Source organism: Aedes aegypti, chromosome 3 (genome assembly GCF_002204515.2).
Source record: "Aedes aegypti strain LVP_AGWG chromosome 3, AaegL5.0 Primary Assembly, whole genome shotgun sequence".
NCBI lineage: Eukaryota > Metazoa > Arthropoda > Insecta > Diptera > Culicidae > Aedes > Aedes aegypti.
The window spans coordinates 26,695,850-26,984,207 of record NC_035109.1 but is presented as its reverse complement, the minus strand read 5'-3'; the positions used below and the strand labels follow the sequence as shown (position 1 = coordinate 26,984,207).

The 288,358-nt window shown below is 37.3% G+C and overlaps 3 protein-coding genes and 3 long non-coding RNA genes across 19 annotated transcripts; 1 reads left to right on the top strand and 5 right to left on the bottom strand.

The window, feature by feature from the left end:
• Window positions 1-93,910: 93,910 nt before the first annotated feature.
• Window positions 93,911-157,540, bottom strand: LOC5578562 (phosphorylase b kinase gamma catalytic chain, skeletal muscle/heart isoform). Of its 11 annotated transcripts, none has more exons than XM_021852997.1 (13): window positions 156,689-157,540; window positions 156,360-156,618; window positions 133,590-133,759; window positions 133,351-133,483; window positions 132,405-132,556; window positions 132,239-132,329; window positions 131,782-131,918; window positions 125,779-125,876; window positions 116,714-116,797; window positions 115,539-115,553; window positions 106,665-106,817; window positions 106,302-106,460; window positions 93,911-95,014 (listed from the first exon to the last, which is right to left on the bottom strand). In XM_021852997.1, exons 2-13 carry the CDS (start codon window positions 156,449-156,451, stop codon window positions 94,880-94,882), a joined length of 1,419 nt encoding a protein of 472 aa, XP_021708689.1. In that variant the 5' UTR covers window positions 156,452-156,618; window positions 156,689-157,540; the 3' UTR covers window positions 93,911-94,879. The 11 variants fall into 11 exon arrangements, with proteins under 11 accessions (XP_021708689.1, XP_021708690.1, XP_021708691.1 ...); XM_021852998.1 differs by having other exon boundaries at window positions 156,360-156,605; XM_021852999.1 differs by having other exon boundaries at window positions 157,264-157,540.
• A 1,351-nt stretch (window positions 157,541-158,891) lies between these two features.
• Window positions 158,892-173,870, bottom strand: LOC5578564 (presenilins-associated rhomboid-like protein, mitochondrial). The gene is made up of 4 exons (XM_001663903.2): window positions 173,647-173,870; window positions 173,059-173,582; window positions 159,366-159,688; window positions 158,892-159,301 (listed from the first exon to the last, which is right to left on the bottom strand). Exons 1-4 carry the CDS (start codon window positions 173,694-173,696, stop codon window positions 159,110-159,112), a joined length of 1,089 nt encoding a protein of 362 aa, XP_001663953.1. The 5' UTR covers window positions 173,697-173,870; the 3' UTR covers window positions 158,892-159,109.
• A 9,014-nt stretch (window positions 173,871-182,884) lies between these two features.
• On the bottom strand, window positions 182,885-192,474 carry LOC5578563. The gene is made up of 3 exons (XR_002502013.1): window positions 192,101-192,474; window positions 191,194-192,044; window positions 182,885-183,076 (listed from the first exon to the last, which is right to left on the bottom strand). It is a non-coding gene; the product is annotated as an uncharacterized LOC5578563 (long non-coding RNA).
• A 584-nt stretch (window positions 192,475-193,058) lies between these two features.
• LOC110678985 lies at window positions 193,059-193,400 on the bottom strand. Its single transcript, XR_002502109.1, has 2 exons — window positions 193,349-193,400; window positions 193,059-193,288 (listed from the first exon to the last, which is right to left on the bottom strand). It is a non-coding gene; the product is annotated as an uncharacterized LOC110678985 (long non-coding RNA).
• Window positions 193,401-195,589: 2,189 nt separating this feature from the next.
• LOC110677882 lies at window positions 195,590-205,892 on the bottom strand. 2 transcript variants are annotated; one of them, XR_002501254.1, is made up of 3 exons: window positions 205,853-205,892; window positions 195,878-196,137; window positions 195,590-195,818 (listed from the first exon to the last, which is right to left on the bottom strand). It is a non-coding gene; the product is annotated as an uncharacterized LOC110677882 (long non-coding RNA). The 2 variants fall into 2 exon arrangements; XR_002501253.1 differs by lacking the exon at window positions 205,853-205,892 and adding an exon at window positions 196,282-196,326.
• LOC5578565 lies at window positions 200,789-256,053 on the top strand. 3 transcript variants are annotated; one of them, XM_001663905.2, is made up of 7 exons: window positions 200,789-200,985; window positions 201,413-202,165; window positions 232,324-232,433; window positions 232,531-232,663; window positions 232,764-232,986; window positions 233,367-233,588; window positions 253,155-256,053. In XM_001663905.2, exons 2-7 carry the CDS (start codon window positions 201,624-201,626, stop codon window positions 255,597-255,599), a joined length of 3,675 nt encoding a protein of 1,224 aa, XP_001663955.2. In that variant the 5' UTR covers window positions 200,789-200,985; window positions 201,413-201,623; the 3' UTR covers window positions 255,600-256,053. The 3 variants fall into 3 exon arrangements, with proteins under 3 accessions (XP_001663955.2, XP_021705348.1, XP_021705347.1); XM_021849656.1 differs by having other exon boundaries at window positions 200,789-202,165; window positions 253,155-254,273; window positions 255,293-255,408; XM_021849655.1 differs by having other exon boundaries at window positions 200,789-202,165; window positions 233,370-233,588.
• Window positions 256,054-288,358: the final 32,305 nt, after the last annotated feature.

Genomic DNA, 288,358 nt, shown 5'->3' with positions numbered 1-288,358 from the left:
TATCAATACAGCCAAGTACAATGGATAAGGCATATGTATTTGATTCAGTTGAGATTATTCATAAGGGGATTTTTTTTATTTCCGTACAAAGTGGGCCGAAGAGTCTCAGATTTTCATGAAACTTTTTCCACAGGCAGGGCTCATCAATATATGAATAAAAAAATTGAGAAAAATTCAGGGTCGCCTATTTTTCCGGAACACTCAGTTGGAAATTTTGTGTTTTCCCCTGACACTACTTACTTTGAAAAATCATAACTCAAGAACGAAGCATCATAGAAACAAAGTTTTTTTTATGAAAATGAAAGCAAATTTTCTCAGAAATAAACAAAAATATTAACTGGAAAAAGTTTTCCACAAAATTTTCCACCGTTGAAAAAATTCGTAAAGAAAAGCCGGAAAAACTATGCTCCAACTCATAGAAAATTTTCAAAAAAATATTTTTGAGAAAATAATTTCATAAGCTTTAATCGCTGAAATTTTTGAAATGTACTTTTTTTCGTTTTTGAGTTATGGCCAATTTTGTAAAAAATGTGCAAATGTGACATTTTGAGCCTTTTCTTTGAAAAATCATAACTCAAGAAAGAAGCATCGTAGAAACAAAGTATTTTTATGAAAATGAAAGCAATTTTTTTCAGAATTAAACAAAAATATTAAAAAGTTTTCCACAAAAATTTCCACCGTTGAGAAAATTCGTAAAGAAAAGCCGGAAAAAACTATGTTCCAACTCGTGGAAAACTTTCAAAAATATATTTTTGAGAATTACAATTGAAATTGTACTTTTTTTTTCGTTGTTGAGTTATGGCCAATTTTGTGGAAAATGACCATATAAGCCGTTTCTTTGAAAACCCATATTTCAATCGAAGCATCGGAAAAACAAAAATTTTTTATCAAAGCAATTGCAAATTTTCTAAAACATCTGAAAAAAGATATGGGATTGGTTTTAATGAAGTATAAGTCGGAATGGATGAAACTTTTCATGAAAAATTACACCGCTAAGAAAAACTGAAAAAAAACTGTTTGCGCCTCAATTTTTCATTACACTGAAAAGGGATTCTTTCTTTTCAATGGAACAAATAAGATTATTTTTTTTTATTTATTCATTTATTCAGTATATAACTTACATCTTCATCTTAATACTATCTATTTTTTCAACCGGGAAGATTGTCTTTGGTTGCTAACACCAGAAGATTTTCGTTTCTTTGTATTATTAAGAACAAAGCATGCTGTATTTTCTTGGTTTTCATGTGCATCTAAGAATTCACTAGCAAAAATGCTTCGTTCGTCTTTTGGTATAAATGAATGATATTTTTTTGTTCCAGGAATTGGAACAAGGTTAGAAAATCTTTCCTGAAGAAATTTTCTTTTTTTTTTCTATATTTATTAACGAGATTTTTAGCCTTGTGCTAGTTCATCTCGGGACCAACGGCTTTACGTCCCTTCCGAAGGAAGTCGTCACTGAAAAATTTTTAATGACTATCTCGGGGATGGGATTCGATCCCAGGTCCTCGGCGTGAGAGGCGTGTGTTCTGACCACTACACCAGGTCCGTCCCCTCCTGAAGAAATGTTTCAGCCTCTAAATAGTTTTTTTTTTTAGTTTTTCTTAGCGGTGTAATTTTTTATGAAAAATATCATCCATTCCGACTTATACTTCATTAAAACCAATCCCATATCTTTTTTCAGATGTTTAAGAAAATTTTCAATTGCTTTGATAAATTTTTTTTTTTATTTCCGATGCTTCGATTGAAATATGGGTTTTCAAAGAAAAGGCTTATATGGTCATTTTCCATAAAATTGGCCATAACTCAAAAACGAAAAAAAAAAAGTATATTTCAAAAATTTCAGCGATTAAAGCTTATGAAATTATTTTCTCAAAAATATTGTTTTGAAAATTTTCCACGAGTTGGAGCATAGTTTTTCCGGCTTTTCTTTACGAATTTTCTCAACGGTGTAAATTTTTGTGGAATGTGAGTTATGATTTTTCAAAGTAAGTAGTGTCAGGGGAAAACAAAAAATTTCCAACTGAGTTTTCCGGGAAAATAGGCGACCCTGAATTTTTCTCATTTTTTTTTATTCATATATTGATGAGCCCTGCCTGTGGAAAAAGTTTCATGAAAATCTGAGACCCTTAGGCCCAAACCCGTACGGAAATAAAAAAAAATCCCCATAACAGTCATACAGCCAACTCCTTTCGACATCACTGTACAACGATCATCGTCATCATTACTATCATCATCACCATTACCATCATTGCAAGCTCCCCATTGCAGCTGGTGCAGGAACAAAACAAAAGAAAAACAATCGCAAACCAACGAAGACCCAGAGAGGGAGGAGTTCGAATTTCTGACTCTTATGCTTCTTCCACCTATGCTCGTGTGGTTGGTTCGTGACTTGAGCGCAGCGGCGCGTAATATTTGAGTTCTCATCACGGATCATGATGACGACCGACGGACCATCATGACGACAAGTGTCCGGGGCCGGTCGATGTCGAATGCTATCCGGTCAACCCTGATAAAAAATATTATTACAATACATTACGTTCTATGGTAACAATAACATATTTTCCAATAGGTTTATCATATCTTCTTCTTCTTTCTGGCATTACGTCCCCACTGGGACAGAGCCTGCTTCTCAGCTTAGTGTTCTTATGAGCACTTCCACAGTTATTAACTGAGAGCTTACTATGCCAATGGCCATTTTTGCATGTGTATATTGTGTGGCAGGTACGAAGAGGTTTATTTATCTGTGGGTTTATCATATAACGATATATTTTTGACCTATTTACTTAATATGGTACAATATGATACTGTTTTGTAGCATTAAATCTATTATAAATGACATTTTTCAATATAATCGAGGTGGGGACGGTCCTGGCGTAGTGGTTAGAACACACGCCTTTCACGCCGAGGACCTGGGATCAAATCCTATCCCCGAGATAGTCACTTATGACCTAAAAAGTTATAGTGACGACTTCCTTCGAAAGAGAAGCAAAACCGTTGGTCTTGAGATGAACTAGCCCAGGGCTAAAAATCTTGTTAATAAAGATAGAAAAAAATATAATCGGGGATCGTTCAGTTCTTAGTCTTCTTTCTGGCGTTACGTGCTAACCGGGCCATAGCCAACTTGCATAGTTATTCATTGAGAAATGTCTTTGCCAATTTGACCTTTTTTTCATGTCAAAGAAGTCAAAAAAATATCTGTAATATAAAAATCTTTGACCGATGGGATTTGAACTCAATACAATCAATATATTATACATTATATTGTTCACCATAGGTTACACCAATGAGTGAGTTTGACTATCAAATTGATTGTAAATTTTTAATCGGGTATCGATGTTCGAGCCCAACATTGTTTCATCGTTTTCGGTGTTAATTTGTTTTTGTGCCGCCCGCCCGTGTGCTCCGATTCCCGCTTGGCTTTGACAGTTTAAGAACGGATAAGCTCTATAGCTGGAAATGGACAACGGTGGCGGTGCACAATTTCGGTGCACTGTGTGGTATCAAAAATTGGATCTTTAGGTACATCGAAACGAGGTTTGTCTGCCCGGGTCCAGCGCGGTTCCGTCAGGGGGGAGGAACACGATCGAGGGGCGGGCTAATGATTATGGCGGGAAGCAATTTAAGGGGTTTTCTGTGCTTCATTTCTGGGAAAGGGAAGTCCAAATGGGTTTTAAAAAGGGAAATGCATCGGAGCAAGGTGCAAACGAAACAATTACTAGCTTTCCGAGAGGGACGATGATTGAAGTTTTCACACAATGGCCGGTGGTGGGAGCCATTTTTTTGTCTTCTTGGAGTGGGATGTAATCAAAATGGTAATTTTGAAATTATACAGGGTTAATGAGTGGATATTTTTAATCGCGTGTTAACAGATGCAGGTGTGTTTGTTTAGCTTAAGACTTCCGCTATTCCACAACTATTTCTTCAACACTAGGCTATAGTTAATCAATTACGTGATCATGACAAATATGAATATTTGTGAAACATTTATTTTTATATCCAACCTCAAGTTAAAACAAAGGATGGCTAGCACTCACGAGGCAATATAAGCTTTCTTGACTCTGGATTCAATATGAGGTGTCCAAGAAGGTTTGGATTCCGACTCATTTTAATCGTATACAGTCAACTCTCCACATCTCGATATCGAAAGACCACCGTTGCTTTCCTCTCTCAGTAAACATTTTGAAAAGATAAATATTTAAATAGACTGATGGTCCACATCAACGCTAATTCAATTTTTGCCAGTGAATAGTTCGGATTCCGCCATGGACATTCGACCACTCATCAACTTTTACGTTCAACAAATTTGATCCGTTCCAACGAATCTAAAAACTATTCTACTGGTCTTGCTCTTCTAGACATATTATCTAGGGTAGGTGTACCAGTAATGGACATAGTGGTTCCCTATTTCGCCATACGGGATTACTTGAATGTTTTCACATTTTGAAAGATTTTTTTGTGTTGTAGTAGTAAGATTTAAGATATATCTGGATGTTTAAACATTCAAAAAGATTTAAAATGTGAAAGTTCTCGAAATTTTCCGTATGGCCAAATAGGGAACCACTATGGCCATAACTGGTACACTTTCCCTATATTGCAGCTTTGAGAACATATATCTATATTGCAGCTTTGAAGGCAAACACGATGGGCTCATCGGATGCAAAACAGCGGCTGTATCACTGGAGAGTTGGTGTGCCGGGCGAGGAAACAAATCGGTGCACTATTTTCTTAAGTAGCTAATATTTCTGTAGCAGATCACAAGTAAAGATCAATTTTAACGAGGATTCTGTTGTAGAGGGAAGTAAGGCCGAATCAAGTTCAATATAAGCAATCATAAACAATAAAAAAAAGAATCGTTGGCGAGGGACACTTTTATCACTTACACAGCGGAACACGTTTTTGTCTCAAGCACCAAAATACCGCTATATACTTGATTAAGGGTTGCTGAAAACATTGCCGTTTTCAGAAATATCATAGCACGTCTAGATTTTGAGATATTGGTTGTTGAAAATACTAAATTTGACTATTTCAGCCAACTTGCATGCAAGTTTGCCAGCTTGTAAGGTAATTTATTTGCTTAGTTTGCCTCAGAACTCATACTTCATGTGTATAACAATACTTATCAACAAAGTTCATAATATTTTTAAATCTCAAAAGTCATTTTTTGATGATTTATAAAAGTATTGTATTTTGTCACATAAAAGAAACGAAGAGTTTTGTATGGAGACCGTTTGTATGTTGAAAAAATCGATTTTATCGAAATTTAACCGTGCGATTTCAATCAAATTATATCTTAAATGAAAGTTAAAGGCCTTTTTTGCATGCTTGATGGATTAGATCACGAAAAATTTGGATAAATCATACTTTAAATTTCATGAAAACATCAATAAAACCAGTGTTTTAAACAACTTTGGCGACCTGTAGCTAAAAATCCTGACGTGCTGGAACATTTCTGAGAACGGCATTAGATTCAGCAACCCCAAATCTACTAGAGACACATAATTTGATCCTTGAGACACGCAAATATATCATTTTTGTTGCGCTGTGTTATTGATTAGTTCTGTTCTTTGTTATGTTTAACTATTATAAATATAAAATACGAAACTTGATTCAAACATTTTTCACGGTGCTCCCCAGACCGTTATTATCAGAAAAAAAAACTCCATCAAATATGTGCTCATTAGTCGATTTCTATATCTAAGCTGCATGTATGGACAAAATTTAAAAAAAAATCGTAGGGCCCGTTTTGGAGTTACGTCCCTTAGCTTATAGAAGACCACGAATTCAAAGGAAATTGGAGATATTTAAATTTTCATTAGCCGTGATTATTCGAAAAAATGTACCATCCAAATTTGAATCAAAGTTGGTTTATATAGTTATTTGTAACTTCTGGGCAGAGTTTTGTATGAATAGATCAACAAACTTTAAAGTTACGCCTTTTTGAAGGTGTAACCATTAAAACACTTATTTTTAGTGAACTAATTAGGTATTCTAGTACCGGTAAGCATGTTCAAATATTTTCAATAACACATTGCACTTACATTCTTTCTCAGTTAACAAATTTTTCATGAGCTCATGCGCTATAAGGCATTACGGAGCCAGTTTCATCATGAAAACAAATTAGTTTTTGTAGCACAATATTCTAGATAGTTTGGTGAACCCATGTACGATTCAGATTATGTTAAGTGCAACTATTGTTGTATATCGAAGCGAAAATTATGACGTATAGTATGAATACTTTCGGACTTAAGTTTTCGGTTATAAGTAGCAGTGTACGGAAAAAAGTGGAAATAACGACATAGAAAGCAGTGGGAGAAAATAATGCAAAATGAAGAACATGTTTTAATGCAACTAAAAATCATAATATTTGCAAAGCTTTGTTTTAAATGTTTGTCTTCATCAGCTTGGCAAAGTTTGTGTAGCTCCCAAATCATGATTGGTTGTCTTCACTGGTTATAGCAGCTGATGAGTCTTAACTTCACAGGCACAGTTTGCGATCGAAAAAATGAAAGATTCATAGAAATCTTCAGTTTGTGTAGCATTCAGATCATGTTATCGTAGGTAGATCAGCTGTTAACCAACAGGGCCACATAGAAATTTATGATTTTTTGATAATCAAAATTGGAAGTTACGCAGAGTCCATAAACAACTCTGTTTTACCATATTTCATACATATTTTTTTAAATTTAACTCCGAATTCCATTTCCCAGAATACCATAAACCTGAAGACCGTCATCTCGAGCTCCAGTTCCTAGAATGGAATTATTTCGGATTCCATTATCACGGGGTAACGTCATTAAAGGTAATTATATATTCGGGACAATAGCATTCATGGTAATGGTACGTCAGGGCAATGAAATTCGGTGTTATAGATTAGAACCTTCTCAAGAGAGTTTTTATTTGAGTTTTGATGTTTAAATAAGAAATGTAAAATTAAGCTCCGTAAGGGTAATGATTTTAAATTAAATTAAACCAAATAATAACAAATATTACTTTTCTTAAGCGCATTTAAGTATTGAGGTTTCCTCGTAAAGCTAACTCGTGACTCTGAGCCAAATAGTGGAGGCTTAAGAATGGGTTGATTGATTTATACTATTATGGATTGGTCTGAAACAATATTTTATGAATAATAATCTAACACAAAATTGGCTCCGTAATGCCTTAAAGCGCTTGAGCCTTAGAAAAATCAGTTAATTGCAAAAGACTTTGGCGGCATGTAAGTACAATGTGTCGCTGAAAATATTTGAACATACTAACGTTATTATCATGCCTAATTAATCTATAGGGGGAGATCCCCCAGTACCGGACACTTAAGCCACTAAATTCATAATTCGAAAAATATTGGTTACATGTGCTCGTGTTACCCATTTATGATCAATATTATCATTTTTATAGTGTACAAAAATAAATTTGATAATATAAATATGAATTTTGACATTGCATTTTGATGATGTATTTTAGAACCAAATTGATCGATCTTGAAAGGTGGCACCCAATACCGGACACGATCCGGAAATGCCTCGAATTATGTGAATTTGAATATCATTGAATGTGTTTACTATAGGAATAGTACATAATTGCCAATTCAATGCATTTGCAACATTTACAAGAACAATTTGAGTTTTTCTTAGTTTGCAAGATGTCCATCATATACCTCTTTCATATATGATCAAAAATAGCACATTTTACGATGTTGCTCTGAATGTTCATTCTTCTTAATTTTATTACATGTTCGATACCAGGATCGACGAAATCCATGAAAAATGAATGTATTTTGAGACACTGGTGCAATAATTACAAAGATATCATGTAACAAATCAAGCTGTCCGAAACTGGGGGACAGGAAGCGTTCAACCAAAATTGTAATTTGTCCATATTTAGTTCAATTTTGGTACAAAATACATTCATAATATCAAATAAGGATTAGATTCGAACATGCTTGCGTGATTCAAATTATTTTTTCATATCTTAAATAATTACTAAAAAGGCTCAAAATTAAGGCAAAACGTCAAATTTTTTAAAATTTTCAAACATTTTAACTTTTTTAAAAAGGCATGCATATTTCAAGGATGTGTTATTCTACGCAAACATTAGTCTCCATAATAGCTTCCTTTTCTACTAATACACCATCTTAATTGTATCATGATTTCTCAATTTTTCGACTTTGTCCGGTATTGGGTGCTGTCCGGCACTGGGGGACCTCCCCCTACAAAATTAGTGCTTTTAATGGTTACACCTAAAATAAGGCGTAACTTCAAATTTTGCCTACTTTCTCATTCAAAACTCAGCCCGAAGGTTACAAATAACTAAACGAACCAGCTTTAAATCGAATTTTTATATAATACATCTTTTTATAATCATGGCCAATGAAAACCCGTTTAAATATCTTAGATTTCCTTTGAATTTGTGGACTAATATAATCAAAAGAGCGTAACTCAAAAACGGGCCCTTCGATTTTTTTAAAATTTTGCCCAGACATGCAGCTTAGCTATAGAAAACGGCTGGTGAGCACAGATTTGATGGAGATTTTTTTCGATAATAACGGTCAGGAGAACACTGTGTTTTTTTTACATGAAAGGCGTATGACGACCATGAGTTTTCGAATAACAAAAGTATCGTTAGAATAACGCCGTCTCGAATAAAATTTACATATACTACGGAGAAACGATCCTCAGAATGAGACAGGACAGACAGGAATCTTGACTGGTATCTGCCGTGTAAATAGCTTCTGGTTAAGCAGAACCCAAGCCATATGTAAGCTGATAGAATTTGGATGCATTTAATTATTCAAAGATCTAGGCAAAATTAGGACCCTCATGCATACAGCAACTTTATTGATAAGCTATTATTCATTTCTTTTTTTTTCTCTATGAATTTATTTAGAATTGTGTATCAAACATGTATAGAGAAATTTTGAGAAAAAAAAGTCACTACCCGGATCAAAAACATTCAGGATTCACATGCCTCAAAATGCTGCGTTGAAGCAGATATGCCTCTTCAATGCAAGGAATAATGAGTAGGTTAAATAACGTTAATAATTATCATTAGTTGATCGATTATTAGTTTTAGCTGACCAACATTTCAAACCACGAAAAATTGAAATTTTCAAATTTTTCACAACAGACAATGTCGTGTTGCTATGAATGAAGGAATGAAGGAAAAATGCATTTGATGCAAATTAATGCACATAGCCTGAAACTTGAAAAGAAGCTTTCGAGCTTATGAAGAAAAGCTTCAAAGCTTGTAGAGGTAGTCTCTTTTGCTTCAGGAGAAAAGTTTACAAGTTTGCAAGAAGAGAAGGATAGAAGCTTCAGATGAGAAGCTATTTAGGCTCAGGATAGAAGCTTCCCAGCTCTTGAAAGGAAGTTTCCAAGCTCCTGGAAAATGTAACTCATTTTGAATCAAATCAATGAAAAATACAACTAATTTTGTTACATTCTATTTAAAAAAAGAGATAAATTTAAACAAAGGAAGTTTGTAAACTTTGACCATTAGCTAATTAAAGCTACCTTGAGCAATTTTTTGTACTTAAATAAATACCTTACTTTTTGAACTCGTGTGTGGGCTACTGGAACATGAGCGGCTGGTGCTTTGACGGTATAACAAAAATTGTTAATTTCATTACATTAATAAAACCGCACATGTATAAGCCATTGCTCTCGGATTGTTTATAACAAAATATCGTCATTATTTTGTATGGCCAGATACAATACTTCATTAAATTATCAAAAGGTTCCTTTCAGGTAACGAAAACATAACAAACATCGTTGATTCGTATTCTTTGACAAATAAAAACGGGCTTCTGCTGTAAATTAAGCACATACATTAGCATACAAACTTGTAAACTTACATGCTATTTGACAGAGATCGACAAATAATGCATTTTACAGTTATCTCAAAACACCAGATTTTGGCACTAGTGACAAAATTTCGTTCCACAGTGTTATACACGAAAACGCGGGGCAGCAGCTTCAACCAACGATCACGATGACGACGACGACGACGGTGACTAAGATTGACCGAAAGACAGTGGTAGGTATGCCGTGTCTACCGGACCAAAAACTTTTGGGTCTCTAAATTATAGGTTTGCGCCCAGCAGCGGGGTCCGGGAAAGCGAGTGGAGAGCGGAATCCTTTTCTCTCCACCAGGGAACTACTTTTTGCATCCCTCTGTCCGGTCGCGATATGACCCAAAATTACCGGGTTCTGGTTCCATGATGATGTGTCCGGGTGTCCGTCCGTTCCACAGCATACAGAGTAACAAGTTCTAACAGTTGACATCCTGTTTGGGTTCGGTGGGAATTTTGACGAGAATCCATTTGTCACCACCGATTGAGAACACGCCAACAACGGACGGAAGCGACGCGTCTGGGAATGGACTGCACATCAGGCCCGGAATCGAGGGGGAAATTGCTTCGGCATGGATCGAAAATTTTAATAAGAAAAAAGATTGAAATATTTTTTTAAGAAATACTTTTAAAAAAAAAATTTGCTATATAAGTCAATATTTTATAAAAGTGATAATAAGTCTTTGAGATGTTCCATGGAATACCTATAAATGAATGAAAGCCGAATTCAGTACTATATCATTTATTTCCACTTGAGTTCATTGATCCATTGACAGATACGCGTATTTCGTCCTCAACTGTAAGGCCTTTTTTCAGTGTCGCGTACTAGGCTCTACTAGGGCCCATCAGATCTGACCCAGAGCCCCCTGAATCCCAAATCCGGCACTGTCCACCAACCTGGGCGCTGATTGGCAGCTGCGTGGACCTCCCACCGAACGAAGTGGATGTCACATTATTGGTGGACCCCGCATTATGACACATAAAATGCGGAGCGCAAAAATCACAACATCATTAGTTAACTGTAAAACAAAAAAAATGGCTCACTGACTGTCGTCGACCACCACCACCGCGGTCCCGGTCCACCACCGATCGTTGATCGATCGCGGTTGGAATTTGACGATATTTTAAGCGTTTGGAGAATTTATGTGTGCGCTATTCCGTTTCGTTTCCTGCTTCGAATCGGTATATTACCAATCAATGTAGGCAATTCCACGGTCGTCAAAAGCCGTGTGGTGTCATTCATCTTTATATTTTATTGGCTGCGAGTGTTTGGGGGAAGCTAGAGAGGTTTGACGTAAGGGACGATAGTTCATAGCAGGTGCATTGGGCCAGAAGTGTTTCCGCTTTTGGATTATTTGAATCGATGTTTCAACGATACATAATATTAAACCCATTGTAGAATATTCACTCAATGAGGCTTAGCAGGTGTGCATCTCGAAAGAAACATGCCCTGCATACAATAGAAAATAGAAACAACCTAATAGGGTCGACACATAAATCACAAATAATATACTCAATCCTATCAGCTGCACTGTCAATTATTTTCGAACCGATTAGAATACGTATGAAACATGCATCGATAGTAATCTTTATGATCACATTTTTTTTGCAAACAGACCTTGATTTTGACTCTCGAAACTTTATAAAATTCCATTGTTGACAAGGGGCATTACAATACCAAAATGTGAAATAAAATTCGAATCCGTGATTATAGGCGATGATTTTGAACTCTTGATCGTGAAGAGAAGGCAATTTCAACGCATTCGCGATCCTGCTATAAAAATTAAATGGCAGGATCTGAAAAAGGAATTAAAAACGTTTTACTCAATTAGGACACAAAAATTTTGAAAATAAAATTTCTCATTTGGACTTGTCTGAAATTTTGAAGAAAACCTCAGAAGCCAATTCCGGCAATGGAAGAGCGCTGGTTTTAATTTAAAACTTACTAGTCCAATTCAAAATCAAGTTACTCAGGATTCCGAAAACATTCTTAATCATGAGAATGTTTTCGAAAATTCTTGGGATTGATTTGAAAGAAGTGAGAACTATCATTGAACAAAATTGAAAATTTGAAAGTCCCTGGCAACTTTGGAATTTTTAACATCCTCATCAAGAAATTTCTAGAGAGTAGCTTATCATTCTTGGTTGATATATTTAACAAATGTTTTCAGTTGGCATATTTTCCTGACAAATGGTAAAATGCCAAGGTTGTGCCATTTTTAAAACCAGACAAAAATCCTGCAGAAGTTTCTAGTTATCGTCAAATCAGTTTGCTTTTCTCCATCAGTAAGCTTTTTGAAAAGGTCGTTTTGAACAGAATGATGGTCCACATCAACGAAAATTCTGCCAATGAACAGTTCGGATTCCGCCATGAACATTCGACCACTCATCAACATTTACGTGTAACAAATTTGATCCGTCCCAACAAATCTGAAGGCTATTCTACTGGTCTCTAGACATAGAAAAAGCATTCGACAGTGTTTGGCATGAAGGGTTGATCGTAAAATTAAAAAACTTTTATTTCCCAACATACATTGTTAGAATAATTCAAAGTTATCTGTCAAATCGTACACTTCAGGTTAATTATCAGAACTCCAGATCCGAAAGACTTCCTGTAAGAGCTGGTGTTCCCAAAGGCAGCATTTTGGGACCAATATTATACAATATTTTCACATCTGACTTACCTGAGTTACCTCAGGGATGTCAAAAATCTTTGTTTGCGGATGACACAGGCCTCTCCGCCAAAGGACGAAGTCTGCGTGTCATCTGTAGTCGATTGCAAAAAAGGTTGGATATTTTTTCTTTATACTTGCAAAAATGGAAGATTTCTCCTAATGCTCCTAATACAACAAAACTTATAATACAGTAATGACCCGATTTAGTCTACCCCCGATTTTAGCATCCTTTTTGACCCGATTCTGTAAGTCTAAAATTTAAATTTATTTTATTCAGAGTAAACACGTCTATACTGGCAATATTAGGTGCATAAAGTCAATAATGACATCCATTTATAAACAGAAAATCCAAACTTCGTCTTAAAAACAAGCTTTTGATATTCAAACAAATTTTCAGGCCAGCCATGTTGTATGCTGTACAAATATGGACTAGCTGCTGTATTACCAGGAAGAAAGCTCTGCAGAGAATTCAAAATAAAATTTTGAAAATGATTCTGAAGCTTCCTCCCTGGTATAGTACCAATGCATTGAGTTACATATAATATCCAATGTTGAAACATTGGAACAAATGTCAAATAAAATTTTTAATAGTTTTGGACAAAAATCGTTGCAATCTTTTATTGCCACGATAATTGCGTTATATATCTACACATTCTTCTTCTTTCTGGCGCTACGTCCCCACTGGGACAGAGCCTGCTTCTCAGCTTAGTGTTCTTATGAGCACTTCCACAGTTATTAACTGAGAGCTTAGTATGCCAATGACCATTTTTGCATGCGTATATCGTGTGGCAGGTACGAAGATACTCTATGCCCTGGGAAGTCGAGAAAATTTCCAACCCGAAAAGATCCTCGACCGGTGGGATTCGAACCCACGACCCTCAGCTTGGTCTTACTGAATAGCTGCGCGTTTACCGCTACGGCTATCTGGGCCCCTATATCTACACATATAAAAATATTTAAATATCAATGTAGTGTAAACTGAAGAGTACTGTAAAAATAAACCGAATTTATATATTATCACAGTATCATGTAAATATACATTCAATTTTCAACCAAAAATGCTTGAATGTTACATGATCGTGTAAATTCAAGTTAATCCAATTGGATAATAATAGATAGGTCGTTGAAATTTACGTTTATTTTGATATTCCAAATATGTGTGCATGAAAACAAACTTAAATTTGCAACATATTTTTAACTGTGTATGTTAAGTTAGGTTAAGTTAATTGAAAGCGTTTTTCCCCTATAATCAGGAGAAATCAACACACCTGTAAAAAAAAACATGTTGTGTTAATAAAATGTGAAAAAAAAAGTTTAATTATTTTTTACCAAATTAGAATGATAGTGTTTTCTAACACAGAACACCTAGATATCTATCTTCTCTTCTATATAAATAAAAACGGTATGGTGTTTGTATGTCACGGAACAACTTAAGAACGAGTCAACGAATTTACCTGATTCTTTCACAATTAGTTTCTTGAAGTGTTCCGACGTGTTGATGTATAAAAAAAGTCGGAAAACTTCACGGGAAAATTAAAAAAGAAATTAATAGGAAGCTGACACCTTTCTGATAAAATTTAGTTTCACATTTTCAGACAGCCTACTACGGGACAAAACAAGGTTCCTCGGGTCAACTAGTTAGAAATAAATGCAATGTATGGAACGATACTAATAAAGGAATTTAAAAAATAATAACATTTTTTGATTTTACAGAGCAAAAATCTTAAGAACAAGAAAGCCTTTCAAGCTAAAAACTATTGACCTGGAATTTTAAGCGAAAACAACTGTCTGATTCTCGAACATTTAAGCTTAGGTTCGTTTCATTCACCACTTCACTCTAAATCGCATATTTTATATCTAACGCTGCCTGTAATTACTGCGATGTTGGTTATATGTTGAGATAACACCATGAGACTAGGAACAAAGGGAGAAAAGTTTAGGGACTATGAACAGAGGGATGAATGTTTAAGGTGAAGATGAATCAAAGCCAAACTTCAAATTTTCAAGAGCACAAATCTCGAAAACTCGTTTAAGCTGAAAACTTAATCGATTGGTCACCCCCAGCTAGTGACCAATCGATTAAGTTTTCAGCTTAAACAGATACTTGGTTCTTCAGATTTGTGCTCTTGAAAAATTGAGATTTGGCTTCGATTCATCTTCACCTTAAGACTACCCTCAGTGAAAAAGTAGATTTTTGTCGAGTTGAAAAATTATTGAAAAATCTAATCAATCCTAAAATAAATTAAAAAAGAAGCTCCCAATAGATCGTTCGCAAAAACTGGTCAAGAGATTTTTGAGAATCACTAGAATGAATATGTTCCAATATAAGAGAAAACGAGACAGAATCAACGTTTAGTAAATCAACTGAAAGCTTCCTTTAAACACATCTTGAGATTTAAAGGCAGTTTTGGCAAACTTCCAGTAAAAAATATAACCTCTTCGTAGAAGCTTCATTCGTTTTTTCTCTCTCTTTTTTTTTAATCCTGGACAAAATAGACCTGGACAAGAGCATATTCTTTCAGATTTCGCAAATTACTTTAAGAAAATTTGCGGAGCCAGGAATGTTTTCGGCAATTCTATCTGAACTTCCCATAAATCAATTTCCTCTAGAACTGTTACCAGAATCCAGGGTTACTCCATGAATTTCAAACGAAATTCTCGAAAGTTCCTTTGTCATTTCTTCTGGAGATTCCTCCAGGAATTTATTTAGGGATTCCTACAGGACTATTTTGAAAAATCGTTGAAAGATTTCCCCAGAGATTCTTTCATAAATTTTACAACAGGTTTAAGCAGGCGCTTAACCATGATGGCATGCCTAAATCCTTGAAAATATATTTTCATCAAGGTACGAATCATCTGAAAACCAGAATGTTTGTTCAAATGTGTTTTTTTTTTTATTTTAATTCCTAATTAATTGTTGTCTCTACTTTCAATCTAAAACTCCTAAAATATAAAGGCACACACTTGATTTTTTTACAGTATATTATATTTTTTACCGCATTTTCAACAGATGTAGTGTTTGGCAAAACTTTTAAGTCTAATTACAGTACAGTACCACGTAACTCGATTTTTATTTTCGTTACGTTATATCGAAGTTACGTTATTCCAAAAAAATATTATAATCGTTATTCAAGTCCGAACCAAAAATGTTTTTCTTAATTTTGATCAACAGGTACTTTTTTGATGAGAAATTGAATCTAAACTTCAGGCCATTCACCTAGCGGGCATTTCCAGTTTTTCTTACTTTTTTTAATATTTCCCTCTATTTAACAGAACCTATTTCACAGCGAGCCAGAGATTATTGGAGTAACCCCCAAATAAATGTATTGAAATACTTTGGAATAAAAATCTTGAAGTATTCCTTGAGAGCTTTCGAAAAATAAGCCGCACCCTAATGAACATTTCGAGTGCATTGTGGTCAATTTCGATCAAATGTATGAATGGGTTCTCTGGATGCATTGCTGTAGAAGTCCTGGAAATAATTATTAGGCAATTGTGGAAGTTCAAGAATTTTACTATGAGTAATTTATACAGGAATTCATAGTTGAAAATTGAAATCAGAAAATTGAAATCAAATCCTATGAATTTTCTTGGAAAAGTTTTTGAATAAATTTCAAAAGATTTATTAAAAAATCTATATGAAAATTCATGAAATTATCCATGCAAAAGAATCTAAACGAATTCCTGGTAGATTTTTTCTTTGCGGTTTTCTGAGAGATCTCTATGGAGGGGGTGCAGGTCGTTAGGCCGAATGCCATTAGGCCGAAAGGGTTGTTAGGCCGAAATAACACTTGATCAATAACTACTTTTACAAATGGCTAACACATTCATCAGTGTTTTTTCCTTCTTTTAATCAAAGGCTGTTCTTTCTAGTTATATATCACAGCAGATATTGTGGGCTTCTAAATATGCCAATTATCCTGATCAAACAACTAATGGATTCGACCTGAAAATAATTTCGGCGGCTTTCAGGTAATGCAAATTATCCTGAACTATCCCGGTAAGTTACCCATTCGTCCTTACGATTCATTTGCACTATCTTCCATTTTCGGCCTAATGACCCTTTCAGCCTAACGACTTATTCGGCCTAACGACATACGGCCTAATGGCCTTCGGCCTAACGGCATTTGGCCTAACGGGATAGAACCCTATGTAGGATGCGGGTAAATTCATCACTTTGGGAAGAAATACCTGAATAACTTTTTGAAATAGAAAAATTCGTGGAAACTCTCTAGATTGACCCCTCTACCGGCAGCTTCATTTTTTACTGCTGAAAAAATACTCAAATCACGGTAACTTTTTTGTTTTTTGCTATTTTTGCACCATTTTTTCATAAAGCCTCAATCATTGGTGATCTAATTTTGAAGATATTCTGATGATCCTTGGGAGACCGACATTTTCCATATAAAATGTATTTGGCGGCCATTTTGTTTTTGGTCAATTTATCAAAAATAAATAAAATGTGTACTATACAATGCCAGGTAATATGGAGCTACTCTGAAAAAATCACACAAATCACTTCAGTATTATTGGAGAAATCTGAAAATAACGATATGAGGTTTTTTAGAGTTTTCAAGATCTTTATTTGTCCAGTGTGGTATCAGAAACATAAATGCTCATTACTCAAAGACGACTGCACCAAATTGCTTCATTTTTTCACCACATACTCGCATTAATGTATCGTTCCGAGGAGTGAATACAATAAAAAATCCTGTAGCCTGAGATGTTCACGTGGGTAATGGCTACGCGTCGGTCCCCCAAGGAATTTTGGAATTTCTGCAGATTCAGATGACCAATGATCAATATCGACGCATATTCTAGAACTGGAAGAGTTTTTTGAGAACTTGTGAAAAAATGGTGCAAAAATATCAACAAACAAAACAGTTATCGCGATTTAAATATTTTTAGCGGTAAGAAATGAAGCTGCCGGTAAAGGGGTTAAGGATCTTTTTTTTATAATTTCTAGATAAATTATTGGATTTCTCTTAATAAGTGCCGCTGAGAAAATCATGAAAAATAGCTGGATTAATTCATGAAGAAATCACTAGACAAATTATTACAGAAACTCTGGAAATTTAAAAACATTTTCAGAGACGAAACAGCTCAGGGCTGAAAATCTCTAAAATAAAACAAAAAAAATGAAGATGCTCTAGGTAGAATACTTACATATATTTCCGAAACAATCCTTGGAATATCTCATGAATCTTTATGGATATTTTAAGAGACTCCATGAAGTTATTATCAGAAGAATCTCAAGAGGCGCCCTGCTTCAAGTTGATATCCGTAAAGGAATATCAGAAGAAACATTAAATTCAAGTCTCTCTAAACGGCAAGTCCAAGTCAATAATTATTATTATCTCCGACACGAGTGCCCAATATAGGTGTCGAAAGAAAGTCAATCAATTAATCAATAATTATTAAAGTTTTTATAGAAAATTGAAATAAGAAACAGGTTTAATTCTAGAGCATAAATGAAGCAAAGATCAAGAAGAATAATGTTTTTCATACAAATTCACATTAAAGAGAAAGTATTGGTTTTAACATTAAGCCTGTTGCGGCGTGCAACTGGGACTTTGGCTCGGGTGAGCGGGAACGGAAAGATCTGTTGATCTTCCGTCCACCTGTTGCCGGGAGCAACAGGGCACAGGACCGATAGCTCGACTGGAGGGGGATCTTGCAACTCTAGCCTTCAAAAAGGCTGATTGGCTTCCACTGGTGGAGGGAAAGGCGGTTTGGTAACTTTAACTTAAACTGTATTTCTTCTCTTCGATGTTAATAGTACAAAGGTTGAATGAAAACTGAATGAATATCTTGCGCATGCAAGCTCCTTTTATAATTGACAGGTAGCCAAAAGCGTTGCATGCGCAACGGTGTGGGGACGATGGTGGAAAATTCCACTGCCTGTTATTTACTGCATACTGGATGCTGCAATCAGTCCGCTCGATGGTGTTGGTTGTGGTGGTGGTAGTAGAAACTTGTTTGGGTGCTGCTTCACGCTTTACATAGCTGATCGACTGGATTGCGTACATGCTCGATCATGTCGCTCGGAAGGATGGGAAAGGGCGATGACATATTGCAGGAGTAGAGAAGGGATAAAAGGAGAGAAAAGAAAAGAGTCAAAGCTCTCTCAATGCAAACTATATGGAAAACGCGCTTACCTGGTATACTGAAGGCGAAGCGAAGAGGTTCAAAGAGTTCTGTGAAGATCATTTGCTGCTTCGACGCGCAAGAACGCTAGTGAACGCTAGTGGAATGTGATATGACTGCGCTCGTTTTGGGCGTGAATGGAGCACGGATCAGAACGTTTGGTAATGCATTAAATCCATAAATAGGAAAATTAATGGCTGATGTATTAACTTTTGTAACTTTTATTTTTGTAATTTAATTTTAATCCTTTTCCTTCAATCTAGCATGCTTTGATACCTCTGTAAGTCGATACCTCTCTAACTCGATATTTTCATGAAAAGTTCCAAATGTCCTCCAAACGTAAATAAATTTCATGAATTTGATTTTTATGATTAAATTGATAGTAAAAATAAAGTTTACTGCCAATTTGTGGGTGCTATTTTTTTTAGTTTTTGCTGAACGGTAAAAAGTGTCACATAGGTAAATGTGGTAAAATTGTATTATTTTTTACGTGAAAATAACTATTCTGAATGTATTTTGTCAAAATTATAAAAAGTTTAAAATTTTCAAAAATATGTGTTCTGTATCTCGATACCTCTTCAACTCGATGGTCCCTTCAATATCGAGTAAGGGAGAGTTAATTGTAATTACATCTGATTTATTAATACACTGTTAATCAGTATTTTTGTTTTTCAAATTATTTCATTGCTTTCTCCAGTTGATCACTACTTCAGAATATCCTTTTTCATTAAATGTGATGGAAGAATTCCTACTTGGTTTTGCTGGCGTAAATGAAAAACTGTTTTCGAACGTAAACAAGAATAGCAGTGAATAATATTGTGCTTGTTCAGCTCTAACCTCTGTTTTAAGTGTCTATGATACTGACATATTACATTCCTAACATTTTTCAACAATAAAATAATAATGACTAATTATGATTCGTCAATCGAATATTACTTATTGCTATTTGTTTTGTTTCCTGTATATATTTTCCTAATAATACGAGATAAAAAGATGTCGAAGAATATGAACAGTTGATCATGTGAGCCTGATGTTTGATTTGAACTATCAACAGTTTAAACATTAGCTCTTGTATAATTTTAGGAATTCTCTTGGCTTTATATGACTCCATTCAGGCGATTTGAAAAACAGATTGTTCACTGTCAGATGGTTTAGCAAGCAATAAACTAATACAAATATCTAAATTCGAAAATCAGATGGATTTTCATCGAAAATTCAACTTCCAAGAAAATGCAATATTATTCGTCCCATCCTCCTCACCTATCTAAAATAAATCAATCCAATCCTACGTAAAACAAAACCAAAACAACGCCATAATGGGTTCCAGCCAATTTGATCGGATAAACCTTGAGTATCTGATTTTGCAAAACGCCTCTAAAATAATGAATTCACATAAGAATTCTTGATTACGATGCAATCAAGTGACAATTAAATTTTGTGAAATTTTCAGAAATTCTGTGCAATTCTATGGCTTACATAAAACAAACTTGCTTCGTGTGGACTGCTTTGTCAATGCGGTATAGAAAAAAAACGATAAGACATGTTTGTTAAATTCTCAAACCGTATTACCTAGTACAAACAGAAGTCGAGGATGTAAAAGAGAAGCGTACGCGTTGAAGGTCTCTCCATGCATGTTGTATGAAAATCGCGCTTACATGGCATACTGAAGCGATGCGAAGTGGCATGGAAAGTGTGCCAAAGCGTGAAAGCAGTGCGTGTGGTGCTTCGACGCGTCAAAACGCTAGAAGACTATTTAAACTATTTTTTGCAGCACTCATATTGTGCGTGAATTTCGATCTGATGAAAACAGTTTTGAGAAAATTCAATTGACAAACACAAAAAGAGTTCTTATTTATATTTGAAAAATAAAATGTGCTTTGTACCACTGAACTGATTTTCAATATTATACAATAAAATTTCCTAACTCAAAATTATCATTTGGCCATTCCATAGAAAACAATAAAATCTCACAATGTTCCATCACTTATAAATACAAGAGTCGTTATATTTTCAATTATTATAGCCCCAGCTTTTACTATAATAAAGTGGTAAATTGTTCTCAAATTTTACCTAAAAACGAACTGCATTTGGAGCCATTCGTGATCTTGTTTATGACATCGAAAGGATACCCATTAAACGTTTACAGTGCTCGAAGGAAAGGTACACATTTAAAAGAATATTTCATTCCGTAGATACAAACATGATCTTATATCTATAACTAGTGTGTTGCTTTAGTAAATGTAAAGCAATTCTTCGTTCATAACAATAGAAGTTTAATCATTTAATTTTGTGTGAAAAAAGGCATTAAACTTCAAATTTCTCGAAAATTATACTTATTTTTTAATATTCGGTTCACACTTAAACGTTTCGCCGAGAACCCAACAGCTGAGAATTTGGTAATTTTTCAATCCACATTTTTTGCCGAGATCTCGGCAAACTTTACCAAGATTTGGTAAACATCCGAGATATCGGTAAAAGTTTTGCCGATTTTGTTCTCGGCTATTCTGTTTAAGTGTGTTGGCCTAATAGCCATCATTATGCACAACCAGTACACACTTAGAAAATATCACCGACTCCGGTAATTTTTTTAGCGAAATATAAACCGCTGAGCGCTCGGTAATGTTTTCGGTAAAGCTAAGGATTACCGAACAATAAAAAAGAATGATTAGAACAAAATAAATTGCATATTGATGTCAAAGTCCATCGATTTATTTCGCGTTTTCGTTTTTATACCGTTTGAAGATGAACTGCTCGTCTGTTTATGAAGATGGGAAACCAGTGGCATCACCAACAACTCAAACGCGCACTTCAAATCTTGAGCTACAATCCTAGCTCATATGCAACTGTTCACCTCTTTTGCAAAAAACCGCCACCGAATCCGTCATAGGTGTTTATGTTGGTTAATGTGATGATGCTATTCAGAAACGTAATTGGGCAGTTACAACAACGACAAGTACTACAACGAAAATATTTTATTCAACCTTAAACAATAGGTTTTTTAATAAAATCACTCAGGTCGTACCTACTTACGGAAAACAATCAGAGATTATTAAACGGATGCAATACTATCGCGTTGACTATCACACAGAAACAAATATGGCGGCCTCAAAAATATCAAATTACAATTTGATCGGTAACGAAGCCAACCTTCGAATTTTCAAGTGCACAAGACTGGAGAATCTTTCAACAGTCCACGATAAAAATCAATCTACAGTTAACTCTCCCTTACTCGATATTGAAGGGACCATCGAGTTACAGAACACAAAACCAGTGCAACTGCGATCCAAGAGACCATCGAGTTAGCCATGGAAACCAACTTTTACTATCAGGTATCAGGTATCAGAAGGCCGGCTCCAAAGGCACGTTCCCCACCAGTTGGGAGATTTGTGCCATCGCCATATTTGAGCCTATTTCATCATCTACCCGATGGGAGAGGAAAGGGAAGGGAAAGATGGGAGGAAATAGGAGTGGGTCCCTTGAAGAGGGAAGATCGCATAAGCGAAATGAGAGCATGTAGCTCCATACCACAATGGGTTCGAACAGCGCCCTAAAAAGGGCACTGCAAAACGCGTGAGCGTAAAGAGAGCCTATAGCTCATTACCACAGCGGGTTAAGAATAACAGGATGTCCTGAAGATTCAGGCTTCTGTATTCAGTTTCACTTAATAAGTGTTTACCAAGTAATTGGAATCGCATTTGCGCAAAAACTGGACAGTTACATATCAGGTGATACGAAGTTCCATAATCGGAGTCACAACTATCACACACAAATGAGTCAGCACGCTGAATATTTGCCATGTGATAGTTGAGTCGGCAGTGGCCTGTCAACGCTCTGACCAAGAGACTGCAATTCTGCTTTGACAGATTTGTTAAATACTTCGCCACCTTTGGAGATGGCTCAGTAATATACAATTTTGTTTGACGACACGACTCCAAACTATTCCAATATTGCTTGTGCTGAGTTGCCGCCCAAGAGTTTATCTGAAGCTTCACCCAGCACTTCGAAATTGGAATAGCCGGCTCAGGGCCAATGAAGTCATGCGATGCTCCATCGCGAGCTAGCTCATCAGCCAATTCATTTCCAGCGATGGAAGAATGGCCAGGTACCCATACAAGGTTTACAGAGTTGACTGAATTCAGTTCCTCAATTTGAGTTCGACATGCGATAACAAGCTTCGACCTTGAGTTGGCCGAAGCGAGAGCTTTTATAGCAGCCTGACTATCTGAACAGAAGTATATGACTTTACCCATTACGCGCTGTTGAAGTGCTGATTGCACTCCACACATAAGAGCAAATATTTCCGCCTGAAAAACGGTGCAGTTTCTACCAAGTGAGTAAAACTGATTCAGCCTTAGCTCACGAGAATATACTCCTGCACCAGCTCTACCTTCAAGAAGGGAGCCATCAGTGTAACATACTATATTGTTTGATATACTTGTTTCCAAATAGCCAGACGTCCACTCTTCCCGTGAAGGGAATTGTGTGGTAAATGTCCTGTAAGGAAAGTTACAAGCAATTGTGAGATCACTTGGAGCAAGGACAATTTTGTCCCAATTCACCAAAAGTGGAAACAACGAAGTGTGTGTAGATCTACGATTCACTGGATTTTTCTCCAGTAGATCCAGTACCCATAAACGGTAAGAGCAAGAAAGTGCTTCTTGTTTAAGATATATGTGTAGTGGCGCAACGTCGAAAAGGGCCTCGAGCGCTGCTGTGGGAGTTGTAGAGAACGCACCAGACATCGCCATCAAGCACATCCTTTGGAGATGGCCCAATTTTGATTGGATTGTTCTCACTTCGCCCTTTTGCCACCACACAAGACATCCATATGCCAATATTGGTCGAACAACTGTTGTGTAAATCCATTTGATATATTTGGGTTTGAGGCCCCAAGTTTTACCAAAGGTTCGCCGGCATTGACCGAAGGCCATGCAAGCTTTTTTGACTCTGAAATCAATGTGAGGTGTCCATGAAAGTTTGGAATCTAGAATGACTCCGACATACTTTACTTGATCAGTCACATTAATCTCAGTGCCAAAAAGACGTAAAGGTCGAATTCCATCGCGGTTTCGTCTTTCCGTAAAAAGAACAATAGATGTTTTATTCGGGTTAACCGAAAGGCCATATTGGCGACACCAACTCTCGACTACCTGAAGAGCACTTTGCATCAGGTCGAATAGGGTGCTTATGCACATACCAACTATCAGAGCTAGATAGTCGTCGGCAAATCCATAAGTTGGAAAACCGCAATTATTGAGTTGCCTCAATAGCGTATCTGCTACGAGATTCCACAAAAGTGGTGACAAGACTCCCCCTTGGGGGCATCCGCAAACACTCAATTTTCGAATCGCTGATTGACGCAATGTCGAGAAGAGATGTCGGTTTTTGAGCATTTGATGAATCCAATTGGTAATCATTGTAGGTAGCCCATGGTTTCGTGCGGCTTCCAATATGGCATCGAAAGACACGTTATCAAAGGCACCCTCAATATCCAAGAAAACACCCAAGCACGATTGCTTCTGAGCGAATGCTTTCTCGATATCGTATACAACTTTGTGTAAAAGAGTCACAGTGGACTTTCCAGATTGGTAAGCATGTTGATTCACATGAAGAGGCATGTTTGCCAAATAAACATCACGGATGTGATGATCGATAATCCGTTCCAGACATTTCAGAAGAAAAGAGGTCAGACTGATTGGTCTAAAACTCTTCGCTTCCTCATACGACGCACGTCCTCCTTTTGGGATAAACTTTACAGTAATATCACGCCAGGATTTGGGAATGTACCCGGTAGCAAAACTGCTTACAAGTAGCTTTTTCAAAACATGTTTGATAAACTCAAATCCCTTTTGGAGCAGAACAGGATAAATCTCATCCGCTCCTGGAGATTTGAAAGGAGCAAAACTATTAAGTGCCCATTGAATCGATTCAGTAGTTACGATACTGCGAGCCGAGGCCAGAGACTCGTAACTACATGAAAAGACATTTGATTCATCCGTAGATGCTATGTCCACACATCCGGGGAAGTGTGTATTGAATAAACATTCTAAAACTTCTTCATCGGAAGAAGTAAAGTCACCATTAGGTAAGCGAATTTCGTTCACTTGGAAATCCTTAGATTTTGCAAGAATTTTGTTCAACCGACTGACTTCACTCAAACTGGAAACATTTGTACAAAGGTTTTTCCAGCCGGATCGTTCAGCAGAACGAAGAGCCTTCTTGTAAGCCTTGCGAGCTGACTTGAACGACTCTGATCCAGCTGAACGGCGTCTGTTCCAACTCCTTCTACATTGTTTCCTAAGTCTAGTCAGATCGGAATTCCACCATGGGGTCCCTCTTGTAGTCTTTACAGACCGCAGAGGACATGCTTCTTCAAAAGCTTCCATAATGTAGGATGTTGTAGTATCAACGGCATCATCCAGATCACTTGGATTTTCAATGGACGGAGAATATCCATGAAATTTGGTCGCAACCAATTCAATGTAGAGTTCCCAGTTTGTTGACCGGGGATTCCTAAAACGCAAAGTCTGCGCAGTTACATTTGAATGTTCAAAGAAGATGTAGCGATGATCAGATAATGATTCCTCATCTGATACATGCCAATTCGTCAACTCGTGACTGATTCTATTCGAGCAGAGCGTTATGTCTAACACTTCTTCTCTATTAGAAACCATGAAGGTTGGGCGATTGCCTATGTTAAGTAATCCAAGGTCTGTACTACTTAAGTATTCCATCAGACTGGAGCCTCTCAAATTGATATCCGAGCTGCCCCAGATGATGTGATGAGCATTGGCATCACTGCCCACAATCAGCGGAAGGCCTTTTGTTACGCAGTGTACGACAACTCGTTTGAAGTCATCCGTTGGGGATGGTTCATCATGTGGTAAATATACCGAACAATAGACGTATTTCCTGTTGAGGTCACCAACAGAAACATCGATTGTGACAGCACATACATCTCTGGTCGTCAACTCAGAAATGAGTGTAGCAACGATTGCTTTATTTACGAGCACGCATGCGCGGGGCATGGAGCGCGAGTTTGCCATTTCAAGTTTGCTGAAAGTATCAAAAACTGGTTCCACAAGGTTACCTAGATAGAAGTTTCCTCTACGAAAGTAGGGTTCTTGAACTAGCGCCACTTGGGCTGCACCATTTTGCATGAGTCTGCAAAGATTGATCGTTGCTGTTCTTTTATGCTGAAGATTGATCTGAGCTAACCTAACCGTAGCCACTACCCAAACTAGGCAGGATTAAGCTTTTTGCAATCTCAGCACGAAAAAGACCAGCAACGAAAAAACCAGATCGGTATCTATTTAAAGTCGCCAAAGGCGAAAGAGCACAGAATACACTGTGTAAAACGCATAATGCGAATCCATATAGGTGATAATTTAAATTAAATGTCAACATATTCATAATCCCACCCTTATTAAGCCTCAAGATAGAGACTGAAGAAGGGCAGCCGATTATCTCGGAGAAACACAAGGTCACCTGCACCATTGCTCCGGGTAGCACAGGAAGGACTCAATACTGTGGAGGGCGCCCTGGTACCCCACAGGCTCCGTTTGCGGTTAGGTTTTATTTAGACCCCCCTAACCATTCATTCTTAGGCACGGTACGCATCACACCATAAATTAGGGGTCACCTGTGAGGTGGACTTTTACCACCGGAACAGGCAATCCGTAGTGTTAATTCTTAGCCAGTTGAAACAACCGCTACCGACACTACGCGGCTATCTAGGCTGCTCGGGAAAAGGAGGTTAATATTAAATTACAATTTGATCGGTAACGAAGCCAACCTTCGAATTTTCAAGTGCACAAGACTGGAGAATCTTTCAACAGTCCACGATAAAAATCAATCTACAGTTAACTCTCCCTTACTCGATATTGAAGGGACCATCGAGTTACAGAACACAAAACCAGTGCAACTGCGATCCAAGAGACCATCGAGTTAGCCATGGAAACCAACTTTTACTATGGTTCTCTAACTCGATATCGAGATACGGAATATCGAGTAAGGGAGAGTTAACTGTAATTACTTGCTTGTTGGTAGTGACCAATGGGATAAATTTTCAACTAGGAGCGCTGTTTGGTTCTCAAGTTTTATGCTCTTGAAAATTTGAGGTGTTGATTGGCTTCGTTTATAATCACCTTAAGCATTGTAGCACTACGAACTGAAGTACGGTGAAAAATTACAGTCTACGGCGAATCTAAACAATTTACAGTTTTTTCGGTAAATAAAACGGCGATTTCGGTACATTGTTTTGATTTTTTATATATAATATAGGAGGGTTCGGTAAATCTCGTTTGTAATACCGAAACTTCAGTTAAATATTTATTTACAGTACGTTGCCGGTAAAAAACATTACCGAACAACGAGAAAAAATCCAAGTGTGTACCAATTATGTTTTGATCTTGAATTAATCAATTTGTCTTTTTAATAGTTATTTTGGTAGTGATTCAAATTTAAGAACTGTGTCATGAAAATCTGGATTAACTATTCATTGGTTATTTCATTAACGTGCTCAATCGTGTGTTCGGTCATGTAAATTAACAACAACTACTCATTAATTCTGTTATAATTTTAATATTGTATATACTGTTAATCATATCCTGGGATTGCTATTTCTACTTGTTTTGTTTAGGTTTTATGGGTTAATTCACAAATTTCATACGCAAAAAATTGTCATTTTTCACACCCAACCACCCCCTTGTAACGCAATTTGTATGAATATTTTTCAAATTTTATAGGAGCTGTAACATCTTCAGTACACCCACCCAGCCCCTTTAGCGTTATGAAATTTGTCGGTCCTACATAGAAATTTTTAGTGGACTGGACTGCCGAATGATGACGAAAAACAACTTGCTTTGTGATTTGAACGGTTTTCTTGTACGTCATCACGAAGCAATGCTCCTGCTTGATGAAATGATTTTTACCCCCTTGCCTTAGGGCGATGACATATTGCAGGAGTAGAGAAGGGATAAAAGGAGAGAAGAGAAAAGAGTCAAAGCTCTCTCAATGCAAACTATATGGAAAACGCGCTTACCTGGTATACTGAAGGCGAAGCAAAGAGGTTCAAAGAGATCTGTGGAAATCATTTGCTGCTTCGACGCGCAAGAACGCTAGTGAACGCTAGAGAAATATGATATGACTGCGCTCGTTTTTGGCGTAAATGGAGCACGGATCAGAACGTTTGCTAGTAAATTAAATCCACAAATAGGGAATTTTATAATTAAATGATTTAAGTTTAGTAACTTATCATAATTACAACTGATTTATTGATAAACTGTTACCGTGATAAATCAAAATCCGGACAGGACCAATATCCGGACACTCTGGTGAAATTCAATCATTTCAATGTTAAATAGTGTGAGAATATTATTCCTACTATTAATGTTAAATATTGTTGACCATTGTAACATGAATTGACATCAAGTTAGCCTTGTAAAACATAATTAAAGACAAAAACAAAAGTCGGTTCCACTAGGACGCGTTTGCTTTCAAAATTAACGATAAGCAAAGAAATTCTACTCAATGCGCCATCGCGTTTCGGCGATTCATCACGCGTTTGTTACGTGCTAATCATATGTGGTTCATGTTCTGTAGTGATTTGTTTGTATTTTGTTCTCGGTAAAGTCAATAGTTTCGAAGAAATTTATGAAATGCATGTAATTCTTTGCCAGAAGAAGACTGTCCGGATACTTATATGTGTGGTTTCGAATCCTGACACAGTGTGTTAGCATACAATTTTTCAAAGTTCAAAAAGAAATACAACATCATAATTGTTCGAAAACCTGGAAAACTCGTTGAATGTTGAACCGTTGTGATTTTAAATAGTATTAACTGAAAATGTTTGTAAATTATGTGTAATTATTGGGGGAACGATGCACATATCACAAGTATTTTTTGCAGACTTCAAAACCTACGTTTTATGATGTTTCTGTATAATCCAGCAGAGGAACAACATTAATTTTACAAATCCATGAATCTTTGTATTGTGATATCAAGGTATGTTTAATGGTTTTTATTTTTTTTTAAAGAACTACTGCAATTTTTTGAATGTTCGGAATTGATGCACCGATGTCCGGTTTTGATTCATGTGTCCGGATTTATGGACACGATATGATGCAGAATTAACTCATTTTTCATTCAATTCATTGTAAATTTGGTGAAAATTATCAAGTTCTAACCTAAAAGCTATCATCTCAAAGTAATACATAATAAAATAACGATTAACCAATCGTATGCAAGCATTTGAATATGTGTATCATCTTAGGTGTCCGGGTTTTGATGCATCACAGTAATCAGTATTTTTGTTTTCTATATTATTTTATTGCTTTCTCCAGTTGATAACTACTTCAAAACATCTTTTATCATTAAATGTGGTGGAAGAATCCCTACTTGGTACTGTTGGCGAAAATGAAAAACTGTTTTCGATCGAAATGGCATTTGAATATAAACAAGAACAGGGGTGACTAATATTTTGCTTGTTCAGCACTAATCTCTCTTTTAAATATCTAGATTTTTCAACAATTTTATTATAATCATGAATAATTATAATTCGTCAATCATCTATTCCTTATTTCTATTTGTCTTGTTTCCTGTATACATTTTCCTCATAAATCGAGATAAAAAGATGTCGAAGAATATGATCAGTTGATCATGTAAGCTCAGGCTTTGATTTAAACTTTCATCAGTTTGAACATTCACTCTTGTGTAATTTTCAGAGTACTCTTGGCTTTATGTGACTCCATTTTGCTGATTTGAAGAGCAGATTGTTTGCTGTTAGATGATTTGACAGCAAATAAACAGAAATACAGAATAATAATACTGACATCTAAATTTGAAAAAAAAAAAATTTTTCAGATGGATTTTCCATCGAAAATTGAAATTCAAGGTAAAAGCAATATTCTCCGTCCCAACCTCACCTCCCAAATAATCTATCCAGCCCAATGTGAAACAAAACAACGCCATTATGGGTTCCGGGAAATTCGATCGGATAAGTAACTATTTGTAAAACGCCTCAGAAAACAGGAAATCTTCCTAGAGTTCTTGATTACGATTCAATATCAAGCACCAGTTCAATAAAATTTTGTGAAATATCTAGATATTTTGTGCAACACTATGGCTTACGTAAAACAAACTTGCTCCTTGTGGATCACTTGTCAATGCGGTATATAAAAAATCGACAAGGCATGTTTGATAAGATCTCAAACTATATTACTTAGTACAGATAGAAAGCGAGGATGTGAAAGAGGAGCGTACGCGTTGAAGGTCTCTCCATGCATGTTGTATGAAAATCGCGCTTACCTGGCATACTGAAGCGATGCGAAGAGGGATGGAAAGTGTGGTCAAGCGTGAAAGCAGTTCGTGTGGTGCTTCGACGCGCGAAAACGCTTGAAGATAATTTGAACTATTATTGGCAGCACTAATTTTGCGTGTAAATTTCGAACTGATGAAAACAGTTGGGAGTATACTAAATTAACAAACACAAAAAAAAGTTCTTTTTTATATTTGAAAAAAAAAATTTGTGCTTTGTACCACTGAACTGATCTTATACAATAAAATTCCCCAACTCAAAATTATCACTCGGCCATTCCGTAGAAAAAAAAAGAAAACCACAATGTTCCTTGACTTATAAATAAAAGAGTCGATTTGTTATCAATCATTAAAACCATAGCTTTTACTTTAATAAAGCGGGAAATTGCTCTCAAATTTGATCGATTATTACCCTTTCAGAAAATCAATATTTACTTAAAAATTAACTGCAATTGCAACCATTCGTGATCTTGTTTATAATATCGATGATTCAAGCTTAGAAAAAATTCCCATAAAACATTTACAGTACTCGTAGAAAAGGTATGCAATTAACATACTATTTCATTCCAAAGATACAAACATGATATTATATCTATAACTAGTGTATTGTTTAAACTTCCAGTCGTCGCGCGGTTCACCACCGTCAAAACCACCACACTGCTGTTGAGGACGAAAAGCGAGTTTTTTTTTTAAAAGTGTTGTACAAAATACAACATCGCAACGACTGAAGTGTTAAGTGAATTTAAAGAAATTATTCGTTCATAATAGCAGAAGTTTAATAATTTAATTTTGCGTGGAAAAAGGCATTCAATTTCATAATTCTCGAAAATTATAACCTTTTTTGAAAAAATATTCGGTAGGCTTGATAGATATCATTTTTTTAATTTCTTTATAAGTATCATTTCAAGCATTACATTCATTTCTTCTGTGTGTTCTGTGTTATTAGACAACATAATCATCCTTACTTGGTAAAACAAATTTAAGATTTAAATAACATTTTATTGACAACATATTACATTTCATTTGCCGTAGCAGTTCAGATTTTTACAGGTGAGTTGATTTCACCTGCTTATAGAAGAAAAAAAAAACGCGTTTTCAATTTACTTAACTTAACTTAACCTTAATATATAACGCATTAATCGTGGCAATAGAAGATTGTAACTTTTTTGCCTGAAATTATTAATTATTTTATTTGACATTTGTTCCAATATTTCAACACTGGATATTTTATGTAACTCATTAGTACTATATGTACAAGGGAGGAAGCTTCAGAATCATTTTAAAAATTTTATTTTGAATTCTCTGAAGAGCTTTTTTCCTGGTTACAATTACAACAGCTAGTCCATATTGGTACAGCATACAACATGGTTGGCCTGAAAATTTGTTTGCATATCAAAAGCTTGATCTTGAGACAAAGTTTTGATTTTCTATTAATAATGGGATAGAGACATTTTACATATTTGTTACATTTGACTTGAATGCCCTCAATGTGATTTTTGAAATTTAAATTGTTATCTAGCATGAGCCCTAGATACTTAACTTCATCTGACCAATTTATTGGAACCCCTCTCATCGTGACAACATGTCTACTTGAAGGTTTCAAATAAAGAGCTTTTGGTTTATGTGGGAATATTATTAGTTGAGTTTTGGAAGCATTAGGAGAAATTTTCCATTTTTGCAAGTATGAAGAAAAAATATCCAAACTTTTTTGCAATCGACTACAGATGACACGCAGGCTTCGTCTTTGGCGGAGAGGCCTGTGTCATCCGCAAACAAAGATTTTTGACATCCCTGAGTTAACTCAGGTAAGTCAGATGTGAAAATTTTGTATAATATTGGTCCCAAAATGTTGCCTTGGGGAACACCAGCTCTTACAGGAAGTCTTTCAGACCGGGAGTTCTGATAATTAACCTTAAGTGTACGGTTTGACAGATAACTTTGAATTATTCTAACAATGTAGGTATGTTGGAAATTTTTTTTTTTTATTTTACGATCAAGCCTTCAGTACCAAACACTGTCGAATGCTTTTTCTATATCTAGATAAGCAAGACCAGTAGAATAGCCTTCAGATTTGTTGGAATGAATCAAATTTGTTACACGTAAAAGTTGATGAGTGGTTGAATGTCCATGGCGGAACCTGAACTGTTCATTGGCAAAAAATGAATGTTCGTTGATGTGGGCCATCATTCTGTTCAAAATGACTTTTTCAAAATGTTTACTGATGGAGGAAAGCAAACTGATTGGACGATAGCTAGAAGCTTCTGCAGGTTTTGTGTCTTGTTTTTTAATTGGTACAACCCTAGCATTTTTTCATTTGTCAGGAAAATATGCTAATTGAAAACATTTGTTAAAAATATCAACTAAGAATGATAAGCTACTTTCGGGAATTTTCTTGATGAGGTTGTAAAAAATTCCATCATCGCCAGGAGCTTTCATATTTTTGAATTTTTAAATAATAGTACTCATTTCTTCCAAATCAGTATCCCAGGAATTTTCCAAAACGTTCACTTGATTGAGAATATTTTCGAAGTCTATTTTGAAGAACTTGATTTTCTATTGGACTAGTAAGTCCTTAATTTCAATTGTGCGCGCTTTCAAACTGCATAGCAAGTTTTTGAGCTTTTTCGCAATTAGTTAGTAGTAATTTGTTTTCTTCTTCCAATGCCGGTATTGGCTTCTGAGGTTTTTTTTTTTCAAAATTTTAGATAATTTCCAAAAGGGCTTAGAGCCAAGGTACAATTGAGAAATTTTATTTTCAAAAGTTTTTGTTTCTTAATTGAGAAAAACGTTTCTTGATTTCTTCCTGCAAATCCGGCCATATAATTTTCATAGCAGTATCGCGAGTGCGTTGAAATTGCCTTCTCCTCACGTTTTTTTAAGACGGTTTATCATCATAGTCTATAATCACGTATTCAAATTTTACTTCACATTTTGGAACTGCAATGCTCCTGGCTTCAACAATGGAATTCGTTAAAGTTTCAAGAGTATTGTTTATATCAAGTTTTGTTCGAATGAAATGTAAACAGATTAGAGTCAATTTATGTTCCATATATATACCAGTCGGCTTGATAGTTATCATCATTATACACAACCAGTATTATATATATTTTGATTTATTTTTGTTCTCTTGAATTAATTAATTTAACTTTATAGTAGTTGTTTTGATAATATGTGATAGTGATTCATATTTAAAAACTATGTCACGAAAATCTATTCATTGGTTATTTAATTAATGTAGTCAATCGTGTATTCAATCAGATTAACAACAACTTATTTATTCTGTTATATTTTTTCCAATTTTTATGTTGTACCATGCCCACACAGTTACGAATCACCCACAGTGACGGATCACTTTGGCGTTCAACATCAAATAACTTGCCTAAAACATAAACGTTGACGTAGAACATGTTTTTCCCATGCTATACTATTTGTCTCCTACCATTTTTAATGTTAAGCACAACATTCAACCGCTAAATAACGGTGTATTTGACAAATGTTTAGTTGGTACCACACAGCTATCATTATATGGTCGTTTTCTGTAAGAAGTGCCGTCAGCATTCATAAGCTCCCACAGGTGGTAAAATTCAAATGTTATAGCATAAAACATGCTTGTTCGCCTTGATTCAGTATGAATTCATCATTGGAAAACATTTTTCTTGATTGTTGATTCTAAATACCAAATATTAGCACTTCTAACTAGTGATCCATAATATGGACCAGGAAATGATTGTTTACCAGGGTTATGGATCACATCCAAAGAATGTAGATTTCTGCCATTTTAAGCATTGGATTCGACATTTTTAGACAAAAGCACTAAGGATATAACTAATAAAACATCAAGGTTTGTCAATTTCGTTTTTTAGCAGACAAAAATGGGTGGAAACTTGGTATGGAGCGAAAACAGTTCATGTCTCAGTTACTACAATGCAGTATCACAAAAAAGGGCATTTTACTCTTGTTTCCAGCACTAATACTGCTATTTTTTTGCAGTAATATGTGACACATTGTTAATTTTCGCCAAATCAAGCAAAACAGATGCATTGAGTTGAAAATCTCTTGATTTTGCGCACTGATCCGTAATATGTCACAATTTGATCCATAATATGAAAATTGATCCATAATATGGTTTTCAGAAACCGATACAATTATTAATTTTTATGCAATCCTATGTAAATATTACATTCAAAACAGTTTACTATATGAAGATCCAATTTGAAACGATTCAATTCGTGCTTTTAAATTACGTTTACCATGTAGTTTTATTGCATTTTATAGGTTGGACTCCACACTATTTGATCCATAACTGTGGGGTCATGGTATATACTCTGAATGATAGCCTATGATTGCTATTTCTGCTTGTTTCATCCAAGTTGTATCGGCCCTACATTGTAATTTCTAGCGGACTTGAGTGCGGATGATGACGAAAAATAAACATGCTTAGTGATTTAAATGGTTTTCTTCGCACGCCATCGAGAAGCAGTCTTCCTGCTTGATGAGAAATGATTTTAACAAACTTGCTACATTCTACAGAGTCGCCTTTACAGGCCTCTGTTGATGCGAATGGGACATGGGAAAGGAGAAGAAACCGAATAAAGCAGCCGTGCGCGCTCTCTCTCTGGTCGCAGGCAGCATGCTGCTGCCGAAGCACAAAATCAATGAAAACACGGAGCGCATTGAAACTCTTTCGAAACCTCTCGCAGTATGCCATACCATTTTTACCTCTTCTCTTCTCTTTTCGCCAACACTTCACTTCACTTCTCTTCTCTTTCAATATGTCATCGCCCAAAGGGAAACAAGCAAAACTAACGACTGTGGCATGTGTGTGTGGGTCAATTGGGATGTTTGTTAGTTGTCGGGATGAGAGGCCGAAATACTCGCGGCGGCTCGAGGTTATATGGAACAGGGATGGGAAGGACTCATAGACAAACTCATCATAAACTTCGCGTTGGCGCGAACATACTCCCCGGCCAAAAGAGGTAAAGGGATGGATTCAATGGAGGACTTGGTATGACGACAAAAATTCACGGTGATGGGAACTCAGGGACTCTACTCATAAGGACTGTCAGGGTGGAAACAATAGCTTTCTACGATTTAACATATAATCTCAAAGGGATGGAAGGAACTACGGACTTACATGCGGAAGGAACTGCTTGTTTCACAGGAGATCACAAAACGGAATCATCAACTGGCGACACACTTGAGGCAGAAGAAACTCTTTCCACACTTCTGGAATAGGTCAACTTTGGTGGCTGTATGTCACAAAGGGAAATAATCGAGATAAAAGGGAATTGTACTTAAGGCACTGCAAGGAACCTTTAATTACACAAAGGGCACAGGTGTTGAAGAAAACATTGTTGGGCAGTTTATGGTAGACTGCCATACTAACTCAAATGTTGGGATTTACACGGATGTATCAATACTTGTGGACTGTATTTGGATAACTGGATACTATTAGGCATTGTGGGTACATAAGCTTCAATACTACTAGTTGCAATATTAGGTACTCACATTAGGATAAGGAATCAACATAAGGGAAACAAACTCGGTAAGGCACAAAACTTGAAAGATCGTTTGATGGAATTATCATTTCTTGTAGGACTCGTCAAGTGGACTGTATTGTGGGTGGAAATCTTACATGGATACACATCTTACTCAATGGAACAAAACTTCAAGTTGGCAATGGAAACTCAACAACACTAATGTTTCTATGGGATTCTTCAAAGGTGGACTGGGGAAACCACTTTGAGCCAGGATATGGAATAGGCACACACCACAAATCGAAAGCTTGCTTACCACTTGATGAACATCTTTGGGTGGATGCGCTCGGGACACGCACTCCGGGATGGCTTCGCTGGCTCGACATCGCATGGGGGCTTCATCTGGTGGTTTCTCCGGCCTGGACTTGGTAAGGGGTTGCTTGGAATCACCAGTCGGGTTGACCGGCGGCATCATCTTCTTGGTCAATCTCTGGTTTCGGGCTTCGCTTAATACCGGACGTTTTCCGGTGGGCATCGGGGTTGACTCCTTTACCGGATGGATTCCGGCTGTTGTTAGGAATGGCATCGCTATCGGTGGAATCGTGGTTGAACACCGTAACCACTTGGATACCGCATGGCTTCCGGTTGACACTGGACACGGGTGCTTTGCTGGACATATCTCGCTCATCTTCAGGATTGGCTTGCTGATCGGAGGGATGCCGGCTGACATCCGAATCGGCTTGAATCTCGCAGGCATTTCTGTAGACGGCATGGCTAGCTTGGATACCGGAGGGATACCGGTCACACCTGGAGGCTTGGGAACCGGAGGAGAGATACCGGTCACATCTGGAGGCTTCTCTGGTGCCGGATGGGATCCGACACTAGGCGGGAATTGTTTCAGAACCGAACTAGGTCCGGTCGCACAAGATGGCTGCTCACGAATCAGATGGATGCTGGCCACACACTGGAACTTCTTGGGCACCAAATGGAACACGCTTGCAGCTGGAAATCTCGGGGACACCAGCTGGTATCCCATCACACTGGACGGCTGCTTCATTACCGGAGGGAATCCGGCCACATCCGAGAACACACGTTGGAAAGGCTTCTCTACCGAATTGGATTCGGTCAAGTTGGAGGAATGCTTCAATGCCGGAATGGTTCCGGCCACACATGGGAATCGCTGCGGCGTTGGATGGAATCCAGCCAAAAGGGATGACTGGCCAAACGGAATCGTCGCTGGACGGAATCTGGTTCTACATGGGAATCGTTTCGCGACCAGACACAATCCGATCGCACTCGGGAACTCGTTGGGATTTGAGTGGAATCCAGCCACACAAGGGAACCGCTGGAGCACCGGACGGGAACCGGTTGCGCACTGGAACGACTGGGAACTTGCTGCTGGATTCTGGAGTATCTTGGGCATTGGAATCACGTCAGTTGGCATCGATGCCAACCTGGGCGGTTGATGGAAACCGGGTGGCATAAGGAACGACTTCGGTAACGCTCCACATTCGGGAGCTCTCTGGAACGGCGTCGGTATCGGATGGGTTCCAACCAGGTTGATTGAAACTGGAATCGGGTTCGTCGCTTCCCAGGATGGAATGTTGTTCACGTTGTCGACAAATTGGGTTGACTTATTATCGACGTAACAATCCTCTGGGATCGTCTTTGCTGAATTAGCAGGGTGCTCTCTCTGCTTGCACGGAGGGTTCGACTCGTCTTCGTAGGCAACGGTTGTCACCTCTTCACACGTCGTTGGCATTTTTCCACGGTGGGTGGAATCTTCTTCACGTTGGCACTTCTGAGCTATTGGAGCAACAGAAGGCGGGACAATCGGCATTGGTGCCGACTGGCTCTTGATGACCTCGGCGAGATCACCTTCGGAACGGACCAGGGCTGCTCCACACACAGGAATTAACTTCATGGCTGAAGTTTCAGCGCTTGGTGGCTGCAAGGAGTGGATTGGGTTGAGGGCAAACTGGCTCACCTTCAACTCGTTCGCTTGGGCTGGGAACAGCTGCTCTGGGGACAACTCTTTCGGTGGCGACGTGTTTGGCTTCTCCATCACGTCTGGAATCGGAACGGGCTGTTCCGTCGGTGGATCCGGTGATCGGCTTCGTATGATCGGGGTGCGCCAGCGTGGCGCAGTGGTCGCATCGAAATAGTTGTATGATAACGCTCGACTGTGCTGGTACTTGTTACCGGTGGTCGGAAAGGATAGCAACAACGTTTCCACCAGTAAGCAGGCATCAAAATGGAGGTCCTCGAAGCGCTCATAATTCTCGTCAAGATCTGCATACCGCTCGGCTGGAAATGCAGACAGCAACTCGCCATACACTCTCTGGTATTCTCGATACAGGAACTGGAGCTCACTTCCATAAAGCTTCACTCGTGCAAAGCTTGGTCGGTTGGTACCATCCCTGTCAACCAACTGCTCCTGGAGTCGCTTCACTTTTGCCTCGACGAGGCTACGTTGGGCGAACAGCCTTTTCACTTCGGCCATTCTGGAACCACTTCACACGCGCGCGACTTACTTTCGGGGTGGAAATGATTCGGACTTCGGGACTTTTTCACTGTCTCTGTTCACTTCACTTGGGGAATTTCGTCTCCTCTCCGCCAATGGAAACCAGGAATATTCTTTTCGCTCTTGTGTCGAGCTACCGGGCAGGAACAACAGCAATCCTTTGGTAGGAAAGCTGATTGCTATCGGCGATAGCAATTGGAATGGATTTGTCTCAATCTGTTGATTGACGACTGACTCTGCTGCTGTTGCAGCCTTCAAGGAACTGGCTCCTCTATCCGGCTCGAAGGACCATATGTTGCGGCGTGCAACTGGGACTTTGGCTCGGGTGAGCGGGAACGGAAAGATCTGTTGATCTTCCGTCCACCTGTTGCCGGGAGCAACAGGGCACAGGACCGATAGCTCGACTGGAGGGGGATCTTGCAACTCTAGCCTTCAAAAAGGCTGATTGGCTTCCACTGGTGGAGGGAAAGGCGGTTTGGTAACTTTAACTTAAACTGTATTTCTTCTCTTCGATGTTAATAGTACAAAGGTTGAATGAAAACTGAATGAATATCTTGCGCATGCAAGCTCCTTTTATAATTGACAGGTAGCCAAAAGCGTTGCATGCGCAACGGTGTGGGGACGATGGTGGAAAATTCCACTGCCTGTTATTTACTGCATACTGGATGCTGCAATCAGTCCGCTCGATGGTGTTGGTTGTGGTGGTGGTAGTAGAAACTTGTTTGGGTGCTGCTTCACGCTTTACATAGCTGATCGACTGGATTGCGTACATGCTCGATCATGTCGCTCGGAAGGATGGGAAAGGGAAACAAGCAAAACTAACGACTGTGGCATGTGTGTGTGGGTCAATTGGGATGTTTGTTAGTTGTCGGGATGAGAGGCCGAAATACTCGCGGCGGCTCGAGGTTATATGGAACAGGGGTGGGAAGGACTCATAGACAAACTCATCATAAACTTCGCGTTGGCGCGAACAAAGCCTATAGCTGTATAGTATGCTTGCAGGATATCGATTTATGACTGTATTCAGTTATATTAGAGGGCTTGTATTGTTCCGACTTGGTTTTGGGTGATAATAGAATCTTTAAGAATGTTTTTTGTTTTATTTATGAATCACGTTTATAATAAAAACAGCAAAAATGAATAGGAGCCAATAAAAGATACGTTATATTGAGGTAAAAAATTCGTTATATCGAGATTAAAGGATATACATCAATGAATGTTTGCCCTTTACTGGCATAAACCAGATTTGCTGGTATGTCTGAAACATAGTTTTTTGGGAACTTGTAATCAGATGACACAGTGTGTTAGTTTGACAAATCGAGACATGAATTTGCGAAAAATACGCGTTCTAGTGAGACTCGAACTCACGGCTCCGTGTACGCTAGACCGGCGCTTTAACCAACTAAGCTACAGAACACCTTATGATTCTGCGGAATAGAAAGCCAAACTGAATCCGAGTACTAACTATAAACGCATCTCTTTTCGCAAATCCATGTCTCTTTCGGACTTAGATGCCAAACCCCCAACACAAGTTCCCAAAAAAACTAAAGTGTGTACGGAATCAAATTGCACCACTTTTAAATGACTCTAACTTTTTACCCGTTGAGTATTTTCTATTGAAATTTTGGGTGTAATTTGTTCAATGTGTATTTGTTTACGCTGTGCACTAGCAGATGCGACATTCTGGTGAAGATGAAGTAGGATTAATAGCAGCGGCTCAAAGAAATTTGGCGCACGTACTTCGAAAATCCGGATCTATCTCATCGTGCCATCAGCAAAAAGATGGGAAAGGTACATTCTACGGTGTCTCGTGTTTTAAATCGGTACCACGAGCGATCGGAAAGAAAAAAGTGGCAAAATGGATCTTTGCAAACTGGTAGTTCAAGCTTACAAGAGGAATCTTAAGAGTTCAGTTAGAGATGTGGCGAAGAAACTGAATCTATCCGAAACTTTCGTGCAAGATGCAAAAAGACAAACATAAAGGACTACATACGTACATAGTCCAGAAGGCGCCTAATCGCGATGAATGGCAGAATAAAGTAGAACACATTGACGAAGCCACATTGCCTAGTTATGGATGATGAAACATATGTAAAAGCAAACTTCCGGCAGCTACCGGGGCTCGAGTTTTTCATGGCTCATAGTAAATTCGATGTCCCTGAGGACGTTAGAAAGCGTCTACTTCCTCTGACGTCACACGATGGTCCTACGATGTTTTGGCGTCGTGCCATTACTCGAAAGAGGTTTTTGACTGGTACAAGGCTAAGGAGATTAATTTCTTGCCGAAACATCTCAACCCCCCGTACGCACCGGAACCGCGGCCAATTGAAAATTACTGAGCCATCATGAAGCAGATTCTTCAGAAGCATCCAAAGGAAGTGAAATCAGAGGAAGGTATGAAGAAAAAATGGACTGCCATGCAAAAAAAAAAAAGTTGGTCCAAGATGATTGGTTTTTTTTTTTTTCGTGGCCACTACTGTGCCGGAATCAGTTTTATCTGTATCTTCCTTACCGATACAGTTCTATTTTTAGCTAATCTATATTTACATCTGCATTCACTCTCTTCTGCTCTTTTGCTCTCACACCGAGCAGGTAGGAGAGTGCTCTGCTGTTGGTCCAATCGATTTCCATAAGCCATAATCCATTGCTCTTGCGGTGGTTCGTTTTGCCGTGTTCCTGAGTCGTTTGAGGCTAGCTGCCTGCGAAGTGGGTCAGTTTGTCTCAGTCACCATCTGATACTGACGGAGAATGGATGTGTTCCCCTAGACACGGTCCTCCGTGCGGTGTCTTCTGGTGGCTGGACGGGTTTTTTGGAGGGGCTGGGAATTGAATCCATGACCTTCCGCTTATGAAGCGAAAGCGTAACCTCAAGGCTACGGACCCCCCTAAGATGATTGGTTGAATTTTGCCAAATATTTGTGTGTGTCGCAATTTGATTCTGTACACCCTTTACGTTATATTGAGGTGTGACTGCATATCGTTATTTTGAAGAGAAATGTGTTGATATTTGCATGCAAGTCTTTTAAAGGCATTGCCTTTTGACTACTGCTATAAGTAAAATAGAGTGTTTAACATGAGTCAATCTCAAAATACACCGTTAAAAACAAAAAAAAAAACAAATTTGTCATACACAAGCATTTTTAAAACTTAGTTTCAGTTGTTGTTAGGTATGAAAAATCAAGCGCTTTCTGTTGAAATGTTTCATCATTGCAATAATTCAAGCCACCGAAAGAAACCGAAGGAAGATTTCCCGTCTCGAAAGTCAGCTGAGCATCTACGTCGTACATCAGTGTACAAACCCCGGCTAGCAGTTGCTTTTCTCCCGTTCTATTTCCATCGAAACACGTTGTCCAGTTCCCGAAGTATCTGGAGTGCAGCGAGCGAAATCCCACCTTAATCGATGAAAGATTCGACCAAAACCCATCATTAAATGGTGCCGTGACCAGGATCCCGTAAGACATTCCAATCCAACCTTGCTTCATCAGTAAACTGAATCTATCGGGTTGTCAATACCGACACTCGACTTCACCCCGTCCGACGATCACATCAACGTATCGCAATTCCTGCTTGTTTATAGTATACAAGGCCTCATGAGATTGGAGGTACCAGGTGAGTACCATTCCAATCAATCTATTCTCATTTTGCGGTGCTTCCGGATCTTCCGTCGACCGTTTCAAATTGGTGCAGAAATATAACCTCAACCAAGCTAGTGGCAGCAAAGGTTTGCGCTCTGACATCATTCAAGCATTCTCGTTGTGGATCTTTGTTTTCCCTTGATTAATACAAGGCCTCCTGAGATTGGAGGTACCAGCGTATCATATTTGCTCGTGCTGCACTATTCGTCCATAATGCCCGATAAGAAGTTAAAAGCCAAGGAGTTGAAGCGAAAAAACGTCATAGAAGGACTGAAGCGCATCGAAGGTTTTTTGGAGAAGTATGATCCGGTACAGCATGCCTCTGAAGTTCGTCTGAGGTTGGAAAGACTAGATAAGCTGATGGAAACATTCGAAGAAGTACAGTGTGAATACGAAGAACTTGCACAGAGTGATTATGAAGTTACTGAGGAGTTTGCACAGGCAAATCTGGACTGTCGTGCGAAAATTGAGGAGCAATATTTCCGGGTGAAGGCCGGTTTGCTATCGAAAATACCAGAAACTGCCCCACCATCATCGTCCGTTGCGTCCACCAGCTTCGCTCATTCACCCGCACCATCCCCGCTGGCCAATGTAAAGCTGCCGACAATTACGTTGCCTGAATTTGATGGCGACTTCAACGGTTGGCTAACCTTCCACGACACTTTTGTCTCCATGATTCACACGTCGTCCGAGATATCATGCGTACAGAAGTTCCATTACCTCCGAGCTGCCATGAAGGGAGAGGCAGCGAATTTGATCCAGTCCATAACCATTACTGCCGGCAATTATGCTGTTGCTTGGGAAACTCTAGTAAAGCGCTATTCCAACAAGGTTTTGTTGCGAAAGAAGCATATTCGAGCACTTTTAAAGTATCCCAAAATCGCCAATCATTCCGTGGACTCGTTGCATAGGATCGTGGATGAATTCCAAAGACACACGAAGGTTTTGGAACAGCTAGGAGAACCTGTAGCGCAGTTTAGTTCCATTCTGATGGAGATTCTTGAAGACAAGCTAGATGAAGCTTCGTTGGAGGCATGGGAGCAATCAATTTCTTCGGACCCGCAACCAACCTACGAAAAAATGATTGAATATTTACAAAAGAGAGCTCGTGTATTAGAAACAATTCTCATCAACCGACCCAACTGTTCGTCATCAAAACCAGGAAGTGCAAACTCAGGAATTAAGAAGCACAGCCATCCTCGTATGAACATCAATGCAGCAGTCACTGACGGATTCTCCAGCAAGACTTTTCCCGTGTGTCCGGCTTGTGAGAAGCAGAAGCATTCGCTTATGGATTTCCATGTTTTCAATGGGATGAATGTCGCAGCTCGACTAAAGGTAATCAACGACAAAAGGTTATGCAGCAACTGTTTTCGGAGTGATCATTTCGCTCGAGCGTGTCGATCCAAATTCTCCTGCAAGCATTGTTCCAAGTGACATCATTCAATGATTCACCCAGGACCGAGCGACAATCGCCAAGCTGATGCCGACGTGCGCAGCCGAGTTGCAATACCTGCCGGGAGAACTCGCCATCAATTCCAAATCCTTTGGTGTCTGCTGCTGCTGCAACTGCATCCCCTATTGAGTCATCCGCCGGTTCTCTGATAGCCAATCCAGCGGTGAAGACAACCCATGCAAATGTCATATTATCCACGGTTGTTCTGATAGTCGTCGATGCGTATGGCCAAGAACACATGGCACGAGCATTGTTGGACTCTGGCTCGCAACCGAATGCAGTTAGCGAGCGCTTATGCCAATTGCTCCATCTTCCCCGTAAAGCGATGAATGTTTCAATATCTGGCGTTGATGGTACCATTACCAATGCCAAATATCAAATACGAGCGGAAATCCGCTCTAGGATCATTCAATTCAAACAAACGATGGATTTTCTTGTTCTGCGCAAAGTAACCAGCGACGCCCCTCCAGCTTCCTTCGATACTACAAATTGGAACATTCCCGACACCTTACCACTGGCGGATCCCGAATTCAGTATTACCCGACGAATCGACATGATTTTTTTTTTCCCTCATCTGTAGAGCCTTTTAACCACTGCTTCCATTATTTAGGAATATTGTGGTATGACCCATATTTTATTTGGTGCTCATCAAATATCCTTTCACAATTGAGATGTGATAGACATTGGTTGATGTGTCACACTGTCCCAACTGGGCACAACTCGTTTTATAAAGTCTATTACCCTATTAGGACTACCTTGCCAAATTTCCAAGGGCTCTAATAACCCTTTTCCAAATGTTAACGTTCTTTGATTAAGCAATGCTCCGCAGTTGCAGAGTAAATGCTCAGCAGTTTCGTCTTCAGCTTGACAAAAACGACACTCAGAGGATTGTATTTTTCCTATATTTTTAAGATGATACCTACTTGGGCAGTGACCGGTCATCAGGCCAGTTATTACCCTAAGATTTCCTTTATTAAGATTCAGTATAGCCCGGGCTTTAGCTAGACTAGGTTTTATGAATCTTTTCGCTTGCTTGGATGTATCCGTGGTGTTCCAATTGGATTCTACCATGGACATTTCCCAATTTTTCAGTTTCATCCTGAGAGTGCACTCAGGAATACCACAGAACGGTTCAGGGCCGACAAAGCTCGAAGCTGCACCCTGTCTTGCTAGATTGTCGGCGATTTCATTCCCCTCAATTCCACAATGGCCGGGCACCCAGTACAATGTAACTTCGTTCCTACTGGCCAATTGCTTCAAAGAAAGAATGCATTCCCACACTAACTTTGATCTACATGTGAATGCCTTTAGAGCATTCAAAGCTGCTTGACTGTCTGAGAAAATACAGATCTTTGCAAACCTATAGTTTCTTTTGAGACAAACATTTGTACAGTCAATGATGGCTTGTATTTCAGCTTGGAACACAGTGGGACTGCGCCCCATAGCGATTACCTTGCTGATACCAGGGCCGAAAACTCCAGCTCCGGTATTGTCGCCCATCTTTGACCCGTCGGTATAAAACACAATAGAACCTGCACGTAAACTTGGCCCACCAGAATCCCAAGTATAGCGGCTTGGTTTAACCACTTTAAAGGGAACATCATAGTTGGTCTTCGTTGTCATCCAATCTTCTATTGTTTTGTTATCTGAATTCAAATTGAATTCCTTGATGATTTTCATGTGACCAATCAAATCACCATCTAGTATTTTATTATAACGAATAAACTGCAAGGCATTTTTTGCAGCTTGCAGTTTAATGAATTGATGCAAAGGCAGTATATTAAGAAGGGCATCTAAGGCAACCGATGGTGTACTTTTCATTGCCCCTGTCATTGATATACAAGCAAGTCTCTGCAACTTAGCCAGCTTCTTCTGAGCGGTTACCTCATTTGTCTTGGGCCACCATACCAGTGAAGCATAACTAATTTTTGGTCGGACTATTGCTGAATAAATCCAGTTTACCATATTAGGTCGCAGTCCCCAAGTTTTTCCTAGGGCTTTATTGCAGACCCATAGGGCATTAGTACCCTTACTTATGACCTTGCTCAGATGAGAGTTCCAGTTCAATTTCTTATCCAAAGTAACACCAAGGTGTTTAACTTCTTCCGAAAATTGAATTTGAACTCCATTCAAAGAAGGCTGTATAAGCTTTACCTTTTTCCTTCTGGTAAAAGGCACGATAGTAGTTTTTGAAGGGTTTACGTTTAACCCCTCTTTCCTACACCATTTGAGAGTAATGTTTAACGCAGTTTGCAACCGATCGGAAATCGTGTTATCAAACTTTCCACGAACCAAGATGGCCACATCGTCGGCATATCCAATTACCTCAAAACCTTGATCTATTAAATTTCTAAGGAGTTCGTCTACTACAAGAGACCACAGTAACACTCCTCCTTGAGGACATCCCTTCGTAGATCTTATAGATATTTGCGCACCTCCTAGATCAGCAGAAATTGTGCGACCCTTGAGCATGGTCATAACCCATTCGATAACACTTTTATCCAAGCCCCTTGCTTCCATGGCTGAACTCATAGAGCTATAGGATGCATTATCGAATGCTCCTTCAATATCGAGAAAAGCAACCACGGCTATTTCTTTGGCTTCAAGAGATTTCTCGATTTTATTTACCAGCGACTGCAGCGCCGTAATGGTAGATTTACCTGATTGATACGCAAATTGGTATTTACAAAGAGGCATTTCTATTAAACTTGTTGACTTGATGAAGTCATCAATTATTTTTTCCATTGTCTTTAAAAGAACAGAGGAAAGGCTTATAGGTCTAAAGGCTTTGGGAGTTGTTTTATCCTTTCTTCCAGCTTTTGGAATGAAGACAACTCGGACCTTTTGCCACGCTTTTGGAATATATGAAAGCGCAACACTTGCTTTGAATATTTCAGTTAAGAGCGGACAAAGCGTCTCTTTTCCTTGTTGCAGTAAGGCTGGGAAAATATCATCTTTCCCGGCAGATTTGAAAGGCTGAAAAGAACTCAATGCCCATTCGACCCTCGAAGGCGTGAAGATTTCACAAGCTTTCTGATAGGCATTTATCGACCATACATGTCTTGCCTCATCTGAGACCTGTTCTTCATCCGAATATGGGATCGATTCAGGGAAATGAGTTCTCATCATTACTTCCAGTGTTTCAGAAGAGTCAACAGTATAACTGCCGTCTTCTTTTTTAAGGCAATCGACATGATAATTGGAGCGGGGCAATTCTTCGACTTTCTTCGAGAAGGAAAAGTTCGCTTGGCCGCAGATCTTCCTTTGCTGGTAGAAACCGTCTTCGGCTGGATAGTGACTGGCACGTTGAAGAATACCGCAGAAAATATCGAAGCATTTCCAGTAGCTTGCCACGTGGCGACCGTTACTCCAATAGACGACTTACTTGAGCGATTTTGGAAAGTCGAGGAGATCAATGGGTCAAACTATTCTGTCAATGAGCAGTGGTGCGAAGAACTTTTTCAAAAAACCGTATCCAGAGATCAGGAGGGTCGTTACATTGTGCAGATGCCGAAACATTCCCAATACAAGCAGATGATCGGAGCGTCGAAAATGAATGCCTTGCGTCGTTTCAAGTGGTCAGAGCAGATGCTGGAAAAGAAACAAGATCTAAAATCGCAATATCATAACTTTATGAGAGAATATCTCGACTTAGGACATATGCATGAAGTTCTGCAAGACGACGACACTCTACTACATGAATGCTATCTTCCTCATCACCCCGTAATTAAGGAGTCCAGCACCACGACGAAGGTTCGAGTGGTGTTTGATGGTTCGGCAAAGACGAGTACTGGAAAATCTTTGAACGATTCTTTATTGGTGGGCCCAGTTGTTCAGGATGACATCCTTACAATTGTAGTGAGATTTCGGCAGTTCCCGGTGGCTCTGGTGGCTGACGCGGAGAAAATGTATCGCCAAGTGTGGGTGCATCCTGAAGATCGTCGATTGCAAAGAATTTTATTCCGTTTTGACAGCAGCCAACCCATAAAGGTTTTCGAATTGGACACCGTTACTTACGGATTAGCTCCCTCCTCGTTTTTGGCTACCCGAACTTTACTCCAGCTGGTTGAGGATGAAGGCGCGGCCCACCCTAATGCAAGCCGTGCGATCAAGAAGAATGTCTATGTTGATGATTACATCGGTGGAGAGTTTTCCGTACAAGGGGCAATTCATCTTCAAGTGGAGCTAACGCAGTTAATGTAGAAAGGCGGATTTCGACTACGAAAATGGGTATCAAACTCAACTGAAGTGCTGAACAATATTCCTAAAGACCTCCTTGGTGCTCATTCTGCACTCCAGTTCGGTCAGGACGAAACCATTAAGACCCTAGGAATCCTCTGGGAGCCAGAAGCGGATGTTATTCGATTCAACGTGTCCGTTTCACTAACGTCACAAGATGCTACAAAGCGTAGCATACTTTCTGCCATTGCTCAATTGTACGATCCGTTAGGCCTGGTGTCTCCAGTAGTCGTTCAAGCAAAAATGATGATGCAACAACTGTGGCACTTGTCGTTGAACTGGGACGATCAAGTAACTCCAGAGATGCAACGCAAATGGGATCGATTTTGCGAGCAACTTCAACAGTTATCAAACTTTCGAATCGATCGATGTGCCTTTACACCGAACTTCAGTATCATTGAAATACATACGTTCACAGACGCTTCAGACGCAGCATACGGTGCCTGCGTGTACGTAAGCTCTGAATCAACGGACGGCAGTATCAAGGTGAGTTTACTGGCGTCTAAATCAAAGGTCACCCCAATTGAAGCGTCTCAGCATTCCTCGACTTGAACTGTGTGCAGCACTAGTTTATACGAGAAAGTTATTTTGGCAATCGATGTTCCAATTCAGTCAAGCTATTTTTGGAGCGATTCGACAATTGTTCTGCAATGGATGAAGTCCCCCCCCAGAACATGGAAAACATTTGTTGCAAATAGAATCTCAGAAATTCAGTCCACTACTCATGGCTCGAGATGGTTACATGTTGCTGGTGAAGAAAACCCTGCAGATTTAGTATCCCGAGGAGTTTCTGCAAGCGATTTGGTGAATAACGAAAAGTGGAAATTCGGACCCAGTTGGCTTCGAGACCCTAAATCATCGTGGCCCACTCAAGTTTACGAAGCTACAGATCTGCCGGCAGATGAGTAGGAGCTGAAGAAGACCACCATGCTGGCAATCACAGCTTCCCCAGATCCTTTGTTTCTGCGGTATTCAAACTATTTCCGTTTGTTGAAATTGGTTGGTTTCATTCTTCGGTTTGCAAAGAATTCACGCACCAAACCAGAAAACCGAAAGTGCAGTAACGTCCTGGACGCTGATGAGATTAACGCTGCAAAACTGGTACTGGCCAGACTGGTGCAAAAAGAATCATTTTCCGAGGAACTGAAAATGTTGCAGCGAGGTAAACGTGTTTCCAATCGATCTAAGTTAAGATTGCTAAGCCCTTACTTGGATGGTGACGGATTGATACGCGTTGGTGGCCGGTTGCAACGATCAAGAGAGACGTTCAATGTTCAACACCCTATCGTTATTCCTGGCTTCCACCCATTTTCTAGACTCCTCATAAAATATCATCACGAAAAGCTGATTCATGGTGGAGCTATGGTAACGCTTGCCGTCGTAAGGGACGAGTTTTGGCCACTGAACGGCCGTAAAGCAGTAAGAAGTGTACTTCGAATGTGCTTTCGATGCTATAGAGCATCTCCTCGTACGATAGAACAACCTATTGGACAACTACCTCCTGCCCGTGTTACTGCGGGCGAAGCGTTCGAATGTACCGGCGTTGATTATTGTGGTCCATTTTATCTCAAACCCGTCCAACGGAAAGCTGCATCGAGGAAAGCATACATTTGCGTCTTCGTCTGCATGAGCACCAAGGCAGTTCATTTAGAGTTGGTGGGTGAGCTCTCAACAACTGCATTCTTGATGGCTCTGAATCGATTCATTTGGAGGAGAAATAAACCTAAACACATGTACTCCGATAACGGGACCAATTTTATTGGAGCTAAAAATGCACTTAATCAACTTTATGTCATCTTCTTCTTCTTCTTTTCTGGCGTTACGTCCCCACTGGGACAAAGCCTGCTTCTCAGCTTAGTGTTCTTATGAGCACTTCCACAGTTATTAACTAAGAGCTTACTGTGCCAATGACCATTTTTGCATTCGTATATCGTGTGGCAGGTACGAAGATACTCTATGCCCTGGGAAATCGAGAAAATTTCCAACCCGAAAAGATCCTCGACCGGTGGGATTCGAACCCACGACCCTCAGCTTGGTCATGCTGAATAGCTGCGCGTTTACCGCTACGGCTATCTGGGCCCCACTTTATGTCATGCTTCAGCCTGGAACTGCTCACGATAGAATCAAGCAAAGTCTTGCGCAGGATGGAATACAGTGGCATTTAATCCCGCCACGAGCGCCTAACTTCGGGGGTTTGTGGGAGGCGGCAGTTAAAGTCGCAAAAAGGCAGCTCGTGAGACAGCTTGGCGACTCTTTGTTGTCGTACGAAGAAATGACCACCGTTCTCGTTTCTATAGAAGGTAGCATGAATTCACGACCTCTCATGCCGCTGTCGGATGATCCCAACGATTGCCGTGCATTGACTCCAGCGCATTTCCTTGTACGGAATATGATCCGTCCACTTCCGGAACCTGACGTTCGCAACGTACCGGTCAATCGTCTGGGACAATATGAACATCTTCAAGCACATTCTCAGCGGTTTTGGCACCAATGAAGAAGCGAGTACCTAAAGGAATTGCAGTCGCTATACAAGGTTGATCCAGCTCGCTTCAAAATCGACGTTGGCAGTATGGTGATACTCAAGGATGAAGCTTTGCCACCAGCTAAATGGCCTCTAGCACGAGTTGTCGATACACATCCCGGACCTGATGGCATCGTGCGGGTAGTCACCCTGAGGACATCTGGAGGAGAATTCAAAAGAGCTGTATCGAAGATTTGTGCACTACCATGTATTGATGAGGAATATTGATTGTAAGCTCAAGATATGTGAATTTGATTATAATGTTAAGTTGTAAGTAATTCCCTCCCCTTGGTTATGCGACCTTGCCGCGATGGGAGGGCATAATCCATTAGCCAATATGATGGAAACCAAAGGCGTAACCTGTAGTGGTGGTATCACATTTTGGCATTTTTTGCTTAAAGCCGCGTCATAATTCATATGGCATAGACGCAATAATATCTCGGATGTGATCCAACGGACATTCTGCGTCATTGATAGAATTGATGCCCATTTCAAATAATTAATCTATTCGAAGTAGACATTAATACTATTGGTGACGTTCAGTTTGCCTTTTGCTAACCAGAATGATCCGTAGCCACTCTTACTATTAGCTAGCTAGATACATCGTTATCATATAGGGGGATTAGGGGCATAATGAACATACGGGGCGAAATGGACACCCCCTCAATATCTAAGAATATGCATACTTCATCAAAAGTTCATGCACTGCATGAAATCTGTAATGCATTTGAAATGTTTGACGGCATGAAAGTTTATTTTTTGCTTCAATTCCCCTTCAAAATTTGACTTCAAGTTTTTCTCGGTTTCAAATTGGCACATAAGCAAGGCCATGGGAAAATCTAATTTATGAGCAAAGTAACGAACCCAGAAAGGTTCTTTTTAGCTATTATGATTGAGGAGGAGCCCTTTTACATATCGGAACGATTGACAGTCATTAAATATGTTGTAATCATTAAATTTCATGCACGTGTCCATTTCGCCCCGATACCTTTTTACCAGCCTTGTTTTCAACCCAATTTTCTATCTCGTTTTTCTGACATATGTTATGATTTTTATCATCATGAATGAATGTAGCACGTCGTACTAACATCAAACTTGAAAAAAAAACCGGGGGTAAATTGAATACATTGCCATTTTATGGTCTGAAAACGAACATTTGCTTAACGTGTCCATTATGCCCCTAATTCCCCTACGACATAGGGAATACTTAGGAACTCTTAGGAAAATGACTAGTAGATTCACTGAGTAGAAAAAAGTGGCGACAATCTTATTTTAATATGGTTTTTACATTGCCATAATAAGAAATACCTCTTTTGTAACAGCGGTATAAATAATCTAATTCCAGCTTCATTTTCGCAAAATTTACAAGTAGAAAGTAGGCGTTGTGAAGCATTGCATTTGCCACCGAAAAGTGAATCTTGTAGGAGACTGTAATAGAAGCCTTAGGTAACTTTACTCTTCAATATTCACTAAAAATGACTATGGAAAGTGAGACGCTGAGATCGATCATTAGGGTACACTTGCTAGTTTCGAAAAATTGTTGAATAGACAAGGAAAGCGACTTTTTTCTTTAAGGATATATGAACGTAATGACCAATAAATACTTTTAACAACAAAAAATGAAATTAACTAGAACTACTACTAAACAGCCTAATTTTGTTAAGACTTGACGACACTTGACATTTGAGACTCTAATCTTACGTAAAAGACAATAGTAATCAGAATAGCACTTGTATGACAAATTATTCAAAACCATTTCGACTAGACAGTATTAGTAATGCACTATTATTTCAAACAAATTCTACACTACTATTTCAAACAAATTCTAATGGAGCTGCTGATTTTCATAATACTTCCTTTTCTCAGAAGCAAGGGAATATGGGTACTTTTCAAAAACTACCACGTCACAATACTAATAAAAAACAGTGTTCATGTGGGCGCCATTGCCTAGTCCGTCTGAGTATTGGTCCTGGTAGAGGGGAAACTTGGCAAAAGCCAGACCGAGGGTTCAGCCTTGACAAGTTAAGCTGTCAGGCAGCTCCAACTGAATACCATACAAAAAAAAAAAAAAATGTTAAGTTGTAAGTAATTTGAAATGAATTTCAAAGGTGGCCGGTATGTTAGGTATGACAAATCAAGCGCTTTCTGTTGAAATGTTTCATCATTGCAATAATTCAAGCCACCCATTTTCGAACCATGACAAGTATTGATCGTTATTGTATTTTTCTTACCACTTACCAGTTTCCGCTTCTTAAATAAAATGAATTAGTATCCATCCGCCATCAAACACAATAAAGTTTGTTCAGTTAGTTCAATCAGTTCACAAGTGTTTTTGGTGTCGAAACCGAAGGAAGATTTCCCGTCTCGAAAGTCAGCTGAGCATCTACGTCGTACATCAGTGTACAAACCCCGGCTAGCAGTTGCTTTTCTCCCGTTCTATTTCCATCGAAACACGTTGTCCAGTTCCCGAAGTATCTGGAGTGCAGCGAGCGAAATCCCACCTTAATCGATGAAAGATTCGACCGAAACCCATCAGTTGTTTTGATCTTATTTATACTAAACACTAAATGAATAAATAGGAAATCAACTTTGGTATTTTGTCGATTTTTTGTCACATTTGATTGCTTTCGAAATTACTTTGGTTATGGAATCGTTTTAAATATAATATTGGTTTGATTGACAAAGAAATCTCTCAATAAATAACTGTAGAAGTGTTATAAGAACACTTAGCTGAGAAGCCAAGAGTATAGGCTCTAATTTATTTACCAAATGCTTTCAGATGGCTTATTTTCCAAACCAATGGAAAAATTTCAAGGTTGTACAAATTTTAAGACTGGACAAAAATTCTGCTGTAGCTATCATATAATCATTTCTCCTATCAGATTTTTATTTCTGAAAAAACTTATTTTGATCAGAATAGTCGGAAACATCAACGAACAATCAAATTTTGCAAATGAACACTTTTGATTGCGACATCGACATTCGACCTCCCATAAACTTTTACGTGTAACGAATTTGATACGTTCCAACAAAAATGAGGGCTATTTAACGGTCTAGACATAGAAAATGGGACATTGTTTGGCATACATTTTGATCGGAATGTTTAATTTTCCAAACTTGAATTTTCCAACATACATTGTTAGAATAATTTAAAGGTATGTGTTAAATCGTGCATTATCAGACGTGTAAAAGAATCTGTAAAGGCTGGTGTTCCTCAAGACAGCATTCTGGGACTAATATTGTACAATATTTTCACATCTGACTTATCTTAGTTACCTCAGGGATGTCAAAAAAAAACTATGTTTACGAATGACACAGGATACTTCCATCGGAAAAGGACGAAACCTGCGTGTTACCTGTAGTAAAATGTAGTACTGTAGTAGTTTAAACAAAAATAGAAGATTATTGCCTTATAATACAAAAGCTCGTTTATCACTTTTGTAAGTACTATATTACTTTCGTAAGTGAATGAACGATTGAAATAACTTCGAATTTCAAACCCTTGCGTCCAACGTAGTCCCTACCCGTTGCGTCACACCGAACGCCTTCTACTTCATCTTCCCAGTATTATTCCCCATTCCACACGCACTCTTGAACCTTTTTGACCGCGAAATTCCTCTGTGTTTTTCCATCTCTCCCTTTCACATTCCCCAGTCCCATCCACTTCATCTCAACTTCAGTCTTTTACGATTGCCCACCTTCCATCTCGGCTTCTTTAGCAACCATACCGTAAAACCGGGAGATCACTCCGCCGCGACTAGCTATGTGTGCTTTCACCGTCGTCATTGTATCTGGTGGACCTATAGAGGCATCATAATAGCTTCAACCTAGCCTTGCCTTCCTACTAGATGGTATACAGGGACAGGTAGTAAACGCAGATCAGTCCAACAGCCTCTCCAGCATTGCAATTAGAATTTCTTACGCATTGGCTTTTCTTCGCGTTCGTTTTTGTTTTGACGAACGGGATAAAAAAACGACGATCGTACGCAATGCGCTCTCACCACTACACGCGATGGACGGAGAGAGACTTGAGCTGAGTGCCGAACAAGCGACGAACTCCTGAAAAATGCGTGAGTTACTCACGCAAACATCTCCGCATAGCTTCGCTAGAGGTTGTTGTGCATCGGTGTCATTTTTTTGTGATTTGCAATTGGTTGATGGTTTTCTCGGTTTGCACAAGTGCCATCAATCCCACCACAAGAAGTCCTCGAATCGCCGTCGTCGACAGTGGTGGGCGATGAGCCAGCAATAATCGCCAAAAGTGCAATCGGTTGCGTGCCTCTCCCTCTCCTGGTTCTCCTCGCATCTACCCGCAACTCGTTCAATAAGGTGGCCCATTTTTACCGTTTTGTTTCAAATTCCGAGCGTGAATTATACGAATATAATGAATGTTTAGTAGCTGGATTTGAAGCACTCTCTTTGAAATTTGAATATAGCATTAAGGTGAAACAGTTTAGAATCAACTTCTAAGATTGCACTGAAACTTCAAAGGCACAAATCTTGCGAAAAAAACATCCAACAGCAGTGTACTTTTTATTTTGACTTTGTGCACTAGCAGAAATCTTAAAATAAGAAGATCAGAAAATATTGCCTACTATTTCTCCAGTATAGTGCCTTTGAAAACGTGAATAGGGGCACAAGTCGGCCATTGTATCGGCCATCTTTGGATTCCGAGATGTTTCACCTTAACATGGTGACCAAACATCCAAACAACCTGTTACCAGCCCTGTGGTAAAATATGATGGTTTCCCTGATTTTTTTTCCTATTTCACCCGGGGGAAATCCGAATTTTAGTTTCCCTAGATATCACTTTTTTCAATAGCTTCTGGGAGCCCCGATGGAGGGTGTGACTTAAGACGTCTGCGATTCGAAAATTATGGACCACCCTAACACTCAATCAACGCAGCGACAAGACACTCCAAGAACAAACCTCGAACAAAAACGACGACGAATACGTCGTCGTCGTCGTCGCGAAACTGGGGAGGATCCGGACACGTTTTATCAATATTCATCATCACGATCACGCCAAACAGTCTCAATGACCCCCGGGCGACACTTGAGCTCAACAGCAGCAGCAGCAGCAAACATAGCTCCAGCGCTCAACAGCAAGCATTATGGGCAAACGAGAGAAATGACCGCATCGCTAAACGATCACCATTATTTTCGCATAAAATTTCAAACCTCCAGCTGAATTTTGCATTCTGATCCGTTCGATTCTTGGCCACAAGAAAAGAAGTGAAGTGGCTGACCACCATACGAATTGCCGGGCTGAGGTTTTGCTTCCTTGAGGAAATATAATCTCAAGGAGTCAGTCGTTTGGAGTTTAGGTAAGGGAAGACGGGGCAAAAAGGAAAAAGTCAATTTTAACTGGGAATTTCGTCGAAAATTTTATTCTTGTTGGGTTGACAGGGAAGTTTTTTTTCGATTTTTTTTTGCAATATTTTTGATGTGGAAATTGGGAAATGTTTTTCAGTGAGCGGCTTTTGAATTGATAGGGATATCGTATGAAATGATCGAATTCGTCTAAAATCTTGGATATTCGTATAAAATCTTGGAGATCTTTACCCGGACGGTGCATTTTACCCTTCGTTCCCCTAAAAGGTATGGTACCAGAAGACGAAAGACAACGATCGGAAAAAGGGGGAACAGAAAGGGTAACCAAGCAATCGTTTGGCAAATAAACGCATCCATAAATGGATGATGCTCGCTACCGTTTCGTTCCTCGGCGGAGTTTGGCTTTTCGGGTGGTGCTTTTGAAGCGAAATAGGTGTGGACACCGGAAAAAAATAACAGCACCATGGTGATTTCAAGTGGGAGCTGATTGAATTAGACGCGAGGATTGTGGGGATGAGAAACTAAGATCGTGGTAATCTTCAAATGATGACTTTCGAGAAAATTCCCCAAGCCATGCTTCTTCTTTATTGCAATGCATCCCATTAGGGATAGAACTTGCTTTACAGATCTGTGATCGGATGATCTCAGTTATTGACTGAGATTCTACATTTTAACATTCATAAATCGTGCGGTAAGTACGAAAATTATTTATGCCCTGGAAGATCGAGAAAAGTTCCAACTCGAAAAGATCCTCGATCGACGGGATTCTAATCCGCGACCCTCAGAATGGTCTTGCTGAATAGCTGCGCGTTTACCACTATGGCTAGTGGGGCTCCAATACAATCCACACTTACTTGGTTCTAAAAGAGAATCCAGAGCTTAGTTCAAAGGAGTCAATAGTGAATGTTAGAATAATACTTGGCATAAAGCCAGAACACATTAAAAACTAGGGTATTTCATGTATTTTGGATAGAGCTACCGCTTCTACTTCATAATCAGAAGGTCATGGATTCGATCCTAGGCCCGTCCTTTTCCTCATACTTCATAGTTGTACCTACCACTTGGTTGTATCTTCCATTTTTATCCTATCACACTTAAACTATTCGTTCATAGCAATCGTTGGAACCAGATAAGAACAACGTTTCCCTACGTTTCCATGTAATTGTTCTGGCACTAAACCGAATAGCGCCTTCTGCATTTTTACTAGCGCTGCCTTCCATGTACGTTAAACCTAATGTCGGAAGTAGTGCGCTGTATAGAAAATCTAATGTGCCATACAGCGCACTACTTCCGACACAAGTTCGAAAGGCAGCACTCGTAAAAAAGCGGAAGGCGCAATTTGATTTAGTGTCAAAACGGTTATACTTCCATCATTTTAGCACGGCCTTCCTTAGGGCAACTCCACCGGTGGTCCAAATCACAGGTCTGATCCAAATTTTTGGACCATGTTCAAAATTGGAACTTACACCGGTGTTGCAAATGATGTTTTAATTTTATTTTATACCAGTTTCCTGGTCTATTTTACTGGACCGCCTAACTGGCTGGTCCATTTTTGGTCGGATTTGGACTAAGATTTGAGCTGTTCCAAATCTGGTTTGACACATGTTTGTTTACCAGTTCGGATTTTTTTCCTTGAAACAGGTGAAGGTGCATAAGTTGAGAGTGATATAAAAAGGAAGGCGAGGAAACAAAGGATGACGGAAGAAAACTAACGATTTCGGTAACATTCTAGAAACGATGGAACGCCGTTTTGAATTTCAAAGAAAAGAGTAGATTTTTTTAAAATATACTCCATGAATTCCTACGGGGATTTGCTCTAGGAATTTTGCAGGGGATTACCTACAGGAATTCATTCGGGGATTTCATCCAGGAATTTCTTCTAGGATTTCGTCAGAGAATTTATCCAGGAATTTTAATGGGGATTTGCATCAGAGATTTTTTTTTTTCAAGAACTCCTCCGGAGATTTTCCCCAAAAATTCTTCCGGGGATTTTCTCCCGAAGTTTCTCAGGAGATTTTGAAAATCCATTCCTTTAGGGATTTCGTCCAGGAATTCTTCTAAGGAGTTCCTCCAGAAATTCTTCCAGAGACTTTTTCTGAGAATTTATCCGGAGATTTCCTCCTGGAAGTTTTTTGGGGCTCCAGAGTTCGTCAAGCAATTATCCCGGAAATCCTCTAGAAACGCCTCCGGAGTTCCTCCAGAAACATATCCGGAGTTTCTCCAGGAGCGCCTTTGAAGTTCCTCCACGATTTCCTTTGGAAATTCTCTAAGATTTTGTCCAGAGTTCATCCATGAATTTCTTCAGAGTTCCTCCGGGAAATTCATCAAAGCTTCACCGGTAATTCCTCCTGAGTTGCTCCAGGAATTCCTCCGGACTATTTTCAGCAATTCCTCTGAATTTTATACAGCATATCCTCCAAAGCTCCTCCAGAGTTCCACTGGGAATTCTTTTGGATCTCCTTCATAGCTCCTTCTGGAATTGTTCCGTTGTTTTTTCAGGATTTTTTCCAGATTTCCCCGTGAATTCCTCCGCAGTTCCTCCAGCAATTTCTTCGAAGTTTCTCCAACAATGCATCCAGAGTTCCTCCAGGAATTCTTTAAAAGTTCCTCCGAGAATTCCTTCAAAGCTGCTTCGGGCATTCCTCCAGATTTTCTCCGGAAAATCCTCTAGAGCTCCGTTGGGAATTCCTTCAGAGTAACTCCGTTACCCCGGGCATTCCTCCAAGAATTTCTTCAGAGTTTCTCCATGATTTGAAAATTTCGAGTTTCTCCAGGAATTCCTACGGAGTTACTTCAGAAATTCTCCCTAAAAATTAAAAAAGTTCCCCTAAAAAATATTCCGCGGTTCCTCCAGCATATCTTTCGGAGTTCCTCCAGGAATTCTTTCAGAGGTCTTCCAAGAATTTCTTCAAAGTTCCTAATGGAATTTCTTCGGGGTTCCTCCAAGAAATTCCGACAGATTTCCTTCGGAAACTCCTTTGGAGCACCATAGTTCCTTCAGGAATGTTATCGGAGTTTCTCCTGGAATACTTCAGAGTTTCGCAAATAGGTTCTTGGAAATGCTTCGGAGTTTTACTAGGAATTCTTCTGAAGTTACTCCCAAAATTCCCCTACATTTCCTCCGGGAAATCCTAGGAGCAACATTCTCCAGAGTTGATACGAGAATTTCTCAAGAGTTTCTCCTAGAATTCCTACGAAGTTCCTTCAGAGTTCCTCCTGGAATTTCTCCAGAAATTCCTTTCTTCCAGAAATTCCTCCATAATTCATCCAGCAATTTCTCTGGATTTCATCCAGCAGTTTCTAGGAAGCTCTACCGCTAATTGCTTCAAAGTTCTTCCATAAATTCTTCCGGAATTCCTCCAGCTATTTTCCGGTAGTTCCTTTGGAGCTCCACCGGAAAATCCTCCGGGTTTCCTCCAAAGTTTCTCCATGAACTTCACCGGGGTTTCTTAAGCAATAACATTGAAGTTCCCACAGGAACGCCTCAGGTGATTCCTCCGGAATCACTCCGGAGTTTGCTCTACTTATTTTTCCGGGAGTTACTCCAGGATTTTTTTTTTTTTCAGATATCCTCCAAGAATTTCTTCAAAACTCCATCGGGAAGTATTTAGGAGCTCCACCGGTGATTCCTACAGATTTTCTTGGTTTCCTCCAGTAATTCTTTCGGAGTACTTCGGAAGTTCCTCTAGGGCTTCACCTCAGCAGTAGGGCAATTCAAATTTTAAAAATGTTTCAAAATCCAATCTCCCATATGTTCCTTACCATCCTTACCATAAAAATAGAGTTCTGTGAAATTTTCAGCTTTCTAGGTAGTGATTTAAAGGTGGCCCAAAGACAATGTAGGTTTATATGGAAATTACTATGGAGAAATTAAGAGAAATGTTCCAAACACTCTAGTACTGTAATGTAAGTAGAAACTTATAATCCCATATTGAAAACTCATTCTTCAAACCTTAATGAAGGATGTTGCTGAAGAAACAAATCCCTTTTGAGCTAATTTTGTTTGGGATTTTTGTACATGTTTGCAGGGCTATAATCCCATATTAAGCTAAATAATAGCAAACAAACTCATGGATATCTCTTCTGCTATCCTTCGGATTGAATTTCTCTCTTCAGCAAATTTATTCATTATGGTTTGAAGAACGAGTTTCCAATATGGGATAATAAGTTTGTATTAATATTACAGAACTACCGTGTTTGGAACATATCTTAAAATTTCTCCATAGTAATTTCCATACAAACCTATATTGTCTTTGGGCCACCTTTAAATCACCACATAGAAAGCTGAAAATTTTACAGAACACTATTTTTATAGCAAGGATGGTAAAAAGCATATGGGAGATTGGATTTTCAAACATTTTTAAATTTTGAACCGCCCTACTCAGCAGTTCTTCCGGAAACGTCTCCGGAGCTCCCCCAAGCATTGCTTCGGAGCTCCACCTCGAATTTTATCGGAATTCCTTTGGAGTTCCTTCGGGATTCTGCTGTTCAATTAACTATTTCTTTATTTTTATCAATCACATTCGAAATGAATCGAGAAAAATACAACAACCGGTGCTTTCGCGTGCGGTTTGGTCTATTTTTACTGGTCTATATAATTTTGACAGGTCTTTGTTGGTATGAATTTGGAACAAAAAATGGAACAATGGTGTAGTTGCCCTTACGCCTGATATATAAGCAGTTTGCTAACCAGAAAGCAAGCCTATCTGCCATAAAACGCCTTAACTCTACACCTTCCTGCATGAACTAGCGTAGATGCAGGGGTATGTCCGTTCTATTGCGAGCCAGTTAAAAATGCACCATCGATTCCTCCTCACTCCCTTCAGACAGGCACCATTGTTGCCTAAAAATAGGAGATCTTCAGCACTTATACACTGAGGGTGTCTGTTAGTCCCAAGCAGTCATCTGGTTGGTTCCTTGTGTAAGTGCAGGTGATCTGGCGAAACTGGAGTAGTATTACGGGCGGCCAATCAAGCTCAAGCTCCTATATTTTTGACAATATTTTCCCACACGCTTATATTAAATTACTGGGGTCGGTAAAATTTTACTGGGTTTTGGAACTACCGAAAAAGTCAGTAAAATGAAAACTGTCGCCACGCGTAATTGAAAAGCAAATTTCGCCATGTTTTATTTTTTATCGATATATGATATAAAAATCTCTGCAAAATTTCAGTAAAAAATCTATGTTTTTCGATTTCTGACATTTTTTTTTAGTTTACTGACTTTTTCGGTAGTTCCAAAACCCAGTTATTTTTACCGAACAGATTGAGTGTGCAGTGTTTTAAATGGTTAAAACAAAATCTTGAAACAGGTCCTTCTTCTTTTCATAAGTTTATTGTTTTGAAAGGTTTGAAAGTGTAAAACAATTTTATGCCGCTCCAAAACAGATTAAGCGATTATAAACCATTTAGAACCGTTTAAGGCCGTTGAAGATCGTTTTAAATCATTTAAACCATTTCAAGTCGTTGAAAGCCGTTTTGAATTTGTAAGACACTTTAGGCAGAGCAGGGTGGCCACCAAATTTCAATTTTGAAATTCCCGCTTTTTCCCGGTTTTCCCGGTATGTTTCACCTAATTCTGCCGGTTTTTAACCCTTTCTTTCCCACGACTTTAATTGAATATTTTTATATCAAAAATCGTTTGTATAAAAGAACTTTTTTAAATCGGGTCAAAAAATGTTGGTTGTAATTTGATTGTTCATCAATAGTTTCACTATTGGAACAACAAATTGACTATTAGATTGTTCAAGTCTATATAAAATCTTATTCTGAAAACTATTGCATAGAATTCATCTCAATCGATTTGTCTCGCGTTCGTCGAAAATCAATGAAGCTCTGAAGCTACCATGGAAAAGAGATGGTTAATTCTCGCATAATTTATGATCTCGCCCTAAAAGCCATTGGTAACCATGTGTGTAGCTCGTTGTTTCTAAGAATTTGAATGGATTTACACGTTATTTAACAACTCTATCGTGAAGAAAGGATAATTATCTACCTGCCAGTGATGTTGGTTTGGGTGCTTATTCATTAATTTGCTCAGAAACAACGAGCTACACACGTGATTACCAATGGCTTTTAGGGCGTTATTTCAGATTATGCGAGAATTGTGCTAAAAAAAAACCTACTCTTGGCACGGCAGAGATTTATTTTGAATGCTTCTAAAATCATTCTGTTGGTTGGCCTCTTAAGGTGATTAAAAAACGAAGCCAAACTTCGAATTTTTAAGTTCAAGTTTTAAGATCTAGAGAACCTGATAACCGTAAGCGTTTAAAGTTTGATGGATTGGTAATAGATTCTGGTGATGACCAAACGATCAAAATTTCAGCTCAGAGCGCTGTTTGGTTCTCTAGACTCGTGTTCTTGGAAAATCGAGCTTTGGCCTAAATTTATAATCGTCTTAAGTGCCTTACTGCTGAGTTTCAAATAATGTTAGCCCCAGGTGCCTAAGCAAAATCATCACGATGCCCAAGTAGTTCATTACCGTAATTGACAGTATTTCATTATTAATCCTTGGAATTTTCTTCATAAAAATAAAGAGTTTCTGTAGAGAGCAAATAAGTTTAACGGAGGTATGATACAAGGATGTAAGGATGTAGAAGCACTTACTAAGGGCTCATTCACAATTTTGTTAACACCGAAAATTATTATTTTTGACATCCACTCAACCTCTCGTGATGCTTTTTGTATGGATATTCTATACATTTTATATGAGCTGTAAAAGCTTGATAGTTATGAAATCGTAAATGGGCCTTTATCAAAACTTAACTCTGACAATGCGAGAACAAAAATATTTAAGAAATAAAAGAGTGGAACATTTTTAAGAAATATGTCGAAGAAATATGTTATACTATAAATTAAATCATTACTGTTTGAAAGATATTTGTTCAAAATTACAGATGCCTCATAACAATGACATTAAATAGAACTGCTATCTACAACTTATTTTGGAGGTTGGTTCAAAACTATTTTCCCGGTGATCTTCTCAAATTCCCGGTTTTTCCCGTCTTTTTCCCGGTGGATTCAAATTCCCGTCTTTTTCCCGCTTTTCCCGTTATTCCCGGTTCGGTGGCCACCCTGCAGAGTTATGCCATTTTAAGCCGTAACAAGTCGTTTTAAAACTTATCAAGCCACTTTTGGCAGTTTGAAGCCAGTTCAAACCGTGTTTACCCATATAAACCCATATCAAGCCAAATTATGCAGTTTTTAAACGATGTTAAGCCGACATTTGAAAGCCGGTTTAAGCCATTTTAGGCAGTTTTCTTACGTCATTTTAAGTCTCTTCAAGTTGTTGAAAGCCGTTTTAAAGCATTTTAAGCCAGTTATAAGCCAATCTGAGCTATTTCAAGTTGTTCAAAGCAATTTTAAGCTGTATAAAGCCAATTGAATCCTCTTAATTCAACCTTTTCAGTCCATATCAAGCCGTTTTAAGTCATTTTATGTAGTTTTTAGGTATTTAAAGTTTTTTTAGCCATATAAAACATTTTGATGCGGTTTAAACCGTTTTAAGGCTTCTTAAGCAGATTTAAGCCATTTTAAAGTTCGCTTTTTTGAGAAAATTATACGGCTAAAAAAGAGGCTATGTCAGCTGTACAATAGCCACTGCTGGAAAACGTAAGTATCAACAGAGGGTGTTGCGCGAATTTTTACATAGATGCAGGGGGAAGCATCATCATCGGAACGGACTCCATAAAAATTAATCAAAACTATTACAGAGATTTCAAAAACTTTCGAAAGCTCTTTCGGAAAATAATGCAGGAATTTTATCAGAAGTTTTTCTTTAAGTGCCGTAAATCGGGCTAACTTTGAGAGTATTTTGGACGAGAGTCTCATTATTTCTGCATCCTGTTTTAAACATTTTTGTTTTGTATGTTCAAAACAAGCACTGGTATATTGGTTATCTATTGCAGATGAATAACGATTCATTTTGAAAGCACTTATAATTGTTTTTCATACAATCAATTCCGTATTCCGTTGTGCAGCCCACAGACGGTCAGGCGGTTTCACCAACATTGACTCCGGCCCCAAGTTAGTCAATCCGATTTATGTTGATGTAACCGTTTGACCGACAGTCAAAGTTCGCTGCAGCAACAGTATTTTTCGCATGTTTTGAATGATCTCGACGAGTCATGTGGATATGTGATTGTTAATTTTTCGAATTCTGTGGCTGGGAGGGGGGGAATATTTTTATGATTTTTGGGCAATCATTGTAAGGAAGAGCAGAACTTTCAAAATTTAGATACCGGAAGAAATGAATATTGATGGGGGATTCCAGTTATAATACGCACGAAGTATTCCGGAAAAACTTTAAAATTATGAGGGGCCCCTGTCAGGGATTATTCTAAACAGTCATCGATGTCATTTCTACAAAAATCCTTTCTAAAATTTGTTAGTAGTGTCCTCTAACTATTCTATTTTGAAGTGTTTCAAAGAAACCACGGATTGTACTAGGGATTCCACTAGAAACTCTTCCTGAGAATCTACCAGGATTTTTATCAATAATTTCTCTAGAATCCACATATTGAATGAGAAATTCCTCCTGGGAAAATCCTTCAATACCTTTCGATGGTATTCTTCCTGATATTCCTTCAAAGGTTCCTCTACAAATTTTTCAGGATTTCCTCCACTGATTCCTTCAAAGATCAATCCAAAAAAAATCCTCAATTATTTTGTTCAGTAACTGTTCAGGGCGCACTGCAAGGATTTTTCGTTGGATGCCTCCTTAAATTCCGCCTGGAATTTCTTCAGCGATTCATTTTAGTATTTTTCTACAGTTTCCTCCGGAGATTTATCAAAAAACTTCCCATGGGATTTCTCCAGTGATTCATCCAATGCTTCCTTCAAGAATTGCACCAAAAAATCCTCCAAAAATTTATTCAAGAATTCCTCCAGCTAAACTTCCGGAAGTTCTAAACAGATTCTATCAGCGATTCCAACCAGAATTCCTCTAGAAATTTCTAAAGAGATTGCTCAAGGAATCCCTCCCAAGAAATTAATACAGGAATTCCATAAAAAATTCCACCAGTAATTGGTTTTATCAAAAATCTTCCGGTGATTCTTCTAGTGATTTCCCTAGGAATTCCTTCACAGATTCTCCTGAAAATCCTTCAGCGATTTATTCAAACATTCTTCTAGCGATTGCTTTAGGGATTCCTACACGGTTTTCTTTAGAAATAACTTCAAAATTTCCTACAGAAATACGTGCAGAGATTTACCTTAGAGAATCCTTTAGGAACTCCATCAGCGATTGCCTTAAAAGTTTTTCGAGATATATATATTAAGAAATTTCTCCAGGAAAGAAATTGCTCCATGGATTTTTTCCAAAAAAATTTCAAAAAATTCATCTGGGTGTTAATATAGGCATTCAACCTAAAGGCATTCAGAGAAATGCATCGTAATCCTCTGAGTAAATATCAGTAAAATCCTAGTAAAACTTTTGAAGTATTTTGTGGTCGAGCTTTTGGCGACTAGTGGATATTCTAGCGAAAATCGAGTGATATTACCATTGTTAACCATAAAGATTTCCTTAAAAAAAACTCCTCTCTCGAAAAATTACTGATGAAATAATTAAAGATAAAACTGGTGAAGTCTCTGAAGAAATCACTGATGTAATCTTAATAAGAAATTGTGGGCAAATCCACAGTAGGATATACTGGTGCATTCCAAAATTACTGGCGAAATCCCTACAAGAAATTTATGATAAGATTGCTGGACGAATTACTGACAACCCTCGAGAATTTTTGGATAAATTCTGGGAGAGATTCATCAAGGAATTCCAAGATTTATTCCTTGACAAATTTCGGGAAGCTCCTCTTGAGTAATCCCGGGAGAAATTCCTTGAGGAATTCTGGGAGGACTTCTTTGAAGAATTTCTGGAAGAACCTCTTGAATAATTCCCTAGCGAAACCCCTAGATACTGTAAACCAAAGATACTCCGATTTAGCATATCTCGATTTGCGAGATGAGCCAGCCTCGGGCTGCAAATCTCGTTAATAAAGATAAAAATAATAATAATAATATCGCGATTTCCTCCTAGAATTTATTATTCCCTGAGGAAATTTTTTACGGGTTTTCAACGAAATCTTATAGCAGTTCTTAGATGAATATCAAAAGCAATTTTGGGGATATTTCCCACGATTCTTGAAAAAGTTGCCTCTGTTAATTGTGAAAAAACTCAATGTTAAAGGCAGTTGCCATATAGACTTGCAGCCAACAATATTTTTACCATATCCATATCCATATTCAGTGTCATGTTCTAGACTCGACTTAATAAAAGGATAATAAAAAGATAAATAAAAGATAATAAAAAGAAGACTTTTCGAAAATGGTTCAAGTTCAAGCCTTTAATTGGACTCATTAATCTGAAACATTCGACAAAAAACGATACGCCAAAGAATGGCAGAGCCTTAACCAAAATTGAAGAATCATCAAAGGAACAAATTAATTGAGAAACTAGGAAGACCTAGGATTCCCCTTCATAAAATTCAAACTAATCTATAGCAGAGTGTAAGTAACCTGGAGACTCCTGTAACGATCCGGAAATTTTGAAAAATAGTTTACTTCGTAGTAGTATAAGTCAATCAATTTTGATCAAGATTGGGAAGCCGACATTTTCCATCCTTGAGTGATCCTTCATAGACCTACTGTATTTGTTCAATAAATAATCTTGAAATCCATGGTGATAATAAATCTTCGAGGTGTTTACTGAAATACTTATAAAAAAATGAAGAAGCGAGTTAAGTAGTATATCATTTAATTCCACTAGAGTTTGTATCCTTTGACACATACGCGTATTTGGACCTCAATTGCAAGGTCGTTTTCAGTGTCGTGTACTAGAGTCGAGTCTAGTACATGACGCTGAAGACGGCCTTACAGTTGAGGTCGAAATACTGGATCTGTCAAAGTTCACAAACTAGTGGAATTACATGGTATAGTACTAAATTCAGGTATTCATTTATGTACATGAAATTCAGTTAACCAATAATCATAAAGAGTTCTTGATGCACTGCTAAACAACCTGTTAAATTTAGTGGGTAAGACTGTTTCTCCGAATAATGAAACCACAAAAATCCACGTCCAACGCGAATGACAAATGTAATTGATACTCACCGTAAGACATACAGGTCAACCCGTCGTCGTATCCAGTCCACCTCATGCCAGTGAACGAACAGCGACCCGCTCCTGACGGGTTCTACACCAACTCCACACCAAAGAGTTGCGTTGCCTCAGAAATGTCTGTCTACATACACTGATACGTCAACTGCCCTCCAGCAATTGATAATCACGCGCAACCGCGAAAAGCATCCATTCTTCTGCTCCCATCCGCGGATGACACATTCCTCACGCAATTTTTCTCGTCACTTTCTCGCGAGCTTCCTTCGCGGTAGATTGCAGGAAGCTGCTATCGGCACAAAAAATAACAGAACCATTAACCTGGTCTGGTCATTATCACTAGCCAGCCAGCACAGCCAGCTACCGATTCAGGTTCAGGTGTATGCGTTTTCTTACTTACTCTACAGGGCTGGTAGCAACTGAGTGGCTTAAAACTACGAACTTTAGAGACCTCATGATTTAAAAAAGAGACTAAACTAAGACCGAACAGGAACCAAAAAGAGATCAAAAAAGATCGAACAGGAATCAAAAAGAAATCGACAATAGATCAATAAAAGTTATCATAATATTTTTTTCTGATTATCTGATTAGATTTCCACGGATATTTTTATCCTTTTGTGGACATTGCGACAACGATTCCACCACAGTACCCCATTACGAATGCTTTCATCCCGATTCAGGCCAATGGGATAGAATCTACGACAAGTATTGCGATATTATGATATTACAACAAGAATTCTTGCTCGTACAATTATAGGTATTTTTTTAAAACATTTTTTCAAGAATTTCGTCAGAAACTATTCCATGTAGGGAGTCGGATCCTATTCTTGGCACATTTGATTCATTCAGGCAGTGGGGTTTTTTTTAAGCTACAGAGCTCATATTTGGCTACAATATGGGTCGTAGTGAAGCGCTTCCTATTGCAAAGTTTCAGAAAATTCGACCGAGAAAACCACTTAGGATTAAAATATGAGTGACTTCCCAAAATTTGAGATCATTTGGGTGTAAACGAAGACTGCACAAGCCCATCAAAGTTTGTGTTGGAATTACTATGGAGAAGACAAGCAGTTCTTTTCATCGCTCATAGTTTTTGCCCATGTTACTTTGGAGATCTGTTAAATAAGAGTATCAGCTGAAACTCTTACGAGGACCATTTTCAAATCAGACGCCTCAAAAATCAGTCCGTAGATTTCCATCTGAATTGGAAATCTTAAGCCATGATAGTTAAGGTGCTCTGCAGGTATCACTTGATTGTAGTAGCCAAGAATCCGACATGATTTTTTATAAGACAGTGATGCAATGCGCAATTCTCTTCGTCGTTCTTTTCGTATTAAGGCTCAACTCATACCTTGTTCATCTGTGTCCCAAACATTCCTCCCGGCCGCTTGCGCAGGATATGGAACTAATTGATCAACACTTCGGCTCGCTCATTCCAACGGCAGAATTTTATTTGATGAGTGCTCTTCAGGATATTTCTCAATTCAATACCCTGATAGCCCTACATGTTTTTCTCCTCTAGAAATCCATCTACGATTGACTTGGTCTTAACCGACTCTAGTCATCTTTGTAGCCAACTGATTGCTCATGCTGATTTTCATTCTGATCATGTCCCTGTTACGTTTCATATATCCCATGAAGCGATTCTCAATCCTATCAGCTCTACTTTCAATTATTTTCGAGCCGACTGGAAAATATATGAAACGTATATTGACTCTAATCTTGATGTTAATATTTCATTACAAACTAAACTTGATATTGACAATGCTCTTGAAACTTTAACAAATTCCATTGTTGAAGCCAGGAGCATTGCAATTCCAAAATGTGAAGTAAAATTTGAATCCGTGATTATAGACGATGATCTTAAACTCTTGATCCGTCTTAAAAACGTGAGGAGAAGGCAATTTCAGCGCACTCGTGATCCTGCTATGAAAATTATATGGCAGGATTTGCAGAAAGATATATTTTTTTTTATGGTGTACTCAGCTGGAGCTGCATGACAGCTTCGTTGTCTGTGCTGGACCCCGTAGTGCAAATTTTTACCTCTACTTTTGCCAATATTTAGACGGAATAGGCTATGTTGCCCGCTTTAACACTATTTTGTTTGAATATTGTGCAGAAGTAGTTTTATTAAATTGTTTTTGCTTCAGTTTCCCTTCCGTTGTTGTGTTTGTATAGTCAGCGTTTAGTCCTGAGCAATTCGGATTCTTGTTTACGCATGGAGAAGCGACATGAAAATATATGTTGTAAATGAATGCACTTCTTGGAAATAACATACAGAGCTATAGGCCTTTTCATGTTACAGGTCCGTCTATGCATTTGTTTACATCGGTGGAGGACCGGTGCATACACGAGGCTGTCATTTTCATAGAAGAACTGTCAAAGAGCTTCCCGATCAGCTGTTTTGGACCGTCATGTGAATAGGCCCATGTTGTAGTCTATGTTGACAAATTGCAGCCCAAATGTCATCTCCAAGCATCTTTTGACAATGATATACAGAGAATGTTAATTATATAGATTGCGGTCGAATTTAAAAATGATAGCGATTTGATGGAAGATCCGTTTTCCCGAATGAACGTTATAGAAGTGAAAAACATGAAATGTGCTCCATCTATACGCGAACAAGAACTATCTGAAGTGTCTCGTCATTTTTCAGGTCTTGTATGTCATGTATTCTCTTGTATTTTAGTCGTTTATGCTACTAGTCTGAAACAATGTCAATGATGTGTTCCAATCTATTGTTCTGATCTATCCCAAAATATGAGTCAAGTTAAAAAGTCTTATGTTCCAATTATGTTCCAATGGTCGCGGTGGAATGCTAACCATTACAATTTCTAGGAGAGATGACTATCTATGTTGATAACTTGTAGTACCGATTCCAAGTTATAGATAATTATGAGAAGAAGTATCAAATCGAAATGTACTGTAAATGTGCTCGGTATGATCAGCTATGTGTTTTATGTTCGTTGCTATTGTTCTGAGGTCTTCTCAAAATGAGAATTCAATTGAATAATGTCTCAAGTTAGTTTCCAGATTGGAAAGGCTGTATTATCAGGCGGGTGAATATGCAGGGATCGAAAAGTTAAGTTGTTGTTTCAGTTTAAACAAAAATAGTATGCAGTATAATTTTTCTACTTAGCTTGAGATGCGGTCCATCGCTGGTCCGTTGAGTCCGAGGGACGTTCCCGTGGCCGGTGTACCGAGAAATAGAGAATTAGAAAATATATGTGATATCATCAAAGCGGTATATTCATAGACACTAACAAAGTGTCACATTTCAACTAATACCATAATACCTTAACTACAAATCCAAAAGCTACTTCTATGTTATTTCCACTACTACGCTCACGATAATTATGTTATGATCGTTAGAATAAAAACGATAGAGGTTACTACCACATAACAGAAATACTACCAAAAGAACGCTAATGTCGCCAGTGTTGGTGTGATAAATGCAAAGTAGTGCAAAAATGTTTAGAGATTTAAATAAGTTATAAATTATAGCATTTTGTTCAACAATATTATATCATATTATAAAAGACAGTAAAAAATTAAACATCTCAGAAACAACAGCGTCATCAGTTTTCTAAATATTATACATATATCAATAACACTTCTAAACTATCTCTAATACCGCTACAACCTACCTTACTAGATAACGCAATACCGTAGAATGTCGTAATTCACATTTTGGAATATTTCTCAAAATTCGTATTGTTATTATTATTAATGAAAATTTGAATTGGAATTTTGATGCATTACCATCATATACAAATAGCAGTATGGGCAAATTTGAAATTTTTTCTTAAATTTCGACAAATATCGAACCAAATACGCGGATTTAAACGATGCGCTGAATTACGGTACCTTACGGTATTACTAAGGTAATAATTACTACATTGTTAGTAAACCTAACATAAAAGTCTATTTTCAATGACCTGTGAGACGCAGAGACCACCCGCACCCACTCTTGCGCCTCGTGGTCTACTGAAAAAGATGTACCGTTTTGATTCATATTACGGACAGCTTCAAATTCCGGACACTCTCGTTTGTATGGGAAACATTTCACACGAAATGTTTCAATTTTCGCCATCCAAAAGTTCTCATTTTCGAGGCTCGTTTTATTAGGTTTTTTCCATAAATATCGTTGCAAATTTATAATGCCCAACTACCTTAGACGTCTCTTAAGTGGTTGAACGATTTCAATTGATGATTTGACTGTTCCATTAATGATTATCATGAGCTGTCCGTAATTCGAATCAAAGCGTCCGGAATATGAGACAAAAGTGAGGGAGCGTCCGGAATAAGAATCATGAAAAGGCCACACGTTTTGATTTATTTAAAATTATTCAAGTTGCGGACGCGTATTCTTTACCCACCATCCGAAAGTTAAGGGCTTCCGACGCTCGATAACGCTAAAAAATCATACAGAATGATTAATTTTGTATGGTCCAAGCTGGGTTATACTTCACTGAGGCCTTAAGTGTCCGTAATATGAATCAAAACGGTATATTGAACTAATAATACTATTAGAAATAGTGCTACTGATGAAGGTGATCGTTGGTTTCCCAGTCTTGTTAGTGATTTGAGAGTTAGTAGAGACTGGTAGTAGGCCCTGCCGGTCCCTCCAGCATTACGCGTAGTTATCTGGTGTTAGATCATGCGACAGTAACTAAACTCATGCTGAAGGTGTGATAAATCAAGTGTAAAATATATTTAAGTATTGAAACACATGTCATTATTTAACTTAAAATTATTCGACTAGCTTACATTTTATAAGTTATAATTACGATTATTTTCGCGATCAATATATTAGCATTAGAGTAATTTTTCACAATATCAACAATATGTAATCGCTTGATAAATCACCGTCAATCCCATCACCCAAGGGCAGGGAAATTTGCAGAAAGATATCAAGAAACGTTTTGCACAATCAAGACACAAAAATTTTGAAAATAAGGTATCTCAATTGGACCCTGGCTGTAAGCCCTTTTGGATATTATCTAAAATCTTGAAAAAACCTCAGAAGCCAATACCGGCATTGAAAGAGGAAAACAAATTATTACTAACTAATTGCGAAAAAGCTCAAAAACTAGCTATGCAGTTTGAAAGCGCGCACAATTTTAATTTAGGACTTGCTAGTCCAATTGAAAATCAAGTTACTCAGGACTTCGAAAATATTCTCAATCAAGAGAACGTTTTCGAAAATGCCTGGAAGATTGATTTGGAAGAAGTGAGAACTATTATTCAAAAATTCAAAAACATGAAAGCTCCTGGCGATGATGGAATTTTCTACATTTTCATCAAGAAACTTCCAGAAAGTAGCTTATCATTTTTAGTTGATATATTTAACAAATGTTTTCAATTAGCACATTTTTCTGCCAAATGAAAAAATGCTAAGGTTGTTCCAATTTTAAAACCAGACAAAAATCCTGCAGAAGTTTCTAGCTATCGTCCAATCAGTTTGCTTTCCTCCATCAGTAAACTTTTTGAAAAGGTTATTTTGAACAGAATGATGGCCCACATCAACGAAAATTCAATTTTTGCCAATGAACAGTTCGGTTTCCGCCATGGACATTCGACCACTCATCAACTTTTACGTGTAACAAATTTGATCCGTTCCAACAAATCTGAAGGTTATTTTACTGGTCTTGCTCTTCTAGACATAGTAAAAGCATTCGACAGTGTTTGGCATGAAGGTTTGATCGTAAAATTAAAAAACTTTAATTTTCCAACATACATTGTTAGAATAATTCAAAGTTATCTGTCAAATCGTACACTTCAGGTCAATTATCAGAACTCCAGATCTGAAAGACTTCCTGTAAGAACTGGTGTTCCTCAAGGCAGTATTTTGGGACCAATATTATACAATATTTTCACGTCTTACTTACCTGAGTTACCTCAGGGATGTCAAAAATCTTTGTTTGCTGATGACACAGGCCTCTCTGCCAAAGAACGAAGCCTGCGTGTCATCTGCAGTCGATTGCATAAAAATTTGAATATATTTTTCATACTTGCAAAAATGAAAGATTTCTCCTAATGCTTCCATAACTCAACTGAAAATATTCCCACATAAACCAAAAGCTCTTTATTTGAAACCTTCAAGTAGACATGTTGTCACGATGAGAGGGGTTCCAATAAATTGGTCAGATGAAGTTAAGTATCTAGGACTCATGCTAGATAAGAATTTAACTTTAAATAATCACATTGAGGGCATTCAAGCCAAATGTAACAAATATGTAAAATGTCTCTATCCCCTTATTAATAGAAAATCAAAACTTTGTCTTAAGAACAAGCTTTTGATATTCAAACCAATTTTCAGGCCGGCCATGTTGTATGCTGTACCAATATTGACTAGCTGTTATAATACCAGGAAAAAAGCTCTGCAGAGAATTCAAAATAAAATTTTGAAAATGATTCTGAGGCTTCCTCCCTGGTATAGTACCAATGAGTTACATAGAATATCCAATGTTGAAACATTGGAACAAATGTTAAATAAAATCATAAATAATTTCAGGCAAAATCGTTGCAATCTTCTATTGCCACGATTAATGCGTTATATGTTTAAGTTCAGTTAGGTGAGGTAAATTAAAAAAAATACCACCAAACATCAAACGATTCAACAAGAAACCTCCAAAACGCATGCTGACAACGTGAAAATCTCAATCGAGAATCGAGCAGTACTCATGAAAGCATTTGTACACGGAATCATGGAATCATGAATAAATCGTGAATATCCATATTCATGGTCCGATTTTGCATGAATAATTTTTGTGATTTCTAGAGCAAATTTTTACCCATGTATTTTGCAGTTTCAGGGTGATAATTCAATCTTGTGAAGTGTTATCATCTTCTGAATGTGACACTTAGTTAATTAATAAATTTGTGGTGATCCAGACTTGGCAGAAACTACACTGCGATGCAAAAATGAGGCGATTTCAAAGTATTTCAGAGAAGAAAAAATTGAGCTCAAAATTTACAACACGAGTACTCAATCGATTCGAGTAAGAGTGCCTCGCAGAGTTGTGATGGCACTCTGTTTTAAAGAATATTTCTCCGTTGTGTTTTATGTCGCATCTTTCTCGCTCATTTTTCGTTGCCTCTCTGCTTAGTATTCTTTCATTCCCTCACAAAGAGGCAAAGACAGCACGCTGCTCTAAAGCATGCTATTCTGTCGATATTGAGAAGTATAAAGCCTAATTTTCCCAAAGTTTAATTCAGATATGATTCCGAAAATTTCTTCAGGAATTTATTTATTTATCCTTTACCGGCCTTTTTAAAGAGTCTCTCCATGAACTGGGTTTAAGTGCGTTTATGATACCTTCAAGAATTTTAACCCAGATTTATTTTCAATAGCCTCAGAAATAACTTCAGAGATTCCACTATGAAGTTCTTCAGGAATTCCTTCAAAAAAAAATCACAAATTTCTCCAGAAACTCCAATGAATTCTTTATCGATTTCGCGAGAACTTCGGCAAAAAATTCTGTGAGATGTCTTAACTAATTTCTTATGATTTTTTTCCGAAATTTTCTGTCAGGTTTTTTTAAGGTTTCAAACATTTCTAAAAGGAAGGATACCTTAATAAACTACTCCAAAGATATCCTCAGGAAGTTCACCAGATTTTTTTTTAGAAATTTTCCAAGAGAGTCCTCAACCAATGTATCCAGTTTTCCAGGGATATCAGCAGGGAACTGTCTGCGATATTGTTTAGACGTTATTGGGGATATTTCAGGAAATATTTTTTAAACAAATCCTACAGTAGTTTCTGAAAAAAAATTGTAGATATTCGTTAAACTCTTGCAAGGATCACTGAAAAAAACCCTAACTCATGAGGAAGTCTTAGTGCTAAGATAATTCTTGAGAAAAATAACACAGCGGAACAAGTTTTTGTCTCAAGCACCAAAATATCGTTATTGGTGTCATAGCTTATCAGGATACATATGCACTTGCAGTCAACTTGCATGAAAGTTAATAATTTTGTATACTGTTTTATGTGATTAATTTAGTACAGACATCAGTTTTGGGTGGTGAAGTATACGAATCAAATAATTTTATTATACTTTCGCTATTGAAATGATAGAGGACAGTTCGGTTTTGCGTCGCCCGATAGATTTTGCTCACGGTTTCGCGCGTGTTTTCATCGCTGGAGATTTTTTTTCCTGTTTTGGAGCGTCTTGCTGGGTAGTGCTTCGTGAAGCCCAAGCAGGACAGTTCGGTTTTGCGTCGACCGATAGATTTTGCTCACGGTTTCGCATGTGTTTTCGTCGCCGGAGATTTTTTTTTCCTGTTTCGGAGCGTCTTGCTGGGTAGTGCTTCGTGAAGCCCACCCAGACAACCAGAATGTACGTATAACCAAATCACCTTTTGCGTTATGCGATGTTTATATGTGCAAAGTTCACGTATAAGGTGTCGCGAAAAGGCCTTATGCGTACAAAAGTGGAGGCGATATATGTACATATGTTATATGATGAAACATAACATGCAGTGCGAGTGTATAGATTTTCTTGCGAATTAGTTTGTACTCTTATGCGACTTAATTTGTGATAACAAAGTTTATTTGACAGCTGCTACGGATTGATCCGACTTACTTTGTAAAAGTATACGGGACGAAACGGAATGTACGTATTAACTCATAAAATAGCGTTTTGTGCGAGGAAACACATCAATCAAACGATTTGATCCACCATGTAGTGCGGAAGTGATGCAGTTTGTACAAATAAACGACTTTGTTCGCATACTGCTATGCGACTTCTGGTTGTCTGGGCAAGCAGGACAGTTCGGTTTTGCGTCGTCCGATAGATTTTGCTCACGGTTTCGCACGTGTTTTCGTCGCCGGAGATTTTTTTTTTCCTGTTTCGGAGCGTCTTGCTGGGTAGTGCTGCGTGAAGCCCAAGCAGGACGGTTCGATTTTGCGTCGTCAGATAGGTTTTGCTCAGGGTTTCGCGCGTGGTTTCGTCGCCGAAAATTTTTTTTTCTGTTTTGGAGCGTCTTGCTGGGTAGGTATTTGGGAAGGCACAAGCAAGACGGTTTGTTTTCGGGACGCCAAGAAGTTTTGTTGTCAGTGTCAGATTTGTGTTCAGTCGAGGATGGATTACCAACTGGTGAGTTCGTATCATGCTTGTGATGACACATTTTTTCTTGAAAGCGTAACTTTTAAGTAATATTAAAACAAACTTTGTATGGTTCGTCACTATAAGTGTCGGCATTATGCTTTTTTCTTAAACAATTTCAATATACATATATTTTTCTCTTTTTGACATTATTAAAAATTATATTTTGAATTGTTCGACATTGTGAATGTTGACGTATTTTTTAAAACTTCTACCATATCGAGACAAAATGCACAGTAAGACTCATATGTAATTTTCAAACAAACTATGTATAGTTTGTCACTACAAGTGTCGGCATTATTCCTGTTTCATATAATTTAAAATATATACATGTAATTTTCAGTTTTCGTCATTGATAAAACATCTTTTGAATTGTTCGACATTATAGATGTTGACGTATTTTTTAAAGCTTCTACCAAAAACTTCTCGAGACAAAAATACAAAACTAGCTTTAAATATGAGTCGTATATTTCCCCCTTGTCCATGGATCGCATCATCGACCAGAGGTAACTCCCAGATCTTTTCCTCCCTCACTAATAAACACCCTTCCCGTGGTGATTGTGGAGATGCAGAGGTATTCTCGGTTTTTAGAAGCAACAATCATTACACCCTAACATTCCTTCCCCATCCCATCTAACTTTAAGGACTTGGCCGGCGCCGTTATTGATCAATAATATTACATCTGCTAAAATTGCACTTCGAGAGTAAGCGGAAACTCCCATCCCTTATTCATTTGGATCGCAGTGCAATTCTTACCAGTTCCGATCAATCACGGAGTAGCAACCATTGACATGTACAGTCAGTCTATGCTATGCTATGCTATACTTTCGCTATTGAAATGATAATCTTGATGGTTTAAAAAAGGTTTGTATCTGGTCGTATGGAAGAAACGATTAATTTAATATGGACATTGTAAGCATGGTAAAAAAATAAAAATTCAAACACCAACAAACGCAGTATTTTATTTAAAACTTTGATGACATGTAGCCCAAAAATGTAAAGTGCTGGAATATTTCTCGCTGAACTTTACTTAAGGACCTATGTAACGATGAGAGATTCTCTCTTCTCTCGCTCTCTTTCGTCCTTGACTAGCGTTTTATACAAAAAAACGCAACGAAGCTCCGTTTTTTTCTAACACTGGTGGTCCAATAGAAGCAGTAACCTAAGAATGCTGATGTCGCTGCTTTTCGTGTTACCAACATCTAGTTTGCCACGAATTGACAGCGTGAGTACTGGGCCTAAAAGTGTCAGATTGATTTTAAAAACCAAAACAACGACTTAGTATTGAACAAACTATGAAAAACCACAATTTAAAGTAATAATAATTAAAATAAGTTTTGTGACAACAACGCCATTAGCGTTCTACTACTAATAATTCTATTGATGGTCCTCGCAAACTTCGTTTAGCCATCAAGTAGGCTGTTGAAAAACGATATTGATCGTTCCATACGAAATGACAGTTCCGTTCATGCACGTTTTTCCAAATTTCCTAATGAATATCCTGGGATTTTAATACACACAAACACGTCGGAACCCTTGACGAACACGACGGAGGTAGAATCATTCAAATCCGTTGACCCGTTCGTAAGCCATTTCGTGACATACAAAAACCATTCCATTTTTATTTATATACTAGTGGTCCCGGCAAACTTCGTCTTGCCATCAAGTAGGCTGTTGAAAAATGTCATACAATCTCCCAAACAAAATGGCACATTAGTTTCCTCCCGTTTCTAAGGCTATTCCGAAGACTTACCTAAACTTTTTCTACGCACGAACACGTCGGAACCCTTGGCTAATGCAACAGTGAAAGAGTTGTGACAATCCGTTGGACCGTTCTCTACCCATTTCGTGACATACAAACACCATTCCATTTTTATTTATATAGATATACAGTGGGATTCCGTTTTTGGCAACAAAGTTGAAATTTTCAGTTGCCAAAAACGGAACCGTGCCAAAATCGGAACCCATATTTCAAATTTTATTTTTCAAATATTGGTTTTGATAACATCATTACAATGTTAATACATCATTTTTATGGAATCATAAGGCGTTGAGACTTCGAAAAGGTTTACTTCGAAGCATTTTCCCGGAGCGTTATACTATGCTATGAATCTATAGCTCCGTAATATTAAATCTGGCAAACGATTTTCTGGTCGCGTTTTTACGCCTCAACGTCTTCAATTTTTTTTTAGAAGCCTAATGCATAATTTTTGTATAAGAGGGCCTTGTAAAACCAATAATCGCATAAGTGACTTTTATTGAAGAACTGGACATTTTCTTAAAACTATGAGAGAAAACGAAAAAAAATGTTTTCTTTTAAAGACGTATTTGCGAATCAAAAGCGCTGGGTATTGCAAAACGGCATAACCTTTTTCTCTAATTAAATGAACATTTAAAATCAGTTTAATTTTTGGACTTAAGCGTAAAATTTGAAAAATTCGGTGGGTTTAGAATTGCTCCTTCAATTTATGTTTCTAATAAAGTGAAGCATTTTATAATGAATGGTTGACAGTATCAAAAGGGCAAACATAAACATGAGAAGATGCATTAATGTCTTGTAATTGTGTAGAATTTAAGGTTTAAGATGAATCGAAGCCAAAGTTCAAATTTTCAAGAGCACGGTTCTGGAGAAGCAAACATCCGTTTGAGCTGAAAACCTAATCGAATGCTTACCATCAGCTAGTGATCAATCGATTGAGTTTTCAGCTTAAACGGATGTTTGGTTCTTCAGATCCGTGCTTGATGTTTGGCTTCGATTCATCTTCACCTTAATTTTTACTTGAAATAATTTTTAATTCAGCTAGATATATGTTTTACACCTGCCTTATGAAATCAATTGAAATTTACAGAATCCTGTTATGAAACCTCAAGAACCTTATAGGAATCTTCAGGTTCTCATAAGAAATCTACAGAAAAAACGCTTGAGCTCTGAAGCATCTTGCCAAGCATCCGTAGGAATTCGCAGAGCGTTCTCAGGATCTTGCTAAGGATTTTGCTATGAGTTAACATCTTGGAATTCCGCCGCGATGTTGCCGAAAATTCTCAAGTCTCCGATGAAGAAATTTAAAAGTTTATTATTATTAGGCTACCACTTGCACACCTCAAATTCCTCTGAGAACCTTTTCAAAATCCTCAAGCTTTCGCCGAAAATATTAAAAATACTACTAGAAATTCACATTATCCCGCTTAAAATTTACAGAACGCTCTAGAGTTTATTAGGAATCACCAGATTTTGGACATAATCCTTCATAACCAGTTATACACTCTAAAGATCCCTCAAGAAGCTCTCAGTGTCCACTTGGAATCTGCAGATATCCTCATGAATTCGTTAAAATTTCTGAAAAGTCCCACAAGAACGAAGAATCCCTTAAGGATTCTCCAGGGTACAGTTAGGAAACTCATAGACTCAGCTCGTGATGATGTTGAGACCCGTATCCTTGATTAACAAACTTGTACAGAATTCTGGATAGTCTCTTAACAAATCTAACGCCTTATAGAGTCTATAGAAAAGAGAGAACGTAGCTTTAAATAGTTGACGCAGAAAGATCAATATACACACCAATACCACAGACAAAAAATAAAAACACTCTCAGTCGTATTTATCGCACGCTTCAATGGTATTATTGAAAATAAATTGTAGTTTGGACTGTATTCGCATTTGTCATGTTATTTAATGAAATTTAAAAAAAAGTTATGATACACGACATTTTGCTGTACATATTTGTATCTATTATTGCGGTGTGTTTTTACATACGCAATGTATATAAATCCATAATAATAAAGATAGCGTGACAAAATTTATAATTGTAACTCTGTGTAAGTCATAGATTTTTTGTTGCTCTTATGTCGGTGCTGGTGCTTTGTTCGAACAAGCTGTTCCAAATCTGAAGAACAGTGTTTTTTATTGTATCACCTACTGGCAGACTCAAGTGGGCTGGTCACTTAATATGAATGCCTATGAAAAGAGGTTGGTCTTAAGTTGAGATACTGGTGGAGATTATTGGTGTCATGAAACGTTGCCTATGTATGACCAATGACCATTCTGAAGTAAATAAGCGCGTACGCGAGTCCTTAGTAGTTGGTGAGATTTGGGGAAACATCGACAAAAATGGAGATCTGGAATGTAATCGGTGTGGAGTTGACATGCTTTTCAAGTGACTAAAGCAACAGACACGATAATATTTACAAAAATTTACAAATTTTAATGGTATTGAAAAATGTTGCCAAAAACGGATCCATTTTGTTGCCAAAATCGGGGGGTGCCAAAATCGGAGCATGCCAAAAACGGAGCATGCCAAAAACGGAATCCCACTGTAGATAGATAGATAAATACGGAGGAAATGAAGTACTCAAAAGTGAGTTCATTCCACTCAATTTCGGGGGTTTGTGCCTTAACCTGATTTTGAGTTGATGGGGTGGAAGTTGTTTTCATTTGCAGCCATGCGAAAAAATACCTACTAGCTAAGTTCTTTTCACTCAACCGGCAGATCAAATAACTCAACTTCCACTTACTCAAATTTAAGGTAACGCACAAAGGTTTGGTTTTTGGGTTGTTTTGCTCTTCGCTCTTTGACAACAACAGAAGGAGCGAATGAAATAGGGAGAGAAAAATAACTCAAAAATAAGTTAAAAAATACTTAAATATGGGTTTTCAGTTTTCTCCGCGAAGTAAACAAAGAGAGCCTCGAGATTACTCTTGAAGATTCGTGGATTGGTTTTGTTCTATAATCACCTTAATTAGGGGTTGCTGCATCCATTGCCGTTTCAGAAATCACGCGTAATTTTCGAAAAGATCTATTATCAGAGGCTTTAGAAAATAAACGCGAGATTTCTGAAACGGCAACGGATTCAGCAACCCCTAATTAAGGTGATTAAAGAACAAAACCAATCCTCGAATCTTCAAGAGTAATCTCTGTGGAAATACTGAAGATAGTTACGTTGGATTTTCTGAAGCGAGTCCAGAACAAATCACTGAGAAAACATCTTATTTTTTAAGTTTTTTCTCTACGAATCTGAGAAGAAATTACTGGAGAATATTCACGTAAGATTCTCAGATAATTTCTCTGGCGCCTCTTGTATTTTGTAACAGGATTCACTGCAAACAGTTAGAGAAAAATAGTAACTTTGGAAACGATGTAGGTTAAGAAATAGAGGGACCTTTGATTACAAATGAGAGAATTTAGGAGACTTACATTGTTTCCTTGACCTGAAAAATGGTATAACCGACAGGCTTACGTTAAGTTTAAATGAAATAAATACTAAATACTAAATACATCTCGCATACTCTGAGATAACGCCCTAAAAGCCATTGGTAACCTCGTGCGTAGCTCGTTGTTTCTGAGCAAATGAAAGAATAAGCATAAAAACCAACATCACTAGCAGGTCGATATTAATCCTTTCTTCCCCATAGCGTTGTTAAATAATATGAAAATCCATGCAAATGCTCAGAAACAACGAGCTACACACATGGTTACCAATGGCTTTTAGGGCGAGATCAGAAGTTATGCGAGACATTAACAATTCACCAAAGAAGAACTCGCTATCAGCCCTGTTGGCTGCTGCATCTCTTCACAACACTGCCGCAGCAACAACAAACAACACTTTCCGATTCGTGGTGAGGGAAATGTGAAGGGGGGTAAAAATAAACACACCTGTGTGGTTGCCTGCAGTGGGTTTCTCGCTTGGTCGATCTCCACGATATCACTTTGGCAGCTTGCCTCCTCGATGATCGAAACGTGTTTTGATGCTGTATATGCACGAGAAGGAAAGCCCTCCTGATGTCACTCACACACTAGCACACCGCGATCGAGCGATTTTGACAGGTTGGAAATTATGAGCACTACTGTTTGGGGTCCTTGTGGTTCCGAAAACCGATCCTGACGGATCAGTTGGATACAGGTGATCTCGTTTCTGTGAAATATGTTGGGGGATTCGAGAAACGACGATTCAAATTGTCCAAGCAGATCCCCGAAAAACATCAAAATAGATCCTAGCGATCGCGATCGAGATTTCCTTTGCACACAAACAGAGCATTGTACAACTTCCTCACCGGAGGTCTCAACATCACTCACACCAACTCTATGCACTACCGGAGCGACACTCATCAAACGTTACCAAAACACCAACACATGCACCGATGATCGCCCGAAGAAGTGTCAGAGTGAGAAAGATAATAACACATTCCAGAAATTTTTCCAAAACTGCAATTTTCGGTCATTTGCACCGAGTGCATCCTAGCTCACGTCACTCACTGAACAATACGCGATCCTTTGGCGACTTAACGATTCAACTTTCGCGCTTCCGATTCGATCAAAATCACGTCCCGAGTAGAAAACTTTTCCCAATTGGTGCTCCAGCACCCCACAAGATCAAATCGAGACCCCTTCTGGGATGATTTACCACCAACACACACTCACATGCGCAGCCAGTTTCGCGTTGTTCATACGCGAGACCGCGAGTCCGAACGTCTCAAACAACAATCGATCGCGTGGATTCGTTCGTCAAGCATCGGCGAGTTCTTCGGGTAAACTGAGCGAAACGGTTCGACTGCTGGTGGTAATCTTGAAGTTGGTTGGGCTGCCCTTCTGGAGGACTTGGGTAGTCACGCCGCGCTTATCTTGTGTGCGCGGATGAAGGTCCCAGTCGGCGAGCGCCACCCCTCTGCGATGAGCGGTCGATCGGGGAAACTGAGCCGAATCGGTTCACAATGGTTTGTGGGTTGAATGAGAAAGCTCGGCATCGGGCGAAGTGACTTCTGTTAGGGTGACTTCAATCGGTTTGAAGTGGGGAACCCGACATTGTTCAAAACTTGAAAGAGTGCAGTTTGTTCGAGTGCCATGTGATTTTTAGAATTTGTAGAGTGCTCTTGCTCTTGCTCTTCTAGATTAGGGTAGAAAAAAGCTACCGTTCTGTTTATGCTACTATTATATACCGCAAATTGTTATTGTACACTAATAGCTGATGTACCAAAACTATCAATATCACTTGCGAGCTATCAGTATCACTTTGATTTGACAACTAACATCGCACTCTAGATCATAATCACTGCAAAATGACTGATCACGTGGTAATTATCCAAGCTATTTATGTTTTTCAGTGACCAACATATCTGCAGCACTGTTAAAAATATCGCACTGATAAATTGCCATTTTATTCGTTTATTTAAAGGCTAAACTTAACCCATCAGTGATATTCATAGTCTTTCACCATCATTGCACTGTTGAGTTGATGGAATAGACAGCATGATGCTGATGTGATATAGAATGATCCGAGTTGTATCGCAGTCGGCCTATACAAATCAGCAGTTTAACCGTTGATAGTAACAGCGAGTAACTCTGATTTCGCCTTGTGTCGAAAAGATTCATCCCAGAAAGTATTATTGACCACAAATCACTAGGGTAAGACGGGGTAATGTTTTCCTAAGCAATTTGATTTATGACTGTTTGTGTGTGTGGGTACAATCTATAACCCACTGAACCTGCAGTTCTTTTATGGAAATAAAACCTAATTCCAACTATTTGATGTTGCAAATAGTTTTAGTCGTGTTTTAAGTTGCTCTTTGGACATATCAACCTTCCACGATATGCCCAAAGAGCAGCTTAAAACACGACTAAAGAACAATAGAAATAATCCATAGCATGTAAGAAAATATTGTAATTATTGTATGTAGTCTACCAATGCTTGACGAAATAAATAAATAGCCTTAAAAGATAGCTCTACTGGCCCAACCATTTCAAGGATGCCTTTTCATACACGCACATCCGAGGTCATTGTTGGATACAATAAGCCCCGCATTAAGACATTTCTGATATCGAATGGATATCTGAAATACGTTAATACTTCCTAAATCAAAGTTTAACGCTTTGATCTTGGCGCGTATTTAACTTCATATTCAATAATCTCAACCCACCCAGAGATTATAAATGGAAATCTCTCACCAAAGTTATGTGGTCTTCAATTTCGAACCGTACACACCTTTGCTCTATTAAACCTTCTATGTTTTCTGTATTCATTGAATGTTCCAGTTCAAATTCATCCAATGCAGCTTCGGCACTATCTTCACCATGGACCAATGCACGAGTTCACTTGTTTGACGTTTGAGCGGTGCCGTATTCACTCGTTGTCATGGTCACGCAAATAACACGGCACCGCTCAAACGTCAACCACACTTCAGATGCAATTCAATCACATTTTAAACAACGTGGTCCTAATAATATTCGTTTTTTTTTAGATCGTAGTATCGGGACACAAAAACACACTTCATTCCGGATGGCGGATCATCAGCCAAATTGCTGACGCAATCGTGAAAACTTAACCATGAAAAACGTGACATGCTTCACAAAACCTGATAGGCCAACCGCACATCCAATCATGCCATATTGAACTTTATACAAAAACATCTTGCACTGTAAATACTCACAGTAACACTTTTCTCAAAAACACTTGCCGGGTGGCATAGCACCATCAGCCTTTTTATAGCTTCATCGTCCGAATTGAAGAAATCGCGGAACCGAAACAAAACGTGGAGCTTATTCAAAAACGCAACCACACCCACACGCGCGCACAGCTTGCTGCGATCCCGCCAAAGCAATTTAATTTACAGTCGAATCTCCACATCTCGATATCGAAAGGACCATCGAGATAGAAAGAGATCGAGACAAAGAACAATTTTGAATTGAATACTAGATTGAAAAACACTCCGTTACCAAGAAAATAATAAACAATAAGACGTCATTGCACGTTCCTTTTTCACTTTGAACCCCAAAACTTCCGTCCAGTAACCTTCGATATTGGTCATATCGACATACAGAGAGAAAATTGGGAACGAAAAATCAACAGGAACACATCCAGATATAAAGATATCGAGATAAGGAGAATATCGAGATGTGGAGAGAGAAATTGTATGCAGGGCTTAAGAAATCATCGACATAGGGAGAGATATCGAGATATAGAACATCGAGGTGGGAAGAGTCGACTGTATATATCAAAACTTAGAATCACTAAATGCTTTTTCGAGGCAGCATGTCATTTTTTGAGCCACCTAATTATAACAGGTTTGCTAAAATTTTTGAGGCTTGAAAATGTAATTAATTTAATTAATAAGGCACGATTATTTTTAGCGATAGGGTAAAAGCGACCATTACGATTTTCTTACAAAACTTTGCGAAAAAAATACATAAATTCACTATCATTCTTAGATGTATGAAGCTATAAGAATTCTTCGTCGTTTAATGTTTTCACTAACATTCATACAAATAAAAAATTTCCTTTCAGGCTACAATTAAGAGCCCTATTTTATAAGTCGAGTCATTCAAAAATGACTCACTGTCGGCCAAAACTTTCGCTCGACTCTGCTCTGTCATTCGAGTTTATCGACAGTTGTCACTCTATGTGACTGGATTACTATGAGAGTCGACGGGTGACATCTTAAGGGCCCTATTTTATAAGTCGAGTCGATCAAAATGACTCGACTAGAGTCACTGTCGACCATAAAATTTGCTCGACACGGGTCTGTCACTCGAGTTTTTCGACTGTCGTCACTCTATGTGACTAGATTACTATGGAAGTCGACGGGTGACATCTGAAATATGCATGCTTACTTTGATCGACAGTGATTACAGACGAGTCACACGAATCTGCTCGATTTACAAAATAGACCCCTAATTATGCATGCTTGCTTTGATCGACAGTGACTACATACGAGTCACATAAATGCGCTCGATTTACAAAACAGACCTCTAAAAAAATTGAAGATCGAGACTACTATTACTTTAAGCGATTGTACCTAATAATTATTTTTTTGCAATTTTGTTATGTAATTTTCTGTAAAATTTTAATCTTAAATAATAATATAGAGGCAGAGTTAAAGGGTCTATTTTGTAAATCGAGCAGAATCGTGTGACTCCTCTGTAGTCACTGTCGATCAAATTAAGCGTGCATATTTCAGATGTCACCCGTCGACTGCCATAGTTATCCAGTCACATAGAGTGACAGCTTTGCGTTGCGTGGTAACGAAGTACTTAGATTGCATACTGAAAACTGGCATGTTAGTTACTTTAATACTCTTATTCCTTATTGCTTATGGAAAACTATTTTGGATGAAATAGCTGGCCAATGGACTAATGCACGAGTTCATTAATTTGACGTTTGAGCGGTGCTTAATTCACTTGTTGCCATGGTCACATAAATAACACAGTACCCGACCAGAACCACATAACAACACATTCCTTTCAGCAGCAGTTAAAAATAACAGAAGTTGATAAAATTTTACTATCAAGATGGCTTTGTTCTCAACTTGTTATATTTTTTGTAACATATTTATAGCAACATTTGTTATATTTTTGACATCGCATTTATAAGTTTGTTGAAAATAACATCTGATGTCATAAACTGTTTGCAATAATTTTGTTATTTTGTAACATCCTTGCAACACATTCTGTAATAATTTTGATATAATTGTAACAGGATTTTTTATATTTGGGTTTAATGTGGTGCAAATTGTGTTAGAATTTTTGTTATTTTAACTACTAACGGTACATGTTTTATAACAACTGGTGATATAAAAAAAATCATAACAGGGGAACACATTCTGTTATAATCTTGTTTCTTCCGTCTGGTCGGGTACCGATCAAACGTCAGATAGTGAACTCGTGCATCGGTCCATCGGAAGTCAGAGATGGAAATACATGACAGTTTCCATTACCGGCTACGCCCATCTTCTCCGTTAAAAGGAAAGTGAAGAATAATGATGATATGACACTTACCTGAGGAGAGGCCAGCGACTCACCGACGCCCTCATAGATGTGAAGGAGCTGGATGTTGGGAAGCGCCATTACTCGCTCTCTGAAACGAAAGGATAAATTACCCATACCCGATAATACAGAAAAAGCCCAGTTTGCTTAAAAATAAAAAGTCAAATCGGAACAAACTCACGAAATCCTATAGTTTGTCTAAACGTTTAGTAAAGAAGCATTTTCCACAAAAAAAAACTTTCATCGTCGAATGCGGTTTTCACACATTACATAGCTTTTTAAAAAAATATTATCACCATCAAATCTTTCAATCGTATGCTTTTCAAAAATGCTGACAAATCGTCACACTTATCTCAAAACAAAAAAAAAACTATTCGGGCGGCGTAGCCGAACCACCAAAAGAATCATGACAAATATTTAACGCACCACAAAATGTAAATGTAATCTTCGCAAAAAAAACACATATTTCATAGATCATTGGCACGTGGCACAGCATTATCAGCCGATTCTACAAAATCACCAGACAAACTGAAAAAAACGCGGGGAATTGAAGTAAGCGTCTCCGAAAACCGGCAAAGCCAAAACCAAAACCGTTGGGAAAAACTTCTATACAACTATACACGTTAGCCATTTGAAAATGGCTATTAAGCGTTACACAAATCACTACAACCCGAAGGACGCTGCACCAGGTAATCTATCCAGTCACATAGAGTGACAGCTGTCGAAAAACTCGAGTGACAGAGCCTTGTCGATTGAAGTTCTTGGTCGACAGAGTGACTGCAGTCGAGTCATTTTGATCGACTCGACTTATACAATAGACCCCTACAGCTTTTTAGACAAACAGGCCTCGAAAACTTTTATTTTGACTGTAAGACCGATTTGTACAAGAAAATATATAACATTTTGCATTATTTATATTTCTAGCTATAATTCCCTGTTAAGTGGTCTTCTCGGAGGTACGTCGGTCCGCCTACGTCGAGGTTTTAAGAAATCGACTGCACACGTTGTATCACATGTTTGATTATCTTCAATGCTATTCGGACAATTGAGAGCGAAACTGATTTTCTGTTCGAGGTCAATGAGAGTTGTAAAATCATAACATTTTCTAAATAAATTAGCCAATTCATACATTTGATTTAATTGCCTTATTTCTTCCCCCTTCAGCCATTCTCGAGCAACAGATTAAAAACTGAATGAAAATCATCAATGAGTTTTTTGAAATGACTTTTTATAATTATTCTTGAGATGTTTGTTACCTTAAAACATTGATTCCTGAAATAATACTTCAAATAACATAAAAAGATCTTTGGGAAACATCACACAATAAAAAACATCAACAACAGTACCCTCACATAAATTATTGATGCTTTTTATGATAGAAAACTTAGAACTCTAACGATAAAAAACATTTCCTTAAACTGTTATTTTGATACATTGTTCACCCATTTCGTACCGGTTGATTATTCATTCCGTTAAGAGGTTGCAAATAAAGTGACCATTATGACTACATGGGCATCATTAGATGTAATCTTATGCATCATCTAAAGGCCACGTTAATATCTCAGGCTACAGAATCCTAAGTAACAATTTTAGTTTTACGAATTACTTCCAGGGTGCTATAAATAAACGCCCATAAAACCATGGTCGAGGCACTGTTGCCTTCATCGCATCCCCCAAAACCTCTTGTAGATTGAAACATGACTAGTTGGCCCACTTTGAAAGAGGCCATAAAGAGTATAATTATGTCACACGAATAAAGCAAAATAGCATTTATGGTAGCTATTTTGAGGCCACCTTTTCTGGATGAATGTCGCTTCATCTTGAAAATGATTTTATCATAACGTCGATCTTGCCGAATTTATTCCAACGTAAACAAAACAAAATAAGATTGAAAACACGTCTGTGATAATTTATTTCTCAGTGCTTTTTATTTGAAGTGATTTATTTGGATATAGTGCTTGAATCTTTAGTGCCGAGTGAGATTTACTGTGAAATGTGATGAGAAAGAAGTAAATTTGCCTGTGCCCCTCTGAAAGTGGCATATTTCTAGTAATTTAGCATTCACTAAAATAAACCGCCAGGTGAAGAATTCAACATTTCTTGGTTTGACTGGGCAGTAAATGTGTTTTAAATTATATTCAGTCAGTTAAATCATCACACCATAGCATCTTACGAGCGAATTCATGCAGATAATATGATTTGAAAAAGTGAAATTGTGACAAGCGGAGTGAAATTAATATGGCGAAACCATAATTGATAGATTGCCATCGACAAATGCTGTTTTGTTATCATAAATACATAAATAAGGGCACACTGTTATGATTCGGCATTCAGCTTTTTTTCGCTTTTTATGGTAACTAAGCAGCATTTAACATAGTTTGACAGTTCGGGCGTGCTGTTTTGAAAAAAATACGCAAAAAAATGAAAACGCATATCAGTTTTGCATTTTACCATTAGGAATAAGTGTTCCTTGGTAATAACGCAATGTTAGTGACGTTATATTGGTGTGGTAAGTATTACATTTGCAATACAAATAGTGTTTTCGCATCTTATGAGTCCCAATACTGATTTGGGCGGTATAAATAAGGTAAGTCATCAGAAACCAAGTGGAAGTCATGCAGCAACGTATTTTGACAGCTACTAAAGGTACGCTGCATTTTTGTCTATCTTACACGAAAACACTCACACAGATAAAATAGTTATGAAAATCCGTCAGATTTGTACTGAAATCGGAATATAAATTCAATTAATTCAATTGGTTTGTTTAGAAGTGTCCATTTTTTTTTACATATCATGATTCTACGTAAAAAGTAGAGCCAGAATCCAAAATGTTATAATTTTCCGTGCCCTGGAACTATTTTTAAAATAAATTTGAAGTTAGTATGGAAATCGCTTTTAAATCATTGCTCGGCAAATGTTACTACGGGACAAGCTGTTATTATGTAAATTAAAATCTCATTGAGTCTACTGATTTAAATCTTCATTAATCATTTATAACGTCAGAATTATGATATTGAAGCGCTATCAATTTGTATTATACTTAGACAAATCTACTCTTTCGATCAAGCTACGAAAACTTTTGCAGAGCCAGTTTTCACCGGTTTGATACTAGAAAAGCACTTAAATTTCACCATCAAACTATCGAATTGTCATGTTCCGACATGCAGGAGCAAATTATATTCCAAGAAATCATAAAACAGAACCATGTAAACCGGTTACTTTCCATAGAGTTCCAACGATCAATGTGCAGAGAAACCGATGACTAACATTTTTGGGCTAAAACGTGAAAACAAATACCACGAATCTTTTCGTATGTTCCAAGCACTTCCGAGAATCAGATAGCAGGACTATAGCGGAAGAAAATAAAAAAAAATCCCAATGTAAGTTTTGAACAACTATCGAAATTTAAATTATACTGAACAATAAACAACAAGCAAATGTACCTTGTGTTATTTATTTTATTATACCTATCTAAAATATCGAAAAGGTCTATCGAAAATCTTCCGAAAACACTGTTGTAAAGCTTGAAACTTTTCAGTATACGTAACTCAAAACCGACCTAAATGTCACTCTTACTCCTTTGTATTTGGGCCCCTCATGTGATCAAGACGTTCGATCAAATTTCCCAAATTATATCAGATTCAACTCCTGCATTCCGTACAATCAGGCCTTTCTATGTACATATAGTAAATATATTCTTGTATATAAAATAAAAAAAATCAACTTGCACTGCTAGTTATTTCTGAGAGAGGTAATGGGTTGTGATGAGAAACATGAAAAATACTCCTCATAAATAGAACAAATGCATTAAATGACCTCCCAATCGGATACGTAACAAATTATTCTGCTAAATTATCGATATTTTGTTATCCTAAATACCTAAATTTACTTAAATTGCATTAAAATATAACAAATTCCATACAAATCCGGTAAAAGTTCATAACTATCTACTAATACCAATGCACAGGCGTGAATAGCATACCTTCTATAGCTGTCAATATACTTAGGTCATGCAGCTTAAAAGCAGTTTTTATGACAACAAGCTGTATTATATGAGTCTTTTATCATAGCCGTTAAGAGTCGTTCAGCCAAGGCAAGCAGTTGAAATAAGGTATTGTATGCTGCAATTAAGCAGTTTTTGTAGCCACAAAATTTTGACTTTATGTTTGGCTCTAAAAGGTTTTGAAAACAGCCATGAGCCGAATTACAAAATATCATCTTTTGGCAACGTTAAATGTCGCATCTGAGCATTATAGCAATCACGTAACTGTCATAAAACATTAGGGGTATTCACTTAAAGTTGCATAAAGTGTGTAACTAGTTAAGAAATATTTCAAATGAAATAATTCTTCTTGATGATAAATGACAAACACATAACCTAGCAACCCATCAGGATCGTTCAAAATTCTTCGCAACATTTGTTATTCTTTGAACTCAGATTTTCCTGTCTGTTACATTCCTACAATCCTCGTCGAACCAATCGTTCCGTCGACACCTTTCACTGTACTCCAGCAGGCCTCAAGAGGGACTTCATCCAGTTCACCCTCTTTCGGTAATGCCTCGAGTTGCTGCGATTACCGTTTTGATTCATATTACGGACAGCTTCAAATTCCGGACACTCTACTTTGTATGGGAAACATTTCACGCGAAATGTTTCAATTTTTGCTGTTCAAAAGTTCTCAATTTCAAGGCTCGTTTTAGTAAACTTTTTCCATAAAAATCTTTGAAAATTTCTAATGCCCAACTACCTTAGATGTCTCTTTGGTGGTTCAACGATTTTGATTGATGATTTGACTCTCCATTAATGATTATCATGAGCTGTCCGGAATTCGATTCAAAGTGTCCGGAATATGAGGCAAAAGTGAGGAAGCATCCGGAATAAGAATCATGAAAAGGCCACACATTTTGATTTATTTAAAATTATTGAAGTTGCGGAAGGGTATTCTTCACCCACCGTTCGAAAGTAAAGGTCTTCCGACGCTCGATAACGTTAAGGAATCATACAGAATGATTTATTTTGTATGCTCTATGCTGGGTTATATTTCCCTAAGTCCTTAAGTGTCCGTAATATGAATCAAAACGGTATGTAGTTGCGACATCCGATTGCTTTAGCCGCTCAAGATCTTGCCGAAGCAGTCGTTGATACCGTACGTTGTTAACGACGGAGAGTTTTGGGCGCGGTTTAACCATCAGGAGGGAAATGTTCAAAGTCGATGTTAGTGCCACGATAGGTCCTGACTTCGATAATGTCAAAGATGTGCCATCCATCAATCAGAACATGGTCGATATGTGATTCTACAGCACTTTCAATGATTTTAAAATATTTCTTCTGTACTGAGAAGATGATGATGATGAATTTTTCATTTTTTTGGATCAAATTGTCTTAAAACTATGGCTTATTAATTATATAAAATTTGTAAACTTCCCTAACATGCCCGTGATCAGAGTGTCGAAATCCGTACACTTCATACAAATAGTAAGCGTTTTGTATAAAGTGGACGGATTAACATGATGAAATGCGATGATTTCTTTCTATTGAATCGAAAACAGAAGTTGTAATCAGTCACCCGGCCAAGTAATACATGTTAGAGAGAAAATCAATGAAGAGAAATTGATCATTGCAGTTACGCCCTTATGGCAAGCTACACAGCAAAAATGATAAAATTTCAATGACGTATAAAACAAGTCCTTTGTATATTTACATTATTGGAAAGGAAAAGTTAAATTCAATGCCGATGATTATAGCATCAAATAACATATATTATCATTGTTTTACCGACATAATTTTACAATCCAATATATTTTTCGACGCATTTTTTTTTAATAAATCAATATTCATGCGATTCTCAATAGATGAAAATTGAAATTCCAATAAAAATTAACTGTTAAACGTCAGTTGGAAAAAACATGGTCGACGTTTTGGAATCGAGTGTTTCGGTCAGCATACCGCGTTGTTATTCGAATGTTTACTGCCGTTTAGAGTTGCTTCAAATAAGCACACCTGAGCCAATTGACGTGAAAATCTGCAGATAAGTTCTATCGGAATATTTGATGCATCTTTTGAACCTACAAAAGCCCGACTACTTTCAGATACTTGTAGCTGAGACCAAACGGATGAATACTCATCATGATGAAAATAAACTTAAATTTACATATATGTTTAACTGTTTACTTCATTTTATCAGTTCTATTCTATTCTATTCTAAGTACTTGCTTAACCAATATTGAAAAGCATCCTGGAAATATCGGCATTTCTTCCAGTATTTTATTGACAGCATTAATATTTGCAGCATATTGGTGATATGTCACAAATATTAAAATGGCCAGGCTCACTGTGCAGACCATTCAAAAAATTACGGCGATCAGTTTATCCACGTGTGAATAATATGATAAACGCAAATATTCGAATTTTTAATGGAAGAAACGGGGACAACCGTACCAACCGTTTCATTTCAGGGAGATATGTAAAAACGTTGGGAGTGGCTTTGCTAATAATGTTGATGCTCACTCCATGAGTTGCTTCTCCTGGGATGGGACACATGTATTTCTCCCTTGTGTCCTGGCTCAAGAGCCTTGGCTTAAGCGCCTTTTCTCGCTCTCTGGAAAGAGATGAAGGCCTACCCATTTGCAATAAATTTAGTTGAATAATAGAAAATCAATCGACTTCTGATCTAAAAAACACATGATCTCACCAAATTCATCAAATCGATTCTGCTATCCAAAGATGTTTACTTCATTTTATCAGTTTCACCTTATTTCAGCTACAAAATTATAATTTTAAGAACTGTTTAACTGTTCAATTTTCAACTGATTCAAACTCTGAGATCCCTTATAGTATTTATAGTAATAATTCCGTTTAAAAAATTGCTGAAGAATCAGCTGAATTTTCTGAAACCTCCTAAGCTCTAATGAAATAATAAAAGTGGGAGAGTTCCTGGAGCAATTCTGGGATAATTCCTGGATAGATCGCAGTTCCAAACAATTGGTGAAATTGAAATATTTTTTTTTTGTATTCTTGAAAAACCCCAATACAGAGATTCCATTAAGAATAACATAAGATATTCCTAGTTGTATTCTTAAAACAATTTCTGTGGGAACCACTGAAGAAATTTTGAAGAGTTTTGAGCAGGAACTCAAGAGGAATTCCAGAACTGTTTCTAGCAGTATTGGGGAAATTCCTATAATTTATAAAATTATTCTAGGAGGGGTCTACAGATAACTTTTAGGATACATCTTCAGTTCAATATGAGCTCCAGTAAATTTCCAAAAATATGTGTATAAATTAAAAATTACACGTAGGTGAAAATGATGCTTTATCAGAACCAAAAAACAGAAAATAATTCCTTGAGAGTTTTTTGTAAATACTCCTAGAGCAATCTCCGTATAAAAATTTAAACAAATCAACAAAATTATCCTAAAGGGAAAATTTTTGATTATTTTGAAAGAATTACTGGGATAAATTTCAACTTCATCTATAGGATACACTCTGAAGTCTGTAGTAGATATTAAATAAGGAACTCTCGGGAAAACATCCCGAAGAAAATCTGAAGAATCTATGAAGAACATCGTTAGTAACTTTTGCAAATGCTGGCATATTCATGAACCAAAACTATCTTTAAATTTTGTTTAACCTCCAGCTTCAAAAGTAAGATATAAATATTGCATTTTGCTGATGGAATCGTGTTCATTATCAAAAGCACAGTTTTAGCTTGATTTTGCTGAAAATCAGGTTTTCCAGCCGCTAGGGAGTGTTCTTTCACATAAAAACCCATTCCATTCATTTTGATTTGCAGATTCTCACTATATTTCAAGCGTTTGGCAATCCACTCAGGGTTGATATTTGCGTTTCAGTGTTCCAATTTTGGGGCTACCAATGCAACTACACACGTTATTACGGTTTTGGAAATATCTGTGCTGCTTTGTTTGATGAATAAAAAACTGATAAATTTGTTTACTGTTTTCTACGCTACCTTAAATGGTTGATATATTTTACTACGCTAGTTCCTGCGTAGTCAAATCTTTTTCAATTCCACGATACGTAACAAGCTTATCAAATATAAATTTCTTTTGGGAGAAAAAAAATCGATTTCGTCCAATAATATCAAAATAAACGGAAATGGTTTTAATATCTAGATAACAGTATTTATAAGTTTGTCTCTTCAGCACGGGGGTTATAATTATTACGAATTACAACTAAACGGATAAATGAGTTAAGAAAAAACGCACTTTTTTGGGAATAACATATGAGAAAATCGATATCTAATAAGGATTTATTAACTACTTCGATCCGATCTACAAACGCCAAATACGAAAGAGAATATATTTTTGTTTGAGGTACAATAAATATTAAAGTATAAGTTGAAAAAACTTAAATATACACTCTATCCGAGAAAAAAATACGTTACTTCTATTGACTATAGAACTAATTATTTCTGCCCTAAGACTGACTGATCACTTTTCTCGATTAACCTTAAACCGTTTCCCCTTCTTGACGACTCCTCTCCGTCCCGCATGGCGCAAGTCCATCAATCCATTCAGTCATACGAAAACTCGCGCTCACTCCCGCTCTTCTCTAAGGAACATGCTGTAGGTGGATCGGTGTTTTTCTCAGTGTATGCCCACACGCGGTGCTAAGTAAAAGGTGTCGGATGCGATCCATCACGAAGCTTCCTATCAAACGAAAAAAACACTCCAAGGTCCGGGAGTCCTTGTACATGGTCGTCATCACTTCTTCGGCGCTACAGCCTATCGGTTAAGGCTGTTGATATAAAGGTTATAAACCTCGCATCGAGGCGTATTCTCGAACAGGGCGGCCCGATTCTGGCCCTCGCCCTTCTTGACCCAGTGGCCGTACACTCGAAATGCGCAGCCATCGATGACCTGCGGATAGAAAGATAAAAATGGATTAGAGTTAGATAAACGAAGTTTTTGAACGAGAAAAGGAGCAACCGAATCACTTAAGAAAAAATCTGGCAACACTTGACATTTTGACAGTTCGTAGTAATACACTCTGAGAAATTTTCAATTAGGTTGCTTATGAAGTTTTTTCTCAATGTACCTTACATTGCATGAAACTTGGACTACTGAGAGACACTTACCGATTTAGATTTGGACCACAATTCAGAGTTTGAATTTCCGCTGTTTTTCTTTGGTGACGATTCCGAAGGATTACCCATTTTAACAGTATAACTATCAATTTGCTTTTTTGAAAGATTCAAATTATCCAAACGACGACTTGATTTCAACTGATACCCTGTCCGTCCGGGAGGGTCTGCTTTATAGTCCGCCGTTGGATGGGCGCATGTACCTAAAAGTGGCATACGTGCTGGTTTGGGAATAGCTTGAAAAAATTCCATACCTGCACATGGCACTATGGCAGCCAGGTACCGGCGACGGATGTGGAGCAAAACAAAACCATGCAAAGTTTTTTGAACTTGATGGTGTGCTAAAATATTCCATTGGTTTTTGCAAATGACGCCATGGGATTTCCTATTGGAATTGCATCAGGGGAGCGAAGGTATCTGATTCGCTTGGGAAGTTCCCATCGAAAGAGACGACGCAGTTTCTAACAAGACAATACATAACTAATGTTGTGATAGATGATATTATCTTGAACGAAATGATGAAATTTCTGCAGATCATTTAAAATGATGCAGGGAAAAAATTTGAATATTGAGCACCTAGCATGAAATAACTAAGTAGATTAAAATTTCGGGAGGAATACGTTAAAAAAATTACATCCAAAATTTGTTTTGGACTGTTTTGAAAATGTGTTTTGGACTTAAACCTACTAAACAAAATAAAAATTAAGTAAACATGTGTTTCTGGCATAAACTTCAGTAAGCTTGGTACTAAAATTAAAACAGGGCCTTTTGGCAATAGTCGAAGAGGTCTTTCTCAATTTAGGTTCTATGTGTACGTGACTTTCGTAACTTCCGAACATTTGGGAAGCTTGGGGTTAATTTTAAAAACTGTACTCAGTGCAGCGGGTATTGTACCCGTGAACATGTAGATAAAACGATTGCTTGATTAAAAATTATACCCATACCGGGTAAACTTAATGAAAGCTGATCAACAAACATATTTTGTTCTACCCACGTTGGACATGAGGGTGTCTGATTTTTTACATATTTATTGTTACTACCTATGTCAATGCTACAGTGTTTACCCATAATTTCAATTTCACTTCTTCACCAACGAAAATATACCTACTCTAGGCAAAATGTCTGCTTTTCATTTTGATTTCCCATGTTAATAATTGAAACAAATGGCTGAAACAATCTAATTTGGGATGAAATTTATAAATACATTAGTATTAGGGTTGCGTTTCGGTTATGAATCTTAATAACTTTTTCAATACAGTCATATTGAAGGGACTATCGAGTGAGGAAACACAGGTTTTACAAATATTCTTTTTTTTCCAAATTCATTCAAAATAGTTATTTTAACGTGAAAAAAGTAGAATTTAGACACTTCACTTTACACGTTTTGAACAGTCAACAAAAAATTAAAAGTTAATTACCCAGAAACAATGTAAAACTCTACTTTTTTACTTTTTTGGTATTTTATTAACATTAACCTAACCATTGCCTTAAATACATAAAATATCGAGTTATAGAGGTAAACTTACAACCAAATGTGTACTTAATTTTTAAATGTTTCCCGTTGGTTCAAGACAAAAAAAATCAGTTTTTGAAATTGTGTGCCTTTGGTTTCAATTTCAATTTCGGATGTATTATGTTTTCCGTGTCCCGTCCGAAATTTTAAATAAGTGTTAAGAAGTAAAGCCCCAGTGGAAATTTGTTGGCGAAGTGAACGTCAAACATGATCAAAAGTGTCAATGCTCAAATTTGGACCCATTTTTTATTAAAAATTAAATATGATATAGCCGTTATTTGAGCGGGAAAAATACCAAAGTATTAGCAAGGACACGCTCTGTCGTGCTATTTAATAATTTAATAAAACCAAGATTTCATCAAAAAATGTAGGACCCTTTAGGAATTATCTTCGTTCCCTACATGATAGGAGGATGAACTGTTTATTGTTTCTACAGTTGATGAGCTACTTATTACAATTATTACTGAAACCTTTTTGATATCTGATACCAAAGTCAAGATACAGCTCTGGGCAGAATAAAGTACGCATTTCCCCTTTTTCATACAAAACGGTCAGTTTTGGAGGCGTGGATATCGGCTTCTAGTGGTCCGACTGATCATAGCTCAAAAAACATTAGCTTCACTGGACCGAAAAATCCCAATATTTAAAACGTGATTTTTCGAATCCATTTTGCAAAATAGCAAACATTATTATAGACATATTTTGACAAGTGAAAAACAACCAGTTTTACTGAAAATTGTTTTTCTATGCACTTGTGTGTCTTATCAAATTGAACAATTTTGCAAAAGGGCATATTGTTCTAAGGTTTTCGTATAAATATTATCTCTAATTCAAAATATTACATTTTTTTAAATTTTGAGATCAGCGAGAACTTCAAAGTTTGTTTATGATAAGATTTAAATTTACAGCTCAGTAAATTCAAGTTATTTTCAAGATGCTGTATAAATTTCAGGTCGACGGACCCTGTTCTAATTCGGACCATCTCGCATTTTTCAATACTGGTGCTACTGTAAAGATCGTGTGTACCGTTTTCTACCCACCGTCTGGCTATGGTGTCAACCATTCAGTTAATTCGTTTGATTTTTATGTTAGTTTGGGGCCGCCCGTAAGCCAATGTGTTGTTATTTTAGTATAATCTAAGCAAAAATGGCTTTTTCCAATGTATTTTGTCAAAATAACAAAAAACTCAAAAATGATAATATATGTGTTTTTTATTCTTCTTTTAATGAAATTCGCATTTTACTTGAACATTGTAATTTTTCACGCATTGAGTTTATTTTTTATGCTTGCGCTTATAGAAGAAGTTCCACAAGCTTTGATACCAAACAAATCTGAGTTATATTTTATAACTACCATAACAAAACGTATATACAGTATTGGACAAAACATTTGCAACTTTTTCAATTTTCCATACAAAATGACCAACTTTGGTAAGCAAGATCTTGTGGGCTTCGTAGCCGTGCGGTTAGCGGCGTCAGTCGTTTAGGCGTATTGTGCTACAGAGTGTGGGTTCGATTCCCGCCCCAGTCGGAGAAAACTTTTCGTCAAACGAAAAATTCTTCATTGGTCCACTGGTCGTTCCGTGTGTCCGTTGTCTAATGTAAGATATGTTCAGTCTGTGCATCCTATGGCTGAAGACGGTGTAAATTGTCTTTTTTTTTTATTTATGGACCGATTTGAATGAAACTTTCACAGAACATCAGATATAACTTGAATTTTAACATACATTTTTGAATATTTTTTTCCAATCACGAGTTTATAAGTAATAACGGTTTGACTAAAGTGTAATTTTCGACGAAAAATTCAAAACTATTTATCTCAAAATCTGATAGCCCTACACAAAAACTGTCTACAGCAAACATATTCATCTCGTCAAAATCTACAACTTTGCTGAAAATACCATGAAGCTATTCCTTCAATATTTTTAGTTATGTCAATTATAAAAAATCGTCAAAAAATTCACTTTAGTCAAACCGTTACTGCTTTTCAACTTGTGATTGGAAAAATCACTCAAAAATATATGTTAAAATTTAAGTTGTGTCTGATATTCTGTGAAAATTTCATTCTAATCGGTCCATAAATAACCGAGATATAGTTTATCAAAGTTGGTCATTTTGTATGGAAAACCGAAAAAGTTGCAAATGTTTTGTCCAATACTGTATATAAAAGGATGGTCCAAATTAGAACATAGGAGGTCCGAATTGGAACAGGGTTGGTCCGATTCGGACCTTCTGGAGAATTTCGTTCAAACATGTCCTGGTAGGAGATATCACAAAACATTCTGAGAGAAAAGTGCGCGCGCTAAATCAGGCTTTTAAGCAAACATAAAACTTTTCATGCCGTTCATCGTGCTGAAAAGATATGACCAAAAAAACTGTTACTAGGTCCGAATTGGACCATGTTCCCCTACAAAAAAGATTTTAAATAACTTCTAGGGAAATTTCTTGGATGATTTGGCGAGGAATTCCAGCTAAACTTCAGTTAAAACAAATACCTGTTGTAAAACTAACTGTAGACTTTCTTGTTCTTCTTGAGACAATTCCAGCAAATATATCGCACAAAAAAACTGAAGTGAATTTTTTAGGTTGAAAAGCAGTTCTTTTTCGGTTTCATCATCATTTGGCGAACAGATTGCTGAAGAAACAAATTGTTTCATACTTGCTTAATAAGTTCTGGAGGGGGCCTGCCTTCCTGCCCTCCCCCTGTCCCTACGCCAATAGTTATTTTTCGAAAGTTCTCTAAACCAAAAAAAAATGTGAATTTAAATCACACAAAATAAGAAACCTCAAAGTTTGAGCCATAAAATTAAGATTTAGCGCAAGCGACTTGAAGGCGAATTTCCAAGTTATAAAATATGAACAGTGAAGTCCTCATAACTTTGCTGTTCACTTACCAATTATGGAGCTCTTAGCTTATTTATGAAAAATTTGTAGAGCATCAAATTTGTCTAAAATTAAAACTGGTCTTAGATAAAAGTAGTTTCCTCTAATTTTGTCCTCATGATATTAAAAAAAAACACATCTTTGTTTGATCTTAACCCTCTAATACCCAAATTTTTATTTTCGATTTAAGTATTATTTTTCGTTATCTACACGCAAAAAAAATGTGCGGTAAAAACTACCATTTTAGGGGGTTAACTTAAGCGCTCGCACCGGCAATTTTCAGCAGACCAGAAATGCGCTTGATTTTACCATGTCTGTAGTCGGAATCAGATTATTGTAAATTATTTCTGTCAAATGAAACAGTAATGCGGTGAGGTGTACTATAAACATAGTAAATTGGTCTGAATTTCCATGGTAATTTCAAGAATGGGCGTAGTCAGCTAAAATAGTTATTTTTACCACAGAATTTTGTTCCGTGTAAAATCGTTCTAAACACGGTTTGGGCATTTATTTATTTTTATTCACAAATTTTTAAATTTTGGTTTTTGATTTTTATAATTTTTATTTTTGAACATCCCTAGCTTTTTTCATTTTTTCTTGAAGACTTTTCTAGTTGTTGATTTTTGGCAATAATAAAAATTTAAATTGTTACGGTATTTTTAAAAACATTAAATTTTTAATTTTTTTTCTGAGCGTGTTTTATTTTCCGTGCAACTAACGGAAAAAACAGGTTTGAATTGATTATAATACCACCAGGCTCTTCGTTTGTGAAAGGGTTATCGTAGAAAAATATAAAAGGTACCATTTTTTATATTACACGTTAAATGAAGCCCAGGCATTTGTAGGTTATATAAGAATGCAATTTTTCAAACATTTTCTAAAAATACAAAAAAGTTTCAAAAGTCATAAAAAAATTTTCTTATATGCGTGTTATGAGTCAAGGTATAAGCCAAAAATAAAATCATTTTGATTTCCGAGCTACGAAAAAATACACAAAATTCCAAAGTGTACCCCGTCTAAAGGCGGGGTTGGGTATTAGAGGGTTAACTTTGAAAATACTTAACCGATTTTAAATCTTTTAATATAGATAACAACTTTTAACAACGAAATTTCCTACAAAAGCATGTAGAAAGCTTTGAAATCTGTTGAGTATTAAGTTATGGTCAAACAAAGATAATGTTTATTCAATAAAAACAAGAAAAATTTGAAGGACAACAACGTTTAACTAAGACTAAAGTTGATTTAAGACAAATTTGATGTTCTACAATATTTTATAAACCTAATTTTGAAGAGAATAATGCTAGCAGCTCCAACATTGGTTAGAAAATAACTAAGTTGTGTAGACTTTACTGAAGGTCATATTTTATAACTTGAAAATTCACCTTCAAGTCACTTACTCCACCTCCAAATCTGAATAGTTTTGGCTGAAACATTGAGGTTTCTCTTTTTATGTGATTTGAATTCATACGAGTAAAAAAAATGAAATAAGCCGCATCCTATTGACCACCTCAACCCTTGTTTACTCTTCCACTTTTACACAAAATTTATGAACAAAATCATAACCGTGCAGTTGTCTATGGAAATTGACGTCTTAAGTATATAAGAGGGCTCTGCGCAAACATCTACCTCTATCTTTCCCTCTTTTATGAAATTTGTAAAACAATGCAATCAAATATGTGTTTACTTGGGCCGTCAGTGACAATAGACGAGACAATAAATTTCTGATCTCTCACAATTTTAGCACCAAACGCTTCAGTTTAGACCACGAATACATGTTCATTCAATTTTTAAATGTTTTTCGTTAGTTTATGTCCAAAAAACATTTCATTCTTATGTTTGGGCTTTTGTCACATCCTTTGGTTTAAACTCAAATTTTGGCTGGATTTCGTTTTCCGGCTCTTTTCCGAAATGTCAGTGTTAAAAAGCAAAACGTTGGTGGCGTTTTTGACGACTAAGTGAACGTCAAACATGATCAAAAGTCAAATTTGGAACAATTTTCATAAATAAAGTTTTAATATGATATAGCCATTATTCGAGCAGGAAAGTTTTGCAAATTAGCAGCAACAACACGTTCTTCTTGTTAAATAGGGTCCTGAAGCCCTGTCCAATTTTAGTGCCAAACGCTTAAGTTTAGGCCATAAACACATGTTTACTAATTTTTCAATGTGTTTCGTTTGTTTAAGTAAAAAAAAAAACATTTTTTTTGTTTTGTTTTAAGATTTTGTCACCTCTCTTGGATTAAACTCAAATGTTGGGTGTATTTTGTTTTCCGTGTCTCTCCCGAAATATCAGATAGGAACAACTCCAGTGTTAAAACCCTGTGGTATTTTTGTCGAGTAAGCGAAAGTCAAACGTCTCGCGTTGAGTATCATACAGGTGTATCTGCAGTGATCGATTTCTCTTCGTCGATTTTCTCTTTCGATTACTACAAGAAATTCAATCGATTTTCGAAATATTTTACGACGCTGCACGATGAATTCTTACTACTGAATCGAAAATAGCAGTCGAAAACGGTCACCCGTATTAGTAATTAGCTAATGTGAGAGAAAATCAATGAAGATGGGCTTCGTGGCCGTGCGGTTAGTGTCGTCAGGCAATGAGCGCATCGTGTCATGAAGTGTGGGTTCGATTCCCGCTGCAGCCATTGAAACTTTTCGTCAGGAATGTTTCTCGGCTGCACCATTGGAGCATGCTTGTCCGTTGTCTAGTGTTAAGTTACAGTCTGTGCAGCTAAATGGCTGAAGACGGTGTCCGTGTCTTTCTTTAAGAGAAATCGATCATTGCAGTTAGGCCCTTATGATACTGAACGCGAGACATGATCACAAGTGTCAAGTGTTTATGGACCCAATTTTCAAATTAAGGTTTAAATATGATATAGCCGTTATTTGAGCGGGGAAAATTGCTAAAGTAGTTGCAGTAACATGCTCTTTAGTGTTGTCGAGGACAGCGAATACCCCTCGGCTCGGTGCAATGTAACCCCTTAGGGAGGCGAAATAGGAGATGTCAAATTGAAGTTGACATTAATGAATGGTCAGGCAGGATGATAGGCAAAACTGAAGTACACTGAAAATAATCCACACGTTCGATCTATATTCTTTTCAACGTGGATCTGTCGTGTCAAATGGTAAGGTGAACGGTAACGTGTACAACTTGTAATTCTGTTAAGGTTTGACTTTGGTTCGATAGCAAAGGCTTTTACATACAATTTCAACGTGTTTAACAATAGCGATAACAATCACTAGTAGAACTAGTTTGCCTAACATGACAAGGACTTACATTTGCCATCCACGCGTGACATGTTTATTGACATGTTATTTTTGGGAAAACCGTGCGCCCATAATGGGTGCCTGGCTTCTGAAATTCAGGGAATCGTAAATAAATTTTTCAGCAAAGTTTTCGAAAATTTGTTAATTAACATGAATTCGGATTGCCGATAGCGACTGGTTTTACACTATCGATTGATGTGTTTTACAATTAGTGAAAATTCAGGTGTGAAACACATTGATCGAGCTTGTAGAATGTTTTCAGTGTGTAGTTACGACACTTTACACCAGAAGGAATAATATAGGGTCCTAAAGCCCTATCCCAATTTTAGTACTAAACGCTTAAGTTTAGGCCATAAATACATGTTTACTCAATTTTTGAATGGTTTTCATTTATTTGAAGTCCAAAAGTTTTGTCATTTCATCACACCCTTTGATTTAAACTCAAATTTCGGGTGTGTATTGTTTTCCGTGTCCCTTCCGAAATGTCAGATAGGAACAACCCCAGTGTTAGAAAGTCAGCCCTGCGGCGTTTTTTTCGACGAAGCGAACGCCAAACAAGATCAAAAGTATCAAGGTTCAAATTTGGACCCATTATTAAAATTAAAATTTAGCTGTGATCTAGCCTTTATGAGCGCTTGTCGGAATGGTTGGATTAACACGGATTTAGTGAGTACGTCCGTTATAACCAGGGTACAAGTATTTCTACCTTTTCCTGAAGCCGGAAACGGTCCAACGAAGTCAAGTGTGATCAGCTGCCATGGGTGATTACAATATTTTTCCTGCGAATCCATTGGGGGTGTACTACTTATATTGACTGCTATCTTACACTGTACACATGACTTACAGTAAGCTTTCGCGTCAACTTTCATTCTGATTGCTTTAATTCTAAGTAAGTTGTATCACTTGCATCAATAGCTTCAATTCTCAAAAGACAAGCGGCTAAAATGTTATCCTTGCCTTTTCTGTACTGCAAAACAAAGTCGTAAAACTGTAGTTTCAGCGTCCACCGCAGTAAGCGTGAATTTGCGTTAGCTGCAGAAATCGAGAAGAGCCTAGTTATGCTTTTGGTAGGTATCTGCTATTACATTGAAAGTGGTTCTACTGCTAACAGTCCTTCAAGGCATTCCTTCTCAGTTGCAGAGTATTTTCTCTGTGTGCTGGACAACTTTTTGCTATAATATCCGATTATGTTCCTTCCTTGAATTCTTGTAGCAATGCGCATCCGTTTCAATAATATACAGCATAGTGTCCGGATTTTATCAAACCGGGGCAGACATTAGCACTGCTTTCAGCTGAGTTGGCGTTTCTTGTGCTTCTTCTGACCATTTGAATTTTATACACCTTTTTTATAAATCTGTTATGGGTGTTGTTAAATGACTATAGTGAGGCATAAACTTTTGATAAAATCCCATCAAACCTAACAGTTTTCTGACTTCCCGAACAGTATTTGGTGCGTGGTAATTAAAAATTGGTTCGAATTTTGCATTGTCGATAGTTAGTTCATTCTTGGTCAATAAATAACCAAGATATTTGACTTGTTTTTTTTTTTTGTAAAATCTACTTTTATTTCTACTGAGATTGTTAACCCAACATTTTTAATCTCTTGGCCACTTACTCCAGTAACCTGAAATGTTCTTCGAGAGTTTCAGTAGTATAATGATGATATGATGTCATCTAGATATGTGAACACATTGGGCTCTAAATCGAACCCAAATGCACGATTCAAGAATCGGTTCATTGTTAAAGGGGCGTTTTTTACCCAAATGGTACAACTTTAAACTTGAACAACCTTTTCGGGGTTTGAAAAGCCGTAAAGTCCCTGATCTTTCCTTTGAGTGGAATTTGAAAATTAGCTTTTTTGGTGATTGTGTAGATTTGACGGAAATCTAGGCAAACCCTGATTTTGCGTTAGCTTTCCTCACAGGAACCAGTAGATTGGCGTATTAGGCAACACACTCCTCAATCACATCTAATGCCTTCCATCTATCCAGCTTTGCTTCTATTTTATCCCATATCTGTGGTGCGTAACGGTACATTGGTAAGTTCTTAGTCCCTTCAATTAAATATATGTGATGCTCAAACAGCAATGTCCTTCCTAGCTGCCTTTCACTTGTTCAAGCGAACTCTTTCAACACCGCTTTTAAACTTTTTCGACCAGTTTCATTGTTCTATATTAGTTCCTCTGGATCTTTGGGAAAGTCCAAAATTGGTACGTCTAACGAATCATTATATTCAAGACGTGATTTAATAAACACTTCTGAAGGTTCTTTGGTTTACTTTGACTAGCTAGCATGGGTTTGATATGAATCGCTTTCCAAAGATTCATTTCTTAGAGCAATGGCTTTTTGAATTTCTGGCACTACCAACGTAGCAATAAGCCTCGTTTTATCTCCAAATGTAAACGGTATATTTACATATCCGAGACAAGTATGTATGGTGTCATCCGCCGTACAAACTTTTACATCAGATTTTGAAACCATGGTTTCAAAGGCCTGATAGAAGGTTCAGCTCGTCAATAACGCTGATTCCAGCTCCTGGATCCAGCAAAGCTAAGATATCGGTTCCTAATACATGTATTATTTACTTTGATATGAAGGCAAGCACTCTTCTTTTTCTTCTTTCTGGCGTTACGTCCCCACTGGGACAGAGCCTACTTCTCAGCTTAGTATTCTTATGAGCACTTCCACAGTTATTAACTGAGAGCTTACTATGCCAATGACCATTTTTGCATGTGTATATCGTGTGGCAGGTACGAAGATACTCTATGCCCTGGGAAGTCGAGAAAATTTCCAACCCGAAAAGATCCTCGACCGGTGGGATTCGAACCCACGACCCTCAGCTTGGTCTTGCTGAATAGCTGCGCGTTTTACCGCAACGGCTATCTGGGCCCCTATCTAGGCAAGCACTAAGATTTATCATTATATGTAAAATGGGCAAATTAGGTCTTCCCTTCCCCTCTGGTTTGGGAATCGTTTTCTTTAGCGAAATGTGTAGATTCTCCTGCGGACATTTCGCATCTAGTTAAATTGAACGATTTCGAGTCTGTAGTTCTATAACTCGATGTTTATTCTCGCAGTTTCTTGTAGTGCGACCCATGTTTCCACAAACAGAACACAATACCTGCTTAGGCTCTCTACAGTTCTTCCACATATGCCCGTCTTTAAGGCAATTCCAACATCTGATCATGGAGTTTGTAAACGATATTATTGTCGTACTTTCGAACTATTTTGTTGAGGATTGTTTTCGAACGTTCGTCGATGTTTCAAATTATTTCCCGCTTGTTGCTTCCCTGATTGCCATTGCCTGTTCTGAACAAGTTTTATCAAAAGTTTTTTTTTAATTCAGTGATTTCTCGGTTGCTCCATAAAACCTGAAACATTCAATAAGATTGTTTGTACTCACCTTTCGCAGCACCTTGATGCGGTAGGGGTCTCTGAGTGCGTCCTCGGCCCGCAGCGGTTCCGGCGTGTACCGTAGCCTCTTTATTCTAACCATTGCTCTAATACATAGGATAGCGAATTGGAACTTTTTCCTAGCGTTAAACTGACTTTGTTTGCGTAACTAAAAGGATTTCGCGCGTGGAAATAACATAGAAAATGACGATAGAAAAGATAATGACGGAACGGAAAAATGAACGAGAAATAAAACATGACAAAAACGAAAAAGAAAGGGAGAGAAAGAAAAAGAAAGCAATCCGTTAATATTGATCACAGCGGGGAAGAGCAATCGTGCCCGCCTTCGAGGCGGGCTTCGGGCTAAAATTACATGGCTATAACGAGCTAGGATATTCGAGAAACAAGAGCACAAATGATGACGGCAAGCACTAAAACTACTACTGGGACTACTATTGACAGAGTCGGAATTGTTTGCTGACTGTTTGTTTGCTTCCGCCGCTTGACGCCGCAGGAGGTGTGATTTCTTTGTGTATGGTTTTTTGATTTTTGGTTTGGTTGTGGTTCACACAGGCGCGCGCGCACGCAACGGGGAAGATAAAAAGAAAGAGAGAAAAAAGAGAGAAAGGGAAAACAATAGAAAGGCAAACTTTTTTTTTCTTCGGGTTGTTGTTTTTAACTTTTTGATCTAAGCAAGCGGAATTTTTGGGATTTTTTTTTAATTTTGATCGGGTAATGATTTTGCGCGCGCACAGAAAGCTAAGCCACATAAAGGGATCCAACTATAATAACTCAAACGCCAATCTAATAAGACATTGTCAAAGCCGATTCATTCAGTGCCGAATTAGTGTTTCCAATTGGATGCGAGCGTGACAAACAAACACGTGCTTTTTAGTGTATAGGTCCTATTAAAGCCCGACAGTAGTTGTGAGTGTGTATAGTTAGAAGTGGGAGAAAGGAAAATTTTATCACAGTAGGCCCCGTTGATAAACGGAAAATTCCCCATTACTCACAAACACAATCACAAATTAGAAGTGAAAATTTTCCAGTGTGCCTGTGGTCATGCAGAGTTTTAGGTTCGGCACAGACTGGAAGCAAACGGAGGCGATGCGTACAACTTTTAGATGTTTCAAATTGCAAAATGGATTTTTATTTACCGAAAAATTCTCGGAAAGGCATGCGATGCTTCCAATCAGTGTCTGAACGCGTATGTGTGCGGCGGGGCTCACATGAAAATATCAGGAACAGAAGAAACAAAGCGACAAGCTGAATTGAGTTGAATTGCTTTTGAAATTTTCTCAACGAAACTTAATTAGAACTGTGACGACGGTACAAACTTTTAGTCACAATGGATACAAGCGAAATTCTGCATAACTAACCCTGATATGTATATTAGTTTCACACGCATTTTCAAGTACGGTGGCCCAATTTCAAATTCGTACAGGATACTGTTTCCACATCAAATTAGTGAAAAACTTTTAAATGATATATTTAGTTAAAAATATTTTATCCATATTGAAGGTAATAGATGTCATCTATTATTTGGCAATCACAAACATATTCCATTTACATTCATCTTTGGATTAATGGAAAGTTATTGAATTTATGTCTAAAATTCATCAATTTCCATATTCGTACACCTATCAAAAATTAACAGTACAACATTAAAAACTAAATTTTAATGCTCTATTTGATTGCTTAAGTGCTTTATTATGATGTTCAGATGTAGTAAAATGTAGTGATCAGGGAGCATTAATATACTTTTTACTAAAATATATCCTATTGTTTTCATCATTTCAAAACACGTATCTGTTGTATTTACGATAATATTTATTCTATAAATCTCTTCAATCTTGTTTGGTAGTGAATGTAAAATAATAATAATAATTACGCAATGTTTTGATAGGAAACATTAACTATGGATTATGTATTTTCTATCAGGAGCCAAACTGAGAGAAATTGACTGTTTTTTTTTTTTTTTTGGTTTTGGATTTGTTATAAATGTTATGTTACCTAAGATCCTGAAATATAAGTTGTTGATATCCACTCGTAGCTACTCTAAAACTGATTGTAAGTTTTTGAAACTTGTGCAGTATTCGCAGTAATCATTCTTAAGGAAATGATGTGGAAAACATGTACGTTATTGCTCGACTTACCGGACATTTTTGCAAAAAAACATTGAAAAAGTTGTATTTTTCTTAAATTTACTTAATTTTCAAATAGGTATGTCCGCTTATAAACTGTCCAAATCTTCTCTACTACATTTAAACAACATAATAAAGAACTTAGGCAATCATCTAGTCCATAAAAAATATGTTTTGAATGTTGTAAGTTTGTTTTTTGTTAGGTGTACGAATATGGAATTGGGACAATTTTAGACACAAATTCAATACTTTTCCAATATTCCAAAGATTCAAGCAATTGAATACAGTTTATGATTGCTGAACAATAAATGACACCTATGACCTGCGTTATTGATAAAGTATATCGAAGTCCACACGCTCAAAAAAGAATTCTGAAAAACGTGAACTGTCAAAAATACACCATGAACTACCAAAAATGGTCACATAAACATGATCTAGTTCACGGTGTATTTTTGTTGTTGACGAGTTCACGTCTGCTGTTCACGGACACGAGAACGGATTTTTTTCTGTGCATGGATCATTTAATAGTTTTATACCAACTAGATATGAAAACAGTGCCCCGTACGAAAATGAAATTGAGTCACTGTAAATTTTTGGGAAGAACGCATAATAAACTAAACAGAAAATTAGGCCCAAATAGCCGTAGCGCTAAATGCGCAGCTATCCAGCAATGCCAAGCTGAGGGTCGTATGGGATAGCTTTAGCCTTGGAGTATTGAGGTTCAAGGTTCGATTCCCGGTACAATCAGAGCTCTCCAAAAATTTTAACTGGTATCCGGCAGATTTCCTATTTTACTCAGGAAATTAATCCAGAATGTCTTGAACTGAGTAACAAATAGCTTTTCAAGATCAAGACTTCATTTCAAAAACCTTCAGAATATATGAAAAATTAACTTTTTTTTATGATTTTTCAACGAATTCTTCACAAAATGCCACTTTACCTTATTAAAGAAGATTGAGAACATTATCTGGAAATGATTGTTAGAAAAAATCTGATCTGGGAATAACTTTTTGGTGATATACCACGGAATTATAAAAATTTTGCTCCAATCAAAATACTCAGTGGGTCTAAGAAAATGTCGAAGAAAATCGATAAATTACAATAGTGGTCAAATATCAACATTCCATTATTGTAATATAACTTGTAAATTTCTGAGCTCAAGAATCACCAAATGACCAAATAGCTTAGTTAGTGAAGCGCACTCGTCTAGCATACATGAATCGTGTATTGTAATGCCCCCTGAACATGAGTTTAATCATAACTACATTTATTTGTCCATTGTAAACACGCAAAAACAGTCACGCACAAAATCAAAATCTCTACAAAGGGGGTTAAACGCAGAAACTTATAACAAGGAATGAATCTTAAAGTTCTGCAAGTATTATATGTATATAATGTTCAAAAATTTCAAAGGATTCAATCAGGTATAAGTTTGAGTCCTTTTGATAAATAACGATTTCTTGGAGAGGCTTCTGAAGCAAAGTTTATAAAAAAATCTAAGAAACCATATCAATGGATCCTTGAAACACTAGGGGGTTTTGAGGGTATTACAATGAAATATGTCGTAAAAACACAACTATAATTCTCTGAGCAGTTTTTGAATGAATTTAAATAGATATGTAAATTGGATTTGAGAGTAATTTGTGTTGGTTCTTCCGTGAAAAATTCCAAACAATTCCAAATTTTTTTTTCTAAAAATATATTTGAATTTATTTTAAAAATTCCATCAGCATGTCACAGAAAACACTGGTCTTGAAAATTCCAGGACACGTTTGTGAAAGAACAATTCATGAAATCAGGCTTATGAAAATTTGCTGATTTTACTCCATGATTAGTCTCTGTAAAAGATTTTGGGAGATCTTCTTGATGATTTTCTTGAGAAACGCTGTAAGAAAGCAGAGTTTGAGTTTTCTTCTCAAAATTCGGAAATTTTTTTCTCTAGGATTTTTTTTTTCAAAGTTTCTCTAGCAAGTACTCCAGAGATTCCTCCCAGAACTCCAGAAGAGAATCTTTCAGTGATATCCCTGAGCATTCCCTAAAATTTTTCAAGGCATTTCATGAGAAATTTCTTCAGGGGTTCAAAAAAACATGATTCAAGTATTTGTCCAGAGATTTCTATATGAATTGTTTCACATATGACGAATTCTATCCAGAATAAGTCGAAATTATTAGAAATCATTCTCGATATTCTTCGAAAAAAATAAAATTTCTCCTAAAAATTCTTCAGGTTTCTTCCAACAGATCTTGAATTCAATCCAGTAAACCTGGGAAATCTCGAAAAGTTCTTTTGGAAATTTCCACAAGATTTACTCCAAAAATGTTTTTAGAACCACTTCAAGAATTCATCCAGTAATTACTGCTTACGTTATTCTTAAGACACGTCTAGGAATTCCGCCAAAAAACACTTCAATATTCATCCTGCGATTCCTTGAGAAATCTCTCCAGTGATTCTGCCCGAGGATTTTGATTGGAATTTCTAAAGGGATTCACCCAAGATTCACTCCATAAATCGTATGTATTTCAGCGAATATTTCTACTGGATTATTGCAGGTTCTACTTGAATGTCCACAAATATTCAATATAGAAAGAAATTCTCCTAGAAATTTGTCAATAGATTCTTCCAGAAATTCCAGAAAAGGACCTATCTAACATAGAGAGGCTCTATTTGTTTACTTTCTCGCAATAACTGATCCACATTAAATATCTTCTGTTGCGTTCATGGAATGAAACGATAGCCCAGCCATTGTCTTTCGATCTGTAGTTAAAAAAAATCCAAAAGCTTGAGTACTGCATTGTTATAATTGAAAAAAGAGCGAGAGAATCTCTGATTATTGCATAGGTCCTTTTGAAAAGTTACGCGAGATTTAAAGTCACTGTTAACCTCAAGTGTTCGTAATATGAATCAAAACGGTAACTGTATTTAAATATTTCTTCCGAAGTAGCTGACACAATGCTTTCACAAAAATTCAAACAAAATCACCCCAGAACTTATTTCGGGCATCTTGTATAATTTTCTCATAAAGCTCTACTGAGGGTAAGTTAAATTCTCTCGTTTAATCGAATTTTCTCCACCGATCTTCCCTTTTTCATGTGACAGGTCTGTGTTTGCATTAGTTTACGTCGGTAGTGGACCGGTACATACACGAGGTTGTCATTTCCATAAAAGAACTGCCAATGTGCTCAGGCAAATGTTTTCAACCACCATAGGCCTATTCACATGACGTTCCAAAACAACTGATCGGGAAGCTCTTTGACAGTTCTTCTATGGAAATGACAGCCTCGTGTATGCACCGCTCCTCCATCGATGTAAACAAATGCATAGACGGACCTGTAACATGAAAAGGCCTATACTTGTTTCAGTAAAATGTTTCCATCCAAAGTACCTGTATAGAAGGTAATGGATTCCCAAAAATTGGCTTACTAACACATCAAGAATGAAAACATATTCTTATCTACAAGATTTGGATCCCTGAATCAGAACATGACGTCAACATTCTTACAACTCGTGTATTTGACCATTTTATTACAAAATTAAACTCAGCACAATACGCCTAAGCATAGTAAATTTCTTATGAAATATGCATCTTTTTCGAGAATTATGAAGCTGTATGATTTCAAAATGAGTTCAATAGTTCAGACTTAAGCTTACACAACATTTCAAACACTCAAATTTTGCGTATAGGCTAAGTTCCAGCGGATGGATTACTACAATTTGACAGTATGTAGTTTTATTCCAGCAATATTGGTTACTCCTTCAAAAAGATTGTATATTTCTATGCAAAACTAACTTTAAAAAATGATGTAGTTGAAAATCATCATCAGACACATTTAAACTAAATAACATGAAAAGTATGAAAGCCTACGAGGCATTCAGCATCCTTGAAAGCAATTGCTATTTGTATTTGAATCGTAAATTTATCAAAACAGTTTTACCACATTTTTTTAATTGTTCTTGGAAAAACCTTTTGGAGATCTTCCAATGAATCATAAAAAAAATCTTCACAGCTTTCTTCAGGAGTTCAGCCAGGCATTCCTTCAGAAGCTTTTCATAGTAGGTTGTCGGGCTTCGTCATAATTCCTTCAAGAAGTATTGTAGCAATTTCTTCAGATACCCATTTACCCTCCATATGCATTAGAAAAATATCGCCCTTGTGGAATTCACCAAAAATGCACTGAGAAGGGCTCATGCGTTATTATAAATAATTCTCCTAAGGATGCCTGAAAGAACTTATCTATTTGTCGGAAAGTGTTTCCATGTAGGTATTCCTTCAATAATGTGTCCACAATATTTGGTAACGAGTCTTGTCAGTGATGCCTTCTGGAATTTCTCCACACGAAGTCGTTCATGAATCACTTTGGGATGTCTCAAATAGTTCCTCTAACGAAGGTTGAGGTTTCTGGAATTATTTTAATGTATTCCAGGTATGCTCTAAGGACTCATCCCAGAAACTCTTTAGTAACACTCTCAGTAAAACCCACAAGTCTTTCCGAGGGATTTCTTTTGAAATCTCTCTTCAGGATTCTTCAGAAGATTTCTTCAAAGTTTTTTTACCCCTAGTTTTTTTCGAAGTCCTAGTTGAACTTCCTCAGGTTTTGTCGGGGAATTCTTCGGACATTCTTGAAAGAATTCTTCCAAGAATTACACAGGGAATTACCGCGAAACTTTATCCAAAGATTTTTTCAAATAAACCTGCCACAAAGTGCTATACAAATCCAGGAATTTCTCTACGTAACTCCATGATTTTTACAATGATTTTTCAAAGAACTTTTTCCAGGCTTGGTCAGAGATTATTGAAGGAATTCAATAAGAAATTTTTCATGAATTATTCCTGTCAGGAACCCTGGAAAATCTCCACAAATAAATTATACGGATATTCCCCCTGATAAACTTCAGGAATTCTGCTAGAAATTTGGTTCAGTGAAAATTCTAGACTATTTTTTCATGAATATTTCCATGAGTTTATTTCATGGGAACTCCAAGATAAATATCTACTGGAATTTCACCATCGTTTTCTACAAGAACTCTCTCATAGTTTGCTTCTTAAATTACCCTACAGGGTTTCAGGGTTAAGGAACAGTTCATTCAAGGAAATTGCAGAAGTATGTAGATAAAATATTTTACACACATCTAAACTTTAGGATACATTCTTGTAGGAAAAACTTTTGATGGAATTTGATAATCCGCTAAACCGTCCCAAAGGAACTTTAACAACACTCTACAAAGAAGCTATTGATAATACAATATGAATTCGTGGAGCAACAATAGGTTTCTCAGAAAGAACTATTGAATGTAAGATAAATTTGATCTCAGGAAAAAATATTGAATTGTTTAAAAAAAAGTTTACTGGCATAGGTGAGTGCTGTACTGCCGTGAATCACAAGTCAGTCTCATCTGTGAAAGGCTTTTAAGTTACATTAACCTCTTCTGTTGCGATATTTGTAGGCAGTGCTAGCCAAGGACAATGTCTTTTGAACCATAGTTAAAAACATCTCAAAAGCATCAGTATTGCACTGTTATAATCGAAAGAAAGGAGAGAATTTTTCATTGTTATCATAGGACCTTTTGAAAAGATATGCGAGAATTCTAGAAATATCTTCGTTAGTGCTTGTTTTATCACGTTAAGATCACGAAAGCGAAGTATAGAATAGTTCAAACAATTTTTTACATAACATGTATCGATAAATAGTTGATAAATAATATATAATATCAATCGATCGACTATTGATCAACTGTCAAGCTGCACAGGTAAAACGTCAGATTGTATAGGCCATCGTCGGATGTGAAATGCAAAATATGTTTAAGGGGACAAAATCCGTCATTGATTTCGCAGTTTTCAAAAGTTTGTTCGTTCAAAATCAAGAAATTTTGCACGAAAATGTGTTCACTGTAGTCCATTCTCCAACCGCAACACAAAGTTTCGATGATATCATCGTCATACGATGACGGATCCTGGAGGTATCTCCAGCAGAGCTACAATTCGTCTGACTAGTTAAAAACTGAGAGAGACTCGCGAATAGGATAAATATCAACGTCATATGCAGCCCAGATTCCCCTCTCACGAAACGTCAAATGCAGCCCACCGTTTTTATGACTGAAAAAGTGAGAAGTATTGTGTTCAGAGTAAACTGTTATTAAAAATCTCAGTCGGCGGAGCACTTTTTTTCAAAGTTGCTGATAAATCTAAGCAGAAGATTAATTATTTCTAATGTCTGCTACATTTGCTGGCATGAAATTTCACTCAAACGGCTATTTATGATTCGATGTGATGCAAACTCAATCATTTTTTGCTGAGAGGTTCATGTGAGGATTTGAACAGCATGCGCATGATTGGTATAAACACAAAGTGGAATAAGAAAAAAACTCAGCAATCACAGAAAAAGAAGACCGTCTTCGCGAGTCTCGTCTCAGGTTAAAAAATATGTTACTCGCATACGATTTGTATAACTGCTGGAGATGCTCTAACAAATGATTTATTAACAACTGAAGCAAACTATCTTTATTGGTTTATCACTCAAGCGCACATTCTGAAACCAAAAGCTAATAACCAAACCAAAGCGCAAACAAATCTTCAAAAACAATTCCTAACCCAGAAAATTTTGACATATAATCATCATTTTAGTGCTCTTGATTCATCATTTTTACTAGCTACTACTTATGATACACTATGTTGCAGTTTCCTTGACTAAAAGTAAAATAAAACTGTACAGTTCAAGACATCCCACACTACAGAACAGCCAAACTATTGGATTTGGGGAACAGAGCGCAAAACGGCACACAGACACAGCCAGTGATGAATGATGAGAGACGAGAAAAGGTGAAAACGATGAGATGAGTGACAACATGGACAGAGAGCGCGCAGTATCAAAAATGGCGGATGATGACACCTGACGGACGTGACAGATGCGTGCGAATCCGATGAAAAATGAATGTCCGATGACTTTTTTTTTGAGATCGGTCCGAATTGGGCGAAATGTGAGAACGTGACGTGGTTCACATTCTAAGCGAAAATGTGCGCCGCAACTACGTGGAAGTGGGGCACTCTAAGCAGGCAGACACAATGCATCCTACTACGGCGATCTTGATATACTTTCGTTGGCCGTACTTTTTCCGTGACGTTCTGTTGGTTCCACGACACACGACAATGGCGAGTTTCCCACGCATAGATGAGTCGAGAGCGGTTTGTTTTGTGGATGTGGATTTTGGAGTTTGGAATGAGATAAAAACGGAAAAAAATAGAAAAACACACGTGATTTGGTTTGGTTAGTTGTGGACATTTGGTCACTCTCGTCAGACTGAAATGCACAAACATAGTTTGTTGCTCGTAAAATACGTGCTGCTTTCTAATCGGGTCTCTACTGAGGGGGGGACTTTGTCCAATCGTTTGGTGTGGATCGGGAAATGGGGTTCGGGTCTTGCGGAACGATCGATCGAATTTGGACTTCGGTTCTGCTTGCACTCTGTGACCATCGTGTTATTTAAATTTAGTAACTGGGAACAAAATTTGTTAAGCTAAATCCAAAAAATAAAATAAAACCACAATGTGTTATGTTTCCTCGGGAAACAGGACCGAATTAGTGTTTGTACCAAAAATTAGTAACAATGCCAATTGATGCCGGTAAATGCTAGCTTCCCAAGTAACTACTGGCCCTCTAATTCGCAATTTTGGGCTTATAGGGCTGTTATACGGCTAATGTACAATGGTCTGAATCTACAATTTAGCAGACCAAAAGTTTTATCTCTCGGATCTTTATCTCGTGGATTTAAGATGTATGATGTCTGCAGAGTTCGTAGTTGAATTTTGCATCTTTATACAGACAGTTTGGATAGGGGTCCTACATGTAAATATACCATAATTCCTACAAATAAGAAAGTTGTTTATATCATTTCTATGAAAATGTGAACCACCCTAATTATGATAACACAAAACAAAATGCCTAACTAATACAAAAAATTTTGAAGAAGACAGTTTTATTTTATTTAATTCTTAAGTTCTAATTGCATCTTTCCGCGTAAATCTGCTTTCTGGACCACTGTGAATTGTACAATGTAGGGCATTTGAGCCCTATAATAGCCCTATATTAGCACGCATAGCGAATTAAAGTGCCATTCCATAACTTGAGTTTACTGGAGAAGGATGGGATCGAACAAAAACACATTCCTTTTGACGTTCGGGATGACAATTGGATACAAAACGAAAAACATAAAAAAATGAAAACAAAGAATATACTCTAAAAGGAAAAAAACAGAAGAAGAATAAAGAAAATCGGACAACATTACCAGTGCCAGATCGGCGATACGACTCAAGCGTCGCGACTTGGCCGACAGGCTGCGCTTCAACGGCCCAATGTCTTGTTCGAAAAGCTGTGTTCGATGTGTGGTGGTGGTGGTGGTAGTAGGTTGGTTCGGTCGTGCACGATGATGTTTTTTTGTTTGCAATTTTAACGTATGATTGGCAGATTTTTTTTTTGTTTTTGAACGACGACGAACGGGACCCAAGATGGTTGTGCGGTTTTTCGTTGTTCGCCGTCAGACAACAGAAACAATAGCCGAACGAAGCCGATTGCGATTTCCCGGTCGGGTTGGGTGCCGATGCGAAGAGAAGGCGAACGAAGGTGTGTGAGTGTTTGTGGTAACGATATAACAAAAGCAAAATTGGTTGGATCAATTGTTTGGTGGACGTTCCGGTGTCGATCGCACGCACGTTGGTGGGCGTGTTTTTATTTTGTTTGTACACGTTTTGGGGATGGTGAGCGATCGGTGACGGTGCAATAGTAGTGGTGATGGTAGAAATTGAAAATGAAAATAAAATGGTGGAGGGGGAGAAAATAAGAATAAAATATACAGTTAATAAAATATATTTTTTGAGGTGGAATTTCGTAGAGGAAAGCACAGTTTGCAATGTGAAGCGCAGTAGGTTCTGAAACAGACTATAAAATGGTTCATGTTGGCTGGAATTAAAGGATTTTCTCGGAACTTAGAGAGGGATTTCTCTCAGCATTCCGAAGAAAAATTCTTTCCTAACCATAGAGATAATTTTTTTCTTAAAATTACAAAGAGGGTATTTGTTTGCATCCTAAAGAGGGATTTTCTTCTAATTCCAGAGAAATAATATCTTCGATTTCCAGAGAGGAATTCCAACTTATCTTGATCTTCAGTTCCCAGAAAAAGATTACAGGAATCCTCTCCTAATTCCTCCGGGCCTACAAATCCCGCAGGGGATTCTCTCCGAATCCCGCAGGGGATTCTCTCCGAATCCCGTAGGGGATTCTCTCCGAATCCCGTAGGGGATTCTCTCCGAATCCCGTAGGGGATTCTCTCCGAATCCCGCAGGGGATTCTCTCCGAATCCCGCAAGGGATTCTCTCCGAATCCCGCAAGGGATTCTCTCCGAATCCCGCAGGGTATTCTCTCCGAATCCCGCAGAGCATTCTCACCGAATCCCGCAGGGCATTCTCTCTGAATCCCGCAGGGCATTCTCTCCGAATCCCGCAGGGCACCCTCTCCGAATCCCGCAGGGCATTCTCTCCGAATCCCGCAGGGGATTCTCTTCGAATCCCTTAGAAGATTCTCTTCGAATCCCTTAGGAGATTCTCTCCGAATCTCGCACGGGATTTTCTCCGAATCCCGTAGGGTATTCTCTCCGAATCCCGTAGAGGATTCTTGCCGAATCCTGGAGGAAATTCTCTCCGAATCTCGTTGGGGATTCTCTCCGAATCCCTTGGGGAATTCTCTCCGAATCCCTTGAGGAATTCTCTCCGAATCCCTTGGGGGATTCTCTCCGAATCCCTTGGGAGATTCTTTCCGAATCCCTTGGGGGATTCTCTCCAAATCTCTTGGGGGATTCTCTACGAATTCCATAAAGGATTTTCTCCGAATCTTGGAGAAAATTTTCAAGAATCCCGTAGAAATATTCTCCTAAAAATAAAAAAAAAATCCAGAATCCCGGAAAAATATTCTCTTAAAAATCCCAAAGAATTATTATTTCAGAATCCCATAAAGCGATTCTTCAAGTATTATTCTCCCAGAATCCTGGAGAGAGATTCTTCCAGAATTCTGGAGAGAGATTCTTCCAGAATCCCGAGGAGGGATTCTTCCAGAATCTCTCTTCGGGACTCTGTCAGAATCTCAGAGAGATATTCTTCCAGAATTTTGGGCACGTATTTTCGTAAAATCCCGAATTCTCGCTGAATCTCGAAGTGAAATTTTCGAAGAATACTGGACAGGGATACTCTCAGAATACAAGAGAAGGATTCTGGAGAGTGAAGGTCCAAGATTTCCAGAGAGGCATTCTAACAAAATTCTGCAGAGAGGGATTCTCGTAGAATCACTGAGAAGGATTCTCCTAGAATCTTAAAAAATATTCTACCAGCATCCCAGAGAGGAATTTCCTAGAATCCGGATAGCGATCCTCCTAGAATTCCAGTTCGTGTTTCACCCATAACCTCGGATAACGATTCTCTCAGAATATAGGAGAGAGATTCCTCAAAGAATTCTGGAAATAAATTCATTCAGAATCTCGGAGAAAATTTTCCTGAATATCGTAGAAGAATTCTGCAATAAATTCGGAAAGGGATTTTTCCAGAATTTTTTAGAGGGAATTTCATAAAACGCCGTGCAGGATTCCGGGAGCGTGATATTCGCAGAATCCCAGAGCGGGATTATCGATGAATCCCAGAGAGAAATTGTACGAGTATCTCGGAGAGATTCTTACTACACACTGGACAAATTTGAAAAGGATTCCCCCCAAGCCCTGAAGAATGATTCACTCCAAATCCTGGAAAAAGATTCTCTCCTGAACCCGGAGAGAGATGCTGTCCGAATCTATAAGAGAGATGCTCGGTGAAACCCGGAGCAGAATACTCTCTGGAGACCTGAAAGGGATGCTCTCCACATCCCGAAGAACAATGCTCTTCTTTTCCAAGAGAGGGATGCTCCCCAAACGGAGAGTGATTCTCTCTGAATACTGGAGAGAGATGCTCTTCAAATCCCGTACTCCTCTAAATTGTTACGCAGAGAATGTGTTACAATTACCCAGTTTTATGTTAGGAGTTGTAACACGTCCTAAGTGCAACAAAATTCAAGAGTGGTTCACAGAGTGGTTCTCTCCTAATCCCAGAGAGTTATTCACTTCGAATTCCGGAGAGGGATTCTCTGCAAACCTCTAAAAGGAATTTTCTTAGTATGCCGGGAAAGGAATTCTCTTCAGGAGAGATATTATCTGTGAATACAGAAGAGAAATATGCTCGAATCCCGGAGTAATTCTTTCCGAATCTCTAAGGGGGAGCATCTTTGAATATCGGAGGGATTTTCTTCTAATCCTGGAGAGGAATTCTCTTTGTATCTCGAAAAATTTTTCTCTTCGAATTCCAGATAGAACCCTTTTCGACTGCCCGAGAGAAAGGAATTTTCTTAGGATCTCGGAAAGGAATTCTCTTAGAATTCCGGAGAGATATTATCTAGGAGTTGAGTCGAATCTCCAAGAGGGAATCTTTGAATCTCGAAGGGCTTCTCTTCGAATCCTGGAGAGGGATGCTCTTTGTATCTCAAAAAGTGAATCTCGTCGAACCTCATACGGAGGGATTCTCTTGGCATCCAAGAGAGAAATTCTTTTCGATCTCCGTGAGGGATTCTTTTCGAATCCTGGTTAGGAATTCTCTCCAAATCCCGGAGAGGAATTCTCTCCGAATCCCAGAGAGATATTTTCTCCGAATCGCAACGTGGGATTCCCTTCAAATCCTAGCTAGGGTGTATCTCCAAATTCCGGAGAGGGATTCTCTCTGGATTCGGCAGGGATCCTATTCGAATCCTGAAGAGAGATGTCCTCCAAATCTTTGGATCCCGTAGATGGAAGCAGTCCGAATATCGCTCAAGGATTGTCTCGATTCCGTATCCCAGAGAGATTTTCTCCGAATCCCCCAACACGCTAAGCCTGCTCAATGCAGCGCATGTGTAAAAACTACACAGGATGAGGCAACCAATGCAGGACACTCTGGCTGAGTGAAAATTCTGTGTAAGTCGCACTCATGCTGTGTGTAGCCGATGTGTTGGCCTTCGGCTGTGCGGGGATCGATGGAAATGGAACTGTCAATCTCTCCCGCGCGGCAGCAAACAGTTGGCCGTTGGTAAGATGGGGAGTTTTCTGTGATTTTTTCAGGCGAAAAGCCGGAAGATGGTCGCAAATATGGAAGTTTTTTCCCCATTTGCTTCCGTTTCGGCTATTCGAATGAAAAAATCTCTGAAAACTTGAAAATTTGAATGTTTTTTTTTAATGTTTTCAGAAGCAAAACAAAAATGGAAGCGAATTCCGCATTCCAAGCGTTCCTCCTCTGTGCGCATTTCACTCATTCGGTTTGTTTACCACCGTTTGCTCAAAACTGTGTACAGCCCCCTTTGCACAGAATCTGTGCTGCATGAAGAGAGGCTGATTTTGTGTACTCGGCACTCATTTCTGAGCGTGACAAGTTTAGCGTGTGTAGTTTTTACACATGCGCTGCATTGAGCAGGCTTAGCGTGTTCGATACCTGAACCTCGACGATATAGTCTCCCAGAATTCCAGAGGATCTTATCCACTGGTGTACTAAACTAACTCCGTCGAAGAATTTTGACACTAGAGCGGGTCCAGATCACGTGGGGATCATAGGGGAGCGTGTCCCGCTCTAGTGTCACAATTCTCAGACCGATTAAATTTAGTACACCGGTGTATAAGACAATATTAGAACAACATTAGGATATGTTTAGTGCAAAATACTCCGAATGTAATAATAATTGCAACTGTAGCTCGACTCAGATTTCGTACGCTCCAATCTAGGTTCACAAAGTGAAATCCCAGTAATTTATCATTTGTACAGCACAACGATTATTATTTTAGACCAAACTAGCTTGAATTGTTCAAAATAAAAGTTTGATCGATATAATAAACTCAAATTTATTTGATACATTTAGCAGGTTTATTGAATAATAATTTGAATCTTGAATTTGAGCTCAATGTTGCTTCACATTTTAGTATATGTACATCGAAAAGTGTACTAAAATGTTTCAAAATACAACTCCATTCATAAAAACCCATCCAAGGATGACCCAAAAGAGCGTGTATCATTACGGAAAATTCCCACGTTAGCGCACCCGGTCAGCTGTCAGTCACTCAAGGAACAAGAGCGTCGATCTACGACGATACGCGATCGCTATAATTAGCACATCTCACGCGAAAAGAAGGAAAACCGCCCCCAACCGGATCCAGCGCCGATGATTTCAAGGGAAAACAGCAAATTTTTATCACCCACTCTGGGCTATTTCGGCGCGACACTTGGTCACCTCATCCGAATTTGGCGTGTCGTCCGGTCAGGCCCTGATCGTCCTCTACGCCGCGATGGCAACCGCCACCTACGCAAATCCGAACGATTTTTATTCGCATTCTTTCGTCTCGTCCCGTGATCGGACGTAACTATATGTAGCTCAAGTTGTTGATTGTTGTCTCTGGATTTGCGAACGTTCATGTGACGCTCCTCCGGCGTAAAATTGCCATCTCATTTGTTTACGTGCGACCACCACGTTTCACATTGCAAAAGGTGCTTTCCTTCTTGCGGTGTACTAAAGATAAATAACGGCTTAGATCGGATGATAATTTCCAAAACAAATATCGAGCCTGGAAACAGGGAGTTTTCAATCATACCAGAATGAGCCGGGATAGACCGGAAGCGAAAGAGAGGAGCGGGGTGCGAGAAGAGTTCTAGATGATTGTCTGATGAGAATTTGAACGGTCAGCTTAAAGAAAATGTGATAGATGGCATGTTATTTTAGTACAATCTCCCTTAAATAATTTCTCTTGAAAGTTGAATTTATAGCTTCTTTAAGTTCAGATTTATTAGTTGATAACTTTAGCAAAACTGATTCCGAAATATGATGTTAGTACAATGTATTACTATCAAGGATGGAAAAAAATCGGCTCTAGCGATCAACAACACAGTATTGGAATAATCTAAGAGGGCCGTTACTCTCGCAGCAGCATGATTTCAACACCTCATTACGCGTGCGTAGAGCAGATATATGAAGCATCCGATGCACTGTTTGTCGTGGGACAAAGAGTTTATCGGATGTTGTTACAAGTAGCGATCAATTTGAATCATGCCGCATTCGCGCTATTATTTATCGCTCAACCAAAGTCCGAATGGTTTTAGAATCACAAACAACATATATGGAGGTAGATCATTAAGTAAAAGTGGAAAAATCCTCGAAATAATCAAACTTTTTTTCGCGAACAGTTAATCGCTAGCACACGTGTAACACGATGCATTATTCGCGGAGCGTAGTTTGTTGTGATAACTTGACGACAAAGAGTTAATCGTTGTTGCTATGATCGCAGGATAAAGAACAACGCGAGGCTTCATGGATTTTGTCATGATCATTAGATTTCCATCCTTGATTACTATATTTCTGCTGTGGTCTTATCCATTGGAGTACTAAACTAACTCGGTTGAAGTATTTTGACACTAGAGCGGGTCCTGGTCACGTGGGGGATCATACGGAAGCGTGCCCCGCTCAAGTGTCACAATTCTCAGACAGAGTGAATTTAATACGCGTGGCTCGCAATAGTATGATTCTAAAACAAATGGTATTGCAATTTCGTTCAGTTTTTTTTTTCAAATTAGTTCCAATTTACATCAAATCAATAAATAGAATGACGTTCTTCCATCACATGACCAAAATGTAACTTTGCGTTTAAAAATGCAAAATGTTTTTGTACTAAATTTCGAACGTGCTTACATTATCTGAATAATCTATGATCTGTGTTCAATATCACTGGTTCTGACCCACGTTAAGAACTGAAATCTACAACAGTCTTACGAATACTTCAATCAAAATTATGAATTGTACTAAAATATATGCACTGAACACATTCTCAATCACCGACCGTAACAAATGAAAACAACCCACCGATCGACTGAAGGTCAACCGGGTGCCATTTATGATAGGCGATAAAACTGATGATGGAAAAGCAAAACGATCCGAAAGTCGAAATAGAGAACTGCTAGAAACGAGTAAACGGGAGTCAACCAATCGGAACGCCTATTCTATAGCTCGATAGAACCCACTCGAAACGCAAGTGAATGGTACTCCTAAAAGTCATAAAAGTGATATGTACAAAAGCTTAAAAGAAAAAGAAACGATAGTTTGAGGGAATGCTAATCTGTCTACGAGATGGGTCAGCAAAAGAACTATTGCACAAGGCTGCTCATCAACAATCCGCAGAACATTGCACAGTGGTCCAGGAATCAGTTTTACGCGGAAAGATGCATTTTGAGCTTTAGAATGAAACATTAGACAAAAACGGTCTTCTACAAAGGTGTTTGTATTAGTTAAGCCCTTTGTTTGGTGTTATTGAAAATTAGGGTGGACCACATTTTCATAGAAATTGTGTAACTAACTTACTTATTTGTAGAAATTATATTATACATGCTTTAGCAAAGTTATAGACCATTCAATTTCAAGCAACTTTGCCAAAAAAGTTTTTTTGTATCTCTTAAATTGACCGATTTAGAGCTTTTTTTCTGCAGTGACATAGGGTGGTCCGAACAAAACTGGTTTTCTGGCTCTAGAGTTTTCAATTCAAATTTCTCATCAAAGTAGTCTATGAAACACTTTTAGAGCTTTAAAAAATGCGTAATTTGGTGAGTGAAGAAACTCGCTATCTCTTTCCGTTTAGGAGTTATTGTTGTTTTTCTCTCAAAAACATGCCTACTTTGATTGTGAATATCTCTGATTGGGGCAAACATAAAAAATATCTTTTGATGGCATTTGAAAGACAAAATAAAATTGTATATTATATCAAAAAATTACAGATGTGTTATTTTTGTAACTTTAATAAAATGCCTTGAAAAACAAAGGATTTTAAGCAGAAAAACTTTAATAACTTTTGAACTAATAGAGATATCATCAATATTTTTGCATGAAAGTTTGCGTTTTGTTAAGTTCTTAAAGTCGTTCATAGACCGTTTTGACGAGAAATCTGAAATAAGAAAGATAGAGCTCTTAAACTATTTTGAAGATTTTCATAGCATGTATTTCTTTATTATTTTGCATTTTGAGCATGAAAATGAAATTTTAGACAAAAATGATCTTCTAAAAAATTGTTTCTAAAAATGTAAGCTTTCATACTGTGTCATTTGAAACTAGGGTGGTCCAAAATATCACACATATCAAATAATCAACTTTTTTATTTGCAAAAATTCTGGTATATGCTCTTTGGCAAAACGGTAGAACTTGAAATTTTGATCAACTTTGCCAAAAAAAGTTTTTCTGTAGCTCAAAATTTGACCAATCTAGAGCATTTTTCCTAATCATCGCAGGGTGGTCCAACAAAAATAAGTTTTTCAACTCTAGTTTTTTTAATATTATTTTCTCGTCAAAGTCGTCTATGAACGACTTTTAGAACTCAACAAAACGCAATTTTTCATGTAAAAAGATTGTTGATATCTATTTTAGTTCAAAAGTTATTATAGTTTTTGTGATGAAAAATATTTGACTTTAAAGACGTTTTATTTGAGTTACAAAAATAACACATCTGTAATTTTTTGATATAATATACAAATTAATTTTGTCTTTTGAACGCCGTCAAAAGATATTTTTTATGTTTGCCCCAATCAGAGATATTCACAATTAAAGTAGGCATGTTTTTGAGAGAAAAACAACAATAACTCCTAAACGGAAAGAGATAGCGAGTTTTTTCACTCGCCAAATTACGCATATTTTGAAGACCTAAAAGTGTTTCATAGACTACTTTGATGAGAAATTTGAATTGAAAACTCTAGAGCCAGAAAACCAGTTTTTTTCGGACTACCCTATGTCACCGTAGGAAAAAAGCTCTAAATCGGTCAATTTAAGAGATACAAAAAAACTTTTTTTGGCAAAGTTGCTTGAAATTGAATGGTCTACAACTTCGCTGAAGCATGTATAATATAATTTCTACAAGTAAGAAAGTTAGTTACACAATTTCTATGAAAATGTGGTCCACCCTAATTTTCAATAAAACCAAACAAAGGGCTCAACTAATACAAACAACTTTGTAGAAGACCGTTTTTGTCTATTGTTTCATTCTAAAGTTCAAAATGCATCTTTCCGCGTAAAACTGATTCCTGGACCATAGTGCATTGCAGCTAGGGGGCGAGGGGTGGTGGCTGTGAAGGGTGTGCATTCCTACAGGATCTCAACTCATGAGAAACAGATTAGTATAGTATATGCAAGGTGCAGGTCGATGGTCGATTTGCCGAAAACGACGTCCGCTAGTCGAAAGAAGGGGGAAGAACAAGGCGCTGCCAAGTGGTTAGTGAGCTTTTGCGCGCTACTTACTACTGTGTTGAAGAACGGATGCTTCAAGGCCTCTGTCACGGTGATGCGCTTGCTGGGGTCCACCACCAGACACTTGCGGATCAAGTCCTTGGGGTCCTCTGTGGAAAATAGAGAATAATAAAATAAATAAGAGAATAAATAGGGAAATTGGAGATTAGAGTCCCGTAGGGCATCCAAAACGATTGTTTGTCTTTTTACAAATCTCAACAACAAAAGAGGGCCCTACGCAGACCTGGTGGTTTCCTTCTAAAATCAGATGATTTTCCATATGGAATCTGCAAAAATAAGATTTCGTATGGGAAGAAGAGTGATATCGAAACAATTCCACTTTTGTTGTCCTGAGATGTCTTATAACTCAAAAAAAAAACATGCGTGCCACTCCGAAATTAATTGTGCGTCTCTCAACTCAAAGCAATGTGCAAGAGACAATTTGTTTTAGTGCGAGACAAAGCGAGGCACTTTCACTCTACTCTTCCAATCTCTTTCGTGCCAGCCCAAAAATGCACTCTAGGAAAATTTCAGCAAGTTATGCTTTGAAGGCGAACGAGCTTCATAAGCACTCTGCAAGAACTTATAGTTGTGGATCTTAATATATTTGGTAAAGTCAGAAACATAAGGTGGTAACAAATAATGTCCACTGTGTTTAAGAGTTTTGGCAGTCACTTATTAATGAAATGCATTCAAGTGGAAATTTTGACGCGTGTACGGAACGCATAGAGTGAAAATGAGACAACTCAATGGCACGTAGCCCATCGCACAGTGCGAGTCAGCACTGCACGTGATTACTCGTGCTTTCGAATTTAAGGTAGGTGAGAAAACTAAATAGTTTTCAATCACTGCGTGAAGCTTACTCGACGACTGTGTTGGTTTGTTTCAGCGTGTAATACTTTGGGATATTGGTAGTGACATCTCTTTTGATTCAAGATTTATATTCAAAAAGCGAAATTCCCTCACATTTCGCAAAAAAAAATTTAAGTTCAAACGTGAAAAATTCCCCTATTTCAAGAACAAAATATTCTTATATCCCATTAAGCAATCCATCTCAGATAAACGAAATACACCCGATTCTGTTTTTGCACGGGGGATGCGTACCGTTCAAAAAAAGTTTTCAGTTTAAAATTTCAAAAACCGTCAAAAAAGTAACATCATTTCTCGAAGTTTCATGCAAAAATAAGGTTTTGACGGAAAAATAAGTATGGAAACTTTTTTTGCACGGCCGTGTAGAAAAAATCCGTGCAAAAACAGAATCGGGTGTAGTCTCAAATCCAACAAGAGAAATCGTATTCGAGGCTAGAATAGAAACCCCGTAAGGTTCCAAAAGATAAATTGTGCCAGATTCCAGAAAAGAAGTTATCCTCTTTTTTTCGAAAGAGATATCTTTTCAGATTTCGGAGAAATATTTTCAGATACCGAAAAGGAAACTCCGATTCCAATATCTGAGATTACGGAGGAAAAACTTTCTTAGATTTCGGTAAAAAAATCTTTTCAAATTCTAAGAAGATAATCTTTTCGAACTTCGGGAAATAAATCCAATCAAATTCTAGAAGAAACCGTTTTTGCGGTTTCAAAATGCAAACGCTCTTAAACCCCAAAGGGAAAACCAAGCAACTTCCGGAAAGAAAACTGTGTACTGTGGGCTTCGTAGCCGTGCGGTTAGAGGCGTCAGTCGTTTAGTGGGTTCGATTCCCGCACCATTCGGAGAAAACTTTTCGTCAAACGATAAATTCTTCACTGGTCCATTGGTCGTTCCGTGTGTCCGTTGTCTAATGTTAGTCTATGGGTCATCGAATTCCGTAAAAAAATACTATTTTGATCATTATCCGAAATAAGGATACACGTGTTTTTGGATTTTTTGATTAGGGTGACCATTACCGAAATAGGGTGACCAAAAAATCGCGACTTTGCAAGTTTTTTATTTTAAAAAATATCATAACTTTTGAACCGCTTGACCGATTTTCAATTTTCTTGGACGAAATGAAAGCAAAAGATTTTGACTTTAAAAAAAATATACAATTTTACAGAAATTGTTATTTTTACATGAAAATAAAAATTTAAATATTTTCGTTTTTTCGTGTTTCAAAGGCCTCGGGACAAAAGAGGCTATTGCTGTTCTCATTTTTTTCTTGAAAGTTCAGAAAATTTTACGTTTACTGTCAAATTTTCAGCGATGTATGTTTTTTAGGTTTTGAGATATATTTTTTGAAAATAGAAAATCAGTCATTTTTTATCGGCACACACTGTAAGTCTCAGATTTCTTAGATTTTTTTCCATTTTTTAAAAATCATAACTTTTGAACAGCTCAACCGATTTCCAATCTTTTTTTTATGGTATAAAAGCTGAGGATTTCATTTTTTCAGAAAAAATATAAAACTCTGAAAAATATACATAAAATACTATAAACATTTCTCGGTCAAAAGTTATGATATAAAAAACCAAAATTTTGCAAAATCGCGATTTTTCTGGTAACCCTATTTTGAAAATGGTCACCCTAATTAGAGAATCCAAAAACACGTGTATCCTTATTTCAAATAAGGAACAAAATAGCAAATTTTCCCGGAATTCGGTGACCCGGTGACCGGTTTTTCATAGAATGGCTGTATTTCCTCTGCTTTGGGGAAAAATCCTTTTAGATTTCAGAAGAAAACTTCTAGAAATTAGGATTAAAAATCCTCCTAAACTAAAAATAGAAGTCTATTTTTTTTTTAGGGAGGTTTTATTTAATTTAGAAAATATTGCTAATAAAATGAAAACCGCGTTTGAATTTCAGAAGAAATTTTTGACTCCGAAAGAAAAATGCTTTCATGTTTAAGGAGAGACACTTTTTCGTCGGAGATGAACCAGCCATAGGGCTGAAAATCTCCTTAATAAAGATAATAATAATAATAACTTTTTCGTGAGGAGATTTAGATTCCAAAAGATGAATTCTCTGTTCTTGAATGAAGATCAAATCAGCGTCTAGATAAATTCAGATTTTTTATTCCAATTTTAGAAACACAAGCCGCTCTGACTCCTGCTGCAGATTCTTGGAAGAATCTTCTGAATAATTCTTGGGAAAAACTTCTGAAGAATTATTGGAAGAACCGTCTGAAGGATTCTTGGGAGAATCCTTGTAAAGATTCTTGAGATAATCCTCGGAAAGATTGATGGGAAAACCCTCGGAAAGGTTCTTGGAAGAATCGCTGGAAGGATTCTTGGAAGAATCCTCGAAAGGATTCTTAGAAATATGCTCGGAAGGATTCTTAGAAATATCCTCGGAAGGATTCTTAGAAGATTCTTGGAACAATCCTCTGAAGGATTCTTGGAAGAATTCTCTGAAGGATTCTTGAAAGAATTATCTGAATGATTCTTGAAAGAATTCTCTGAAGGATTCTTGGAAAAATCCTCTGAAGGATTCTTGTAAGATACCTCGGAAGGATTCATGAGAGAAATCTCGGAAGGATTCATACGAGAATCCGCGACAAGATTCTTGGAAGAACCCTTTGAAGGATTCTTGGAAGAATGTTCTGAAGTATTTTTGGAAGAATCCTCTGAAGGATTCTTGGAAGAATCCTCGGAACGATTCCTCGAAGAATCCTCGGAAGGATTCATGGAAGAATCCTCAGAAGAATTTGTGGAAGAAGCCTCGGAAGGATTCTTGGGAGAATCCTTAGAAGGATTCTGGGGAGAATCCTCAGAAGGATTCTTAAAAGAATCCTCGGAACGATTCTTGAAGGAATCCTCGGAAGGATTCATGAAAGAATCTTCGGAAGGATTCATGGAAGAATCATCAGAAGAATTTTTGGAAGAAGCCTCGGAAGGATTCTTGGAAAAATCCTCGGAAGGATTCTTGGGAGAAGTTTGATAAGGATTCTTGAAAGATGCCTCGGAAGGATTCATGAGAGAATTTTCGGAAGGATTCTTGGAAGAATCCTCGAAAAGATTCTTGGAAGAATCCTCTGAAGAATTCTTAGAAGAATCGTCTGAAGGATGCTTGGAAGAATCCTCATAAGGATTCTTGAGAGAATCCTCAGAAGGATTCTTGGGAGAATCTTCAGAAAGATTCATGGAAGAATCCTCGGAAGGATTCATGGAAGAATCCTAGAACGATTCTTGGAAGAATCCTCGGAAGGATTCTTGGAAGAATCCTCAGAAGAATTTTTGGAAGAATCTTCGGAAGGATTCTTGGAAAAATCCTCGGAAGGATTCTTGAAAGAAGTTTGATAAGGATTCTTGAAAGATACCTCGGAAGGATTCATGAGAGAATTTTCGGAAGGATTCTGGGAAGAATCCTCGAAAAGATTCTTGGAAGAATGCTCTGAAGAATACTTGGAAGAATCCTCGGAAGGATTCTTGGAAGAATTGTCTGAAGGATGCTTGGAAGAATCCTCATAAGGATTCTTGGGAGAATCTTCAGAAGGATTCTTGGAAGAATCCCCAGGATTTTTGGGAGAATCCTCAGAAGGATTCCTGGAATCCCCAGAAGGATTGTTGGGAGAATCTTCAGAAGGATTCCTTGGAGAATCCTCGGAATGATTGATGGGAGAATCCTCAGAATTTTTCTTGGGAGAATCCTCTGAAGTATTCTTGGAAAAATCCTCTTGGTAGAATCCTCCGAAGGATTTTAGGAAGAATCCTTATAACGATTCTTGGGAGAATTCTCAGAAGGTTTCTTGGGAAAATCCTCACGGAAGAATTCTTGGGAGGCTTCTAGAGAGAATCCTCGGAAAGATTCAATGAAGAAACCTCGGAAGGATTGTTGGGAAAAGGCTCGAAAGGTTTCTTGGAATTTTTGAAGAATGCTTGAATGCATTCATTGAATAGTCCTGACAGGATTGTTGGAATCCTTAAAAGGAATTGTGGAATATTTCCTTAACCGATTCTTGGAAGAATTCCTGAAATGATTTTAAGTAGAATCCCTGCGAGGATTCAAGAATCCTGGAAATCACTCTTGGAAGAATCCCTCCCTGAAAGCTTTCATGTAAATTTTCTTGAAAGCATCCTTGGAAGGCTCTGTGAAAAGATCAAAGAAGCTCAACGGATTATTCAAAGAACCTCAGAAAACATTCTCGTAAGAATCCTTAAAAGGATTATCGGAGGAATCCCTGAGAGGATTCGTGCGAAAATTCAAATAAAGAGTTGACCTAAAAAATTGTCGGCTTTCTTTTAAAATCCTAGAAAAAAAAATCTTCTTTTTCTAGAACTTTTGAAAAATATCTGAAAGGATTCCTGAAAAATCCTTGGAGGATTCAAGCAATATTCCTAGGAAAAACACTTGAAAGGATTCTCATGAGCATCCCTAAAAAAATAAATTCCCAAAAAATCAATGTAGAAGCAATGATCGGGGTCGTGGAATTCGTGGAAGAGGAAAAAAACTTGAAAAAAAACTATTTGGAAGAATTGTATAAATTTGTGGAACTCACTAGATTCCCACGTAACATTGGTAGCTAAATATCAGCTTATTCTGCTAAAATACTGTTTATATAGCCTATTTTCACCTGAATAAGCTGTTATTCAGCTATCAATGATACCTGGGTTAGTTATTGGGCAATAATAACGAAAAGAATCTTGTACGAAATAGTGTTAAGTTTGACTGAAGAAATCCTTGAACTGCTTCTGGAAAAACTGATGCAATAATTAGGAACAATTCTGCAAAAACATGCCTAAAAACAACATAAAGAAATAGTTCAGGTTTAATCACCAATATAACGAAAATTGCTCTGGAATTTTCTAGCAGCTTATATTGTTAGTATTTTTTTGCAAATTCTTTGGATAAATCTTCTGCAGTACAAATTCCATCGAGAATCTTCTTCAGCGTATTTTTTTTTTTTTTTCAACCGGCGATCCTTCCACAAAATCTCTAGATTTTTTTCGCAACAAATCTGTAACGCGACTAATCTTCTTAAGGAGAAACTATTCGCAGTTTCTACCAACAAAGTTCGTTATTGTAAACAACAAAAGAGCACACATCAGCGAAAATAAAAGCAGAACTTCACCTTCACCTAATTTCTAAAACTGAAAACTCACCTGAAATGTCGGCCCACTCGGGCGAGGTGAAGCTGTACTTGCCCTCCATGATGTTCCGCAGCATAACCATCTGCTTCCGGTGCCAAAAGGGGGGACAGCCGACCAGCAGTGTGAACATGATCACGCCACACGCCCAACTGTGTTTTTTTCCCGGAGGGAGGGAGGCCGAAAGGAGTCGAACAACAGAAACAGAATTAGAAACGCTTTGTTTAGGTGGTGTGGCTGGGCGATCACACTAAGTTTATGAAATACACTGCCCGTCATAAGAAAGGAATCCTATCAATGATCAAGTAATCAATTTTTGAATCCTTTCAGTTTTAGGTGAACCCTAACTTTTTTGGAATGATGCAATATCGTTTCAATACTTCTGGAGGGCAGTGTAGCCACATAGATAGAACATCTAGTGAGTGAGCGATCTCACCAAGAAAGGTGCTTACTAAGCACTCCTACTACTTACATGTCTACTTCCTTGGAGTAGCCGGGGGCATCTTCGAACATGTTACACTTGAGCGTTTCCGGGGCTAAGTAACCAGGGGTGCCGCAAAGATCTGCGAAAACGCAATTCCAACGAACAATGATTAGGAAGAGTGTCATTTGAGACGACAAAGCCGCGCACAACTCACCGAACAGCTTCTCGCCTTCTTTCAGCTTCCGTGCGAAGCCAAAGTCGGTAATCTTCACGTTCAGACAGTCATCCAGTAGAATGTTTTCCGGTTTCAGATCACGGTGCACGATGTTCTTCGAGTGAATGTAGTCGACGCCTTCGAAAATTTGCCTGCAAAGATCGCAAAAAAAACAATTGTGGGTAATTACCTGGGTACCTTCTCGGCCGTTCTTCTATCCAATAGATATTGGACGCAGCAAAGGAATTTCAAGGTGACTCAAATTGAGCCACGCTGAATTGCGATGTGCTCCACTGAGCACCGGGGTTTCGATCGGATGCGATTCCACGCCACCGCGTCACGCGTATCTACTTACGTGACCACGATCACGCTTCGGTGACCACGGCACGCACTCACGTGTCCTGACGCCTGGCTCGGAATCGGAATCGAACTGAAACCCAATTCCTCAATCTACACCCATGGGCGTAGCCTTTTTGAATTGTTACACGAGAAATATAGGAATACAAGACAAATACATAGGGGAATTTGTGTCGAAGGAAGGAACATTTCCGTTATTCTTGGAATAAATGCTAGTAGAATCTATCTTATTATTATTATTATTATTATTATTATTATCTTTATTAACGAGATTTGCCGCCCGAGGCTGACTCATCTCGGTAGAATCTATCTTACCGAATTCTTTGATGAACTGTATTTGAATACTTGATTCCTGTATCATTAACTGGCCATGATGAAATTGCTGGTCAATGAGAACAGTCAATAAATTGAACTAAGGCGTGTTTAACACTCCATTTTGCTCATTGTTCAAGAAGTTTCATTGTTTCACGTTTAACGTAAAAGGGTACAGACAGAGGTTGTATATAATGATCGTTTTGAGTTCAGTGAATAAATGTTTTATCTCATTCACCTCCCCCGATGGACAACCTAATAATGCCCATGAACCTACCTCATAATGTAGCGTGACTTCTTCTCGGACAGCGTCACCACCGAGGTCAGATAGTCGAACAGCTCGCCCTGGCGGCACAACTCGAACACCAGAAAAATGAAAGCATCCGACTCGAACACATCCTGCAGTTCAACTGTTGAAACAGAATCAAAAAAACACAGAAAATTCGGTTAAACCATCGCGTGTCTATTACACAAATCCGAAACGTAGTTTCATCAGCCCTCCTCCGCGATACTCACTTATATACTTGTGGCCCATGACTTGCCGCAGGATCTGGATCTCCTGGCGGGTAGCTTCCAGCATGTGATTGGAATCTCCGGCTTCGATCGCGCCGAGATCGATGATTTTGGCCGCAAACTCTTTGCCCGTTTCCTTCTCGATGCAGCGCCGAACCGTCGAACTGATTCCTCTGTAGCGGTTTCGGTTTGGGTTTGAGTTCGAGTTTGATGTTGACGCGATGGCGGTTGATGATGAACAAGAGAACGCGCGTGGAACAAAGGTCGGAAATTGTTAGTGTTTGGTGTGAATCATATGATCATATGGGCCGTTTTTAGTTTGGCGCGGCAGAAGTTTACTAGGTATATCCAATTGCGACGATTGGACGACAAAGGAGGGTGTGCGTGTATACGAGAAAATCTAGTCCATATGTTTCTAGGAGTGATAGACATAATATATTATTTTAACTTTATTTTTATATTACATACATATTTTTAAATTTAATCCATAATTTTCGCATGAGAATCCATTTTCCCAGCACCCAACACAAGTTGCAAGATTTCAATACAATTCTTCATATAATAAATCTAGTTTCCTACAATTTTTCAATAAAAATCTAACATTTTCTGTATTGAAACCTTACATTTTCTGTATATATCGTTCTTATACTAAGTTTGCATTAGGGCATTTGGTCGAAAGTACAATTAGTCGAACGAAAATCTGGTTGAAAGTTTCTTCGAAATTGATAGATCATTTGATAAAATAGACATGCGACCGAAACACAACTTTTGCACAATGGACTAAGTTTTTGACGTTGGTAGAACAACGTATTCTTTTGAATAATCTAATAAGCTGAATAAACAACTTTTGTTGAATGAAAAAAACGGGAAGTTTTATTTTTTGAAGTATTCTCTTTGTGTTTGTGATTTTAAGTTACGCAAATATCTAGAGTTTCGATGGTATGAATAACCATAAAATTTTCAAAAGTAGCTAAAGGTACACACTGGTTGGAATATTTGTCTTTAGTGAATTTATTATTATTTTAAATCATTCTTTTAAAAACTGCCCCCCTATTGGTGAGATGACTGAGGTGGCAAAAGTCGGGTGGCTTCTATTTGAGATCAGCTCGTCTCGACCCACAGAACAAGCCTAAATGAAAAGCAGCATAAAACGTCAAAAACGAAGGGAGTTGATCAATATGTATTTGATTCCAATATTTTAATTAGGGGAACTTACGTATTCTCGGCAGTCTAAGCCGATGCCGCGCTTCTTTTGTAATATTCTCGGACATTAGCATACAAATTCCGTGTTTGTCTGTTTACATTTATGCATTGCTCAATCCTCTATCGATTCACACCGACAGACTTGTCAAAATGCTTTTGGAAACATTTATACAACGCTGCGAACATCTCTTGTCAGTGTGGCTATTGTCGGCAGCCTCATTCTGTTCGGCAACTTTCCCATAAAAACTGCTGATGAATCACTTCGGCAGCTCCAAATCAGTCGCATTTTGAATTGATGACATCTCTGGCGGTATTGTTTGTTCAGTCTTGAAAATCTCGTCAGTGGGAAGCGGACAGAACAAAGAATCATCTGAATGTTTTCATTGACGTGTTTTGATAGAATAATACTGTGAAATTGGCGTTTGAAATTTGGTTGCCGATAATAGTCGAATGGTGCCGAAGCCGTAAGTCTCCCTATCTCAAGATGGTTTTTGTTTTATTTTGCCTTTTGGGTAGTACTTTTCACTGTCTTTATTATCTACAAAATATCCGACGATTATCGGATAACTTAAAACTTGGTTTCCATACTCTTCGAATTCGGCCAAATGTCCTTTGGGATGGTTCACAAATTATGTCACGCTAAATTTCAACTTTCTTGACCACCCTCCCCCCCCCTTTTGTGACGTTTTTTGTATGAATCCTCCGAAATTTTTATAAGCATTGTCACGCTTGGTTTAAACCCCCCACTTCGGAGCGTAACGTAATTTGTGCATGACCCATTTCTATAAAATATCGATACGACCAAATGCCATACGCATTCTATTGCAATCAAACGCTTTCGACCAAATGTCCATTCGACAAAATGTTCGTTCGACAACACGTGCTTTCGACTAAACTTCATTAGATTAAATGTATTTGGACCAAATGTTTTTCGAAAAAATTCAAATTGTTTTGTTCAAGATACAATCAAGAACTCAATCAGCCGAGTCTGCCAAATAAACGAGATAATTAAAAAAGGATACAATCTGGCTTTTTTTTTCTTAACATAATTCTTTAAGAATATTTTCTGAAAATCCTCGAAATATTCTTTCAGAAATCTCTTTAGGAAGTCCTAAGTTTTTATGGGTTTTCGGCTTCCAGTCTATAGGAATCATAATCAGTTTATGATTCATATAGACTGAAAGCCCAAACCCATAGAAACATAACCTCCATCACAGTCGATTCCTGTACATTGCAAACATGGAAGTCCTAAGTTCTCCAAGAATTTAAATAACCAATATATGAATTCCTGTAGGACTTCCATCAATTTCCATTGCATTTCATACAAGATTTCCTTTTGGAATCATTTACTTCAAAAGTTTCAGCAAATTTTTTTCCAAAAAAAGACTCCAAAGATGGCTTTGCACTTTTATCCCCCAATCATTGTTGACTATGGAGAATTGGAGACAGATAGAGAGTAGAGTAAGGTGAAGCAAAATTACAAGCTTAGTGAAATAATTAAAATTTTCGAAAAAGGATATCATTTGAAAAGAAATAAATACCACACAATGAACTTTCAACATATTGGCTACCATTTTGCTGAAGTCAAAATTTGACCGATTTTTAGTTATAATAGTTTTATAATTGATTGTCTTAAACAATCTTCTGTCCCACCGGTGCCCGTTTGATTTTGGCGACATGGAAAATATTTTTCCATTCCACCTAACTAACATACGATAGGTCTATAAACGCCTTTACCTAAAAAAATGAATAACATTTCACCATTCTTTTCTTCCATGTAATGAAAGTTCGACCGAAAATTACAATTTCCACGTTTGAAAAACACAAATAGTCACAGATGTTTTAGTTCTTAATCGATTTTCATAATATTTGGAGTGAAAGTCTCTTACTTGAATAGCATCCGAACCACCAAAACTAAATCTTCAAATGCCAAAACTTTGAAAGGACAAAACGTTGCAGAGACAAGACGTTGATAGGAGAGAATTAGACGAAAACGATAATTGCTTGGAAGAATGAGTCCCTACCGAAATAATATACAATTCAAACGCCAAACGTTATTCAATCGACCACAATATAGAAAAAGATATCTGGAAAGCAATTCCAAATCGGTTTTGAAGAACATTTTTTGTGAAGTTTGGTTCGTTAAATTAGTTTTATAGATTTTTCGCAAATCTGAAATGCTTGCCTGCTTTTTCTTTGGTATCTTGAGAAACATTTCCAAGGATGATTCTTTTAAATAATCAGTATCCTGTAAATCAATCAAATTGTTTGTTTTGTCCCAACGTTTTAGCTCTTTACTGCCCATGAATATTTGGATATCACCATCACATGCAGGCAGTATACTACAGTAAAGAGCTTTCACGCTAGGGTTAAAGATCCTGTTAGCAAATCAGAACACAGCAAAATTATTTATATAGGTGCAAGGGGCGGGACAGCCTACTGATCTAGATCATGACTTGTTTTTTTTTTAAGATGAAGATGAATCGAAGCCGAACCTAAAATTTTCAAGGGCACGAATCTGGAGAACTAGACATCCGTTTGAACTGAAAACTTAATCGATTGGTCACTAGCTGGTGTTGACCAATCGATTACGTTTTCAGCTCAAACGGATGTTCTATTCTCCAGATTTGTGCTCTTGAAAATTTTAGGTTTGGCTTCGATTCATCTTCACCTTAACTCTCAGTTACTCGATTTGCTCGGCTTCATTTGAACATGAAACAGCACAATCACAAAGTGTTTGCCCAAGTAACCAAATAGCACTTAAATTCGCCCTGCTTGCTAATGTAGTGCTATTATACAGCTGACAAGCCCTATAAGCCCAGGTAGTTTTTTGGTTCTCAGAGAAATAAAAATCATATAGTATCAAAGCTTGCCATATCAGAGGTCTACACACCAAATTTTCTATCCATGATTCAGCAATACCATTTGATGAAAACATTTAAGTAATGCATTGCTGATATACAGTACTTTTTTACTTGTTAGCTGAAACTCAGCAATATTACTTGTTGCCAACAATAAGTTGTTGGATAAGTGTCAACGTTTTCAGATTTGCTGATTTTCAGTAATGTATTTGACAGAGTTGAAAAATTGCCGTAAATCAGTAAACAAAATCACTGAACTTACATCAGCATTCTTGTTTTTACTGTTACTAGTCTGTTCGATCTGTCAAATGTAAGAGTTCGCAAACAAAAATAAGTATTTGTTGTTTTTTGTTTCGATAGATTATCCAATTCTAAGAAATATCCAGTAAGTACAAACCATGTATTTATTGCTTACTTTTAATTTGTGGTTGTATTACAGGTTAGCGACATAATTGGAAAGGCAAAAGATGATATGCCTCTATCTCTTTCCTCAAGAGCAATGTTCAGCATAGTGGCCTGTGCCCAGGGAAGTCAAGGAAATTTCCATTACGAAAAAATCCTGGACCGACCGGGAATCGAACCCAGCCGCCTTCAGCCTCTACAACTTTGTAGCATTCATATCATTCTGCACTTCTTCTTCTTCTTGGTATTAACGTCCCCACTGGGACAGAACCGGCTACTCAGCTTAGTGTTCTTAGAGCACTTCCACATTTATTAACTGAGAGCTTTCTTTGACAAAGTTGCCATTTTCGCATTCGTATATCGTGTGGCAGGTACGATGATACTTTATGCCCAGGGAAGTCAAGGAAATTTCCGAAATTTACGAAAAGATTCTGGACCGACCGGGATTCGAACCCAGACACCTTCAGCATGGCTTTGCTTTGTAGCGGACTCTAACCACTCGGCTAAGGAAGGCCTCATATCATCCTGCACTTATAACATCTACCAAAAAAAAATGTTCCTATCCTGTTTTTATTGAACCCGGATGCAAAATCAGAGCGAATCTGACATCTGACTGAATTTGCTGTTTACTGAGCAAATCAATACAGAGTCAGAATTAGGGCGAATGTGAACACTAATACATTCTCAATAAAATCGGTTTGAAGTTCATCGCCATTCATCAAAATTTAGAATTGTTGCGCCCCTCGGTTTTTCGTCTCCTTCAGTTTGACAGCAGCGATTGCACCTTTTGACCTCGTCCTTCTGGTTTGACTATCATCAGCTTCGCCGTTTTGCTACGTTCTTTCACACGAATCTTCATCACTATCGCCCTTCTGCACACTCAGTTTTAAAAGCGCCCTGCTACCACACTCAATCTCAAATGCGCACGGTTACCGCATTGGGGGACGATAGGCGTAATTGGCATCAGAGTTCGTATCGAAAGAGAATATCAAATGCGCCTTTATGGTTTTCTCATTTATTTCGTAAAGAAAAGTTATTTTTAAGGAACAGCTGTGTATTATATGATTGTAACTTGTTAAATAAACTGTTATGTGAATAAAACACAATTTGTTTACATTTTTCAGCTAGGCCGTAATTCTAGTACTGTATTGAAATGTGCATCTCAGAGCTCAGAGCAAAGCTGTCCCATGTAAACGACCTTGTAACAACTGTCCCCAAGCATAAATAGGTATGATACAAAACAATATTCTATAGTCATAAAACACGTATCAACAAATTACAACACTTATTGGAGTTCGATAATACTAACAATTCTATGTTCACTCGTAGATGAAAAACGATAATACTGATTTTTCATCATTGGAACGTGATCGAAACGGCAGGAAAAAAAAACAAATCATTCGAGACCGCTTAGCCGGAACCCGTAGCATCATAGACTAATACAAAGCATTATAATTCCCACAGACATGACACCCATTCATTCGGCCACTACGAGTCCACTACAATATGTTGCTAACGTTAACTAACATTACCTAGCTAGAAAATACGCCATGGGAGGCATCCAGACTATGTGTATGACTATGTATGAATATTTGATTCATCATCGCATCATATTTAAAAACCACTTAAATAATAGTTGCTTATAATTCTCAAGGATTATTTTCTGGGATTGTTTGTAAGATCTAGATCATCCGTTAAACTCAGTACTTTGCTCAAATTATTTGTAAAAATCTCATCAGCTATCAGCTAGAGCATTCATCCAGGATCCATCAGATAAACTTTTTGCTTTTGAACTTTTGACGTTAAACAGAGTTTTAGTATCCTTAGGAATAACTTTTTTGTTTCTAAACCTTTGAAACCTCTCCCCTTACCCTGTTCGTTGGTTCAGAAAGTGGTATGGGCGCGTTCTGCCAACTCGGTCGAGGCAGATTTCTTGTGTGAAGAAGTTACAACATGGATGTTCTAAAGTGCCAGAATGAAGTGTTGTGCCTGTGGGGAGCACTTGTAGATAGAATGGAAGGTCATTATTTCGCATTCGTGCTTTACTTCTGCTTATCTAAAAAGTGATATACAATAACCGACCCTAAGTTTAACTATCTAAATTTACAGTTGCAAATACAATAATCGTTCTGAGCTCACTAACATGTCGTCGCGTTAATTTTATCATAATGATTTTTTATCTACATCCGTCGAACCATTCTGAATGGCCGTTGTGAGAATATCACCAAGAACTTCTCACATGCATTAAAGCTGACTACACCATTTCCGTTAGACCTAACCTCCAGTTTTTGTATATTTTTCAGAAAAATAATCATTTTTAATGAATATTAACGCTTTCTGATTTTGTTTATATGCACTCCTAATTTTCTTATGAATTTTTGAAAACATGGATACTCACCACATTTTGCAAAATAATTCGAGATGCGGCTAAGTTGGTTCAACCCTATGGGTATCAGCCAATGTCATATATAACAGGTCCGGCTCTTAGTATGTGTTTGCTTGTATTAGTCACGAAAAAGATGTAAACAAATGATCAGCTGATGGTGACGACAAGGCTGCGAAAAATTTTGTTCGCAGTTTCCTCAACGTGACGTCATCTTCGGCTGCTTCGTGAACTTTTGGCTCGCCGAAGTTGGCATTGCACAACTACCACTTCAAAACTGATGTTATCACAAATACTGATTTGATAATCGCCCGCACCTCTAAATACCCCACATCGGGTATCAGCGTGATGATTTTCAACATTTTTTGGACTCCACCCCTGCATTGGGATGCTTGTTTACATTTGGAAACATCAAATCAGGTGCGTGATCACGGTCAGGGTGCCCCAAACAGGAGCGCCAACGAAACTAACCTCAAATTACTCAAACAAACGTTTTTGTACCAGGTTGGAACTGGCTCCTGTTCTGAATCACAGTTTCAACCCCAACCCGATTTAGGTCTTACTGTAGGAGAATATATTTTCCTCCACAGATTCAAAATTCAAAACCACCCCCCAAACAAAAAATCTCTCATCCACCCAACAGTTACGGTACCGCTAGTTCTATTAGAGACTATTATTGCTAGTCATGCCGACAAATGCCTAAATCTATCTGTTGGCTGTTGATCCGGAAGATTCCCGTCTTGGCAGCAACACAAGGAAATTTTGAGCAGCTGTTGCTGCCTCAAGTCGGGAATCTTCCGGCTTATTCAATCCTCGTCGGCACAAAACAGAGAGATCAGGCATCTGTTGACTACAATCCTTGCGTTACCGAACCGTGTAGTGTTCGCCGGGTGCGGTCATAACCGGCCGAAGCGGTGAAGGTTTCCGCGGTGATAACGGAGATTGCAGGAACCGGAAAGGAAGGAGGTAGCGAAATCAGCGGAACCCATAACGATGAACAAAAATCATCTGGTCATGCCAGCTGATCATGAATTCACCACAACGTGGTGGAAAAACCATAGGGGAAAAAGGGTTTCGCATTTTTTCGAGGTGAAACCAATTATAGGGGACCGAGGGATGAACTAACGTGCCGCAAGATTTTCATTGTTTTCTGTTAGTTAAAGGCTCCAAAACATATTGGTTCCTTAGGAAAATTTGTTCAGTGAATTGACAGAGAGCATTTAAGCCAATAAAAAAAATTTCACGGAAATGGTCTATTGTCCTACATTGAAACATTGAGGTTTTCGCTCTTTTGGATTCATTTTTTGTTCGATCTGTGTTGCTGATATGTCCTGAATGCCGCACATGGCGTACAGTGATCATTGCCATGGAGTTTCTCGGAAGCTGCATGGGGATTGTTATCATGGGAATCCAAAGAGCGAATTTTGTATGATTTCATTGTAGGCCAATACAGCAATAAAGCATGTAACAATCACCAACATTTCTTCTCTCTTTATCCTTGTTTTCATATCTAACCCGCCATTACAACGAGGAAAAATTCATCGGAGAGGAAAGACATGGCAGCATTATTGGCCAAGAAAAGATAAGTATTATGTTTCTGTAAACATTCTTATTATTGATTGCAAGGTGAATCAGATTAACTAAATTTTTAACTAATAACAAACTTGTTCCACAGAGCTACAGTGCTGTTCTGAATAATAGCAGCACATGTCGATTTTCATACAAAATGCTCAACTTTGACATGCTGTAGTTTTGTTCCCTTTCAAGCAATCGAGCTGAAATTTTCTCCACAGAACTACAAATATGTTACTACGAAATTTCAGTTTTTTTCTGAGTCCCTGCCGAAAAGTGAGACACTAGGTGAAATTTTTCGAAAAATAGCAGTTTTTCATTTTAAAATTTTTCTTCTACAAATATTTTAAACATTTTCGGTTTAGGTGTAGGTTTTAAAAGTAGGAGAAGATTGTTCCAATGGTAAGTGATATACAATTTAAAACTATAATGTCATGCCGAAATTCAAATTTTTAAAACTGCTATTTTTTCGAACAATTTCACCTAGTATCTCACTTTCCGGCAGGGGCTTAGAAAATTTTGAAATTTTGTGTTTACAAAATTGGGCATATTTGTAGTTCTGTGGAGAAAATTTCAACTCAATTGCTTGAAAGGGAACAAAACAAGCATGTCAAAGTTGAGCATTTTGTATGTAAATCGACATGCGCTGCTATTATTCAGAACAGCACTGTATTTACAAAACACCACATAAAATCCCTCTTTTCCCATATCCTTAGGCAAAACACTTCACTACCGCTATATGTATGACTGATTCATGTTCTTTTGGCCTTGCATCATTCATATGTGTACAGGAAGTCAAGAGCAAAACTTAAAGAACCTTCTGGTCAAAGATGTTGCGTTGCCTACTTCCCAAACTCCAAAACCCCTTCGGTGTATTATGGACGGTGTGAGTTTTCAAACTTATGCTGGAGACTTGGCCCCTGACCCCCTTGTACATCAATAAAATAAAATAAAATAAACCTTTGAGATCTCTCCCCTTACATTTTATGTTCTTCTTCTTCTTGGCATCAACGTCCTCACTGGGACAGAGCCTGCTTCTCAGCTTAGTGTTCTTATGAGCACTTCCACAGTTATTAACTGAGAGCTTTCTTTGCCAAATTGCCATTTTAGCATTCGTATATCTTGTGGCAGGTACGATTATACTCTATGCCCAGGGAAGTCAAGGAAATTTCCATTACGAAAAGATCCTGGACCGACCGGGAATCGAACCCAGACACCTCCAGCATGGCTTTGCTTTGTAGCCGCGGACTCTAACCACTCGGCTAAGGAAATGTTTTGAGCAAAACTTTCTAAATGAACAACCCTCAAATAATCCAATGGAAAACAAGCTTTCAAAAAAAACATGCAAGTCAGCCTTTCGATAGCGTCTACAACTATAAAGAAAAGGCCAAGTCTGATGAGATCGCTTCCTGGTACGGTCCAAATCTTTTCGTTTTGGATGTTTCTTTGACTATCATCGGGCCTGTCACACGATGCACAAAATGCAAAAATGGCATCTTTGGCAATGAAAACCCTCAGCTAATAACTGTAAAAAGGTTCTTAGAACACCAAGCTGGGAAGCTAGCGTTTCCCCTTGTGGAGTGCCACGTGATCTTCGCATCGAGTAACGCACGTTTAGAAATGGTTCTCTGTACAAGGAAACAAAATACAATCCAGTAGCTTCCCGATTTGGAAGACCGCCAACTGGATCGTGGATCCACTTCTCGACCACGTGACTGTCATCCAGTCCCATTTTATCCATCTGTGGTGTGGCACTAAATCTCAACTATCTTGAATAACTTACTACCCTTTTCTCGGCGCATTCAAATGGGAGGAAATATTTCTCCACTAGTCTGGATCAGTGGCGTAGCTAGAGTTTTGGGGGCCCGGTGCGGAGGTAGATTTGGGGGCCCCTCGAAAAGAGGTTTGCAAGATATGTCTTTTATTAGCGAGTTCACACGTACCTTCAGTATTTGTAAAAAAAAATCGTGATTAACCCCTCTACCGGCAGCCTAATTTTTTACCGCTAAAAAATATTCAAATCGCGATACCTTTTTTCTTTATCGATATTTATTGCACCATTTTTCACAAGATTTAAAAAAACTCTTCTAATTTAAGAATCCGTATCGATAATAATCATTGGTGATCTGGTTTTGCAGATATTCCGTGTTCCTTTGAGGACCGACATGCTCCATATAAAATGTCGTTGGTGGCCATTTTGTTTTAGGCAGGGCTGTTAAAAGTCATGAATTTCACGTGACTTTTACATTTGAATATTGCTAATATCATCCTTCTTCGTGGAAAAAGTCATCGGAAAATGTTTTTCTCGGTGACCTTTTCCGAAGTACTATCGGTTGGCAATATTTGTTGATACCGTATTTCACATGGAAGGGTGCTACACGCATTTTAATTTTTCCAAAATTTTGACATTTAATAGCACTGGTTTTAGGTCAATTTATCAAAAAAAAAAAATAAAATGTGTACTGTACAAAGCCAGGTCATAAGGATCTACTCTGAAAAAATCATACAAATCGGTTCAATATTCTTGGAGAAATCTGGAAATTACGATATGAGGTTTTTTAGTTTTCAAGATCTTTATTTATTTATTTATCCAGCGTGGTACCAGAAACAGAATAGCTGCACCAAATTGCTTCATTTTTTTCACAACATACTCGCATTAATGTATCATTCCGTGGAATGAATATCCAAATACGATAAAAATTCTGTATCCTGAGATATTCACGTGGGTTATGGCTACTCGTCGGTCCCCAAGGAATTTTAATCTTAATTTAAAAGAATTTTTTGAGATCTTGTGAAAAAATGGTACAAAAATTTTGAGAATCATGTCAAAAATTTTGACAACCATGAGTTATTATGATTTGAATATTTTTAGCGGTAAAAAAATGAAGCTGCCGGTAGAGGGGTTAAAGGTTCAAAAAATAATCTTCCGGTAAAAATTACAATTTCGGCCAAGAAATCGTTTTCGTTTCAACTTCTTGTGGAACCTAAAAAAATATATAGATATAGGTACACACTTCCAACAGCTGATATGTCTGATTTTTTTTTACCGAGATCTCGACAAACGTATACCGAATGTCGATAAGGTTTGCCGAAATCTAGATAAAAACAACTTGGATTGCGGAAATCTCGGTAAACTAATAACCGATATTCGGTATTGAAAAGTACCGAATTCTCAGCTGTTGGATTCTCGGCTATTCGTTTTGCTGAGGTCGACGAAATAATATAAGTGTATATAAAGCTTCTATCTATTTTTATTTAAAAAGATCTTTAAAGATACTCTTGGATACATTACTGTATGTTGTACGGTATTTAGTAGTATGCTTACGGTTATTTATATTTGATATCTTTGAAAACTCGTGAAAAACATTTGGAACAGTTCATCGGTAAATATCTGGTGCAATCATTGGACAAATTCGTTGTTGTGTTTTTTTTTGTGCAGATCTAGGAGGCAATCAAGATAATATCCTTGATTTTTTATGTTTTTATTTATGAGGAACTCCCAGCAAAATTCATAGAGGTACCCTAAGAAAAAAAATAGAATATACCTTGAAGAAAAAAAAAACATAAACAGATTCTCCTGAAGTAAAATTTTGGAATTACTAGAACTCTATCGAAATTCTCTAAATTCTCTGATAAAAAAACTCCTTGTAATAGAAGTCTTGGAAGACATTTTGCAGGAATATTTGAAAGAATTCTTGATAAAAAAAAAACTGGTAGGAGTTCCTGGGGAAATTTCTGCTTTTATCGCCTGAAGAACTTCTCGTACAGGGTATCCGCATATTATCCGTACTAAATTTGAAGACATGCCTCTATGCAACCGAAATAGATACATAAAGCATTCCTACATGGTTTAAAATTATATTCTCAAGCAACAAATCTGACCTATTTCTGATGTCAAATATTTGTAAAATCCTACCCAATCGTGTTGGGCTGTTTTAACGAACGCCGTTTTTCGGGCTTTATGATAAAAGAGGAAAGCCCTTCGATCTCAATGGATTTAAACTGAATAATTTTCTGTTTCCAGTTTCCTACAGCCAAGATTCTGTAGAAAATTTCAATCATAAAAAGAACATTTGAACTCACCTTATAGAAATTATATCTAATATGGCTAGCACCCCTCAAAAAAATGTCTCCAATAAATTTCAATTTGATTATCTCAGTAAAAAGCAATAATTTTGAAATTACCCATCATTGTATTTTTCGCTATTTCAAAGATGTATCAGTTTTGGGCAATGATTTATTTTTTTCGCAAATCTATGAATTTTGGTTTTTGATTTTTATAATTTTTATTTTTGAACATCTTTATCCTTTTTCATTTTTTATTGAAGTCTCTTCTAGTTACTTATTTTTGGCTATTATAAAATTCTTATTTTAATGGTACTTTTAAAAATAATAAATTTTAAATATGTTTCTGATTTTTTCTTTATTTTCCGTGTAATTAATAGAAAAACAGGTTGGAAATTATTTTAATACCACCTGGCTCTTCTTCTGTTATAGGTTAATAGTATAAAAATATAAAAGATAATATTTTTTATATTTTATTTTAAATAAACCCCAAGCATTTGTAGGTTATATCAGAATACAATTTTTCAAACAATTTTCAAATATACAAAAAAGTTTCAAAAGTCCTAAAAAACTTTCCTCATATGCGTGTTATGAGTCAAGGTTTAAGCCAAAAATAAAATCATTTTGATTTCCGAGCTACGAAAAAATACACAAAATTCCAAAGTGTAAAGGCGGGGTTGGGTATTAGAGGGTCAAAATACAAACATCGACATAGATTTTTATTGTTTTAAATGAGAGATAATCTTTCACATATTTTGTTTTGTAATTTACGGACACCCTATAGTAATGAAGAAGGACTCCCAGCAATAGCGCAACCAGGATTTGGCTCTAGGGGGGGTTTTGTAAACTTGAAGATAATGTGTTTTTGGGAATTAGGCATAATTAGGCTTTTCTCTTCCACCCTGAGCATTCATTTTTATTAGGATATACCACAAATTTTCCATTTTTTGTTTCCGAAATACGTTTGTTGGGTACGGAAAAACCTTCGGGTTTCAAAGTACATTTCGTTCTTTACGAACATTGTTTTAGATTCTACTTTTTAGATATGAATGGCTAAGGAATGGTACACAAATTATGTCACGCTAAATTTCAACTTTTTAAGCCCCTCCCTCTCCTTTGTCACGTTTTTTGTATGAATCCTCCAACATTTTTGTAAGACTTGTCACGATTGGCTTGACCCCCTCACTCCCTCGGATCATAACGTAATTTGTGCATGACCTCTAAACGGAATTACAATTTATCTGCTATAGTTAAGATGTTCAATTTTCATAGTTTGTTTATCTTAGCTACATATGGAGGCACGGAAATACATTGGTTTGAAAGCGTTCTCTTCGTCTGTTTTGTTCCTTACATACGAACAAAATCATCTTTCAGCGTCTATCATTAGCAGTTTGTCGAAGGCAAATCAGAATAATAGATATTGAAGCATTTGCAGACGATAGACGAAAATTAGTTATAATTCAGCTTAGCAATAGAACCACGATCTCCCTTAATCTTTTCTAGTATTTTTATTTGTAATCATTAAACACTAAAAAATTGCTTCTCCGGGAATTCACGTGCTCTCTGGAAAATATAATTGCTGAGCCGAAAAATCAAATTTTGATGTAATATGCAACTTTTTAAGCGGTGCTGCAGATATGCATACATCTCTGCATAATTGACAAACTTCTTTTCAAAACCTGAAGCTAAACTGAAAAAGCGAGAAAGTTTCGTTGTTTTAAACTCTTCGAAGGTCTTCGAGTTAAAAAGCCACAACGTAGAACAACATAATTGTTAATATAACTTACTGCTCCGGTGTTTGTGAATTTTAGTGTTGGAATTCAAAAATACATTTGAAAATTCTTATACTAAATTTTTGCTCTGGGGGGGGGGGGGTGTTGACTCCCAAAACCCCCCCTTGGTTGCGCCACTGACTCCCAGGGAACAATGAAGGACAAATCCAAAAAGATTTCCAATCATCTGAGGAATTCTCGCAAACTTCTATTATGAATGCCAAAAAAAAACCCTCAGTTAAATCTTTATGGGTATATTTAAAAAGGTATAATTCGTAGACGATACCTTGGAGTCATTGCATTGGTAAAGAAGTACTCGGGAAAATCTCGGGCTTGACCAAGGGTACGCCAAGAAAACCCTTCAGTTGTTTTTTAGGGGAAAATGCTTAGAAGTCCCCTCAATGAAATTCTTGGTTGAAACCTTGATAAATTCCTTGAACGATTCCTATATCCAATCTTCCAGGATCCTTGAAAAAAATCAGGGTAATCATTTTCGGAATCTCTGAGGCAATTTTTAAAACCCCTTAATTAATTGACGCCCATATCGAAAAGCCAAAACGATTATTACTAGCTATTTTATAGTGGTTTTACGCCCGAAGCAATTCTTTCAGATATTAATTGAAAAATTCCAGGTTGCATTGCTCAGCATGTTCTTTACATGATAGCACTGGAAAAAGATCCCTGAATTTGTTGCTTATGTTTATTCTGAAGAAACCCAGTTAAAATTTCTGTAAAAAATCCTAAAAGAATTTCTAAACAAATTTTTGGAAGAAATATTACGAAACCTTGAGGGTTCTCAAAATAAGTTTTACAAAAAAAATGATAAAATTCATTGAATAATTTCATATATATAACCAGGAGATTTTTTAAAGAAATCATAGAGATCAAAAAAAAAAGGAATTTTGATTGCCTCAAGCTCAAAGCTCACCAATGCTCCAGATTTTTGGAGGCCAACAAACTAAGGTACATTTAATTAAAAATCAAAATTCATGAAGTAAATATTTATAAATCCAAAGTCGTAATTAGACTCGACATTTAAAAAAGGTATCTGAGCCTACTTAAGTATCCACATGAGGATTAGCTAAACGCGGCCCTTTTCGAAGGCTCAGTTCTTTCATGCGCCCAATCGATTTAACAACAACAAATATTTGTGGAGGCCCCTAGAATGGGGGGCCCGAAGCGATGATCCCTCTGGGCCCCTCTGCTGGTTCTAAATCTAGCCATTAAGTATATAAAATAAGGGATAATGAAGGGGCCCCTGTACATAGCTGATCCAAATCTCCTTCAAAAGCTATGCTTATTATACTAATTTTTAGTTTGAGAACAAACAAATTGTCAAGCTAGGTCGAACTTTCAATGCTATGAGAAATCCGCACTGCAATTTTGGGGCCCCTATGATCTCGGGGCCCGGTGCGGACCGCACCCACCGCACCCCCCTAGCTACGCTACTGGTCTGGATTACTCTAGGCCTAGGGGCTCATACAGACGTACCGGCAAACGCACAGCTATTCCGCTAGACCAATCTGAATCCTGGATTCGAATCCCACCGGTCTAAGCTCATAAGATAATACCTACGAATACAAAATGTTCAATTAGCACAGAAAGCTCTCAGTTTATAACTGTAGAAGTGTTTATAAAAAAAACTGAAAAGCAAGCTCTGCCTCTGTTGGGACGAAACGCCAGAAAGAAGTAGAAATCTAGGCTACACGGGAGCGTGACCACTGACTGGCACACAAACCTTGACAATCATCCCCAATGAGGAAAACGGCGTGGCGTCCAACACACGAGTGTGTTTAGTAGATACTTGGAAATGCAAATTTGCATTTTGGATTCTAAGCCGGTCAGTTGACGGATGCAATTGCAGCGTATTTATTTGCTCAGCTCGGATCGCAGCGTTTCACGATCACGGCGCGATCATGCGCGATGCAATTGTGGATTGAATCACACGCGTTGATTTGACGTGTGCGCCTGCGCAATTTGTAGGAAGCTGCTTGTTGTGAAGTTTTGTTTGAAAGAGGTAATCTCTCCCACAGCTTTAGTGATGCCGCTGAATACCAGAAAGTTCTGCATCTTCTTCTTTTATCTGACATTTTGTTCCAACTGAGACAGAGTCTCTAGCAGTTATTAACTGAGAGCTTTCTTTGTCAATTTATCATTTTCGCATTTGTTTATCTTATGGCCAACGCGATGATATTCATTTAAAGTTTAAAGCCTTCGGAAATTTGAAAATGTTCAATCCTTAAACGACAGAATGACAGATATTCTCGAACTACCCTCAATATGAGCATGCTGAATAGCTTCCTTGAAATCTAAATGCATTTGTTGGGTGATCTCTCTAAAAACTCCTTCAAAAATTAATATAAAGCTCGTCCAGCTGTTTCTTTTGAAATTATCTAGAAATTCCGTTTATAAAAAATAATTTCCTGGAATTACTGAGATTCTTCAACGCTCAATTTTAAACTTTATCATAGCTATTATTCTTGACTTAAATTCAGTCATGTAGCTTTTATAATGTGACCAGATGTGTCCCGGAAAAAAATCCGGGACGCTTGCCAGATCTCTTCCCCAATGAAGCGGTGCCTTTTTGTGCAATTTATATTTCATATTAAATCTAAGGCATGTTCTATAAACTAAGTTAATTGAAATAAAAAGTATTGACACTGCACAGTCAAGTTAAAAATTACTCTGCCCCGGATAATCCGGGACGTACGGTCACTTTAAGCTTCTACTAAAATTAATTCTGGAATTCAGATACCAATCCCAGTGAGAACTCTACCGAAAATGCTGCCTTCCTACGCAACAAGGGTTGTCATGTCTATTATGGCTTAAAGCAGCCGACGGTGTTTTGAAAAAACCTGATGTTCGTAGACACAAAAACTGAGTCAATTTGGACAAACTGAGATGTAAAATTGTGAAAAATAATGGAATCGTTCTGGTGGGCTTCGATCCCACGACTCCCAATACGCTAGACTGGGCGCGTTAACCAACTAAGCCACAGAACGGGTAACGATTCTGCAGCGCAATCGGCCAACCTGAAATCAAAGTCCGTTATGACCCCACATTTCCATTCTGTCTTTTTGTTTTCCGCATTTCGTTTAAAGCATTTTCTGGCAATTCTTCAAATTATCTATAGATTTCGCGAAGTGTTACTTGTGAATTTCTTTTTGAAGTTCCTTCAGGTTTTCTGCCTAGAATCTGCTGCTATAGAGTACCTTTCAGGAATATTCCTTAATAAATATGTTCAAGCGTTTCCTATGGGTGTTTTCATGAATCTTTCGGTAAATTCTACAGGAAAGATTCCCTGAGTTTCTTCCGTAAATTCTTCCAAAATCTCTGTGGAGGATTTTTTCTTTCAGGAATGGTTTTTGATATTGCATCAGCCATTTTTAGTTATTACTCTTAGAAGTTTCGTTAAAGATTCTTCTATGGCATTTCTTCAATGATTTCAGTACTGAATTACTGGATCAACCGGGAATTGAACTCAGACACCTTCAGCACAGCTTCGATTGTAAACCGCGATTGTCACCACTAGGTTAAGGAATACCTCTTCCTTTTCTCCTTGTGAACGGCGATATCTTAAAAGATTTTAACGCGACAGTTTCACGGTTTCTTCAGAAATTTATCTCAGTTATCGAAGAGATGCTTAAGATGCTTCATTCTTCTATTTGTTTTCTAAAGGGTTCTTCTAGAATGCCTTCAGAAACTCCACCAAGAATCACTTCAGAAATAATTGTAGAGATTCCATTAATTTTACCAGGATTTCGGCCAGATATTCATCCAGTGTGAAGGAATTTCACAAGAATTTGCTCCAGCAAATTCTTCAACATTACAGCGCTACAACTACATTCAGTGATTTCCACAGGAGTCACTTCAATATTTTTTTACAGGATTTCCTTCACTAATTCTTCCATCGATTTCTCCAGTACTGTAGGAGATTTTTCAAATCGTTCATCCAAGAAAATCCGCCATGGTTTATTCCAGATTTTTGAGGAAATTTGGTAAGATTTTTTGTTGTTATCTCCAATATTCTCCAGGGATTACTCTAGGAAATCAATTAGGAATTATTCAAAGAATTCCTCCATAACTTAGATCAGGGACTCTACATGCAGATATTTCACTAGTATGTAGTATCCCCGGCATTCCATGCAGGAATTATTTCTACAGCTCTTACAGACATATTAGAGTACAATACATCAATAATTCCAATAATCGATTTCATATACCACATCTAACCAATTTATCTAGAGAATCATTCACGAATTCCTCAAGAGTCCAGCAAGAGTTTATCTGGAATTTAATCAGAGATCACCTAAGGTTTTTATATGAAAATATATACGGCTTCTTTCAAGAATTTCTTCAGTGATGTGTAAACAATTCTCTTGATATCATCCCTGTATAAATTCTCCGAAAGGATCTTAGGAGAAATCTTTGAAATAATTCCTGAAGGGATTCTTAGTGAACAGAGGAGCGTCCACGTTCTAAACCATGGGTAGGACAAACGTTAACAAATATTGTGTGCATAGTAAAGCAATGAAAAATGTTAACCCAATGGAATCTTAGGCTGGAAATTGAAATTCACTTTATTAAGGGGCTCAAACACAAATAGTGTAAATAGAAAGTATTTCGTCTTTACAGGGTTTGTAGCTATTAAGGACCATGAAAATAGGAAATTATAGACTTTTTGTCTGAAAAATGAGACCTAAAAGGAATCAAATAGAGGCCAAAAAAAGACCGAACAGGAATCAAGAAAACAAAACGAAACTTAATAGGAGCCATCAGGAGATAAGAGTTTGATTCTTCATACCATCTGAGCAATAATAATTAATAATCCTTCGTTACATTACTACAAGTACTACTGCTCGTGTTGTGTATGTGTTTTTTATGATTAGAAATTATTTCAGGTATGTTTAGATATTGCTCCGGAAATTTCTAAAGGCGTACACTCAGTAATTACTTCCCAAGGAATTTCGTTTAGAATACCTCAAGAATTTCAACCTGGATTTTCCCAAGGAGTACCACAGAAAAAAAATTTCTCCTGAAATTAAATTCTTTACATTTTTTTAAAGAAATTCCTAACTCCGCAAAATTTTATCCAGTGATTCATACATCGTTTTCCCAGAGACATTCAAAGATTCCTGAGAAAAACATCTTCTAAAATTAAATCAATATTTAACTTCTCCAGATACGACTCCAAAAATTTCAAGGGATTTCCTATGATTTGAATTCAACAAGATGCCGTCTGCAATTGCTCTAGAGATTTCTTCTACACTAAGATTATCTAAAGTAAGTTTTAACAGTTTATTTTGAAGGAATTTTTCCAGAAATGTCTCCAGGGAAATGCCAAGAAATTTACTCAGAAATATAAATCCGTAGAGAATTTCTAAAGTAATTCCTAGAGTAACCTCTGATAAAACCTGTGTACGTTTTAAAGTCATCCTTATTGAGCAAGGATCTCTGAAAGAACTACTGGGGTTAGGACAAAGTTTCAGTAGATTTCATAAGTAAAATCCTTCAATCTTCCATAGATAAAATCCATCAAATCTTGAGATTATCCACATGATTTTCTAAAGGATTTATTCTTAAAAGACTGGACAGAAGCAATTTGTGCAGGAATGATTGTAGGAACTATAGGAAAAAATCTGTAATATTATTGGTGTAAAAACTTAAATAAACTTTTGAAAATTGCATGGGATTTTTTTTTAACTTTTGAAGAAATTTTTGGAAAAGCTGCAAGAGTACTTGGATAAAATGCTAGAGAAATTCCTGAAAAAAAATGTATTTGTTCGAAGAACTTCTCAAGGAGTTTTGGATTTCTAGGAAGAAATGTGGATGAATACTTGAAGGAATCCACATGAAAAGGCGGAGAAATTCTTGCAGAATTATTTGAAAAAAGCTTATTTGAGCTATTTTCTTCTTCAAAAATTTTGAAATAAACCTGTGTGGATTTCCACAGAGAAAATTCTGAAGAAATCTATGAAAGATCTCCGAGAGTAACAACTGTAGAATTAAGTTGAAATAATAGTGAAAAAATATCTGGAGGAAATTCTAGGATAGTTTTGGGGAAAAAATCAAAATAATACATGAGGAAATTACTGGAAATAGTAGCTTTGGAGTTCTCCTGGATTTCCTGGGACAATTTCTCGAGAAATTCCTCTAAGCATCCTTTCAAAAATCGCTGGTAGTATTTCTGGAATGATTGGTAGAGAAAACTCTAAAAGAATTTTTGAAGGGATTCCTCTAAAAGACCCTGAAGGTATTTTAAATAAAATCACTATGATAATTCCTTATGCTTTTCCTCTGGAAATCTGAGACAAAATTTTTGAAGAGCAAGTTGAACGTGTTAAAGTCACTGGTGCCTGTAAAAATCGCTAACACCATCACTGTGACTGGCTTAGTTTAATTCATTACTTATTCCAAATATTCTTTAACAATCATTTAAGCCATGTCATGCTTCACTAAGCATGAGAAAACAATGACAAACCATACAGTGTCTTTCATTCTTTATAAGAATAAGTACGATGTTGCTTGAACAGATAATTAATAGTTTAATTCATTTTTCAAACTTTCTGCTTATCTCGTTTTTTTTTTTTTTTTGGTTTTGTTGAATCGGGAGTAGGACAATCCATAGGCTGTCCTACCCAGATATTTTTATGCGTAGTACATGTCCTACCTGTCCTACCCACTTCATAAAATCATAAAGAAATTCTGACCAATAATTTGGGGAGAATAGTGCGGAGCCATCTTTGGAGTTTTTTTTTTTTAATATTGCTGAAACTTTTGAAGTAAATGGTTCCAAAAGGAAATCTTGTATGAAATTCTATGGAAATTGATGGAAGTCCTACAGGAATTCATATATTGGTCATTTAAATTCTTGGAGAACTTAGGGCTGCCATGTTTGCAATGTACAGGAATCGACTGTGATGGAGGTTTTTTTTTCGGTTTTCAGTCTATATGAATCATTACCGGATTTCCGTTCTACACCGAAACGTCAGGTAACACAGAATCGAAACATTATCGTTTTTTTATCAATACATATTTAAGTTTTCTCCAACAATGAATATCTGAGATCATTTGATTTATTTAAATTTTCAATTCAAAGTTCCTCAGGTTCTCTTCGAAAGCTTCGTTATCTTGAACTACTCTGCATCTCTATCGAATTCTTCGTACGAAAGCATCCCCCATTCAAATCTCCATCAAGTGCCGCTTAATAGCCCACCAGCACGCTTTTCGATTTCGGGCCACCAGCACGCGGGCAAACAAATTATTCATCCAATAACAACACGAGTTCCCTCTCGTTCCGGTTCTTGTGCTGTCTGTTAGGCTTCATCAATCTTAATGTTTGACCCTCTGCTTCTTGGTCCGTCCCATTCTGTTTCGTCTCTTGCCAGGTCTACAAGGAACGTGACAGCGACTGATAAGAGTTCAAAGAGTGCTGTTCACGCATTCGGTTTAGCATTACAGCCAGTAGATAATAACGCTTCGTTTCGAGAGTCTCGCACAGACAAGCGGCGGCGCTCCTAAAAATAATCCGACTCGGTTTCAGTCAGCTTCGTGTTGAAAAGGGCCCCGCTTTGGTCGGCTGTTTACATTCGATCGGGTTCGACGGAATGTAAATACAGATCACATGCAACCGACGACGTCCGCCTCCACTGCTCGTTTTTTGAACAGAGAGGTGAATATAACTTTGCTGGTGGCTATTTTCGTGTATAAAGCTGCGATTTCACCACTCATTAGTGTTAATCGGCGTCATGGCTCGGGGGGTTGGGCCAATGTCGTCACTAACTACATCTCGACTTTGCCTCCCTCGCAGGTTGTTTCTTCTGTGGAAATCAATCGTCCGAGTCTCGTGTCATTCCGTTGAACCTTTCGTGTCGAATCGACGACTCGGTCGAAGAAGGGGGCCAAGCCGTTTATCCGCCCGATTGTTGCGTTCGTCATTTCAACGCTGTTGGCATGTATAGGACACCTACGTATGTTCTACTTGACGGCATCGGCGCTGTTAATAATAGAACAGTGTTCACTCAATTAGCACAAATGAAAGGAAAAGTGTGCGCAAAACTCGAATTTCATCAGCCTGTTGTATCAATCTTCCTGAAGTAATTCGGCGGATCTAAATCACCTGAATCGAAGCATGCCTTGATCAGCCTATTCCACGATGTCCGGCTGAATGAATCGCAGCATGCCTTGTCTAGCTGAATTATTCCACAGCCTACTCCTACTTCCCGTTTAGATATGTCCCAGAGTCTCAGATTGATCTGAATCACCTGAATCGCAGCATGTCGTGATCTAGCGAATCTGAACATTTTTCACGGCTTACTCCACGTTTGGAGATGTCCGCAGGCCTCCTCTACACCAACAACCCTGATTGATTCTGAGGCGCCACAATTGAACTTAATTGAGACAGATTGGATTGGTCTTCCTGCTACCGACCAACACACACACCCTCCTTCACCGAGACTTCCTTCTACAGCACTTGCTGCTTCCGAAGTGCAGAATTTTATTTTCTTCGACTTACCTGCCCAGAATCTCCTTCGGCTCATACTTGGCGTAGAATCCCTTGGCCGCATCCTTGTCGGGCAGCAAATCATCCTCTTCGTCTTTGGCCATTTTACGGTAACAATTAATTTTCTTCCTACTCAGCCACCTCCGTCTTCTTGCGTTTCCCGATCAAAAAATAATTGATTCGCAGAACAGAAACCACACAAATTTCGTTCACCGATTAGACAACTCCACGATTAACTAAACCATCCGTTCCCGGTATCTGGATATGAAAACTGGCCAATGAAAGTGATAACTTCCGTTTTTTTCTTGCCTTAATGCAAGAAAAACTAATTTGCTACTGACCGCAACCGATTCACAGAGAGGAGTGAATGCTTCGCCAAACGCGAGCAGTTTCAATGTCAGAAAGGTTAAAGCGCTTCAGCGACTAGCTCGCTTCGCACCGCCACTATTGACGGAATGGTGTGTGGTGAATGGCCCAGCAGGAGCGGTGAATGATATGTGGTGCCGTGGCGGTGTGGTGAGAAAAGCAAACTGTCACTCTCACCTCAAACACAGTTCGAATCAAGCGAAAGGAAAAAAAAACAACACACGCAGAGAAAATTGAGAGAAAGATAAAACTCTCTCCCTCTCACATAGGCCAGGAGAAGTGGATGAACTTGTCATTCATTTTTCTGTCAAATCTCATACAAAATCTACTTTTTCTTTGACAGAAATTCACTCTAGGTGAACCACTTCCCCTGGCCTATTCTTCGACGAACGAACAAACTGTCAAAAGAATCAACAATCAGAACACTCGGCACGGCAAATCAAAACAACCGAAAAAAGGGGCACGTCATGCACTAATACTCCACCAAAATGCACCACACTCAACACTGATTTCACCACTTGCACAACAAATAAAATATAGCTGTTATCACCACAATCAACGAGCGATTTTAGCCACAAACACCACCACGACGAGATTGTCGGATGTTTCAAAACAGGAAAACCATCGATCCCACTCTCCTGATGGCCACGACGCGATGTTTTTCGCTGGATGGAAGTTGCGGATTGCGTAAAATGTATGCCAGGCCAGCCAAAGGGGATAGACACTAATCTAGTTTCGTCGTCGCCGCCAGGGCATCAGGAAGAAAAAACAGGGGGCCCCGCAAAACTGCTTGCGTGAATGCGAGCTCAAGAGAGACTGACTACCAGACAGCTCATCGGCACTAATACAAAAGAAATGCGTGTGGTGAGAATTGTGCAATTTGATAATTTGTTTCACTTCTCACGGAATTCGCCTCACCTGCGACGGACCTGTCAAAATCGTGACAGTTTACACGCGAAATTAGCCTAAGCATTTAAAATAATAAGTTAATTTTGTTACTGACTGACTGACTGACTGACTGACTGACTGACTGACTGACTGACTGACTGACTGACTGACTGACTGACTGACTGACTGACTGACTGACTGACTGACTGACTGACTGACTGACTGACTGACTGACTGACTGACTGACTGACTGACTGACTGACTGACTGACTGACTGACTGACTGACTGACTGACTGACTGACTGACTGACTGACTGACTGACTGACTGACTGACTGACTGACTGACTGACTGACTGACTGACTGACTGACTTGACTGACTGACTGACTGACTGACTGACTGACTGACTGACTGACTGACTGACTGAGACTGACTGACTGACTGACTGACTGACTGGACTGCTGACTGACTGACTGACTGACTGACTGACTGACTGACTGACTGACTGACTGACTGACTGACTGACTGACTGACTGACTGACTGACTGACTACTGACTGACTGAACTGACTGACTGACTTGACTGACTGACTGACTGACTGACTGACTGGACTGACTGACTGATGACTGACTGACTGACTGACTGACTGACTGACTGACTGACTGACTGACTGACTGACTGACTGACTGACTGACTGACTGACTGACTGACTGACTGACTGACTGACTGACTGACTGACTGACTGACTGACTGACTGACTGACTGACTGACTGACTGACTGACTGACTGACTGACTGACTGACTGACTGACTGACTGACTGACTGACTGACTGACTGACTGACTGACTGACTGACTGACTGACTGACTGACTGACTGACTGACTGACTGACTGACTGACTGACTGACTGACTGACTGACTGACTGACTGACTGACTGACTGACTGACTGACTGACTGACTGACTGACTGACTGACTGACTGACTGACTGACTGACTGACTGACTGACTGACTGACTGACTGACTGACTGACTGACTGACTGACTGACTGACTGACTGACTGACTGACTGACTGACTGACTGACTGACTGACTGACTGACTGACTGACTGACTGACTGACTGACTGACTGACTGACTGACTGACTGACTGACTGACTGACTGACTGACTGACTGACTGACTGACTGACTGACTGACTGACTGACTGACTGACTGACTGACTGACTGACTGACTGATAAAAAAAGGGAAGTTTGTCATAATGACCAAAGCCAAAAGCGACTGCTTGTCGAAGTAATTGGCCAACAAAACAAGATTTTTTTTATTGCCACGTGTCAAACAGTTTCAAACTGATCAATAAAATTAAATCATGGCCCACACAACTCAACAAATTAGGTTTTTGTCAAGCAGTTGGAACGCACTCGAAATTTTTATACTTCGTTAAATTGAAGGCGATCCATTCCGAGCCGTCCCTATTGTCAAATACCTACTTTATCTACCCCGTCATACGGATTATTTTTTCGGAGGCCCCCTCCACTCGTGCCAGTATCCAATGAAGTGCTCCCGCAGTGGCCACACATTCCGACTGCCGTAATACGCCCAGAACATCCCGAACAGCGCCCCTCCCAAGTGAGCTGCATGGTCAAACAACTTCCAGCCGAGCAGCACTCCGGCCAGATCGATTCCCATTATAACTTTGATGGCCTGAAAAAAATATTCAAAAGGCGTTATTCAAAGGTCATCAATTCAGATACCTAAGACAACTTACAGCCCCCGCCGAGAAGGTGAACATCGGCAGGAACACGATGCTCAGCTGGGTGTCCGGATACTGGCTGCAGACGTACGCCAAGATGCCCATGATCGCTCCGGAAGCTCCCAGCGATAGGCCCGGCTGGCGCATCACCGTTTTGAACACGTGGCTGGCGAACGAGGCGATCACTCCCGCACTCAGGTACAGCCCTAGGAATTGTTCCCGGCCCAGGGTGGCCACCGCACCGTGGCAGAAACTGTGTAGCACGTACATGTTGGCCGCTATGTGGAACAGCGAGTAGTGGCTGAAAGTCGACAGGAACATTGGCCAGCAGACGGCTTCTGTGAATCGTAAAAATAAGGAAAACAGAATGAGACTAAAGAGTAACCAAAATGAAACCAAACAGGAATCAAAAAAAGAAACAGAAACCAAACATGAACCAGGAGTCAACTCCTTCAAAGTTTTGGTTGAAGTTACCTTCAAGAATTTACCCTGGATTTTGTTCAAGGATAATCCCTGAAATTACTCCAAACATTATATCAGGAATTTGTTCAAGAAAACTTCCTAGCATTATTTTAAAAATTCACAAGAAAATCTTCCAGGAATTCATCTATTCAGGAAATGGTAGAATCCATTTGGAATCCATTTCCTCGAGAATCCAACCATTTTTATTTTCTCAAAAATTGCTTTATTAATTTCTTAGAATTTCCTCCTAAATTTTCGTTCAGGATTTCAATAAGACTTCAAGTAAAAATACATTCAGGAATTACAGGGATTCCTTGAAGGATGCAGGGTGTCTTGGAGGATTTTCCAGATAAATTTCTCAGATTAACATTTTAAACATAATCAATCGAAATCCTGGATAATTTCTTGCAGGATTTTTTGATTGAATACCTATTATATCATTGCTGGATTTTTAAAGTAACCACTGTAGAAATTAAAACTGAAAATAGGAGTGCTGAAGAATTGCCCAGATCAAATTCTTGGAAAAAGAAACCCCTTCACACTTACATTATTTTACGGATTCCTGTGAAATCTCAACAGCTGAACAGTTCGGTAAAATAAATTAAAAGAGTACGGTAAATTTTTACAGTATTCGGTGAAACATCACCGGAATCCGTTAAATTCCGACGAAGTTACGGTGTTTTATTTCACCGAACTGTTCAGCTGTTGAGATTACGGTGAAATTCACCGTAAGAGCTTAGTGTGTTCTGTTGAATTTATTGATAAATTCCTAGAGGATTTTATTGCAACAACCTCTTGAAGCAAGGCTAGTAGCAACACAAAAATGCCAAAAATAGATTATACATGAACCAAGAAAACAAAAATAATCCAAATGGGAATCGGCAGATTAAAGTTTTTATAAGAAATTTTCAAAATATCCGATCATTACTTTGGGTTTTGTGCAACGTAAGAACTATATCACAATCACACGACGCGACGCGAGACAGGACACAACACTTATGGTTCTTACAAACGTTGAAAGGACATATAAATTACTTTTTTCAACGACCGGTTTTGGGCTTGATGCTGCCCATCAAAGGTAATTTATATGTCCTTTTAACGTTTGTAAGAACCATAAGTGTTGTGTCCTGTCTCGCGTCGCGTCGTGTGATCCGATCATTCCTGTGAATATTTTTAGTGTTTGTGCTTCTTAACGAATTCCTCCATGAATTTAGTCCAATATACCTTGAGAAATTCAACCTGGAGTGATCATAAATAGGGATGGTACACAAATTATGTCACGCTAAATTTCGACTTTTTCGACCCCCCCCCCCCCCCTTTGTCACGTTTTTTGTATGATACCTTCTAAAATTTTGTAAGGCTTGTCACGCTTGGCTTGACCCCTACCCCCCCCTTGAAGCGTGACGTAATTTGTGCATGACCCCATATCAGAATTCTTTTAACAAATTCTGGAATGCAACTAGTAATTCTTCAATCGTTTTCGTCTAAGATTCCTGATTAGAACTTTTTCAAGAACTCGAGCAATGATTTACAGAGAACTGGTTTCTCAGGATTTTCCCCAGAATTGTCGAGTGGTCCGCAAAGCAAAGCCATGCTGAAGATGTCTGGGTTCGATTCCCGATCGGTCCAAGATATTTTCCTAATGGAAATTTTCTTGACTTTCCTGGGTATTGAGTATCAACGTACCTACCACACGATATACGAATGCAAACATGGGAACTTTGGCAAAAGGAGCTCTCAGTTAATTACTGTGGAAGTGCTCATTGCACACTAAGCTGAGAAGCAGCCTCTGGCCTAGTGAGAACATAATGCCAAGAAGAAGAAGAACATTTAGAAATTAATTAAATGGTTATTTTTTCAGAAATACCAGCAGAAAATTGACGAGAAATTTTCCAACACAGTTTTCTAAAAGTTTGTCTAGCATTTTTTTTTTTTTTTTTTTCAGGAAAGTCTCTAAGGAAACGTCAAGAACATTTTTTTAGAAATATTACACAGCGTAACAAAAAAAAATTTTTTTGCGTGTCCCAATGATTAAATTATGTGTCTCTAGTAGCTTCGGGGTCGCTGAATCAGATGCCATTCTCAGAAACGTCCCTGCACGTCACAATTTTTAGCTACAGGTCGACAAAGTTGTATAAAACACTGGTTTAATTTATGTTTACATGCTATTTAAAGTATTTTTTACCAAACTTTCTTTGTAATCCGATGCAGCAAGCATGCAAAATAAGACTTTAACTTTCATTTCAGATATAATTTGGTTGGAATTGCACGATAAAATTTAGATTAAATCGATTTTTCCAACAAACTTGCAGTCTCCATACAAAACTCTTCGATTCTCTTATGCGGCAAAATACAATACATTTCTAAAAAACACTAAAAAATAACTTTAGTACATCGTTAATATCATGAACTTTGCTGATAAGTATCGTTATAAACATAAAGTTTGAATTATGTGGCACATAAAGCAAATAGATCGCCTTACAAGCTGGCAAACTTGCATGCAAGTTGGCTGAAATAGTCAAATTTTGCATTTTTAACATCCAACATCTCAAAAACTAGACGTGCTGTAATATTTTTGAAAACGGCAATGGATTCAGCAACTCTTAATTAAGTTAATAGCGGGATTTTGATGCTGGACACAAAAACGTGTTCCGCAGTGTTATTGGAGAAATCCCTGATAATCTATGATGAAACTCCTGTTGAAATTTCTGATGAAATCTTGCGAGGATGACTAAAAAGAACTCTCCAACTTCTAAGGAAGTTTTGGAGGGATTTTTAAATTGAATTGCTAACAAGGGAAGGTCACGATGGTGTAACACGGGGTTTTCATCCGGACTATTTTTATTAGGTTCTACATGCCAAAATATGGAAAACCCCAAAGCTTTTCGAGTGATGGAGCAGGCCAGGAGGGGCTTTGAGAGGGGATTTTTTTACGAATATAATATTATTAACCCGTATAGGCCTGAGTGAAAGCAAAAATACTAAAACCCTTACCACTCAGCGAATACTTAACGGATTCAAATATGTTTTTGTCAGTATACTGGCCCACATATCTAGTTTCAAGAAGTGGCCAGAGAAACTCGGAAATATTCCTGTAGCCTGAGTTTTTGCGGTGGGTCACTGGGTCAAGTCGGGTAGGAAAAGGCGATTTTTTGGGACATGCCAAGTTATCTTTATTTAATTCCAATGGCAATAATTTTAATTTGCATAAATTAGTAAGATCTGATATTCAACATTATAAATGGATAGTTTTGCTCCGTTCAGAGCGTACTAGATGCGGCCACTCGGACTTAACGCCCTGAAGAACCGGCTGTAGATTTGTTAGGTACTAAACCGTTTCAAATCTCTTATACTTTATCGAACATAATAGTTCACTAAAATGCGTTCCCATAAGCTTGACGCTGATGTTAAGATACAAATTGTGCTCTATATCATAAATTTGATGCATCCCGGGGACCCGAAAATGGTCATTTGTAGGATCGATCAAATGCAGTTGATATAATTGTTCAATTTAATCGATTATCATAAGGTTTACAATGATGCGTTTTTCTTGAAATTCCTTGATATAGTGGTCACATTATAGCCGATTCTGGAAAATATCTGTGACTTCAAATTTGCCTACATTAAGGGGCAAAGTAGCACAGAACCCTTGTCACCCGACCTGACCCAGTGATCCACCGCAATAACTCCGGCCACAGGAACATTCCGGAGATACTTCGACCACTTTTGGAAACTAGATATGTGTACGAGTATACTGACAAAAAATAATTGAAATCCATTACGTATTCGCTGAGCGGTGAAAGTTTAAGTATTTTTTCTTTCACTCAGGCCAATACGGGTTAAAGTCATTGAAAACATTGACAAATTTTCCAGTGTTCATTGTGATGGCAACGAACATAATTGGTATCATTTATGTTCAAAATGTATATTTATTATGTCAAAGGCGAATGGGTTCTTCTTGGCATATTTTCCACTTAAATCCAATATATTTAGTTTTAGTTTTCTGTGTATAATATAATATAATAAAATGAATAATATAATTTATAATAAATTGAAAAATATTTCAAAATAAGAGACATTTGTATAATTATAATGCAATTCGTTTATTTTGGAACGATAAAACTAACAAAATTTTACCAGTTTCCTCACTTTTGCAAAACCCTTTTTATATGTAAACTGCAATTATTTGTTTGCAGCGTAATTCTGATCCATATCTCTATACAACGGTTTTGTATTTTCCCAAGTAGAATAAAATAGACTCGTTAAAATTTTGTAGTTTGCTTCTATTGTCTTCCCTTGCCTACATTACACTTAACATAAATTTCATTTCATATAAGGTACAGTGGGGTAAGTGGATCATTTGTCAATATAAAGCCTAAATACTTGGATATGTTGAATGTTTTCGCACCATTGCTTCGTTTTAGGTTATATTCTTACGCCCACACTGATACTATTGCAAAACTGATACTACACGTACACTAACACAAGCAAATTTGTTAGCTGCAAAAAGTAATTAATTTGAAAATTGTTTTCTATCAATCAAAAATCCATTGTACTTCTGTCTAAAATCAAATTCTATTATTTTTTTCGACACATGATGAGCATTTCAGTTCTAATTGAATAAATCACAATGAAAAATATGTCATTTTTATGAATAAATACAAATATATTTTACATGGTACACTTACACCTACTTTTTAGTGGGGTGGGGTAAGTGGATCAAGAATAATTATCATTTATTGGCAGACTGCTTAGGAGAATTTTAATAAGCTTTAATACCCGCAAATGTTGTTTTCCTTTATTTTGTTCCATTCCCAGCTTGAATTTGTTAAATTGACCATAGCAAATTTGAATTTATCCACCTAAAAGTTTTTTTAACCTTTCTGGTATAAAACATATATAAAAAGAATAATAATTTCAAAATTCACACGAAACTTTTCGTGGTTTATCTAAGCTGAGTTGTAAAAGAGCAAAATATACTAATTTTCCAATCGAAAGCATAGTCTCGTACATGATTTGACCATATAAATTGTTCTAGACAGATGATACACATATATTCATAAATAAAACAGAAGGATTTCAGTTTGTTATTCAAAAGTAAATGTAACTTATATTTTTAAACCAAGAGTGCTTTTCGAAAATATCGTTAGGAATATTCCTACAATACTTCTGTATAACTTATGCGTATAAATGGATGAATTTTCTCCAAATTTTTCTAGTTACAATGTTTTTTTTTGTTCTAATTAGTATGAACTAATATATACATACTTTTTATTATATTTTGATTATATAAAGATACTTTTTAATTTTAAAGTAATAAAATGTAACATTACTAGCACTAATAACAAGTGATAACAAGTGCGAGGGTAATATCATTCTTAATAAACATAATCATACTACATTTGTTTCGAGAACAGATTTTTTTTTAATGGTGATCCACTTACCCCACCATGGTGCGGCAAGTGGATCATTTGGCGCAAATTTTTAAGTCTCTCATTCTCAATACATAACAATCAGAAAAATCAAAATAAATGACGATTTGAAGTATAATAGTCCCTTATTTGTTATCCACAGAAAAAAGTTTGAGTTAAACTATTCACGTTAGCTATACATAACAATGAAGTTAACTATTGATTTTTCTGTATCCACTTACCTCACGGTACCTTAATGAAGTTTGAACAACGAAATCATTCATTGCTTTTAAGAGGTAAAATTTTTTAGAAGTTTTTACTAAATTTCTTCATGATTTCTATCAAAATTTACTCCAAACATTGCTCCTAAGATTCGTTCTGATATTCCTCCAGAAAATTTCCAGGGCAGTCTTCCCTCCCCTAGGACGTGTAATCTTGCCGCGATGCGTGGGCTTACCCCATTAGCACTTATATGGGAACCAAAGACATGTCCAGTCGTGGTGGTATCACATCAGGAAATATTTGTTTATTGCCGCGTCATCAACCTTCTGGCATAGATGCATCAATCTTACGGATGTGATCCAACGGTTATCCTGTTACCAGGCATCGGGGTAATGGGAGCCGTAGCCACTCATTGATGCAGATAGGTTAGATTTTGTTTGGATGGTTATAATATTGACTAATGAGGAGAATGACTAAGGATCCATCGAGTAGAATGTGACACAAATGTTAATTTGTTATGCTTCTCTCATTAGAATCATAATAAAAAACCACAATTATTATGTTGGTATCATAAAACTACAACAACTTCATTCTCGCAAAATTATAATAAATAGATAGGGCTTAGGCGCGATGAAGCTTTATTTTGTCACCGAAAAGTGGATCCGGACAATTAAAAATGACTTTCTATTTCTTTATTATTTCTAGTATAGTTTTTAACACATAGAGGTGTATTTGCGACGATTCTAAATGAAAACAGACGAGACCAGATTTGAATATGAATAGATGTATAAAACAAACTGATCAAAATTATTGACCAACATGACAAAAGTAGTAAACTTAAAATATTCAACTTGTCCAAGTACTAATAAACATGTTAAAAAGGACATTTAGCAATACTGACCAACGGGACTGAGGAAAAACTAGATCAACAGTCAACACATGAAGTTTCCGATGTCGTTGACTATAATCAGCAATGTAGTCAAATGTAATTCAATGACGACTCACTAAATCCTGTTTATTCCTAATACTAATAGCTTTCTTTCTTTCTTTCTTTTCATGTATAACAACTAACAACAACACCATCACGAGGGAGCAAGTGGTCGGTCGTATGTATCAAACGTCGTGTTAGGGGCCGAAGCACATAGATCAGCACGGACACGGATCGAATCAAACTGAGGCAAAAACGATCCATATGCGTTGGTGGGTATACTAAAAAAGGGGTAAGTGACATTTTTAATTTTGAGCGAACGCATATTATATATCATTTCAGCCCCCCTATATATTCATAATACCATACCAATAACTTTGTGTATCCAAACTGTAAACTAACTTGAGACATTATTCAATTGAATTCTCATTTTGAGAAGACCTCAGAAAAATAACAATAAGACGAACATAAAGCACATCGATGACCAAACCAAACACATTTACAGTACATTTAGATTTGATCTTCTCCTCATATTAATTATCTACAACTTGGATTCGGTACTACAAGATGGCAACAAAGACAGTCATCTCTCCTAGCAAAGTATTGTATTGATTAGCATTCCAGTACGACCTTCGGACGATAAAGACTATTTAAAACCGAACACTTTCATATTTTGAAATTTTTTCATATAGTATAACACATCACATTTCAGACTAGTAGCATCAGAGTGTCTAGTCGTTTACTGAAATGAAATTCCCTGATATTTCCAGGTTTTTTCCAGATCTTAGCGAAAAATTCCAGGCTCAAGAAAAACTCTTAAATACTGATGATTATCGAATTATAAATTTTAAATGAATTTGAACTCATTTCTAACAGTAGGTCTTAAATGACTTCAAAACACTTTAACAAAAAACAAATATTTCATTTGTTTTTTAGTCATTATTTTCCAAGGAATTCCCTATACAATTTCATTTTAGAAACCTCAAGAATACAATATGGATTTTTCGAAGGAGAACCATAAAAAACACCTCAGAGATTTCATTAGGAATTCCTCCAAAGATTCTCCTATCGCTTCCTTTTGGGCACTCTCAAAAATACCCGTTTGGAACATCTAAAAACAGTATCTTCTCCAGAAAGCACCGCTGGGTCTTTCTCAGAATCTCCTACAAAATTGTTTTTCAGAATATTCAAGTTGAAATTTCTCTGTGGATACTTTCTGAATGTACCCTAGATTCCTTCTAAGATTTCCTAAGAAATTACTCCAGTAATTCTTTGAGATATTTCCCAAGTAAGTCTTCGAATATTTTTTTCAGGCATTTTTAAAAGAATATCTCTAAAGAAATTTCATGAAAATTTTTCAGATATTATTAAATAAATCTTTGATAAGACCCTGGACTTTTTTTAGAAGACTTGAGGACACTTGAGGAAGTTTTAGAAGATTTCCTAGATCAATTGTTAAGATATTGAAAACAAAAATCAATCGAATAGCTTATTCCGTAGGATTTTCAGAATTCTAATTCCTTGAATAACATCGGAAGGAATTCTCAAAGAAGTTTGTATGAGAATGATCGGAGTAATTACTGGAAAATTTGCAGTGGTGTTAGCTGGTGTGGAACCTTGAATAAGCTTTAGAAGATTCCAAGGGTATTTTATTCGAGAAATTCATTGGAAAACGTTTGGATGAAATGCTGAAGAAACTCCTAGAAGCATTATGATGAATCGACGATCGAGTTTATTGAGAAATCCTTCTTTCCTAATAGATTTCCTCGAATGACCTCGAGAAATTGTTGGAACGATTCCAAGAAGTAATCATGGATGAACTCTAAAGGAATTTACATGAAAAAGCGTAGGATTTCTTGTGGGGTTCCTTGGGAAAATATCTAAGCGAATTTCTTCAAAACAATTTCTTCCTTGAAGAAATTTCTGTATATGAATCTTTGGAAAATTCTTTGGAGCAATAACTAGAGGAATCGATTGAAGAATTAGTGTATAGTTTGGTATAGTTTTCGAAAAAATAAATCAAGAAAATAATTAAGAAATTACGGGAGCACAATCTGGAGAAATTCCTCTAAGCATCCTTTGAAAATTCACTGGATGATTTTTTGGGATAATTGGTAGAGAGAACTCTAAAAAAAAATCTAGAGAACATTTTTGAAAGTACTCCAGATCAAATTTCTTGGAATTACTGGGATATTTCTTGAAGCTTTTCCTCGAGGGATCTGAGAACAAAATCTAGATGAGCCTGTTGAATAGTCGCATTAAGGAGTGTATTGAAAAGTAGTCGCAAACATTCAAAAGGGGCGATCCATTAATTACGTAAGACAATTTTCGGGGTTTTTCAACCCCCCCCCCCCCCTCCCCCCATGGTAAGATTTTTTGTATGAAAATTAAAAATAAATTATATGGCAGTAAGAAATCTCAAACCCCCCCTCCCCCCATAAACCCTTACAAAATTAATGGACAGCCCCAAACGGTATATCTCAGAGCATAGTTCATCTTTTTAAAAGCTTTTTTCACGCAAATCTTCATCATGTCATCAAATATTGAAGCAGCTTAAAAAACATTGAATAATATGCAGTTTTAGTATAAATACAACAAGGTTTCTAAAGCATGGAAAATAAAATCTTGCACAAAATTACATTTTTGAAGTGTCTTCTGGAGATTCGATGATTTGTATTGAACAAAATGTATATCAAACAAAATAGGATGAAAAGCTTATTTTATCGGAAAATATGTTTACTTCACACATCACGTAAAAAGAAATTCAAAAAAAAATAAATTATTGCTCTTAAACAGCTCAATTATTGGAACAAGTTCGGTTTTAGAAAGTCACTTTTGTTTAATCAACCTTTGAAGCTTTGTCATATACAGCGGTAATTATATAGAGTAACATTTTTTGCTTACGTTACTTCATAAATATGCATAGAAACTTTTCCAATCAAAAAACATTTTTTTATTCATTACAATCGTTCGATATTAACATTAACGTGTAGAAAGAAAAAATAAAAAAACGAGGTCCTTAAAAATCGCCTTTTTTCGATGTTTGTATTTGCTCTCTAATGCTTGTTAATGTCATGAGAGTTGTGGCACATAATATATTAGCATGAACAAAAACATTTTTTCTTTAAATTTAACACATTTATTAACATATCAATTTTTTCAGAGGTGTGCAAGATTTTCATAGACATTTGTTGGAGATTTGCAAAATTATCATGTAAAATGCCACTTTATTGATACAATATCACCGCATCATCATTTTTAATTACATTGTAAACAATTTCTGATCGAAAAATTATTTGTAGGTTCAACCCATTATTTTTGAGAATGTTTTGAAAGTTTGCGACTACTTTTCGATACACTCCTTATAGTCTCTGAATGTTACTGTGTATAATTTTGCATCAGGATTAACTGCAAGCAATATAATGAATACAGTGACTTTAGAGACCATTTTGTTCAAAACAGAGACTTTAGAGATCTTCCTTCAAATATAGAAACTTTTTCAAGACTTGCATTGAAATAGACACCAAATATCTTAAAAGAGAGGTTTACCAACTCTGTATTTCATTAGAATTTCTACGAACAACAGGAATGCTTTAAATATATTCTGAGATCGGGCTGAGATCTGACGAAAAAGGTCTATTCAGAAGTTTCATTAAAAAGTATTTATTTTACTAGTGTGTACGTGAATTAATCATTACAATTACACTGCGGAAAATTTTCTTTGTTTCAAGCATCAAAATACTGCTATTTACTTAAATTAGAGTTACTGAAACCATGGCCGTTTTCAAAAATATTTTCTAGTTTTTAAGATATTAGGTGTTAAAATGCATTGTTTAACGACTACAGTCAACTTACATGCAAGAACCGGCTTATAAGAAGATTTATTTGCTTAGTTTACTACAGAATTCAAATTAATGTGTAAGAGAATACTATTCTAAGAATTTCATAATACTTTCAAAGCTCAAAAGTTATTTGTTGATATATTAGAAAAGTATGGTATCTTGCCATATAAAAAAGGAACGAATAATTTTTGGCGGTATGTTAAAAAAAATCGATTTACCTATTCAACATTTATTCGTGCATTCAAAATTGAATCATACATAATCCTATTCTGATGATTATTGATGGGTTACATCACTATTTACCAATCATAGTTAAACTTTCAACATTGAAAAACAGCATTTCATACTACTATGAGGATCCGTAGCTCAACATTGTAATGTGCTGAAACATTTTCGAAATCAGCTTCAAATTCACCAACCCCTAATTTACTAGTCACATGATTTGATCTTTGAGACACGCAACAAAGATAACATTTGTTAGGCTGTATAATATTACTGCTACCATTGAAATCTTTAATCATGCAGATTCATAACCTGCAACAAACAGAAATTTTTCCGGAACTACGAATAATCGATGATTTTAGTACTGTATGACATATATATGGTGAATTATTTGAAAGCATTTCACGGAAAACGCTCAAGTTTATTAATGAACTGAATCGTTCAAGTAGCATTTTGAAGCGGTGCAGCCGAGATTTTTTATATTAAATAAAGTGTGCAAAAATAATTTCGAAATAGTTAATAGTGAACATATTCAGCCATGAATTACTGTTTCTAAATTATTTCCCTGAGTGTGGCCAAAATTCCCTGAGAATTCCAGGTTTTTTCCAGGTTGAATAAAATTCCCTGAGAATTCCAGGTTTTCCAGGTTTTTCCAGGTAGTAGACACCCTGAGCATAAACGACTAAATTACTAGAGAATACATGTCGTACAATGACGAGGCACTTCAGATAGTTCTTGTTCGCGTATAGATGGAAGTACATTTCATGTTTTTCACTTCAATAACCTTCATTCCATTCGGGAAAAAAGGATCTCCCTATCGCTATCGACCGCATTCTGTATAATTAACATTTTCTGTCTATCATTGTCAAAGGATGCTTGGAGATGACATCTGTGCTACAATTTGTCAACATAGACTACTACAACATAGCGCTGTATGTTATTTCCAAGAAATGCATTAATTAATAACATATATTTTCATGTCGCTTGCGTAAACAAGAATCTGATTGCTCAGAACTAAAGGATGACTATACAAACATGACTACGGGAGGGAAACTGAAGCAAAATCAATTTAATAAAACTACTTCTGCACAATATTCAAACAAAATAGTGTTAAAGCGGGCAACATAGCCTATTCCGTCTAAATATTGGCAAAAGTAGAGGTAAAAATTTGCACTACGGGGTCCAGCACAGACAACGAAACTGTCATGCAGCTCCAGCTGAGTACACCATAAAACAAAAGAAAATTTCCAGGGCAGTCTTCAATTATTATTCGCAACGTTGTCTCCAGGAAGATATCAAGGATTTTTTTTTTGTAATTTAAAAGATGTCCCAAAAGGAAATCTCTAAGTTACTTATGATGAAACTTGATTAGGTTCTTTTTATGGGATCTTGAAGCATTTTTTAGACGAATTACTAAGATAATTGTATTGGGAAGGGTTTAATGTATTTCCTTGATTATTCCTTTGGAGCAATTCCTGATAGTAAATGTAGATGGATTGTTGTAGCACTTCATAAGAAAATACCTGGAAGGATAACTGGAAAACCTGGTGTGGGAATTCTTGTAGATCTTCTTGGAAAAATCCCTAAAAATGAGTTTCTTCAAAAACACTGAAATAAACCACTTTGTATATAAATATATTTTTTTTTTTTAGGAACTCTTGTAGGGATCTTTAAAAGATTTCATTAATAACTGGGGAAACTGGTGGTAGAATTAGTCAAATAATATATGGAGAAAATCTTGGAATAATTTCTGTAAAATTACTGGAGATAGAAGCGTTGGAGTGCTTCAGGATTTCCTGGAGCAAATTATGAAACAAATCCTCTAAGCATCAAACATAAACACGAATTTCAGGGAGACGTTTTGGAAGAGCTCTTAAATGTATGACAGAATCAGTAGCCGAATTCCTGATGGTTTTCCTCGATGAATCTGAGAAAATATTCCTGAACCGGCGAAATAGTCGCAAAATAGTCTTTAACGGTTTCTCTGGCACCTCTTAAATTGTGCAGCCTCTGCACAGTGGTCCAGGAATCAGTTTTACGCGGAAAGATGCATTTTGAGCTTTAGAATGAAACATTAGACAAAAACGGTCTTCTACAAAGTTGTTTGTATTAGTTAAGCCCTTCGTTTGGTGTTATTGAAAATTAGGGTGGACCACTAACTTTTTTATTTGTAGAAATTATATTATACATGCTTCAGCAAAGTTGTAGACCATTCAATTTCAAGCAACTTTGCCAAAAAAAGTTTTTTTGTATCTCTTAAATTGACCGATTTAGAGTTTTTTTCCTACGGTGACATAGGGTGGTCCGAACAAAACTGGTTTTCTGGCTCTAGAGTTTTCAATTCAAATTTCTCATCAAAGTAGTCTATGAAACACTTTTAGAGCTTTGGAAAATGCGTAATTTGGAGTGAAGAAACTCGCTATCTCCTTCCGTTTATGAGTTATTGTTGTTTTTCTCTCAAAAACATGCCTACTTTGATTGTGAATATCTCTGATTGTGGCAAACATAAAAAATATCTTTTGACGGCGTTCAAAAGACAAAATAAAATTGAATATTATATCAAAAAATTACAGATGTGTTGTTTTTGTAACTTTAATAAAACGCATTCCCGCAATACTCACTTGCCGCCGGATTGGACGCGAAAAGCCTCAACATCATCGGCTGCAACTGCGGAATCCTCCACAATCCAAAGACCACCACGTTCAGCGCACAAATTGGCGCGAATATCCGCTCTCCCGGGCTCAGCTTACTCCACCACCCGTTAACATCCTTCCGCCACTGTTCCACTTCCCGCCGTTTGTCCTTCATGCGCTCCCGGAACCAATTTAGATTCAACTTAGCCCTCAGGGCATCCATTGCCCGTGATCGAACCGTTTCGTACTCCCATATCGTAACGCCGACAAAGCTCCCCGCACTAAACGCCACCGTAAAGACAAACGACTTCCACAGCCGGGACGGGTCAATGTAACCTCCGGATTCGATGGCAGCGCCCTGAAGTCCCGTCGGAACAATGGTCTGCTTCGGGGCAAAGGATTCTCCCCGGGTGTTGTTGCGCATTTGGCGGCTGTATCGGAGCAGGCTGGACCGGTGAGCGAACTGGGACGGGTTCAGCAACGGCCGCTGGCAGAAGTTTACCGGAGTCGATCTGGAAGGAAACCCGGAACATCGTCCAAAAGTGCAACTCGTTGAATGTGATGCTGGTTACTCACCGCACAAACGCTGGGATTTCCCGGCAATGGATAAGCAATCGAAGTGCCATCGTTTCGGTTTATGTTTGTTCTGAACTTTTGAAAAGAATTTATGATTTATTCTCGCATTTCTACACTATTTTACGAAGAAAAACTTGGATATAAAATTATAAAACGGTATTACACAAGTAAACCCGATGTTTACGTCTGCCGTCTTTCAGTGCACTGTCTTCTTCCTTCCACGAGAGTCGGCTTTTTTGCTTTCGTGTGCGAAGCGGAACTGTCAGAGTTCGGGAAAAGGAGAAATAACGAACGAGGGGTAGGATTCGAAAATGGGGTTCAAAATTGATTTGTGGATCAATTAACCCTTCAGTCGTCGCGCGGTTTGCCACCGTCAGAACCACCACGCTGTTGCTGTGTACGATAAGCGAGGTTTTTTCACCACTGTTGTACAAAATACAACAGCGCGACGACTGAAGTGTTAAGGGTCTGTGTCAATCGCCCATTGCACGGTGACATCATCAGAAAATCGCTCTCTTTCCCTCCTTCGGGAAAAAAGGGAAGTTGACAGGCACCATTGTTTTGAGGTGAAGATGAAACAAAGCCAAACTTCAAATTTTCAAGAACACAAATCTGGAGAATCAAACATCCTATTAAGCCAAAAATCAATCAAGTTTTCAGCTCGAACAGGTATTCGGTTCTCCAGATATGTGCTCTGTTTTGAATTTGAAGTTTGGCTTCGATTCATCTTCACCTTAAAGTTTTGTTGATGAGAGAAAGAGAGCAGGCTTTGGAAAATTTAACGATCATTGACACACGAGCCATAATTTCATCCCAATTATCCGCCTGCATATTCATACAACACGCATGACATTTAACGTTCGTGGAAGATAACGAGCCATGAACGAAAACAAGACAGACACACACCACCCACTGTTTGGCACCGATCACTGTATGTCATCACTTGTAACACCCACTTGACCCACTCTCATTCTGATTAAGGCTGTGAACCGTTTCACCCATTCGTTTAACTTTTAGTTAAAATTTGACAGCTCGATAGTTATTTCCCCTCCGGTTAGAAATAACCCTGCTCTGGAGCATGGTTAAACTTGACAGTGCGAAAGTTATTTCCTGCTCCCGTGAATTTGAGAATAACTAACCATCTGTCAACTTTATTCTGAAATAACTACTCGACTGTCAAAGCTCAAATGGGTCGACCGCGAAATTCAATTTAACCATATGAGGGGAAAATAACTATCGAAATGTCAAATTTTAACTAATAGTTAAACGAACTGGTGAAACGGTTCATAGCCTAAGAAACAGAGGCGAACTTTTTTTTTTATTTTCTGTGCTCAGGCTAACTGTTCAAAACAATATATTGTACTGTAATTGTATTGTCATTTTACAATATACTGTATTGTATTTCCAATATATTGAATAGTACTGTTACAATACGTTATATTGTTTTTGTATTGCATTTTTTATCCGGGCTGCCTGATGGTTCTTTTTTTGGTCGGATTTGGAACAAGATTTAATCTGTTCCAAATTCGATTCGAGCTTGGTAGTCTAGGAACCCGCATAGAAAAGTACATTTTGCAATACATTCGCAACACTGTATTGCTTATTACTGGTAAGGTTAATGTATCACAAACGGTGAATTTTATGTTGAACAATACGAAACCCCAAGTTTTAGATTATAAAGCACAGTTTAAGTAATCCATGTCATACAGTGACAATATGTTAGAGTGTCGTGATACAGGTAAATTGTATAGAGATGGAGGTTTCTAAGATATGGTAAGGGTTTATTCACAAATTTCATAACGCCAAAAATGGCCATTTTATATACCCACCCACCCCCTCATAACGCATTTTGTAGGAATATTTTCCGAATTTTGTATGATCTTGAAAACCAAGAATTTCTCAGGGGATTTCCTGGAATTTCTTAGAATATTTGCACAAGGAGTATATCCGGAGATTTACAGAAATTTCTCAGAAGATTATAACCTGGCTTCTGGCTTGATTGTTGCGGTGAGTATCCATTGCTCTCGTGGATTGAGCCTCTGATGGTGCTCATAGCCCGCCAATCAAAACAGAAGTTTCGGGTCATGTATATCATGTCAAATCACCACACAACAACACTAACAACATAACAAATTCAACGGATCAATCGTTGTCAAGAGTCGATGGATGCTCCGCTGGGCGCAAGCTGCTAAAGTTAAAACTAATCAATAGTCATATATTCCACCCGACATCACCCAATCATTCTCACACCAATAACCAGCCAAAGCAAACTATCCTTGCCATAAAATCAAAGTACCGGTATTGGGAACCCTAACACGATGGCGCTCATTCTCTGATAAGAGATTGATACGCATCTCACGATATCACGAAGGCCGATCTGAGTTGAGTACCACTGCACTGCAAATATAATCCATCCACACTGAGGAGAAGCCATCAGTTGTCGGTTTAAAGTCAATCAGACCGTAGATTCGATAGTGTTATCCAGTGAGCTAACCTTCCAATAGTTGTGGTGCGTAGTATAATCTGACCGATGTGAGTAGAATACGGCATTGTGTTGTGCGTCAGATAATTAATCTAATTGTGTCCATAGAACGCAGTTTAGTGATAGCAAAATGAAGTTCCTGATGAGTCAGCGTGTGTGAAGATAATTCTTTGGGATCGGTAAGAATATGGCAAAGACGGATATCTAGCATGACCGAAAACTGCATCTATTGCTTGACTAATGTGTGCTATGGTGCCTACTATAGGCCTTTCTTCTTTCGAACCAGCAAACCCATGGTGGTGCATTGTGCCACAGTGGGATGATGTCGTGGTGTGAGCATGTCAATGGCGTGCAAAGCAGCGGGGTTGCCGGCATGGCGCCGGTGGTCTATATTACCCATAACTGTCCGGACAGATTAGAGCCTGCAGACGCCGAGGGATACACGCCCACACTTCAGTTTACTCCAACAGAACCCTAGGATAAGCGTAAAATTAGGCTAAGTCAACAATTAAACGTAAGTACACAAACCGTTTTGATCATTCCTTTTTTTGTGAAACTTGAACTTCTTTCTTGGCTTGGGGTGGCTCGATTTAGTTAGCGTTGGTTCCGCTTTATCGAACCTGGTGCTTTCTGCGGGTCAAGTACGTGGGTCGGGGGACCAGTGCTCGCAGAAGCCATTCTATATCATTACATTTTGTCTCCGAGTCTCATGCGCCCTCTGCGGAGTGGTGACAAGATTTCCAAGAGCAATTCCTACGGGGATTTCGAGTTCGTACAGGAATTCTCCCTGGGATTTTTTCAATAAACTCATCTAGAAATTTCTTCCAGGAATTTCTCTGAAAATTGCACCAGAGATTTCTGCGGGAATTTTCTCCAGGATTAAAAGGAGATTTCCTCAAGGAATTGATCCGAGAATTTCCTCCGGAAACTGCTAGAGTTCCTCTAGGGATATCTTCCAAGAACTATTTTTTCCAAGAATTCCTTGAAGTATTTTAATGATTCTTGTGGAGATATTCCTCATTTTATCAAGAAATTATTCCGGGGCTTTCCTCCAGGAATTCCTCCACAAATTGCAGATAACATAAAAAAATTCTTCCTCGGATATGCTCCCTTTGAGAATTTTTCCCAAGAATTCCTGAGGGGATTTCGTCATCAAGAGATTTCTTCCGAAGATTTCTTTGGGGAATTGCAACAAGAATTTATCCGCAGATTTACCTCTGAAATTTCTCTGGGAATTTCCTCCAGGTATTCCTCCGGGAATTTCAAGGATTCCTTCGGAGATATCCCTTAAGAACTCCTCCGGGGATTTCGTCCAGAAACTATTCGGGGGCTTTCTTTCAGAAATTGCTCCAGAAATTTCCTCAAGAAATTGCTCCGGTGATTTCCTCCAGAAATTCTTCCGGGGATTCCGTCGAGAAATTCCTCCAAAAACTCCTCTGGCGATTAGCTCCAGAGGTTTTTTTTTCAAATATTCTTTCGGCGATGTCCGCGAAGAACTCCTCTGGGGATTATCTCCAGTAATTCCTCCAGGGATTTCCTCTTGGAATCCCTTCGGAGTTCTTCCAGGAATTCCTCTCGTCTAAAAATTGATTTGGAGTTCCTCTGGCGATTCCTTTAGATTTCATCCAGCAATTTCTCGCAAGTTCCTCCGGAAGTCCACCGGGAATTGGGTCCTAAAATTTTTAATGAAATCTTGTTTTTATTCAATAACACGAAAGAGCATTTTACTGCAACTACTTTAGCAACATTTCCCGCTCAAATAACGGCTATATCATGTTTAAACTTTAATTTAAAAATTGGGTCCATAAATGAACCACAGACAAACAGACGTCACACTCTCATCATTGTCCATCGACCACTTTTTTAACGGTTGATTCAAAAATATGGTAGGTGGCCAATCCGCCACCCACAGCGCTCGCATCGTTTTTGTTCGCGTTTGACGTTTACACACTAACGCCATCTGTTGGCCCGTCGGCCAAACACACCGATTTTAGCATTGGGCGTACATGTCCTCGTGACTATGATTTTGATCGCGATTTGTTCTAAGTGTTACGTCTGTTTGTCTGTGAATGAACCTTGACACTTAAGATCATGTTTGACGTTCGCTTAATCGACAAAAACACCACAGGGGTTTTAGTTTTACCACTGGGGTTGTTCCTATCTGACATTTCGGAAGGGACACGGAAAACAAAATACACCCAAAATTTGAGTTTAAGCCAAGGAGTGTGACAAAATCTAAAAATATGTTTTTTGGACTCAAACCAACGGAAAACATTAGAAAATTGAGTAAACATGTGTTATTGGCCTAAACTTAAGCGTTTGGCACTAAAATTGGGACAGGGCTTTAGGACCCTTTTGCTCCAAAGATCTTCCACAAATTCTTCCGAAGTTCTTACCGCATTTCCTTGATAGTTCTTTTAGAGCTCCACCGAGAATTTCTTCGGATTGTCTCCATAGTTTTTCCGGAGACGCTCATTCCATTACCTTGGAGTTCCTACAGGAACGCCTCCTGAGCTCCACCAATAATCGCTCCGGAGTTTCCGCACCGAATCATCCGAAGTTCCTCTAGGATTTTTTTTTAGGAATTCCGGAGTTTCTCTACAAAATTATTCCGCAGATCCATAAAAAAATCCTTCGGAGTCCTTTCAAGAATTCCTTTGGGTCCGTTCATAAATTTCATAACGCTGATGAGGGTGGGTGGGTGTCATTAAGATGTTACGGCTCATACAAAATTTGCATATGGGGATACTTTTCCTGATCAATATGAACTAGAACGATTGAGTTTTATTACCTTGAGAATTCGAGCTACAATGTAAACATAGCAGCCTTTACTCAAGCTAAGTATGCTGTTCCGCTCAAGAAAAGTAAACATTTTTGCGCAAGAAATAATTAAGAAATTTCCTACAGTAAGCTCCATTTGAATTGACATTTCTTTTCAACTGCGTACTGCGATCAAAGAAAAATGCTTTTCTTGAGCATTTCTTGCAAGAAATTTCCCATGCATAGGCGACTACTTCACGCATAGAAAACTACCATTCTTTAAACGAAACAAACTGTTTCACGAACATAATGCTAACGGTTACCTGTTTCAGTTATGGTTCACATGTGTTCTTCGTGTAATGGTAAAATCACAATCAAACATCATGCATTACTGTCACATCCTCAATTATAGTTTACAAATGATCTGATATGGTATCCAACCAGTTTGAAATATTTCCACTATATCACAACCTTTTTGGTACCTTACCAACTGTGGTTTATGGCTGGATAGCAGCAGCTCATGTTTGTCATCACATTGTTTTCATCCGCTCGTTTCATCGATCTCCTCCAAAGTAAAGTAATTTTCATCTATTGAGTATTGCGATTTTTTTTAAATTTCGGACACCGATCTTTCAGAAGCCTTCGTAGTTGCACCAGGTCCGTCACCCTCGGGCTCAGATTGGGTACCACTTCTAGTACTGCATTTGGTCCCTCGGAAGTACAAAAGGTACCCAAGTTTGACAGATCGCAGTACACTTTTCACGGCATTCTAGATTACCTTATGAGCCATAAAATTTTGGGCAACTGCAAGGAACATGGAGGTCTTTAATTTGTCTTTGGTAGCACATCGGGTAAGTTTAAAGTAAAATTAAAATATTAATGGAACAAATGCTAATTTTCTTCTTTCATTGTCAGAACCGATATGCATCACACACTATGCCCGATTTTCTCGGAAAAATATCGCGGATGTCGACAACACCGGCAGCAGGAACTGTAGCGGATGTTTAGAATGTGAACCAGATAAGCTGAGCCCAACTGTCGGAAGAAGCGCCCCGGGCTTCAACCGTGGAAGCGCTTCGGGAAAAGACAACATTTATGCTGCACGGCTCCCAATTCAGGGTAAATGCCTTACATGCCGCTTAGCTGGATCCTTTCGGCCGCTATGGGATTTTATACCTACATTTGCGCTATATCTTGGAAAACGGATATGTGTTGCAATAAATAAGCTTATAAAGTAAATAAATTCCGAATGCTCCAAATTAAATTGTGATTCGATTTTGTTCCAGACGAAAAAGAAAAACAATCCAACATGAACCATATTACCAAATGTTTGTTTTTATTGTACGATTGTACCTCAACTATAGTTCCAATTCTCCGATGGTAAATTTTTCAACCTTACTACCCGCATAATCATGAACCATATGTGTACTGTTTCCTAAATGATTACAACTATTTGCAACAATACCAGACCCATTTCGTATAACATGCAAAATAACAATAAATGTACAGTACCAGTAACGGTATTAACAGTTTGATAAATAGTAATTGGAAAAAATACAATATGGGGAATAGGCAAGGGGTTGATCACTTTTCCAATGCGCATTTAATGTGCATCAATTTGCATCAAATGCATTTTTTCTACATTTACATCAACTTAGCATTGACATCACTGTATCATCATAGCAACATAGAAATACGACATTGTTTGTTGTGAAAAAAATTGGTCAGCTACAAACTTTATTAATAAATCAATAAATTGTAATCATAGATATTTTAACCATAACATTTTTATCTTTTAGGTCATCAATTGAATCTGAAGCAGACATGATTCCATCCAGCCATCCAGCCAAGCTTTTAATAAAATTCATGTCAAACAGAAAATTTGTTGGGATGACCTAGGGGGATGATCTTTGTGAAATACGGTCTATGCATTCGTATGATATGAGAATTGTAAATTTAAGAAGAAATATAGCAATAATGAACAATAAAGTTTCTATAGGAATAGGGGACGTAATCATGTCTAAATCATCGAATAATTTACTGCTTCATAATCCCACAAGCCTACATGTTGCTGGAGTTCTGCGAAGTCGCATAGATCAACTTTTCGCATAGCATATACCTAACAAAATTCCGACCATATGAAAAAAATAAAAGTGAATGTCCTGGAGATGTGAATGTGCCTGAGTCACTCAGTCTAAGAATAAGTGTATTACCGTCAATCTTCGCCACAGAAAAAGAAATGTTCTGCTCTAATTCTAAGGGTTGTTTTGAGGTCCATAAACTCTAAAAATTGGTCATAATTCACGTACAATGGAATCATGTCTTGTATTTTAGATTACCCATGTGTGAGAGAGGATCCTTCCCGGTCAACCAGTTGATGATTTTCGACAACGATCGATACCGATTCGTTTTGAATCGTTGGCGATCGCTATCGTTGGACAAAGATCTATAACAAAATTGTAAACCTAGTTGGTCGGGTTTGCCTTTATTCATTAAATGTTCACTGATATTGTAATCCACGGATCTATCGGATCTGCACCACTTTATGAAAAAATCCTCGCACAATAGATCTTTATTTGCAGTCTGCTATTTTGAAATTCGCTTGAACTACTCAAGGGTATGACTGATTCCTCTAGTCCCGTAAACCCGTCGTTTTGGACTTCAAAGCTGCAACAAAGAACAGTTCATTATATACTATGCAGGACACAGGATGTGACAGGATAAAAAAATATTCACGGAGAGCTTCAGATTTCCTCAATTAATATCCGCTACTCCACCGTCAATATCCGAGTTTACAAAAAATGCAAGAGAATATAGGACCATGATGTTATGGGATACGCCTGCAAAGCACTGGAAACTTGCCAACAAAGCATTAGATTTTAATTGAAGTATTCATCAACAGTTTTAGAGATTGTTGTAGTATGTGGTTGAGCTAGTTTGACACATCAACATTGATAACAGTCAAACATTATAGCAATCCATGGATTAAAAAAGAACAAGTACATTTAAATGCATTTGAATGCATCCATATATTCTGATATATCAAATGCATCAAGAGTGATCCACCCCTTGGGAATAGGCGGTTAAGTTATGTTACCATAAAAAATCGTCGATTTTCCCGAACAATTTTTTTCGTTTACAGTTTGCTGAATGGTTGATTTACTATCCATTTCTTGACAATAGGGTCCTAAAGCCATGTCCCAATTTTAGTGCCAAACGCTTAAGTTTAGGCCAAAAACACATGTTTACTCAATTTTTCAATGTTTTTCATTTGTTTTAGTACAAAAAAATTTTGTTTTATGTTTTTATAGATTTTGTCACACCCCTTGGTTTAAACTCAAATTTTGGGTGTATTTTGTTTTCCGTGTCCCTTCCGAAATGTCAGATAGGAACAACCCCAGTGTTAAAACTAAAACCCCTGTGGTATTTTTGTCGACTAAGCGAACGTCAAACACGATCTCAAGTGTCAAGGTTCATTTATGGATCCAAATTTTAAATCAAAGTTTCAATATGATATATCCGTTATTTCAGCGGGAAAAATTGCTAAAGTACACAGCAAAAAAAGTTGTTGAATATTACATCGAAACTGCTGCAACCAAGTCATTCCCTTGGTTGTGGAATATTACACAGCCCGACGTACTCGCGGTCTATTGGTGTAATGAAAGCGACCGATGTAATTTTTCCGATGTAATATATTCGACGTACAAAATACGATGTAATCGATGCGGTGTAATATAAAAACGATGTAATCTTAGCAATCCCAAATCCCCCGTGCGAAATAAAGCGATCCCAAAATTCTGCTCAATGGTTGAATAAAATTGCTTTTTAATCTTTTTTCGCTTTTAAATAAAGTTTATTATGTTAAATTGGGTTTAACCCACAGACTAAGTTATTGAGTCTTAAAATTTTTGGAATCGATTAAAGCAATTTAATCAACCATTAAAAGGAATTTGATGGTAGTAAGATATGTTTCAAAAAAAAAAAAAAATAAATAAATAAGTTTTCATTATTATTTATTCTATTTTTATTGCTTTAAAAACGTTTGAATAATGTAGTATAACGACTGGAGCGCATCAGGTGATAGGCGGGTTCTCGGCAGTGGACAGAGATTAAATTCAGGTAGTGATTAGTTTCCTTCAGCCAACAGTGAAATGAATCGCAGAGCTCGTTCAAGTTTTTTGTACCGATCTAAAAAAATAACAAAATAATATATTATTGAATTATACATACATATATATATAATTTAAGTATACTACAATAGATCAATATATAATAAACATTCGAGGTAGTTGTTTAAACGGAAGTTCTATTCGAATGTTTTACGGAAATATGAGTTTTCAAGGTTTTTTCTTTGCTTTGGGGAACTCTTAGATGCAAAGATTCAACAAACCCGCTTCAGAAAACCCTCTGGCAAATTTAAAAAAATTCCTGGTAATTTGGAAATTCTAGAATTTCCTCGTCTAGAAATACTTTTTTTTTTTATTGATGTACAAGGGGGTCAGGGGCCAAGTCTCCAGCATAAGTTTAAAAACTCACACCTTCCATAATACACCGGGGGTTTTGGAGTTTGGGAAGTAGGCAACGCAACATCTTTGACCAGAAGGTTCTTTAAGTTTTGCTTTTACTCTAGACTTCCCCTACACGTATGAATGATGCAAGGTCGAAAGAACATGAATCAGTCATACATATAACGGTAGTGAAGTGTTTTGCCTATGGATATGTGAAAGGAGGGATTTTGTGTGGTGTTTTGTAAATCGCTCTGTGGAACAAATTTGTTATTAGTTAAATAATAAGTTCATTTGATTTACCTTTCAATTAGTATTCAATGGTTACAGAAACTTTATACTTAACAAAGACGTGGAGTGCAGCAAGCTAGGTGGGCGGATCAAGTGCGTAACGATTTGGCGAGCGTGGGGCAGAACCGAGGATGGAGAGATGCGACCGCAAACCGACGTTTTCTCGGCCATTACGCTGCCATGATAAGAGATGCCTTTCCTCTTCGATGAATTATTCCTCGAAGCGGGTTAGATATGAAAACAAGGATAAAGAGAGAAGGAATGTTAGTGATTGTTACATGCTCTATGGCAGTATTGGCGTACATTGAAGTCATACAAAATTAGCTCTTTGGATTCCCACGATAACAATCCCTGAAACTAATGATAAACAACAAAAAATGAATCCGAAAGAGCGAGAACCTTGATGTTTCAATGTATGACAATCCAGCTTTATTGCATGTGAGAAGTTCTTGGTGATATTCTCACAACGGCCATTCAGAATGTTTCGACGGATGTAGATAAAAGATCATTATGATGAAATTAACGCGACGACATGTTAGTAAACTCAAAACGATTATTATATTTGCAACTGTTAATTAAAATAGTTAAGCAAAGGGTCGGTTATCGCATATAACTTTATAGATAAGCAGCAGTAAAGCACAAATGCGAATCCATCCCATCTTCAAATGCACAACACTTCATTCTGGAACTTTAGAACGTCCATGTTGTAACTTGTTCACACAAGAAATCTGCTTCGACCGAGTTGGCAGAACGCGCCCATACCCCTTTCTGAACCAAAGGACAGGGAACTAATACCACGATACCTTAATTACGAATAAAAAAGCTACTTCTATGTTATTTCCACTACTACGCTCACGATAATTATGTTATGATCGTTGGAATAAAAACGATAGAGGTTACTATACTACATAACAGAAATACTACCCAAAGAACGCTATTGTCGCTAGTGTTGGTGTGATAAATACAAAGTAGTGCAAAAAAGCGTAGAGGATTAAATAAGTTATTAATTACAGCATTTTGTTCAACAATATTATATTATATTATAAAAGATATTTAAAAATGAAACATTTCAGTAACAACAGTGCCATCAGTTTTCTAATTATTAAACATACATCAGTAACATTACTAAACTATCTCTAATACCGCTACAACCTACCTTACTAAATAACGCAATACCGTAAAATGTCATAATTCAGAACATTTTGGAATATTTCTCAAAAATCGTAAATTAGTGTTAATGACAATTTTAATTGGAATTATGATACATTACAAGCATATACAAATAGCGGTATGGACAAATTTCAAAATTTTTCTTAAATTTCGATTAATTTTGGACCAAATATGCGGATTTAGGCGATGCGCTGAATTACGGCACCTTACGGTATTACTAAGGTAATAATTACTACATTGTTAGTAAACCTAACATAAATGTCTATTTTCAATGACCTGTGAGACGCAGAGACCACCCGCACCCACTCTTGCGCCTCGTGGTCTACTGAAAAAGATTTATGTATATTGAACTAATACTACTATTAGAAATAGTGCTACTGATGGAGGTGATCGTTGGTTTCCCAGTCTTGTTAGTGATTTGAGTGTTAGTAGAGACTGGTAGTGAGCCCTGCCGGTCCCTCCAGCATTACGCGTAGTTATCTGGTGTTAGATCATGCGACAGTAACTAAACTCATGCTGAAGGTGTGATAAATCAAGTGTAAAATATATTTAAGCATTGAAACACATGTCATTATTTAATTTAAAACTATTAGACTAGCTTACATTTTATAAGTTATAATAACGATTATTTTCGCGATCAATATATTAGCATTAGAGTAATTTTTCACAATATCAACAATATGCAATCACTTGATAAATCACTGTCAATCCCATCACCTAAACGCAGGGGAATTTCCTCGTCTAGAAATACTTGAAAGTATTTCGCAAGGGATTTATCTTCTGGGAATTTGGTTGAAATCTGTTTCAGGTTAATTTTCTCTTGAAAAACACTTTGGGAATTCTACTACATTCCTCTTCCTTCTTCTTCTGATATTCTAAATCTAAATATAATTTTAATATTTTCAAAGACTCTCAAAAAATCCTACAAAACTTTAGTTTTCACCACAAATTTCTAACAACAATTTTAAACAATTTAAACAACACGCAAATGTTAATCCAGAAATACTCAGTCTTCTCACATGGTTCGTAAAAGCTGTGAAATTTATTTTTAGTTTTCTACGACTGTTTTGTAAATCTGCAGTCTTCACTAACTATTTTAAATGTTCTAAAATCATTTGAAAGTATAAACACAGACAAACAGACGTAACACTTAGAACAAATCTCGATCAAAATCATAGTCACGAGGACATGTACGCCCAATGCTAAAATTAGTGTGATTGGCCGACAGGCCAACAGATGGCGATAGTGTGTAAACGTCAAACGCGAACAAAAACGATGCGAGCGCTGCGGGTGGTGGATTAGCCACCTACCATATTTTTGAATCGACCGTTTAAAAGGTGGTCGATGGACAATGATGAGAGTGTGATGTCTGTTTGTCTGTGGTATAAAGATACTGATGTTACTGGTGTTGGTCCGCATGAATTTCCCAAAGGAATACCTTATAGCTTTTTTCGGGAGATTGTGTTTTTTCCATGAGCTTCTTATAAAATTACATGAGGGTTTTTCCTGACATTATAGAATTCCATCAATTTTTTCCACAAGACTTGCTTTTGACTTTTTCCCGCAATTCCTTCAGAAACTTTTCTAGATGTTCCATGAGTTTCTCATATATTTTTAGTGTACTGTTATCAAATTGAATTTATATAAAAAACAACATTTCTGTTATTGATCCAATGTTTTTCTGGATTTAATTATTTAATTCGAACCAACAGTTACTTTTAGAGTTGTTCCATAAGATTACCAGTTTTATTTTGGTAAATCCAGCAAGAGCTTCTTCATGAAATTGTTCCACCTAGAATAAATTAAGTATTTAGGATTTATTTTTAATTTCTTTTGAATTTTCTCCATAACAACAATAGAGGAGTTATTTTTTAAATCCTGTCAGGCGTTCCTTTTGAAATCCATCCATACGTTTTTTTTCCTTTCCAGGTTATTTAGCGATTAAAAACTCACAGGTTTCCGTAGCTTGATCGAAAGAGCAAATTTTACTAAGTATAGCACAATTTTATTGTTTTTCAATATCTTAATTATCACATACGAGAGTTCCTAATGAATTGTTTAAAATGATTATTTTGATTTTGCTCAGAATTTGAGGATTTCTTCAGGGATTCCCCAGAATTTTTTACAAAGATTTTTTTTTAATTTCTCATTTTTTAATTTCTTTACAGGCTTCAGATTTTTCCTGGAGCTCGATGTGAAATTGCTTTCGAACTTGAACAAGATATTATATTTTCGAATTTGTCAGGGTTCCTTCTAGAATGCCTACAAGATGTTCTGGTGAATTTGTCCAAAGGTTTATCGTAAATTCCAGCTGGAGGTGGCTCATGAATTTGTTCCATAGGCTACTTTTGGTATTTCTCAGGGAATTGCTTCTTAGTGGAATACCGGATAATAAATGAAAACCAAATTTAGTACTTAGTACTAAACTTGTATCTGTCAAAGGATACACATTCTAGTGAAATTAAATTGTATAATACTAAATTCAATTTTTAATTTCTTTCTTTATCTTTATTTGAGTGGCTTTTCGCCCTTGGCAAGTTCGCCAAAAGGTTTTCATTTATTTATTTTCATTTAATTCTTCTCAAATTCCCAGAAATTCTTTCAGGAGTTTCTCTTGGAATAATTCTTTTGGATTTTTTTTCACAATTCAATTCAGGATTTTTTTTGAATACCTCCAGGAATCCATTCACAGTTTTTTTTTAATTCAAGATACGAGGAATTGTTTGAAAAGGGTTTTCATACAATACCCTGCAAGTTTTTTTATTTCTTCCACGAGCTTTACTTTTACTTTTTTGTATGAAAATTTTTTTGAAGTCTAATTTTTAATACCTTATGAAATTGCTTAACTTTTTTGGAGAATACGAACTAAAACTACTCATTATCAAATATTTTCAGAAATCCCACACAACTGGTAGTGAATAAGCTTCTTAAAAGTTAAAACTAGAAAATATATTTATTTTGCATGCTTCCAAAAAACGAACACACTGGACCCACATAAAAAAGCAGAAACCAAACAAAGATATAACATTTTTATAAATATTTCACAAAAAATCCAACCAGACAGATATAAGATATTTCCTAGAGCTTTTTTTAATTCCTCTTGACATAACGATTCACTTATTTCACCATCGGGTATTTGCCCTAAGATTCTTTCAGATATTACTTCGAAAATTTCTTCAGGAGATCATTCAATGTTTTTATTTGCACAGCTCCCAAGCAACTCTTTCAAGATTTTCGTTCAAGATACCTTTGGGAATTAAGATCCTTCTTTAGAGCAGTGATGATGTCCCCAGCTGCCAAATAGCCATGCTGAAGGTAACTGGGTTGGATTCCCGGTTGATCCAGGATCTATTCTTAATGGTAATTTTTTGACTTTCTAGGGTATCTTCGTATTTGTTATGAAACTTTGGAAAATAAAGCTCTTAATAATAAACTTTGGAAGTGCTCTTAGAGAACTAAGCTGAGAACCAAGCTCTGTACCGTAGGGATGTTATGTCAAGAAGAAATCCTTTAAGAATCAAACCTGGTGCTTGGGAATAATTCCAGAAATCCTACAACAGGAATTTCTTCAGGAAGCCTTCCATAAACTATTTTAAAAAATTCTCAAGCAAAATCACAAGTCCTTCAGGAACTCATCCGTTGATTTTCCTAAGATTTCTTCCAAGATTTTTTGTAATAATTCTTTTACAAATATACGATTTCTTAAAATTTCCTTTACAATTTTCGTTATGGTTTTCTTTAAGCTAACTATGCTGTTCCGCTCAAGAAAAGTAAAAATTTCTGCCCAAGAAATGGTCAACAAATTTTATACAGTGAGCTCCATTTGAATTGACATTTCTTTTCAACTGCGTTCTGCGTTCAAAGAAAAATGCTTTGAGCATTTCTTGCAAGAAATTTCCCACGCATCGAGATAGGCGAATACTTTTCTGTTGAAGTTCATACTTCGCTTTAAGATTTTAACCAAGAATTTATCTTAAAATACCTTCAGATTTTGTTTCACACAATTTATCCAGGAATTGTTCCAAAAATGTCTCAATTATTTCTGAAGAATATTCTAATTTAATTTCTGTTGAAACTTCTGAAAAAATTCCTAATGAACTCCTGCAAGAACCTCATAAAGAAAGTTTTGGAGGATTCTCTAGAACTTTCTAAGATAATTATTGAAAATAATCAATCAAATATCTGGATTTAATATATCCAACTGAAGTGTCTGAAAGAACTCCTCGAACCTGAAGAATTATTAAAAATTGCTGTATTATTTGCTGGCATAAAGTCTTTTGAAGAATCCATTGGGGGCTTTACTAGAGAAATTAATCAATACATGTTTGAAAGTACCCGGAAGTAATTTCTTCATGTAATGCTGAAGAAATTCCTAGATAAATATCTGAAGGAACTTCATGCGGAGTTCTTGGTATAATGTTGAAGAACTCCTTGAAGAATTCCTAAAAGGTTTCGTAGAATAATCCTTCGAGAATTTTTGAAGCAACTCGTGGAAGAAACTGTAAATGATTTTTTAAAGAAATGGTTACAAAATGGCGATATTATTATACGCAATTAGGGTTGTTATGTCTATTATTATAAATCATATTATTAGGAAGATTCTAAGCCCAGGCTGATTCAACACCAATAAATTTCTTTTTGGGTGTCAAAGAAAAATACCCAAAAGAATTTCTAAAAAAATCTGCCTCGCGGATTTTTGCTAGAATGCCTGCAGAAATCTTTGAAAAATTACCTATTCTCTTGAAAAAACGTTACACAAAATCGAGCTCTTTCGTGTTATTTTCACACATTCTGAAATTGTGCTGATTTCTGATTATCTTTCGAACTTCACGACGCACAGAGATTAATGAACTGCTTCTTTATGTGTCATATACTTTTCAAACATAGAGGAAGAAATAATCGCAGAAACATATTTTTTAGTATGTGTTAAAATTACACACCCAATGTGTTGGTCCACAAGAGGTCGTTTTTGACAGTCATCAACTCATTTTTTTTATATAATCGATCTGAGTGTAGAACACCAACTAAGGGAATCGCAGTAATAATATCTGGAAAAATAACTAGAGGATGATCCCTAGAAAAGTGTTAAGATCCCTGTGAAAGTTTCTAAATGAAACGTTGGAATATTAAATAATTCCCAGGAGCATTTTTTTCTAAGCAATTCTTAAGAAAATGGAAACAAAAAGTAATATAATATGGGAACGAACTCCTGAGGCAGTTGTTCGAGAAGGCCAAGCTGTGGGTTGTGGGTTTGAATCACACCGATCGAGGATGTTTTCGTAAACGAAATTTCTCGACTCACCAAATGGTAATCTGACAAAGGAAGCTTTGAGTTAATAACTGTGGAAGTGCTCATAGGAACACTAATCTGCAACTTTTTCGATTTTCCATACAAAATGACCAATTTTGATAAACTGTATCTCAGTTATTTATGGACCGATTTGAACGAAATTTCGGCAGAACATCATACATAACTTGAATTTTAACATATATTTTTGAGTGATTTCTCTGTTAACTAAACATATTGAATGAATAGCTTCATGGTATCTTCAGCAAAGTTGTAGATTTTGATGAGATGAACAAGTTTGCTCAAGACAGTTTTTGTGTAGGGCTATAAGATTTTGAGATAGAGTTTTGAATTTTTCGTCGAAAATTACACTTTAGTTCAACCGTTATTATAATTATATTGCCATTGCTTTGAAATTCACCCAACATCTAATCAAAGCTACTAACAACAGCAATCAATTATCAAAACTCATCGCTCCCTGGAAAATACAATCCCAAGCTCAGGGAGAATAGTCAACGGGCCAAATATGAGAAGAATCTTCGAACCCTCCGCAGGCCGCACAAAATGCGACCCGCGGGCCGTACGTTGGGCAGCCCTGGCTTAGACTGACTACACCTATCAATGGTTGCTATTCCGTGATTGACCGAAGTCAGTTAAGATGCACAAAGAATCAACTAGAAATTTGGCTGGGATTGGCCATAATCTTCTTCAGTGTGCATAATTCAGTGCCTCTATTTTTACATGGTCAATAACGGCCACGTCCTTGCAGTCAGGTGGGATTGAGAGAAGCCATGTTGGTGTGTTACCTTTGCTATTTGGAGACCGTCTTTACCTCTACATCTCCACAAAGTTTACTGGGTGGGACATTTATTAATGGGTTAGTTGGGTCACAGGATTCACTTTGATAAGCGATTAGACCATGTAATATACATACCAAAAAAACATCTCTGAGCAAACTATACCGTCAATATTAACGGCACCACATTATTAAAAACTAAAAAAATAAATAAAACCACTATGGCAAAGGAACATCTTACAATCCTAATCCTTACCACAACTGCTCGTCATAAGCCTCGTTGAACACATTGGACGAATTCCTCTGCAGCTCCTCAATCTCCTTCTGCTTCCGACTGATCTGTTCCAGCCGATTCTGCTGCGACCTAATCCTGTCCTGTTTGGCCCGTTTGTCCAGCAGCTTCTTATAGGCCTGCACCCGCTTGTCTCGTTTTTTCACGAACACCAGCGAACGAATGTCTTCGTTTCATACTTTTCTGGCCTTCTGCTGGACCTTTTTGTTCTTCTCGTAATAAAAAGTCGAACTTCCGTCTCGTAGTCGTTCTTCGAATTGCCGAACTTCGAAATATCCTCAAAATTCTCCTCGTTCTCCACGAACTCAATCTCCTCCGAGGCTATCGTAAGGAACACTTCTCCATACACGGCGTAGAGTCCTCCCTAATCATCCCGAAAGCCTTGTAGCAGGAAGTCGTTGAATACTGGAACATATCCAATGAATTGTTCTCATAATTTGTATGTCTTCCGCGCAGAATCTGCTCCCGATGATTATTGCACCAGGCCCGTTCCTAAATATCGGACAGCACATCGTACGTCGCGTCGCCTGGACCAGCAAAAACTGCAGATCCGCTTCCTCCAGATTGTCCAGGTTCTTGTCCGGGTGCCATCGTAGGACCAACTTGCGGTACGCTTTCTTAATTTCAACGTCGTTGGCGCTTTGCTCCACGCCCAGCAACTTTCAAGAAATGGTCCCACGAAACACGCGAAAGTTGCGGGAGAGAATTTTTTTCCGCGAGATGCACTTTCGACAAGTAACTGCCACAAGAAATGGTCCAGGATTCTCACATATCTTACTTCATTGAAATATAAAACAACGCCGTCAATGATTTTCCTGCAAAGAATGATTAAATTAATCTAGATAGTTTAATTAGAATGCAAAAAACTTACCAAAAAACAGCATCCATCGTTTGCGGCAAACTGAAAATGGCCGCTCGCAAGGCCGAACACAACAAAATCAGAGCAGTGTTGCAAGATTTAATATCGCATTTCAAAAGCATGTGATGTCACATCGATTTCGTGTGATTCTACCCAATGTAGTGGCAATCACTTGGTTGCAGCTGTTTGCGTGTAATATTCACATTTTGTTAAGGTAAATATTACACATATCCAACGTAATGAAAAAACTGAATTATTTTTTTATGTAATTTCAGAAGGATGTAATATAACATCGAATTGGTGTGATTGTGTATCTGAAAAACCCGATTACATCGGATTTTTTTTACATCAAAGGTATTACATCGAGCAATATTACATTATTTTTTGCTGTGTAGTTGCAGTAACATGCTCTTTCGTGTTATCAAATGAAAACAAGATTTCATTAAACATTTTAGGACCCTATTCTACTGTTCATTAAATAATGCGGGAATGGTTGAACCACAGACAAACAGACGTAACACTGACGAAATTTCCATCGACCACTCATTTAACGATTATTTCAAATTCGTTATGTTACAAATCTCACAACCAGAGGCACGCGCATCGTTTTTCTTTGCGTTTGACGTTTCACACTACCGCCATCTGCCGGGCTTGTTGCACGAAACACCTTTTCGTGCAACATGCTCACCAGATGATGATGGTGTAAAATGGGCGATGGATTTTGAAGAAATTTGTTCTAAGTGTTACGTCTGTTTGTCTGTGGTTGAACTATTAAAAATCATTGGAAATAAATACTGTATGTGTAATTATTGGTGTACGGTGTTTTATGGTATTTTAACCCTATGCTGAATTGTACCCATACGTTCATACCATTTCAATGATTTGGGGAAAATGAATCAAACAACTTTAGATTTCACATTGTCCCATTTTATAATATTTATTTAATCTGTTTTATTTTTATTTTGCTTGGATCGTTATTTATTCTTTCAAGTGGATGTTTCTCTCCAATGATGCTCCGGCTGCAGAATGGCGGATCAGCTGACGTCGTTTGATATATCTGTACTTTTTAACATCTCAGTATAACGCATATTTACCATAGTTGATTTAGGGCAGTAAAGTGGATTTTGCGGAATAAAGCATATCATCGTCGCATCAGCTTTTCCGAAAAAACGCATTCACTCTTCAAACATTTGGTTCCTTCTGGAACATGAAAAAATACCTTGATAATACATATATCAAGACCCAAACGCTTCTGCTTACCGTCAAGACAAGAATGCCATCGTTTTGTGGGTGGAATTGATTCCATCCAATCTTATAAGAATAAGCCCAGCACTTCAGCTTTAAAATTGTTTCACTATGGTTTGGTACTACGCACAAAGTCCATTTCCTTTTCGGATTCCTCTAGTTTCGCGTTCATTTCCTGACTTGTTTTGTGCTGTTGCCAAATAATTTTTTGTACACGAAGACGTCGCGTTCGATTAAATTACACTACAGGTAAATGTACATTTCCAGGTGAATAACTCCACGAAAAATAAAAATACCGACACTAATCCGTAAAAAAGCCATGATTTTTTTTACTTTTTGAAAACAAAACATATGACAGCTTCGCTAATATAATGAAAATTGGTAAGCACCCAACCATCACCAATACCAATAAATGCTACTGTTTTCCAAATTGTTGAACAAATGTAATTAATGGTGAAATACACACATGTGTTAGTGTGTTGTGCAAACAATTTGAGAAAAGGTTACGATACGTTGCTACCATTTATCTCAAATTTTCATGCTCATATGGTGTAACTGTTTTTGCACAGTACAATAAATTGTCACTGTTCGGTTTAGATTGAAGAATCAGTTTTTTATTGTTAGTTTAGTTGAGGAATAGATTCTCGTGCACATTTTCAAAGTGAAAAAATAAATACTCACACGTCAGTTTATATGGCACTTTCATAGAAGCACGCACCTTGCATTCAATGTACAATCCAACATAATGCGTTACATGTGCGTTACTTGTTGGTTTTGTTAGCTACGACGCCATCCAATATATGGCAAACATGGTGGGAGAATATTTTGGTGTGACAAAATTATTTAGGTGTGAGTCTATAAGAGGGCGAAATCCTCAATATTGTCTAGAGCAATGATTTTCATATTGTTCAACAAAAAATCAACTGTTTTGGATACACTAACCTTTTCAGATAGAATAGATTTACTCCCGCATAAACAAGAACTATATCAGTACAGTTTCCCGAAAGGTCCACAACAATTTGCAACAATATCTGAAACATTTTGGTTACAATGAAAAATAACAATATGTCCGCCATACCCGAAACGTTTTTAACAATTCGACAAACGGTAAATAGGAAAATCACAATGTGGGGAATAGGCGGTAAAGTTATGTAACCATTTGAAAACGTCGATTTTCTCGAACAAAATTTCTCATCAACAGTTTCCCAAAAGGTAGATATACTGTCCATTTTCTGGCAAAATTAATGTAAGCCAAATAGTTTTGATAAATTTGAACCATATGTTTCTAAGGGAAATAATTAACGTATGCATAATTATTAGATTACGGTGCTTTATTGTATTTTTACCCTATCCCATACTGGTATGTAAGTGTTATACCATAAGAATCGAATATTTGAATTGAATTCATTAAATAAGCAATGATGAAACAAATCAATACGTGAAGAGAAAAATAATGTTTCAACTTGATCAACTATTTACTCAAATCATCATAGTTCCTTAAATAACTGGATGTTTCCGTTCCACACCAGCAAACCGTTGTCCATGTAGAGTCGGGTCATCTGATGCCGCTTCTTGGCTAATTTTTCGTTGTACAGTTTGGTGAATTCCTCCTCCATCCGGCAAGCGGCATCGCTTTTGGTGCGCAGTTCCTACGGGGATTGGGTTTGAACCAAACATTCAACAGATTGGCGAAATAAATGTACTTACTGGGTCGATCGCAGTTGTCATGTTTTGATGTGAATTGCTGTTTTGTAAATATAATTTCAGCTTAACTCGATTGTTTTCCTTCGACGGCAATCGGCGATTTTTTCTTCACTCAACGCTAGATTGTCGCTCACAAATACCAACAAAATGTAACTATTTGTCGAACTGTTAAAATGTAGTTCAAGATTGTCAAATGCAAATGTGTGAGTGTGTTGCACAAATTAAAACAAAAACAATTTGCCGAATGGTGGCGTAATGTTTCCACCATATCTTGCTTGAATCCAACCACCCATATAGTTTAACAATATCAGAGCAGTATCATATACACGCTAAGAAAATAAAATACTAGTTGGCATAAATACCATTCTAAAACCATATTCGGTCTATTCACCCCTTGGAATGCATATTTCTGGAATATGATTGCATAGTATAAAAATCGTTTAATAATCGTAATGCTTATCACGCTCCTATTTCTATACCGCCGTTATTCTTTTGTTTACAAAAAAATCTGAATCAAATATATGTGAAGATGAACTGAAAATTCAATACGAATAGAATAAAACAAACTATATCCCATTTATTTATTTTATCATCATGTTCGTCATTAAAATAACATGTTATTCACTTTGGATAATACTAATTTGAAATGTACACTCTCATACTCATCTTCCCATCGTGTTCCCGGACTCCTTTGTTCTAGCGTATGGTTCATCTTGTTTGGTGTCCATTTTAAGATCCCCTGCCTCATGGGAATTTTGCCGGATGCTGGGTGGAAACTATCCTGTAACCGATTGAAAACATTCAACCACAATTCATGAGTAAACATACAATCTAACTTACCATACGTCGGCCTTTTCATCGCTTTTAATCTCATCGTCCTCCTGGAGGAATCTTACTTTTAGGGTCGGTCAATAAATCGCCATTCCGGACGGCGAAAAATGTTTCCGGCGTTTCTAATACGTTTTGGTCACTACCGCAGGACTGAATTACTTCAATCACGGCTATTTTAATTTACTTCCAACTGCCCGATCAAGGAGAAAAACTTAATATTCACAACCACACAGGAAAATTGTTCCTCCGGCCATCTTGGTATACCGAAACTGAAACAAAAAAAAAATCGAAGTCCCAAGTGTAGCAACAAGCAACACAAATACATGACAAAAAATAATTTCCAAATATGCATCGTCTAGTATAAAAAATATATTGGAAATGCATAATTAATATAATTTGTATATAATAAACACCTTAAATGAAACACAAATAATAAATAGCAATCTAATTAGTATTTTGCATTTTCTCCGTGTATTGTTACTGATAGGTATGGGTTAATCATACTGTTTGAAATGGTGAACAGCTTTGAAGTCCATATGGTTATACATAAAAGCAACTATTTCTGATACATTAACCGTACCTGTTACAAGATGTGTATTGTTCTTAAAGTAAGACAAACTGTATTTTGCTATGCGGGCTGTTCTGAACATTAGACAAACTGTGTTTTTCTATGCGGGTAGGTATGCTCTCTTTGTGGTTGTCGTTTGAAATTTGCTTGAGAAATAATGATTTTCGGAACGGTAAAGGGCTTGTTCATATATTTCATAACGCTTAAATTGGTCATTTTGGACACCCACCCACCCCCTCGTGACGCTTTTTGTATTGATACTTTACATTTTTTGTATGAGCCGTAACAATGTTCGGACACCCACCCACCCCCTAAAGCGTTCCCGCATAGAAAAATACAATTTGCCGCACATTCCGAACAGTAAGTATCTTATAATTGATAAGGTAAATGTTTCACAAACAGTTGCTATTGTGTTGAACAATATGAAGCACAGAGTGAATAACTATAAAATGTTGTTTAAGTAATTCATACCAAACAGTAAAAATATAACTTAGTGTGCTGAAATTGTTCAACTACAGTTAACTCTCCCTTACTCGATATTCCGTATCTCGATATCGAGTTAGAGAATCATAGAAAAAGTTGGTTTTCATGGCTAACTCGATGGTCCCTTGGAACGCAGTTGCACTGCTTTTGTGTTCTGTAAGTCGATACCTCCTTAACTCGATGGTCCCTTCAATATCGAGTAAGGGAGAGATGACTGTATATTGGAACGAAATTTCTTTCGATATTGTTGAAATGTTTTATTCCCTTTTGTCGAATGGTTTTACTGCATTTACTATATATAACTTATTTCCTACAGTTTGGCAAACAGTTGCCCGCTTTGGTATTTGTGAGTGATTTTCATTATGCACGCATGAAAAATTATTAGTAGCTGTATGCTAACAAAAATAAATGTTAATATTTTTATTGAAAAAATAAGCACATGTTTTTACAAAATTGTTGTTACATATTCCTCAAACAAACTCAAACTGTGTTTGATTTATAGACAAAATTTAAAAAAATAGAAAAGTAAAAATTTATTTTGATCTAAGTATGAAAGATATACAAACGCTGAGTTGATGTTTTTTAAGCGTGCATTTTCCTGCACAGATTTTGCAACTGCCAAAGAAAGACGAAAAAATGAAAACAAATTGAAATCTTCTAGGTTCCGAGATTATTTTCGGTTTCAACGTTCCAGAGGACTTACCAAGCGGTATTGCTGCTTACTTCCAATGCCGCGCTGTTTGAAGGACATACGAAACGTAAGTACTTAATCGTGGGTCAAAGGTAAAACAAAATACCGAACATTTTCGTCAATTGCAGCTCAATCAAATCAAAGGCTGGAAAAGGATAGTAGGATAATAGTCGTCAAATCATCGTCCCACTGCTCTCAGGTAAAAATTAAAAGAAATATTTGTCAACTCAAGTTTTAAAACTTTTTTCTTTTACAATGCAGTTTCTCGAGAACCGGACCAATTTCGACTCGGAAGTTGCTAGCAAGCACCACAAGCCAAGGAAGATGCCAACCCTTCTTGAATTCGTCCTGTGGAAGCGGAAACTACGAGCAACGTATTTTGGACAAAAAAGCTGTGATTCTCGTTCGTCACTTTTAATTTGAATAATTCCTGATATTTTATTGCAGGCATAGTTTGATTATATTTCATTTACATATTACAAAAAAAATAATTTATTTCAAATATTTACAGTGAGAAATAATGTAATAGAAAACATTTATCACCAAATTCGAATTATGTTTATCTTAATGTATAAACGTATCAGTACAGTATAGAATATAAACTACCGTAACTTACCATAAATAAACAATTACGTATACGTTATTTCTTTTCATTTTTATTTTATAGTTGTACTATTTTATAACTGTTTGCGAAATCCACCTGCCCGAAAAAACGGACAATATATCCGTCATTTGGCAAACTGTAAACGACAAATTTTGTTTGAAAAAATCGACGTTTTTGAATGGTTACATAACTTAACCGCCTATTCCCCATACTGTTATTTTCCTGATTACAATTTCCCAAACAGGCAAAACCGTACATGGTAGGGTTGGTTTATTGTTATGTTTGATGTTATTAGAGCATCTTTAACGGGGGCGACTATTTGGGTGATTAAAATGATCACCCCCAGAGTTGTCATTTTAGTTTAGTCACTCATTCTCACACCGGTGGCTACCATATTTAGTAACTCGTTACCGTACCGGTCGTTGCTTTTTGGGTTAACATATGAGTTGTGAAAATAATGGTGATCAATTCAAGGTTGGGAATTTTTGTAACTCTGCTGGAATATCTATTATATTCTGGTGCGGAATTATTAGAATTCCATCGGAAATTTTTGAGATTGTTTATGAATCCAACTGGATGCTAATTTGATTGGAACCCTTGCCAATTCTACCGGAATCCTTGTAAATCCTACAAGAAATATTGCAAATTTAACCGTAATTATTATGAATCTGACTGGAATCCTTGGGATTCCGACTGGAATTCCAGTCAGAATCCCGAGGACTCTAATCTGAATCCCGAGGATTCCAGTCGGACTTCCAAGGATTCCAGTCGGATTCCCAAGGATTCCAGTCGGAATTCGGAGGATTCCAGTCGGAATCCCAAGGATTCTAGTCGGAATCCCAAGAATTCCAGTCGGAATCCCAAGGATTCCAGTCGGAATTCGGAGGTTTCTAGTCGGAATTCTAAGGATTCCAGTCGGAATTCCAAGGATTCCAGTCGGAATTCGGAGGATTCCAGTCGGAATCCCAAGGATTCTAGTCGGAATCCCAAAAATTCCAGTCGGAATCCCAAGGATTCCAGTCGGTATTTTTATCAAAATCTCTTTCCATTCCAGTCAGAATCCCGAGGATTCCAGCCGAAATCCCGAGGATTCCAGTCGAAATCCCGAGGATTCCAGGCGGAATCCCGTGGATTCCAGTCGGAATTCTAAGGATTCCAGTCGGAATCCCAAAATCCCATAATACTCCAAAATCGATAAATTCTTACGAGGATTTTCGAATATTTCATAAACTTCTATCGGATTTCCAATAACTGCATCAGATTCCTACACGGAAAAAAATTCCGCGGTTAAAATTACTATTTTAGCTGACTACGCCCATTCTTGAAACTACCATGGAATTTCAGACCAATTTACTATGTTTACGGTACACCCCACCACATTACTGGTACGTTTGACAGAAATAATTTACAACAATCTGATTTCGACTACAGACATGGTAAAATCAAGCGCATTTCTGGTCTGCTGAAAATTGCCGGTGCGAACGCTTAAGTTAACCCCCTAAAATGGTAGTTTTACCGCACAATTTTTTTGCGTGTAGTATTCTTATCAAAATCTTGAAGGTTTACCCGAATTCCCAAAATTTTGAAATTTCTACTTCATGCGCATCATGCATCTGATTTCCAAAACTTCAACCAGAATTTCATATCCCACACCGTATGCTTGAATTCAAATCGAATAGCAGCGCAACTATCGCGCTGCTAAATTTGCTCACCCGATGCTTTCCGAAGGCAGCGCTGTCATTTTGCTACCCCGGTTAGCAGCGCCCGGTACGGATCAGCGTAATGATACTGCGCTATGTAATTTAGTTTAGTCGCGCACCGTTACGGCTGCTCTTAGGAATTATCGCGATATTGTTTTACATTGTAATAGGCCAGGAGAAGTGGATGAACTTGTCATTCATTTTTCTGTCAAATCTCATACAAAATCTACTTTTTCTTTGACAGAAATTCACTCTAGGTGAACCACTTCCCCTGGCCTATGGATAGTTCGTGAAACAGTAGATATACGGTTCATGATTATGCGGGTTATGAAATATGTGAATGGGCCCAAACATTCTTAACAACCCGTTGTTCGTATGTTCGGATCTTGGAAAACCTTAGCTGTTACAGTCGAAACATTACCCAGCAATAGTACGCATATGGTCGAATGTACCTTACTGGGAATGGTTGAAAGTGAACTATAGACCATAGTGGTTTATGCGCTCGTGTACATACACGATACATGTCACCAACACTGCTTATAGATTGCTGGTTGAAAATATAAATAAAGATCAGCTGTTCCCAGCAAAATCAAATGCCAGTATTTTCAACCAGCAAATTTGGGCATGTGTTCGTGACATCGCTCGGCGAGAGCTCAATACTCAGTGAGGTTTTGATTTGGATTTATGCGGGTTTTCTGTTGAAGTGCATACTTCGCTTTAACCTTAACGTTACGTGATTAGCGGACGCACCCCGCACTGTCTTGAACCCCGCACTACAAAAAAGAAAAATTCAACACTAGTGTTGCCCGCGTCGAAACGGGGTGAGAAAAAGGGAAATCGCAGCCAACCATCAGCTGATACGCAATCTGTCAAATTCTGCGGTCCTCTTCATTCTCCGTCGTCGTTTTGTTCCGCGGATGTCGTTCATTTTTGTGGTGTGTGAGGTGAAGCGAAGTTTTTCATTCGAATCCAATCGCCGTTCCGTTCGGTTGTCCGTCTCGCAGAAGCAGCAGCAGCAGTAGTGTCTGAATCCCGTTTTGGCTGCTCATCTTTCAGCAGCTTCAATCCGTGGTTTTTGAAGTTTTGCGTTCGATTCTCTGTGTTGTGAATTCCGTCTCCAGATCTTAGTGGAAGAACAAAGTGTAGAAAAGATTACCCGAAGTGATAACCCGTTTGAAGGTCTTTTTGATCATTTTTTTTGTATGCCACTTCGTAATAAGCCACCCAATCTCAGTCAGGAGGATTGCGTAGAAGAAAGAAAAAATCTTGCGTTTTGTGATGGCGAAGGTTTATGACGTTTGTCGTGTTGTCAAAAAAGTCACAAAGATTATTTCGATAGGATAGAGGAGTGAATGATATTCTGCGTTTTTGTCCGGGAGTTGGAATCCGGATTTTACGATCACAGCTGATCTGTGAATAAGAAGAATAAACTCAGTACCCGGGGAAAGATCCGCGAAGAAGCGAGTGGAGAAGCGAGAAATCTTTTTCTTTCCGGCAGCCAAAATGTAAATTGTGCAAAAGAAGAAACCCCCAAAAATTGGAGCGCAGAGTCGAATCGACGAGAAGAGATTGTTCTGGTGGTTGTGCGCAAAAAACGACGACAAAGAGGAAAGAAGGAAGATTGGGAGTGAGTTACGGAAGGCGTTCCTCGAAAGGAAAAAGTTTGTGTTGAAGAAGTTTCTGGCCGGAGCGAAGAAGAGTTCCAAGAAATGTCCCAGCCGAACCATTTTCAACCATGGAAACAGAATCGGCCCCTGGGAATTCCGCCGAACGTGGGTGGTAATAATAGCTATGGAAAGTTACCGGCAGTGGCCCATCAGAATCCTCCCCAGACGGCGATGCATCATCATCTCCACCAGCAGCAGCAGCATCCACAGCATCCCCTGGCCGTAATGATGGGCTTTCAGGATCCCCAGGAACAGGGAATGGGGATCCAAAGTGCGGCCACGTCCTCGTCGACGTCGGTCATTTCCTCGTCCACCGGACCTCTCCCCAATTCCTCCGGGGGTAATTCGGGTCAGGGAGGAGGAATGGGCGACTTTCTGGCTCAGTTGGGTGCCAATAAGTTGATGCTGAACAAACTGAGCGCCAGTTATGGGTTGGGAAGCCTTCCGGTGGGAATGTCATTGGATCACCCAGCAGCAGGACAGCACCAGGCGGCGATGCAGAATCAACTCTCGCCCCTGGATGACTGTGCCAATGACAAAGAACGAGAGGTCCGAATTCAGCAGATCTTCGAGAATGCTATCGGGTGAGTTCAAGTTTCTATCTGTTCGTGATTATAGTGGAAATAGGAGGAAGGGTATGCAAATTGATCGTCTTCTTCTAATTCTCGCTTTGTTCGTATCGCGATTACTTTGAGCCTTTTCGGGACTTCTTATCTGGTCCGCCCTCGCAGCCCATTATCGTTCGATTTTTGTTTGTTGTCGTAAGAACTTGTAAAGTCATCAGTTCGGAATAAGATGTTCAAGCGTAGGGTGGTGCTTTATGTGATAATTCCAGCGTTTTATTTTGTCGGTTGTTCACCCTTATGAGAAGGGAACCCTTTAATAAAGCAAATCATGATGATAAATCTTTGAGCTGTTATGTGGAGTACCTATAAGTAGATGAAATAACCGAATTTAGTACTATATCATTTAATTCCACTAGAGTTTGTATCGTTTGACAGATACAATATGCGTATTTCGAACTCAACTGTAAGACCGTCTTCAGTGTCGTGTACTAGACTCGACTTATTTTGATTCCAATCAGGGAAATTATTTTGAAGCAGTAATTCATGGTAGGATATTAACGACAAAGGATTTTTGCTTCAAAACCCAGAGCTAACCATTATGTATTTGCCAGAAATTTGAATATTCTCAACGATGGATCATTTACCGGAATTGCTGTTCCTCCTACTCATCATGCATGTATTGATTTATCACTTTGTTCTAATAGTTTTTAACATTCCTTTCTTCTTGCAAAATAATTGATGATCCTTACGGTAGTGACCATTTACCTATTTTGATCGAAGTTTGTAATAATGATAATAGACAATCATCTAATGAATCCCTTAAGCCTGATTTATGTAAAAATGTTGATTGGATAAAACTTTCGGATCTTATTTCATTTTCGTTAACTCATTTTGATTGTTCATTATCTCCACTTGAAAATTATAAACAATTTTTTGCAATTCCGTTGCAAATCAGCCTACTTTTTATCAAGAAAATGGACAACATAACGGCCTACTTTTCCTACCGGAAGAAACAGTGCTGAAAAGTGCTACTTTTCAGCACTAATATCAGTATCGAAAAGTACTGTTTTAGAAGTTGAGTGATTCCAAGCAACAGCACCAAAATTTGGTAAATTTTTTAATTCATTTTTTTCTATTGAGCTGAAACTTTGCACAGTTTTCCAGTTCCATCTAAATCGTCATTTTCCGATATCAAATCTTTAAGTTGAGTCACGACTAACTTTTCAAAAGGGTGTATGTGAAAATGGTTCAAAAATATTCAAAAAGCTGCACAGCAAAAACGGTTCGTTCGATTGTTAGACAACTGAAGAAACAAAGTTAGACAACTAAATAAAGATTCAAAAAAAAATACACACTGTAAAAAAAAAATTTTTTTTGCATTAAAAAACATAATTTTTGACACAAAAACTCAAATATCTCAAAACCCTATCGGAATACCAACGTAATTTTTTGAGGGAAAACGGTCCATTATATTAGCTATCTACCATAAAAATTTGGTGATGGTAAACCAATAAACAAAAAAGTTATGACATTTCAAACATGTCACAATTTTCACATTTAGTAGAAAAAAAAAAATTTTTTTTCGGTGTAAATTATTACGGGAACCGCAGTTTGTTGCTGATTTTATTGTTAAGGGCCTTGCGTGAATTAAACAAGTCGTTTTCATGTATTCATTAGTATTATGTATATTATATGTATAAATATTATATGTATATGTATATATGTATAAATTAAAATGAATTAACAGATTACACAAAAATAAATTTTTTTTTACCAGGATATTTTTTTTTAGAGTATGATCGATGAGTTTCTAAATGTTATATATAAACTTTAAAAGTTTTGGATTTGGGTATGCGTTATGAGATCATGAAAACATTTTATTAATATATATTTATTTATTTATTGTTATTCAATTTTTTTTACAATATCGAACACTTTTGCATCATTATCAGTACAGTTCGAGTATAGTTTTGCTTTAATTTTATTTTCTGACAATGGAATGAAACAGTGAAATTTTTGGGTTCCTTGGATCGTTTTCGCGTTATTATATTGCTCGCTGAGCTCTGATGCCGTTAATTCGTACTCTTCAGTAGTAGTAAAACAAAATGATAATTTTGTTAAATCTTTTTCTTTTCTGCGATTCGCCCAATCAAATAGTTCTTTTGCAGTTTTAATTGGATGCTCACGTTCTTTGGCTAAACTTGCTCTTGTGGCCATGCGCTTTATGGTTCCTCCAATAGCATCACAAGGACCTTTGCCATGTGACGTAGCAAAGAAATGCCATTCTGCATCAATTCCGTACTTTGATTTAAATTGACATAGGCTCGAAAAATTCTTACGGTTTTTGTACTGCGATGCTGCTCCATCAGACATGAAATATATCTTTCTGATTTCTTTATCCTTATCAACGCGTAAAAAGTTAATCATTTTGGCAATGAACAAATTTACAGATACTGAGTCGTGTCTTAAATCTTCGGAAATTACAATAAAACTAAAATGTTCAATTTGCGTACTTCCATTGAAATAAATAACGAATGGATGAATTGTAGCTTGTTGTACGTTCCAGTGATGGGACTGCACTTCATCTTGCAATACAAAGCTATAGTTTTCAGAAAAATCACAAATGACTAAAAATTCACCATCTTGTAATGTATTTTTCGTATTTTTTAAAAAGTGGGATTGCTCTGTTTTAATAAAGTCGTGAGGAATTAAACTTTCTAATTTCAAGCAAAAAAATGACACAAACTCATCTACAGGTTTTACAATAGTTTCTAGGTCGCACCTATCCGTGGTCACCCATTGCTCAAATGATAACTGATCAATATAATTTTCTTCAAACTCAGCGAATAAAGTATTTTCCAATGATGAAGAATCTGGACAATCCGAACAAGATCGTAGATAGCAATTTGATGTAGTATTTTCACACAGAAGACTACCAGTTAACATTTTAATATCCTTTGATAAATTGATTCTTTTCAAACTATGTAAGATTCAGTGGCGATTCCCTAACCTCAACTCTACCTGTTCCACGAATAGAAATTCTTGAATTTCAGCAACAAATTGGCATGTAATGAATTGAGATTTGTTAGAAAGGACGATTTCAATAATTATCTTTTTGATTTATAATCTAAATTTGCCGAAATTGTCATTTTTAGAGTCGTAGAACAGGTAAAAAGTGAGGTTACGAGTCGCCACTGGTAAGATTAGGTTAATATTTTCGTGTGTTGTGCACACACAAACATTATGTGTTCCTGAATTGGATAGAAGCTTGCATTGCCTTGGACGAAGGCTTGCAAATGAGGAAAAACCTACCTTAATATTTTCGCTAATTTCCTTGAAGCGTGTATACGCTTCTTTCAAAGTAGTCATCATTAATCGTTTTTGGATTGCTTGACGCTTTCCATCTTTTTTTACAGATACATAATCTTTTTGGCCAGGCATAGCTCTACTTACTTCATCGTCTTCAAAATATTGAATTATTTTTTCTTTTGTCTCATCTGTTAATGAAGTACTCGACCTAGCATTTTTGGTTACAAGACAGTTATTTTTGAATTGTTTTGCCTCTTTTGCTGTATTTCTATTGGTTTTGAACTCATCAATGGCGTCTTGAATAGACCACGAGCTTGGCAGCATCGACAAAATCAATAATTTTTCTTTCCTTGTCGTGGCTAGATTCGAGAACCTTTGCTTCATATTCATAATTACCTCATCGTAGTCTGTATTTTCCACATCCTCAGGTCCTAATTTGAAGAGGTTTCTTCGTACAGCTTCGTTGATTTCACGGTATTTTTTCTCGGGATAATTGACGTAACCCATCTTCGTCCATTTAATCGGAGTCACTTTTATTCCAGCTATCCCTTCGTTGAAGCGTTCGATGTTGACCTTCTGGATGCACTCATCTTCTGATTGATTTGTTGAAACAGATGTCGCTGATGGTACCGTGGCAAGACTATCTGCACATGGTACTTCTGGTAACTCCTCAGTTGTTGTCGGTGCATCTAGTAATTCCTCAGTTGTTGTTGTTTTCGAACTTCCTGCAACCTGATCCACCGATGATGTACAGATTGCCCGTTTGTCAGCGTTTAAACGGCAGGACGTACAAATGCGTAAATTTGTATTCAATGTAGACATTGGAGCATAACCAGCCGCTTTCAGTTTATCTATGGTGCTTTCGGTGAGATTTCGTAGCTCTTTCGAACACTTTTTTTCTGCAAACGGCCTGCAACAGTTGAGAAAGCGACTACTCATGTTGCTCGTTAGATTTTAATAAACAAAATCACTTTTAAGTTTTTACTGACTAGTTTGGTGTCGTTTGCTTGACTGAAGAAAAATTTTACAATTAAATCTTTTATAACCATAGTGGTAGTATATTTTTAGCTTTTTCGTGAGTATGTTCATGGTATGTACCTATCATGTTTTTGATGTTGTTGAAGTTACTCGCTTTCTCCCAAATATGATTAACAAAGTCTATTCTCTACCAAGGCGGGTCTATACCCAGGTGTAATCAGATTTTAACTTTGTGGAGAAAACCAGCGCCGAGAAAACCGACCTGCTTTAAGTATACTAGATCACCTGGGTATAGACCCGCCTTGTTCTCTACGAGGTAAACTTTTTGCAGGTAAACTAGTCGTATCCCAACTAACAATTCAAAGCCACAAACAAGCATGCATGTTTAATTATTGTTCAATAATGGTAATGGCAGCTGAATAAAAAATTTGCTCTATAAAGAGCTGAGAAGGTGCTTTTTTAACACAAACTAAGATCGATGTTCAACGTTATGCATTAGAATGAACAAAAGTTGAATCGCCACTTATTAAACGTTTCCAAAGATTCTCATTCGACTAGTCAAGATTGTTTTACTAATGAGCTGAACAAGGCATGTTTCCCCCAATTAAAAAGCCAATATTCCACTTAACAAATGTATATGTATAAAAGGATATTCAGAAGACGAACTAACGTTTTACTTGCGTCGCAGTTCAGCTATTCCCACATGTTTAACATAAGCATGAATAAGAGCTGAATAAGTATCTTATAAAATCCTAATTCAGCTTCAGTATATTATAAGAACAGTTGGTCCAATAGAGGCCAAAATGACGATTGACAAACACATTGTTCAGCAATAAATAAGCCTTGTAAAAGCGATCACACTATAGCTAAATTTCATAAAATGGACAAAATAACCGAAATTCGTGTTGAGTTCCGAATGCATTTCAAAGCTCATAATTTATGCTTTCTTAAAACTTTTGAAATAGCTGTTCAGAAAATAAGCATGGTCAGCCTCCAGAAATGCAGAATTATTGTTAAAAATAAAAATAATCATTTAAGCTAAGTATTCCGAGTAGGAGCAAAGTACTGACAAACAAAGCGTGATATTGACTTGATTGACATAAGAGATAAAATATCTGAAGACAATATCAAAATTTTGTTCCTGGAACTTCTAAACCTATGATGTACGCAGATCTTATGAATATCTCGCAGCTATTGGTATAATCTTGCAGAATCTAAATATGACATGCCAATTTGTTCTAGCAGTTTATTTAAGATATCATTTCCAGATATTTTATATCATATATCTATCAAGTTAATATCACTTTTAGCTATCCATATTATATTTTCTATTGCTAAGCTTTTTTCGCCTGCTCGGGATGTTTTTCCGTACAAGAAAAATGGAAATTTCTTTGACAGAGTTGATTAAATAAATTTCTATAGCCAGCTACATTTGAAATGACATTTCTTCACAACTGAATAAATACTGCGCTCTAAGAAAAATGATTTACTTGGCCATTTCCGAAAATAAAAATCGCATCAAGATATTCGAATATTTTTCTATTCAGGTGGGTTCTGAGGACTAACCCTTCAAATGATTCAAATATATTCATATAGAGAACTTTTACTTCAATCCATATGTAATAGGTTTATGAAAAATACAAATAAAAAAATAATCAAACTATAATTTATAAAATTATTTAAATTAATTAATAAGTTTTGAACAAACTAAAACTTATTATGAAATTACATTAATCATTTCAGACTGTTTTTACTTTGTGTAAATAAACATTATTTTGACCAACATCGACATAAATTTTCTCACTGTGCGCTAAAAATAGCCGACTGAACTCAGCTTGGATCAGCACTAAACAGCAGCTGAATAATATGCTTGTTCAGTTGTAGATTAGCGTACCATGTGTTGATTAGAAGTTGTCGAATAGAAGCTCGAACATGGTCAATATTCAGCTATGAGAAGTTTATATTTTGCACTGGAGGGTGTAATCATCAATTCTAGGATGGCGCAGATGGCAAGGCATACCGCTGACGATTGGAAGGTCTCGAGTTCGAATCCAGTATACAGGCGATTTTTAAATAAGATTGATTTACTATCATAATAATAGTGCACACTACAATTATAAAGTGCCTAAAAAATATATTTTTGTTTTTATTAGTCTTTAATTATTTTTAGACCAGCCGTATAAAAGCTGAACTAAATGCTTGTAAAACGTTTTTAAAGCTGAAAAATAAAGTTGGTATTCAACGACATGCTTTAAAGTTTCTCCAAATTTGTGTGAACAATGCTTTAACAAAGGTTGGCCATGGAAATTAATAAAATGTTATACAACATGATGCTGGATAAAACTGCCATAATGGTGTTTGTTAAATGAGTGAATGTTAGTTGGGATACCTGTATAGAAAACTTTTTTTGTAGCTTTTGTCTTCAATATTAGATTTCTTATAGGTTTCTTTTATCAAAAGGTTTCAACACTATTGAGAGAATTTTTCTTCAGTTACGTACAATAAAAAAATATGACACTATCAAGACTTTAGATCACAACACTGGATCGCGTCTAACTTTCTAATAGATGCTATAATAGTTATGAATAATTAAACAAAAAATTCAGCAACAAACTGCGGTCCTAAAAAAAAAATTAACAATGAAAAAAAAAAATTTCACCAAGTGTCAAATTTGTGAAATATTTGAAATGTCATAACTTTTTTGTTTATTGGCTTACCATCACCAAATTTTTATGGTAGATAGCTAATATAATTCCCTCAAAAAATTACGTTGGTATTCCGATAGGGTTTTGAGATATTTGAGTTTTTGTGACAAAAATGATGTTTTTTAATGCAAAAAAAATTTTTTTTTTACTGTGTGTATTTTTTTTTGGAATCTTTATTTAGTTGTCTAACTTTGTTTCTTTAGTTGTCTAACAATCGAACGAACCGTTTTTGCTGTGCAGCTTTTTGAATATTTTTGAACCATTTTCACATACACCCTTTTGAAAAGTTAGTCGTGACTCAACTTGAAGATTTGATATCGGAAAATGACGATTTAGATGGAACTGAAAAACTGTGCAAAGTTTCAGATATTTTTGAAATGGTCGATCAGAATCGACTTGCATGCCTCCGTGGAATCCCTCAGTTATCAAAATGACGTCGGATTGCATCCATACGTCATTTATTCAATTGTTCTGAATTTCTCAATGACTTAGTCAACTAGGTTTTGATTCTACATCCGTTTGACGAACCAAATTGGCACGGATTCGAATCGTAGATTCGGATGTAGAAGCAGAAGTTAGTTGACTGTGAGGGATTCTAAGTTGAAGTGGGACGTAGATGAAAGAATATGAAAGTTCACTACAAAAAAGACGGGAGTTTTATGGGGCGATTAGCGTTCACGTAGACAATTTGTGTGTTTATAGACAATTCTGCACCTGAATGACTTATAATATGGCTGAAATTTTATATAGGTTCTGATTCTCCGACGATCCGATTTTAGCCAGGCTTGGATAGTGAAACGAATATCGAATCGGAAGTCAGTTGACTCTGAGGTATTTTATGTTGGAGCTTAAAGCACGATCGCTTTGCGGACATAGAGGAGGCAGTAGAGTTTGTTGGTTCATTCTCAAGAAAGGCGGGAGCTTTATGCGGCGGTTCATGTAGGCAATCCAGCACATGCAAAATAGCTTTCATATTATTAGAAAATTATAAGCGGCATCTTACCTGATCAGCCTGATAATAGAATCAGCAACGGAAATGTGAAAATTTGTGACAATCATATCACAGCCTACCTGATTGAGGAAATCTGAGTTGTTACTACACATTGATGCTCATGTGTTTTTTTTTTAAATCTGTTTATGCTCTATGAATTAATCCAACTGTAACGGCATTTTTCGTAATTGCAAAAAATGTTGTATGCAACTCATTGCAAAACTCGATTTTTTCAGCACTCGTCGTATTTATCCAACTTGGCAAGCCTCGTTGGATAAATGTACAACTCGTGCTGAAAAAATCATCATTTTGCACCTCGTTGCATAAATAACTATTGTGAAATTATAATTAAATGTTTATTAAAATCTCAAAAATATAAAATTACTCCAATTTCTCCAAGGAAAAAAAATCCTTAGTGATTGTTCTTTGGCTTTAAAAAATAATCCGACGCCTTTAAAAAATTTCGTAGTTTTGGATCAAGGAAAAATTATGTTTTGTACTGTAAAGCTGAAGCTAAATTACCAAATTTAAAAAAAGGAATTATTGGAGAAATTTTATAGAAAATCTTGATAAAGAATCTTCTCTTTCTTCTCTTTGGTCTGTTGCTAGAAATTTAAGAAATTACAATTCTTCTCCAAATATTCAAGAATATTCTGAAGATTGGATTAATAAATTTGCCTCTAAAATTTGTCCTGATTTTGTTCATTGTTCCATAAATTTTAAAAATTGTCAAAGTTATAATTATTTTCCTGAACTTAGTGCTTCATTTTCATTAGAAGAATTAGATTTAGCATTATCTGTTACAAAAAACACGTCTCCGGGAATTGATAATATTAAATTTATTGTTTTGCAAAATTTACCACATGATGGAAAAATACTTTTGTTAGAATTGTACAATTCATTCCTTTTTCAAAATATTCTACCTTCGGAATGGCGTTCTATTAAGGTTGTCAGTATTGTGAAATCAGGCAAGGATCCTTCATTAGCTGATAGTCGTAGACCAATAAGTTTATTGTCATGTCTTCGTCAGCTTATGGAAAGAATGTTACTTAATCGTTTAGAATTATGGGCTGAAAGTAATAAAATTTTTTCTTCTTCCCAATTTGGTTTCAGAAAAGGTTGTAGCACTCGTGATTGCACTGCTCTTCTAGCTTCACAAATTAATCTTTCGTTTAATAAGAAGCAGGATATGGTTTCAACTTTTCTTGATGTTTCTGGGGCTTATGATTCTGTGTTATTAGATCTACTTTTTGAAAAATTAAAAAAATTCAATAACCCAAATATAATTGCCATTTTTTTATATAATTCATTTTCTTTCAAAATTATGCATTTTTTTCATAATGGCTCTTCCAAATTGATACGATATAGTTATTTTGGTCTTCCTCAAGGGTATTGTTTGAGTCCATTTCTATATAATTTATTCACCAGTGACATATCATCTGTTATTCCGAATGGATGCTATTTTTATCAATTTGCCGATGATAAAGTTATTTCTATCAGCGGTAATAATAGAGAAATTATTCGTCATTTTATGCAATGTGCATTAAATAATATTGAAATTTGGGCAAACAATAATGGTTTTTCTTTTTCTGAATCTAAAACTAAATTTATTTTATTTTCTCGTAAACGTTCTATTGTTAATATAAATTTATATCTTAATGGTCACGAAATTGAACAAGTTGATTATTACAAATATCTAGGAATATGGTTTGATTCAAAATTATTGTGGAAAAAACATATTCAATATATCCAGATAATTTGTGCAAAAAGAATAAATTTCCGTAGAACCATAACAGGTACTTGGTTGGGGGCTCATCATACTGATTTAATTACACTTTACAAAACGACCATTAGATCTATTATTGAATATGGATGTTTTACTTTTGTAAATGTTAGTCAATCGCATTTTTGTAAGCTAGAAAAGATTCAATTTCGGTGTCTAAGAATTTATTTAAAATTAATGAATTCAACTCACACTCAATTTTTTTTAATTTTTTAACTGGAGTAATTCCACTTAAAACTCGCTTTTCTTTTTTTTCTGGCGTTACACGTCCCAACTGGGACAAAACCTGCTTCTCAGCTTAGTGTTCTTATGAGCACTTCCACAGTTATTAACTGAGAGCTTTCTATGCCAATTGACCATTTTTGCATATGTATATCGTGTGGCAGGTACGAAGATACTCTATACCCCGGGAATCGCGAAAATTTTCTTTACGAAAAGATCCTCGATCGGTGGGATACGAACCCACGACCCTCAGCTTGGTCTTGCTGAATAGCTGCGCGTTTACCGCTACGGCTATCTGGGCCCCGACAAAAAAACTCGCTTACATGAATTAAATTGTAAATTCATGTTGAATTGTTTTGTGAAAAAACACCCAATAATTGATGTTTTGAAATGTTTAAATGATATAAATTCAACATGCAAAAATTTAGATTCATACAAATATTACAATACAATTCTTCTCTGAATATTGTTCCTACAACAATTTCTACATTCAATTATCATAATTTTGATATTAATGTTCACTCGTTTCGTCCTATGATCGATTTATCGTTATATGAAGAATTAAAACAAATTCCTAGTTTTTTTTTTTTTTTTTTTTTTTAATTTCTTTATTAGTATCATTCCAAACATTACATTCATTTCTTATATCTAGGTGTTCTGTGTTATTTGACAACACTATCATCCTAATTTGGTAAAACAAATTTAAGATTTAATTAACATTTTGTTAACAACATATTACATTTCATTTGCCGTAGCAGTTCAGTTTTTTTTACAGGTGAGTTGATTTCACCTGCTTATAAGAGAAAAAAAAATGTTTTTAATATACTTAACCTAACTTAACCTAAACATATAACGCATTAATCGTGGCAATAGAAGATTGTAACGATTTTTGCCTGAAATTATTAATGATTGTATTTGACATTTGTTCCAATGTTTCAACATTGGATATTCTATGTAACTCATTGGTACTATACCAGGGAGGAAGCCTCAGAATCATTTTCAAAATTTTATTTTGAATTCTCTGCAGAGCTTTCTTCCTGGTATTACAACAGCTAGTCCATATTGGTACAGCATACAACATGGCTGGCCTGAAAATTTGTTTGAATATCAACAGCTTGTTCTTAAGACAAAAGTTTTGATTTTCTATTAATAAGGGGATAGAGACATTTCACATATTTATTACATTTGGCTTGAATGCCCTCAATGTGATTTTTGAAAGTTAAATTCTTATCTAGCATGAGCCCTAGATACTTAACTTCATCTGACCAATTTATTGGAACCCCTCTCATCGTGACAACATGTCTACTTGAAGGTTTCAAATAAAGAGCTTTTGGTTTATGTGGGAATATTATTAGTTGAGTTTTGGAAGCATTAGGAGAAATCTTCCATTTTTGCAAGTATGAAGAAAAAATATCCAAACTTTTTTGCAATCGACTACAGATGACACGCAGGCTTCGTCCTTTGGCGGAGAGGCCTGTGTCATCCGCAAACAAAGATTTTTGACATCCCTGAGGTAGCTCAGGTAAGTCAGATGTGAAAATATTGTATAATATTGGTCCCAAAATGCTGCCTTGAGGAACACCAGCTCTTACAGGAAGTCTTTCAGATCTGGAGTTCTGATAATTAACCTGAAGTGTACGATTTGACAGATAACTTTGAATTATTCTAACAATGTATGTTGGAAAATTAAAGTTTTTCAATTTTACAATCAAACCTTCATGCCAAACACTGTCGAATGCTTTTTCTATGTCTAGAAGAGCAAGACCAGTAGAGTAGCCTTCAGATTTGTTGGAACGGATCAAATTTGTTACACGTAAAAGTTGATGAGTGGTCGAATGTCCATGGCGGAATCCGAACTGTTCATTGGCAAAAATTGAATTTTCGTTGATGTGGGCCATCATTCTGTTCAAAATAACCTTTTCAAAAAGTTTACTGATGGAGGAAAGCAAACTGATTGGACGATAGCTAGAAGCTTCTGCAGGATTTTTGTCTGGTTTTAAAATTGGAACAACCTTAGCATTTTTCCATTTGTCAGGAAAATATGCTAATTGAAAACATTTGTTAAATATATCAACTAAAAATGATAAGCTACTTTCTGGAAGTTTCTTGATGAGGATGTAGAAAATTCCATCATCGCCAGGAGCTTTCATGTTTTTGAATTTTTTAATAATAGTTCTCACTTCTTCCAAATCAGTCTCCCAGGCATTTTCGAAAACGTTCTCTTGATTGAGAATATTTTCGAACTCCTGAGTAACTTCATTTTCAATTGGACTAGTAAGTCCTAAATTAAAATTGTGCGCACTTTCAAACTGCATAGCAAGTTTTTGAGCTTTTTCGCAATTAGTTAGTAATAATTTGTTTTCCTCTTTCAATGCCGGTATTGGCTTCTGAGGTTTTTTCAAGATTTTCGATAATTTCCAAAAGGGCTTAGAGCCAGGGTCCAATTGAGAAATTTTATTTTCAAAATTTTTGTTTCTTAATTGAGCAAAACGTTTCTTGATTTCTTTCTGCAAATCCTGCCATATAATTTTCATAGCAGGATCGCGAGTGCGTTGAAATTGCCTTCTCCTCACGTTTTTAAGACGGATCAAGAGTTTAAGATCATCGTCTATAATTACGGATTCAAATTTTACTTCACATTTTGGAATTGCAATGCTCCGGGCTTCAACAATGGAATTTGTTAAAGTTTCAAGAGCATTGTCAATATCAAGTTTAGTTTCTAAAGAAATGTTAACATCAAGATTGGAGTCAACATACGTTTCATATATATTCCAGTCGGCTCGTAAATAATTGAAAGTGGAGCTGATAGGATTGAGAATTGCTTCTTGGGATATTTGAAATGTAACAGGGACATGATCAGAATCAAAATCAGCATGAGTAATCAGTTGGCTACAAAGATGACTAGAGTCGGTTAAGACCAAATCAATCGTAGATGGATTTCTAGAAGAGGAAAAACATGTGGGGCTATCAGGGTATTGAATTGAGAAATATCCTGAAGAGCACTCATCAAATAAAATTCTGCCGTTGGAATTACTTTGAGAATTATTCCATGACCGATGTTTGGCATTAAAGTCACCAATGACAAAAAATTTTGACTTATTGCGAGTCAATTTACGCAAGTCAGTTTGGAGCAAATTAACTTGCTGCCCAGAGCATTGAAAAGGCAAATAGGCAGCTATGAAAGTATATTTACCAAACTGTGTTTCAACAGAAACACCTAAAGTTTCAAAAACTTTAGTTTCAAATGATGAAAACAGTTGATGTTTTATACGCCTATGAATGATGATTGCAACTCCCCCACATGCCCCATCAAGTCGATCATTACGATAAACAAAAAAGTTAGGATCTCTTTTGAGTTTAGATCCAGGTTTTAAATACGTTTCGGTAATAACTGCTATATGCACGTTATTAACCGTAAGAAAATTAAACAGCTCGTCCTCTTTACCATTCAGAGAACGAGCATTCCAATTTAAAATATTTAAATTATTATTTGGATCCATTAGAAAAACGTAATCCAATAACAATTTGATTTGTAAATTTTACACCTACTTGGACTGCTTCAGTCATAGTGGTGGCTTTGAACATTGCATCAATCATTAGATTCAATTGTTCAGTTAGAAAATTAAAATCAGAGGCAGACATGTCATGTGATTTCCCATTGGAATTTCCGGTAGACGAAGAAGCGGAGTTACCTGTGGCGGTAGGGTTTTTTCCATTTGATTTGAAACAAGTGGAATGGGTACCCATGGATCGAACAGGGGAGGAGTTCGAATTTCCTGCTACGATATCGGCAAAAGATTTACCGTGGGTAGATACATTCGAAATTGAAAGATTCGAACGGCTACCCGACGGATTAAAATTTGTTTGTGAATGAGCATGATTATGATCTTCCTGATGGGTATGATTCATGATCAAGCGATCGTTAACTGAAAAATGAGCATTGTTCGATACTCTACCAGGCAAATTCCGGAAACGACCGTTATCGTAACGGATATTATCTTTCATCTGCCTGGCACGAGCCTCAATGACCTTTTTGCGTGAAGGACAATTCCAAAAATTGGACTTATGGTTAGCCCCGCAATTACAACATATGAATTTGGTGGTATCTTCCTTCACTGGACAGACGTCTTTGGCGTGAGAAGAACCTCCGCAAATCATGCATTTAGCATCCATGCGACAATTTTTTGTACCATGACCCCACTTTTGGCACCGACGGCACTGAGTGGGGTTCTGGTAATTTCCTCCAGGTTTCTGGAAATGTTCCCACGTCACACGGACATCGAACATAAGTTTAGCTTTTTCTAAAGCTTTAATATTATTTAGTTCGTTTTTGTTAAAGTGAACTAAATAATATTCTTGAGAAAGCCCTTTCCGAACAATGCCAGATTGGGTTCTCTTTTTCATAATGATTACTTGGACTGGGGAAAATCCAAGTAAATCATTTATTCCATTTTTGATCTCTTCAGGTGATTTATAGTCACTTGAGAGACCTTTCAAGACAACTTTGAACAAACGTTCAGTTTTGTCATCATAAGTAAAAAATTTGTGCTTCTTCTCTTCAAGATGTTTGAGAAGAAGCTCACGATCTTTAAGAGTTTCCGGCAAAACGCGACAGTCTCCTTTCTTTGCGATTTGGAAGGAAACCTTGATTCCCCTAATGGAGTTCAAGATCTCCTGCCTAAATCCCCCAAATTCGGAACAACTGACCACGATAGGCGGCACTCTTTGCTTCCTCACTTGAATCAAAGAGCCTGGGCTAGAGGCTGCTTCGATTTGGTGTTCGGAAAATTTGTCTAGAGCATCGAACTGATTGCTCATTTCGATACAATTATTCATTTCACCCTTGGAAGCAAGTTCGCATTCCGGGGAAGCGTCCTTTCTTCCATTCTTGCCACGTGTAGTGACAGTTTTAAAACCCACTTTTTTGGTAGGAAGTAGTGAATTCAGAGATTCACCCTTCCTTTTGTTTGTTGTTGATACCATGTTTAATTAATAAACGAAAGAAGACGTGACCTTCGAAAGGTTTTTTCCCAAGACGGTGTCCAAGAAGGATTACCACCGCTAGCTTTCGCCAACGGGTCCAACGAAAAATCGAAGGCACGGGTCCAAACAAGGATCGTAAAGGGATCAATAGTAGAAAAATAGTACTGAAAAGTACTGTTTTAGTAGCACTGAAAAGTACCGTTTTTAATTTTAGCACTGAAAAGTACTGTTTTTGTAGCACTGAAAAGTACTGTTTTATTGCTTTAGGTAGTTTTTAAGAAAACTTCCAAGAGCAGAGAGAATTCGTGTACGCACAGCACGAAGGTACGATGCGCACTGGAAATTCCTAGTAATGAGTATTTTTGCTTCGCTCCTTTATTTTTTCGGCGTAAATTTGTTGGATTAGATTCACATCAATTTTACTTTTCTGATGGATCATTAATCCAAAATGTTGCTGGTTTTGGAGTTTATAATTATTATTATGCTTATTTTTTCAAATTACAATCTCCTTGCTCAGTTTTTATAGCTGAGCTAACTGCCTTGTATTTTACTTGTTCTTTGATTAAAAAATATTCTCCAAATATTTTTATTATATGTTCAGACAGCTTAAGTAGTTTGAAAGCACTCCATTCCATTAATTTCAATTCTAAAACTCATCACATTATGTTGTTGCTGAAAAAAGAATTATGTTATTTGCATTCTTCGGGATACATCATTGAATTTATTTGGGTTCCTGCTCATTCTAACATTTATGGTAATGAGCAAGCTGATTCTTTAGCAAAATTAGGGGTTCGTTGTGGCAGTATGTTCAACAGACAAATTTCTTCGTCTGAATATTTTACAGATTTAAAACAATATTCTTTAAATAATTGGCAGCTTTCATGGGACTTTAGTGATAAAGGACGATAGTGTCATTCTATTTTACCTAATGTTAGTCGATTTAGTTGGTTCAAAAATTTTGCTGTTGGAAGAAATTTTATTTGTACATTGTCGAGACTTATATCCAATCATTATATTTGTAATAATTATTTATATCGTATCAACATCAATGATTCTAATTTGTGTGATTGTGGTGTTGCTTATGAGGATATTGACCATATTGTTTTTCATTGTACGCGTTTTGCTATACCTAGAATTACTTTCTTCAGAAATTTGAAAATATATCATCGTTTGCTCCCTCAATCTGTTCGTGATATTCTGGGAAGTAAATTCTTACCCTCATTGAAAATACTTTATAGATTTTTAAAGGATGCTTTGTATTTCGTATGATTCTGCTTCGTTCTTTTTCCTCTTTTCTGGTTTGATGGAAACATTTTCAATAAACTCATTTAAGGATGGCATCAAGTTGGAAATCACTCAAAGGGGCTTTTCCCTCTTTCAAAATTTTTAGTTAAAAAATAAATAAATAAATATTTGCCAGAAAATTCTTTTAAACCAGAAAAAAATCGGCGGCACCGCTATCAAAACGCTATAGCTGTTCCGTGAGGTTCTTTTCGGATATGAAATTTCATCGACTCATCAATACATGATTGATTTTTTCAAAATCCCTATATATGAACAGTAAAGGATTCAGATATCTAGGGCTGGTAGCAGGTTTCTTTTTTCGAAGACTCGACCTTTCTCGGGGAAAACTTCAGGAATCATCCTTAAGTAGTTTCTCCAGAGACTTCATCTGGAATACTTGCAGAGTCTAATGCAGGGTTCTCCCCATAAATTCTCAAAGAGATTGCTCTACCAATTCTTCCAGCAATTGCCCAAAGTATTCCTTAAGAAATTTCTCCAGAATTTGCTTCAGGAAATCCTTGAGCCCTTCAACGTTACTACCTCCAGTAATTTGCTAAGGGATTACTTTAAATCAAATTTCCAAAGACTATCCTGGAACTTCTTGTAGATATTTTTTTAATTAACTTTTCAACCGAATTCTCCAGTTGTTACACTAAGAAATCTTCCAAAGATTCCCAGAGAATTTCTTCCAAGAAAACCCGCAAAGGTTAATTCCAAAGTTTCTTATAAAATTCGTTCAGGAATTTTTTCTAGGAAATTGATACGTCCTAGAGTGTCCATTTCCCGGCCATTTTGCTCGTCCCGGGATTCGGGACAAAAATCTATGCTTATCCCGGGAAATCCCGGGATCCCGGGATTTATCAATATTTCAATAAAACTAGCGTTTCGGTTGAAATGGAAGTACAAATTTACCAATACAATTTTTTTCAATGAAATAAACAGATAATATAACTTTTCAAAATAATAGCAAATCACATTTTAGATAAGAATGTCTTATTCTGATGAAGTAACCAAACAAAAATCAAAACTTAGCTTGACTTATTACGAGTTTGCTATGGATTTTTCAAATTCTCTATAACACTTATGAATGGAAGTATGATAGAAATTTAAGTCATAATTTTAAAGCAATTTGCTTCAAACATTTGAAAATTCATAAAAACTTTAGAACAGAAGAAACGGTTAAAGATCATTGAAAGTATTGTAGATCATGTTGACAGTTAATTACTGAAAATTATTGATTGAAGTTTATTGCCGTGAATTGCAAGTCAGTCCCATCTGCATTTTGGTCGAAATTGAGTTGATATCAGTTTTTATTATATCTTCATCATTCAGCTGCTCTAACGAGAAATCACTTTATGTTCAGTAAAATTAGGGCAAACACCAAGTCGAATTGTCCCATAATGAAAAGTAAAGCATGAAGCACGTCAGTTCCACTGCAGATTTTCGCATAGTGAAACACAAACATGAATCGTTATTTGGTCATCTTTATAATTTATTTTTGGAAAGGTAACGGAGTGAAAAGCAAATTATGAAAGTTTCATTGAGATCGAAACATATTCCAATATCCTGGATTTTTTTTGAATATTTGCAGTGGTTTTCATCAAAATCTACGTACATTTCGGGAATCCCGGGATGTTAGAAATAAAATCCCGGGAAACGGGAAATCCCGAAATTTGTCAAATCCCGGGATTTTTTGTCCCGGGATGGACACTCTAAGTCCGTAGAATAAAACAAAGGTGGTTTCTAGTTTAACGTCTATTCTTTTTGGTGGTTGGACATATAATGATTTAGAAAATTATTTGGTCTGTCAAGGCCAACATTTCATGGGTTGCCTTGATGTAACATCTCCCCCTTAGAATAGCCAATATCCTTGAAGTTTTGACGGAAGCCGAAGTAATCGTCTAGGTCGATCGGGAACTTCCGGCTCGTCTGTTGGAGTTGGCTCAAGTTCTTCGTGTTGTTCTTGTCCAGGTTCATTTGCTGCAGGTATTAGTAAAGCTGGTACTTCTTCGAGTGGAACTTGATCACGTACAGCATTTAGTTCTGAATGTTGATTGGGGGTAATTCGGCAGGTTCCTGTGGCAGGCCAAATTCGTCAAGGAAAATGGAAAGTGGTGATTCTTGACAGCGTGGTATTCCTGCTTCAACTCGGTTTTTCAGTTGATTGATGTGAGAACGGATTAATCACTTGCCTTGGTTCAGTCATACGTTGTAGTTGACCTTTCCAATCCGTTCGATGATTACAGCGGGCATCCAGGACCATGAATTGGCTTGGTGGACTTGGGCATACACCGTATCACCTCGGTCGAACTTCCTATGGTCCCTTTCGGTAGCATTATTCTGGCGTTCTGTTTCTTCGGGGTTCTGACGTATATGGCTATCTGGAGGTTTCAATAGAGCTGCCACCGTCCGCATTGGCCGTCCTAGCATCTTCTGCGCTGGTGACTGTCCTCCGAGATCTTGTGTTGAAGTGGAGCGGTATACGGTGAAAAAAGTGTGCAGTGAATCTTCTAGAGACTCTCCTCCCGAATGAATTTTCTTCACGCTTCTCTTCACGGTGTCCACAAAACGTTCCACCAACCCGTTTGACTGGGGGTGGTACGGAGCCGTACGGATGTGACGAATTCCAAAAGATTTGCAAAAATTCTGGAACTCCGAACCGGTGAATTGTGTTCCGTTGTCACTTACCACGGTCTCGGGAATTCCAAATGTTGAGAACATCTGCTTGAGGTGAGGGGACGGACCTGGTGTAGTGGTTAGAACACTCGCCTCTCACGCCGAGGACCTGGGATCGAATCCCATCCCCGACATAGTCACTCATGACGTAAAAAGTTATAGTGACGACTTCCTTCGGAAGGGAAGTAAAGCCGTTGGTCCCGAGATGAACTAGCCCAGGGCTAAAAATCTCGTTAATAAAGTCAAATCAATCAATCAATCAATCTGCTTGAGGAGCTTAATCGTCGTTTTTGCCGTTATTGATTTGGTCAGCACTACTTCAGGCCATCTAGTGAAAGGATCAACGACCACCAGAAAGTAGTTGCCATCTACCGGTTCGGCGTAGTCAATGTGGATGCGGGACCACGGTTTTTCAAGAGCAGGCCATGGCTCTGGCTTCGTCTTGACAGGAGCCTTGGCAGCAGTAGCACAATAAACGCAACGTCGGACAAAATCTTCAATTTCACCATCTAATCCGGGCCAGTACACGTAGTTGCGGACGATTGATTTCATTCGTACCACGCCAGGATGACCACGGTGGAATTGATTGAGCAGGCGTCGTCGAAAAGTCTCCGGAACGATCACTCTTTCCTTGAACAGTACGCATTCACTGATTATGCTGAGAGATTCACGTCGGTTGTAGTACGGTTGAACTTCTTGGGCTACTTGCTTGGAAACAGCTGGCCATCCGTCCAGAATGTGCCGTTTTACTTGCTGGAGAATCTTGCACTTTTTCGTGGCATCTTGGAGTGCTGAGAAAGAAACGGGAACTGCTTCTACCGTCGTGTTCAGAATGCTTACCATATCTTCTTCTAGCGAAACTGAAGCAATGATGTAGTCTTCTTCTGGCCGCATGCTTCGGTCGATGAGGCGGGAAAGCCCAGCGCTCCAGCCGGTTGGCGGTGTGCCCTAGTATGCCTTTCTTCGATTCGAAAATCGACAAAAGTGGCTTGTGATCCGTCTGGAGCGTGAATCTTCTTCCCAGTAGAAACTTGTGGAACTTGGTTACACCATACACAAGGGCTAAGGCTTTTTCCGGCTGTCCCTATGCTTGCTCTGCAGTTATGAGAGAGCGTGAATCGTGTTGAATGGCTTTCAAGCTTCCGTTCGGGAACTTGTGGAAAATTACGGCTCCAATTCCTGTCTTCGATGCGTCTGCAGCAACAACAATTGGTAACTTTGGATTGTAGTGGGTCAAGAGAAGGTTGGATTTCAGCACATGCTTGAATTATTCGAAAGATCGCTGACAATCGGCACTCCAATTCCACTTGACGTCCTTCCGCAGTAGTTGATCCAAAGGGTGACGCAGGTCGTGAATGTTTGGAACAAACTTACCATAGTAGTTCACGGCTCCAAGAAACGATCGCAATTCAGAAATGTTCTGCGGTGGAGGAATTCTTGAAATGGTCTTCACTTTCTCCGGGTCTAGACGGATACCACTGCGGTCGATAATGTGACCTTGGTAGCGGACTTCAGTTTGAAAAAACTTGCATTTTTGCATCTTCAGGTGAAATCCCCAGTCCTTTAGCCTTTGTAGCACTAGGTTCAACGATTCAGCGTGTGACTTCCAATCTTTACCAGCAATGATGATGTCATCGATGAATGGACGGACTACAGGAATGTCCGCAACAAGACTTTCAATCAGCCGTTGGAACGCTCCCGGCGCTTACTTGACACCTGTAGCCAGGCGGTTGAAGCGAAACAAACCTCTATGCGTGTTGATTGTTAGAAGTTGTGTGGAGTCTTCAGTCACCTCGCACTGCAGATATGCATCGGATAGGTCGATCACACTGTAGTATTGACTTCCTGCCAGCTGTGCAAAAATTTCTTCAGGTGTGGGCAGCGGATAGTTGTTGGCTTCCAGTGCGTTGTTAAGTCCGGTCGAGTAATCCGCGTAAATCCGAACTCTGCCATCCGGTTTCTTGACAGCAACGATCGGTGCTGCCCATTCCGAAAAATCAACAGGTGTAATGATTCCTAGGCTTTGAAGTCGATTGAGTTCAGCATCGATCATCGGAACGGAATGAAATGGAACAGGTCGTTTTGGGCAGAAAACTGGCTTGCTTCCCGGCTTCAGATGCAGCTGGACCTTCGTGCGGTTGCATAACCCAAGCGATTCGCTGAAAACGTCCTTATGGTTCATCTTCAGTTGTTGAATTTCTCGCTCGATTTCTTGCCTTGAAGGTACAACGACTTGTATCAAACGGAATCGACCAGAGGTTGAATAGGTCAATCCATTCGATGCCCATCAGATTGAGATTTCGTACGGATGTCACGAAACATCGGCCTCGCTTGGTTGTGCCCTTTCGCGTTACATTGCAGTCAAACTCACCGTCCTCCATAGCTGATTATGTCTTCACAATCGCTTTTCACCAACTGGAGACATTTGAATCGCTTCCGGAATGTGGATATTTGATTACCAAAAATGTTCTTGAGGAGTTTCACGGTATCTTCAAACTTGACCCCTTTTGGCAACTTCGGCAAAATGTAATTGAGATAGCGGCTGTGCGAAGCGGTGTCTAGCTTCCGGAGAAGAAGACGAACTTTTGCGGCATCGTCCAGCTGGCGGGCATCATTCTCGAAGAGGTCTTGATAACGATCAAACCAACGGCCAAGCGTGACTCCGTTTTCTTCATCGAAAGAGAATTCGGTAATGTTTGATGACAGGGATTCCTAAATCTGCTCTTGACTTTGATGCTGCGGAAGTTGCTGCTGGACCGCCATTTGCTGAAGAAGCTGGGCCATTTGAAGGATAACGTCTTGAATTCTAGGTTCTTGATTAGCTGGTATGTTCGTGGATTCTTATTTCTCGTCGCCAAATGATACGTCCGTAAAATAAAACAAAGGTGGTTTCTAGTTTAACGTCTATTCTATTTGGTAGTTGGACATATAATGAATTAGAAAATTATTTGGTCTGTCAAGGCCAACATTTCATGGGTTGCCTTGATGTAACAGAAATCTGACAAGAACTTATACGCCATTTCATCCACGTTTACTCCAAAAATTCCTCGAGTTATTCGAGTGAATCTATTAAGAATATTTTAAATAGTTCATCAAATTTGAGCTGTGTTTCATTATTGAGTTCCTTTAGAATTTTTCCAGGAATTTCTCCAGCAATTCATCCAAGGATTTTAAAATTCCTCAAGAGTAATTACTTCTAGAAATCCTTATTCATCAAGGGTGACTTAAGAATTTACACAAGTTTTAACAGAAGAATTCATTAGGAAAATTCCTGGCGGGATTTCATGTGAAATAATCACTATATGGACTCCTGGAGAAAAATTAAATTTTTCAAATAAAGATATCTATACTTACCTTACCAGTCAGGCTAAGGCCTGGGTGGCCTCTGTTATACGTAGGAGACGTCACCATCAGAGGCGTCGCGTGCCCAAACTAACCACCTGTGCAATAACAAGGGATCATGCACAAAGTTACCTTACAAAGTTTTCGGAGGACTCATACAAAAAGTGTGGCAAAGGAGGGAGAGGGGGTCAGGTATCAGAAGGCCGGCTCCAAAGGCACGTTCCCCACCAGTTGGGAGATTTGTGCCATCGCCATATTTGAGTCTATTTCATCATCTACCCGATGGGCGAGGAAAGGGAAGGGAAAGATGGGAGGAAATAGGAGTGGGGTCCCTTGAAGAGGTAAGATCGCATAAGCGAAATGAGAGCATGTAGCTCCATACCACAATGGGTTCGAACAGCGCCCTAAAAAGGGCACTGCAAAACGCATGAGCGCAAAGAGAGCCTATAGCTCATTACCACAGCGGGTCAAGAATAACAGAATGTCCTGAAGATTCAGGCTTCTGAATTCAGTTTCACTTAATAAGTGTTTACCAAGTAATTGGAATCGCATTTGCGAAAAAACTGGGCAGTTACATATCAGGTGATACGAAGTTCCATAATCGGAGTCACAACTATCCCACACAAATGAGTCAGCACACTGAATATTTGCAATGTGATAGTTGAGTCGGCAGTGGCCTGTCAACGCTCTGACCAAGAGATTGCTTTGACAGATTTGTTAAATACTTCGCCACCCTTGGAGATGGCTCAGTAATGTACAATTTTGTTTGACGACACGTCTCCAAACTATTCCAATCGTCTCCAAACTATTCCAATATTGCTTGTGCTGAGTTGCCGCCCAAGAGTTTATCTGAAGCGTCACCCAGCACTTCGAAATTGGAATAGCCGGCTCAGGGCCAATGAAGTCATGCGATGCTCCATCGCGAGCTATCTCATCAGCCAATTCATTTCCAGCGATGGAAGAATGGCCAGGTACCCATACAAGGTTTACAGAGTTGACTGAATTCAGTTCCTCAATTTGAGTTCGACATGCGATAACAAGCTTCGACCTTGAGTTGGCCGAAGCGAGAGCTTTTATAGCAGCTTGACTATCTGAACAGAAGTATATGACTTTACCCATTACGCGCTGTTGAAGTGCTGATTGCACTGATTGCACTCCACACATAAGAGCAAATATTTCCGCCTGAAAAACGGTGCAGTTTCTACCAAGTGAGTAAAACTGATTCAGCCTTAGCTCACGAGAATATACTCCTGCACCAGCTCTACCTTCAAGAAGGGAGCCATCAGTGTAACATACTATATTGTTTGATATACTTCTTTCCAAATAGCCAGACGTCCACTCTTCCCGTGAAGGGAATTGTGTGGTAAATGTCCTGTAAGGAAAGTGACAAGCAATTGTGAGATCACTTGGAGCAAGGACAATTTTGTCCCATTTCACCAAAAGTGGAAACAACGAAGTGTGTGTAGATCTACGATTCACTGGATTTTTCTCCAGTAGATCCAGTACCCATAAACGGTAAGAGCAAGAAAGTGCTTCTTGTTTAAGATATATGTGTAGTGGCGCAACGTCGAAAATGGCCTCAAGCGCTGCTGTGGGAGTTGTAGAGAACGCACCAGACATCGCCATCAAGCACATCCTCTGGAGATGGCCCAATTTTGATTGGATTGTTCTCACTTCGCCCTTTTGCCACCACACAAGACATCCATATGCCAATATTGGTCGAACAACTGTTGTGTAAATCCATTTGATATATTTGGGTTTGAGGCCCCAAGTTTTACCAAAGGTTCGCCGGCATTGACCGAAGGCCATGCAAGCTTTTTTGACTCTGAAATCAATGTGAGCTGTCCATAAAAGTTTGGAATCTAGAATGACTCCGACATACTTTACTTGATCAGTCACATTAATCTCAGTGCCAAAAAGACGTAAAGGTCGAATTCCATCGCGGTTTCGTCTTTCCGTAAAAAGAATAATAGATGTTTTATTCGGGTTAACCGAAAGGCCATATTGGCGACACCAACTCTCGACTACCTGAAGAGCACTTTGCATCAGGTCGAATAGGGTGCTTATGCACATACCAACTATCAGAGCTAGATAGTCGTCGGCAAATCCATAAGTTGGAAAACCGCATTTATTGAGTTGCCTCAATAGCGTATCTGCTACGAGATTCCACAAATGGCTGTAAATGGCTGTAGTTATTTCAACTTTAATCTGTTCACATTTTAAAAAAGTACCGTCTCACTTTTCATAACTTCAAAGTGAAGATTTTCAATCTATTTTCTTTGGAAAAGCGTTGAGCTATTAGTATTTGTTGCTGCCAGCATTGCCGCCAAATGTCACCGCGATAGGATAACAGTGGCCAGAAAAAGGTTCAGAAATGTCATCCATAAGAAGATTAGAATAATGACTTTACTAGTTCGTTATCGGGTTATACTAACGAGTGAAATAACAAACCAAGTGTTGAATTAGTCTTAACTTACCAACATCAAACAAAATAAAATTTACGTGAACTATACCTAAACGTTATCACAGATTATAACAGTAAGTTGTCATACCTAGAATTACAGTTGTACCTAGAATTGCTTAAGCTAACCTCACATCAACACCCCAGGGTTTGCGAGCTGCTCCAAAGAATTCAGTCCCGAAGTGCCTCTCTGTTTCTGCAACAGTATCTATACGAATTTCATTTTATTGATTTCTGCTGGAAATCAGCCTAAAATTACTCTAGTATTAATATTTGCAAAATTATATTTTTTTTAAAGAAATGAAATCCTTACACGAAACGCTTCAGAGATGCAAGAATTCCTTCAAAAGTGCTTCCATAGATTTCTACTGAGATTTATCCAAGAATTTCTCAGAGGATTCTTTCAAGATTCGTTCAGAAAATACTCCAGAAAACCTCTAAGGGGTTTAAGAAAAACTTCCAGAGCTTTTCCACTACACATTTTGTCCGAATCCCTGGAAGATTTCCTACACAATTTACAGGGTGTCTACTAACTGAAAAACCTGGAATTATCAGGGAATTTTATACACCCTGAAAAAAACTGGAATTCTCAGGGAACTTCGACCACAATCAGGGAAATTATATTAAGTTAGTAATACACGGATAAATATGTCCTTTTTGTGGCATAAAAACTGCAAGTTGTTACAAATATTTAAATATCACACAGTACGAGTATCTCCGGTGGTCATTCCTGGATTATTTCTGTGGGCCAGAAGACCCAAAATGATCTATAATTGAACTAGAAGAATCACAGATGAGCAATTCTCGCTGAAACCAGACCGCCATTGGCACTCATCTTTAGAATTCCAATTTCATGTCACTGATCGCTAGTATATGCTTAAAGTCAAAATGGCCGCCAGAATTTTGTTAGTCTAATTAGTCTAAGAGAAGAAAGATATATCCTTCCTCTGTACGATTCCACTAAGCTTGCTGTGTGTACTAAAGGAAATCACGTGAAGAAATACCTAAGATTTACAAAAAATGGGCTTTTTCGCAAACTGTTTAGCTAGCTGGCGTACAAGGGGATAACCAATTTGAGAAAACCGAAAGGACCACCCTTGAGTTTGAGCATATACAAGCGATTAGTGACATAGAATTGGAATTCTACCGATGGGTGCCGATGGCGGTCTGGTTTCAGCGAGAATTGCTCAATGGTAACCTTCTCATGCACTTGAAATCGACTTTTCAAAAATCTAGTTTCAAATAAATCTTTTACCTATTTTTGTTTTTTCCCTGTGAAGTAAAGCTGTCTGGGGAATGCAGTTCTGAGGAACGGTTTTCGGAGGAATGGGTTTCTGGGGAATGTTATATAATCGATCTGAGGATCCTATAACATTTCTCCGAACACCATTACCCCGGAAACCATCACCCTGAAAGTCAATACCACGAATGGTCCAGTACTCCGAATACCATTTTCCCGAATGGACAAAAACCTTGATTTTTTTGCCGCGCTGAAGAACAGTTGATGATAAAAGATGAAAAAAACACTGATGAAACCGTTATATAATTATGAAGCCAACAATCAGTTTGCAAGAATATCCGATAATTAAAAGAAGGACAAATCCCTTGTTAGAGATTGTAAAACGGATAAGATTTAATACAGAAAAGTAATGCAGGGGCTTGTTTTCAAGATTACTCGTCTTAAGTCGCTGTCAACTTTGAATTTCGATCAAGACAATTGGGTCAGTCGAATTTTTTGATAGTTCTAACTCAAACAGTACAACTCGAAAGAGTAGCCTATAATTTAAAGGAGGGAAAATCATTGGTTCAAATGTTTTACACTGGCAATATAGAACCTCGAAAGAACAGCCGATGATTGAAAGAATAAAAAAATCACTGATAGGAATGTCAGTAGTCACTACGCCGACAGCTATTGTAACACTACTAGGAAAACCTCGCTTGTCGTACACAGTACGAGGAAGATGGATTTTTAGGCTCAAATTCGCGAGCCTCATTGAAGAATTTGTTGAAGTGCATCACTGAGTTTCGGGAAAGTGACGCATTCGGGGAACTGGTTTGCGGGGTAATTTTCTATTCGGGGCAATGGTTTTTGGGGTATTGTGTCATTCGGGGTACGGTTGCCTTCGGGGTAATGATTTTCGAAGTACTGGGTTTCGGGGAGATGGTTTTCGGGGTAATGGTATTCGGGGAAGTGTCATCCGATCTGAGCTATCTTAACCGTCAGTTATCGAACAGAAGTCATTCAGTGCAGACGTTTATTTTTTCTTTCTTTTCTTTCTTATACAAAAAACAATTTAGTTTACTAAGGGGTCTAAAAGCTTAAACCTCTGCGACAGAGCTCCCCAGGCTCACCATTGACTCTAAGGTTCATCTTCTTCTTGGTATTACGTCGTTACTGGGACAAAGGCTGCTTCTTAGCTGGCTAAGTATTGTTTTTGAAAATTTCAATGCGATTTCGGCTGAAATTTACTTTTAATACTCTTTTAAGAATTCTTCACGGGATTCCTTCGAGAAATTTTACAGGGAATCATTTGGGAATTCCAGAAACTATTCCTGTGTATTCCCTAATAATTTTTCTTGATACTTCTGCAGAGATTCTTTGTGGTATCACTGTGAAGATTTTTCCTGGAGTTTTGTACCTTTTCAGCAGATCTTCGGAAATGCTATCGGCTGAGTTCGGGTTCCTCTCCATTCTTCATTCTAGTGGAAATATGGGAGGAAGGGTAGGCAAATTGATCATCTTGTAGTTCACGCTTCGTTTGCATGTCAATTTGCGATTTTTAGGGCTCCTTAACTGGTTCACCCTCGCTGTCCATTATCGTTCGAATTTTGTTTGTTGTCGTATGAACTTGTAAAGTCATCAGCTTGGTATAAGATGTTCAATTGTAGGGTGTTGCTTGATGTGATGAATCCAGTGTTTTATTGTGTTGTTTTTTTTACATGTTAACACTTCAGTCGTCGCGCTGTTGTAATTTGTACAACAGTGGTGAAAAAACCTCGCTTATTGTACACAGGATCAGCGTGGTGGTTCTGACGGCGGCAAACCGCGTGACGACTAAAGGGTTTAATTATATAATCAGTTATAAAATTTTACATTCAAGACATAGATCATCTCTATGTCCAAAACTTGAAATTTGTCTCAAAGAAAAGATTTACACTATTCGACCATTTGCACCTTTTTATGTTTTCCATACAAAATGACCAACTTTGGTAAGCAGATCCTGCAGGAGTTTAATCCAGATTTTTTTTAAAAGAATTCGTTTAAGGTTTTTACAGGAATACAAAAATTCCTCAAGGAATTTGTACGTTTATGTTTTCAGTTACTTCCCAAGCCATTTTTATATTAAATTTTTCGTGAATTCATATACTGATTATCTCAGGAATTGCTCTAAACTTCTTTCTTTAAATCAATTGAGAATCTTTCCAGGAAGTCTCTAATAAATTCTACCAATGATTCATCATTAAGTGCCTCTAGAAATTGGTCTAAAAAATTCTCAAACATTTCATCCACGATTACTTCTACAGTTTTTACAAACAATATTCGAATGATTTTTCAAGCAAAATTTCCATTGATTCTTCATAATTTTGTTTAAGGTTTCCAACCAGAAAAGCAGAAACCACAGCAATTATTATGACCATTTCTAGAAAAGTTTATTCAGGAATTCTGTTCAGGATTACCTCCACAAAATCCAACATGATTTTATTCATATATTTAATGGTTTATTGGAAATAGCTTTTATCAATTATTTCCGGATTTTGTTTCAAGGATTTCTCCAACAATATCTTGAAAGTGTCCTTACAGTCAATTCCTAGACAAGTGCTTTGAAACGTTTCTTGGAAAATTTCTCAAAAAAATCTGCTGGGTTTTATGAAGAAATAATCATAGGAGCAATCTCTGGAGTACTTTTTAAAAGTATCCTGTAAGAAATTCTTTGTTGAAATCTGGGATAAACACACCTGGTTAAAATCCAACAAAAATCAGTAGAGGCATCCCTGGAGAAATTACACAGTTCTACAAAAAAAGGATATGAAAGCACAGAGACGCGTCACTTCGAGCCTAAATTCAAAGAAAATGCAAGATCCCTTATTACTGAATGAACCTCGTAGCTCGAAATGGGATTGTTGTTAATAAGAAGCAGCGGATTTTTCTTAGCTTCCTGGAACGATTTAATAGCAGAGCGAGGATGAGACTAGCTTTCAGACTCTTGGAAAAATATCAGTAGTAATGTTTTGTTTCTCTCAGAAAAGGAATCAATTATGAATGATAAGGGGCGTCCATCGTGGAGTTAATTCTCTGTAAAGTGTCTAAATAGCGGGACCTTTGTAACTTAATTGATTCCTTCAGTTGATTGTCCCTCAATGGCAATTGCATATTAGGGGCGGTCCATTAATTACGTAAGACAATTTTCGGGGTTTTTCAACCCCCGCTCCCCCCATAATAAGATTTTTTGTATGAAAATTAAAAATAAATTGTATGCCGGGGGGTGTTACCCTCCCCCCACAAACCCTTACGTAATTAATGGACAGCCCCTTAAGACATGTACTACACTAAGAATATGGGTGATGTCAAAATAGATGTAAAAACTGCTCGTAGAGGAAGGCCCCAACATGGATAAAAAAAACGGAATTCCTAGATCAATTTCAAGAGGTGCTATTGAAGATTCTTTTGTCAAATTGTTGGAGGAAATATTGAGAAAGACTTGAAAGAATTCATGGAGGTATTTATAAAGTATTTGTAGGCAGTTTTTCACATAGTTAATAAAAAATTATTGAGAGATGTTCTGTAAAATTTTCTAAAAATATCTTACCAGTGAATACTTCTTTTCTTTTTTACATTATTTACATTTTGCAATTTGTGTTTATTTTAAAAAATATGTTAGCTGGGGAAGTTTCGAGGTTAGGGAAAGAAAGTATTTTGCGGGATACCAATTGTACTCTTATAATGAAACTTAAGCTACTTAGACTACTTAGCTGATGAAGCTTGATGGTACAGGAAACTAAGCAGAAACGGTTTGTGAGAGACACGACGAGAAGAGTACGATTTGAAGGGAAAAAAGGGTAGGGAACGAACGACAATTAAACTCGGATATTGATACGCTTCGAAACTGGTAGATCCAAATCACATATTCCAAATCAAGGCCCGCCAATACTTCCCAGGTTTTTGCTGTTTTCCTCGGATCCGGAGAGTTTCAGTCAGTTCAATCACAAATGTCGATCTTGTCGATCATGTTTCAAATGCTCCTGCAAATCCCTTTATTAAATAGGTGTGGGTAATCCGTTATAAACATCCCGCACTGTGATCTGATCGAATAAATATGCTAACCCGTTCCAGTGTTTATTGTAGTGCTGCTTCCATCTTTCCATCTGTTTAAAAAAAATTCTAATGCCTTACATTCTTTGACAACTTTATGAACCAAATCTTGTTTTTCATTTCTTCCTCAGTGACACCTCCAAGAAACAAATCGTTGAGATTCTGGAGAAGATTTCCATTCTTCGACCACCTGAAAGACTACTTTTGTACCTGCGTATGCCTGGCGGCTACCCTGAGACAGGTAAGATCTTCTCTCTAACCACATGATCAGTTTTGTGAGTGTTACTACAACTGTTGGAATGTTGAATCTTGACCCAATTCTCCTTCGTCCCTCACAGACCCCCTGCGTCAGTCCCAGAACCCGCTGGGTACCCGTTCCGAGATTAATCACACAATCAACTGGGTTCGTTCGCATCTGGAACACGACCCAAACGTGTCCATACCGAAGCAAGAGGTGTACGACGACTACACGTAAGTGTCCAACCCCTTTTGTAAACCGAAGCAATTTTCGGCACCGCCTCGTGTTTGTAACTCAAGCTTTCCCTTCATGTCTCTCCATTTCAAACTGCAGCGCTTTCTGCGAGCGAATCGACATCAAACCGCTGTCGACGGCAGATTTCGGAAAGGTCATGAAACAAGTATTCCCCGGGATCCGGCCGCGGCGATTGGGAACCCGCGGCCACTCGCGCTACTGTTACGCGGCAATGCGTAAAGCCACCAAACTGGCCGCTCCCAAGCTACCCGATCTCAGCAGCAGCAGCACCAGCACCAGCGGTTCCACCGGTGGTGGCGAGGTGAGTAATGGACGTCACCGTCTCTTTGCGCGAAAAGATGTCTGATTTGGTAGTCAAATCAGTCCTGTCGTCTCTCCTAATGCCTGTACAGTATGGTTCAAAATGAAAAGCAAACATTTTACGACTTCAATTAGACACACACTTAGGTTATTTTTATTATTTTTGCAAGTGAATGTATGTTCTGGTTACTGTTACTAGGTACTGAGGTAAGGTAAGGTACTAAATAATATATTTCGTTTTAATTCTACATATAAAAACTATCAGAAACCATTAAAAAAATTATTTTTTGCGCTCTTTGTGGGCCATACTGTAGATTCCGGAATGCGTATACTTACTAATTTGTATCCGTTCGATGTACTCTCGCCTGTATCTCCCGATAGAAGAAATCCGACCCGGAGGATCAAGTGCCAACCGACGAGGAAGCGTGGAAGGTGATCAAACTGTGGGCCGAAGCCATGCTCCCGGGGGCGTTCGGGTCGATCAACGAGCTGGCCGGGTTCATCACCAAGCACAATCTCAACTCGCCGGCCAGCATCGCTAGCCGGCAGCAGCTGCAGAAGAAACTCCTACAACGCGAGATTAAGGAGCGGAAGAAGCTGACGGTGAGTGAATTTGCTTGAGGTTTTGTGGGAGGGATGGGTGAGGGGAAGTGAATTAATGAATACCAATTGATTTGTATGGCTTATTTTTGCTGTTTTGCACATACAGCTTGTGCAGCTGCTGGTATACGGGAAACGTGATATTCTGAGGTCATTTGAAAATGGAAGATAGATCGAATGATTAAATACTTTCTTGTTCTTATTCTTGGATATACGCACCCACTGAAACATCACTTGCCCTTACAGTCCCTTGGGCCCAGATCTGCATAATAGCTTTGCCAGGTTTATTATAATGCACTTTTAATTATACCTATTATCTCATAGATGTGTATTTTATAATGCTCAGAGAGCTTTCTTAGCCTAGTGATAACGTCCGTGGTACATAGTAAAGCCAAGCTAAAGGTGTCTGGTTTCGATTCCCGGACGATCCAGTATCTCTTCGTAACGGAAATTTATTTGACTTCCCTGGTCAAAGGGTATTCCCGTACTTGCTACAAGATATACGAATGCTAAAACAACAATTTTGGCAAAGTAAGCTCTCAGTTCAAAACTGCGGAATTGCTCATAAGACCACTAAGCCGAGAAGCTGGCTTTTTCCCAGTGGGGACGTAATGCAAAGAGAAGAAAATCAATACCCATGAAGTGAGAACTATTCTTACCCGGAAGTATTCTCTTCCGGATTGCCATTTCCGCATTAACAAACTGATTTGTAATAAAATTTATAACCCTAGAGGAAGAGTTTCCAATGCATAGTCAAAATTTCCATTCGCGTCCAGCAAATTCATATCGCGCTTATCGACATGACTAAGGTCGTGACAAGTTAACAATCGCGCCCCTTCTTCTTGTGGGCAATACCTCCCATCATCTATCATGCACGTTTTCACACAGTGATTGTACGTACTGTATGCATTTCTACCGAGAGCGCAGAAGGGGCATAAGGACTGTATCGAAAATGAAATTAGCAACATTTTCAACCGTCAACCAGAAAAGTTGGATCGATAACCAACCTTTGTAGGGTTCTAAGTGATGTGTATATTCATAATATTTTGAAATCTTTCAAAAAATAAAGCGTATTTCCTAAAAAATCTAAACACACCTCAAAATATTGAAAATAAAAAAAACTATGCAAAGATGGTTTATTTTTTTTTTAGTAAATTATGCTTATACTTCCGTGAATCGCACGTCAGTCCCATCTGCATTTTCGTCAAAATTGAGTTGAGTTCTGTTTTCAACATATCTTCCAATGCTCTTTCAGCTTCCCTAATGAGATAATAAGATTTGTTCGGAAAAAAGTAGGAAAAAACAGCAAGTCAAATTGTCCCATAATGAAAAGAAACCGCATATCAGACCCACTATAGATTTCTGCACCGTTTAACACAAAAATGAACCGTGTTTTGATCATCTTTATATTTTTCTCAGAAAGGTGTCGCAGTGAAAAGCATATTGAGAAAGTTTCATTAACTCAAGAGCGGTCGCACATTCAGCCATCTCCAGCACCACCTCGCTCGTGTTGTGTATGATTAGCGACCTTTCCTCAGGGTGCGTGTACTTAGTACACACATGCGACTGATCTTGCATTAAGATTTGAACATGTTTCAATCAAAATTTTTTAATATTCGTAAGGAAAACGAGTTTGGAAACATCACACCCCATTTTCTCAAAGCCTACTTTTTACAGATAGGACTGACTTACGATTCACGGCAGTATACTTATCTCCAAAAAAGTTTCTAATATGGCAAAATTAATTCTTTTAAAAAATATCCACATGTTAATTTAATTATAAAAAGTGGAATGGTGTTTGTATGTCATGAGTTGGCTTGAGAACGAGTTCACGGATTTAAATAATTCTTTCTCCGTTTTGTTCAATAAAACATAACTTTCTTAAAAGCTTATTGCCCTATCCTGAACTATATAGGGTGTCGGCTACCTGGAAAAACCTGGAAAGTCAGGGAATGTCAGGGAATTCAATTGTTGATCTGGAAAGTCAGGGAAAGCCAGGGAAAGTCAGGGAATTTTTCTAGAAGTCAGGGAAAAATTATCAATAATATCCAGCTTTTTACGCTAGCCATAAAACTACGAGGGGTGAATTGAGTTTGACATTTATTCCCTACAAGTTTTATAGCTTGATCTTAGTAGGCAGATTAAAGATTGTTGATTGAACTGTCAAGATTTTTCATTATTTATCAATTTATTAACTGCATTTATTTTAGAAATACAAAGAGGAATCATGTAGCTGTAGAATGAAGGAATACGCCAAAAGAGACCGTTTTGTTCTTAATTTTCGAACTATCTACATTACGTGGTGTTCAATTCGGGCCTGAAAGTGAGCCAGCAAAACTCTATATTTTATAAAAAAAAATGTAAGAATTTGTAAGAAAAAGTACTAGGGAATGCATTTTAAATTGTTCAAAAATAGATAAACGTAGAATCGTAGGAACTCCCTAAACCGTACATTAGACAGTTTCACAAAAATCAAAATTTCTGGGATTCAACCAGTCACCTCCAAGTCCTAGTTCCAATACTAAAACATACTACCAGGCAAATTTTCATCCAATTTGGAGAAGATTAGGAGGTGCCTCAAGTCGAAATTGTGTTTTTTGGCTATTTTTTACATTCAAAAAATTCTACCGAGAATTTGGAAAAATTAAAATCAAAATAAATACCACTAGATGAACGTATTATTAGTACTTTACAACTTTTGAGAACACTGTATGCCGATTAAAGATGGTTTTGACCTCATAAAATTGATTTCTGTTCATTAAAGTACCTGTAAAACATACATTTCTCTACAGTTTTTGTTCTACGAGATTCTTAACCTCATGTCTAATCGTAAAAGTTCAATCGTAGTATCATTCCTTTGTCATTTCTGAACATTATTGTAGTACATCATTTTTGTCTCCGAATTATAGATAAATTGTAAAAAATCGTCGTAAATACGACATTCCTCATTCCCCTGCATTTAGAGCTGCTGCCAAATGGCGTAATTGCTGACATGTTACAAAATTGAACATAGTAGCTTTGCTTTTTCAATGATGGATGATGATTGAAGAAAACATCTAGCAAATGTCATCAACGCAGTCGTGTTTCAAACAACATTCGCATTTGATGCCAAGCATTTACATATGTGATATAGCCCCGAGGTCAAGCTTCTCGACTACCGATCTTGAGGATCAGAGTTTGATTACGCGAGTTCATTTAGAGTGTTCTTTTTTTCCAATGGACCAAATGACTTGAGGCCAACAAATTTCATCACGATTTATTGTTCAAAAGTGTATCTTGTGGCTGAGTCATAATCAATAGAACTCATAAAAATCTCCCACTCCTAAGTGATTTAAGAGAAATGCTCAAGTAGTGATTTGCGCCTTTAGTCCTTTTTCTATGCTGCATATAATAAACATTGGTTTCACTCGAAAAAAAGAATCAAACTCTGATCCTCAAGATCGGTAGTCGAGAAGCTTGACTTCGGGGCTATATCACATATGAAATTGCTTGGCATCAAATGAGAATGTTGTTTGAAACACGACTGCGTTGATGACATTTGCTAGATGTTTTCTTCAGTCATCATCCATCATTGAAAAAGCAAAGCTACTATGTTCAATTTTGTAACATGTCAGCAATTGCGCCATTTGGCAGCAGCTCTAAATGCAGGGGAATGAGGAATGTCGTATTTACGACGATTTTTTACAATTTATCTGTAATTCTGAGACAAAAATGATGTACTACAATAATGTTCAGAAATGACAAAGGAATGATACTACGATTGAACTTTTATGATTAGGCATGTGGTTTAGAATCTCGTAGAACAAAAACTGTAGAGAAATATATGTTTTACAGGTGCTTAAATTAACAGAAATCAATTTTATGAGGTCAAAACCATCTCCAATCGGCATACAGTGTTCTCAAAAGTTGTAAAGTACTAATAATACGTTCAACTAGTGGTATTCATTCTGATTTTCGTTTTTCCAAATTCTTGTTAGAATTTTTTGAATGTAAAAAATAGCCAAAAAACACAAATTCGACTTGAGGCACCTCCTAATCTTCTCCAAATTGGATGAAAATTTGTCTGGTAGTATGTTTTAGTATTGCAACTAGGACTTGGGGGTGACTGGTTGAATCCCAGAAATTTTGATTTTTGTGAAACTGTCTACCGTACATGACTGTTTTTTTTTTTTTTGATGAGTGAATCGAAGCCAAACGTCAAATTTTCAAGAGCACAAATCTGGAGAACCAAACATCCTTTTAAGCTAAAAACTTAATCGATAGGTCACGAGCTGGTGATGACCAATCGATTAAGTTTTCAGGTCAAACGGGTGTTCGGTTCTCCAAATTTGTGCTATTGAAAATTTATAGTTTGGCTTCGATTTATCTTCACCTTAAATTACGCTTGATCAGAATATTATTGAAGACCTATTTAAACGTTTACTGCATCATTTGAAAGAGGGAAGTCTATCCAAATAAAAAGGGATAATAATAAGATTAATGTGCGAAAGAGGAAGGGAAAAGTGTAAGATTTCCCTACAGCACAGCTTAGTTTGAAGATCAGCGGAAAACTGTGGTAGAGTGGAAGATATCGTATGAAAAAACTCAACCAGCAATTGACATGATTGCGTTCTAGGGGTGACTGTTTTTGTCTATATTCAGGAAGGAAATTGCTAGGCACATTATAAAACTAATAATGCTTTTTGAACCCTTTACTAAGGTAACCGAACATTGAGTAGTGATGAAATATCCGTTTTCCCAGTTGAAGGTCTCGTCAAAGAAACAATTTCACCATCTTGTTTTAGCCCAGTTCGTACCTGATTCTACCCCATTACCCCGAATGCCATTTCCCCGAATCCCATCAACCCGAATTCCATTACCCCGAATGTACCATTACCCCGAATTCCATCACCCCGAATTCTATTTCCCCGAATTCGCAATTATCTTGACATGATGATATTGATGATATTTCCCCATGATTTTGGAATTCGGGGTAATGTCATTCGGGGTGATGGGTCATTCGGGGTTATGGAATTCGGGGTAATGGCGTTCGGGTTAATGGCATTCGGGGTAATGGGATTCGGGGTAGTGGGGTAGAATCTTCGTACCTATAGCTTGGCAACTATTCATAATAAATCGAATCTTATTGTCTAAGGTGCTATTTTTTATCCGATTTGATTGACCTAAAATAGTTTAATTGTAAATTACGAAATGTAATTTTTCATTTTATTAAAACCAGGAGTTGTTGGCTTCTGACGTTTGACAAATATTCTGTATCACGGTGGGCTTCGTGATATATTATTTGATTATGCCATAAACAAATTATAGTGTGAGCAAGAAATGTCAGAAGGGGGTGATTTAAGTTTTATGGTATGCTAGCGTAAAAAGCTGGATACTACAATATCAAACTAGTTGATTGTATGCAATGTAATCGATTATCGATTAGGCCAACACAGCAATACAATTATGTTAACATTGAATACGATTTCTGCACGAAATAAGAAAACCAATCGTTCAAAATAGCAGCTTTTCATTGAGAAAACGCTCCTATCCACACTTGAGTAAACTCTACTTTACTACCTATACTTAGCCTCAGAATTTTTTTTTTCTGGAACAAAAAACATCTTGCTCTACGAACAATTTCTTCAAACGTTAGCTTAGATTGATCTAAAAATTTCAAATTTGAAGTGCTCACGATTAACGCATTGCCTAATTTCGTACGTTTTGCTCGAAATCTTGAGAAAAAATGAAATTTTCTCAATCCTGTGCCAGGTACCATATTTCCTTCTTTTTTATTTTTTTCTAAGAATATAATCAGGAAATTTTTCAGACATTCGAAAGATTCTAAAGATCTACACACTTAGATTAAATTACTGGGGTCGGTAAAATTTTACTGGGTTTTGGAACTACCGAGAAAGTCAGTAAAATGAAAACTGTCGCCACGCGTAATTGAAAAGTAAATTTCACTATGTTTTATTTTTTATCGATATATGATATAAAAAGAAAGCTCTCTGCAAAATTTCAGTAAAAAATCTCTGTTTTTCGATTTCTGACATTTTTTTTAGTTTACTGACTTTTTCGGTAAATCCAAAAACCAGTTATTTTTACCGAACAGATTGAGTGTGTAACTGATTCCTAAAAATGCCTCATGAAATTTCTTTCTGAATAATTTCTCAAAAGAAAAGTTTTCTGAATAGTTACTCGAATGATTTTTACAAATTTAGAAGATCCAATGAAAGCGGAAATTATAGAAATTTGCCTTCAAAAAATCTCCTTGATAATGCATTAAAATTTTGTGAGAGTTTTTGGAGATATTCATAGCAGATCTTGAACGAGTTTCTTAGAGCATTGCTGTAGGCACGACAAATGCAAGAAAGACTTCAGAAAACTTTTCATTCCTTTGTTAATGAGATTTTCAGTCCTAGGCTGGTATGAAACTTATAAAACTTATTATAAACGCATTATTAAATCCCTGGATTATTCGTTTAGGAATCTTTAGATAAATTCCTCAGGGAAGAAAACCAAGTCAAAATTCATATTGGAATCAGAAAATATTGACTAAAATAAACTACCTGAAACGAATCATCGTGAAGTGTTCCTGAAATATCCTCTTTAACTCCAAATGCTATTTTTGGTGAAATTCAAGGCGGAATGGCTGAGTGGCCCAAACGCGAAGGGACGTTTTGGTCGGCTTTCAGTAGGATATAGGTATTTAAAAATTATCTTGTTTCTAAGCTTTCCAACGGTATTTTAGGTGCTTTTTCGTCCAACAGAAAAATAACATTTGCAGAAGATTGATATGCTGTTGGCTCACATACAATTCTCGCGCTTAGTATCATATAGGCGTATCTGCAGTGATCGATTTCTCTTCATCGACTTTCTCTTTAGATTATTACTGGAAATTTAATCAGAGATGGTGGACCCACGCTGATGTGATAACGTTGAATATAAGTGTCTGTTGTTTCTAGTAAATTTCTTAATGATTTTGCCTTGAAAAAATATTTCTTTATGTTCCTTAGTTTAAGTAATCGAAGTTTTTTGAAAAGTGTGAAGGTTTGAAGTAAAATTTTGATAGATAATAGAAGAAATTGTGGATGGAAAATTGTGAAACAGTGACGAAAAATATGGCTACCGGATTGCCGAAATCAAGGGAGTATCTTTTCATATATTGTGTTTGTGTGCGTGAGCGTGTAAAAAGCAGGTGTTGTGAGCATGTGAGAAAGCATGCTTTCTCACTGCAGTGAGTGACAATCTTCGTAATCTACCCACCCAGAATAGGTTGACAAATGTTGCCTTTGCATTCCGATGACTTTTTTATTTGTTCCGGAATTATCTTTGTGAAGATTGCAGCGAAAATGGTAATTTTGTACTGAAACGGCATGAAACGGATGGATGCTTCGAATGCATGTGAGAATGAATAGTTTGTGTGATACGGCACTGTAGTGTGTGTCTGATAAAGGTCGGGTGAGAGTGTCACCTTGCGGTGTGACACATTCCTGAAGGCGATAATAGTCCAATGCACGGGTTCATTATTTGACGTTTGAGCGGAGCCGTGTTATTTATGGAACCATGGAAACGAGTGAATACGGCACCGCTCAAACGTCAAATTAGTGAACTCGTGCATTGGTCCATAATTGAGTGTTGCATGTTGAGTTTTTGATGTATGTGTGTATTCGAATTGACTTACCCACCGGTGAGCTGGGTTCCTCGGTTCAGGAGTTTTGACACTTGAGCGGGGCACGCTTCTCAATGCTCCCACGTGATCCGACCCGCACAGGTGTCAAAATTGTTGGACCGAGTGAGTTGGGTTCGCCGGTGGGTGAGTTCATTGGACACTGATTGAGAGGATTGACCTGATTGATGCTTATTGCTGGTAGCACCGAGAGGAAAAGAAGGAAAAAGAAGGAAATTAACAAGAAGTGAGGAATCGAGTCTCAGTCTCAAGGCTACATGTGTATGAGTAGCGAGAATGTGTGTGTGGTTGTGCCTGCTAAGAGTATAAGAGTATTCGTGATCAAACGTCAACATCCAAATTGCGAAATCATCACCTCCAAGTTCTAATACCCTCCGTTACATGAATTATGGTGGCGCGTCGATCGTCGCAAGCTTCTCGTTAAACAGTCAATTGAGCTCTCGCCGAGCGGTGTCACGAACACGTGCGCAAATTTGCTGGTTGAAAATACTGCCGTTTGATTTTGCTGGGAACAGCTGATCTTTGTTTATATTCTCAACCAGCAATCTTTAAGTAGTGTTGGTGACATGTAACGTGTATGTACACGAACGCAGAAACCAATATTCTATCATAAAATAAGTGATCAGATGTTCAAAAACGTCTCGTAACATTTTTGATTGAGGGTAAAGTTACCAGTAGTGGAACCATTTGTAGCTGAACTAAATGTTTGTATTTGGTGTTTTGTTCAATGATAATGATACTTTGGTTTCAAACCTTAACATAATTTTAATCGACTTCTGAAAAGTGACATTGTTCATTTCATTTTAACGTTTAAGAATCCGTCATCGTAATCATAGTCAACATCAACACTTCAAAAGCAGTTTGTTTACCATGTTTCATTTGACACAGCGTACACATTTTGATGTTAATTTCCTTGATCTTAAAAGAGCTGCTTTCGAAAATTCCGAAATCAATGAGGGATTCTGCCCCCTTAAATGGATAAATTAGGAGTTTTAGCACAGAGAAACAGACGTAACACTTAGAACAAATCGCGATCAAAATCATAGTCGCAAAAACATGTACGCCCAATACTAAAAACACTGTAGGTGGCCGATGGACCAACAGGTGGCGGTAGTGTGTAAACGTCAAACACGAACAAAAACGACGCGAGCGCTTCGTGTGGTCGATTGACCACCTACCATATATTTGAATCGAACGTTAAAAAGTTGGTCGATGGACAGCAGTGAGAGTGTGACGTCTGTTTGTCTGTGGTTTTAGTATGGATTAATCTCCTGATGACGTATTTTGCTCTCATGTAGGATGTATAATGGGATGGATAATTCTCAGTTTATATTTTATGAAGTTCGGTACTCATTTTCCCTGATCGAGTTAGCCCCAATTATTTGATAATTTATATTTCGCTCATGGTCGATTTCGCCTTGTGTGGTAACGAATATAGCGAAATAGAAACCCTACGGGGGGCGAAAATCAATGACCAATCGGTCGCTCGCCGCATTTTTTGTTTGTTTGTTTGACTTGCTTAGTTTATCGGTTTTTAATTTTTTTTCGGTTCTCTCGGGTATAATCAATTTGATGTCAATTTGTTTCATGCTCTTATTTTAAATGTACAATCTAATATCAAACGTATTATAATCATCACAACGGTGTTACATAAATTAATTGATTTAACAAAATATGAACAGTTCGTCGCTGTAAGTGTCGACATAGATTCTTGTACATTAATATTGAAAACCTCATACCTTTCCTTTTACCTGATTTTAATCATTTTTAAAAGTAACCTTTGAATGGTTCGACGCAAAAAGTGTCGACTTACCGTATGTTTGCGTTCTCTTTAGAGTACTGATAGGTGATTTTTTGAACTAAGGTTGCATGAATCGCATCACTTATCAAGGTGAATCCTGATCATGCAGCTATGATCCCTCCCCACTAAAAAACTCCTTCCCATGACAACCATGGAGATGCAGAGGTGATCTCGGTCTCTAGTAACAATGGATGTCACACTAACATTCCTTCCCTTCCCCGATGACCGTAAGGACGTGGCCGGCGCCGTTATTGACCTTTTAATGTTTGGAGTTCTCGAAAGTGTACATTGAAGATGGAAAGCTACTTCCAAGCTACATCTCTTGGTTCCTTGTGCAACTTTGATTATTCTGGTCAATCACGGAGTAGCAACTACGAATTGTACGGTCATCAATGCTTATGCTTATGCTTATGCTTATTACTGGAAATTTAATCAATTTTCGGAACATTTTATGATGCAGTGAGACGAAGGACGATAAGAGCTTTCTATTGAACCAACAATATTGGCCGAAAACATTCTACCGGCCAAGTTATTAGCCAAAGAGAAAATCGATGAAGAGAAATCGATCACTGCAGTTACGCCCTTATGATACTGAACGCGAGAATTTATATGAAATGAAAAACTTGAGTTGATTTTTTCAACACTAGATTTTTGTCACCTACACCCTTCAGCTTCTAATCTTCTCAATTCTTAACAATTGTTAGATAAAGCTCAGAAGGTGGTTCCTTTGATTAGTGATAAAGTTAATTTGATATAAAAAAACATTAGGAGAAAAGGAGCTTCTGGAAGAAATCTTATAAAAGTTCTTGGAGAAGTTGTTGGAGAAAGATCTGGAATTAAAATAAAAATACGTTGGAGAATTCCAAAACAAATTTTTAGAGAAATCTCTGTTGAATTTTTTGAACCAGTTCTCTGAGATAGTTCTTCTGCAGTGTCTGAAATTTTACCTTGAAAAACTCTCAACAAAGTTTGTATGACAACATGAGTAAAGTAAAAGTTTTTGCTCGGTTTATTCATACGGCCTATAACTTTGATTCATGCAAATAGTTGAATATGCATATTCAAAAATCATACTTATTTCGGTTCAAATTAACCAATTCAGTGTTCCGGAATTTTCCCTAAAAACGACTGGAAGGTCAGGGAAAGTCAGGGAATTTTATTTTCGAAATTTAGTCGACACCCTGATATATAATATTGAAGGTTTGCGTATTAAGCTTTGAGAACAGTAATCTGGAATGTTGCTAATTTATTTTCGAAACAGCCCTCGAAGACACAGAGTGCGAGATTAGATCGCCGCCCGAGGTCTCTCTCTCTCCTGGTTAGTCTGCCAGCCTGCAGATTTTCAATAGCCAACGGTGTGTGAGTGTGACTCGGTGTGACTTACTAAGCTGATAAGGCGGGTGGTTAATTGTTGTAAGAAGAGCATTGTTGTTGTTGTTGTATGATTTCGCTTTCTGCTTTGTTCCGCTTTGGTCCGTTTTGCACCGCGTGGGTTTGATTTCAGCCCCGAGTGCAATCAGCTGTTTACTGTTTCCCTTTGTAATTCAAGACTGATAGCAAGGTGTTTCTTCTAGTCCGCTATGTGTACAAACATGTTTGAGAAATGAGATCTGATGAACATTCGCACCCGGTCGGAAGCACTGGTTTATTTGGAAACTTTGGGTGTATACTACATCTGTCTGGATTCACGGGATTGACGGGATGATTCTCAAGACTTTCAGATTTCTTTTTTGGCTAAAAGCATAAAGTAAAACTTTATGAAGTTACTTGTAGAACTCCTGATGTGATTCTCCAAGAACTTCCTTTCCTTATATTCAGAAACAAATTAGATCATCATTTTGTACTCAGAACAAGCTTAATTGAAATTTTTCTCATAAAATATCTTTGTATTATGTCAAAACATGCAGTTTCGATGCTGAAAATCAAGAATGTCTATCTGTTGAAAATGTAGATTTGAGTTACGAGAGTCGCAACTGTCTCCAAAAGCTCACATTAATATTTTTTCACTTTATAAAAAATATATATTGAAAGTTTTTATAAGATTCCATGTTTACAGACTCAGGTTTTAAGTCTAACTTTGAGCCACTGATTATTAGTCCGAATTGTGATGCCTCACGTTTCTGGTTGGTGTACAGATACCTTTTGAGATGCTCGACCGACAATGTTCATATTATCGGCGAAGCCAACAAATTGATTGAATCTGCTAAATATCGCTCTTCGGATCTTACACTTGATTCTTTGTATAACACCTTCTAGCATAGAAGTTCTAGGTCAGCGAAATATTGTATGTCAGGCACGAAAGTTCAACGTCCTGTTCCGGGCGATTCAAACGAACTGGAATGTTCGCCCGCAGTTTTGCACACCGTCCATCGTCCACGGTTATCACCGTGGATCCGTGAACAGGTCGAATCTAGTGTTTGTACCATCGTCATACAATGAGCATATTTCATCATGTTACCTGATGAGATAGGAAATGGGAAGGAAAGAGAAGCAAATATAGATGGAGTCTCTTTAAAAGGAAAAATCGTATAAACGAAATTAAAGCATAAAGTTCCGGTTAAAGAATTGGCGAAAAATATGGCCTGAAGATTTAGATTTCTAAAATCAATTTCGCTCACAAAGTGTTTAGAATGAACAACGTTGTCTTTTATTTGGATTTTCGTGGTCTTTGACTTACCAAGTACTCTGCGCTTCTATACCTACTTTTCCCATGTTCTATGTAAAACTTATGGACCGCTGGACAAATATGCGTAGAACGGCAGTGCTTGTAATCATAGTTGTGCAAAAAACTTGACGGTTCCATGTCAGAACGAAGTTCTAAAACAATACTACACATAAAATGTCAACAAAATTGTAACTTCAGTTCTTGGACGTACACACTTATAGAAACCCTTTTTGGCTTGATTTTTTAATAGTAATGCTATATCTCATAAACTATAGGGAGTTTCTCAATACAACATTCGGACTAAATGTTCTTTTGGATGTTTTGATTCCCTGTTTTTTGTTTTGTTTGTCATACGTCCAAACCTCCTTGAGTCGATGTTCCATGACTCTATATCAGGCCTGCCCAACCTTTTTGGCTCTTTTTCGACATAAATGGTTGGCGCGTTCGCAAGAATAGACCAATATGAACAAAATTTGTCTCAAATGAAAGCTTTGTATTATATCTGTCTAATTCATGCTGAACATTTTAAATTTATATCAAACTCTTCGTTAGCGATGGTAAAAATCAGTCCGGCCCGCGGGCCGGATCATTTTTTTGACTTAATTGCATCGGTAGCAAAGAGGTTGATATACATTTTCAGCTCGCGAATGGGCTGATAACACTATCGCATACAACTACAGCCGTCGCACCAGAAGACATCGACGTATTCGATACGTTCTCTAGCCCAGCAGAAGGGATTACCAAGGGTTGTCGTCAAGGATAGAGTTGGCCGTGCAGGGCGAAAGACAATCGATGACTTGCATGGTTCGCTTCGCCAATTTCTGACCTTCCGGGCTCTGCCATCCTCTTCCGCACATCCGTAATGGATTCATTCCTTACAGGTCGTACGTTGGACCATATTGTCCAGACTGTTGGACTGCTTGCCGATTTTACAGTCATTACGCTCCATCTTTGGCATCGCGGGTCCGATAGTGAACTTAACCTCAATTTGTTGGATCATTGAACAGCGTTTCGGATCCGCCTCGTAAAAAAACGTTTTCGGCCTTTTCAAACTTTTGAAGAGCATTATTTATTTTTATGTTTCCATTTTATAATTCATTAAGGAGTCGTCCATTAATTAGGTAAGGGTTTATGGGGGGAGGGGGGGTTTGAGATTTCTTACGCGCCATGCAAATTATTTTCAATTTTCGTACAAAAAATCTTACCATGGGGGGAGGGGGGGTCTAAAAACTGCCAAAATTGTCTTACGTAATTAATGGATCGGATTAATGGGGCTCAGATAGCCGTAGCGGTAAACGCGCAGCTATTCAGCATGACCATGCTGAGGGTCGTGGGTTCGAATCCCACCGGTCGAGGATTCTTTCGGATTGGAAATTTTCTCGACTTCCCAGGGCATAGAGTATCTTCGTACCTGCCACACGATATACACATGCAAAAATGGTCATTGGCATAGTAAGCTCTCAGTGAATAACTGTGGAAGTGCTCATATGAACACTAATCTGAGAAGCAGGCTTTGTTCCAGTTGGGACGTAACGCCAGAAAGAAGAAGAAGAAGAATTAATGGATCGCCCCTAAGGTGACTTACGTTGAGGTATCCAAGTAATTCAATTTATCTTCGAATCCAACAAATAGTTTAGTTGTATTGAGAACATGAGAATCCCAGAAGGAACTCAGTAAAAACTCGTAAAGGATTTTTTAGAGAATGCACTGGAAAGGACAGAAAAAAATCTTGAAGAAAGCCACATGAGAATTCTCCAAGGAATCTTTAATAAGCAGATGGTCGAATACCTGAAAAGTTAAGTTCATGAAAGAGTTACAAAGCGCTGTTCCTCTGGAAAAAAATTGAAGAATTTTTTTACAGTATTGGAAAAAAATGAAAATTTTTCGTAGCAAAGAAATTTACAATTTTTACTGATGTGTAGCGCTATGAAACATAATCATATGGGAAGGGGTGGTAAAATGAACACCTTAAGGATATCATTTTCTTTCTTATAGAAAAACGAAGAATTTGTATTGTTCTTTCGCATCAAAAATAGGGATTTTATCTATAGCAGTAACACGAATTCAGACTAAAATAGCTATCACATATTTTTATCGCTAGCAAAAAACGATGCAAATGTTTATTTTACGTGCACAATGTGGGTAAAATGAGCAAAACAAATATTTCTAAAAAAAAATCATTGCATTACCGGAAATGCATCCATTAATGATTGTAACCCATTCAAAAATAATTCTAGAGGGGTCAAATTGGACATCATACCATAACGATATTCACCTCACGGAAAAATCACAAGACTTCCGAGCTAAAAGTTACGTCAATTTTCAAACGAGGTTTTCTGAAATCATAGTTTTCGTTGATATTTTCACTTCAATTGACCTCCTTTAAACCCGAACACTCCAGATTAATGCTCTAAATCGTCCGTGCGTGATAAAAATTCATCAAAATTTGTTTATTTTTCTCGTTTAAAGGCAAGGTGTTCATTTTACCACCCATTCTCCTAAATAAAATAGCTTTTAATCAGTCCTTCAAAATTTTAGCATGGATTTATTTTTCATTTACATCGTCTGACTTTTATGCCCTCGAAGTTTGTATATGATACATAAATTTATTGAATTTATTCACATAATTGCGTATTTTGATGGGGATCTATCTATTTTTTTTTTTTTTTAACTGTAGGGCCCAAACGCAAAGGGGTGTAAACGACATATTAGCTGGTTTTGAGTTACAAATTCTAAAAAAAAATCTGTTTCCAAGGTCTATAATGGTATTTTAGGTAATCTTTTGCCGAACAGAAAAAGTCACATAATTCCTAGAAGATTGGTTTGTTCTTTTGGCGCCCATACAATTTGTATGGAATTAAAAATTTCTGCAAAAGCTTCAAAGTCGATTTTCTCAACACTAGGTTTTTGTCACTTGCTCTTTTGATTCTGTCTCTTTCCACTGTTGACTTTATCTGCTTCCTAATATTGATGTTTCACATTTTCCAAATGACAATATAATATTTTATACAATAATAGGATTTAGATAGACATTTGGTGTCTTCGGCAAAGTTGTAGAATTGGCCATTTGAAACAATTTTGTCGAAAACATGATTTTTCTATCTCTAATATTTTGTGAAATACAGTAATACCTCGATATAACGTAACTCGATTTTTATTTTCGTTACGTTATATCGAGGTTACGTTATATCGAAGCAATTTTTTTTTTCTAAATTTCGTTCAACATGTATGAAATGAATCTAAAATTTATGTGATTGACCAAGCAGGCATTTTCAGTCTCTCTTACATATTTTTTCGATATTTGTCTGTGTGTTTTTTTCTTTTTATTGTCATTTATTTTTATTTTTACGTCTCTTTTGAAGTAATTTTTGAAGAAATGTATTCCGGAAAAATATTTGGAGGAATCCTTGAACACTCAGAAACCCTAAATGAAATTCATGTATGAGATCTTTATCAAAGTTATAGTTGAGGAACTCGTGGTAAAATTCTTAAAACAAATCCTTTCATAATTTTTTTATAGAATTAAAGAATAAATTTCCCAATAATTCTTTTATAAACGCATAAAATATTTCATGAAGAAATCACTAGAAATCTCCATTAAAAACAAGAACTATTCTTGAGGGATTTTCCATGAAAAGTTTCTGAACCAATACGTGGTGAGATTATCGGCAGTATTCTGGGAGAATTTTATTGGGGATAGGATCAATTCCTGAATATATTTTGTGTAGTTGAATTCGACTGGGATGTTTGAGATTTAAACTACGTTTATTTGGGCAAAGCAAAAATACCGTTTTGATTTAATTTCTTATGACTGAGAAAGCCAAATAAACGTAGTTTAAAATTCCTGAATATATTTTTGAAATAAAAAAATCCGTTGCAAAATCCCTAGATGAATAATTCAAGAATTCCTTGAAGGACCCCCTAAAAAAAACAAAAAACTATCTTGAGAAATTTCTGATAGAATTAACGAAGGATTTTATCTAGGATTTTATTCCACATAAAATCCTTGAAATAACTCCAGTGATTCATAGAATGGTTCTTGCATAAATGTTTGGAAAAAAATCTGCAGAAACTCATATTGAAATTGCTTGAGATATTTCGAGAAGATTTTTTATCAGGTTTTTAGAAGAATACCGAAGTAACTTCCAAGCATTCTTATTGGATTGTTCTTAAAAGGACTGCTGGATTAATTTATGAATCTCTAGACTCCGGAAAAAAGGTATCGTAGGCAAAATGGGCTGAAGAATTAATTCATTTTCCACTTTATAATCTTGATCAAAGACACAGTAGATTTTATAGATATATTAAGAAAAATTATTGGATAAATTTATAATCCTTTTATTTAAAATTACTAGAATCCACAGTTCCTTGGAAAACCTTTTTGGACATATTCTGGAGAAATTCCTGGAGTAATATTTGAACAATTTATTGGTGGAGTTCAATGAGATTTTTCTGATGAAAGGCATCTTTAAGACGGGAATCCGATAAATCAATACTGATCAAATGTTCCTAAGAACTCTTGGAGGAATCTCTGAAATCGCTTGAAAAAACATCTGATGGAATCCCTGGAATCGTTTCTGAAGAAAAACTCAGAAGATTTTATACATGAATATCAGGAGGGTTCACTAGTCGAAATTCAAGTTCGATACATGACTATCAGAAGGGTTTAAGATGAGTCCATGGAGAAATTATTGGAGGAATCTCAGGAGGCTCACTCGACCCTCGGAATGATTCTAGTAAAAATCCGTGACGAAATTCCAAGAGAAACATCAATTTTTTTGGAGATCATTTAAAGAATATCTGTAGGAACTTCTAAGGCACTTGCTAAATATTTTCTTAGGAGTTTTAAGAAGAAAATATTTTTAAATATACGTTAAATGGAGTAGCGATGGCAGCGTGGCCCGTCAACACACAAATCCAATCCAAGTTTGATGTAGTATTTTCGAATTCAGAGTCTAAATCAATAATTATCAAAGTTTTCGTAGAAAATTGAAATGAGTAGCAGGCTTGATTCCAGTGGAAGCGTAAATGCAACAAAAACAAAAAACAATTATGTATACAAATGTACAGAAATGACAAAACGTTGGTTTTAACATTGAGCTTATACCTAACTCAATATCGATTTATGACTGTATTCGGTGATAGTTTACGCTTGCATTGCTCTGATTTAGTATTTTATAATTCATGTTTTTAATAAAAATTGGAAAAATAAAAAGAAGCCAAAATAAAGTTACGTTATATCGAGGTAAAAGGTTACGTTATATCGAGGTTACGTTATATCGAGGTTACGTTATATCGAGGTATTACTGTATATGCCGTTGTATGTGAATGGCTCCAAAAATCATATATTTTACCATAACTTTTTTTTCAAGATGATTATTTTTTTGTGTTTTCTACAAAATTGTGTGTCATGAAAAAACCCGTGTTTTGCTGAACATATCATCCCGCTAGGTTTTAAGGTAACAAAGTTATTCAGCAATTATGCTTTTCTCAAGGGGTAGTTAAGGCCCCTATAACTGCCTTCGGTGCAAAATGGCGCAGACAAATCTTACAAATCATGAAAGTACCATATTTTCCCTTTCGACAGTTTATAAAAACTAGGTGGATTGATCTCAAAACTTTTTTGTATCAAAAGATGCGCTTGAATGTACCAAGAAACTTCTCCGAACAAACTGTATTGCTAAAATCAACGTTTTTGGCGTTATTCAAAAAGCGCACACTGAGGCAATAAAACTTAGGTTTTCCATAAATCATGACTTATGGATCAGCCAAATTATGGATTCATTGAACGCTTAACCATTTCGAAAACGGAATCATAAGTCTCATAAGTGAGAGCTTTAAATTATTTAAGACCCATTACTTAAAATAATATTCATAGCAATCACTGCTCCGCTTTCGATGTACTTGTACTCAAAGTGAATCGAATGCTGATTACATGTTCTCAACACTTGCCAATTTTTGAACACGCCTGAAATAGAAAGCTAACATTCTGAATGATTGATAATTATCAGTGCGTTGATTAGCTTTGTCATCGTTCCGGCATTTATGATGTTGTCCGTCCGAAGCTGAACAAGGGGTGTCCGTGGCAATGCTGCTGATTACCGCAACAAATGCAAAAATGGCAATTTTAACAAAGGAAGCTCTCAGTTAATAACTGTGGAAGAGCTCATGGAAGGCTCAAGCTGAGAAGCAGCCTCTGTCCCAGTAAGGACGTAATACCAAGAAGAACAAAATACTTACAAGTATTCCACAAAATAGCTCGAAGACCACTCTGATAGAATCCGTAGGAGAATTCCCTGAGGATCCCCAGGAGAGATTCATGGTGAAACCCCTCCGCGAATTTCTGTGAGAATCCTTGTAGGAATTTTTAAAGAGGCCTGCAATAGTGAATTCCGCGGTTTCTTCCGTTCTTGCAACCCTTTATTAAAACCTAAGCCAATCTGTCTGCATGTCATCTTCTTCTTCTTCTTCTTCCTCTTCTTCTTCTTCTTCTTCTTCTTCTTCTTCTTCTTCTTCTTGGCATTAACGTCCTCACTGGGACAGAGCCTGCTTTTCAGATTAGTGTTCTTATGAGCACTTCCACAGATTTTAACTGAGAGCTTTCTTTGCCAAAGTTGCCATTTTCGCATTCGTATCTCGTGTGGTAGGTAGGATGATACTCTATGCCCAGGGAAGTCAAGGAAATTTCCATTACGAAAAGATCCTGGACTGACCGAAAATCGAACCCAGACACCTTCAGCATGGCTTTGCTTAGTAGCCGCGAATTTGAACCACTCGGCTAAGGAAGGCCCCTGCATTTCTACATGCCGAACAATCGAATTAACTTTCAGGAATTAATGAGGTATTTACTGTGTTTATCAGGTGAGAGACAGCTTTTAGACATAATAATTTAGATTTCTTTTTTGTTCCAACCTAACAACCCGATTCAGATTCAACCGAACCACAATTTATTTATATGTTGATCACCGATCCAGTTCCTAAAAGTGAAAACGATATAAGATACCATGGCTTCTCAAAACGTGTAGTTATCTTGAGTCCAGAAACAAAGCGTCGATAGACTATGGACTTCCATTTTTTTCTGATTCCTTCACCTTTCTTTCCCACGACTGTGACCGACTGTCTAACTATTTATGAAAGAAAGCGTCGTGGAATCATATTCTAATAACTACTGCAAAGTATTAATTTGTGATCATGATGTTTACTTGGGGAGAGCTTAGAAGATCCCAGAAATTTCATTATATTGTAAGATCAGATCAATTGTGTGATTTTGAAGATTCTTCTGGCTGCAAAATTATTTAATAGATCTAAATCAATGATTTTATACTTAATATGCCATCTGATGCCTAAAGATCACAATAATGTTCTTTCAAATACATAATATCCTTTTATTCCAACTTCTTCATAACTTTTCTCTATTCCATCTATTCACAGGCGGCCGCTCTCAAGAAGCGCCGACGGAAACGAAGAAAAACGCTGTCGACCAGCTTGGATTCCGAGGTGGCCACTCCTCCAACGGGAGCACCTTCATCGTCATCAGCCGCTTCACGCGACCCCAATGCACAGCTCAAAGCGACATCAGAGACGACCTCGTCTTCTGTCGCCGCTTCAACCGTCCTTCAGCAGGTCAAACTCGAGCGGCCGGATTATACCGACGAAGATAACAACAACACTCCCCCAACGCCGATGACGGCTGCCGTCAGCATAAAACAACAACAGCAGCATCAGCACCAGCAGCTAAGTACAAATCTCAACTGTGATACTAGTAACAATGCCCTCGTCGCAGCGTCAGCCACATTGGCCGCCGGACGCCAGATGCGAAGCCCAGCGGAAGAGTACATCCTCTGCAAGAAGGTACGCCAAGCTCAACAACTGAAGGCCGCCGCCCAAAGTCAGCAGTCGGTTCCGCAGCAGATGATGCCCAATCCGTTGCGAACGGCCAGTGCCGCTGCAAAACGTGCGGCCTCCATTGCGCATTTAGCCCGCCAAAAGCGGCTGCGACTCCTCCAACAGCAGCAGCAACGTTCGATCGAGGCGCAGAACAACAGCGCCCCAAGTTACGACGAGATGGGCAATTTGATTCTGATCGAGTCGCAAGATTTGGTCACCAGCAGCAGCAAGGAGGATTTCATCATTCCCAGGGAGCGGGTCATTAGCATTTGTAACATGGATAAGAATGCACTGGACGACTACCTGAATTGCAAGGAGGAAAACTCGCAGGATCAGGACCAGGAGTTGCTGCAGTATTTTCCGGAGGAAAATCAAGTAGATGATGGCGGAGGGAATCCTCAGGGGATGGGATCTGGCAATTGCGCCGGGACATCACTCGAAACTGGTGGTTTTGGAATGCCTGATGATCATGATACGAACTTCAAGCTATCCCAACTGCGTAGCATGCTGGAGCAGAACATGAATCAGGGTGGTGGAATGGATAAGCCGCAGGTAGGTGGCCAGTTGGACGGGTTCGATGGAAGCGGGCAGCAGTTGAACCTTCAACCGGGATCGGCCTCGGCTTCGTTGGCAATGCTATCCCAGCGCCATCATGGCAGCACTGTAAGTAGCCTAGATAGTAATACGTGTAATAGTACTGATACAAAGAAGAGTTTGAATGCTAATATGAAGTTGGCACTCGAAGGATGTCTGAATAGTTTAGGAAACGGATCGGCCAACATGAATGTTAATAATGGAACTCCTCTGCAAAGCCCGAACGGACGTCGTAAGAACTACGACTTTGTTCCCATTTCGGCAGGTCCCCAGTCACCACGAGTTCCGTTGGCAAAGTCGTCCCATCAGAATAGTACACCAAACGCTAGTCCTTTTGTAAGTCCGCGAAATACACCGATACATCGCAAAAGTAAACCTCCCAACAATGGGCTTACGTTGAATATTATGCAGCAGAATCAACCGTCATTGCAGCTGCCCGGGTACCATCCGCGTCCGGGTTTTGTGAAGAATGAACTGTCTGCATCGGCACCTCCTAGCCCCTCTATGGTACAAAACTACCGTTTCGGAATGAATCACAACGTACTGAACTGTCCGAGTTCCGTTCCGTCTTTTCAACCAATCTGTGGTCCTTCTTCGCAAATGCAACCTCATCAGAACATGCAGGGATCACTTGAGTCCCGCTCTAGCAGTGTACCGTTGATTCCCAACTACGATGCGTACAACCATTCCAATTATACTTCTGTATCGCAAACTCCAGTACCTTCCGAGTGTGACGATTTTTCCGACCCTAACAACATTCTGGACATGCTAAACGAACCTTCCTCGTCGACGGCTAACATTCAGCAGTCAATCAAGCTCGAAGAATCAGAACCGATGATGTCCGACATTCTGGACCAGGACGATATGTTTCCGAAAGCTTCCGTTCCCTTCAGCAGCTTATCACGATCCGTCCCATCAACTCCACTTCCGCATCAAATGTCCTTCAATCATAACCATCAAAACATCGGAGCCTCGTTCGGTTCCTCCAACGGGACGAGCTCCGGCAAAGCTTTGTTTGAGCTTCCCAAATCGGTTCCATCCACTCCTATCTCACTGAACAATAACCGAGAATCACTCTTCCAATACAGCCCCGAAACGTCCCGTGATTACCTCATCAACGGAAATTCGGTCGATCGCACCAACAAAATGGGTGGTCCCTTCTATTCCAATCAGGCCGGCGCCAATGTCAACGCCGTCACCACGGGAGGGGGTGGCGGTGGGGGCAATGCCAGCGTCGCTTCTGGTGGCCCTACGGGAACTGCCAACGGAACAGCTGCCTCCGCCGTCCCGTCGTCGTCGTCGTCCGGCTCGGGAACAGAAATGTCCATCTTGGCCGATGGAATCGAAAGCCTTACCGATGCTCTCATCGGGTCCGACACCCTGCGCTATCTGTAGTTGAGAGAGGAAGGTTGAAATTGACCGTTTACAGACATCCATCCACCCACATCCACCACCATCACCGTCAGTCAATTCATTCTCATCATTCCGATCGTTCGCTCAACGGGTATCAGGGAAGTAGAGGTATTTATATTGAAACTGCGCTCGGGACTGCATGTGCATGAGCCTGTGATTCGATGGCGCAATTTTTAGCCAGGGGAAAGGGGAAGAAGCAACTTTGTAACTACATTGTAAACGGGGCGAGTAGACAGCACACTTATACTTTATTAGTAATTTATTCTCCACGTGCCGCTGCTCGCCGATTGTAGAGTCGCGCTGTGAAATAGCAGAGGGGACAGTGGGGCCAAATTGGATGCTGAGTGATGTAGATGAAGGAAAAATGAAGAACGGTTTTTCACAGCATGCATCTCTCTTTTTGAAATCCGATAGTCAAAACAGTAATGTGATCAATTAGGCCTATAAGAAAATCTTTGCAATCTTCAACAACGTTCTTTTTTGCAAGTTTTGTGCCCAGAACATATTTTTAAAACAAAAGGAAATATTTTTAAAATACTTTTGAAATAATACTAGGAATCACTTTTGAATCACCTCACAGAAAATTTTACTATTGGACATGCTGTCATTATATGCATTGGAGGTCAATTGGACCGGCAAGATGGATATCTTATTTATTAATATTTAATATCAGATTTAAGATATTTAAGCGTAATAAAACTGTTCAATACTTCGAAAAATGAGTCCAAAAACTTGGTACTTTTTTCATCACTTAACAACCCAATCCAACATTTCAGTAAAAGCAACCGTACTTTTTCAACATTTTATAAGTTATGGTGGGCTTTCAGTAAGAATACTGAACTTGTGAAGAAATTTCTAGAAGATATTCTATACGATTCCGTCGAGGTTAGTTGAATTGTCAAAATCCTTTTTTGTAAATTAGAAAGCCGTAAATATGGTAGTTTCGTAAAATAACTTCCAACACTCAATGACAATCAAAAATAAGACGGTCCTGTAATATCTTCTATGCTTCTATGTATTGTTAGATCATTACAAAACCATACAAAACACTCCGGCAGCTGATTTTCACTCAGATGTACAAAATCCCGAGAAATTTGCCTTAAATATACTGAAATAATGCCTATTGCGACCATCTTGGTAGACTTAAGCAACAGGCAGAGAAAGATTTCTATGTTCCAAGATTCTTGGAATATGCCTCTAGAAGCAATCAGAAGATTGTTTACAAGAATTTAGATGCTTTCCTTGGCATATTCCAATTTGAATCCTTGGCGAATCGCTTGCAAATTTCCTCATTGATTCATCCTAAGATCTTTATGGATTATTGTTAGATTTATTTTAAAATCTTCAGCAGATTCTTGCCGAGATTATTTAAGGATATCTCCCGGTTTCTCTTGGTGAATTCCTATCGGAGTTCTAAGATAAAATTTCTACAAGATTATTGGTGAATTCATTGGAAAACCCTTGACGTACCATCAACAACCCCTTCCTGACGTGATTCAACTGAGGCAATATGTATTCCCAAAATGTTAGGACAATCTTTGACGAATTTCTAGTAAGATCGTGAACAGACTTATTTCGAGATCAACAGTAGGTTCTTTCTATGTTCTGCAAATAAATTGTTGCAAAGTTCTTGGAAGATTTCTGGCACGATTTCATCGTGTCGACATCGAGGTAACGTTCTTAATAATTTTAACTCGGCAGTTCCTCGTTACAAAACATTGGGGAATTTCTCAAGAAGAATTTACAAGCTTGGATTACGATTCCCGTAGGTTGCTAGATACTTGGAACATGTGGGATCCTTGGTAGATTCTTCCCTAAATCTTGGGTGAGGCTGTTCCTCAATATCACAGTCGTACACTGCCGTGAATCCAGAAGTCAATCCCATCTGTAAAAAGTAGGCATTGAGAAAATGGGCTGTGAAACTTCCAAACTCGTTTTCCATCCGAATATTCAAAAAATGCCAGAGAATTGGAACATGTTTCAATCTTAATGAAACTTTCACAATTTGCTTATCATTACGACATCCTTCCGAGAAAAATGTAAAGATGATCAAAACACGGCTCATTTTTGTGTCACACGGTGCTGAAATCTGTAGTGGGACTGATATGCGGTTACATTTCATTATGGGACAATTTGACTTGTTGTTTTTTCACAATTTTTCCGAACAAAACATATTATCTTATTAATGTAGCTGAAAGAGCATTGGAAGATATGTTGAAAATTGAACTCAACTCAATTTTGCCAAAAATGCAGATGGGACTGACTTGCAATTCACGGCAGTACAATTTTTAAAAGTATTGCAAAAAGAATTCTTCAAACCTTCAAAGGATTTTTTGTAAAACTAACTAAATAAATTACTGGTGGAATCGCTCAATATATTGTTGGATTTGTTGGTGAAGGAATCCCTGGAGAAATCCCTAATAGAACATCTGGATAACTGAAAATTCATCAAAACAAGCTCCTGGAGCAAATCTCTATACTTTGTATAGAACCCCTGAAATAATTTCTAAAGCAATCCCTGATGAAACTCTTGGTCCTGCTTTTCATTAAGAAACTCCTAGAGTAAACCCAGTAGTTATTCCCCGAACAAACCCAGAACGAATTGTTGGAGTGATCTCTGATAGAATTTGTGTAGAAATTGTTGAAGGAATTCCGGAAAAATTTTCACAGAGCCACTTGTATCAATCCCTGAAGCGATTGCAGAAACTCTGAAGCGATTCCAGAAACTCTGAAGCGATTCCCGAAGAAATAAACTAAGATAAATTTCTAAATTTGTTGCATTTGTTCTTGGAGCGGTGTCTGAAAAATCCCTGCTGGATTTCAAAAATCTATGTAAGAATTCCAGAAGCAGTCTCTGAAGAGACCAGTAATCTCTAGAAGATTCCTTGTAAATCTTCTTAGAACAATCCATGAAAGAACTCCTGATGAAATCTCCAGAGGAAATCCTGTGGGAATTTCTGGAGTAATCCATGTAGGAATTTTTGAAGTAGTCTCTGTAGAAATTCCTGAAAAAAGCCCTGTAGGGGTTCTATCCCGATAGGCCGAATGCCGTTAGTTCGAAAATAGCCGATAATTCGAATGAACCGTAAGGTCGAATGGATAGCTAACTGGGATAGGTCAGAATAGTATGCATTACCTAGAAGCCACCGAATGAATTTTCAGGTCGAATGGATTGTTAGTTGTCAGATACGAATAATTTGCATTAGGGAGCCGTATCCTAATCTTGGCACTTTTGATTTACTTGGGCAGTGGGGAATATTTTAATGCTACAGAGCTCAAATTTGGCAACAATAAGCGCTTCAGACGATTCAGCCGAGAAAAACCCCCCATGCAAAAGTGAATCATGGAAGTGCCCAAATGGCTCTGCACCCTACCTAGAAGCCCACAACATCCGCTGTGGAATGCAACTAGAAAGAACAGCCTTGAATTAAAAGAAGGAAAAAAACACTGATGAATGCAATAGCGGTTTGAAATAGTTGTGAATGATCAAATGTGATTTCGGTCCAACGACCCTTTCGGCCTAACGACCTGCACCCCACTGTAGGGATTTCTGGATTAATCGCTAGAAGAACTTTTGTTACAATCCTTTTAGGAGCAAGCCCTGAAAAAGGTCCTGAAGCCATTCATTGAGTAATTTCTAATAGGATTCGCAGAACGATCTTGACAGAAATTCCTAGAGCAAATTTTGTAGAAATTGAGCTCTGATTTTTGTTAATATGAAATTGAGAATGATTTCTAAGAATAGTTGTTTTAAGGACATTCTGAATTAAACTCTGTAAAAATCCTGTACAAATTCTTGGAGGGATTCATATGTCCAACTGAGGTCAAGTTGTTCAAAAAGCAGGCAAAAACCTAATTCTCAAACATGTGTTTCTTTGAAAAACAAAGTCTAACACGTATCTACAATATCAGATAGATGAGAACACATATGAAAACTTAAAAAAAATTGTTTTACTTCGTGTTTGTGCCTGTTCTCTAAAAAAAACTTATTTTTTGCTCTACCCCTCAACTATGTTGTCTCAACCAAAACTCGAGCAAAATTAATTTACAGCATAAGTTAGCAGATGCAACTTTCTGGGGTGCAAATTCATTTTCGTTTGTCGTTAACCCTGTCCAATTAACAACTATTATTAGGTATGTCAAATAATAAAAATACAGCTTCTCCATATCGTACAAATCTGCTCAAATGCCCTTTTAAGTACCATCTCGCTTAAGTTTGCCCAAGCATTCGTTTCTTTTTTGAAAAAGTTGAGAGCTTTGAAATGTATAGAAAACAGTAATTTTGTTCAATGAAAACTAAAATATGGTGACTATGCACAAAACAGGGTCTGCGACCCTAAAACATGTACTACAAGTGGTGTAAATTTGTCAACTATTGAGAATGTGTAATTTTTGCCACGATTTTTCAAATCTGGATCACTGTGTCCTGATAGTGTTCTTTATCTTTAAAAAAGAAAAAAGACACCGACACGTTAATGCTTCCAGTGGACGATTTGTCCTTTGAAGGAAGCACCACACTAGACAACGGACTAGCATGCAACGCCCAGTGGCACAGTCGGAAGACATTCCTCACGAAAAGTTTTCCGGTCTGCAGCGAGAATCGAACCCACACTCCTTAACACGATGCGGCTAAATGCCTGGAGACACTAACCGCACGGCTACGAAGCCCACAATTTCATCATATTGAAGAAACTTGTGATGTTATTCTGAAGGAATTCCTAATCTATGATGGATTTTAGGAACAATCCCTGAAATGTTTGAGCGATCCCTGTAATAATTCAAAGGGCAATTTAATTAAAAAATTTTCAGATAAATTCCGGACCAAGCAATTAAAAAAAAGTTGAACAATTTCTGAAGAAATGCTAGGAAAATCTGTCACGCAGTTCATGGAGCAATTTCAGAAGGAGTCCGAAAACTAACCGTTTTCGAATTAAATTAAAAAGTCTCTCGGTTACTTACTTTTGTCTTCGAACAACCCTCTGAAACTTTATGTAAAATGACTGCAATGTAACAATTCCCTTACAGGCAAAACTTCAAGTTATTTGTAGTTCGTCATCCAAATTTCAGCCAATTCGCACTATCAGAAGCTGAGATACAGCATCCCAAACTTGGGCGTTTTGTATGGAAAAACAGCATTTGGTTACTAACTTATGTCACTGACTGTAGATAAAGCAAGATTTCAGCCAAGATAACCTAAATCCACTTAGTCCACTAAGATTCTTGACAGGAGTCTATAAAACATTTTTCCAGTAGTTTGATAAGATACAATCTTTAAGTACACATTTCTATTTATTCAAATATTTTCAAAGTTTCGGAAGTGAAGTCTTTACCCACCACACAAATGTTACAAATTTTCAAAACTCGATAACGCTGAAGAAACATACATAATTGATTATTTGATGTGCTCCTTGATAAGTTACACTTCACTGAGGCCTTAAGTATCCGTAATATGAGTCAAAACGATATCTCCAAAGTTTCACCAGATTCCGTGAATTTCTCGTCAAGAATTTTTACAAAGATAGGTTACGTATCTATCAATCGTTGCATCTGTTTTGAATACTTTTAGAAATTTAGCTTATTGATTTGCTTTTTATAGTCAACTAACGATCTCTGATAGAATTCTTTGTAATTCCACAAGCAATTCTACAAAAATCTTGCCAGATTGTACGTTAGGATTCTTCGCAAAAACAAAATTCGAGGATCACTACTAAAGAACTCAGTCAAAAACCTCTTCAGTCTTGCTGATAGATTGAAGAAGATTTCACCAGTGGTGTAAGTAGAAAGAGTGAATATTTTTTTTTAAAGCCTGTCAAGATTTTTTTCAAATTCCGCCAGGAAGCTGATGATAGTTGCCAAGGCTTAAACCAAATGCAGAATTTGATATTTATTTCATATTTGAATTCGCACTGAAAAATTACACAGCGTAACAAAAATGATATTTTTGCGTGTCTCAAGAATCAAATTATGTGTCTCTAATGGATTTGGGGTTCCTGAATCTGATGCCGTTCTCAGAAATGTTCCAGCACGTCACAATTTTTAGCTACAGGTCGCTGAAGCTGTATAAAACACAGGTTTCATTGATGTTCACATAAAATTTAAACAATGATTTATCAAAAGATTATATGATTTAATCTATCAAGCATGCAAAATAGAACTTTCATTTCAGATATATTTTGATTGAAATTACATGATCAAATTGAGGTTAAATCGACTTTTTCAACATGCTTGCAGTCTCCATACAAAATTCTTCGTTTCTCTCATATGGCAAAATACAATACTTTTCTAAACCAACAAAAAATAACTTTTGAGCATCGGAGGTATTATGAACTTTGTTGATAAGTATTGTTATACACATGAAGTTTGAGTTCCAAGGCAAATTAAGCAAATAAATTGCCATGCAAGTTGGCTGAAATAGTCAAATTTGGCATTTTCAACAGTCAATATCTCAAAAACTAGACGTGCAATGATATTTCTGTAAATGACAAAATCGTGTTCCGCAGTGTTATTCATGCAAAGCCGGTGAGGTAAAATATGGCTTGGCTCCTATTTGTAGACTAACATTACAAGTATTTTATTAGTAATTGTGTAGATAAAAATACATACAATAGGCAAACATTTTAAAATGTAAAAAATAAAATAAAATGGAAAGTAAGCAAGATAAGATACTTCTCACCTTTATTCATCAATCATCACATCGGTTTACATTGGCTTCGCGGATCCCTTGAGAAGTCGTCACGGCCACCTAGGGGTCCGTGGACCACCGGTTGAGAAGCCCTGTTTTAGAGCAACCCCTTAAGGGATTCCTGAAATTTAAAACCCTTGGAGCAATCTTTGTTGAGATTCCTGAAGCAATTTCTTACCTTAACTTATCTTTCACTTTCAGAGGAGATCATGGAAGAAACTTTTAAATAAATTCTGTAGAAATCTCTGTGAGAATTCTTGGAGCGGATGAATTTCTGGCGAAACTCCGGACCCATTTTTTTAAGGAATTTTTGTAGTAATCCAGAAAAGATTTTTAAAGGTATTGTTTAAATCATTTCTGAGCTGCAAAATTTCTTGTTGCAATTGCTGTTACAGTTCCTGGAGTAATCTTCGTTGTAATTCCTAAAGAAATTCCAGTTGGTTAAGAAGTTATATGGTTGTTGGTAGTCCCATGAAGAAGTTCCTGAAGCAATCCCTGTATAAATTTCAGGAAGAAACAGAAGTTGTAGAATTTTTGGAGCAATTCTTGTATGAAATCTCGAAATAATCCTTGAAGATATTTTTGGAGCAATTCCTGAAGAAATTACTGGTTAAATCTCTGTGAGAGATCCTGAAAGAATGGAGAAATCTATGTATAAATTACTGCAGTAATTGTTGTATAAAAACTATTGCCAGTATCAAAATTTACCCTGGGGGTAATTACATATATATACAATACAGCAAACATGAAGTTCCAAATTAACTTCCAAAATTTTACAAATAGTTTTTAATACCTTCGCATAATTCACTGACACGTCATTTGTAATAGCAGCGTTCACCCATAGTTAAAATCCAGTACAGTAATTGTAAGCATTCTAAGAACTATTGCTCGTTTTACTCCAAATTGCGCTATATTAGGTATTGCCAGAGGGACGCTCGTCACCGCTCGGTTGCATCTTCGCACCGCGTGTCCCTTAGCATCCACGGGGTGCGCTGGTAGATTTCACTCGGCACCATTTGACGCCATCTGATTCTTCCATCTGAGCGAGGAAGGAAATGCGAGATTTCCGAAGAAGCTTTGAACGAGATAAATATATTCTTGATTCCTGGAATGACGACTATGTACTTTTGATACTGTGAAGTTAGTAGCTTTAAGGCAGCCTTCGCAGGATTCTAATAGAAATCCTCCAAAAAATCTTGCGTTTTAGCCACCGCGTCCCCCCACGGGTGTTCCCTCAGGACTCAAAATCACAAACTGCGCCATCGACTCGCTACTTGTCAATATAGTAAATACTTTCGCACACCACCATGTTCACGTGCAACAATGTTGTCCCGCAGTAGCTATGGGTAGTGGACCGGCATCCTACGACATCATCGTCACCGTGACTTTGACCTTGAATGCCTCTCCGCGGTGTAGAACGTCAATCGTAATACATATCCCGCATCCGTGCGTGCCCAACACGGGGCCTCACAGTGGCCCAAACTGGCCAAAAGTAGAAAAAATAAAGTTAGCATTCTTCTTCATTGTTTCTTGTTGTATTAAGTAAAACAGCAATTTCTCAAAATTTTAGATCGATTGGTTTATACATCAAATGTTCACATCATGTGAACTGTAAAATGACAGCTGAAATTTCTATTTTTAAATGCTCAAATGTGTTTTGTTCCATCTAAACCGCTGTTTCTAAACTATTTTTTTACTAAATCTAGCTCAACCGATCTCATTTGATAGAATATACCTTATTCTTTGCTTTAAAGATATTTAATATGTTTACCAAAATGTCAACAAGTGTATGCCATTGAATTCCTTCATCAATTTTGTATTTGTCTAAGCTTGTGTAAGATATCTAAGTAATGCTCTAAAATGATCATTTGCCCCTTATTATGTCACTAGTGTTCCATACTATTAGATGTTGTATGGCTTTATTTGCCCATTTGTGCGTCTATATATAGAAATTATATATTTTTTACATGACGAATCAGACTATCAAGTCATCTGATTTGTTTAAAATTAATATGCAAATAATTGCATTTTAATAATTTTTGATGTTTATTAGGTCAATGCATACTTTTTGGCTAATATTTCTATGAAATGCGACCACTGTGCTGTCGTCCGTTAATTGAAAACCAATGTGATTGATTACAGGGACCACTGTGCGCGACGCGAATCCCTGTTTGCTTTTTCGGTCGGAAATAGATCCCTGATGTTGGTTTGACGCCACCGTCTCGTATCTCAAGAGGGGGAATACGGGACGTGACACATTAAATAAATGAATGAATTTGTTGCAAATGAGGCAGATACCTACGTGTCACATGATGCATGCCGTCGTCATAGAGGGAGTAGGCAATAGTGGAAACAAATATTCTGAGTTAGCTGCTCCGATATCAGGAACCGGTCCGGCCGGTTGAGTTGGATGGTTACTGATACGGGATTAGGAGCTTTGCTGGCAAATTTGCGTCAACGGGTGATCTCTCCTAAGGGATACGTTCCGGGAAACATTGAATTATAACGATTGCTGCGAAAGCTCTTCCATAATTGTGATAAAAATTATAAGTTTAGGGCAGATATGTGGACATCGAGTTTTGTTGAATTTTTTTTTAGTTTCATAGGCAGCATCGCGAACTTTTCAAACTTGTCGAAACAAAACTTCCTAAATCATCCAAGTATCTGGAAATAAGACTTGGCATATCTGCCTTAGACGAAATATCATAGTTTTCAGAAGAGTATAGAGACCTCGATTTTCTTATTAGTTCTGACTGGAATCACTGAGAGTAAATCCAGATGCATTCATGTTCAGGAAAAAGGGATGTTTGCAGTCCTATCGGAAGTCGGCAGAACAATTTCCCACATATCTTGCGGCCTTTTTAGGGACTTGGTCTCTTTTAATTGCAAGTTTTTGAAAATTCTCTATATTTGACAGAAGGTCTCTAAAGTCTGTGAAATTTCTTCTCAGATTCATCGAGAAAGTGCTTGAGGAATTCTGCTGGTGTTTTATATAGACATTTCTTCTTGACTACTTTCAGAGATTCCTCGACAAATTCCTCTTCAAATTTCTTTACCAATTGCACAGCGTAACAAAAAAGAAATTGTTGCGTGTCTCAAGGATCAAATTATGTGTGTCTAGTAGTTATGTGGTTGCTATATCTGATGCCGTTCTCAGACAGCACGTCACAGTTTTTAGCTACAGATCGCCAAAGTTGTATAAAACACTGTTCTTATTGATGTTTACATAAGATTTAAGGTATGATTTATTAAACTTTTTTGTGATCTAATCCACCAAGCATACAATATATGACCTGACCTTCATTTCAAGTATAATTTGGTTGAAATTTTACGATTAAATTTAGATTCAATCGATTTTTCCAACATGCTTTCCATGCAAAATTTTTCGCTTCTTTTATATGGCAAAATACAATACTTTTTAAAACCATCAAAAAATAACTTTCGAGCATCAAAAGTATTATGAACTTTGTTGATAATAATTGTTATACACATAAAGTATGAATTCTGTTGCAAAATAGGCAAATAAAATACCATACAAGCTGGTAAACTTGCATGCAAGTTGGCTTAAATAGTGAAAATTTTGCATTTTCAACAGTCAATATCTTAAAAGTCAATATCTCTGGTGCTGTGATATCATTTAAAACAGCAATGGATTCAGCAACCCTTAATTTAGTAAGTAGCGGTATTTTGCTGCTTGAGACAAAAAACGTGTTCCGCAGTTTTCTCCAAGGAAATCTTCCAGTGGTGTTTCAAGAGGTGCTTCGAGGAATTACTTCAGAATTTGCTACAGGAAATCCTTCAACACTCCGACGCTCCAGTAATTTCCTCAAGGATTATGGTGAAAGTAATTCTCAGTCATTTCTGCAGATATGTTTTGACTAACTCTTTCACGGATTGCCCTAGTTGTTCTTTGGGAGATTTTCGAAGGAGTTTTTTTTTTTGAGATAATCCAGAAAGGTTCATTCCAGAGTTTTTAAAGTATTTTGTTCTGGGAATTTGAGGCAATTTTATTGCCAGACAGCTTTTGAAATTTGTCGAATGCAAGCAATGATATGCAGTGGAATACGTGGAATGTTGCGATGCTTGTGATTACTTGGGTTCCTACGCCAGTTTCTACAGTTATCCTTCCTGACATTTTTGTATGAATTCCTACAAGAATTTATCCACATTTACCCAAGAATCGCATTCAAAGTTTGAACCTGCAGTTCTTCCGAACAATTTCTCAAGTAAAATCTTACTGGATATTTAGAAAATTTATTTAGATTTCAAACCATAAAGTATTATCTGGTTCATATCATTCCAATAATTCCTCCGATGGCACAACACAAATTTCTCCAGGAAAAAAGGAATCGCTGCGATCGATAGCAATTAGAAATTTGTTTAGGAAATCTTACAATATATTCTCGGAATTCTTGAAGTTCATACGAAGAGCCTTGTAGGAATTAGTCAAGGGTTACTCTAGAACTCAATTGAGTTTCACCAGATACCAGGATTTCCTTTTGAAATTCCTGCCGAATTTGATAACAAAAATCCATACCATGATCCTGGAGATTTCCCTAAAAAATACCGAAAAAAATGAAGATTTAAGAAATTTTGCTTTTTTTCATTTCCTGGAAGAATTGCTGCTGATCAGTGTTCTAAACGATAATCTTGGAAGAAGTTTTGGAGAAAAGGATGGTAGAATCATTGGATAAATTCTTGGATAACTTAAAACTTTCTTTAAAAAAATCTTTGGAAGGATTTTTTTTCTTGGGATTCTTTGAAGAAATTCTTGATGAAACCTCTGAGGTAACTGCTGTAGCAATCCTTAGTAGATTTCCTGATTTCCAAAAACGACTTTTTTGGAAGGATTTCTTCGTAAATCCGTAATAATCTCGAAGAATCCTGAAGGAATCTTGGGAATCTTTGAGCAAATACCTGAAACAATTTTTGAAGGAAAGAATGTAGCAATTCATACCAGAAGTATGAGCAGTAATACTTGTCGTAGTGTTAAATATTCTAAGTGAAATGTCTGGCAAGATTCTCTGAGGAGTAACACCCTTATCTTCTGATTCCTGTTAGGATTCTTTTTGTTGTCTTGGTTCTTTATTGGTCTATTTTTAGCTTTTTTTTGGTTCTTGTTTGGGCTTGTTTTCAGGAAAAAGGTCCCAATTTTTTCAGGAAAAAGGTTTCCGAAGCTCCTGTTTTCAAGACACTCATTCGCTACCAGCCCTGTTAAGGTAGAAACTAATAATTTGTGTACTGTAGCGAATCGCAATTTAGTCCTATATGTAAAAAATGTGCATTGATAAAAAATACTGAGCAGTTTTATTAGTGCAACTGAAAGATGATTGGAAGATATGTTGAAAACTGATATCAACTCTATTTGCCTTGCGGTTCACCGAATTTAGTACCTCCGGGCTAATAAAACTACTTAACAAGCTAATGTTTCTTTTCTTTTCTCCTAAGAAACTCAGCATTTTTAGTTTGCGACAAAATCTTTTCGTACAGGAAATTTTTGTAAATGATTTTTTTTTTCTAATCTTCGTAAAGGAATTTTTTTTGACTTTCCTGGGCGTAGAGTTTCTTTGTATCTGCGATACGATATAAATAAACAATTATGGCCAATTGGCAAAGAAAGCTATCAGTTAATAACTGTGGAAGTGCTCAGCAGAGAAACACTAAGCAGAAAATGAAAAGTAGCTTTGGAGAACATTCTGGCAAAACTTGGAAAGCAACATTGGGATGAATTTGTTGTCCGAAATATTTAATTAAATTTTGGCAAAAATCAGAACCAATATCTGATCTGAGTAATCTACGGCTATAATAGAAACCTAAAACCAGATTTCTGAAAAAAAACATCAAAAAGATAAGATAAGTCAGAGACGGCTAGGAATAACAAAACAACCAAAATAAATTCAAAGAGTTTATCAGAAACTTGTCCAGGACTTCAAAAGCAAGTACTATTTCTGCTGGAAATCATTTCAGACATCACATCAGAAATTCCAACAAATAAACAATACAATACAATAAACAATAATTCATTGATTAATTCTTGACATTGTTTTTTACACGACAAAAAAACATGTTTCAATACAGAACTATGGAACATTTTGGACGTTAATAATTAATCAAATAGTGTTATCAGTAGCACCTGTTCATGAATTCTATCGTTTAATGTTTACCGTAATCCGGGGTAACATTGATAAGCGGGGTAACATTGATCGGGATGACTCATCTTGTTAAACGTTCAAATAAAGATTTATTGATGAAACATTTTCGAACCATGAATGGTGCCTCTCTTTCGTATATTCATAAGCTAATGATAATTAAGGTTTTTGCCAAAATTGCGTTTAGTTCATGCGCAAATTTGTCAACTTTTTGAAACAATGATTTCTATCATTTTCACTGACACTACCAAAAATTTATGTCTCACATGAGTTCTGCAGACGATGTGATCAAGGAAAATGCGGGTGTTACTAAAAATGGCATCGCCGAAAACGATTCCGTTGTCAAATCTTTCATAAGTTTATTCAATTAGGCAACATTAACTAATTACTTTTACGAATGTAGAATTTCCTGAGGAAATTGCCTACTTTTAGGCGTATTCCGCGGTTCACGGTGTTATTAATTTTGAAATAACTCAAACAGTAAATGACTTGTAAGAGTTTGGTCTTCATATTCGGCTTCAGGAGCCCTGATTTTAGTGAGTAACGACATTTCCAATATCACTTAAAACATTTATTTAAACATGTTTAAATCTTTCGAAAAACAAAATAAAGTACATAGTTAGGAGCGGTGGGTGCCAGTACTTGTTTTAAAAATATGAAACTTGTAACATTTGTATTGGGGCTGTCCATTTATTACGTAAGACATTTTTCGGGGTTTTTCAACCCCCCCTCCCCCCATAGAAAGATTTTTTGTATGAAAATTCTAAATAAATTGTATGGCGCGTAAGAAATCTCAGACCCCCCCTCCCCTCCCCCCATAAACCCTTACGTAATTAATGGACCGCCCCATTGTGAAATGAAAAATTTAAGAAAAACTAAAAAAATGATCAATGTTACCCCGGATTATAGTACTTTATAATTTAAATTTGCAAAATTAGTCATTTCAGGGTTGTAGTTCAGCTAAAACGTGAGCTTACGAGTCGCCACTGAGTGATGTGATTATTTTCAATAATTCATTTATTGAAATGTGCAGTTGAAATTCAAATTCTTTATGCACGACATTCATCTAATTTGTTTGTTTTTTTTTTCGAGTTCGTTAACCCTATCCCGCCCATGACTTTTTTTCATGACTAAGAATAGAAATGTGCATTTTTGCGCAGAATCGTAGAACAAATCCTTGTTTTTGAACATTGATAAAATTTCGATATTACGTTTTTTGTGTGCCGTCGGCCCAGTGGTGCATATGTGCACCATACAAGTTCCATATAATTCAATGATTGCGAAACTAAATTCTGCATTTCTGAACATATGTTAGAGTGAATCTATTGGAAAATATTTTTATTGCTACCTTGGGGATTAATTCTCTTTGTTATATCAGGCTTCAAAATCATGTATACTGCTTCGCGACTAAAAATGGGTGAACCAACGTGCGAAGTTTGATTTTTGACCAACTTCGCCGTGTCGCGAGTCACTTTGCTATAATGCGCATCTATGCCCTCCGCCGTATGCATTATGCGCACTATTGAGAATCGAGTTGCGACGCGGCGAAGTTGGTCAAAAATCAAACTTCGCACGCTGGTTAACCCATTTTTCAACGCGAAGCAGTATAATATTTTTCGACCGGGAAAACCCATTCCTTCATACATATGTTTCGTAAAAAACATGTTAAATGTGTTGGCATCCCTAAAATAAGGCATTGAAGTGAAGGAATAGATACGTAATTATGAAGTTGCGTGAAAACAATTTAATTTTGTTCGTTATTTTTGAAAAACAAAGGTTGAAAGTTTTGGTGCTCTACAGTCACCATGGGCAGGAAAGGGTTAATACTCAATTGTGTTCTGGAATTATTGTTTATTTGGATTCTTTATTTTACAGAAATTCTGCCACAAATTTAGCATGAGTTTCTATTTTTCGTTTGTTCTTAATCTTTGAATATTGTCAGGATTTTTTTCAAAATGTTCTGAAATTTATTCTCGATTTTCGCCATGATTTTGTCTACAACCAAACATTTTCTCTCGATTTATTCCACAGCTTTGTAAAGAAATGTTTCAAGTAGTTCATTTTTCATCTCTACTTCAAAATCTTGCCAGTACGTTCCTCATGTAAAGGAATTTTGCCAAGAATTCTATCACGAGTTTGTTTACAAGTTCATGTATTTGATTTTGTTTAGTTTTGTTTTTATTGAAATGAGAAATATAACATTGTAACCTTATTTTAAACTAATATTCGTCTCGTAAAAAACGATAAATGTGATCTCGAATACGCTATCTTTTTGACCATTTATGACGTTGATTGTCATAAATGGTCAAAAAGATAGCGTATTCGAGACGTGATGTCTTACTTCGGACAGATAACTGTTACGAAAGATTTGAAATTACTGCAGTTCTCTACATTCTAAATTCGCATAATACGTAGAATGGTTAATATACACATAGAACGTATTTTCATTTCTAGTCATTTTAATGACTAATACTTATAGTTTTCAAGTCACTTTAAGTCACTTTTTGGTCACTATTTGGTCACTTTTTTGATCATTTTGGTCACTAAAGTCACTATTATTTAGCTGTCTGACTGCTACCAGCCCTGATTATGGGATATGTGATCTAATAATTTTCTAGGAATTAATCAAGGAATTCTTGCAGAAATGTTTATGACAATTTAGCCAAGAATTTCTACAGAGTGTGCTGTAGGAATTGCTCAACAGATCGTCAATAAATTCTTCCAGAAATGCCATGAGAAAACAAGAACATCATCAGCCATCGCCAGCAGCACTACGCTAGTGCTGAGTATAACAAGCGAGCTTTGTTTAACATGCGTATATTCAATACACGATACTACCGTTCTTAGGTCAATCTATGAATTGTTCCAACAATTCTCCAGGAAAATAGTTTTCCATGCAATCCAGTAATTTGAAGATTTCAAGAAATACTTCCAAAAATGCTGATGGCAATTTATTCGAGAATATCTACATCTGGATGTAGAAATTCTGTAGTCCTACCCATGTATTTTTGTGCGTAGGACATGTCCTACCTGTCCTACCCACCTCCCGTACCACTGAGGTAGGTCATTTGCGTCTTTATTCAACGATATTTTAGTGTAGAAACTGAAAAAAAACCTTGCATTTGTAACCGAAAAGTATATTCTAAACGTTATTAAAACAATAATATCCAATATGTGTGTGTATTTCTGATCCATAAACTGTTGAATGAACATGAAACACACCACAGCAACTTTGATTGGATTGCACACTAGTTTGAGGCAATATTTCTGGACCACTTTTACAGTAACTATTCCTGTAAATAATATGGGACCTCAGTTGAACCGGGTGATTTTGTGATATTTTATTAAATCTTTTCATAAACAATTTCTAGGAGAATACTGCTTCTGGTTACATTTTCAGTGAATTTTTACAATACGAACACGTCGGAGTTCGAGATGAAAGACAAAGGTATAAGAGTTTTGCAAATCAGTCCAACCGTTCTCAAACCAATTCGTCACATACAAACTCCACTTCATTTTTATTTATATAGATAAGTAAAGGAGGAAAATCGTAGAACAGCTGCGACAGACTTTTGGTTTTGTTAGAGGTTATGTCATGAGCATGACTAATATATAATATAAAATGAGCAGCTATTAACTTTTCAAGCCAAAATACCTTCGCATTATTTGCACTCTAATCTGAGATGCCTTTCTACGCCAATCAACGTTTTCTTATGTTTTTACATTGTTAGTTACGATAAAACATTGTTTGTTAAGTTTATGAGCCACTTGAATGTGGGGCTGATAGTGGTTTTACCAGTCAACATCAGGTCCAGTAGGTTTTCTATGTGCTTCAACGTCAACAATACCACCGTCACTATCATTGCAGTTTTGCTGACTCAAACCTTGATATTTTCATATGAGTTGTGTTACTTTTCCAGGAACTTTCCGAAAAGTATGTGGTACTGATCGCGACTAAAATGATCGAACATACCTTTCTTCTGATTGATTTCAACTGTAACTAATTTATTACCACCCATTGAAGGTTGATGTTACACTTCTTAGAACAACATCACTTATTCGGAAAAGATGCTTATTTGAAAAATCATATTGGGAGAAAAGACATTGGGGAAACTGGCGTTAGGAAAAACCATGGTTGGGAGTAAGTAGCACAATCTCGTATACAGCCATTCCATGAAAAACCGATCTAGTGGATCTCCGAATTCCGTGAATACTTGCTATTTTGTTCCTTATCCGAAATAAGGATATACGTGTTTTTGGATTTTTTGATTAGGGTGACCATTTCCAAAATGGAATGACCAGAAAAATCGCGATTTTGCAAAATTTTTATTTTTTAAAAAATCATGACTTTTGAACCGCTCGACCGATTTTCAATTTTCTGGGACGAAATGAAAGCTAAAGATTTTGATTTTTCAAGAAAAATATAAAATTTCACGAAATGGTCACCCTAATCAAAAAATCCAAAAACACGTATATCCTTATTTCGAATAAGGAACAAAATAGCAAGTTTTCATGGAATTCGGTGACCCACTAGATGGGTTTTTCATCGAATGGCTGTATAGTGACTTGGAAGCTTCGTTCTCTTCGTCATGGGTGGCTATTAAAAACTTACTGGGCTCAAAATATGTATCAATACTTTTAGTATATTAGCTTATTTTACTGTATAATTTCACACAACAACCCCTAATGGTGAAGAAAACTAAATGGACTATAATACGTAAGTTCCTCGTTTCTAATTAAATTCGAGCTGAAACAGAACCTTTTTAAGTGTTTTTTTGTCTATTTCAATGGGTTCTTTAATTATATAATGCTGAAGGTTTATGGAATTGATCAAAGCAAGACGCTATGCCGTGCTCAAAAGAACATTTTTCACCTGTATGAATTTAAATTTGCATTCAATCTGCATACGGAAATGATTCAATCGCCTTATCGAATCGGTTTACAATCCAATTCCAATCTCATTGCTCCCATAACCCACAAATACTTTGGCCGCCCTTTATACTTGCTGTGGTCTCATATATGGGAATCCTACCATGAGTACCGACATGTAGGCACTTATAATCGCCCGTTTTACATTGTTTGTCTACTACTAATTTGTACGTTTATTACTTAATCCCGCAGACATCGAAAAGTGTGGACTGGGCACTACAAAGCTACCCTCGACCGGAAAACAGAGCACTAGAAATAGAAATTCTTTCGTGTGGATTTTCCTCCCCACCTACCAAGCAGCTGATACCCATCGAATGTCGACGAGTGCAGTGCTCGACTATTCTCACGTGTTTGACATGATTTTTCCGCCGGACGACGAGGAAACACTTGCTCCAGGCCCGTTGAACCAATTAGAAAAAGGCAGATGGCAATGAGCTTAGTTCTCACTTTCAATGAATCATTGTGCAGTACTGGTGTGTGAATAAAGTGCGCCGATACCTGTGTAAGTTACATGTGTAACATGTATTATTATATGGCGCAGTTTTTCTAAAGTGCAATTTTATCGCTCGCGCGTGCAGTCAATATAGGCTTTGCACCCGGGCCGATGTACCCTAGATCATGCCCTTCGCGCATCTAATTCGCCGTTGCAGGGCTGGTAGCGAGTCTCGTTGCGGTCACTATTTTAATGCAAGTCTCCGGGAAGTCTGGAAGATCTCTAAAGTTTCTTGCAATGAATCCTGGTGTAAAATTCCAGAAGAGTAAGAGAAACCCTCAGAGACTTTTGAGAGATTTTTTCACAAGTTAATCAGGAATTTCTTTTCAGATTCCTCGAGGAAAAGCATCACAAAGTCTTCTAGTGATTTCACCAGAGATTTTTTTTAATACTTTCATGAATTTCCTCAGAAATTCCTCTAGAGATTGCTCCACCAGAAATTTATTCAGTGATTTTTCAAGGAAGTACTCCAGAACTTGCTTCAGGAAAATCTTTGAGCACTTCTCCGTTACTACATATCTGTAATAATTGCCACATGCATTACCCTGAAAAATTCTCCGTCGGACTGTCCCAGGATTTTCTTCAGATATTTTTCGACTACTACTAGTACCGATGTTTCCAGTTGTGGTTCTAGATGAGAAAGAATCCTAATGGAGTTTTCCAAGAATGAAATCTACAAGTATTCTATTGCCGATTGTTTCCAGTTAGGCTTCCATGCATTGTTTAATAAGGTTTTAAAGTTTACATGTCAGGGTGGCCACCAAACCGGGAAAAACGGGAAAAGCGGGAAAAAGACGGGAATTTGAATCCATCGGGAAAAAGACGGGAAAAACCGGGAATTTGAGATGATCACCGGGAAAATAATTTCGAATGAAAATCTTTAAGCTCTAAATCTACAAAATCAGTCGTAGAAAGTTGTTACGGTTGATGGTAATGCCATTAAACATATTCAATTATGCATAAATAACTTTTAAACAATAATGATTTAATTTCTTGTAGAAATAATCTACTTTGCTACACTATACTTCTTAGAACTGTTTCACTTCACTTATTGATTAGCAATGTTTCGAAATATTTTATGATTTTTTTCCTCTTACTATTGACTTGATTTTTCTCTTACTTATCTGACTCGAAGTTTTGAATTAGAGTTTCAAAACTTCTTGCAGACAGTTTAAGCACTCAAAATTTTCTTTAGTTGCTTTAAATAAATCAATAAATCCAAATGTTCTTGAAAATCATTCATAAGAGCTTCTAATGTGTCATTCGTTACCTAATTGACCAAAAGTTGTATAAACAAGTTGAGATACATGATTCAACACCGTTGGCTTTGTTTGCTTTATTTCATCCTTACCTTAAACTCTTCATTTCTATGAAGATAAAAAAATATTATGTATTGAAATACTTTTAAACATTGTAGTAAGATGCACAAAAGAGGCATATCTATATAAATGAAAATGGAATGGTGTTTTTATGTCACGAGTTGGCTTGAGAACAAGACGATCGATTTGAACAATTCTTTCACTATTGTTTTCCTCAAGGGGTTGAACGTTTTCGTGTGGAATAATATTTCTCAAAATCCTCCGAGAAAGTTGAGAAAACGAATACTATAAATTTGACACAAATTTAGGGTTTTTTTTTTTGAACGCCTGCTGTACGGCCTACTGGACAATGCAACGTTTGCCGGGACAACTAGTTGTTGGTAAACATGGGCTTGGTAACTTTTAAAACAAAACCCTGTCAAAGTGAATTGAAAGTGCCAATAATAGAATAGCACAATTGAGCTAAATGAGGGTATAAGTGACAGTAACCTAGTTTTAAGAAAAAAGACTCAACTTTTTTTCAGTTATTTTCCATTTTATACTAATTGTGTGGAAGCCAAAAACAAGCCAATCTTCTACAAATAATATTATTTTTCCGATTGGTCGTAAAAATCTCCTTAAAATGCCATTGAAAAGCTTGAAGTAGATTTTTTTTCAGTTTGGGCCCCTCAATAAAAAACCGAGAAAATAATGAAATTTGTACCGGGAAAACCGGGAAAAAATCGGGAATTTCAAAATGAATATTTGGTGGTCACCCTGCATGTACACGACGAAACACATGTCAAATGTACAAATTGAAATTGAAACTGTGAAAACAAACCACGTGCTCCGGTAGGTATCGAACCCACTGATCTCAATTCGCTAGATGGGTTGTTCCTTATTCGTGAGAAATTCAATTATTCAGGTGTTTTTTATCGTCATAATATCGTATAATATTAGTCGAATGATGTACAGAAAACCGATTGAGATTTCATTGATAAATTATAAAAAGTATGGCATACAAAATGAACAGTCCTTATTGGGAGGAAATTTAAATCTCCTGTTTTCTTTAAGGTTTTCTTGATTCCTGTTTGCTCTCTTCTGTCAGGCAACAGGTTCTTAAAGTTTCTTAAAGTCTTCTTAAAGTTCTAAAGACACTCAGTCGCTATCACCCCTGCCGTCGGAAAACTGTTCCTCGGAAATGATTTCATCGTAAACGACATTTATTAGCACTGTGCTATTCAGTGACACCGGCGTCTCGCTACTACCTACTACACTGAGGCAAAAAAACTTAATATTTTTTTAAGGAAAAATTATGATTTGGCGCCACAACGATTATTGTTGAAATTTTTAAGTTTTACTTATGATTTTGGTGAAGATGTTCATGACTAAATTTCATAAGTCAATCAATGAAAAACAATAATAAGCGCAATGATAATTGCTTACTTAAAATTATCAATCACTATTAATGAACGCCTTTTATATCAGGCGAGTTCAAAAATGGACATGTTTTGATAACATGTGATCTGTTTTCGATTAACTTGTAGCCAACATCGAAAGAGGAGTAGTTCTTCTAGCGATTGCTATGATAATTATTTCAAGTAATTGTTTTTAAAGAATTCAAAGCTCTTACTTATGAAACTTATGATCCCATTTTCGAAATGTTTATGCGTGCAATGAAACCATAATTTGGCTGGTTCATAAGTCTTTATTTATGGAAAACCTAAGTATTTTTGCCTCAGTGTAGGACTAGGACATGTGTGCACGATGCAATGTTTGACACTAGGCCGTTACAGAGCAAGTGCAGCAGCAGAGCCGGCCATTGCCTATATACCTACTTACCAACGAGTAAACACTATTGCCGGTCGCTTTACCGGCCGGCGTGCGATGCATTTGCGAATGCACATACCCATGCACCGTAATAGGGAGTGAAGTTGATCACTAATAGGCGCTTCCGTTCTGTGAAATGTGGTTGAATGCGTATACCTAGATTCATACATTTATGTTTAAAGCCTATGCTGGTGTAATGCTTATCGAACTTTGTAAACGAATCAAAACAATTTTCGAAAATGAAAAGTTGAAAATTTTAGCATTGAATTTTGTGAATTACGCTAAACGCCTAAAAGTAGGCAATTACCTCCTATACTGACGCCTTGTTCACAGGCATAATGGACTTTCCCTTAAAACAAATTTAAAGTACAATGCAAATTCGAAACCTAGTTCAGGAAAAATGGTTAGAATACATCTGAGAGAGACTCGCGAAGAGGAAAAATATCAACGTCATATGCAGCCCAGATTCCCCTCTCACGTAACGTCAAATGCAGCCCACCGTTTTTATGGCTGAAAAAGTGAAAAGTATTGTGTTCAAAGTAAACTGTTATTGAAAACTTCAGTCGGCAGTGCAGTTTTTTCCAAAGTTGCTGATAAATATAAGCAGAAGATTAATTGTTTCTAATGTCTGCTACGTTTGCTGGCATGAATTTTCACTCAAACGGCTATTTATGATTTGATGTTATGCAAACTCAATCATTTTTTGTTGAGAGGTTCATGTGAGGATTTGAACAGCATGCGCATAATTGGTATAAACACAAAGTGGAATAAGAAAAAAACTCAGCAATCACAGAAAAAGAAGACCGTCTTCGCGAGTCTCGTCTCAGGAATACATAAAACAGGACATATGAATTGTCTATTTTTTATGGAATAACTATTTTCAATGTCGAACGATATATTGTAAAATCAAAAATAAATACCGAATACTGTTACGACAAGGAATTTGTATGATAAAAATAAATTTGTAGCTCCTTTTACAGTCGAAACGTATGCATCAAGGAGTGTTCAATTTTACCCTAAATTACGGTACCTATGATAGAGTAGTATTAGAAGAAGCACAGAATTGAATAGCGCGGTTTTAGCTGGTGCAATTTCCCATCATCATAAGCGAAATGCAGCACGGGAGAGGACGGTGCGGCGTGCGCGCATTCGCATTAGAAATGATGGCCTTGAATCGGGGCAACAGTTCATCGACTCGGGCGCGCTCGTGTTGATTTAGATTTACAGATTGTTTTGTATGGGAGAGAGATACACGTCTAGTAGGATGATGCGCGTATGCAGTGACACCGGGAGACTGGGGTTAGGTGGAGCCGTGAGATGTTTTCTTCCTGTTTCTTACTATTTATTGCATACTTTTCAGAAGTTATTGTGCCGCTGTACAAGACATAATTCTCTCCCTGACACTGTATGTAAGGAGTCACTTTTCAGTGACGTGGTCACTTTTTTCTACCCGGTCACTAAAAATTATTATTTGCAACAAAAAGTTACTAAAGACACTTTTGCAGAAAAAAATGTTATTTAAAGTCACTATATTCATGATCTGAGATAAATCAGCTTCTGGATGAGCTTCTTAAGGGGTCTATTTTGTAAATCGAGCGGTTCCATGTGACTCATCTGTCATTGTCGATCAAAGCAAGCATGCATATTTCAGATGTCACCCGTCGACTCCCATAGTAATCTAGTCACATAGAGTGACAACTGTCGATAAACTCGAGTGACAGAACCGAGTCGAGCGAAATTTTTGGTCGACAGTGACGCCAGTCGAGACGCTTTTGATCGACTCGACTTATAAAATAAGGCCCTAAGAATCGTGCCTCGAGTCTAACAAACATCTTTTCAAAAGTCCGATAAAAAACTTTAAAAATACCTAGTTCTTGCCAAACATTTGTTAAGGATATTCACAGGGTCTCTGCGAACACCACCATTTGTACCAGAAGATTTTCACAAGATTCAAAAGGTTCCTTCGGATATCCCAAATAATTCCATCAGAATCCACTATACACCATAATCCATAATGAATTAATTAGGCATTGACCCCTGCAAGCTTTTTCCAGCATTTAAAAAAATCCTTATGGGTTTTCAGGAGTCAATTAACGGGTGTTGGAAAAATTCGTCAAGAGATTCTTTGGGAACTCTTCAAAAACCTTGTCAGCTACCTGTCAAATTTTTTTGAGATCTCTATAAGATCACTACTGAAGATATCAGTCGAAAATATCGTCTAAAATCCTGCGGATGGATTCTGAAGTGAAGTATTTAGAATATCATCTATTTCGTGAATATTTCGCCAATGAATTTATAAGAAAATTTTTCGATGATTCCGTTAATTGCTGATGAATTTCAGACCATTTGGCTGACACAAACCTCCCTTGAAGAATACCGATACTAAACGATACACAAGTTTCCTTATGTTACCTTACAAATTCATTACAAATTTTATCTGGATCTTCCAGATTTTTGTAAAATGGGGCCTCAAAAATCTGGAATATTCCAGACAAATCTGGAAGGTTGGCAACGCTGTATGACGTTCTTCGTTTTTAGGGATTTCTAGACATCCCCATCGCCCCTCTGTCACGCTTTTTGCGTATACCTTATACATGCGCTGTCACACTCTCTTAGACCCTTGCCTCCCTTGCCTGATAGACGTAACTTTTAAATGATCCTTGTTTGGAAAGTATACGTTTTGGCGTATACTCACAGTTATAAATCAACGCTTTTAAGAATATGGTTGACATTTATTTCCATTTATTTATAGTGTGATAAACGTGGAATATATGTTGAATCTACTGAAAATTTTTTAAATAACACATTGTTTCATGAAATTTCGTTCAAAATCAAGAGAAAAGGACAATTTTCCACCATCGGCAATGATCAGGACTGAAAACCCAGTGTTTTCGTCCAAATTCAAATAAATCTTCATGAAAACTATATCACTGTATTCCAGATATTGAGTACAGTGAATGAGGATTACTCTAATTGTGAGAAAAAAAAACTAATTTCGATTTTTTTAAAACAATGATAGTTATTTTTCTATTAACCCTTCCATTCCCACAGCTTTGTTTAACTGTCAAAAAGGCGTTTCTAAATAAAGAGCTTGGTTGCAAATAAGCAAAATTATTCAAAATCAATATAAAATTGTTTGATTGCTTTCCAATATTTTGACCCTTTGGTCACTTGTTTCGATGTTTGATGTGACAAATGAGCTAATAAATTTATTCCAATCATTATTGAGCTAATCGCAGGGTGTCCATCCATCCGGGAAATCCGGGAAAAGCGGGAAAAACACAGGAATTCGAATTGACCGGGAAAAATACGGGAAATACCCGGGAAATTGTAAAACGTACCGGGAAAACCTATATGGGCGAAAGAAGACAATTTGCAATTCACGTCATTATTATTGTTGACATTTTTTCCTGAAGAGATCTTTGGCAGGGTTTTTGTGCATAAGATGCTTGGTGAATTTGTGGATAAAAATATCAATTAGATTGATCAGATGATCAGATCCTATTTTTTTAATTGGGTACTTAGAGATACCTGACATGGTTCTTGGTGAGATGATTGATGAATTTCTATTGAGATTCATGCCATATTATTGATGAGATATCGCAGGAATCTTATCGGGAATCAAGGTGATAATTATCCAGGTATTAGACTAGGTAGTTAGTTCTTCGAGAAAAAAAAACACTGAAAAGGTAATGGGTAGATTGCTAATAATATTTTGATTGGGTTCTATCAAAGATACTTTGCTGATTTTTCTCAAGATTCTTTGTAATTCCTAGCTGTTGGTAAAACGTTAAGCTTAATTTTTTTTAGATATTTTGTGGGTTATCTGAGTGGTTGATGATAAATAAGGACAGATTAATTGAGAATTCATTTTTGGCAAATTCCTGTGTACGGTGATACTAATTCCTGAAGAAGCCTTTTTTGGATTACTAACTTGACTAGTTCGTGATGTATGGTGAAGTCTTTGTGAGATTTAAGGCGAGATTTTCAAACAATTCTCCGCGAATTTCTTGTGAGATCCTTAATTTTTGTTTAGTTTTCATTACATTCATGTCAAAATCTTTGAAGGATTCCTAGGAGATGCTTGTTATTTTTTATTCCATTTTTTGAGCAAAGGAGCAATCACGTGATTTGGGCAATATAGTGTCATAAAGATGTCTCCTTGGGTCCAATGAGATCAAGATTTTTTCCAGAAACCAGTCATGGATCACATCTAATGCAGAACTTTGAAGGCGCTTTTGAGAAGCAAATGGATCGACAATTTTTATTATAAATTGCCGTATTTCAATTGTTTCAATTCAAATACACGGAGTTTTTTTTAAATAATTCCAAAATCTCAGAATTTCATAAAAATGAAATAGTGTTTTTGGGGCCCGGTGCGGAGTTCGATTAAGAGGCCCTCAAAATTAAGGTGAACGCCGTCTAAATGCACGATGCTAATGTTGAAATAAACATTGAACAAATGGCGTATGTAGAATTATGACTAAAGAGATGGAACTAATGTTGATATGTTTTGTAGTAGTTTATTGGCAAAATTGCAATTGAATACTCTACAGTTCTTCTTTGTTTAATTTATTATCGAGAGGAGTTGAAGTGAATTGACATGGAAGTGGAAATATTAGCTGGCGAAGTAGCGCTAGAAAGCAATGATTCATTACAGCTTTAATTAGGTATTCAAAGAAAAGTTTGGATATTTTCTTAATCTTGTGTTTTTGAGTCGGGATTTATTTTGAAGCTCTCGATGAAAGAAATGCCTTTAAGGTCGACAAATTTGCAAGGTTTGCTTAAAATAAATTACCAAATGAACTCCAATGATTTCTTAAGAGTTCATTTTAGATTTTCAAAAATTAAACGTAGATTTTTTTAAGAGTAACCATAGAAATGACCTCTGAGATTCCATCATGAATGTTTTCAAAGATTCTTTTAGAATGTTTTTAAGTAAATCATAGTTGCGCAAGGAATGCTTCCAATGATTTTACCATCTTTTTTAAGCTTCCATTATGATTCTCGTTTACAACATCTTCGAGATTTCAACTATTATTTTCTCCAGAGATTTTCTAAAATTTCCATCAAAACTATCGTTCAGATTTCAGCCAGAAAATTCCTTTAGGAATTACTCCAGTGATTCTAGAAAATATATAGAAATTTTCCAAAGATTTCTTCAAAAATTTCCCCAGTCATTTTCTCAGAAATATCTCCTGAATGAGATTTTTTGGTGAAATTTTTCAATAATCCGGGAGATATTTTGGAAGGAAATCTGAAAGTGACATCTGATGAAACTCGCACAAAGTTTTCTGAAAGAACTCTTGGGCTCTTGAGAAAGTCTCGAAGGACTTCGTAAGTGAATTGCTGATTGAAGATGATTAGAGAAACTGGCATAGGAATTCTCGTAGATCTTCCTGGAAAAATCCCCAAATGCGTTTATTTTTGTATAAGATAACTCTTGTAGGAAACTTTGGAAGATCTTCTATTGTTACAACTGGGAAAATCAAAATAGTCAAGAAAAGTAGTGCAAATGGATTTCCTGGAGCAAATTACGAAAAATACCCTCTAATCATCCCTTGCAACAAAGGAACTGGTAGATTTTTTGGGAGGTGGTGGAATCAATGGAGATATTTCTTAAGGAGATTCCAAAAGTATACCTAAAGACATCTTTGAATAAATCACTAGAAGAATACCTTAATTTTTTCCACGAGGAATCTGAAAAGAAATGTCTGAAATAGGTACCTGTGAAAAAATCGCGTAATAGTTTCCGAAGGTAACTCTGAAACCTCTTGAAGCAAGATTCACTGTATGCAGAATAAAGAAAAAAAGTGAGTTTAAAGACAATTTTGCCTAAAATAGAGACTAGACTTCTGAAATGAAATCTTCTACTAGTCTTGAATATGTACAAAACATGTCCCAAAAATGGTAACTGATTTATTTGTTCAACTATGATTGCAATGAAAATCGGCTACTTTAAGAAAGAACATACCTCCAAATCAGTGGCGACTCGTAACCTCACTTTCTACCTGTTCTACGACTCTAAAAATGACTATTTCGGCAAATTTAGATTATAAAACAAAACAGTTAATTATTGAAATCGTCCTTTCTAACAAATCTCTATTCATTACATGCAAATTTGTTGCTGAAATTCAAGAATTTCTATTCGTAGAACAGGTAGATTGAAGGTTAGGGAATCGCCACTGCTCCAAATCAGTTCTAGATACAATTATGGGCCCCGCACATTTAGGTAGATCCGTCTGAATTACAAAATTAAACCAAGCTATCGAGAATAAATTTAGAATAGGTATTTAGGCTACTCTAATCACCAATAACATTAATCATGAGGGCCCTGCCAAGTTTCATTCAAGGTCACCTTCAAACTGAATTTTTATCTGCTTGTTTACGTGTTAGTTTTATAGAAATCAATATCATATTATTAAATGAAATTTTTACCACAATTTGGGGGCCCCTATTAACTCGGGGCCCAGTTCGGACCGCACCCACCGCATCCCCCTAGCTACTATGCTACTGCTTAAACCCATAATTTGAAAACGAATATTTTTAAAGTCAAATCAAATATCAAAAAGCATCTGGAAACTATGGAGTCGTAGAGCTATTTTGCTGTCCAATTTTAAATGTTTACGGGAAAAATCCGGGAATTGGAAAACTGATTTTGAATGGACACCCTGTAATCGTATTAATTCGGTTTAGCTAGCGTTCGTCGAATATCGGTGGATAACCTGTGCTACCATGGGAAAGAGAGGGTTAAATCTTTTATTTATTTATTGCGCTCTAAGATCCTATTATTGTATTTGCTTCCCCTTAAGAAATCCCCGTAATACCGAAATTATAAGAAAGGCTAGTGAATCAATTGTCGATCAACATGCAGCAACAAATACATTCTCCTCTCCTATTCTTGTTGCAACAAATTTAATTTCACAACAACAGTTCTGTACAAACATTTAAAAAGAGCGCATCGACATTGGTAAACATTTGTTTTTGCAAGCCGCTGTTGAGCATAATTTAACTCGATCACGCTCACCAATACCACTACTAGGAAGAGTTAAGACCAATCTTTGTTTGCGTGAGCGAGCTAAAAAGGGCACAACAGCAAGGTTTCTTTAAAAAGGCTTAAGACCTCTTGGGCCCTTTTCAAATGTTTGTCCAGAGTTTATCACAACTTGAACTTAATATGATCTACCGCATGCATAACGGTTTTCTAGGCTTTTCCTTGCCATAACCATAAAACAAATTTTGTGTTTGAAAAAACTTATTAATAATACATCGGTATTGTCTCTTGTATTTGTCATGACAATTTTTCTTAAGGTGAAGCGGCGTGTAAGTCAAAGAATCATTAGAATCATCATTGATGTAATAGTAGTAGTATCGCCTTTCCATGTATATTTTCAAAACAAACAAACAAAAAATATAACATTTGTGTTAAGCATATTTTTATGTAAACACATGGGAAATTTAGCAGATTGACAAGTATTGGAAATCAAAATCAACTCTTCAATCGTACACATCAAAAGAAAACATTACAATTTAATGAAGGGCAACGGAATTTCTCTGTTTTTAATTGGATTTATCGCATATTTTTGTTATGCATCGGTACGGTTTATGTTTGCAAGGGATGACGGTGTTGCCAGGTGATTGGTGACAGATTTTTCTAGCAATTGTTATATGCTTGTTTTCGGAACATTTGCTGCAAATCATAAAAACTTATCATTTTGCAAATAGTTTTCCATCACAAGATCACTGATTTAATAAAATTTCAATGATTTTTGTGATCAATTCACATTAAATGCTATGATTTTACAGATAGCAACTCTGACATCACTGCGCTCAACGATCGCGATGATTGTGCACACACGATAGACGCGTCCCGACGCATCCCGACGCATCGCACTGTGGAGCTTTCCAATTATTTTGGGTGGTCCAAATTGATAACCTCTTGGTATGATTTTATGCTTCGTAGAGATGATTTTTGTAATTTGAGAGAATCGAAAAACAAACAACGTATGAATATCAAGTTTCTATGCTTTGCCCAACCTATCCGCACTGAAAATTAATACAACAGAAAAAAAGTTGGATATTTTAGACTATAAACACAGGCATGTCTCAGTGTGCGGTGGCGACGTCGATTCGCAGCAAGTGAAAACCACCGCCATAATAGTTTTGTGTGTTGCGGTTGATAAAACTTTATAAATATTTGATTCCCGTTTGAAATGTGTTCCTTTAAGGGAAGTGAATGAAAGATTTGTTTAGTGGAAGTGTAGTGAACGCAATATGAAAAGCAAAACACAAATGTTTGCTGCAGAATTACAATGGAAAAGGTAAGCACCTTCTATTTACAAGTGTAGTTGTGCGAGGCAATGAAATGCGGCATAAATTTGGAGATTTTTTTTTGAGAATATAAATCTCATGTATATTGTCGCTAAATTGATAATGCTGTACCTGAAAGTGTTGATTAAATATTGAAATACCACCTAAAGCATTTTTCTTCGCATAAATTATCCATTAAATCAGGTGATAAGCAATTATATTTCATCGATGTTGCAAATACCAATACTATCATAACAATATGTTAATGATTTTTGAAGAAGCCATTTTGTGATGACGCACCAAAAGGCCTTAAGATTGTATCCCAATGGATCAATGCACGAGTTAATTTTTTGACGTTTGAGCGGTGCCGTGCTATCTACGTGACCATGACAACGAGTGAACTTGGCATTGCTCAAACGTCAAATTAGTGAATTCGTGCATTGGTCCATGGATTAATGCACGAGTTCACTAGTTTGACGTTTGAGCGGTGCCGAATTCACTCGTTGCTATGGTCACGTAAATAACACGGCACCGCTCAAACGTTAGATAACGAACTTGTGCATTGGTTCATTCGCAAAAGTTGTGACAAACGCTTGTAAGCCCGCTTGCTTCGATGTTTTTCTAAATCTAATCGTAGAATGGAGGACAGTAGATCTGTTGCATTTGCAACTAATTAGCTTAATTAATACCTGGGAGGGAGGCACCGATACTACACACGAAATATGAGACAACTTTATTTTGAACTGCAAGATAACTCCAGCTTGCCAAAAAGAATCAAGGCAGGCTTCGAGAAAATCGGTAGTTTCCTTTTGTTGTGCACCTTCGATCTTTCCTGACAAACATGAAAAAAGGGCCACAGTTTTCTATGCACTAAATATTCATTTTCATTAGAAAAAGTAGAACGATGCGTTTTTCAATGCTTTATTTTCAATCAGATTAAATGGTGCTCACGTGGCATTACTTGCGTTATGTGCATGAATTGATTTTCATTCGATTTTTATCACTTTTGAAGAAATACGAAAATGTGTTTTAATCAGTTACGCGCTTTTTCATGTTAGTCCAATGTTTGAGATCTGGGCTCACAGTGACAGTTCGTGACAGCGGAATCTCGGCTCACTATGACGTACAGAAATTTTGTATTGGTTTCTTCCTCCCAGATTAATACCAACAAAATGAGGATACATGGCCAATAAAGTATCAAGTAATCTAAAAGTTGGAGGTAGCTGGAAATCTTTGGCCAGTTGGAGCCCTGTGTTAACGCAGCGTTGAGAGGACGATCAAGAGTGTCTGCTAACCCCAGATTAGACAGAGCAGCTCTCTGCATTCTTAGGTGAAATTCTGGGTCTTTAACAGAATATTTAGGGATGCTTAAGGTCGGGCTCCATTGTCTCAAGTCTTCCAATGAAGGGGAGAACGAAGGGGCCAAAGAGCCAGTACACAGATCTATCCCCCCATGCTTCAGGAGGGGTAGATAACAATTTATGGCATCTGCGGTCTTTTCAGGACAAGAATCTAAAATTATTCCTGATCCACAAAGAAGACATCCCTTTGAATAAGCTTTGTCATCAAGATAATACTCCACTTCTATAGACCCATCAATTGGGCCAGAATGGTTAAAAACCAGCACTTTCACTGAGAGTGCCAATTTATAGTAGAGGACTCCCCTCTTTTGAGTCGAGGCAAACAGTTGATGCCCTAGGTATTGAATTAGATAGGGTCTTTCATTTATGGGGATGAAGAATCTCGAGAGTTGTAGAAGCTGTTGTCGCTTTTTACAAGTCTCGGATTCTAGAGAGATCAGCTCTCTGATTGTTACATCCTTTAAGTGGTTTAGATTTCCCAATAGTTCCGAGGTTGTCCATGAGGCTTGCTCTGCTAATAGTAGCAACTTTAGCTCTCCAGGGAAATCGTACATAGATCGTGACGTGAGAGTTGAGATAGATAGCTGCTGCTCAACACCCAAGTTGTCGACTCTTCCGATTGTCTTTCTTCACTTCTACTGTTTCAATTTAATCAGACTCATTTCAATTAGTTGAAGTGACACAGATAGTTAGGGCGCTGGTAACAATCAAATGACCCTGGTTCGAATCTGGTCAGATTTTTTTGCAATACCTTTTCGTATATGACTACACAGAATCATAAAAATATCATTTCATCTTGTCGTATATTCTGAATAGCAAAATCGGTCAAATCAGGTGTTTTTGAATACAGTCGTTTATAATGTTGCAAGAACTTGCTGCAATCGGATTGATGCCTCTATATTGCCTCCACTTTAGTATGTATATGCCTTTTTTAGCAGTAAATACAATTTCTGCGGTGTTAAATATGCATGAATAACTTAGTTCCAATTTCGATATATACCAGTCAAATTGTTGGCTGGGTATGTAGTCCAGCTCTCTTCTTTGCATTCTGGACGTAGCTCTGCGACATGCCGATAGTTTTAGCCAAATCACGGCTTGAGACGTTGGGATTTGCTTTAATCTCCCGCTTCACCTTTCCCTCCGTCTTTTTGTTCTCCGGTCCCGGTTTTCTTCCAGCTCCTTTGCCGTGGCCCAACGCCAACCGCTCCTGGAACCGCTTCAACACTCTGGAGACGGCTGAATGGTGAATGTTCAACATTTTTCCCAACTGCTAATGCGACAGGTCAGGAAATTCCAGGTGCTTGGAAAGAATTTGTTCTCTCGACTCGCGTTGGTTCACCTTCATTTTCGTTGAATCGAAAAACACGACTTCGAGTTTGACAGCATGTAAACAATACGCATCAATGAGAAAGTGTGCAAAATTTGGTTGATTTTTACCAAATGATACACAGTTCGAACGAAACGTGTAAATTTCTGAGACATATACTGCCGTTCTACGCATATTTGTCCCGCGGTCCACAAGGTTTACATAGAACATGGGACAAGTAGGAGTGGAGCGTGGTATGTAATGGATATTTACATGATATGTCATGTAAACTTCAATTGTATGTCATGTAATCCAGCAGGATCCTGTGTAATTACGTGACATATAACACAAATTTACATGAGTCTAGACTTAAATTTACATGA

Coding starts and splice junctions, on each gene's coding strand:
- LOC5578565 (XM_001663905.2), top strand. CDS start 201,624: ATGTCCCAGCCGAACCATTTTCAACCATGGAAACAGAATCGGCCCCTG. Junction 232,434..232,530: donor TGGCGGCTACCCTGAGACAG/GTAAGATCTTCT, acceptor CGTCCCTCACAG/ACCCCCTGCGTCAGTCCCAG. Junction 232,987..233,366: donor GTTCCACCGGTGGTGGCGAG/GTGAGTAATGGA, acceptor ATCTCCCGATAG/AAGAAATCCGACCCGGAGGA.
- LOC5578562 (XM_021852996.1), bottom strand. CDS start 156,451: ATGGCCAAAGACGAAGAGGATGATTTGCTGCCCGACAAGGATGCGGCC. Junction 133,484..133,589: donor CATGGGCCACAAGTATATAA/GTGAGTATCGCG, acceptor CTGTTTCAACAG/TTGAACTGCAGGATGTGTTC. Junction 106,461..106,664: donor TCCTAGCTCGTTATAGCCAT/GTAATTTTAGCC, acceptor AAATCCTTTTAG/TTACGCAAACAAAGTCAGTT.
- LOC5578564 (XM_001663903.2), bottom strand. CDS start 173,696: ATGGCACTTCGATTGCTTATCCATTGCCGGGAAATCCCAGCGTTTGTG. Junction 173,583..173,646: donor GAAATCCCAGCGTTTGTGCG/GTGAGTAACCAG, acceptor GTTTCCTTCCAG/ATCGACTCCGGTAAACTTCT. Junction 159,689..173,058: donor CGCGTCCAATCCGGCGGCAA/GTGAGTATTGCG, acceptor TACGATTCACAG/AAGCCGTCTGCTGGCCAATG.